The following is a 283,357-nucleotide window of genomic DNA, read 5'->3' as shown; positions in this document are numbered from 1 at the left end:
CCTTCCCACCTGGCCCACCCCCGGCTGGGGCATTAAGGGAGCGGCCGGCGAGGAGGTTTCTGCAAGCTCCGCGTTTCTTGGGGCCGAGGGGTCCACCTCATCGTGCCACTGGCAGGGAGATGGCATTTCCTGAGACCACCCCCCCCAGCCTTACCGGGCCCAGTCAGTCGTATTTATTGTGCGCTGACTGTGTACTAAGTGCTTGGGAGAGCACGCTAGAACAGACTGAGAAGAACACGCTGCAAAGCTGCGTGGCTCTGGGGAAAGAGCCCGGGCTTTGGAGTCAGAGGTCATGCTGTGTGACTGTGGGCAAGTCACTTCACTTCTCTGGGCCTCAGTCACCTCATCTGTAAAACGGGGATTAACTGTGAGCCCCACGTGGGACAACCTGATGACCCTGTATCTACCCCAGCACTTAGAACAGTGCTCTGCACATAGTAAGCGCTTAACAAATACCAACACTACTGCCAACAGACACATTCCCCGCCCACAATGAGCTTACGGTCTAGAGAGCGGGAGAGACATTAATATGCTCCCCTCCCTGGGTCTTATGATCAATCAACAGTATTTATTGAGTGCTATTTGCAGAGCACTATAGTAAGCGTTTGGGAGACGACATCAGAACAAAAATAATGATGATATTTGTTAAGCGCTTACTGTGTGCCAGGCACTGGTCTAAGCGCTGGGGTGGATACGAGCAAATCGGGTCAGACACAGTCCCTGTCCCACGTGGGGCTCACTGTCTCAACCCCCGTTTTACAGATGAGGGAAATGAGGCCCAGAGAAGTGAGGTGACCTGCCCAAGGTCACACAGCAGACAAGCGGCGGAGCCGGGATTAGAACCCACGTCCTCTGACTCCCAGCCCGTGCTCTATCCACTAGGCCGTGCTATTTATTTTATTAATGATGTATCTATTTCTATGATTCTATTTATCTATTTTGATGGCATTGCTGCCTGTCTACTGGTTTTGTTTTGCTGCCTGTCTCCCCCTTTTAGACCGTGAGCCTGTTGTTGGGCAGGGATTGTCTCTGTTGCCGAATTGTACATCCCAAGCGCTTAGTACAGTGCTCTGCACACAGTAAGCACTCAACAAATACGATTGAACGAATGGATGAATGAACGCTGCTTCTCATGTAATAATAATAGTAATGATGGTATTTGTTTAGCGCTTACTACGTGCCAAGCACTGTTCTAAGCGCTGGGGACGTATACAAGGTGATCAGGTTGTCCCACGTGGGGCTCACAGTCTTAATAATAATAATAATGTTGGTATTTGTTAAGCGTTTACTATGTGCAGAGCACTGTTCTAAGTGCTGGGGTGGACACGGGGGAATCAGGTTGTCCCACGTGGGGCTCACAGTCTTCATGCCCATTTTACAGATGAGGGAACTGAGGCACAGAGAAATTAAGTGACTTGCCCACAGTCACACAGCTGACAAGTGGCAGAGCTGGGATTCAAACTCATGACCTCTGACTCCAAAGCCCGTGTTCTTTTCACTGAGCCACACCGCTTCCCATTTTCAACCCCATTTAACAGATGAGGTTAACTGAGGCACAGAGAAGTTGCCCAAAGTCACCCAGCTGACTAGTGGCCAGAACGGGATTAGAATCCATGACCTCTGGATCCTAAGCCTGTGCTCTTTCCGCTGAGCCGCACTGCTTCTCGTGTACTGCCTTAAGTGTTTAGTAAGTTGCCCTGCACAGAATGAGTGTTCAATAAATAGGACTGATTGACTGACGGATTGATTCCACCACAAAAGGAGTTGGACCTCACTTCCAAGGGGTTTCATTTAGAAGTCATTGAGAAGCAGCGTGGCTCAGCGGAAAGAGCCCGCGTTTAGGAGTCAGAGGTCATGGGTTCTAATTCCGGCTCCGCCACCTGTCAGCTGTGTGACTTTGGGCAAGCCACTTGACTTTTTGGGGCCTCAGTGGCCTCATCTGGAAAATGGAGATTAAGACTGGGAGCCCCATGTGGGACAACCCGATTACCCTGTATCTACCTCAGCGCTTAGAACAGTGCTCAGCACATAGGAATTGCTTAACAGATACGGACATTATTATTATCTGTAAAATGGGGATGAAGCCTCACGTGGGACAACCCGATTACCCTGTATCCCCCCAGCGCTTAGAACAGTGCTCGGCACATAGTAAGCGCTTAACAAATGCCAATATTATTATTATTATCTGTAAAATGGGGATGAAGACTGGGAGCCTCACGTGGGACAACCTGATTACCCTGTATAAAATAAAAAGTAAATAAATGTTAGTAATTGTTAAGTGCTTACTATGTGCCGAGCACTGTTCTAAGTGCTGGGGTAGACACAGGGGAATCAGGTTGTCCATGTGGGGCTCCCAGTCTTCATCCCCATTTTACAGATGAGGGAACTGAGGCACCGAGAAGTTAAGTGACTTGCCCAAAGTCACACAGCTGGCAAGTGGCCAAGCGGGATTTGAACCCATGACCTCTGACTCCAAAGCCCGTGCTCTTTCCACTGAGCCACGCTGCTTCTCCCCTAGTGCTTGGCACAGAGTAAGCACTTAACAAATTCCAACATTATTATTATTAATAATAATAATAATAATAATAATAATAATAATAATAAATCTCCTTCCCAGCAGAGATGGCAGGAAGGTTTGTCCCTTTTAGTGGAAGTCTACGGCCCTCCAGTGGTGCCACAGGGAAATCTCATTTTAAAAGTTCCACCTGATTCTGGCCCTGCCTCCTCCTTCCTGCTTTCAAGACACGAAGGGACCCCAGGACTGTAGTGACCCTTGTGGGCCCCGCCGTTTTGCCTGCCCCGTACCAGGGAAAATCTGACCTGGGAGAAAATAAAGCAAAACGCTTTACTTCTCCCGAAAGCCCTTCTCCTCGTGATCTGGAAATACATTTATTTATTTACGTATATTAATGTCTGTCTCCCCTCCTCTAGACTGTGAGTCCGTCGAGAGGAGGGAAGGTGTCTGTCGGTTGTTGCCCTGTCCTCTCCCAAGTGCTCAGTGCAGTGTTTGGCACATAGGAAACACTCAGTAAATACGACTGGATGAATGAATTTGGAGACCGGCCCAGGTGATGAAAAAAATCGGGTGCTATTTGTTAAGAGCCTACTGGGCGCCAAGCACTGTGGTAATGCTGGGGGAGGGAGGAGATAACAGATACAGCCCCTCTCCCTCTTTGGGCTCATAATCTACGAGGGAGGCGGGGTATTGAATCCCCATTTTACAGATGTGGAAACTGAGGCCCGGAGAAATAAAGTGACCTACCCAGGCAGGTGGCACAGGAGAGATTAGAATCCAGGTCCTCTAACTCCCAGGGCTGGACTCTTTCCATTATTGTTATTAAATTGTATTTGTTAAGCCCTTATTACGTCAGGCACTGTATTAAATTCGGAGGTAGGGACAAGATAATCGGGTTGGACACAGTCCATGTCCCACATAGAACTCACAGTCTTAATCCCCATTTTGCAGAAGAGAGAACTGAGGCACAGAGAAGTGAAGTGACTTACCCAAGGTCACACAGCAGACAAGCGTTGGAGCCAGGATTAGAACCCAAGTCCTCCGACTTCCAGGCCCGGGCTCTTTCCACTATTATTATACGGTATTAATATTATTATCAATAATAATAATGGTATTTGTCAAGGACTCACTATGTGCCGGGCACTGTACTGAGGTAGATACAAGGTCGTCAAGTTGGACCCAGTCCCTGTCCCGCATGGGGCTCACAGTCTCCATCCCTGTTTTCAGATGAGGGAACCGAAACCCAGGGATGTGAAGTGATTTGCCCATTTTCACCCAGTAGACAAGTGGCAGAGCGGGGATTAGAACCCAGGTCCTCTGACTCCCAGGGCCGAGCTCTATCTCCTAGGCCACACTACTGTTTCCCTTCTCAACCCTGGAGTTCAACTCTGAGAGGTTCCCAGAGGCCTGGGCCTGCCCTGGTCACATCCCTGGCAACTGGGACCGGGCCTACGGGTGCCATATTTTGATTTGGAGAAGCAGTGTGGCTCAGTGGAAAGAGCCCGGGTTTGGGAGTCAGAGGTCATGAGTTCTAATCCCAGCTCCGCCACTTGTCAGCTGTGTGACTTTGGGCAAGTCACTTCACTTCTCTGTGCCTCAGTTCCCTCATCTGTAAAATGGGGATTTAGACGCGGGACAACCTGATCACCTTGTATCCCCCCAGCACTTAGAACAGTGCTTTGCACATAGTAAGCGCTTAACAAATACCATCATCATCATCATCATTCATTCATTCATTCAATAGTATTTATTGAGCGCTTACTATGTGCAGAGCACTGTACTAAGCGCTTGGGATGAACAAGTCGGCAACAGATAGAGATGGTCCCTGCCGTTTGACGGGCTTACGGTCTAATCGGGGGAGACGGACAGACGAGAACGATGGCAATAAACAGCCTCAAGGGGTAGAACATCTCGTAAAAACCGATGGCGACTAAATAGAATCGAGGCGATGTACAATTCATTAACAAAATAAATAGGGTAACGAAAATATATACAGTTGAGCGGACGAGTACGGTGCCGCGGGGATGGGAAGGGAGAGGTGGAGGAGCAGAGGGAAAAGGGGAAAATGAGGCTTTAGCCGCGGAGAGGTAAAGGGGGGATGGGAGAGGGAGTAGAGGGGGAAGAGGAGCTCGGTCTGGGAAGGCCTCTTGGAGGAGGTGATTTTTAAGTAGGGTTTTGAAGAGGGAAAGAGAATCAGTTTGGCGGAGGTGAGGAGGGAGGGCGTTCCAGGACCGCGGGAGGACGTGACCCGGGGGTCGACGGCGGGATGGGCGAGACCGAGGGACGGTGAGGAGGTGGGCGGCGGAGGAGCGGAGCGTGCAGGGTGGGCAGAAGAAAGAGAGAAGGGAGGAGAGGTAGGAAGGGGCGAGGTGATGGAGAGCCTCGAAGCCTAGAGTGAGGAGTTTTTGTTTGGAGCGGAGGTCGATAGGCAACCACTGGAATTGTTTAAGAAGGGGAGTGACATGCCCAGATCGTTTCTGCGGGAAGATGAGCCGGGCGGCGGAGTGAAGAATAGACCGGAGCGGGGCGAGAGAGGAGGAAGGGAGGTCAGAGAGAAGGCTGACACAGTAGTCTAGAGCCCGTAATAGTAAGGTAGCCGTTTGGGTGGAGAGGAAAGGGCGGATCTTGGCGATATTGTCATCATTTGCCAATAGCTCTGGTACCCCAAAATCCAAGAAGTCGTCCAGCAGCACGGCCTAATGGATAGAGCCCGGGCCTGGGAGTCAGAAGGACCTGGGTTCTAATCCCGCATCTGCCACTTATCTGCGTGTGTGACCTGGGGCAAATTTCGTCGCTTCTCAGGGCCTCAGTTCCCTCATCTGTAAAATGGGGGTTAATAACTGTGAGCCCTGTGTAGGACAGGGACTGTGTCCAACCTGAATAACTTGTATCTACCCCAGTGCTTAGTACAGTGCCTGGCACATATTAAGCACTTAAGAAATACCATAGGGGTAAAAAAAAAGGATTCGCCACTGTTCCTCACATCAGTCCCACCATGCAACGCGCTGAGTGAGCTTAGCCATTTCACCTCGCTGATTCAGTTCTCCCATCTTCAAAATCTTCAAAGCAGTACTTTGCTCGCCCCCCGCCACCACCCCCAGCCCCGCGGGGCCTGGGGTGAAGTTTAGTTTGGGTTTGGGAAATGCTTTGAAGTAGTTAAGGGCTAAGTATTATTATGACTATTAAGTACAGAGGAAAATAATACGGTTGGGTGTGCTTGTGCTTGAATGTAGAAATAGGTGGATTCAGATACCCATCGGATGCTGCCCCAGTGGGTTGAGGGCAAGAAGGAACCGCGGCTGCGAGCCCGTGGCAGGAAACTGGCTGGACCGAGGCCAGGGAGGCGGAGGCCCATTTTCCACGGTTGGCTTTCCGATCCTGCCGTCCTTCCGCGGTTCCAGCTTTACGGGCCGGCTTCCATCCAGACCTGCTGCCGAACGGAAGCGGTCGATCCGGTCTGAGTCTAGTTCCCATTTCCTGAGGGGGCTGGTTCCGGTCACCTGAAGAGGTGGTTTTCCCATCGCCTGAACGGCAGATGACCCGTCCAAATGGGAGGGCGGCAATCGCCACTTCGGTCCGGGAATGTCCTTTTTTCCCTCTCATTCTCCGGCGACTCCCTGTCCCACCTGGGGTTCATAGCTTCATCCCCATTTTACATCGCTGAGAAGCGAAGTGACTTGCGCGAGGTCACACGGCAGACAGATGGCAGAGCTGGGATTAGAACCCAGGTCCTTCAGGCCCCCAGGCCCTCCTCAATCCACTAGGCCACACTGCTTCTTTTTACTCAAACACAGCAGGGCTATTTCAAATTAAGGCAAGGGTCTCTCCTGCTGCCCCTTTAGAACTGGAATGAGGTGAAACAGCTAATGGCCGAGGGGGTTACTGCCTGTGAAAGGTTTTCTTTCCATTTCAGGCCTGCTGCCCTCTATGCAGTGTTAGTCAGGTAAAAAGTACTTGGTTAAATAGATACATATTTCTTTTTCCCAGCCAATGTTTCAGATATCCCATAGAGATAAATAAGATTTTTCTTCAAAAGTATTCACCCGAGATGTAAAGATGCGGTGCAACTTCAACGGTGAATATTTGGACTACCATTCCAACAAATGTATTTATTGAGCGCTTCCTGGGTGCAGAGACTTAACTAAGCACTTGCGAGAGGAAAATATAACAAAATTGGTAGACATCATAATAATGATGGTATTTGTTAAGCGCCTAGGAGGTGCAGAGCCCTGTTCTAAGCGCTGGGGTAGATAGAAGGTCATCAGGTTGTCCCACGTGGGGCTCACAGTCTTAAATCCCCATTTTACAGATGAGGTAACTGAGGCCCAGAGAGGTGAAGTGACTTTCCCAAGGTCGCTCATCTGATAAGGGGTAGAACCCACGACTTCTGCCTCCCAAGCCCGTGCTGTTTCCACAAAGCCACGTAGTTTCTCAGAGTACTGTGTGTACTTAGGAGAGTACAGAGCTTGGGAGAACACAGTGTAAAAGAGTTGATAGATACGGCCAGAGAGGGAATGATGTGTCTAGCTGAAATCAAGCTCGTTGTGGGTGGGGAATGTGTCTGAGAAGTCTGCTGTACTAGTCCACTTGCTCAATAAATACCGTCAATTGATTGATCGATCTTTTTCTCCGCTTCCTCCGTGGGGTGCTTCCTGCTTAAAACCAGAGCCGTGCGAGTTAAAATCCCGTGCCTCGTTTATGGTGGCCAGGAATCTTTCGACCAGTCAGGAATGTGGAAGAGGAAGCAAATGTGAGGTAGAGCTAATGAGGAGGTAGAAAGGTGGAAAATATGCGCAGGTATCATGTTGTTCTCCATATGGTAAGAGGAAACCTACAGGAAAATGAGTCATAGTTAGTAACCAAACTCTCTCGCTCTCGCTCCCTCTCTCTTTCTTCCTGCCTCCCCTGCCACCTCCTCCCAGAAGATTTAAATATTAGCTAAGCTCACTTGAGCATAAATGGGATCATTTGTCATGTTAATGGTTGAGTCATGAACTTTTAAGACCCAAATAGACCAGTTTCTATAATGTGCTGGCATTTTCCCATCTGGCCTCCAATCACACCTGGAAGGACTCACCAGATGTCAGGTTTTCAGCTACCGGGCTATAATCCGACCTTCTTCCTGCCCCAAGAGAGGCTTTCCCAAGCTATTTTTATCATCTTTCTTTTCCCCCCAGTTGTAGCTATGCATTTTTCAAGCAGGAAAGGATGGGAATATTCCAACCAGGGTCCCAAAGATGGGGAGTGTTTCACAAAATGGAGACACCTTTCTCTTCGGGTTTGTTTAAATTTTCCAGGGAAATTTTCCAGGGAAAACTGTCCTCGTTCTGGACCTTTTTGGATGAAGTCTTGCTAAAGGGGCAAGAGGATAATAATAATAATAATGGTATTTGTTAATAACAGTAATAATAATAATAATAACTGTGGTATTTGTTAAGCACTTACTACGTGCCAGACCCTGTCATAAGAACTAGGATAGAAACAAGATAATCAGGTTGGACACAGCCCCTTTCCCACGTGGAGCTCACAGTCTCAATCCCCATTTTCCAGATGAGGGAACTGAAGCCCAGAGAAGTGAAGTGACTTGCCCAAGGTCACACAGCAGAGTGGTGGCAGAGCCGGGATTAGAACCCAGATCCTCCGACTCCCAGCCCATCGCCACGTGTCCCCAAATCTCCTGCTCCCTGAGTTCATAATTTGCAACCGACGCCCCGAACGGGAAGAAGATTAAGGGGGAGGTACATCTCCTCCAGGAAGCCTTCCCTGCCTGAACCCTCCTCTCCTCCTCTCCCACTCCCTTCTGGGCCACTCACACTCGCTCTTTCCTTCAGCCTCCCTCCCTTCCCCACAGCACATATGTACATGTCTGTAATTTATTTATTTATATTGATGTCTGTCTCCCCCTTTAGAATGTGAGCAGGAATGTGCCTTATATTGCCCTCTCCCAAGTGCTTAATAGAGTACTTTGAACACAGTAAGCGCTCACTAAATATTATAATAATAATGGTATTTGTTAAGCTTTTACTATGTGCCAAGCACTGTACTAAGCACCAGGGTAGATACAAGGTCATCAGGTTGTCCCACGTGGGGGTCACCATCTTAATCCCCATTTTACCGCTGAGGTAACTGAGGAACAAAGTGTCCAAAGTCACACAGCTGACAAGCTGACAGCTGACAAGCCTGGATTTAAACCCACGACCTCTGACTCCCAAGACCGGGCTCTTTCCACTAAGCCACGCTGCTTCTCTCATCATCATAATATGATTATTAAGATTATTGTTTTAAGGTAGAAGTGGTCTTTGTGTCTAGCTTTACTGCACTGGGACCAATAATAATAATAATGTTGTTATTTGTTAAGCGCTTACTATGTGCAGAGCACTGTTCTAAGCGCTGGGGGAAACACAGGGGAATCAGGTTGTCCCGTGTGAGGCTCACGGTCTTTAATCCCTCTTTTACAGATGAGGTAACTGAGGCACAGAGAAGTGAAGTGACTCGCCCACAGTCACACAGCTGACAAGTGGCAGAGCGGGGATTTGAACCCATGACCTCTGATTCCCAAGCCCGTGCTCTTTCCACCAAGTCATGCTTCTTTACAAATATCGGGCAGAAACTAGGGATGGCTTGCAGAGCAAAATGCCCACCATCACCCCCGTCTGCAAATCTACTCCTTTCTGGGCAGAGATAGAGCACGGCCGAGTTCCAGAAAAGACTCAGTTCAAACTTTCCCTTTTATTTGTTTTTATGGCATTTGTTAATAGTAATGAAATAATAATAATGGTATTTGTTAAGCCCTTACTATGTGCCAAGCACTGTTCTAAGCACCGGGATAGGTCCAAGGTCATCAGGTTGTCCCTCGTGGGGCTCATAATCTTAATCCCCATTTGACAGAGGAGGGGACTGAGGCACAAAGAAGTGAAGTGACTTGCCCGAAGTCACCCAGCAGACACGTGGCAGAGCCGGGTTTAGAACCCAGGTCCTTCTGACTCCCAGGACCCTGCTCTATCCACTGGGTCACACTGCTTTCCTTTGGGCCTCATTTTCCCCATCAGTAACCTGGGTTATTATTATTACCATTATCATTATTGTTGTTATTCTCATTACTGTTATAATTATTACTATTGCTGTAGCTTCTGCCTGGTTGGACGGGTTTCCTTTCTCTAATTCCCAGTCTTTTTTTTTTTCCGATTCAGGGACTGTTCCAAGGTGGAAATCAGCCAAACTCCCAAATCCCCACCCCAGAGGCAAATGAAATCCCTATTTGCTGTCAACCTTTGGGATGGGGCAATCAACCAACTAATCGTACTTATATTGAGCGCTTACTGAGTGCAGAGCACTATACTAAACACTTGGGAGAGCACAATACAAAGGAGTTGATAGACACATTCCCTGCCCACAAGGAGCTTACGCTCTAGAGGGGGCAAAAGAAAAGTAAATAAACGTCAACTCTCAGCAGTCTTCTCTTTTCGGGCTTACGCTAATGAGTAGCTGAGTGTGATATTTGTGGAGCTCTTACTCTGTGCCAGACACTGCCCTAAGCGCTAGGGTAGATCCGACTAATCGGGTCGAACGCAGTCCATGTCCCACATGGGGTACACGGTCTTCAATCCCATTTCATTGAGGAGGGAACTGAGGCACGGAGAAGCGAATTGACGTGCCCGAGGGAGGTCACACAGCAGACAAATGGCCGGATTAGAACCCAGGGCCTTTGACGTCCAAGCCCACGCTCTTTCCACTAGGCCCCGCTGCTTCCCACGGCAGGGAGCGATTTAGGTGTGTCCATTCTTGTTCATTCAAGGGCCGCATTCCCGCCCTGCTTTTGCTTTACCCCGACTCCTTGGCTTCTCCTCCTACTAAGGCCCGTGGGGCTCCGCCAGGAAGCGGGGACGGACGAGCTGAAACCGGACTCGGCCCGATGCCCTCCCGAGTACAGAACAGGAAAATTCCACTACTCCCCAACTGCTTCCAACTAAATCCTCTCCTGACTGAGGCTTGTCCAGCAGGAGACAAGCAGGAGCGTTTGCTGGAGAAGCAGTGTGGCCTAGTGGAAAGTCAGACAGCCAGTCAGTTGTATATAGTGTGTGCAGAACACTGTACTAAGCACTTGGGAGAAGACAATATAACAATAAAACAGATATATTCCCTGTCCACAATGAGCTTACAGTCTCTAGAGGGGGAGACAGATATTAATAGAAATAAATTACAGACATGGATGTGTTGTGGGGCTTGGAGTTGGGGGGATAAATAATTTTATTTATTTATATTGTCTGTCTCCCCCACTCTAGACTGTAAACCCGTTGTGGGCAGGGAATGTGACTGTATATTGCTGTAATAATAATTATAATTATGATATTTGTTAAGCACTTACTATGTGCAGAGCACTGTTCTAAGCGCTGGGGTAGAGACAGGGGAATCAGATTGTCCCTCGTGGGGCTCACATTTTTTAATCCCCATTTTACAGATGAGGTAACTGAGGCACAGAGAAGTTAAGTGACTTGCCCAAGGTCACACAGCAGACAAGTGGCGGAGCCGGGATTAGAACCCACGACCTCTGACGCCCAAGCCCGTGCTCTTTCCACTAAGCCACGCTGCTTCTCTCCCAAGCGCTTAGTACAGTGCTCTGCACACTTGATTAATGAACGAGTGAATAAATAAAGGGAGCAAGTCAGGGTGGAATAGAAGGGAGTTGGAGACGAGGAAAAGGACCTGGAAGTCAGCGGGTCCTAATCTCAGCTCCGCCACGTGTCTGCTGTGTGACCTTGGGCAAATCACTTCACTTCTCCGTGCCTTTAGTTACCTCATCTGTAAATCCTCCTCCCTCCAATTTAGACTGGGAGTCCCATGTGGGACAGGGACTGTGTCCAACCTGATAAACTTGTATGATGATGATGCTGGTATCTATTAAGTGCTTACTGTGTGCCAAGCACTATTCTGAGGGCCGGGGTAGATACAAGGCAATCAGGTTGTCCCACGTAGGGCTCACGGTCTTCATCCCCATTACTTGCATCTATCCCAGGGCTTAAAATAAGGCTTGACATGTAACATGCGCCAAAAAATGCCATTAAAAAATTAAACAAAAATACAACTCTGCATTTCCAGAATCACCAGCAGCTGGAGGGTAGGGGGACCCTTCTTGCGGGACAGAATTTTAGGGGTCACCGGGAATTGGGGCGAGCGTGTGATGAGCCTGAACCGGGTCACCAGGGGGCACCTGAAGCTCTGAGAACGATGAGAACAGCTCTTCCTCCACAGCCTCAGTCGGTGGGTCAATCGTATTTATTGAGCGCTTACTGTGTGCAGAACACTCTACTAAGCACTTGGGAGAGTCCAACCGAACAATAAAGAGACGCATTCCGTGCCCACGACGAGCTTATAGTCTAGAGAAGCGGTCTAGAAGCAGCGTGGCTCAGTGGAAAGAACCTGGGCTTCGGAGTCAGAGGTCGTGGGTTCTAATCCTGGCTCGGCTGCTTGTCAGCTGTGTGACTTTGGGCAAGTCATTTCACTTTTCTGTGCCTCAGTTACCTCATCTGTAAAATGGGGATGAAGATTGTGAGCCCCACAGGGGACAACCTGTTCACCTTGTATCCACCGCCCCCCCCCCCAAGTGCTTAGAACAGTGCTTTGCGTTATTATTATTATTAGAGGAGAGAATGTGAGAAGCAGCATGGCCTAGCGGATAGAGCACCGGCCTGGGAGTCAGAAGGACTTGGACTCTAATTCCGGTTCCACCACTTGTCTGCTGAGTGACCTTGGGTAAGTCACTTCACTTCTCTGGGCCTCAGTCACCTCATCTGTAAAATGGGGATGAAAACGGTGAGCCCCATGTGGGACAGGGACTTCATCCAACCTGATTAGCTTGTTTCTACCCCACTGCTTACCTAATATAGTGCCACGCATCTAGTGAGAGCTAAACAAATAACCTTTTTTTTTAAAAAAAGCCGATCCTCCCGGCCGGATCCTCCCAGATGGAGACGTCGGGTTTGTTTTTACACATTTGTTGCGTGAACACTTTGCCCTACTGAACCGGTATCCATTTCAAAGAGGAGTAAGCATGCTAGGGCACATTCTCGGGGTGGAGACTGAGAGTCCCACACTCTCCTGGAGAGAGGAGATGAGACAGATGGAAACCAAACCCCAGTACGCGATACTGTCTGTTAGGGCTGGCCATTCCTGAAGGGGCCTGCTTTTCTTAAAGCCCCATGAACGGGCAGATTTCCTCTAGACCAAAAGTGGGCAGGAATGTGTCTGTTTGTTGTTATACTGTACTGTCCCAAGCACTTAGTACAGTATTGTGCACACAGTAAGCGCTAAATAAACATGACTGAATGAATTTCCACTAAAGTTCCCTCATCTGGAACCTGGGGATTAAGACCGTGAGCCCCACGTGGGACAGGGATTGTGTCCGACCTGATTAGCTTGTATCTACCCCAGCGTTTAGTATGGCCTAGTGGATAGAGCACGGGCCTGTGAGACCGTTGTCTCTATCGGTCACCGAACTGTACTTTCCAAGCGCTTAGTACAGGGCTGTGCACCCAGTAAGCGTTCAATAGATACGATCGAACGAATGAGCGAATGAGTTCTAATCCCGGTTCTCCCACTTGTCTGCTGAGTGACCTGGGGCAAGTCACTTCACTTCTCTCTGCCTCAGTTCCCTCACCTGTAAAATGGAGATTAAGACCGGGAGCCCCATGTGGGATAGGGACTGTCCAACCTGATTAGCTTGTACCTACCCCAGTGCTTACGACAGTGGCCTGGCAAATAGTAAGCGCTTAACAAATGCCATAATTATTATCATTACAGTGCCTGGCTCGAAGTAAGCGCTTAACAAATACCATTTTTAAAAAACCCAACCAGAATCCCACGACATACCAAGATGTCGACAAAGACCGCCCCCCCAGCTGAATTCATTCAGCTGGGGAGAGAAATGGGAGTACAGCCGTGGTTTTGGTACTTGTTAAATGCCTATTTTGTGCCAGGCACTGGGGTAGATACGAGAGGATCAGGTGGGACCCAGTCCCTGTCCCTCAGCGGGCTCACCATCTACGTCTTAGGGAGGAGGATTTAACCCCCATTTTAGATGCCTATCCAACATTTCCCCGTCCTGGGCCGCAGTAAAACAGAGAACCATTTACCTCCACTGGTGTGGGAGGCAACCGCCTGCTTGGAGACAAAAGGAGGGGAGCGAGAGAAGGAAGGAGGAGAGGCAGGAAGGGAAAGAGGCTGGGAAGGGCCAACGTTTCAAACAAAGGAGGAGGGGAGGAAACCAGCCTCGGGTGTGGACGGGTCAGGGTGGAAAGTTCTCTCCCAGCAGCAGGCAGAAGTCACTGTTTACCCTCTGGAGGAGAGCAGTTAAAGGTTAACGGCGGAAGAGGCCTGCTGGGTGAACGAAACCATCTTCCAGTGTGTGACTTATAAGGGCAACCTGAAGTGAAGCAGGTCTCTTATGACTGATTAATTTTAGAAAGGCTTCGTCACTCAGAGGAGAGAGCCTAGGCTAATGAGGTGCAGAGAGTACATAAAGTGAGTCACCTAGGGAGGTTGATTTGAGGGAAATGGGGGAGGGGTTTTTCCCAAGGAGATGTGCATCCTTTATTTACCCCTCCCTCATAGCATTTAGCTCACTATAATAATAATAATGAAGGTATTTGTTCAGCGCTTACTACGCGCCCGGCACTGTTCTCAGTTACGAGGTAATGAGGTTGTCCCCCGTGGGGCTCACAGTCTTCATCCCCATTTTCCAGATGAGGGAAGTGAGGCCCGGAGAAGTGAAGTGACTTGCCCAAGCTCACACAACAGACAAGCGGCGGAGGCGGGATTAGAACCCACCTCCTCTGTCTCCCAAGCCCGTGCCGTTTCCACTAAGCCACTCTCAACATGGGCAGGCAACGTGTCTACTAATTGCGTTATTCGTCCTCTCCCAAGTGCTTAGTACAGTGCTCTGCACACAATAAGCCCTCAATTAATAGAATTGATTGACTGATTGCTTTCATCCCTATCCTTTCTTCTTCACTAAAACGTCACAAAGTCCTGGCTGTTCCGGTGAGCCAAGGAGAACAAGCTGTTTTACCTACAACCTTTTTTAAAAAAAAAAATAATAGTATTCATGAAGTGTTTACTATATACCAGGAACTGTGCTAAGCGTTAGGATAGATATGAGCTAACATATCTACAGTCCCTGTCCCAGACAGGGTTCCCAGTCTTAATCCCCATTTTACAGATGAGGGAACTGAGGCCCAGAGAAGTGAAGTGACTTATCCAAGGTCACGTGGCCAACCAGCGGCAGAGCCGGGATCAGAACCCAGGTCCTTCTGACATCCAGGCCTGTGCTCTATCACTAGGCCATGCTGCTTTAGCAGATAAGTTTCCTGCCCAGGATGAGCATATATTTACATCCCGGAAATTCCCAATGTGTGACTACCCTACATGGTAGGTAGGCCAGGCCTGGTACGAATGGCTTATCTCGATAATAATCACGATTGCGGTATTTGTTAGGCGCTCACTGTTTGCCAAGCCCTGGACTAAGCACTGGGGTGGAGGACGAGTTAATCCGGTCCCACACGGTCCCTGTCCCATATGGGGCTCACTGGAGAAAGGGGAGGGAGAAGAGGGATTGAAGAGGGATTGAATCCTCATGAGAAGCAGCATGAGGTAGTGGATAGAGTGTAGGCCTGGGAGTTCCAATCCCGGACCCACCTCTTGTCTGCTATGTGACCTTGGGAAAGTCATTTCACTTCTCTGGGCCTCAGTTACCTCATTTGGAAAATGGGGATCGAGACTGGGAGCCCCATGTGGAGCAGGGACCGTGTCCAACCTGATTTGGCCGTATCCACCCCGGCGTTAAGTACAGTGTCCAACATGTATTCACTCACTCATATTTATTAAGCACTCACTGTGTGCAGAATGCTGTACTAAGCGCTTGGGAAAACTACAATGCAACAATAAACAGTGACAATCCCTTCCCACAATGAGCTCACGGTCTAGAGCCGGGGAGACAGACAGCCATACAAATAAATAAAATTACAGATATATACATAAGCGCTGTGGGGCAAGGGGAGAGGGGGAAGAGCAAAGGGAGCAAGCACAGTAAGCACTGAACAAATACCATAATTATGATTATACAGAAGAGGAAACTGAGGCCCAGAGAAGTGAAGTGACTTGCCCAAGGTCACACAGCAGACAAATGTCGGGGGCAGGATTACAGCTCGGTCCCTCTGACTTCCAGACCCGTGCTCTATCCACTAGGCCACGCTGCTCAGGCCAGAACTCCAATGAACCTCTCTTTTGCTCCCAGACTCTGCGGCCTCGGGGGACGGAGGAGGGGACAGAGGCCATTTTTGAGGTCGCCCGGCCCCAACCCTCAGGGACTTTAATCGACTCAAGGCTGAAATTGCTCTTGAGAAACAGGTGGGGAGGAGGGTGGAGGATGGAATCACTTGGTTGATGTGTTCCTCCGAGGTCATACGTTGAGCGACTTCTGCTTTCTGCATCAACCCTGGCAGGACGGAGAGACTGAACCATCTGGGTGTGTTTTACGGCAGGCACAAGGAGAATTCATTCCCCAGCTGTCCTTTCTCACTCCGGCTTGAGGCCTCGGGGCGTCCAAGACCGGGGGATGAAGTCAGTCGGGCTGGTTAGGGTTTTTCATTCTGGGAGGGGGTCTGGCAGTTGTGAAGAGAAGCAGCGTGGCCTAATGATGATGAGGGTATTTGTTAAGCGCTTACTATGTGCCAAGCCCTGTTCTAAGCACTGGGATAGTCATCAGGTTGTCCCACGTGGGACTCTCGCTTTTAATCCCCATTTGACAGATGAGGCAACTGAGGCCCTTAGAAGTGAAGTGACTTGCCCATAGTCACACAGCTGACAAGTGGCAGAACCGGGATTAGAACCCACAACCTCCGATTTCCAAGCCTGGGCTTTTTCCACTAAGCCACGCCACCCTAATGGGTACAACCCGGGGCCTGGGAGTCAGGGGACCTGGGTTCTAATCCCGGCTCTGCCACTTTGCTGCATGACCTGGGGCAAGTCGCTTCACTTCTCCAAGCTTCAGGTGCCTCATCCGTAAAATGGGGATTAAGATTGGGAGCCTCATGTGGGACGGGGACTGAGTCCAACCCGATTACCTTGTATCTGCCCCAGCACTTAGAACAGTGCCAGACACATAGTAAGCATTTAGAGAAGCAGTGTGGCTCAGTGGCAAGAGCCCGGGCTTGGGAGTCCGCGGTCATGGGTTCTTAACCCAGCTCTGCCGCTTGTCAGCTGTGTGACTTTGGGCAAGTCACTTAACTTCTCTGTGCCTCAGTTCCCTCATCTGTAAAATGGGGATGAAGACTGTGAGTCTCACATGGGACAACCTGATTACCCCGTATCTCCCCCAGTACTTAGAACAGTGCTCGGCACATATTAAGCGCTTAACAAATACCAACATTATTATTATTAACAGATACCATTAAAAAAAACCCAAAAATAAACACAGCAGCATAAAAGCATCAGATCACTTTTAAAGGAGGGGTCGCCTGGAAACCGGGATTTAGCCCAAACTACATCTGCTATAGTTAATGAGGAGGTAAGAAGGTACAGTAGAGAAGCCGTGTGGCCCTCACTTCTTTGGGCCTCAGTTTCCTCATCTGCAAAATGGGGATTTAGTACCTCTTCTCCCTCCTACTTACACGGTGAGTCCCTTATAGGTCCTGATTATCTCGTATGTACCTCACCGCTTAGTACAGTGTTTGACACAGAGCAAGCACCTGATACATATCACAATTATAATTGCAGTAGTGTTCCCAAATTTAGAGCAGAAGTAACCTTTGTTCCCAAAACACCTTCCCTCTTGTGAATATGACTGTATTTCACCCTATCCAGCCCCGTCAGACTTCTGCTTCCTGATTTTGCCTTTCCATTTCATTTCTTTTTTTTTCTGAATGGTATTCGTTAAGCGATTACTGGGTGCCTGGCACTGTACTAAGCACTGGGGGTAGATACTAGCTAATCAGGTTGGACGCAGTCCATGTCCCTGGTGTTGAAGGGCTTAATCCGCGAAGTAAGTGAAGCCCGGAGAAGTGAAGTGACTTGTCCAAGGTCACCCAGCAGACAAGTGGTGGATCTGGGATTAAAACCCAGGTCCTTCTGACTTCCAGGCCCGGCTTTCCGCAGAGGGGTCGGGGCCGGGCAGAAGGGGTGAAGGTTGGGATGTCCCTCAGTGAACCCCATGTCCACAGAGACACTCATCGCCATCATCATCAGGATATTTCCTGGAGCGCTTACTATGTGCAGAGCACTGTACTGAGTGCTTTGGAGAGCACACTGCAGCAGAATTGGTAGAAATGCTCCTCTGATGAGGAATTAACTGTATTGAACACCTACTGGGCCCAGTGCACTAAAACCTCCTGGGAAAGTACGCCAAAAATCCAAGTTGTAACCCCAAGTTATAGTTCACAAGGAGCTTGAAGTCTGTCAATGAACAGAATTTTGATCAATCAATCAATTTCCCTGGGGAGAGGGAAATCGAGTTAGTAGACCTGAAGCCGCCTGGCTTAGCGGAAAGACCTGCACCTGGAGGTCAGAGGACTTGGGTTCCGATCCCAGTCCTGCCAAATGCTTGCTGTGTGACCTTGAGTAAGTCACTTAACTTCTCTAGGCCTCGGTTTCCTCGACTGTATTCTGCACGTTCCCAAAGAGCCCAACCTCTCTGTGCGTCTCCCTTCCTATTTTTAAGCGCTTAGTACAGCACTCTGCACAACATAAGTGCTCGATAAACACGGCTGAATTATTTTCCCAGGCAGAACACCGTCAGGGAGGAACAACGGTTCTCCTCTGGGCTTTCCACCAAGCAGCACGGCGTAGTGGATAGAGCCCGGGTCTAGGCGTCAGAAGGTTGTGGGTTCTAATCCGGGCTCTGCCACTGGTCTGCTGTGTCACCTAGGGCAAGTCACTTCACTTCTCTGGGCCTCATTTACCTCATCTGGAAAATGGGGACTGAGACCGTAAGTCCCACGTGGGACGGGGCTGTCCCCGACCCGATTTGCTTGTATCCCTCCCAGTGCTTAGTACATTTCCTGGCACACAGTAAGCGCTTAACAAATACCATAATTATTATAATAATTATGCCCTGCCATTACATCCACCCTCAGACGTTGAGGGCGCGGCCCAGCCTTTGAGCAAGACAGAGAATACCGACGATAAAAATTGGGCCATTTGTTCGGTCCTTACGGTATTCCCACCCCTGGGCTGAGCGCTGAGGTAGATACCATAAAATCGGATCAAACACAGGCCCTGTCCCACATGGAGCTTACAGTCTAAGAGGGAAGGAGAGACGGTATTTTATCCCCAATTCATAAATGAAGAACCGAGCCAGGGAGAGGTGAAGTGACTTCCCCAAGGTCATGCATCAGGCAAGTGGCGGAGCCTGGATTAGAACCCAAGGTTAAATGACCTGGGATGGCTCTAATCCCGGCTCCGCCACTTGTGTGCTGTGGGAGCTGGGGGAAGTCACTTCACTTTTCCATGCTTCAGTTCCCTCATCTGTAAAATGGGGGTGAAGCCTGGGAGCCCCAGGTGGGACAGGGACTATGTCCAACTTGATTATCTTGTTTCTACCCCAGCGCTTAGAACAGTGCTTGACACAGACTATTATTATTATCATTATTATTGTAATTAACGGTGCTCAAGGCACCCGTGAGCTGAAACCTGCTGGAGTAGAGCTTTTCTAGTTTTGGGGGCAGAATACGGTCGCCTCTGGGGGTGTGTGTGTGGAGAGGAACCTTGTTTCCGTGGGAGGCAGTTTTGGGAATTTCAGGCTCTTCTCCACGAAGGAAGAAAAGCCAACCAACCACACCTGCCCCCCAGATAGGATCTAATCAACTTCTGCTTCCTCTTCCATCCCCACCATGTGTTAATTCCCCTTCTCGGCAACTTGGGCTACCCAGGCCGGAGGGAGTCTGGTCTTCCCAAAAGAAGTGGATCTGACACCACTAGTTGGTTAGGTGGTTGGAGAAAAGCACCGTCGTAACCGTCGCCTTCCCTCCGGCCCCCCGACGGGCCGCCCTCCCGGCGTGCTCTCTGCCTGCCGGGCCGTTGACCAAAGCGGCGTGGCCTCGGGCAAAGAGCAAGGGTCTAATAATAATAATAATGTTGGTATTTGTTAAGCGCTCACTATGTGCAAAGCACTGTTCTAAGAGCTGGAGGATACAAGGTGATCAGGTTGTCCCACGTGGGGCTCACAGTTTTAATCCCAAAACAGTTAAACAATTAAAAATCCATGAGGAGGAAGGGGATGGAGTTCTGGGACGGGGACAGGAGGGAGTCGTGGGTTGCGGTGACTGGGGGGGAAAGGGTCGTTCATTCATTCATTCAATAATATTTATTGAGCTCTTACTATGTGCAGAGCACTGTACTAAGCTCTTGGAAAGGACGACTGGGTAACAGATAGAGACGATCCCTGCTCAATGATGGGCTCACAGTCTAATCGGGGGTCACTTCTAGAGGGGGCAGCCAAGGTCTTGGAGCTCTGTGGCGATGGATGGGGTGGTCCAGGCTACGGTGGAGGGGAAGGGGAAATGGGTCAAGGGGAGAGGGGCTTAAGCTGAAATAGAAATCTAGAAATTAGGGAGGGCAGATCATGGTGGAGTGTAGGTGTAGAGACGGAGAAAGACGAGCAGGAGGAGAAAGGTGGCGTTCTAAGGATGGACCTCCGAGTTGGAGACTTCAGATTTCGGGGACATGTAGGTTCTCTATCCCCGATCGGAAGATTCGAGCAGACAGGAGTGTCAGGAAGAGCAAGTGTTGCCTAACGAACGAAGCGGTGCAGGTGAGGACGAGCCTGCCCTATGTGGCAACAACGCTCAATTCCTTTTTCTTTTCCGAGGGGAGAAAAAATCTCGAAGATCTGCTCGGTCTGAGCCCTGATCGTACGGACACGGGATTAGAATCTTCGACTCCTATTTGATGTCAACAAAAACTCTGTGGAGATGCTGTGAGGCAGCGGGGTTAGTGCGGGTCACCGTCAGGAAGAAAGGCTATTCGAAAACAGTGTGTTCCAAGTCCGTAGCTTCCGCCGGCGGGATCGTAACTCCCGCAAAACTCAAGGATTTATTCTGTCAGAGGATAAAGCATTTATAGCCCTGCCCCTTCCTGTCTGACCAGGACGCCCGCAGCAGCAGCAGCAGCAGCAGCGTGGCCTAGTGAAAAGAGCACAGACCTGGGAGTCACAGGTTCTGGGTTCCAATCCCACCCCTGTCACCTGCCTGCTGTGGGCCTTTGGCCAAGACACTTCCCTTCTCTAGGCCTCAGTTTCCTCGCCTGTGAAATCGAGATTCGATTCCTGTTCTCCCTCCTACCTTAGGCTGGGAGGCCCTTGTGGGAAGGGGACTGTGTCCAACCTGATTAGCTTCTACCTACCCCAGTGCTTAGGACATAGTAAGCGCTTAACAAATACCACAATTGTCATCATTATAAGACACGCCTGAACCATTCAGGATGGGCAGGGATTGTCTCTGTTACCGAATTGTCCATTCCAAGCGCTTAGTCCAGTGCTCTGCACGTAGTAAGCGCTCAATAAATCCTATTGAATGAATGATCTGGACATATGGTATATGTGTGTTTGTCTGGTATGCATGTCTGGCGTGGAATTTCTATCTAGAACCAACAAGCTCGTCCTGTGATAGGGACGGATTTAGCCGATCCAACTGATTTAAGACCCAAGTCCCCTGGGATCATCGTGATGGTATTTATTGAGCACTTACTGTGTGCAGATCACTGTATTAAGCGCTTAGGAGAGTATAATACAGTAGAGCTGGCATACACGTTCCCTGCTCACACGAGCTTACAGTCGAGACGGGGAGACAGATATCACTCATCATCGATGGTATTTGTTGAGCGCTGACCGGGTGCAGAACACTGTACTATGCACTTGGGAGAGTACAAGAGTACAATAAAACAGAGCCCGCAGGAGTTTACAGTCCTGTAGACTGACATTACTCATCATCAGTGGAGTTTTTTTGAGCCCTTACCATGTACAGAGCACTGCACTTAGTGCTTGGGAGAGTACAATACGACAGAGTTGGCAGAAACATTCCCTGCCCACACAGGTTTACACTGTTTAGAGGGGTAGATAGTCATTACTCATCATCAGTGGTATTTATTGAACGCTTACAGTGGGCAGAGTACTGTACTAAATGCTTGGGGAGAGGATAATAAAACCGAGTTGGCAGGCGCGGTTTTTTTTTTAAATGGTTTCTGTTAAGCGCTTACTATGTGTCAGACACCATTCTAAGTGTTGGAGGGGATCCCTGCCCTAATGTAAATCAGAAATATATAATGCCTAGCTACGTATTAGTGGAAAGAGCACGGGCTTGGGAGTCAGAGGTCGTGCGTTCTAATCCCGACTCCGCCACTGACTGCTCTGTGACCTTGGGCAAGTCACTTAACTTCTCTGTGCCTCAGTTACCTCTTCTGTAAAAATGGGGATTAAAAAATGTGAGCCCCATATGGGACAATCTGATGACCCTGTATCCACCTCAGCGCTTAGAACAGTGCTCTGCACATAGTAAGCGCTTAACAAATACCAATGTTATTATTATTAGGTATTGATATGTACACAGAAGCAGCGTTGCCTAGTGGAAAGAGCACAGGCCCGGGCCTCAGAGGACCTGGGTTCTACTCCCGGCTCAGCCAGTCACTTGCTGTGGGACGTTGGGCAGGTCACTTTGCTTCTCTGTGCCTCGGTTTCCTCATCCGCAAAACAGGGATGATAATAATGATAATAATAATAATGTTGGTATTTATTAAGCGCTTACTATGTGCAGAGCACTGTTCTAAGGGCTGAGGGAGATACAGGGTCATCAGGTTGTCCATCTGAGGCTCACAGTTGATCCCCATTTTACAGATAAGGTAACTGAGGCACAGAGAAGTTAAGTGACTTGCCCACAGTCACACAGCTGACAAGTGGCAGAGCCGGGATTCGAACCCATGACCTCTGACTCCCAAGCCAGGGCTCTTTCCACTGAGCCACGCTATTATGCCTGTGAGCCCAGGTGGGACAGGGACAGAGACAGGGATACGTCCCACGTGGGGCTCAGAGTCTTAATCCTCATTTTACAGATGAGGTACCTGAGGCCCAGAGAAACGAAGTGACTTGCCCAAGGCCACGCAGCAGACAGCGTGGCTTAGTGGCAAGAGCCCAGGGTTAGGAGTCAGAGGCTGTGGGTTCTAATCCCGGCTCCGCCCCTTGTCAGCTGCGTGACTTTGGGCAAGTCACGTCACTGCTCGGTGCCTCAGTGACCTCATCTGTAAAACGGGGATTAACACCGTGAGCCCCACGTGGGACAACCTGATGAACAGGGCTTGGCACACAGCAAGTGCTTAACAAATATCATCAATATTATCATTATATGAACCACGTCAGTGCTGATCACTGGCCCTGGCTATAACCGAGACGGAGGAACCCTGACCAAAAAAATACCTAAAAACTCAGGAGCCCCTGGGGTGTATTTTCTTCACCAGAATTTTCAAAAATATTTTCCATCTGGGGCCAAAGGCCACCTCCCACTGTGCCGCAACATCAAACGACTGTAGGAATAAAGATCTTTTACGCACTTACTTTGTGCAGAGGACTGCACTGAATGCTGAGAGAAATTACGCAGGTGAGAATTAAAAGTGGGCCCTGTCCCTCGTGGGGTTTACGATCTAAAAACGATCAAACGATAAAAGAAGCTCGGAAAGAATGGGATCGATTACTTGGCAAAATGTTAGGCCTAATAACAATCCATACTCCCGGGGACACATAATCACACACTGGATGAGTCGGAGGGAATACTCTGGTTTCTTGGTGACAAAACGCAACAGTCATTCTTAATAACGCTCTCCTCATTCATCTAAGAAGACAACAAAGATAGACATCGCAGTAAAGCCCTGCCACAGAGATTCGAGAAGATAACTCTCTGCAAAATTCAACCGATACCAGAGTTAGACCAGCAATCTGATACGTCAGAGCAAAACCAGTACTAGAAAGTGAAGTTATTTTTTTGAGTCATATTTCCCGAGGGGCCTGTCATTTCTCTGGAAAATAACAGGCTCCACCAACAGGTCCACAGTGCCCGGTGATTATTTTTTGTATTTGGTCTTCTACTGTCGGGGGATCCCAAAGCTTTCTGCTGGAAAGGCTTTTTCTTATGTATCTCAGCGGGGCCATTCGCGTAACTCTGCATATCAAAATAAATGGTGGACTTACTCTCACGGGCTTTGAAACTCGTTTTTTTTGGAAAAGCCGTCTTGGCAAAGAGGACACAGAACTCTTCATAATTTAATGAAAACATCTCCTTGGAGTTTCCAGAAATTTTCCAGAAATTTCCCCCTCCTCTAGACTGTGAGCTCGCTGTGGGCAGGGATTGTCTCTCTTTTAAACTGTATTGTACTTTCCCAAGCGCTCAGTACAGTGATCTGCACATAGTAAGCGCTCAATAAATACGATTGAATGAATGAAATCCATAAGTCAAGTTCGCTTAGCTCCATTTTATGATTGGGTAGAATTACTACCTGTAAACACTTGGATCTGTGACCTTTGGACGTTTGATATTCGCCCCACCCTCGGCCCCATAGCTCTTTAAGTACCTATCTTTAAATTATATCTCAGAAATTATTCATGTATATTAATGTCTGTCTCCCCTCAAGGTTGTAAAGTCACTGAGGGCAGGGAAGGTATCCGCCAGTTCTGTTGTACCGTCCTCTCCCAAGCGCTCGGTACAGCGCTCTGCACATAGTGAGCGCTCAATAAATACCTCTGATGATGACGACGATGACTACTCTTAGGGTGCTATCCCTGTAGGTGTAGACGCTGCGCGCGAGCCATTTCTCATCCGGTATTTTAAAAAGTGTTTTATTTCTGTTCAACAGAAACACAACTCTAGTCGTGGGCATATTTATCAACATTGACATATTCATCAACACTTCAGGTACGACGAGCACTAAAACACGCAGTTGCTTATAAAAATAGTCCCAATGTTTCTTTCGATGCTTAAGCTTGTTTTCCTAAGTTTCGCCGGTTCGGAATGATGATGTCTGACACGGAAATGATGAGCTCTCAACCCGGCTCTCTTTTGGGGAGATAGAGTGATGGGAAACAAACTTGCCTCAGGACCACAAAACTATTCATTCACTCATTCAGTAGTATTTATTGAGCGCTTCCTACGTGCGGAGCGCTGGACTAAGCGCTTGGGATGGACAATTCGGCAACAGATAGAGACCATCCCTGCCCAACGACGAGCTCGCAGTCTGAACGGGAGAGATGGACGGCAAAGCAAAACAGAACAAAACCAACAAGACAATATCATCAAGCTAAATAGGAGGAAGGAGATATATTTGGAGGTTTCCCAAGATTCAAATGTCACAAACCCAAAATCAAAATTCTCCTCCGCGGCCTTGAGCCATTAATGGGGGTGAGAGATTTATGATAGACTCGGGTGGATTCATTTCACATCGCTCTTTAGTTGGGGCTGGTGGTTTTTATTTCATTTTGTGTGTGTGTGTGTATTCATTTACTCCGTCATATTTATTGAGTGCTTTTCTGTGTGCAGAGCACTGTTCTAAGTGCTTGGAAAGTACAATTCAGCAACAGATAGAGACAATCCCTACCCAACAATGGGCTCCTCCATCCAGTCCTATTTATTGAGTGCTTATTGTGTTCAGAGCACTGTACTAAGCGGTTGGGAGAGGATAATAAAAAAAAACCAGATAGATTGGCTGCCCAGAAGGAGGTTTTTGTCTGTCTTTCCCCCCACGGGGCCGAGGGAGCCCTGGGAGGGTGGTAGAGGGGATGCGGGGAAGTGAGGGGGTGCAGTATGGAGTGAGAGGGTGGGACTGGGGGGAAAAAGGGAAGTGAGCCTGTTGTGGGCAGAGATTGTCTCTTTTTATTGCTGAACTGTCCTCTCCCAAACGCTCAGTACAATACTCTGCACAGAGTAAGCCCTCAATAAATACGACTGAATAAATGAATGTATTGAAGGAAAAGGGGTGCGGTGTAGAGGGGCAGTGTGGGACTGTGATGAAGAAGTAATTCTATTTATTTCTACTGATACCTGTTTACTTTTTTTGATATATATATATATATATATTTTAAGAAGCAGCGTGGCTTAGTGGAAAGAGGGTGGGCTTGGGAGTCAGAGGTCATGGGTTCTAATTCCGCCTCTGCCGCTTGTCAGCTTTGGGCAAGTCACTTTGCTTCTCTGCGCCTCAGTTCTCTCATCTGTAAAATGGGGATGAAGACTATGAGCCCCACATGGGACAACCTGGTGTGGGCAGGGATTGTCTCTCTTTGTTGCTGAATTGTCCGCTCCCAAGCTTAGTCCAGTGTCTGCACACAGTAGGCACTCAATAAATACGATAGAATGAACGAACTGAAGGAAATAGGTGTGCCGTGTGGAGGGAGAGTACGGAACGGTGATGAGGAAGTAATTCTATTTATTTCAATTGATGCTGCTGATGCCTGTTTCCTTGTTTTGATGCCTGCCTGCCTCCCCCACACCCCAGACTGTGAGCTCAGTGTAGGCAGGGGTTGTCTCTGTTTAATAATAATTATTATTGATAATGATAATAATAATAATAATGAAGGTATGCATTAAGTGCTTACTATGTGCCAAGCACTGTTCTAAGCGCTGGTGGGGGAGGAATACAAGGTGATCAGGTTGTCCCCCGTGGGACTCACAGTCTTCATCCCTATTTTCCAGATGAGGTCACTGAGGCCTAGAGAAGTGAAGTGACTTGCCCAAGGTCATACAGCTGACAAGTGGCGGATTAGATTATTCATTCATTCAATAGTATTTATTGAGCGCTTACTATGTGCAGAGCACTGTACTAAGTGCTTGGAATGGACAATTTGGCAACAGATTAGGGTTCTGTTGTGCTCTCCCAAGTGCTGAGCACAGTGCTCTGCCCACAGGAGGCGTTCAATAAATAGGACTGAAGGAAAGAAGGCATAAAGTCAAGCTCTTAGTCCAGGGCTCTGCACATAGTAATTGCTCAATGAATACGATTGAATGAAGGAATGAATGAATGAAGGGAGGGGTGCGGTATGTGGGGGAGGGGGAGGCGCTGAGTCACCTTCAGGTTTTGCCCCGGGCGGGGCCCGGATGGGGGGGAGGAGGAAGGAGGGAGGAGGCCAAGTTCATTCATCCATCCATTCATTCATTCGTTCATATTTATTGAGCGCTTACTGTGTGCAGAGCACTGTCCTAAGCGCTTGGGAAAGTAAACTACAGCAATAAAGAGAGACAATCCCTGCCCAACAACGGGCTCACAGTGTAAAAGGGGGAGACAGTCAAACAAAACAGATAGTCAGGCATCAGTACCATCAAAATAGAATTATAGATCATTAATAACATAATCAATACAATAATTAGGCACAAGTGGTGTGGGGAAGGGAAGGGGGAAGAGCAGAGGGAGGGAGGAGGGGGAATGGGGAGGGGAAGAGGGGCGGAGGGGAAGGGAGGGCTCAGTCTGGGAGGGCCTCCTGGAGGAGGGGAGCCCTCAGGAGGGCTTTGAAGAGGGGAGGAGAGGTTAGTTTGGCGGATGTGAGGAGGGAGGGCATTCCAGGCCAGGGGTAGGACGTGGGCCGGGGGTCGACGATGGGACAGGAGGGAACGAGGCCCATTGTGGAGGAAGTGAGGAAGCAGGGAGGGGAAGGATTATGGAAGGGGGAAGGGAGGACGGGGGAACTGAGAGCGCACCTCCTCCAGGAGGCCTTCCTAGCCTCAGCCCTCCTTTCCCTCTGCTCCTCCTCCCCTCCCCATTTGCCCCCTTCCCTCTCCCTCTGCTCTATGCCCCCTCCCCACCCCTACAGCCCTGGGGTATATATAACGTTGGTAGTTGTTAAGCGCTTACTAGGCGCAGAGCACTGTTCTAAGTGCTGGGGGAGATACAGGGTCATGAGATTGTCCCACGTGAGCCTCACAGTCTTCATCCCCATTTTACAGATAAGGTCACTGAGGCCCAGAGAAGTTAAGTGACTTGCCCAAAGTCACACTGCTAAGTGGCAGATCCAGGATTCGAACCCATGACCGCTGACTCCCAAGCCCATGCTCTTTCCACTGAGCCACACTGCTTCTCTCTCTCTCTACATATATATGTGCATATCTATCATTCTACTTATTTTATTAATGATGTGTTTAGATCTCTCATTCTATTTATTTCTATTGATGCTATTGACATCTGCCTCCTTGCTTTTATTTTATTTTGCTGTCTCCCCCCTTTGAGACTGTGGGCCCATTGTGGGCAGGGATCATCTCTATCTGTCGCTCAAGTTGTACTTCCCAAGTGCTTAGTACAGTGTCGTTTTGTTGTCTGTCTCCCCTTTCTAGACCGTGGGCCCGATGTGGGCAGGGATTGTCTCTATCTGTTGCCCAATTGTACATTCCAAGCGCTTAGTACAGTGTTGTTTTGTTTTCCGCCTCCCCACTTTGAGACTGTGGGCCCCTTGTGGGCAGGGATTGTCTCTATCTGTTGCTCAAGTGTACTTCCCAAGCGCTTAGTACAGTGTTGTTTTGTTGGCTGTCTCCCCCTTCTAGACTGTGAGCGTGTGGTGGGCAGGGATTGTCTCTATCTGGTGCCCCACTGTACTTCCCAAGTGTTTAGGACAGTGTTTTGTTGTCTGCCTCCCCGCTTTCAGACCGTGGACCAGTTGTGGGCAGGGATTGTTTCTATCTGGTGCCCCACTGTACCTTCCAAGCGCTTAGTACAGTGTTCTGCACACAGTAAGCGCTCAATAAATATGAATGAATGAACGAATAAATGCAATTAGATGAATAAATACGATTGAATGAATAAATGTGATTGAATGAATATGATTGAATACGATTGAATGAATAAATATGTTTGAATAAATAAATGTGTTTGAATGAATGATTGAATAAATGTGATCGAATGAATGAATAAATATGAACAGATGCATAAATACAATCAAATGAATAAATGCGATCGAATGAATGAATAAATCAGACTGAATGAATGAGTAAATCCGACTGAATCCGATTGAATGAATGAATAAATCCGATTGAATGAATGAATAAATCCGAATGAATGAATACGGTTGAATGAATGAATAAATCCGATTGAATGAATGAATACGTTTGAATGAATGAATCCGATTGATGAATCCGGTTGAATGAATACGATTAAACGAATAAATGTGAATGAATGAATGAATAAATATGATGGACTGAATGAATATGATTGAATGAATCCACTTGAATGAATGAATAAATGTGATTGATTGAATGAATGAATGAATATGGTTGAATGAATGAATAAATCGGCTTGAATGAATGAATATGATTGAATGAATCCAATTGAATGAATGAAATTGAACGAATGAATCCGATTGAACGAATGAATCCGGTTGAACGAATGAATACAATTAAATGTGGATGAATGAATGAATAAATATGATGGAATGAATGAATATGATGGAATGAATCCAATGGAATCAATGAATGTGGTTGAATGAATGAATAGATGTGATTGAATGAATGAATGAATAAATCCGTTGGAATGAATGAATATGGTTGAATGAGTGAATAGATGTGACCGACTGAATGAATAAATCCGATTGATGAATGAATAGATGTGACTGAATGAATAAATCCGATTGATGAATGAATATGGTTGAATGAATGGATAGATGTGACTGGCTGAATGAATAAATCCGATTGATGAATGAATAGATGTGACTGACTGAATAAATCCGATGGACGAATGAATAGATGGGACCGACTGAATGAATAAATCCGATCGACTGATTGAATGACCGACTGTCTGGGTGAAGGAGGGAGGGGGGAGGGGGAGCGCGCACCTGCGCGAGCCCCGCCCCTCCCCCCTCCCTCCCTCCCTCCCTCCCTCCGCGCGTGCGCCGGCGCCTCGGGCAGGTGGGGGCGGGGTGGGGAGCGGCCGAACAGGTCGGGCCGGGAGGGGCCCCCCGGGGGCGTGGCTTGAGGCGAGGGGGCGTGGCCTGCCGGGGCCGCTCCATCGCGCCCCCCCCCCCGCCCGCCCCAGACCCGCGCCGACCGTCCGCCGCACGGCTGCTTCTGCTCCGTCCGCTCGGTTCGGCTCCGCTCGGCTCCCTCCGCGCGCACCATGGGGCTCTCGGCGCCGGCCTGCGCGCTCCTGCTGGCCGCCGCCGCGCTCGTGACCGCGGCCCAAGGTGAGGCGCGCGCGGGGGGCGCGGGGGGCGCGGGGGGCGCGCGGGGCTGGGGACGGGGACGGGGACGGGGGGGGGGGGGGCGGTGCGGGAGGCCGCTGTGGAGGCTCCCGCAGGGGCGGCAGGGGCGGAGGAGGGAGACAGAGAGGGAGAGAGGGAGGGAGGGAGAGGGGGGGCTGTGCGGACCAACCCCCGTCCCGTCCCGTCCCGTCCCGAACCCCCTCCCCTCCCAATGGCGCCCCTGCCCCTTCCCCTTCTCCTTCCCCGGGCGTCGCCCGCCCTTCGCCCCATGGGCCATCGGCCCGTCCTCCCGCGCAGGTGAGGAAACAGCCCCGGCCGGGGCGCGGTTACCTGTGGGGCCCGAAGACCCGGAGCCCCGCCCCCTCCTTTCTCCGCCCCCCTCCTTTTCTTCCTCCAGCCCCTCCCCCACCTCCTTTTCCTCCCCCACCCCCACCCCCATCCTTTGCTTCTCCCCCCTCCCCCACCCCCTTCTTTTTTCTCCCCCTCTCTCCTACCCCCTTTTTCTTCCCCTCTCTCCTACCCCTTCTTTTTCTCTCCCCCTCTCTCCTAGTCCCTTCTTTTTTCTCCCCCCTCTCTCCTGGCCCCTTCTTTTTTCTCCCCCCCCTTCCTGGCCCCTTCTTTTTTCTCCCCCCCCTTCCTGGCCCCTTCTTTTTTCTCCCCCCCCCACTCCTTCTTTTTTCTCCCCCCTCTCTCCTAGCCCCTTCTTTTTTCTCTCCCCCCTCTCCTAGCCCCTTCTTTTTTCTCTCCCCCCTCCCACCCCTTCCTTTTTCTCCCCCACTTACCCCCTTGTTTCTTCTTTCCCCTCTCTCCCACCCCCATCCTTTTTCTTTCCCCTCTCTCCCACCCCCATCCTTTTTCTCCCCCCTCTCTCCCACCCCCTTCTTTTTTCTCCCCCCTCTCTCCTACCCCCACCCTTTTTCTCCCCCCATGTCCCACCCCTCCCTTCTCCTCCCTTCTCTCCCAGCCCCATCCTTTCTCCCCCCCTCCCAGCCCCTCCTTTTCCTCCCCCATTCTCCCACCCCCTCCTTTTCCTCTCTCCCACCCTCCCTTCCCCTGCCCTTCCCCTCCCAGTAGCATTGCCCCAGACAAATGCCCAGATAAGCATCAGAGGGTACCTGGGGAGCTTCTTCCCTCGGCTCCAACTGTGAACTTTTGCTGAATTGTACTTTCCAAGCGCTTAGTCCAGCGCTCTGCACACAGTAAGCACTCAGTAAATACAATTGAATGAATGAATGAAAGTGCACCTGCCTTGTCCTGCCTTGTTCCTGCAGCCACTCCCCCCGCCTCCGCCAGCGCCGGGCTTCGAGTCTTGCCACACAAGGCGGCTTAATCATCCCCTCGATGCCCAGGTTTCTCCCGGGCCCCGAATGCCCTGGCAGTCAAAGGAACTGAGTTCTAATCCCGACTCCTGCGCCACTGGTCTGCCGTGTGACCTCGGGCAGGTCGGTTCGCTTCTCTGGGCCTCAGTGACTTCATCCGTAAAACGGAGGTTAAGACCGTGAGCCCCTGCCGGGGCGTGGACTGGCTTCAACCTGATCAGCTTGGATCGACCCCAGCGTGTAGTACAGTGCCTGGCATGTAGGAAGAAGCCCTTAGCAAATACCATGAAGCAAATAATAATGATGGCACGTGCTACGCGCTTACTATGCGCAAAGCACTGTTCTAAGCGCAGGGGAGGGGATACGAGGCCATCAGGTTGTCCCACTTGGGGCTCACGGTTTTACTCCCCATTTTACAGATGAGGTCCCTGAGGCACAGAGAAGTGAAGTGACTTGCCCAAAGTCACACGGCTGACAAACGGCAGAGCCGGGATTAGAACCCGTGACCCCGGGCTCTTTCCACTGAGCCACGGTTCTTCTCTGCAAAGTAAAGTAGTTTTCAGCTTCGCCCGCCCCCGGAGAGCACGGCCTTCTCTGGGTGGAAGTTGTGGCCGCTGCTAGAAAAAAACGCAGGCAGTTGGGGGCAGGGAATTTTTTTTTTTCCCCCTGAGCGCCTCTCTTTCTTCCCCCTACCTCCTGAGGGAAGTCACGGCGTTATGGGCAGGAAAAGGTGGAGGGAAATCCAAACCCGGGTTATCCAGAATAGGAGACACAGGTAAGTCAGGATCGGGAACGTGTCCCAGAGGTAAAGGGTAGTAAACACCAGCCGTCTATTGGGAACAGGAAGAAGCGGTCCTCTGGAGAGAGTCGTTGCAACAGGGAAATGCCAGTTATTGGAAACCAAGGGAAAGAAAACAGGTGTAAAAATAGAAAGGAACTCTCTGGAAGTTGGTTTATTCAAAAGAAGAGATTATAGGTAAGTCAGGACCGGGGAAAGTTTCCCGAGGGTAAAAGGTAACAATTGCCAGCCATTTATTGTAAACAGGAAGGAGCCGTCCCGGGGAGACGGTCGTGGCGATAGAGAAATGGCGGTTGGTAGAAACAAAGGGACAGAAAACGGGCATAAAAATGGAAAGGGACTCCGCGGAAGGTGGTGAGGGCCCGTTTTGGGCCCGTGGAAGCACTGAGGTAGTCGCATTTATTGAGAGCATTGTTCTAAGTGCTTGGGAGAGTACAGTATAACAGAGCCGGTAGAGCTTACAGTCTAGAGGACAACTGAGGTCGCACTGTGGTGGTTATACCAAGAATCAGCAGTTATTTGGGAAGCGCACCGAAGGTGGTAAACTGTCAGTGGAATGATGAGGTCGAATTTACCATGTGAGAAAAACACCAAATTGGTCATCGACAGAGGGTCTTCCGAGGCTAGCGTCGTCCCGAGCTCTTGGAAGAGTTGAATAAAGTTAGTATACGTGCCCCTTGTCCCCAAAGAGTGTGTCATCTATTTTTATAAAAAGCGACATTCTTATCTTTTCTTCCTCAGATTGCATCTGTGACTCCAGCAAACTGACAACAAACTGCTTTATTGAAAATGGTGAATGCCGGTGCCAGGCCCTTGGTTCACCGAATAGAATCCAGTGTTCAAAACGTAAGCATTAAGTGTATGCGGACTGACTGACGCCTATCACCTTTCTACATTTACCGGTCGGTAGCAGAAAATGTGTTAGCTTCTCGAGTTTCGGTCCCCTCGTGATCTACCTCCTAGTGAATCGTCTGATTTGTCGGTCAGCGGGTATTTATTTTGCGCCCACTGGGTATCCGGCTCTGTATAAGGCCGTCCCAAGTTGAAAAATCTAGGTGGTCTCCGCTCTCCTTCGGAGCCGGCCAGGCAGACGTCACGTACCTGCTGGTATAATTACACGAATGCACTGATGGGAGAGGTCGGTCATTTATCGAGTGCTTATTGTGTGCAGAGCACTGTACTAAGCGCTTGGGAGACCATTCATCCATTCAGTCGTATTTATTGAGCGCTTACTGTGCGCAGAGCACTGGGGTAAGTGCTTGGAAAGTACATTTCAGCAATAGAGAGAGACAATCCCTGCCCACAATGGGTTTACAGGCTAGGAGAGGGGGAGACAGACACCAAAACGAGTCAACGGGCATCAGTAGCATCAGTAGAAATAAATAAGGTGAGAGAGATGTACATATCAAAACAAGTAGACAGGCATTAATATAAATAAGTAGAACTATAGCAATGTACATATATACATATATGTTTAAGTGCTGTGGGGCGGGGAGGAGGGATAGAGCAAAGGGAGCGAGTTGGGGCGACGGAGGGCGTTCGGTATAGCAGTGTAATAGACAACATTCCCTGCCCACAACGAGCTCACAGAGTAGAGGGTGCGACAGACGTCGACGTAAATAAATTACAGATAGGTCCTGAAATCCGTTCCTCCGTCGAATCAACTGAGTGCTTACTCTGAGCAGAACTCCGTGCTAGGCACTTGGGAGGCTATGGTACGGTAGACCCGGCGGGCACGATTCCTGCCTTCGAGAAGCATGCAGCCTAGTGAGGGGAGAGACATTAAGATCAGTTGTAGGTAAGGGAAATGGCAGGGCATAAGGATATGGACGTTGGGGTGTTGTGGGGTTGGGTCTCTAGGCTTGAAGAAGGGCAGGGTTCATCAGGATAAACTTTCCGAAGGAGGTGGACCTTTATCTGTGATTATAAAAGAGGGAGGGGAGGAGTGGGGAGGCTACTTTTGCGCTCAAAGGAACTGTTGGGTGCGACCTTGGAGGTGGGAGAAGAAGGTCTGTTGGCAAAGGAAAACAACCGTGGTAATATGTGGGGGCGAGGGACGGGTAATGGGCAGGTAGGGAGGAGACAGCTGGTGAAAAAGACTGATTTGGGCATCGGAATAACGCTGGTATATCCAGGAACAATGTAGTTTCACTTCAAAAACAAACCCAATCATCACCCACCCAACCACACCCAAAGTTATGGAATTAGTTCCAGGGGAACTTTGGACCTGGACCTGGGGAAGGGACACTTGTTTCTTCCGCAGGCGCCATGGGAGGGGAGGGGAGAAAGGTCAGCTGGGCATAGGATGCCCGGGGTGCCAGTGGAAGGCTGATTTTTATGAGGCGGTGGCCTAATCATTGTGGAGGAAAGGGATGCAGATAGGAGGCTGGCTCCACCCCTGGTTCTTGGAATGGCTTCCGCCCCTTCCTCAAGGTTCCTGCAGGACTGAAAGCGGTGATACTTAGTCATTAGGCCACTGTCCTGGGAGTCAGAAGGACCTGGGTTCTAATCCCGGCTCTGCCGCTCGTCTGCTGTGTGACCTGGGCCAAGTCACTTCACTCTCCAGCGCTTAGAACAGCGCTTGGCCCATAGTAAGCGCTTAACAAATGCCGTCGTCATTATTATTCTCCTCTGGACTGCAGTTGCCTCATCTGTAAAATGGGGATTAAGACTGGGAGCCCAGCTGTGGGACAGGGACCGTGTCTAACCCTATTTGCCTCTGTCCACCCCAACGCTTAGTACAGTGCTTGGCACATAGTAAGACTGTAAACCCGCCAATGGGCAGGGATTGTGTCTCTCTGTTCCCGAATTGTACATTCCAATTGCGCATAGTAAGCGCTCAATAAATGCTATTGAATGAATGATTGAATAAGCGCTTAACAAGGTCCAGGGCAAATTCCACAATTATTATTACTGAAGGTGATTCGCTCGTACCTACCCCCGGCACTTAGAACAGCACCTGGCACATAGTAAGCTCTTCACAGGTACCAGATTGTTACCGGTTGTTCACAGGTTGTTACAGTGCCTGGCACATAGTAAACACTTAACAAATATCACGATGATTATTATTATCACTGAAGGCGAGGGGTGCAGTTTGGGGCAGACGTCATTTTAACCCCATCCTGGGGGCTTTGGGTTTTGTCTTGGTTAGCATTTCTAATCAGTCAGCCCAGGTTCTATTAGCGGGCTAATGCCCGTGAATCCCAGGCATTAAAAAGGTCGGTCTGCATCGTTTGGAAAACGTCCCCGGCTTCAACGGCGAGATTTTCTTTCCAGTGGTGTCGAAATGCCTGCAGATGAAGGCCGAGGTGACCGGTACAAAGAGCGGGCGCAGGAAAAGACCCGAAGGGGCTTTCAGGAATAACGACGGACTGTACGACCCGGAGTGTGACTCGTCCGGCATCTTCAAGGCCCGCCAGTGCAACGACACGAGCACGTGCTGGTGCGTCAACACCGCCGGCGTCAGGAGAACGGAGAAGAGCTCTGAAATCGCCTGCAGCGAACTGGTCAGGACCTAGTAAGTTTGGGTGCTCCCTGTGCCCCGTTTTCCCAGACGATTTTCCCACCCGCCCGCCTTCTGAACCGCAGCTCACGGCCGCGTGACTGCCGGGACTCGGAGGGGCGGGGGCACAGTCCCGATATCATTATCCGTGTGTTTTCGTACTCGTGCCCGACGCCAGACCTGAAGGACGGTATGACAGACTTATTCGCTGCTCACAGTGAGCTGACGGTCTTGGGGGGCGGGGACAGATATTAAGAGAAATAAATAAATGACAGATATGGACATGAGTGTTGGGGAGCTGGGACGGGGGGATGAATAAAGGGAGCAGGTCAGGGCGACGCAGAAGCTTGGAGAGGGAAGAGGAAAGGAAGGCTTAATCGGGGAAGGCCTCTTGGAGGAAGTGTGCCTTCATTAAGGCTTTGAAGAGGGGAAAGGTCACTGTTGGATTTGAGGAGGCGTTCCAGGCTAGAGGGAGGATGTGGGAGAGGGGCCGGCGGTAAGATAGGCAAAATCGAGGTAAAGGGAGAAAGTTAGGGGGAATAATAATAACAATGTTGGTGTCTGTTAAGCGCTTACTATGTGCCGAGCACTGTTCTAAGCCCTGGGGTAGATACAGGGTCATCAGGTTGTCCCACGTGAGGCTCACGGTCAATCCCCATTTTACAGATGAGGGAACTGAGGCCCAGAGAAGTTAAGTGACCTGTCCACAGTCACACAGCTGACAAGTGGCGGAGCCGGGATTCGAACCCATGACCTCTGACTCCCAAGCCCGGGCTCTTTCCACTGAGCCATACTGCTTCTCTACTCGGAACAAACTGTGCCCAAGTTAACTTCATTCGGGGTGCTACTCTGCTCTGTTGGGCCGTGGGGAGGATTTCAGTAGTTTCCCGCCAGGAGAATTGGTGGGAGAAAAGAAAAGTGAATTGAAAATGGCAATAATAATAATGATGGTACTGGTTAAGCACTTACTGTGTGTCGAGCGCTGCTCTAAACGCTGGGCTGGTTACAAGTTCATCAGGTTGGACAGTCCCGCCCACCTGGGGCTTGCAGTTTTCACCCCCATTGTAAAGATGAGGGAACTGAGGGCCAGAGAAGTGAAGTGACTCGCCCCAAGTCACAGCAGAGAGGTGGCGGAGCAGGGATTAGAACCCATGATCTTCTGACTCCCGGGCCCGGGCTCTACCCAGGAGGATGTGCTGTTAAAGTTTTTCCCTGCTTTCTCTTTCGCGCAGCTGGATCATCATTGAACTGAAGCATAAACCGAGAGAGAAGCCCTTCGACAGTCAGGCGTTGGAGAAGTAAGTCTCATTCGGTTTCTTCGCCGTAAACCATCGGCGGCGGTGATTCCTTTTCGTAACACGTGTCCTTCGTCCTCTCCTCAGGGCTCTGAAAGACGAAATTGAGAGACGTTATCAGCTGGAGAGGAAGTTCATCAAAAACTTTCTGGTAAGGAAAAACGTGGGAGAGACCGGGCGGTGCGAAAATCATAATAATTAGGGTTTGGCCCGGCACCTTAGGAGGAGGTGTGGTCATCTAATAATAATAATAATGTTGGTATTTGTTAAGCGCTTACTATGTGCCGAGCACTGTTCTAAGCGCTGGGGTAGACATAGGGGAATCAGGTTGTCCCACGTGGGGCTCACAGTTTTCACCCCCATTTTACAGATGAGGGAACTGAGGCATAGAGAAGTGAAGTGACTCGCCCACAGTCACACAGCCGACAAGTGGCAGAGCTGGGATTCGAACTCATGAGCCCTGACTCCAAAGCCCGTGCTCTTTCCACTGAGCCACGCTGATCTCCCCGTTATCGTTGCTGACCCAAAGATTTTGGGGGCCCTTGGGTGGGGATGAGGGTGCAGCAGGTGCCAATTGGTGGTCTCAATGGGGAAGAAGGGCGGAGGGAGGCAGGTTGTTTTACCCCTCTGAGTGCTGGTGTTCCTTTACAAGCTGGGAGAGCGCTAACTGATGTGGGTTGTTGAAACTCCCCCTCTAAGCGGTAAGCTCGTTGGGGGGCAGGGAATGTGCCCCCAGCGTTATATTGTTCTATCATACTCTCCTAAGCGCTTAATACAGTGCTCTGCAAACAGTAAGTGCTCAAAAAATACGATTGACAAGGGAAGCAACGTGGCCTAATGGATAGAGCCCGGGCCTGGGAGTCCGAAGGACCCTGCTTTGCCACTTGTGACCTTGGCTAAATCACTTTGCTTCTCTGGGGCTCAGTTCCTTCATCTGGAAAATGGGGATGAAGACTGTGAGCCCCACGTGGTACAGGGACCGTGTCCAAGCTGATTACCTCGTAGCTACCGCAGCGCTTAGTGTAGTGCCGGGCTCCTAGTAAGCGCTTCAGAAATTATTCATTCAATAGTATTTAATAGTATTTATTGAGCGCTTACTATGTGCAGAGCACTGTACTAAGCGCTTGGGATGAACAAGTCGGCAACAGATAGAGACAGTCCCTGTCGTTTGACGGGCTTACGGTCTAATCGGGGGAGACGGAGAGACGAGAACAATGGCAATAAATAGAGTCAAGGGGAAGAACATCTCGTAAAAACCGATGGCAACTAAATAGAATCGAGGCGATGTACAATTCATTAACAAAATAAATAGGGTAACGAAAAATATATACAGTCGAGCGGACGAGTACAGTGCCGCGGGGATGGGAAGGGAGAGGTGGAGGAGCAGAGGGAAAAGGGAAAAATGAGGGTTTAGCTGCGGAGAGGTAAAGGGGGGATGGCAGAGGGAGTAGAGGGAGAAGAGGAGCTCAGTCTGGGAAGGCCTCTCGGAGGAGGTGAGTTTTAAGTAGGGTTTTGAAGAGGGAAAGAGAATCAGTTTGGCGGAGGTGAGGAGGGAGGGCGTTCCGGGACCGCGGGAGGACGCGACCCGGGGGTCGACGGCGGGACGGGCGAGACCGAGGGACGGCGAGGAGGCGGGCGGTGGAGGAGCGGAGCGTGCGGGGTGGGCGGTAGAAAGAGAGAAGGGAGGAGAGGTAGGAAGGGGCGAGGTGATGGAGAGCCTCGAAGCCTAGAGTGAGGAGTTTTTGTTTGGAGCGGAGGTCGATAGGCAACCACTGGAGTTGTTTAAGAAGGGGAGTGACATGCCCAGATCGTTTCTGCGGGAAGACGAGCCGGGCAGCGCAGTGCAGAATAGACCGGAGCGGGGCGAGAGAGGAGGAAGGGAGGTCAGAGAGAAGGCCGACACGGTAGTCTAGCCGGGATATAACGAGAGCCCGTAACGGTAAGGTAGCCGTCTGGGTGGAGAGGAAAGGGCGGATCTCGGCGATATCGTAGAGGTGAAACCGGCAGGTCTCGGTGACGGATAGGACGCGTGGGGCGAACGAGAGAGACGAGTCAAGGACGACACCGAGATCGCGGGCCCGAGAGACGGGAAGGACGGTCGTGCCATCCACGGCGATAGAGAAGTCCGGGAGAGGACCGGGTTCGGGAGGGAAGATGAGGAGCTCGGTCTCGCTCACGTTGAGTTTTAGGTGGCGGGCCGACATCCAGGTGGAGACGTCCTGGAGGTGGGAGGAGATGCGAGCCTGAAGGGAAGGGGAGAGGACAGGGGCGGAGATGTAAATTATCATGGTGTCATCGAGTCGTTTCCGATTCACAGCGACCCTGTGGATGATTTTTCTCCAGTTCGTCCGGTCTTCTGCCATAATCCGTAACCTTAATCGTGGCTAGGGTCTCTATCCATCTAGCTGCCCGTCTGCCTCTTCCACGTTTTTCCTGGACTTTTTCTAGCGTTAGCATCTTCCCCAGAGAATTAGTCCTCCCCGTTATGTATCCAAAATATGCCAGTCTAAATGGAGTCATTTGGCTTTCCAAAGACCGTTTTGCTTTAATTCCTCCAAAACCCATTCGTTGGTTTTTCGGGCTGTCCGTGGTATTCACAAACGCCTTCTCCACCACCACGTTTCAGAAGAAATCGTTGCTCTCGCTATCGTGTTTTTTTCACCGTCCAGCTTTCGGATCCTCACGTCGTCACGGGAAACACCACAGAATTGACAGTTTGTATTTTTGCAGCAATTGTTACATCAGTATAAAATACCACTATTATTATTATTAACTGATTGAAGCGAGACAGCACTCTTGTCTGGGAGGGAAGGCGTGGGGTGCCGAGTGTCTGTTAGGGTGCTCTGAGTAGCAAAGAGCCCAAAATGGGGACACAGGAGATCAACACAGAGAGTCAAAAAGCCCCAAAGCTTATGGGCAGGAGCTTTTTTCCTTTGCGCCCGAGGTGACGGAGGGAAGGGTTGTCCTCCAGTCGTCATTTAAAAGGAGAATCCAGGCACGGTGCCTGATTTGGATGCTAGAAAAAATCTGACTTCAGAGTCCCTGAAATCCTTCTGTGTGTCCCGCCTCCTTAATCTTTTTTGGAGAACTGCTTCAGTAATCTTTCTAAACGGTGCTGAAGCAATCTGGATTTATTTTTGATTTAAACACCCTGTCTAAGCGTCTCCTATCCTGCCATGATATTGAAAAATCACCTCAGTGGCAACTTTTGAATCCAAGAGTTCCTCAAGCAAAACTCGAAGCATTAATGCTTCTCTTCTTTTTTCCCCTCACTTTGAAAAAATGAGTAATTCAGGAGAGCGATTTAGGCAGAATTAGCTCTTTTCCTTAGCATTTTATGGGCACTTTGGGATCAAGGCCATCCTGGGTGGGTGGGGAGGAGATGGGGGGTTGGCCCGGGCGACAGGGGAGAAGGGGGCTAGGCCACCTCGCCAACTGAAGGCCCGTCGGTCCTGGGTTCGCAGCACGGGGAAACAACTATCCGAGTTGACAGCAGCTCTGCCAATTGCTAAGAGGAGAGGGGGGGACCCCCCCCCCCCGCAAAGTCAGGAGTCCTGGAACAATTCCCCCCCCCAGCCCGTAAATTCGTTATGGACGGGGAATGTGTCTGCTAATTCTGTTGTATCGGACGCCCCGAGCGCATGGTACAGTGCTCCGCACACAGTAAGCGCTGAATAATCTCTCCCCCAATTAGACTGTTCTCCCCTGATTAGACTGTAAGCCCGTCAATGGGCAGAGATTGTCTACCTGTTGCCGAATTGTACATTCCAAGCGCTTAGTACAGTGCTCTGCACATAGTGAGCGCTCGATAAATACTATCGAATGAATGAATACGTACCATCGATCCGCCCCACCCTAGGATGGCACTGTTTCTGGACCGACCCCCTAAAGAGATGGCTTTGTGGGTTCCTACGTTACTATTATTATCTTCGTCATCATCATAATGTTGCTATTTGTTAAGCGCTTACTATGTGCCAAGCACTGTTCTTAAGCGCTGGGGTGGATACGAGGTCATCAGGTTGTCCCGTGTGGGGCTCCCAGTCTTCATCCCCATTTTCCAGATGAGGGAACTGAGGCCCAGAGAAGTGAAGTGACTTGCCCAAAGTCACACAGCTGACACGGGGCGGAGCTGGGATTAGAACTCATGACCTCTGACTCCCAAGCCCGGGCTCTTTCCTCTGAGTCACACTGCTTCCCTACGATCATCATCGTATCGAGCGCTTACTACGTAGGCACAAGTTATTCGAGTTGGACCCAGGCCTTGTCTGACGTGAGGCTCTCAATCTAAGAAGGAGGGAGAAGCAGGTATCAAGTCCCCATTTCCCAGTTGAGGAAAAGGAAGCACGGAACAGTGAAGTGACTCGTCCAAGGTCCCGCGGGAGACGAGCAGAGATCAGAACCCAGGTCCTCTGATGCCCAGCCTCTTTCTGCAAGGTCACACACTGCTTCTCTGCAGAGGAGGGGAAGCCGCTCTCTATGTGAACCAGAACCGTTGTGATTACAGGAGTTATCTTCAACTCCACAGGCCCTTCACTACCACACGGTACATTTAGGGATAATCGCAGTTGCTCCGAATCCGAATTTGCAGCCTCCCAAAACGGTATCTTGCTCTACCCTCATCCTTGCAGATAGCCGCTTAAGCAGATGCCTCCTAAATCGTGTTGGGAATCTCTTGGGTTCCCTCCGACCGAGCTCGGGCCCCGTGAACTGACTGTGAATGACCGGAATGACCCGAGTGTGGGCAGTTGCAGTATCCTCCGTCCCTCCCCGAGACTGTAAGCCCGTCGCGGGCAGGGAAGGTGTCCGCTTGTCGTTGTACCGTCCTCTCCCAAGCCCTAAGTACAGTGCTCAGCACACAGTTGGCACTCAATAAATACGGTCGAGCGAGTGTTATCTGGTGTTTATAAAGTCTGAACGATTGGGCCTGTCGTATTTTTCAGTATGAAAAGGACGGGATCGTTATTGAGCTGATGCAAAATGCTACCGAGAGCTCTTCCTCGAGCGTGGACATAGCCGACGTGGCCTATTACTTCGAAAAAGATGTGAGTAAAAGCGTCCGCGTATCCGACCTCAGGCGAGTTGACCTTTCAGAGAAAACTCCCTTAGCTCTCGGAACCAGCCGCCAATTCCGTTTCTGCCTGACTCTCACCCGCGTCTGGTGGGATGGAAAATTTGCCCTCGCTGTTTTTCCCGCAGGTACTCAAAATTTCTCTCTCTTTCCCACTACAGATCAAAGGAGAATCTTTCTTCCATACAAGTAAAGGCAACATTACGGTAAACAACGAAGTCCTGGAGCTGGAACCCGACAAGACCTTAATTTATTATGTCGACGAAAAGGCCCCCGAGTTTTCGATGAAAGGGCTCACAGCCGGCGTCATCGCTGTCATCGTGGTGGTGGTCCTGGCCATCGTTGCCGGGGTCGTCGTGCTGGTAACTCACGTTCCCTCCTCTGAAGGCGTGAATACGAGACAGACGCGTACAACTTCCCCCGCTTATTTAAAAATAAGCTTAATTAATCTAATTGATTCAAAATAGCTTAATTAGAGAAGCAGCGTGGTTCAGTGGAAAGAGCCCGGGCTTGGGAGTCAGAGGTCATGGGTTCTAATCCCGACTCCACCGCTTGTCAGCTGTGTGACTTTGGGCAAGTCATTTAACTTCGCTGAGCCTCAGTTACCTCATCTGTAAAATGGGAATGAAGACCGTGAGCCCCACGAGGGACAACCTGATCTCCTTGTTTCCCCCCAGCGCTTAGAACAGTGCTTTGCACGTAGTAAGCGCTTAACAAATGCCATCATTATTATTCTAATTCGACTTACAGCCTCTAGACCGTCAGCCCCCGACTCCGTGTCGCACCCTCCCAAGCGTTTAAGCCCGGCGCTCTGCGCGCAGTAAGCGCTCGGTAAACACCGGAGCGCGAAAGCGACCACCAGGAAACAGCTTTCCATCCCGTTCCGAGCGCGTTTCCGGCCAAGGGCGGTAGCGGAGCAGTGGGTCAGTCGGTTGTATTTATTGAGCGCTCCCTGGGTGCAGGGCACTGTACTGAGCACTTGGGAGAGGACAGTACAACAATAAGCGGACACATTCCCTGCCCACAACGAGCTTAGAGTCTAGAGGAGAGGAGACAGTCATTGAGAGAAATAAATAAATGACAGAAATGGACATTAAGTGCTGTGGGGCTGAGAGGGGGCGACGAATACAGGGAGCGAGTCGGTGACGCGGGAGGGCTGCGGACAGCTTTTGATAATCCTACCTATTCTCTGTACGCTCTTGGATTTGAGTCAGAACCCCCCTACCTGGCAACTGTTTCTTCAGCTTTTCCCTGCTGCTGTTTAAGTACAGAGCTCCTAAACGCCCGGTGAATTTTTCTTCCATTCAGGTGGTCACCAGAAGGAAAAGGAATCGTCGCTATGAGAAAGCCGAAGTAAGTGATGACTGAGAAATCACAAAAACGCCTTTGGTGTGACAAGCTCTGTGACTAAAATAGCAAGGGGCTGCCGGCCCCGCACGCTGGAAGTCTTTTCGTAATTGCGGATCCGCGTCATTTCTGCTGCAACAAATGGATGTGGATGCCTGCGGTGTGGTTTGCCTCGGCCGGGGGGGGACACGCGGTGTTTTTGCAAACGTTTTGGCTGGCATTCACGCGGTGCGTGCCGGTTGCCCCGGCCTGCCAAGCTTGGCCTTTGCCACCGGGGTTTTTGGGAAATCCACACTTTGCGAGGCGGCCAGCGGCCTTGGAAAAGCGTGGCTCTGGGACTTAGAAGGACTGGGTTCAAATCCCGGCTCCGCGGTGGGACCTCGGGCATGTGGGTTCGAATCCCTGCTCTGCCACTTGTCAGCTGTGTGACTGTGGGCAAGTCACTTCTCTGTGCCTCAGTTACCTCATCTGTAAAATGGGGATTAAGACTGTGAGCCTCACGTAGGACAACCTGATGACCCTGTATCTCCCCCAGCGCTTAGAACAGTGCTCTGCACATAGTAAGCGCTTAACAAATACCAACATTATTATTATTATTATTCTCTGGGCCTCGGTTACCTCCTCTGCAAAATGGGGAGGAATAACCACAATGATGGTATTTGTTAAGCGCGTACGATGTGTGTTCTAAGCGCTGGGTAGGACCGGGAGCCCCACGTCGGTCGGGGAACGTGTCCAACCCGATTTGTTTGTATCCACACAGTGCTTGCTTAACACATAATAATAATAATATTTGTTAAGCGCCTACTGTGTGTCAGACACTGTTCAAAGTGCTGAAATAGATACCAGATCACAAGTGCCACAGTTATTATTCATTATTATGTGGGACACAGACTGCGTCCAATCTGTTCGCTTTGTACCTACCCAAGCGCTTAGAACTGTCCCGGCACATAGTAAGCGCTTAACGAATACCATTTAAAAAAAAACACAAAACACTCTTTTTTTCCCCCGGCTGCACCTCCCCGCCACCTTTCATTTCCAGCCTCGACTACTTAGGATCAGATGCTTGGGCTACTCGAGGCTTAAGCTCTGAGCCGAGAGCCCCTTCCTATTCAACTGTGTACTAATCGCCTGTTGGGGCAATGGATTCATTCATTCAGTCGTATTTACGGAGCGCTTACTGTGTGCAGAGCACGGTACTAAGCGCTTGGAAAGTACAGTTCGGCAACAGAGAGAGACAGTTCCTAGCCAACGGGCTCACAGGCTAGAAGAGGGGGTGACAGATAACAAAATAAAGCAAGTGGGCCGGCATCAATATAAATAAATAGAATCACAGGTCAACATCATCAATAAAATAGAATGATAAATAGGTACATTTTTACACAAGTGCCGTGGGGATAAGGAGCGGGGGTTTTTTGGTGGGGATTTTTCTTTTTTTGCTCCTTCACGCCTGTCTTCCCTCCCCCTACAGATAAAGGAGATGGGTGAGATGCGTAGAGAATATAACTCGTAACCAGCCTGTTCGGAAGATTGGACAGCAAGCAGAGAGACCAAATGGCAGCACCAATACAAGGGGACGTATTCATGGGAGGGAAGGGCGGGGGGGGGGATAGTGTCTTCGTAGGTAAAAGTCTGACTTCGTATGCTTTTAAAATCCGCTCAGCGTTTTAAAATGCTCCCTGAGGAACGGTAGTTTTCTCTTCAGGATGTGAAATCGGTTAGCCGTACTTTAAACGAATGGACATTTCTTAAATTCACAGACAAAACTTCGACTCTCACTTGCCTAAATTGAAGAAGGTGGACTATTTTTTAATGATACCTTTTAATAGCGGGGTGTGAAATCGGGGTGCTAGGGTGTAAGCTTTCAGTCTCGCTTATTTGTAAATGCTGAGATGGCCTCCGGTAACTTTTGTTAAGAGACTTGTGTATATATATTTTTTGACTTTAGATTCCCATCACTTTTTGTATGAACGCCGAAATAAAAACACGTTGTCTAAGTTTAGCTTCCTTTTATTTCACCTGATAAATCCACGGCGGTCTGTGACCTTGAGCAAGTCACTGCACTTGTCTGTGCCTCAGTTCCCTCATCTGGAAAATGGGGATTAAGAGTGTGAGTCCCACTTGGGACCGGGACGATGTCCACCCTGATTACCTTGTATCTACCCTAGTGCTTAGAAGAGTGCTTGGGACCTAGTGGACGGGGGAAGCAGCGTGGCTCAGTGGAAAGAGCCCGGGCTTGGGAGTCCGAGGTCATAGGCTTGAATCCCGGCTCTGCCGCTCGTCAGCTGGGTGACTGTGGGCCGGTCACTTCACCTCTCTGTGTCTCAGTTCCCTCCTCTGTCAAAGCGGGATGAAGACTGTGAGCCTCACGTGGGACAACCGATGACCCTGTATCTCCCCCAGCGCTTAGAACAGTGCCCCGCACGTAGTAAGCGCTTAACAAATACCGACATTATTATTATTACTAAGTGCTCCGCACATAGAGAAGCAGCGCGGCTGAGTGGAAAGAGCACAGGCCTGGGAGTCAGAGGAGCTGGAATGCCACGTGTCTCCTGTGTGACCTTCACAACGTTGCCAAAAGCCGCCTCCTCCTCTGCATCCCGATCGCTCCCACATTAAAGCAAGCACTCGTCCTCTCCTGCCTTGATTATCGAATCAGCCTCCTTGCCGACCTCCCCGCCTCCCGTCTCTCCCCACTCCAGTTTACACTTCCCCCCGCTCCCCGGCTCATTTTTCTACAACAACGTTCAGTCCGTGCTTCCCCGCTCCTCAAGAAACTCCAGTGGTCGCCCATCCGCCTCCACATCAAGCAAAAATTTACCCAAAAAGGGTTTTAAAACAGTCCATCACCTGGCTGCTCTCCTCCTCCGACCCAGACCGCGCACTTCCTTCCTCTAGTGCTAACCTGCTCACTGGGCCTCCATCTCGGCTGTCTCGCTGCCGATCTCTCGCCCTCCCAAAAATGATGATAACGGTATTTGGTAAGTGCTTACTATGTGCCACACACTGTTCTGAGTGCTGGTGTACAGAAGCAGCGTGGCTCAGTGGAAAGAGCCCGGGCTTGGGAGTCAGAGGTCATGGGTGCGAATCCCAGTTTGTCAGCTGGGTGACTGTGGGCGAGTCACTTCACTTCCTGGAAGTGACCTCAGCTGTAAAATGGCGGTTAAGACTGTGAGCCCCACGTGGGACAACTGGATCACCTTGTATCCCCCCCTCCCAGCGCTTAGAACAGTGCTTTGCACATAGTAAGCGCTTAAAAAATACCATCATCATTATTATTAGAGAAGCAGCGTGGCTCAGTGGAAAGAGCACGGGCTTTGGAGTCAGGGCTCATGAGTTCGAATCCCAGCTCTGCCACTTGTCGGCTGTGTGACTGTGGGCGAGTCACTTAACTTCTCTGTGCCTCAGTTCCCTCATCTGTAAAATGGGGATTAAGACTGGGAGCCCCACGTGGGACCACCTGATTCCCCTATGTCTACCCCAGCGCTTAGAACAGTGCTCGGCACATAGTAAGCGCTTAACAAATACCAACATTATTATTGTTATTACAAGGTCATCAGGTTGTCACACTTGGGGCTCACGGTCTTCATCCCCATTTTATAGATGAGGTCACTGAGGCACAGAGACATTATATGGCTTGCCCAAGGGCACACAGCACACAGCAGACAAGTGGAGGGGCCGGGATTAGAACCCACGTCCTCCGACTCCCAAGCCCGGGTTCTTTCCATCAGGCCACGCTGCTCCTCTGGCCTGGCACCCCCTCCATCCTCAGATCAGACAGATAACTGCTCTCCCCCACCTCAAAGCCTTACTAGAGAAGCAGCGTGGCTCGGTGGCAAGAGCCCGGGCTTGGGAGTCAGAGGTCATGGGTTCGAATTCTGACTCCGCCACTTGTCTGTGTGACTGTGGGTGAGTCACTTCCCTTCTCTGGGCCTCAGTTCCCTCATCTGTAAAACGGGGATGAAGACTGTGAGCCTCACGTGGGACAACCTGATGACCTGTATCTCCCCCAGCGCTTAGAACAGTGCTCTGCACATACTAAGCGCTTAACAAATACCAACATTATTATATAAAATTGTGATACCAACATTATTACTATAAATGCTTCTCATTTAGAGTAATGCCTGTCTCCCCCCTCTACACTGTGAGCTTGTTGTGGTCTGTTACAGTGTATTCTCCCAAGCGCTTAGTACAGTGATTGGCACAGAGTAACACGAGTGCATGAACTGGGCATGCGCTGTAGGTGAAGCAGCCAGGCGCCACCCTCCCCCCCCCACCGCTTCTACATCTTCAGGAAGCTCCCGATTGGCTCCCTGTGGCGTAGGCCCGCCCCTTCGGGATGGACGGGAGAGAGCCGGGCTGTGATTGGTCCCCTGCCGGCCCTTTGGGGTGGACGGGAGAGAGCCGGGCTGTGATTGGTCCCCGGCCACCCCTTTGGGGTGGACGGGAGAGAGCCGGGCTCTGATTGGTCTCCGGCCACTCCTTTGGGATGGACGGGAGAGAGCCGGGCTCTGATTGGTCCCCGGCTGTCTCTTCGAGGAGGTCGGGAGAGAGCCGGGCTCTGATTGGTCCCCGGCTGTCCCTTCGAGGAGGACGGGAGAGAGCCTGGCCCTGATTGGTCCCCGGCTGTCCCTTCGCGAGGGACGGGAGAGAGTCAGGCTCTGATTGGTCCCCGCTGCCCCTTCGAGGAGGACGGGAGAGAGCCTGGCCCTGATTGGTCCCCGACTTCCCCCTTCCCGAGGGATGGGAGAGAGCCTGGCTCCGATTAGTCCCCGGCTGCCCCCGCGGAGGACGGGAGGGAGCCTGGCCCTGATTGATCTCCGGCCGCACCTTCGCGGGGGACGGGAAAGAGCCGAGCACTGATTGGTCCCCGGCTGCCCCTTCGAGGAGAACGGGAGAGAGCCTGGCCCTGATTGGTCTCAGCCTGCCCCTTCGCGGAGGATGGGAGAGAGCCGAGCTCTGATTGGTCTCAGCCTGCCCCTTCGCGGAGGATGGGAGAGAACCGGGCTCTGATTGGTCCCAGCCTGCCCCTTCGGGGAAGACGGGAGTGAACCGGGCTCTGATTGGTCCCCGGCTGCCCCCGCGGAAGACAGGAGAGAGCCGAGCTCTGATTGGTCCCAGGCCCCTTCGAGGAGAACGGGAGAGAGCCGAGCTCTGATTGGTCCCCGGCTGCCCCTACTTGGAGGACGGGAGAGAGCCGGGCCCTGATTAGCCCCAGCCTGCCCCTTCGCGGAGGACGGGAGAGAGCCCGGCTCTGATTGGTCCCCGGCTGCCCCCGCGGAAGACAGGAGAGAGCCGAGCTCTGATTGGTCCCGGGCTGCCCCCGCGGTGGACGGGAGAGAGTTTGTCCCTGATTGGTCCCGGGCTGCCCCCGCGGTGGACGGGAGAGAGACGAGCTCTGATTGGTCCCCGGCTGCCCCTTCTCGTTGGACGGGGAGAGAGCCGAGCTCTGATTGGTCCCGGGCTGCCCCCGCGGTGGACGGGAGAGAGTTTGTCCCTGATTGGTCCCGGGCTGCCCCCGCGGTGGACGGGAGAGAGCCGAGCTCTGATTGGTCCCGGGCTGCCCCTTCTCGTTGGACGGGGAGAGAGCCGAGCTCTGATTGGTCCCGGGCTGCCCCCGCGGCGGACGGGAGAGAGCCGAGCTCTGATTGGTCCCCGGCTGCCCCTTCTCGTTGGACGGGGAGAGAGCCGAGCTCTGATTGGTCCCGGGCTGCCCCCGCGGCGGACGGGAGAGAGCCGAGCTCTGATTGGTCCCCGGCTGCCCCTCCTCGGAGGACGGGGAGAGAGCCGGGCCCTGATTGGTCCCGGGCTGCCCCCGCGGAGGAGGAGGAGGAGGAGGAGGACGGTCCGGAGTGCGCATGCGCCTGCGCCTGGCGGGAGTTTTCCGCCAACATGGCGCTGCAGCCGAAGGCGTCGCTGAGCCTGGACGGGCCGGCCGAGCTGGGCTTCGTGCGCTTCTACCTGTCCATGCCCGACAAGCCCGCCACCACCGTGCGCCTCTTCGACCGCGGCGACTACTACACCGCGCACGCCGAGGACGCCCTCATGGCCGCCAGGGACGTCTTCAAGACCCAGGGCGTCGTCAAGATGCTCGGGGCGCCCGGTGACCGACGCCCCCCCGGACCCCCGCGCGCCAACACCCTCCCTCCCCCCCCCCGCCCAACCGAGGGGAAGAACAAGAATTACGATGAAGCGCTTACTAGGTGCAGAGCACTGTGCTAAGCGCTGAGGTGGGGCTAGGTTGTCCCACGTGAGGCTCCCGGGCTTCATGCCCATTTTCCAGATGAGGTCACCGAGGCACAGAGAAGGGACTCGCCCACAGTCACCCAGCTGACAAGGGGCAGAGTCGGGATTCGAACCCACGACCTCTGACTCCCAAACCCGGGCTCTTGCCACCCAGTCGCACGGCTTCGATGATGTCGGTGTTAAGCGCTTACTAGGTGCAGAGCACTGTGCTAAGCGCTGAGGTGGGGATAGGTTGTCCCACGTGAGGCTCCCGGGCTTCATGCCCATTTTCCAGATGAGGTCACCGAGGCACAGAGAAGGGACTCGCCCACAGTCACCCAGCTGACAAGGGCGGAGCCGGAATTCGAACCCATGACCTCTGACTTCCAAGCCCGGGCTCTTGCCACTGAGCCACGCTGCTTCAAAAATGTTGGTGTTAAGCGCTTACTAGGTGCAGAGCACTGTTATGAGCACCGGGGTAGGTACAGGTTGTCCTACGTGAGGCTCACAGACTTCATCCCCATTTGACAGATGAGGGAACTGAGGCCCGGAGAAGTGACTCGCTCACAGTCTCACAGCTGATGGGGCAGAGGCGGGATTCGAACCCATGTCCTCTGACTCCCAAGCCCGGCCTCTTGCCAGTGAGCCACGCGGCTTCAATAATGTTGATGTTAGGCGCTTACTATGTGCAGAGCACTGTTCTAAGCGCTGGGGGAGATACGGGGTCATCAGGTTGTCCCCTGTGAGGCTCACGGTCTTCATCCCCATTTTACAGATGAGGGAACTGAGGCCTAGTGAAGTGACTTGCCCGCAGTCACACAGCCGACAAGTGGCGGAGAGGGGATTCGAACCCATGACCTCCGACTCCCAAGCCCGGCCTCTTTCCACTGAGCCACGCCGCTGCTTGAGAAGCTGCCTGGCCTCGTGGCAAGAGCAAAGATTTGGAAGTCAGAGGACGTGGGTCCTCATCCCCGCTCTGCCTCTTGTCTGCTGTGTGACCTTGGGCGAGCCGCTTCACTTCTCTCCGCCTCAGTGACCTCATCCGTAAAGTGGGGATGAAGACACTCATGACCTTGTATCCCCCCCCCCCCCAGTGCTTAGAACAGTGCTCCGCACACAGCAAGCGCTTAAGAAATACGACTGAATGAATAGTAAGGACTTAAATACCGTTATTATTCTGGTCAGTCGTTTATTGAGTGCTTACTGGGTGCAGAGCACTGTACTAAGCGCTTGGGAGAGTATACTAGAACAGAGTAACACATTCCCTCCCCACGGTATCACGCAGTTCCTGCCCACAACGAGCTTACAGTCTAGAGGACCGGAGAGTCGATCCGTGGTGATGATGATGATTGTGGTATTCGTTAAGCGCTAAGTGCTCTGCACCTAGTAAGCGCTCAATAAATACCACTGAATGAATGAATGAAAGGTGCCAAGCCCTCTTCTAAGCGCACGGGCTAATCAGGGTGGACACGGTCCCTGTTCCACGTGGGGCTCTCGGTCTTCATCCCCATTTTATAGACGAGGGAACCGAGGCACAGAGAAGTGACTTTACACGGGTGGCAGAGCCGGGATTAGAACCCAGGGCTCTCTGCCTTAAGCCACGCGGCGTCTCCGCTTCCCTCCGGGGAGGGGGCCGGACCGTCTCGCCCGGCGGCCCACCGAGGTCGTCGGGTCCGTCCGTCGCTCGCGTCGGTCCCTCCGGCGGCGGCGGAGCCGGGGCGGCGTCGAAAACGGCGTGTTTTGCGTCCGCGTCGTCCCGTCCCGTAGGTGCCAAGAGGCTGGAAAGCGTGGTGCTCAGCAAGATGAACTTCGAGGCCTTCGTGCGCGACCTCCTCTTGGTGCGGCAGTATCGCGTCGAGGTCTTCAAGAACAAGGCGGGGAGCAGAGCCGCCAAGGACAACGACTGGCACCTGGCCTACAAGGTGGGCCTCCGCTCTCCCCCGCCAAATCCCGCCCCGCAAGACCCCCTGGGTCACGTAGGGGTCAACGATAATAACGCTGGTATTTGTTAAGCGCTCACTATGTGCCCAGCACCGTTCTAAGCGCTGGGGTAGACGCAGGGGAATCAGGTGGTCCCACGTGGGGCTCACGGTCTTCACCCCCATGAGGTCACCGAGGCACCGAGAAGTGAAGTGACTTGCCCCCCGTCCCACAGCTGACGAGTGGCCGAGCCGGGATTCGAACCCGTGACCTCTGACTCCAAAGCCCGGGCTCTTTCCACTGAGCCACGCTGTTCTCTGATGGAACCCAGTCCTACGTGGGACCCGCGGCTGGAGAGGGAGGGGAAGCGGGGACCGGCTCCCATTTTACCGAGAAGGAAACTGAGGCCCGGAGAGGCCGGCTGGCCGCCGCCGGGTCTCGCGGGAGGGGAGCCGGGATTAGAACCCAGGCCTCCTGACCCCCAGCTCGGGGTTCTCCCCCGCTAGGCCGTGCCGCCTTCCTACGGGGGTGTCTTCTCCCTCCGTCCCAAGTAATTCCTTGCTGGAGAAATCCCTTTCCCCTCGCTCCCGGGACCGGCTGGCAGACGGGATTGTTTCTCGCGGGTCTGTGACTGGGGGTGGAAGAAGAAGTAGAAGAAATCATTCATTCATTCAATAGTATTTATTGAGCGCTTACTATGTGCAGAGCACTGTACTAAGCGCTTGGGATGAACAAGTCGGCAACAGATAGAGACGGTCCCTGCCGTTTGACGGGCTCACGGTCTCATCGGGGGAGACGGACGGACGAGGACGATGGCGATAAACAGAGTCGAGGGGAAGAACATCTCGTAAAAACCGATGGCAACTAAATAGAATCGAGGCGATGTACGATTCATTAACAAAATAAATAGGGTAATGGAAATATATACAGTTGAGATATAGGGGAATCAGGCTGTCCCAAGTGAGGCTCACAGTTAATCCCCATTTTACAGATGAGGTCACTGAGGCGCAGAGAAGTTAATAATTCTGGTGTTTGTTAAGCACTGTCAGTGCTGTGCACATAATAAGCGCTCAATAAATACTATGAATGAATGAAAGGTGCCAAGAGAAGTTAAGTAGTGGTTGGAGGAAGAAAATTAGTAATAGAAGTAATAATAGAAGAAATAGTAGAAGAAGAAGAAGCAGCGTGGCTCAGTGGCACGACTCCGGGCTTGGGAGACAGAGGACGTGGGTTCTAATCCCGCCTCCGCCACTTGTCTGCTCTGTGACCCCGGGCAAGCCGCTTCACCTCTCTGGGCCGCAGTGACCTCATCTGGAAAATGGGGATTAAGAGCGGGGAGTCCGTCTTCTAGACTTTGAGCCCAGGCCTGTCTCCACCTGGTGCCGAATCGTACTTTCCAAGCGCTTAGCCCAGTGCTCTGCACGCAGTGAGCGCTCGATGAACACGACTGAATGAATGAAGGAATGAATGACAACCTGATTACCTTGTATCTACCCCAGTGCTTAGAACAGCGCTTGGCACGTAGTAGGCGCTTAACGGACGCCATCATTATTATTCAATGGTATTTATGGAGCGCTTACTATGTGCAGAGCACTGTGCTGAGCGCTTGGAATGTACAGTCGGCAACAGATAGAGACGATCCCTGCCCATTGATGGGTGCACAGTCTAATTATTAAGAAATAGTAGTAGAAGAAATAGTAGTAGTAGAAGAAATACTAGTAATAGTTGAAGAAATAGTGGTAGCATAATAGGAGAATAAATAGTAATAGTCCAAGAAGTAGTAATAGAAGTAAGAAATTAAATTAAGAATGAAGTAATTCTTAAGCTATTAATGAAGAATGAAGAAATAGTAGAAGAAATAGTAGTTCATTCATTCAAAAGTATTTGTTGAGCGCTTACTATGTGCAGACCACTGTACTAAGCGCTCGGAATGTACAAATAGTAGTAGAAGAGTAGTAGTAGGAGAATAATAAAAAAAATAATAATGTTGGTATTTGTTAAGCGCTTACTATGTGCAGAGCGCCGTTCTAAGCGCTGGGGGAGATACAGGGGAATCAGGTTGTCCCACGTGGGGCTCCCGGGCTTCATCCCCATTTTACAGATGAGGTCACCGAGAAGAAATAATCATAGTCCAAGAAATAGTAATAGAAGTAAGAAATTAATTAAATTAAGAATTAATTTGGAATTAAGGAATAGTAGAAGAAATAGTAGTAGTAGAAGAAATAGTAATAGTCCAAGAAATAGTAATAGAAGCAAGAAATTAAGAATTAAGAAATAGTAGTAGTAGAAGAAATAGTAGTAATAGTAGTAGAAGAGTACTGGGAGGACGAGAAGAAATAGTAGTAGTCCAAAAAATAGTAATAGAAGAAATTAATTGAAGAATTAATTCTTAATTAAGAAATTAAGAAGAAATAGTAGCAGGAGAAATAGTAATAGAAGTAAGAAATTAAATTAAGCATGAATTCTTAAGAAATTAAGAAATAGTAGGAGCAATGGTAATAGAAGTAAGAAATTAAATTAAGAATTCTTAATTAAGAAATTAAGAAGAAATAGGAGAAATAGTAATAGAAGTAAGAAATTAAATTAAGAATGAATTCTTAATGGATTAAGAAACGGTAGTAGAAGAAATACTAGTCGTAGTAGAAGAAATAGCAGAAAAACTAGAAGCTCATAGCAGAGCCAGTGGTGGTCACGGTCGGGTGATTTTCCGGATGGTTTCTCCGATGCCCCCTCAGGCGTCCCCGGGCAACCTCTCCCAGTTCGAGGAAGTGCTCTTCGGCAACAGCGACTCGTCCACCTCCATCGGCGTGGTGGGCGTCAAGCTGTCGACGGTCGACGGCCGCAGGTGCGTGGGCGTCGGCTACGTGGACTCGACCCGCAGGAAGCTGGGCCTCTGCGAGTTCGCCGACGACGACCAGTTCTCGAACCTCGAAGCGCTGCTCGTGCAGATCGGACCCAAAGAGTGCGTGCTCCCGGGCGGGGACGCGGCGGGGGACATGGGGAAGCTGAGGCAGGTGGGTCAGAGCGAGGCGGTCGCCCGCCATCCCGGGACACCCCGCGGGGCCGGGGGGGGCGGGCGGCCCCGCTTCGGACAGACCCGACGGCTCTCCCGACAGGTCGTCCGGAGGGGGGGAATCCTCACCTCGGACCGGAAGAAAGCCGAATTCGCCACCAAGGACGTCGTGCAGGACCTGAACCGCCTGCTCAAAGCCAAGAAGGGGGAGGCGGTGAACAGCGCCGCCTTGCCGGAGTTGGAGAACCAGGTGGGCTGGCGGGGGGGGCTTGACCGGGCCGGGGGAGTCGCTCCGGCGGAAGGAAGGACGGCGCCCGGCACGTCGAGCGTCCCCTTCCCGGCAGTCCCGTCGGTCGGTATTTACTGAGCGCTCGCCGTGTGCGGAACGCTGGACCGCGCGCTGGGGAGAGGACGATGGAACAATAGACGGACACATTCCCTGCCCACAAGAGGTTCACGTGGGACGTGGACCGGGCCGGTCGGTTGCTCAAGAATGCCGCTATTATTATTAGTGGTATTAGTAATATTACTGTGTGCGGAGCCTCTACTGAGCCCCTGGGAGAGAAGAGAATGAGTAGACGTGAGTAGATCCTCTTCCAAATGCTTAGTACGTCATCGCCGCCAGTGCTTTCTGTGTGCGGAGCGTTGTATTAAACGCTTGGGAGAGGACGGTACAACAGAGCTGGCGGGCGCATTCGCTGCCGACAACAAGCTCCCGGTCTAGGGGGGAGAATTGCTCAATAAATACCACTGATTAATTAAATAATAGTGTTGGTATTTGTAAAGCGCTTACTATGTGCCGAGCACTGTTCTAAGCGCTGGGGTAGATACAGGGTCATCAGGTTGTCCCACGTGAGGCTCACAGGTAATCCCCATTTTCCAGATGAGGTAACTGAGGCACAGAGAAGTGAAGTGACTCGCCCACAGTCACACAGCTGACGAGTGGCAGAGCCGGGATTCGAACTCATGACCTCTGACTCCCAAGCCCGGGCTCTTTCCACTGAGCCACGCTGCTTCTCTATTAAAGGGACACCTATAGAATCCCCATGAAAGTAAAATCACTTTCAGTCAGTCGGGTATTTATGGAGCACTTGCTGTATTCAGAATTACTAGACTAAGCATTTGGAATAATAATAATAATGATCGTAGTACTCGTTAAGCACTTACTCTGTGCCAGGCGCTGTACTAAGCGCTAGGGTGGATATGAACAAATCAGGTTGGACACTGTCCCTGTCCCGCATGGGGCTCCTAGTCTCTTAATCCCCATTTTCCGGAAGAGATAACTGGGGCCCAGAGAAGTGAAGTAACTCGCCCCGGGTCCCACAGCGGATAAGTGGCGGAGGTGGGGTTTAGAACCCAGATCCTTCTGACGTGCTCTGGCCACCAGGCCCGTGCTGCTTAGACACGATCCCTGCCCGTTAAGAACTTACAGTCTAAGGGAACGATCTGTTATCGCTCCAGTCCCGTAGCCAGTGAAATGGTAGTTATAGGTTTTTTTTTTGTTTTTCCCCCACCCCCTATCTGACAAACCTGGGGCTCATTTTTCCCGATTACTTTCACAGCAGCGCAGCATAGCAGGAGACCGATCTCTTGTGACACCCCACAGCTGCAGTTCGATCACGTTTCTGCGAGCTGGCCGGGATATCAAAATAAAACCCGTGCCCGCCAGGGAAATACTTTCGTTTTTCCAGCCCTCTGGGTCAGGTGATGTCCCCCCCTCACCTGTGTTAGCGAGAGGTTCATCCGCTGGTGGAGAACAGCGGCGCGGGTTTCGGCATTTTAATTAATCTCTTATTATGGCATTGGTTAGGCATTTAGTTTGTGCCAGGCACTTTATTAAGTGATGGGGTAGATAAAGATTAAGCGGGTTGGACCGGGTCTCTGCTCCCCGTAAGGCTCGCGATCTTAGTCCCCATTTTACAGATGAGGTAACTGAGGTTCAGAGAAGTGAGGTGACTCAGCCAAGGTCCCACAGCGGAGAAGTGTGGCGGAGCGGGGATTTCGTTGATGCAGCCGAGGTTTTGTCGTCATGTGGGGACAGTTTAGTTTAATGCTTTACTTCTGTTACTATTTCTTCTACTACTTAATTCTTAATTAATTTCTTAATTAAGAATTAATTCATGCTTAAATTAGTTTTAGTCTTAATGTCACTAAGCCCGGCTGAGTATTTAGAGGATCCCAGCAGCTCCTGACTTTGTCTGGACCAGAGAGGGGCTGTTGAAGTAAACTGATCGTGTTTGGAATGAAGCCGCCTGAATGCGTTCACGAAAACTTGCAAAGTGGTTAAGCGCCTGGAATTAAAAAATAATAATAATATGGTATTTGATAAGCGCATACTGTGTCAGGCACTGGGCTAATCGCTGGGTTAGATCCAAGCTAACCAGGTTGAACACAGCCCATGTCCCACGCGGGGCTCACAGTCGATCTCTAAGCGCTTAGTACAGTCCTCTGCACGTAGTAAGCGCTCAATAAATAGGATTGAACGAATGAATCCCCATTTTACAGAGGAGGTATCTGAGGCCCAGAGAGAAGCGAAGTGACTTACCCAGAGTCACAGAGCAGACAATAATTATAACGATAACGATATTTGTGGAGCGCTTACTATGTGCCAGGCACTGTTCTGAGCGCTGGGGTAGTTACGAGGTAGTCGGGTTGTCCCACGTGGGGCTCGGAGTCTTCATCCCCGTTTTACAGATGAGATAACTGAGGCACAGAGAGGTTTAAGTAGAGAGGCTGCGTGGCTCAGTGGAAAGAACCCGCGCTTGGGAGTCAGAGGTCAAGGGTTCTAATCCCGGCTCCACCGCCTGCCAGCTCTGTGACTTTGGGCAAGTCACTTCACTTCTCTGTGCCTCAGTTACCTCATCTGTAAAATGGGGATTAAAACTGTGAGCCCCACGGGGGACAACCTGATCACCTTGTATCCCCCAGCGCTTAGAACAGTGCTTTGCACATAGTAAGCACTTAACAAATAACACCGTTATCGTTATTAAGTGACTTGTCCGAGGTCTCACAAAGTGGCGGAGCCGGGATTAGCACCCAGGTCCCCTGACACCCAGGCCCGGGCTCCTCCTACTAGGTCACGTTTGTTTCTCAACGAAATTATTGATGACGCCGGGCTTTTCCTTTCGGCTCTGGTTCTTCTCAGGTTGCCAGCGCCTCCTTGTCAGCTGTAATCAAGTATCTCGAACTCTTATCCGATGACTCCAATTTTGGACAGTTCGAATTGATGACTTTTGACCTCAGCCAGTACATGAAACTGGATAACGCGGCCGTCCGAGCCCTGAACCTCTTTCAGGTAAACCGCGCGGTGGAGCCTCAATGGGGGAAACTCGGTCAGCGTTCCTATCTTAGACGTGGATGTGTAATAAGAATTGTGGTATTTGTGTGTGCGTGTGGCTTTTTTTAAGGGTATTTAAGCGCTTACTATGGGACCGAAGCGCTGGGGTAGATACAAGATAATCAGGTTGGGTGCATGGTCTCATTAATCCCCGTTTTACAGATGAGGGAACTGAGGTCCAGAGAAGTAAAGCGACTCATCCAAGGTCACCCGGCAGACACTCCGGAGGGAGAGACTGTCGGTGTAGAGGGGAGCGATTACCCGAGAGCTGCTTTGGCATTCAGAGGAGATTTCTATTAATTGCAGTTACTTTGGCCGAAAGCCATAAAAGCTCCGTTCCCATCACGGAAGGGTGCCTCATCTCCCCCCACATCTCTGAAATAGCATCCTGGCAGGCTAAAAGTTCTCCGGGACGGTTTGGCGGGTGAAGGGGCCGCAGGAAAGATGATATGTTTTTTTGTGATGGTATTTATTAAGCGCTTACTATGTGTCAAACGCTGTTATAGTCGCTGGGGTAGATAGAAGTGGATTAGTTGGGCGCAGTCCCCATCCTGTGGGCAAGTCACTTAACTTCTCTGTGCCTCAGTGACCTCATCTGTAAAATGAGGATTAACTGCGAGCCTCACGTGGGACAACCTGATTACCCTGTATCTTCCCCAGCGCTTTGAACAGTGCTCTGCACATAGTAAGCACTTAACAAATACCAACATTATTACCCTGCCAGGGGCTCACGATCAAAGCGGGAGGGATAACTGGGCGACTGAGGCCTAGAGAAGTTGCCCAAGGTCCCCCAGCAAGCTTTTCATTCATTCATTTATTCATTCATTCAGTGGTATTTATTGAGCGCTTACGGGGTGCAGAGCACTGGACTAAGCGCTTGGAATGTACAAGTCGGCAACAGATAGAGACAATCCCTGCCCAACAGCGGGCTCACAGTCTACAAGGGGGAGACAGACAAAACCAGTAGACAGGCAGCGATGCCGTCAAAATAGATAAATAATACATTCCAAGCGCTCAGTACAGAGCTCTGCACATAGTAAGTGCTCAGTAAATACTATCGAATGAATAAATAATAATGTCGGTATTTGTTAAGCGCTCACTATGTGCCGAGCACCGTTCTAAGCGCTGGGGTAGACACAGGGGAATCAGGATGTCCCACGTGGGGCTCCCGGCCTTAATCCCCATTTTACAGATGAGGTCACTGAAGCACAGAGAAGTGAAGTGACTCGCCCACAGTCACACAGTTGACAAGTGGCAGAGCTGGGATTCGAACTCATGACCTCCGACTCCAAAGCCCGTGCTCTTTCCACTGAGCCACGCTGCATCGTAGCTATAGACACATCATCAGTAAGATAGAGTAATAAGTAATCTATACAAATAGACACAGGTGCTGTGGGGAGGGGAAGGGGGTAGAGCGGAGGGAGGGAGCAGGGGAAATGAGGAGGGGCGGAGGGAAAGGGAGGGCTCAGTCTGGGAAGGCCTCCCGGAGGAGGTGAGCTCGCAGTAGGGCTTTGAAGAGGGGAAGAGAGCGAGTTTGGCGGCTGGGAGGAGGGAGGGAGGTCCGGGTCGGCGGTGGGACGTGGGCCCGGGGTCGGGCGAGAAGGAGGCGCCGGGAGGAGGTTAGCCGCGGCAGAGGAGCTGGGATTACAACCCAGATCCTCTGACTCCCGGGCCCGTGTTCTTCCCACCGCTCCTCTCGTTTTCACCGTGGACGGGCGCGCGCGCGTGTGTTTTCTCCTCAGGGTTCAGTGGAAGACACCAGCGGCTCCCAGTCGTTAGCTGCCCTGCTCAACCGCTGCAAAACTCCTCAAGGGCAGAGGCTGGTTAATCAGTGGATCAAGCAACCGCTTCTGGATAAGAACAGGATAGAGGAGAGGTACCCGCGTTTACCTCCCAATGGCTTCTGGATAAGAACCGAACAGAGGACAGTAGACAAGTGGCGGAGCTGGGATTAGAATAATAATAACGTTGGTAGTTGTTAAGCGCTCGCTAGGTGCAGAACCCTGTTCTAAGCGCTGGGGGAGATACAGGGGAATCGGGTTGTCCCACGTGAGGCTCACGGTCTTCATCCCCATTTGACAGATGAGGTCACTGAGGCACAGAGAAGCGAAGTGACCTGCCCAGAGTCACACAGATGACAAGTGGCAGGGCCGGGATCAGAACCCACGACCTCTGACTCCCAAACCCGGGCTTTCGCCACTGAGCCACGCTGCTTCTCCGCTCCAGCTGTCAGATGGGGATTAAGACTGTGAGCCCTCTGTGGGACAGAGACCGCGTCCAACTCAGTTACCTTGTAATAGTAATAATAATAATGTTGGTATTTGTTAAGCGCTTACTCTGTGCCGAGCGCTGTTCTGAGCACTGGGGCGATACGGGGTCATCACGTTGTCCCACGTGAGGCTCCCGGTCTTCATCCCCATTTGACAGATGAGGTCACTGAGGCACCGAGAAGTGAAGTGACTTGCCCACAGTCACCCAGCTGGCAGGTGGCGGAGCCGGGATTAGAACCCATGACCCCTGACTCCTAAGCCTGGGCTGTTTCCACCGAGCCACACTGCTGTGCCGGTGCTCGGTACAGTGCCTGGCACCTAGTAAGCGCTGAACAAGTATCACAATTATTATTAAAAAAAAAATATATATATATATATATATAAACTCCTCCATCATGGCTCTCTCTCCTCCCTCTCCTCTTAGGCGGATGTCATTTCCTGCCGGGAGCAAGGTCAAGTTAGTCCTCCGTTTATGCAGGAGCGCGTGATGTGGGTGTGGTCAGAGGCTAAGGTCCGGTAGCCACCCGAGCGAGCCAGCGGGCCAAGGACGGTCGCCCCGGTGGCCGTGGTCTCGGGCCCCTCGGGGTCAGCCGGGCCTCCCCTCTGCCTCCGAAAGATGACCCGGGCGTCTGGGGGGAGGCCTTGGGGGCGATCCCATCCCTTCAGTTGTATTTATTGAGCGCTTAGTACAGCGCCTGGCACAGAGTAGATGCTTAGCAAATACCACAGTTATCATTACTGTGTGCAGAGCACCGTCCTAAGCGCTTAGGGGAGTACGATACAATAAACGGACACCTTCCCTGCCCACAGCGAGCTCACAGTCTAGGCCGGGGAGACAGACGTCAGTACAAATAAATAAAGGACAGATGTGGACGTGAGCGGTGTGGGGTCGGGAGGGCGGAAGAACCAAGGGAACCAGTCAGGGCGACGCAGAAGGGCGCGAGTGGAGAGGATTAATTAATAATAATGGCATTTGTTAAGCGCTTACTACGTGCAGAGCACTGTTCTAAGCGCTGGGGTAGATACAGGGTAATCGGATTGTCCCACATGGGGTTCACGTTTCTTAATCCCCATTTTTATAGATGAGGGAACTGAGGCCCAGAGAAGTGAAGTGACTTGCCCGAGGTCACACAGCAGACAGGTGGCGGAGGCGGCATTAGAACCCACCACTTCTGACTCCCAAGCCCAGGCTCTAAGCCACGCTCCTTCTCTGGCCACGCTGAGGGGAGGAGGGCTCGGTCAGGGAAGGCCCCCGGGAGGAAGCGTGCCTTCGATAAGGCTTTGAAGGAGGCAGTCGAGGATTGAGGGCGCTTTAATTTGAAGAGAGACCCTGTGTAGACATACTAATGATAATTATTGTTAGTATTCATTGAGGTGTTTAAGTGGTTGCTGTGTGTGCCGGGTACTGTATTAAACGCTGGGGGGGTAGATACAGGGTAATCAGGTTGGACACAGTCCCTGTCCCACACTGGACTCATAGGCTCAATCCCCATTTTCCAAATGAGGGAACCGAGGCCCAGAGAGATGAAGTGACTTGGCCAGGGTCACACAGCAGGCAAGGATTCGACCCCGGCTCCCTTCGACTCCCAGGCCCGCGCCCTGTTCACTAGGCGACGCTGCCTCGAACGTCCTCGAATCCCTCCCCCGATGGTGCCCCGCCTTCTCAGGGAAAAGTTGGCGGGATTTGGTGAAGCTTTTCCTTCTTTTATAAATGGGCAGTTGGCAAATGCTCTGAAAACTCTTTCCGTTTTAATTTGCCGTTTCCTCTGCAAAACTCCTGTCACCCCAGCCGGGGGTGACGAAGGCTTCTGCTTCGGTTGCGGACCCGAACGTGCCGCTCACTGGAAACTCCCGATCCGCAGGCGGAATCATTCGGGTGACGCAAGCCGCTGGCCCAGATGTCTTCCGCCGGGAAGTAGCCTTTGGGAATAGTTGAAACGGCTGTCCCCTCCCCATAGCTTTTTTTTTTTTAAAAAAACGAGTTTTTTCTTAATGGTATTTGTTAAGTCCTGTACTAAGCGCTGGGGTAGATACCAGCTAATCGGCAGACGGGTGGCGGAGCCGGGATTAGAACCCGGGTCCTTCCGACTCCCAGGCCCGGGTTCTACCCACTGGGCCGTGCTGGTCGTCTTCCAGCCCCCCTCTACCTCTCCTCACGTGACTCTTCCGGGTAAACCGAGGGCCCCGGGTGGCGGGGCCGAGCTGATCGTGGACTGGTAGGACTCGTGCTGGGCCTCCTTCCTTTGGAAAGCAGGGGCACGAGAGAGAGAAGACAGGAGCAGAGTGGCCTAGTGGGCAGAGCCCAGGCCTAGGAGCCAGAAGGATCTGGGTTCTAATCCCGACCCCGCCGCCTGCCTGCTCAGTGACTTTGTTGCAAGTCGCTTCACTTCTCTGGGCCTCAGTCCCCTCATCTGGGAAATGGGGATGACGACTGTGAATCCCGGGCGGGACGTGGCCCGCGTCCACTCGGATGAGACGCGTGATCTCCCTGTCGTTCGGTGAGTCACGGTGATTGTGGTAACGATGACGATGGTAATCTGTTTAGCTTTTACTCTGTGCCAAGCACTGTACTAAGCGCTGGGTTCGTCAGGACCCATGCCGCTTGGGTCCGTCAGAGCCTTCCGGCACCCTTAGCTTTTCGCTCTATGCCCCTAATTGAAACGCCTCGTGATAATAATTAGAATAATAATAATTAAAGGCAATAATAATAAAGGTATTCGTCAAGCATCGACTCTGTGCCAAGCACCGTAGAAATCGCCGGGGTAATGACGAGATAATCAGGTCGGGCTCGGTCCCTCCCTCATCGGACTCAAAGTCTACGCGGGAGCGAGAAAAGGAATTTTACAGACGAGTAACCGAGGCTCCGTGAAGCGAAGCGACTTGTCTGAGGTCACCCAGCAGGCGGGTGGCGGAGCCGGGATGCGAACCCAGGTCTCCCGTCTCCCGGGCCTGTGCTCTTTCTAGGAAGAGTCAGGAGGATCCGGGTTCTAATCCCAGTTCTGCCACTTCACTGTGTGACCCTGGGCAGGTCACTTTACTTCTCTGGGCCTCAGTGCCCTCGTCTGTAAAACGGGGATGGAGACTGTGAGCCCCACGTGGGACAAGGGACTGTGCCCGACCTGACTGGGCTGTATCCACCCCAGCGCTCAGTGAAGTGATTGGCTCACAGTACGTGCTTAAGAAATACCACTGTTATCCAGCGCTTAGGACGGTGCTTGGCGCATAGTGAGCGCTTAAATGCCATCATCATCATCATTATTAGAGCAGCAGTCGTGTCTTCTGACAGTTCAAGCGCTCAGTACAGTACTCTGAGTCCTTTAGGTGCTCAGTTAATACCGTCGAACGACCGATCGATTTCTCCTGGCCCCTTCGTCAGCCTCAAATTAGCCCAGCGCACTTGGGTCATCACAAGGAGACAAGAGGTTCCCCAGGGGTGTCCCAGAAATTGCAGTTCGGGGCGTTCAGGGACAGGGTCAGGTGGTAGGAGATGGGGTTTAGCTGGATCCAGCTAAAGGAAACAGCGTGGTCTAGTGGAAAGAGCCCTGTCTTGGGTGCCAGAGGACCTGGGTTCTAATCCCAGCTCTGCCAGACAATAATAATAATTGTGGTATTGGTTAAGCGCCTACTATGTGCTTGGGTCGAGTCAAGGTAATCAGGTTGGACACAGTCGCCCCTCATGGAGCTCACAGGCTTGATCCCCATTTCACAGACGAGGCCACTGAGGCCCAGAGAAGTGAAGTGACTTGCCCGAGGTCACACAGCAGGCGAGTGGCAGAGCTGGGATTAGAACCCACAACCTCTGACGACCAGGCCCGGGCTCTTTCCGCTCGGCCACGCCGATGCTTGCTGCGTGACCTCGGGCAAGTCACTTCTCTGGGTCTCATCTGTCCTGTTCTCCTCCCTACTTGGACTGTGAGCCCCGTGTGGGACGGGGACTATGTCCAACCTAGTTAGCTGGAGCTACCCCAGTGTTTAGAACAGTGCCCGGCACATAGGAAGCGCGTAACAAATACCATAATAAAAAAAAACCCCGTATGCGACGTGCCCCAGTGAGTCATGCCAACGAGAGGGAGGGGTGTTATTTGCCTTCCCTCCCAACCACCTGAGCTCTTCAAAGCCCGGAAGTTTTGCTCACGTTGTACATCTGTGGCCTTCGGTAAATATTTATCGATGGTGACGACAACCCGGTGATACTCCTTAAATTGCTCCTGCACGAAGGACGGGACCACGCGGCAGATAAGGCAGAGAAGGGCTGACCGAGATTATCGGGCGATGGGGATGGGTGGGAAGGATCAAAGCAGAGACATTAAGATTTCAGATTGGGGAGAAGCGGGTGGAGGAGAGGAGGCTATTGAAGTCTTCAAATCCATGGAGGAGGAACAGGGGAATACTGAGTTGATTGTTCACCAAATCCCGAGTGATCGAGATAAAGGAGCGCTCGATAAATTCGGAGGGGACGGGTTTAAGTACACAGAGGGGCGAGCTCTTCTGGGGACCGGGGGGGTGGGAATTTAGTGAATTTGTTACGGATATTTAGGTCAAGAACAATCAGAGGGGAGAAAAAGAGAGGTCGTAGGGAGAGGCAGGGGCGTTGGGTGGTCCATATTGGGTCACTTAGAGGGGAGAGTCAGAGGGGGCGGATGATCTGTGCTGGGTCACTGCGGGAGAGTCGGGGTGGAGAGGGGCGAGTTGAGGTAGAGAGGGGGTCCACCTGTAACCGTGCGACCGGAACACGGGGCCTTGGAAGGGCCTATTAATTGAGCGCTAACTGCGTTGGGAGCACCGTCCTGAGCGCTCGGGAGAGGACAGTAGACCGATAGACGCGCTCCCGGCCCACAGCGAGCTTACGGTCCAGAGGGGGTGACGGCCATGAATTGATGGTGGCTCGAGGGACGTGTTGAGTCCGGTGACTGTGGGGACCGGCAGAGGGAGAGGCCTCAGGCCGTCTTACCCCAACCGGCTGGCCGGTCGCATCCTGCCCTTTGGTGACAGTAGGAGCGGCGTGGCCTAGTGGAAAGAGCGCAGGGCCGGGAGTCGGAAGGATCCGGGTTCTAGTCCCGGCTCTGCCACTCGCCCGTTGCGCGACTTTCGGCAAGTGGTGTAGCTTCCCCGTGCCTCGGTCGTCCGTCAAATGGAGATTAAGACCGCGAGCCCCATGTCGGACGGGGATTGGGTCCGACCCGATCAGCTGGGATCTAATCGCTTAGTACGGTGCCTGGCACATAGTAAGCGCTTAATAAATACCATTAAAAAAGGGGGGACGAGCACCGGCCAGTGCCTAATGGAGCCCCCTCAGCCCTAAGCCCCACTTTTCCTCATCTCCCGCTCCCTTCTGTGTCGCCCCGACTTGCTCTCTTGGCCTCTCCCCGGCTTTACAGCACTTTCGTATATATCTATAATTTTATTTACCGGTATTGATGTCTGTTCCCCCCCCCCCCCCCCGCCCGTGAGCTCGTCGTGGGCAGGGAATGTCACCGTTTATTGTACTTTCCCAAGCGCTTAGTACAGTACTCTGCCCACGGGAAGCGCTTAATAAATACGATCGAATGAACGAACGAAATAATTGTGGGTGTTCACGTCGCCATTTCGTATTCTCGTAAGATTGTGGGTTTCGACGACAGTGAACATAGGGACCTCAAAGCGGAAGCGTCTTCTCTGACTTGTAAAGTACTGAGGTGGTTTGACGGAGAGCCGACGTTTTTCCACTTGTTTTTGTTGGTTTGATGGTGTGTGGTAAGCGCTTGCTACGTGTCAAGCCCTGTTCTAAGCACTGGGGCAAGTACAAGTTTATCAGGTTGGACCCAGTCCCCGTCCCACATGAGGCTCACGGTCTAAGAAGAAGGGAGGAGGGTTCAAATCCCCATTTTACTGTTCCACGTGAACGTTTTGGTCAAAGTAGGATACTCGATTCTCCTGGAACATGGGGAATCAATAATAATTATGGTACTTAATAATAATAATTGTGGTATTTGTTAAGCGCTTACTATGTGCAAAGCACTGTTCTAAGCGCTCGGGGATACCAGGTGATCAGGTTGTCCCACGTGGGGCTCACAGTTTTTTTAATCCCCGTTTGACAGATGAGGTAACTGAGGCACAGAGAAGTTAAGTGACTTGCCCAAGGTCACACAGCTGACTAGAAGCAGAGCCGGGATTAGAACCCATGACCTCTGACTCCCAAGCCCGCGCTCTTTCCACTGAGCCACACTGCTTTGTGCGCCAAGCCCTGTTCTGAGCGCCGGGGGAGATACAAGTTCATCAAATTGGACACAGTCCGTGTCGCAGCTGGGGCTCGGATTCTCAATCCCCGTTTTCCAGATGAGACACAGAGAAGTGAAGTGAATTGCCCAGGGTCACACAGCAGACATGCGATGGAGCGGGGATTAGAACCCAGGACCTTCTGACTCTCAGGCCCGGGCTCTACCCGGGAACTCACACTGTGGTGTTCCCTTCCACATGTGGGACAGGGACTGCGTCCAACCTGCTTATCTTGTGTCTACCCCACTGCTTAGTACAGTGCCTGGCACGTAGTAAGCGCTTAACGAATCCTACAATCATTATTAGTATCTGAGGGGCATTTTAGGTTGGGGCCCCAGACGAGCCTCGCCAGCCTGCATTCTAATCCCGGCTCCGCCATTTGTCTGCTGGGTGAGCGTGAGAGAGTCGCTTCACATCTCTGTGCCTCAGTTACCTCCTCTGTAAAATGGGGATTAAGATCGTGAGCGCCACGTGGGAATGGATTGGGTCCCTACTCTGGTGCTTAGTATGGTGCCTGGCCTATGTGTGACCTTGGACAAGTCACTTCTCTGTGCCTCAGTTACCTCATCCCCATATAGAATGGGGATCGAGACTGGGAACGCCGCGTGAAAGAGGGGCTGCGTCCATCCCGATCCGCTGGTGCCTGGCTCGTAGTCGGCGCTTAGCAGACGCCACAACTGTTGTTATTGAGAAATAGGACCGACGGGTCGACGACCCGCCGGACCCCCCAGAAGCAGACTGACCTCGGCCCCGTCTCTCGGCCCCTCTCCCGTCCCACGCTTGTTCAGGCTGAATCTGGTGGAGGCTTTCGTCGAAGACGGGGAGCTGAGGCAGACGCTACAGGAAGACCTCCTCCGCCGGTTCCCGGATCTCAACCGGCTGGCCAAAAAGTTTCAGAGACAGGCGGCCAACCTGCAAGACTGCTACCGGATCTATCAGACCATCAATCAGTTGCCTGGTGTCATCCAGGCCCTGGAAAAGTATGAAGGTGAAGAAAAAAAATCCCCGTCATCCGGTCTGGCTCCACTCCCCACCCCCCAAATCCCGGCTCGATGGTATTTATTGGGCGCGTTCTGGGTGCGGATCACCGGACTCAGCCCTTGGGAGAGTGCAGTATAACAACAGACGGACGCCTTCCGGCCCGCAACGAGCGCGGTCAGTTAATGGTATTTATTGGCGTCTGCTGGGTGCGGAACACTGGACTGAACGCCTGGGAGAGGACGACGGAGTTGGTAGACGCGGGTCCCTGCCCGTAAGGAGCTTACAGTCTAGAGGGGAAGGCAGATATTCAAAGAAATGGCGGATGGGAATAGCAGAATTAAAGGGTATGAGTAAGCAGCGTGACTCGGTGGCAAGACCCCGGGCTTGGGAGTCAGAGATCGTGGGTTCTAGTCCCGGCTCCGCCGCCTATCAGCTGTGTGACTTTGGGCGAGTCACGTCGCTTCTCTGGCCCTCAGTTCCCTCATCTGTTAAATGGGGATGAAGACTGCGAGCCCCCCGTGGGACAACCTGATGACCTATCTGCCCCAGCGCTTAGAATAGTGCCTGGCACATAGTAAGCGCTTAATAAATACCATTATTATATGGACAGAGGTGCCGTGGGGCTGGGCGGGGGGCGGGGACTATCAAGCTCTAAAAAGGGACAGAACCGAGTACTCCTTGGGAACTAAAGACGACTTTCGCCCATCGACACCGTTTGAGCTGGACCTCAGGAGAGCAGGTGACCGTTTTTCCGAACACGGGGCTAGGCTTCATTTTAGCACAGTGCTCTGCGTACAGTAAGCGCTCGATAAATACGATTAAATGAGTGAATGGTGTTGGACACAGTCCCTGTCCCAACGAGGGGCTCTCGGTCTGAGTAGGAGGGAGACCAGGTAATCCCCATTTTACAAGTGAGGAAACCGGGGGGCAGAGAAACGAAGTGACTCGCCCAAGGTCACACAGCAGACGGGGCAGAGCCGGGATTAGAACCCACGACCTCTGACTCGCAAGCCCGTGCTCTTTCCACTAAGCCACGCTGCTTCTCGATGTACTCTTTCAACCGCTTAGTGCAGTGCTCTGCACACAGTAAGCGCTCAATAAATACAACCAGTTGGATGACTTATTGTGTTGCATGGGTAAAAAGAACTCGCCCTTCCCCACCCGCACCCCGCAATTTTGTGTTGTGGTTGTTATTCTTACAGGAGCACATCAGATGTTGCTGCTGGCAATCTTTGCCACGCCGCTGAGCGATCTCCGTTCCGATTTCTCCAAGTTTCAGGAAATGATCGAAACGACGCTAGACTTGAATCAGGTGGGCATCCGCGCTAAAACGCGGGACATCTTGGAACCGAGAACGTTTGCCGATCGATGGAGCGGTTGGGACCCTTGTGAAAAAGAAAAACTGCCCATTTATAATAGTTGTGGTATCGATTCAGTGCTCGCTGTGAGCCAAGCACTGTAATAAGCCCTCAGGTAAGTACGGGATCCCCCGGGACCCGTCCCACGCAGGGCTCAGATCCTTGATTTTTGTCGGAGTCCGTGGAAATGGTGTGAGGTGAAGAAAGGGGATTCTGCCTTCAGAGCTAAAGGAAATAAGAATAATTATGGTACTTGTTAAGCGCTCACTATGTGCCCAGCACTCTTCTAAGCTCTGGGATAGATCCAAGTTAATAACAAATACCATTAAGATGAGGGATTTAATACCTGTTCTCTCTCTTTGATCTGATTGCGTCCTATTCCGGTGGCTGGCACGGGGTTTGGAATGTAGTAAGTGCTTTACAGATGATCGATCAGTCGGTCAGTGGTATTTATTGAGCACTTACTGTGTGCAGAGCACAGTACCGAGCGCTCGGAAGAGTTCACGATTAGAGTTTTCATTTGTTTTTGTTCTTTTTTTTAATGGTAATTTCTTAAGCACGTACCCTGCCAGGCCAGTGCCACGCTAAGCGCTGGAGTAGATAAAAGTTAATCAGGTTGGACACGGTCCCGGTCCCACCTGGGGTTCGCGGAATGAATCCCTGTTTTACAGACGGGGTAACTGAGGCACAGAGAAGTGAAGTGAGGTGCCCGAGGTCTCACAGCAGACAAGTGGTGGAGCTAGGATTAGAACCCAGGGTGCTTCGGCCGCCCAGGCCCGGGCTCTATCCACCAGACCGCACCGTTTCTCGGGGTTGGTAGACCCGTTCCCTGCCCACGGAAGCTTGTTCTGGGCGGAGAATGAGTCTCCCATCTCCGTTTTATTGCACCTTCCCAACCTGTATCCCGCAGGAGGGAAGGACCCTCTTTCCCCCGGCGACTAAGCTGAACGAAAGGCAACTCCGGGTTTTAGTTGTGTGCTTGCCTGGGTGGTGTTTTTTCCAGGAAGCTTCTTATTTGCATGCCTCACCGTGTTTCAGTGTAACAGAACCCCCTTGGAAGAGCAGTGTCAAGTGCTCAGTACGGGGGCATTGCTTTCAGGAGGCACTCACTAATACCAATAATAATTAATAATAGTAATTGCGGTTTTGCGTAGGTGCTTTGTGCCAAGGCACAATTCTTGGCCCACTTAAGTGCTCAGTACAGGGCACTGCATTCAGGAGGCACTCAGTAATACTCAGAGTAATTAATAATAGTAATTGTGATTTTGTGTAGGTACTTTATGCCAGGGCATAATTCCTGGCCCATTTAAATGCTCAGTACAGGGCATTGCATTCAGGAGGCACTCAATAATATAATAATAGTAATTGTGGTTTTGTGTATGTATTTTATGCCAAGACACGATTCCTGGCCCATTTAAGTGCTCAGTACAGGGCATTGCATTCAGGAGGCACTCAATAATACTCCTAATGATTAATAATAACAATTGCGGTTTTGCGTAGGTACTTTATGCCAAGACACGATTCCTGGCCCACGTGGCGCTCGCAGTCTAAGTGGGAGCCGGGAAAGGAACAAGTATTTTTCCCTCATTTTACAGATGAGGAGACTGAAGCACAGAGAAGGGAAATGACTTGCCCAAGGCCACGCAGCGGGCGTGTGGCGGAGGTGGGATTAGAACCCAGGGCCTCCTGACTCGCGGCCTTTCCATCCTGCTTCTCGGGGGAAAAAAAAATGCCATCACTCCCACCTTCACGATCTGTCCCGGAAATTTGAATATCCCCGAAGCCTGCGAAATGTGTCTCACGCCTTTCTAAGTGCTTGTCGTCTTGTAAACTCTTGCCTCTCGGTTGGAGTCAACTCTCTGAGTTTTCCATAGGAAGATCTGTGCAAACAGGGCTCTGCGGTGGGGATTTAAAAAAAAAAATCACTTCGACGTCTGCTTTTTTAAATGGAGAAATCACAGCCCGGTTGGTTTGGAATCTGAGCTCTGAGCCTCCCCGGCCCCGCGATGGTTAAATAAATCGGTCCGTGTCGTTCGTACGGGTGTCTGTGACTCGGCCGCTTTCGACGCGGGGCTTGGTTCTCAAGTCCCTCTGACGAGCCGAGATGCGAAGTACCGTCAGACTCGGGAGCAGAACACATCTGTTAGGATCCTATACAATTGGGAATGAGCTGGGGATTGCTGATACTGAGTTGTGAAATAACCGGAGAAATGATCAGACCGGCTGAAGACACGTCTCAATGGGAGGTGGGATCCGTCCTTCTCCCCCCGCCCCTCTTTTAACCGTTCCCTTGGCCTTGGCAGGTGGAAAACCATGAATTCCTCGTCAAGGCCTCCTTTGATCCTAACCTGACGGAGCTGCGGGAGACGATGAACAGTTTGGAGGAGAAGATGCAGTCCGCCCTCGCCAGCGCCGCCCGCGAGCTAGGTGAGGCGACTCGGGGCCGACGGAACAGGCCGCTCCGCGTCTCCGAGGAAGCGGAGGGATGTGGATCGAGGAGGGTGGGCGGGAGGCAGTCGGGGGAGGCCGGAGCGGGCCCGGAGCCCCGGCACCGGGTCCGTCCCTCCATCCCTTGGAAGCCGGGGTCCGTCGGCTGCGGCCAGCCGGGCACCGCCCGCTTCCCTGCCGCCCGAAAGTTGAATCGATCGATCAGTGGTACTTGCGGAATGCTTGCTTCGTGCAGAGCACCGTGCCAGGCGGTTGGGAGAGGACGGTCCGGCGCAATTAGTGGACGCGTTCCCTTGCCCACAGCGAGCTTCCAGTCTAGAGGGGCAGCGGCGTGATTTGGTGGAAAAAGGCCGGGCTTGGCAGTCAGAGGATGCGGGTTCTGATCCCGGCTCCGCCACTCGTCCGCTGGGCAAACCACTGAACTTCTCCGCGCCTCACTTGCCTCGTTTGTAAAATGGGGATTAAGACCGTGAGCCCAGCTGGGATGACCCGATTACCTTGTATCTACCCCAGCGTTTAGAACGGTGCTTGGCTCATAGTGCGCGCTTAACAAATACCGTAATTATCGTTAGTATTATTATCACTCTGTGACCCGCGGTGTCTCTGTGCAAAAAGGTCTGCTGAGGTCTCTGGGAATCAATCGGTGGCATTTATTGAGCGCTTACTGTGTGCAGAGCACTTTACTAAGCTCTTGGGAGGGTGCCAAGTGGCAGGGAACATTCCCTGCCCACAAGGAGCTTACGGTCTAGAGGGGAAATCACTAAATCTACCCACTGAATCTCACGAAGTGAACCCCTTTCTGATGCCAGAGGGCTATTCTTGGGGTCTGTGGTTTGACTAAGAGAAGCAGCATGGCCTCGCGGATAGAGCCCCGGCCTGGGAGTCAGAAGGCCGTGGGTTCTAACCCTGGCTCCACCGTTTGTCTGCTGTGTGACCTTGGGCAAGTCAGTTCACTTCTCTGGGCCTCAGGTCCTTCATCTGTAAAATGGGCATGGAGACTGTGAGCCCCACGTGGGCCAGGGACTGTGTCCAACCAGATTGGTTTGTATCCACCCCACCGCTTAGCACAGTGCCTGGCATACGGGAAGGGCTTAACAAATACCACAGTTACCATTATTATTAATAAGGGAGAATTGAAAAATTCACAGAGAGTCCCCAGTCCTGATTTAAGCCAAATAAGAAGGCACCAGGGCCCACTTAAATTCTCCTCCTGCCCTCGAGCCGTTAGGCCTCGTGTAGGGTTGGGTGGCAACTGGTAGATGGGGCCCAGGTAGCCACGCCTGACTCGTCGTGCGGCTCGAGAATCTCTTCTCTCTCCCTTCCCCTCTGTCTCTCTCTCTTGTACCTCAAAGGGTTGGAAGCAGGAAAAAGCGTTAAACTGGAGTCCAACGCACAGATGGGGTTTTACTTCCGAGTGACCTGCAAGGAAGAAAAATCTCTCCGGAACAACAAGAAGTTTAACACGTTGGACATCCAGAAGAACGGCGTCAAATTCAACAACAGGTATGACGGTCTGTACTCATTCATTCATTCAGTCGTATTTATTGAACGCTTACTGTGTGCAGAGCCCTGTATTAAACGCTTAGCACTCATTTCACCAGCAGCGGCTCCCCCAGGAAGCCTTCCCAGCCGGACCTCTCGTCTCCCCACCCTGTTCTCCCTCCCACAGGGATGAAGTGGCGAGGAATACAAAGAGGTTAAGGCGATATAATAATAATGACGATGGTATTTGTTAAGGGCTTACTGTGTGTCAAGCACTGTTCTAAGCGCTGGGGTAGATACAAGGCGATCAGGTTGTCCCACGTGGGGCTCACGGGCTTCGTCCCCGTTTTACAGATGAGGTCACTGAGGCACAGAGAAGTGACTTGCCCAAAGTCACACAGACGAGGCGGAGCCGGGATTAGAACCCGTGACCGCCTGACTCCCAGGCCCGGGCTCTAGCCACTAGGCCATGCCGCTTCTCTAGTGTCTTTCTGAAGAAGTGAGTCCTAGCAGACGCAGAGCAGGGTATTGGACGGTGGGGTGAGGAGGAGGGGGCTCAGAGAGGGCACCGTTGAAAAGCTGCCGGCTGGAGGGGAACCATAACGATCCGAAACTAGAGCTCATCGGCGTCGGTGATATTTGCCGAGCGGCCCCTTTTATACGGACCGTTTTTTAAGCACACGGAAGAGTCTGCCGGGCCCAAAAGACACGTTCCTAAGCGTTTCGCCTACACCGTAATGATTCATTGCACCCTCCCGAGCTCTAGTGAGGTGTTCTGCACACGGTAAGCCCTCAATAAACCCGACGGAGCGTTACAGTCGAAGGGGAGGGAGAGGGACGGTCGGCAAAAAACGTGACGGTGACAAGTCTTTGCAACCCGAGATCTTCTGTGGGTTTTTTTTTTTTCCCCTTTCGTGTCCAGCAAACTGAGCTCCTTGAACGAAGAGTATACCAAAAGCAGAGAAGAGTACGAAGAAGCCCAGAATGCCATCGTTAAGGAAATTGTCAACATTTCTTCGGGTAAATAAGTTGCCGAGGGGCTCACGGTCATTCGCCTCGGGTCCTGGAGGTGCCAGAAGTCTCAGAAACGTGTCTCCTTAATAACAAATAATAAAATAGTCTGGTATCTGGTAAGCACTTACTACGTGCCGGACGCCGTACTGAGCACTGGGGTGGGTAGAAGCAAACCGTATCGTGATGGTGTCCGTTAAGCGCTTAATACGTTTAACGAGAAGCAGCGTGGCTCGGTGGAAGGAGCCCGGGCTTGGGAGTCAGAGGTCATGGGTTCGAATCCCGGCTGTGCCACTTGTCAGCTGTGTGACTGTGGGCGAGTCACCTGACTCCTCTGTGCCTCAGTTACCTCATCTGTAAAATGGGGATGAAGACTGTGAGCCTCATGTGGGACAACCCGATTACCCTGCGTCTACCCCAGCGCTTAGGACAGTGCTCTGCCCATAGTAAGCGCTTAATAAATACCAACATTATTATTACGCGCCGGGCTCCGAACCGGGCGTCGGGCTCGACGCAGGCGGGTCGAGGTCTCGTGGGCCGACGGTCTCTGTGGCGGGCGGGGACTCCCCACCAGGCTACGTGGAGCCCATGCAGGCCCTGAACGACGTCCTGGCCCAGCTGGACGCCATGGTCAGCTTCGCCCACGTGGCCACCAGCGCTCCCGTCCCCTACGTCCGCCCGACCATCCTGGACAAGGGCCACGGTCGGCTGGCGCTCAGGGGCTGCAGGCACGCCTGCGTCGAAGTCCAGGACGAGGTGGCCTTCATCCCCAACGACGTGGTCTTCGAGAGGGGCAGGCAGACGTTCCACATCGTGACAGGTGAGAAGGGCCTGGAGCCCGTCTGCCCGCCCTGCCGCGCTGCGGCCCCCCGGAAGGAGCAGCCTGGCTCTCGACGCCTGGCTCCTTGCTTCGTTTCGTCGTCCGTCTCCCCCTTCTAGACCGTGAGCCCGCTGTTGGGTAGGGATTGCCCCCATCTGTTGCCGAATGGGACTTTCCGAACGCTTACGCCAGTGCTGTGCACACAGGAAGCGCTCAGTAAATACGATTGCGTGAGTGGGAAGGACCCGGGTTCCGATCCCCGCTCCGCCCCGGCTCGGCCGTCTCCCGGGCCCGCGTTCCATCCGCTAGGCTCGCGCCGTGCGGCTTGGCTGGCGGGGAATTCGGGGCGCTGGGCGGAGAGCGCCGTCGCCGGGGGGGGGGGAGGACGTGACGGAGAGCGCCCCGGCTCCCCCCGACCCCCTCCTCTCCGCAGGCCCCAATATGGGAGGCAAGTCGACGTACATCCGGCAGACGGGCGTGGTGGTCCTCATGGCCCAGATCGGGTGCTTCGTCCCCTGCGAGGCCGCGGAGGTGTCCATCGTCGACCGCATCCTGGCCCGCGTCGGGGCCGGCGACAGTCAGCTCAAGGGCGTCTCGACCTTCATGGCGGAGATGTTGGAGACGGCCTCCATCCTCAGGTGACGTTCGTTCCGGTCGGGTGGGACCCAGTCCCCGTCCTCCCCCCGCCACCCCCGGGGCCCGCGGTCCAAGGGGGAGCGAGAACGGGCCTCCGGTCCCCATTTCACAGGGGGGGCGACCGAGACGTTAATTAGACGACCCTCCCGAGGAGCAGCGTGGCTTAGTGGCTAGACCCCGGGCCTGGCAGTCAGAAGAACCCGGGTTCTAATCCCGGCTCCTCCCCTTGTCTTCCGGGTGACCTGGAGCGAGTCGCTTCTCCGGGCCTCGGTTCCCTCATCTGGAAAGTGGGGATTGAGAGCGGAGCCCCATACGGGCCAGGGACGGTGTCCAACCTGCTCAACTTGTACCTACCCCGGTGCTCAGAACAGTGCTTGGCACCTAGTAAGCACTTAACGAGCACCGTCGTCATTATTACCGGGGAAGTGGCAGAGCCGGGATTAGAACCCATGGCTCCGGGCTCCTGCCCTTTCCCGGCTCGAGGGAGGGGCGGGTTCCGGCACGGAAAAATGGGCAGGGACCGTGTCCGTTTATTGTTGCCTCGTGCTCTCCCGAGCCCGTAGTACCGAGCGAGCGCTCAGTACGTCCGTTCGAATGAATGATACTGTCGAGCCGGCGAGAGGGGAGGTCGTCGGCTACGGTCAGCGGGGCCGACCCCGTCCGATGCCCCGGCGTGACGCGGCTCCTGTCGTTCAGGTCGGCCTCCCGGGACTCGCTGATCATCATCGACGAGTTGGGGCGGGGCACGTCGACCTACGACGGGTTCGGGCTGGCCTGGGCCATCTCCGAGTACATCGCCACCCGCGTCGGGGCCTTCTGCCTCTTCGCCACCCATTTCCACGAGCTGACGGCCCTGGCCGACCAGCTGCCCGCGGTCAACAACCTGCACGTCACGGCGCTCACCAGCAACGACACCCTGACGATGCTCTATCGCGTCAGGCCAGGTGAGGCCCGAGAGGCGGCGGCCGGCGGACGCCGATCCCGCCTCCCCAGGGCGGATGCCGAGCGCCGTAGCGAGCGCTTGTCGAGGTGCGGTAGAGTGGGCGCGGACCCCGCCCTCGAGGAGCTTCCCCGAAGCGACTTGCCCGTGGCCTCGCGGCGGGGGGCCGGAATTCGAACCCGGGTCCTCCGGCTCCCGGGCCCTCGCCTCTTCCGCCGGGCCGCGCTGCTTTTATTGGAAGAAGCTGTCCAGTGGAGCTTGGCTGCTGGGGAAGTTGGCTAGATAAGCGTGGCTCAACGGAAGGAGCCCGGGCTTGGGAGTCTGAGGTCATGGGTTCCAATCCCGGCTCAGCCGCTTGTCAGCTGTGGGATTCTGGGCGAGTCTCGTCACTTCTCTGTGCCTCAGGTACCTCATCTGTAAAATGGGGATAAAGACTGGGAGCCCCACGGGGGACAACCTGATGACCTCGTCCCCTCCCCAGCGCTTAGAACAGTGCTTCGCACATAGTAAGCGCTTAACGGATACCATCATTATTATTATTATTAGCAGGACCTTGCCATTTTCTAATTCACTATTTCCTAGCCCGGGTCCCACCATATTGGATTTCTACCCTGCATGGCCCTCGGGCTGCCTCGGTGCCCCGACTGATTAGTGAATTCAGTGCCAGTGCTTACTACAGTGCTCTGCACACGGTAAGCGCTAGTGCTGGGCGCTTAACAAATTCCATAATGGTTAATAAATACAATTGAATGAATTCAAATTAGATGGAGAGTAAGTCACCACCGATCTCTCAATCTCCCTCTCATGGGTGTTGTGGGATTATGGACCTCGACTTGAAAGTTCCCTCTGAAGATGGTCTTGTGGATCTCGAAGCACCTCGTAGGCGATTTTAAACGAGTATTTTTTTTTTGACCTACACTGGTAAAAAAATATATATATATATATGAAATTGGTACGGGATTGATCCCCATCTCGGTATTTGGCGTTTACCCCAACTAACCCCTTGGCACAGGGTTTCCACAAAGAGTTAGGTACAATAGTTGAGAAGCAGCATGGCCTCGCGGATGGAGCACGGGCCTGGGAGCCCGAAGGTCATGGGTTCTAATCCCGGCTCCGCCGTTTGTCTCCTCTGTGTGACCTTAGGCGAGTCACTTCTGTGTGCCGCGGTTCCCTCATCTGTAAAATGCGGGGGATTAAAACTGCGAGCCCGATGTGGACAGGGATTGTGTCTATACCTATTTGTATTCCCCCTCGCAGCACTTAGTACAGTGCCTGGCGCATAGTAAGTGCTCAACAGATCACGGTCATTATTAATTTTTAAATCAGTACCCCAGCTGCAGTAAATGACAGATCCCAAACTATGAATCTCCTGAGCGCGCTAGTAAGACTGTGAGCCCCATGTGGGACGGGGACCGTGTCCAATCTGATGAAATTGTATCCACCCCAGGGCTTAGAACAGCGCTTAACACATAGGAAGCGCTTAACGGATACCATCAGCAGCAGCAGCAGCATCGCTCGTACGTCCCTCTTTCTTGCTATGCTAAGCTCCGTTTGCCAAGCGTCGCCTTGACCTTCTTGTCAGTTTCCCCATCCGAGGAGGAGAGAGGGAATTTTCTCTCGCCTTTCTTACCCCTTTCACGCCCCGTCTCCCTCGGTTTCCCCCGCCCTCTGTCCCTTAGGGGTGTGCGACCAGAGTTTCGGGATTCACGTAGCGGAGCTGGCCAGCTTCCCCAAGCACGTGATCGAGAGCGCCAAGGAGAAAGCCCTGGAGCTGGAGGAATTCCAGAACATCGGAAAACCGCGGGAGTCGGATGAATCCGAGCCCGCCGCCAAGAGATGCTACCGGGAGAGAGAGGTGGGTCGGTCTGGGGCCGGGCGGAAACGAAGGTGAGGCGATCCTCCGCCCCTTCCCCGGTGCCATCCTGGGAAAAGCGCTCCCAATGCGGGATTTCACGTTCCTCCTTGGGAATGCTTGGCTTCCCCGGGTCCGTAATACGAACCCGATTTGCTTGTGTCCACCCCAGCGCTCGGTAGAGTGCCCGACGCGTAGCAAGCGCCTAACAGATACCGTAACTATTATTATTACAAACAAGGAAACCATGGAGAATGCACCTATGGGGACTCGTACACGGGGCTCGGGTTGGTTTTGGAAAAATATCAGTGAGCAGTTGGGCCTCCAACTCCTCAGGATTTAATTAATAGCGGACATTAGCTGGCTTCACCATCACGGGGTTCGTCCCCTTTGTCTTGGGGAAGGGCAGAGTTCCTCAGAGTGTAGGCCCGGGGGGACCTGGGGAGCGAGAGCGAGGGTCACCTGGACAAGAGATCTCTCTCTGGTCCTGGATCGTTCGGCCGTTTGGGTCGTGAGTAGCTTCATTTTGTGCGAGCCTCGGTTTTCCCTTCCGTGAAATGGACCTAAAGCCACCTTGCCCCCCAACTCCCCGCCATCCGGGAGGAGTTGGAGACAAGAGCGCGGCCAGAGCACGTTTAGGAAACGGGGCTCTGTGTTGGCGCTTCCGGCGAGCCCGGGGCTGGCGGACGGCGATATGTTATGTCCCGTAATGTTTCGCAGCGGCGGAGAGCTGAGCTGTCTCTGGTCGCCGCCCCTCGAGTCTGGATTTTGGGCCTCTGCCGGGCTGCAGGGAGAGCTTGGGCACGGCAAAAGGCTCCCTCCCCCACCACCTGGGCATCACTTTACAGATGTTACGGGCAAAGGCGCTCCCTCGGGGGCATCGGGACGTGCTCCCGGGGGCCGGAGACTCGGTCCGCTCGCTCCCTAGTTTTATCGTCCTCTCCCGAGCGCCTAGTACAGTGTTCTGCACACAGTAAGCCCTCAACAGATACCACCGAGTGACCACTGCGGACGTGGCGCTCCGACTGTATTTCCCCTGGCCGGGCCCCGGACAGCCGCTCATTCCCAGCTCCCTCGTCGCCGCCGGAAGCGGTTCCGACATCCGCGTCTGTGGCTTCTACCCAGTCGAGGCCCCCCCGAGGAGGTCGGCGCCCTCCTCCCGCCCTCCGCGGTGGCTTAGCCCCGGGAACGTGCTTGCTCTGGGTCGGATGTGGCCGTTTGTCAGCGATCTCGTCTTCCCGCTCTGTTTTGGGGGGGGGGGGGGGGGGGGGCGGGGCGACATTTCATCCGACTCGGGGTCCGCGTTGCGGGAGGGGCGGCTTTCAAAGAGGGCCCTCCTCCGCCGCGTGTGTTTCAGCAAGGCGAAAAGATCATCCAGGACTTGCTGTCCAAGGTGAAGGCGTTGCCCTTCCCGGAGATGTCCGAGGAGGACATCCGCACCAAGCTGAAGCAGCTGAAAGCCCAGGTGGTAGCCCAGAACAACGGCTTCGTCAACGAAATCATCGCCCGCGTCAAGGTGTCTTCCGAGACCCGCCTCCCCAGAGCCCCGGCCCCGTAGCGGCCGTCGTCTTCCCGAGTCACGGGGCGATCCGCGCTTCACCCCGCCTTTTATCGTTCTGTACATAGCGACCTCCTTGCCCGTCGGCCGGAAGGCAACACTCCCCCCGACCCAGAGTAATAAAAAGTGGTTCACGGAAACGCCGCCCCGACGGTTCTTGGGGAGAAACAACAGAGCGGAGAGCGTGAAGGAAGCGGCGCCCGTGGCCTAGCGGGAAGAGCCCGGGCCTGGGTGTCAGAGGACGTGCGTTCAGATCCCGGCTCCGACGCTTCTCTGCTCTGTGACTTCGGGCGAGTCACCTCACTTCCCTGGGCCCAGGTTTCCTCCTCTGTAAGACGGGGCTTCGATACTTGTCGTCCCTCCAACTTAGATTGTGAACGCCACGCGGGACGGGGACCGCGTCCCGCCCTGTGCCAGCACTTAGAAAAATCGATGGTATTTATTGAGCGCTTTCTGTGTGCAGGGCACTGTACTAAGCGCTTGAGAGAGAGAGCGCCGTGTAACAGGGTTGGTAGACGTGTTCCCTGCCCACGGCGAGCTTACCCGTCTAGAGGGGGAGACGGACATTAATAGGAATTACAGCATAAGTGCTGTGGGGCGTCGTAACGGGTGGAAAAAAAGGAACAAATGGAGGTGCGTGGGCGACGCAGAAGGGCCGGGAAAAGGAGGGCTCAGCCAGGGAAGGCTTCTCGGAGGAGATGTGCCTTCCATAAGGCTGTGAAGGCGGGGAGAGCGGTGGTCTGTCGGATACGAAGGTGGAGGGCGTCCCGGGCCAGAGGAAGGACGTGGGCATGGGGTCGGTGGCGAGGGGGACGGGATGGAGGTGCAGGGAGTAGGTCGGTGTTAGAGGAGCGCAGTGTGCGGGCTGGGTTGGAGTAGGAAAGCAGCGAGGTGAGGGAGGGGGCAGGCGGATTTGAGTACTAGAGAAGGAGCGTGGCCCGGAAAGAGCCCGGACTTGGGAGTCAGAGATCATGGGTTCGAATCCCGGCTCTGCCACTTGGCAGCCGTGTGACTGTGGGCAAGTCACTTCTCTGTGCCTCAGTGACCTCATCTGGAAAATGGGGATTAACCGTGAGCCCCACGTGGGACAACCTGATGACCCTGGATCACCCCCAGCGCTTAGAACAGTGCTCGGCACATGGTAAGCGCTTAACAAATACCAACATTATTATTATTAGAGAAGCATCATGGGTCAGTGGAAAGAGCCCGGGCTTGGGAGTCAGAGGTTGTGGGTTCTAATCCCGGCTCCGCCACTTACCAGCTGTGTGACTTTGGGCAAGTCACTTCACTTCTCCGCGCCTCAGTTCCCCCTCCTGATAAATGGGGATGAAGACGGTGAGCCCCACGTAGGACAACCTGATGACCTTGTATCTCCCCCGTGCTTAGAACAGTGCTTGGCACAGAGTAAAGTGCTTAACAAATACCAACATTATTGTTATTATTAGAACTCTCCACCGGTGATGAACAAATGCCCTAGATCATTGTTCTGTCTGTCGAGGCTTACCAAATGCCATTATTATTGTTATTAATAATAATAATGTTGGTATTTTTTAAGCATTTACTATGTGCAGAGCACTGTTCTAAGCCCAGGGGGAGATACAGGGTCATCAGGTTAGCCCCACGTGAGGCTCACGGTCTTAATCCCCATTTTACAGATGAGGTCACTGAGGCCCAGAGAAGTGAAGTGACTTGCCCACAGTCACACAACTGACAAGTGGCATTATTAGTACTATTAGTATCAATAATAATTGATAATAATAATTGATGATAATAAGAGAAGCAGCGTGGCTCAGTGGAAAGAGCATGGGCTTTGGAGTCAGAGGTCATGAGTTCGAATTCCAGCTCTGCCACTTGTCAGCTGTGTGACTGTGGGCAAGTCACTTGACTTCTCTGGGCCTCAGTTCCCTCAACTGTAAAATGGGGATTAAGACTGTGAGCCCCACGTGGGACAACCTGATTCCCCTGTGTCTACCCCAGCGCTTAGAACAGTGCTCTGCACATAGTAAGCGCTTAACAAATACCAACATTATTATTATTATTAATGCCATTTTTTAGACCGTGAGCCCATTGTTGGGCAGGGATTGTTTCTATCTGTTACCAAATTGTGCATTCCAAGCGCTTAGTCCAGTGCTCTGCACACAGTAAGCGCTCAATAAATAGGATTGAATGAATGCAGGGAGGTGGGCAGTGTAGGTGCCCTCTGGTGGCCACAGTGTTGTGGGCACGGGAGGGTGGGGGGCGCCCTCTGGTGGCCACAGTGTTGGAGGCACGGGGTGGTGGGGGCACGGGAGGGTGGGTGGCGCCCTCTGGTGGCCACAGTGTTGGGGCGCGGGACGCTGGGGCGCCCTCTGGTGGCCACAGCCCCTCACTGCCGCCTTCGCACGTGTGGAGACCGCCAAGCCTCGTTCAATCAATAGTAATAATTGTGTTTGTTATTAATAATAATAATAATGTTGTTGGTATTTGTTAAGCGCTTACTATGTGCAGAGCACCGTTCTAAGCGCTGGGGTTGACACAGGGGAATCAGGTTGTCCCACGTGGGGCTCACAGTCTTCATCCCCATTTTACAGCTGAGGGAACTGAAGCACAGAGAAGTTAAGTGACTCGACCACAGTCACACAGCTGACAAGTGGCAGAGACGGGATTCGAACCCATGACCTCTGACTCCAAAGCCCGTGCTCTCTCCACTGAGCCACACTGCTTCTCCGCTTGCTATGTGCCAAGCACCATCCTAAGCGCTGGGGGAGACACAAGGTCCCCAGGTTGTCCCACACGAAGCTCACAGTCTTCATCCCCATTTTACAGAGGAGGGAACTGAGGCCCAGTGAAGTGATTTGCCCCAAGTCATACAGCTGACAAGTGGCGGAGGCGGGATTAGAAGAAGCAGCGTGGAGTGGAGAAGCAGCGTGGCTCAGTGGAAGGAGCACGGGCTTTGGAGTCAGGGCTCATGAGTTCGAATCCTGCCACTTGTCGGCTGTGTGACTGTGGGTGAGTCACTTAACTTCTCTGTGCCTCATTTCCCTCATCTGTAAAATGGGGATTAAGACTGTGAGCCCCACGTGGGACAACCTGATTCCCCTATGTCTACCCCAGCGCTTAGAACAGTGCTCGGCACATAGTAAGCGCTTAACAAATACCAACATTATTATTATTATTATTATTATTATTATTAGAACTCACGACCTCTGACTCCCAACCCCGGGCTCTTTGTACTGAGCCACGCCGCTTCTCATCAATCAATCAATCGTATTTATTGAGGGCATACGTGGGGCAGAGCAACCCCACAACACTTACATACATAGCCATAATTTATTAACATAAAAGTCTATTTCCCCCTCTAGACTGTAAGCCTGTTGTGGGCAGGGAATGTATCTTCTATATCATTATATTGTACTCTCTCCCAAGCACTTAACAGTGCTCTGCATTTCTGACCAATGGATCGACTGATCGACTCACAGTAAGCACTTTAGAAATACCATTAAAAAAAGTCTAGTGACTTGATGGTGTACTGGATTGATCATAGGTCTGGGAGTCAGAAGGTCGTGTGTTCTAATTCCGGCTCCGCCACTTGCCTGCTGTGTAACTCTCTGAACCTGTCACTTGACCTGTGAAATAAGAATAATAATAATAATGTTGGTCTTCGTTCAGCGCTTACCATGTGCAGAGCACTGTTCTAAGCGCTGGGGTAGACACAGGGGAATCAGATTGTCCCACACGAGGCTCACAGTCTTCATCCCCATTTTACGGATGAGGGAACTGAGGCACGGAGAAGTGAAGTGGCTTGCCCACAGTCACACGGCTGACAAGTGGCGAAGCTGGGATTCGAACCCACGACCTCTGACTCCCAAACCCGGGCTCTTTCCACTGAGCCACGCTGCTTCTCAATCCCCTGAAATGGGGATTGAGACTGTGAGCCCCACCTGGGACAGGGACTGTGTCCAACCCCATTTGCTTGTATTCACCCCACCGCTTAGAACAGTGCTTGGCACATGGCAAATAAGTGTTTAACAAATACTACAATTTTATGATGATGATGATGATGATGTGTGATAGGAGGGGATAAGGGTGTTTATTATGAGCACTCTGAAGACGTGACCCCTCAACATCTTGAAGCTCTGGGGCTAGGAGCAAATCATATATATATTGGTATGTATATGAGTGTCTAAATGCGTGTTTAAAATGATAATTAGGGTTTCAATAAGTGCTCATTATGTGGTAAGTACTGCTAAGATAAGCAGTTAAAACACAGCCTCCCATAAAGGCTATTTTCCAGATGAGGAAACAGAAGCCCATAGAGGGTAAGGGACTTGCCCAAGGTCACACAGCAGGCCAGTGGCCCAACTGAACCTAGAACTCAGGTCTCTTGACTCCCAGACCTGGACCCTTAACCCTAGGTCACTGACAGACACACAGGCAGATAGGGCCTGGGTTCTAATCCTGGCTCCTCCACTTGTCTGCTGTGTGAACTTGGCCAAACCACTTCCCTTCTCTGGGCCTCAGTTCCCTCATCTGTAAAATGGGGATTGAGACTGTGAGCCCCATATAGGGCAGGGACTGTGTCTAACCTGACTGCTTCTACCTCAGTGCTTGGCACATAGTAGGCCCTTAGAGAAGCAGCGTGGCTCAGTGGAAAGAGCACAGGCTTGGGAGTCAGAGGTCATGAGTTCGAATCCCGGCTCTGCCACTCGTCAGCTGTGTGACTGTGGGCAAGTCACTTCACTTCTCTGTGCCTCAGTTACCTCATCTGTCCAATGGGGATTAACTGTGAGCCTCACGTGGGACGACCTGATGACCCTGTATCTAACCCAGCGCTTAGAACAGTGCTCGGCACAGAGTAAGCGCTTAACAAATACCAACATTATTATTAACAAGTACCATAATAATAATATTCTAATCCCAGCTCTGCCAATTTTAAATGGTATTTGTTAATAATAATAATAATAATAATAGCAGCATTTGTTAATCGCTTCCTATATGCCAGGCACAACCAAATGAGTTTGGACACAGTCCCTGTCCCACGTGGGGCTCACGGTCTTAATCCCCATTTCACAGATGAGGAAACTGAGGCACAGAGAAGTGAAGTGATTCGCCCAAGCCCGCACGGGAGGCAAGTGGCAGAGCTAGGATTAGAACCCAGGGCCTTTTAACTCCCAGGCTGAGGCTCTAGCCACTATACCACGCTGGGTTTACAGGGTGCCAGGCACTTTTCTAAGCACTCGCTTCACTTCCCCGGGCCTCAGTAACCTCAGCGTTTAGAACAGTGCTTGGCACCTAGTAAGTGCTTGACAAATGCCATCATTATTATTAATCTCATCTATAAAATGGGGATTGAAAATGTCAGACCCACGTGGGACCTGGACGATGGGGTGGGCATCCAGTCACAGCTTAAGAAAAACCATTAGGAACAAGGTGCGGCAATAATAATAATAATAATAATGTTGGTATTTGTTAAGCGCTTACTCTGTGCAGAGCACTGTTCTAAGCGCTGGGGGAGACATAGGGGAATCAGGTTGTCCCACGTGGGGCTCACAGTCTTTATCCCCATTTTACAGATGAGGGAACTGAGGCACAGAGAAGTGAAGTGACTTGCCCACAGTCACACAACTGACAAGTGGCAGAGCCTGGATTCGAACCCATGACCTCTGACTCCAAAGCCCGCGCTCTTTCCACTGAGCCACGCTGCAGGGGTACAATGACAAGCAGCGTGGCTCAGTGGAAAGAGCCCGGGCTTGGGAGTCAGAAGTCGTGGGTTCTAATCCCGCCTCCGCCACTTGTCTGCCGTGTGACTTTGGGCAAGTCACTTCACTTCTTTCTCCCTCAGTGTCCTCATCTGTAAAAGGGGAATGAGGACTGTGAGCCCCACGGGGGACCACCTGATGACCTTGTATCCCACCCCCCACCAAGCACTTAGAACAGTGCTTGGCACATAGTAAGCGCTTAACAATACCATCATTATTATTATTAAAATGGGGATGAAGCCTGTGAGCCCCACGTGGGGCCACCTGTTGACCTTCTATGCCCCCCCCGCAGCGCTTAGGACAGTGCTTTGTGCATAGTAAGACAAGCAGCGTGACTCAGTGGAAAGAGTCGGAGGTCATGGGTTCGAATCCCCGCTCTGCCACTTGGCAGCTGTGTGACTGTGGGCCAGTCACTTCACTTATCTGTGTCTCAGTTACCCCATCTGTCAAATGGAGATGAAGACCGTGAGCCTCACGTGGGACAACCCGATTCCCCTGTATCTCCCCCAGCGCTTAGAACAGTGCTCTGCGCATAGTAAGCGCTTAAATACCAACGTTATTATTATTATTATGGGGATGAAGACTGTGAGCCTCATGGGGGACCACCTGATGACCCTGTATCTCCCCCAGCGCTTAGAACAGTGCTCTGCATAGAGTAAGCGCTTAACAAATACCGTCATCATCATCATCATTACAGTAAGCGTTTAAATACCATCATCATCATCATCATGATTATTATTAATAATAATAACGTGGCTCAGTGGAAGGAGCCCGGGCTTGGGAGTCAGAGTTCACGGGTTCGAATCCCGCCTCTGCCGCGTGTCAGCCGGGTGACCGTGGGCCAGTCGCTTCGCTTCTCTGGGCCTCAGTTCCCTCATCTGTCAAATGGGGATTAACCGTGAGCCTCACGTGGGACCACCTGATGACCCTGTATCTCCCCCAGCGCTTAGAACAGTGCTCGGTACATAGTAAGCGCTTAACAAATACCAACATTATTATTATTATTATTATTATTATTCTAGTAAGCGCTTAACAAAGCCCAACATTATTATTATTATTCTAGTAAGCGCTTAACAAAGCCCAACATTATTATTATTATTCTAGTAAGCGCTTAACAAAGCCCAACATTATTATTATTATTCTAGTAAGCGCTTAACAAAGCCCAACATTATTATTCTAGTAAAGCCCATGAGGATGAAATCCGGAAGAGGAAAGGGAGGGCCGAGGGGGGAGAAGGGCGGTTCCGGGGCGCGGCCGCCAGGGGGCGCGGGTCGCCTCCCCCCCGTCTCCTCGGGGCGGTGGGCCCGGGCGGCGCGTGCGCGGTGGGGCGGCGGGCGCGCGAGCGGGCGGCGGGCGGCGATTGGCCGAGCGGGGGCGGTTTCCGGCGGAGGCCCCGCCCCCCGAGGTTTCCCGCCAGCGGCGCGCGGGAGGCCTGAGGGGAGGCAGGGCGCGCGCGTCTCGAGGGGCCTGAGGGGAAGCGGCTGACGGGGGGCGTCGGAGTCCGTCCGCCCACCCACCCACCCACCCGGCCGCCATGTCGCGCCAGAGCTCCCTGCTCAGCTTCTTCTCCAAATCCCCCAAGACGGCGGCGGCGGCGGCCCCAACCCGGGCGCAGACTCGAACCCAGGCCCCGACTCGAACCCAGACCCCGACTCGAACCCAGGCCCCGGCGGGCGGCCGCAGGCCCCGCCCCCACAACGGAGGACCGGCCCCGCCCGCCCGCCGGGGCAGGGAGCGGGACGGCGCAGCGCCCAGCGCAGGGCTTAGCGCAGCGCCCGCCACTCACAGGTGACACCCCCGCCTCCTCCTCATCATCCTGGTGCTATTTGGTAAGCGCTTACTGTGTGCAGAGCACTGTGCTAAGCGCTGGGGGGGGTAATAATAATAATAACGTTGGTATTAAGCGCTTACTATGGGCAGAGCACTGTGCTAAGCGTTGGGGCGATAATAATAATAATAATGTTGGTATTAAGCGCTTACTATGGGCAGAGCACTGTGCTAAGCGTTGGGGCCATAATAATAATAATGTTGGTATTAAGCGCTTACTGTGTGCACAGCACTGTGCTAAGCGTTGGGGGAATAATAATAATAATGGTATTAGGCACTTACTATGGGCAGAGCACTGTGCTAAGTGCTAGGGGGATAATAATAATAATAATAATGTTGGTATTAAGCGCTTACTGTGTGCACAGCACTGTGCTAAGCGTTGGGGGAATAATAATAATGGTGGTATTAAGCGCTTACTATGGGCAGAGCACTGTGCTAAGCGCTGGGGGGATAATAATAGCAATGTTGGTATTAAGCGCTTACTATGGGCAGAGCACTGTGCTAAGCGTTGGGGGGATAATAATAATGTTGGTATTACACGCTTACTATGTGCAGAGCACTGTGCTAAGCATTGGGGGAATTGTAATAATAATAATGTTGGTATTAAGCGCCTGTTATGTGCAGAGCACTGCCCTAAGTGCTGGGGGGATAATAATAATAATGTTGGTATTAAGCGGTTAGTATGTGGAGAACCTTGTTCTAAGCGCTGAGGGGATAATAATAACAATAATAATAATAATGTTGGTATTAAGCGCTTACTATGTACAGAGCACTGTTCTAAGCGTTGGGGGGGATAATAGTAATATTGGTATTAAGGGCTTACTATGTGCAGAGCACTGCCCTAAGTGCTGGGGGGATAATAATAATAATAATAATAACGTTGGTATTAAACGCTTACTATGTGCAGAGTGCTGTTCTAAGCACTAGGGGGATAGTAATAATAATAATAATAATGGTATTAAGTGCTTACTATGTGCAGAGCACTGTTCTAAGCGCTGGGGGGATAATAATAATGGTATTAAGTGCTTACCATGTGCAGAGCACTGTTCTAAGCGCTGGGGGGATAATAATAATAATGGTATTAAGTGCTTACCATGTGCAGAGCACTGTTCTAAGCGCTGGGGGGATAATAATAATAATGGTATTAAGTGCTTACCATGTGCAGAGCACTGTTCTAAGCGCTGGGGGGAATAATAATAATAATGGTATTAAGTGCTTACCATGTGCAGAGCACTGTTCTAGGCGCTGGGGGGGATACAGGGTCATCAGGTTGGTATTTGTTAAGTGCTTACCATGTGCAGAATACTTTTTTAAGCGCTGTGGGGAATATAGGGTCATAATAATAATGTTGGTACTTGGTAAGTGCTTACTATGTGCAGAGCACTGTTCTAAGCACCGGAGGGGATATAGGGTCATAATAATAGTGTTGGCATTCGTTAAGCGCTTACTATGTGTAAAGCACTGTTCTAAGCGCCGGGGTAGATAGAGGGTCATCAGGTTGTCCCACGTGAGGCTCACCGTCGTCTTCATCCCCATTTTGCAGATGAGGTAATTGAGGCACCGAGAAGTGAAGTGACTTGCGGAGGTGGGGCAGGGGGAGTTGGGGGGATGGAGAATAATAATGTTGGTATCTGCTAAGTGCTTACCATGTGCAGAGCACTGTTCTAAGCGCCGGGGTGGAGACAGGGTCATCAGGTTGTCCCAGGGTTCATCCCCATTTTCCAGATGAGGTCACTGAGGCACAGAGAAGTGAAGTGACTTGCCCACAGTCACTGACGAGCGGTGGAGGCGGGAAGTTAGGGAAGGTGGGAGAATGAGGATGTTGAGGAAACGGGTCTGGGGGAGCAGAGGGCTGGGGGGAGCTGCGTGCAGCCTCGCCGTCCCCCCTCTACACGGTCTCCTCGTTGGGGGCAGCGACTGTGTGTTTTTAGTTTTACTGTTCTCTCCCCAGCGCTCAGTACAGTGCTCGGCACGCAGTAAGCATCCGGTGCATGTGATTGGCACCCTCAGGACGGAGGGTGAGGCTGCCCTGGCTGGGGGGCAGAGGGACACAACGACACAGCATAAAAATAATAATAATAATAATGGTATTTGTTAAGCGCTTACTACGCGCTGAGCACTGTTCCAAGCGCTGGGGTAGATACAGGGTCATCGGATGGTCCCACGTGGGGCTCACATTTTTTAATCCCTATTTTTACAGATGAGGGAACTGAGGCCCAGAGAAGTGAAGTGACTCGCCCGAGGTCACAGAGCCCACAAGGGGCGGAGGCGGGATTAGAACCCACGACCTCGGACTCCCAAACCCAGGCTCTTTCCACTAAGCTATATTCTCTAGGGTCAGGACGGGACCCAAGCCCTGGGGGCGGACGTCTCTGCTCTCCCCCCTCGCCCCCTTCTGCTTAGCGACATTTAAGAATGGAAGGAATTTATTCAATTGTTTTTATGGAGCACTGTACTAAGCGCTTAGGAGAGTACGGTACAACAACAGACGGAGGCACATCCCCGTCCCCAACAAGCTCACACAGCGGTAAAGATCGTGGTATTTAGGGAGTTTCTGTGTGCCAGCATTAATCTAAGCGTTGGAGCAGGTACAAGAGATTCAGGTCGGATCCCATAGGGCTCACGGAGACTGAATCCCCTCTTGAGGGAGCGGGACGCAGGCCCAGAGAAGCGAAGCGACCTGCCCCAGGTTGCCCAGCAGGCCGGTGGCCGTAGCCGGGATTGGAACCCCGGGCCGGTGGTTTTAGCACCAAGACAGGCTGCTTGTCTCCCGCACGGCCCGGCCCCAGCCCCGGGGTTTAAAGCTAAAAAGCCGCCCAAGTTGCGACTTGCACCCGCCTGCTGTATAAAGTGACTTTTTCTCCCCACACCCACCCGGGTCTGGAGATCCCAGTTCCTGCAGAGGGGCCCTTGCCAGGTGGGCGTGCTTCTGCAGACCGACAACCTCCTTAGATCTGGGAAGGGGGAAACTGTCAGAGAGTCGTATTTATTGAGTGCTTACTTTGTGCAGAGCATAAAGCGCCGAGGAGGGTACAATATACAATAAACAGACCCAGTCCCTGCTGACACTAAGAGGGGGAGGCAGACACGGGTAGAGAAATTACAGATATCGATCAAAGTGCCGGGGCGGGGGGGCTGGGGGGGATTGGGAAAGGAAGTGGGAGGAGAGGAGGGTTTAGTCAGGGAGGGCCTCCTGGAGGAGACGGGCCTTCAGTAAGGAATTGAAGGCGGGGAGGAATTGTCGGCTGTGAGGAGCAAAGTGTGTGGGCCGGGTTGTGGTAGGAGGGGCCGAGGGGATCGAGGGCTTTAAAGCCGACGGTGAGGAGTTTCTCACTGATGGTGGATGGGCAACCGCTGGAGGTTCTTGAGGAGCGGGGAGATGTGGACTGAACGTTTTTGTAGAAAAACGAGCCGGGGAGCGGAGGGAAGTATGAACTGGAGTGGGGAGAGACGGGAGGCAGGGAGGTCAGCGAGGAGGCTGATTCCGTAATCAAGGCAGGATGGGATGAGCGCTTGGATTCCTGGGGTAGCCGTCGGGTCGGGGCTGAGTTCAGAGGGTGAAAAACGGACGCTGCTCTCGTCAGGCGGAGAAACCGGGGGTCAGATTGTGCTGGGGGTGAAGGCGCCTTTGCTTCCTCCTCCCCTCCCCTGCCCACGCTCCCCAACCCCCCCATTTACGGCTAATATGTTGGCTCTGGGAACTGCAGTAGGTACTTAGTTTTTGCCCCAGGGGTAAGCCTCTGGCAGGCCCTGGGTACCTGTTTCCTAATAATAATAATAGTGGTGATATTTGTTAAGCACTTAGACCATGTTCCAGCCCTGGGGTAGATACAGGGTAATCAGATTGGATAAGGTCTCTGTCCCACATGAGGCTCACACGCTTAAGGTGAGATGGAGAAGATGTATGCAGTCCCCGTTTTACAGATGAAGAAACTGCTACACAGAGAAGTGAAGTGGCTCACCCAAGGCCATGAAGCAGGCATTTCTTTAAATTATACCATATAAATCATTTGCATTAACGCTTCCCCCTCCAAGCTGGTTGTGGGCAGGAAATGTATCTGCCGGCTCGCGTATTTTTCTCTCCCAAGTGCTTAGTACGGTTCTCTGCACATAGGAAGTGCTTAATACGTCCCGTTAATGATGGTGATAACGTGTCCTCTGAATTCCTCTTTGGAATCTTTCCAGTCTCCCATTTAAACTTCCCTTCGGACGTTCTCGCCCCCGAAACGCGGGCTCATCCGCAGGCCCGTTGTGCCCGTGGCACGTGTTGGCCGTCTCTCGGGCCCCGGGTTCTGGCGCCTGCGAGCGGCCCAAGGGCAGCGCGGAGGTGGCGGGATGTGTGCCGGTGGCTCGGAGGCCGAGGGACGCTGACCGGCAGCTCGTGTGTATGGTTGGGGGCTGGGGGGGGGAGACGATGTCGCCATCTGAGGCGTCCCCCAGCTGTGGCTTTGGCCCGGGGGGGGGTGAGCGGGCACTTGAGATGGACGCCGGTCACCTCATCGGGGTGGGCGGGGAGCGGAACCCCTCGGACCCCACCGGAAGCTCCTCGGGCGGACCGGGCTGGAGAGAGCGTCGCTTCGGGTCGGTTCCTGAGGTTCACGCGACCCCCTCCCTTGACTTCCGCAGCAACTCTTGTGACTTCTCTCCGGGGGACCTGGTCTGGGCCAAGATGGAGGGCTACCCTTGGTGGCCCTGCCTGGTGTACGACCACCCTACCGACGGAACCTTCCTCAGAGGGGAGGGCAAAGCCCTCCGGGTCCACGTGCAGTTCTTGGACGACCGGCCCACCAGGGGATGGGTCAGCAAGAGGCTTCTGAAGCCGTATACGGGTAAGGGCCGACTGCCACCGCGCCGACTGCCTGCGGAACACTGTACTGAGCGCTGGGGAGAAGAATCACCGGCGGGGCATGGCAGGGGGAGAAAGAGACCGCCCGATCTTGGCTCTCATGGGGCCTACGGACTCACAGGGAGGCAAACAGAAAATAATTACGGATAGGACAGAATGGAAAAATGGATAACAATAAGGGTGGTGTTCGTTAAAGGCTCACTCTGTGTCAAGCGTTACTGCGAGTGCTGGGGTAGGTACAAGCTAATCAGGTGGGACAAAGTCCCTGTCCCACAGGCGACTCACAGTCTCAGCGCCCATTTTACAGATGAGGGAGCTGAGGCTCAGAGAAGTGAAGGGGGGGGACTGACGGGCGAAGTCGTTGCCAAGAATTGGCGGGTTTCCCCTTCGTCCATCACGATGAAATCCAGCTGGTTGGGCAGCGGCCCGGGCTTGGCCATTGGCATTTTGAGCGGCCCCTCCGGATTTGGCTGGGTGGGTGCCTTCCGGGAAATCATGAACCTAGTTGTTCCGAGGGGATTCCCGGTTCGGCCGACTTCAGGAGGGTGGGCGTTCCCGGGAGGGCTGGTAGCCGGGTGGACTCCCTCCGGCGCCGTTCTCAACGTTTCTCTGCCCCAGGTTCCTCGTGTAAGGAAGCCCAGAAGGGAGGGGTGTTCTTCAGCGCCAAGCCCGAGATCCAAAGAGGGATGAGACTGGCCGACGACGCCCTCCGGAAAGACAAGAGCGAGCGGCTTTCGTTGGCTGTATGTGACGAACCCTCTGAGGCGGAGGAGGAGGAGGAGGAAGAGGACGAAGAGGAGGCAGAGGTACAGCGGGGTCGTCAGAGAGAGTGTTTGCGCGTGCGTGTCTGGGTGAGAGACGTACACGCGTATATAAAGCAGAGAAGTGGAGTGGAAGTCTCCTCTAGACTGTTAACTTGTCGTGGGCAGGAATGTGTCTGTTATAAGTGTACTCTCCCCAGCGCTTAGTACAGTGCTGTGCCCACAGCGAGCGCTCAATAGATACGATGGAACGAATAGGAGGGAAGGCTGTGACTGACCGCATCTCCTTTGCCATCGGGCTGGGAGAGGGCCCCTTTGGTCTCCCTAAACCCCGCGGGTCGTGACCTCTGTCCCCAGGCAGAAGGCAGCGGTGCCAGCCGCCCCTGCGGTCAGTCGGTCGACGGCCCGTACCGAGCGCTTACTGTGTGAGCGCTTACTGAGCGCTTGCGAGAGTCCGGCGGAAAGAGTCGATGGACGTTCGTTCATTCAGCCGTATTTACTGAGCCTTTACTGGGTGCAAGGCACTGTACTAGGCGCTTGGGAGAGTCCAGCGTAATAAGAGAGAGGGGCTTTCCTGCACACCACATGCTCACAGTCTAGTGGGGGAGATGCGTTCCCGCCCCCGATGAGCTGACCGTGTTGGAGCCTGCACGAGAGTGCCAGCGCCGGGTCGTGGGCGGCGGGCACCTCCCCCAGCTCCGGCTTCGCGGCCGGGCCGGACCGTGCAGCGCCTGGCTGCTTCCTGACCGCTTCTGCTCCTCTCCCCCGCCCGCAGGCGAGCGGGGCCTCGGCTCCCGAGGACAACGGAGAGCGGGAGAGCGAGGAGGAGGAAGTGAGGCCGCGGAGGCAGCGGGCCACGCGGGGGGCCGCCGCCGCCGCCGGCCGGCTCAAGAAGCGCCGGGTGGTGTCCGACTCGGAGAGCGAACACGGGAGCTCGGACGCGGACTTCCAGCCGGACGGCGGGGAGGCGGCCAGCAGCGACGACGACGACGAGGCCAGCAGCGGGGTGGACGAGAGCGACGGCGAGGCCTCCTCCTCCTCCTCCTCCGAGCCGGACGCCGACGGCCCCGCCAGGGCCGCCGCGCCCAAGCGCAAGCGGGCGTCGACGGGCAAGGGGAAGAGCGGCGGGGGCGAGCCCCCCCAGGCCCCGGGGCGGGCCGCCGGCGTGGCCTCCGAGACCAGGGAGGCGCTGAGGGCCTTCTGCGCCGGCCCGCAGAGCGCCGAGCCCCCGGCCGCCGCCGGCGACGGCCCCGCCCCCTGGTACCACGAGACCCTGCCGTGGCTCCAGGAGGGCCGGCGCAGGGACGCCTGCCGGCGGAGGCCCGAGGACCCCGCCTACGACGCCACCACCGTGCACGTGCCCGAGGACTTCCTGAACACCTGCACGCCGGGCATGCGGCGCTGGTGGCAGCTGAAGGCCGAGAACTTCGACCTGGTCATCTTCTACAAGGTGGGCAAGTTCTACGAGCTGTACCACATGGACGCCGTCACCGGGGTGGCGGAGCTGGGGCTGGTCTTCATGAAGGGCGGCTGGGCTCACTCGGGCTTCCCCGAGATCTCCTTCGGCCGCTACTCCGACGTCCTGGTGCAGAAGGGCTACAAGGTGGCGCGCGTGGAGCAGACGGAGACCCCCGAGATGATGGAGGCCCGCTGCCGGCGGGCCGGCCACGTGTCCAAGTTCGACAGGGTGGTCCGGCGGGAGATCTGCAGGGTCATCACCAAGGGGACGCAGACCTACAGCGTGCTGGACGGCAGCCCCTCCGAGAGCCACAACCGCTACCTCCTCAGCGTCCGCGAGAAGGAAGGGGCCGCCGAGGCGGCCGGGGGGGGCTCCCCGCGGGCCTTCGGGGTCTGCTTCGTCGACACGTCGGTGGGCAGGTTCCACGTGGGCCAGTTCGCGGACGACCGGCACTGCTCCCGCTTCCGGACCCTGGTGGCCCACCACGCCCCCGTGCAGGTCCTGTTCGAGCGGGGCAACCTGTCGGCCGAGAGCCGGCACGTCCTGCAGGGCTCCCTGGCCTCCGCCCTGCAGGAGGGCCTGGCCCCGGGCTCGCAGTTCTGGGACGCGGCCAGGACCCTGAAGACGCTCCAGGAGGAGGGCTACTTCGAGGGGGCCCCGCTGCCCCCGGCCCTCCGGGCCATGACGGCCGAGACCGACTCGCTGGGGCTGACGCCGGCCGAGAGCGGCGAGCTGGCCCTGTCGGCCCTGGGCGGCTGCGTCTTCTACCTCAAGAAGTGCCTCATCGACCAGGAGCTGCTGTCCATGGCCGACTTCGAGGCGTTCGTGCCCGTGGACCGGGCCGCGGGGCCGGCGGCGGCCGAGGGGGTCCGGCCGGACCGGCGCGTGGTGCTGGACGCCGTGACGCTGAGCAACCTGGAGGTCCTCCGGAACGGCACGGACGGCTCGGCCGAGGGGAGCCTCCTGCAGCGGCTGGACTCGTGCCGCACCCCCTTCGGCCGGCGCCTCCTGAAGCGCTGGCTGTGCGCTCCGCTCTGCCACCCGGCCTCCATCGAGGACCGCCTGGCCGCCGTGGCCGACCTGGCCGCCGTGCCCGACCGCGCGGCCGAGGCCGGCGAGCTGCTCCGCAAGCTCCCGGACCTGGAGCGGCTGCTGAGCAAGATCCACAGCATCGGCTCCCCGCTCAAGAGCCAGAGCCACCCGGACAGCCGGGCCGTCATGTACGAGGAGACCACGTACAGCAAGAAGAAGATCGTCGACTTCCTCTCGGCCCTGGAGGGCTTCAGGGTGGCGGGCGAGGCGGCCGGGGCCCTGGGGGCCGCGGCCGGCGGCTTCCGGTCCGAGACCCTGCGCCGGGCGGTCACGGTGCGGACGGCCGACCCCCCCGGCGGCCGCTTCCCCGACCTGACGGCGGAGCTGAAGCGCTGGGACGCGGCCTTCGACCACCAGAAGGCCCGCAGGACCGGGGTCATCACCCCCAAGGAGGGCTTCGACCCGGACTACGACCGGGCCCGGGACGCCATCCGGGCCGCCGAGGACGGCCTCAACGACTACCTGGAGGAGCAGCGCCGGGCCCTGGGCTGCAAGGCCCTGGTCTACTGGGGGGGCGGCAAGAACCGCTACCAGCTGGAGGTGCCCGAGAGCCTGGCCGCCCGCGACCTGCCCGGGGACTACGAGCTCAAGTCCACCAAGAAGGGCGTCAGGCGCTACTGGACCAAGGCCATCGAGAGGCGGCTGGCCGAGCTGGCCGGCGCCGAGGAGCGGAGGGACGCGGCCCTCAAGGACTGCATGCGTCGCCTCTTCTACAACTTCGACCTCAACCACCGAGACTGGCGGGCCGCCGTCGAGTGCTGCGCCGTGCTGGGTGAGGACCCCGGGGCGGCGGGTCCCCGCCGGGGGCGAGGCCGGGCCCTTTCCCCACCGCCCCCCGACCGACGAGGCCCCAGAGGGGACAGGTGGGGCGGAGAGGGCCCCCGTCTCAGGAGCCCGTCCCTTCCCGCTCGGCTCCCGGGCGGGCTCCCCGAAATCCCCACCCCTCCCCGCCCCGCCCTCAGTGCGAAGAGCCGGCCCCCGTGGCCACGATCCCCGCCCTTGAGGAGCTGACGCTCTCGATAGACCCCGGGATCGTTAGCGGGTGGATGGCGGGGGCAGAGCGGGTCCAAGCGCCCCGAGCGGCGGCGAGTTCGGGGAGCCCGGCGGGCCGGGCCGCCCGGGCCGCCGCCCGGGCCGTGGCTCGGGGAGAGAAGAGAAGCGGAGGCACCGGGGGATTTCGGGACGGCGTCGATGACGGGGAGGGCGCTGCCCTCGTGGAGGGGAAGGGCGAGGGACTTCCAAACCGGAGGAGTGGGGGATTTGGGGAGCGGGAGAACGGGGGGCCTGGGGGCCTCTGCCGGGGGAAGGGAGTTCTGAGACGGCCTGCGAGCCCGCCCTGCAGCGGGGCACCCTGGGAGCTCTGATGGGTGCTCACGGGGAGTTGGGCGGTTACGGGCAACGAGCCCGAGAGGACGACAGAGGCACCAGATGTGTCCCGTCCACGGCCACTCTCTCGAGGGGTGGGGGCGCCCCGAGAGCGACTCTTTTGCTTCGGTTACTTCCGGGCAGGGGCGGGGGTGCTCCGTGTGGTCTCCCCCAACTCCCTGGGCCTCAGATGTGGGTATCCCCCCCTCCCCAGAGTCGCGTGATTGAGGACCAGAAACCGCAGCCCCGGGGGCGGGTCCAGGCCCGACTGGCCGGTCGGGGGTCCGAGGGCGTTGGGTGGGCCGCCGCCTCTGCCCCTCCCTCCGCCCCACCGCTGCCGCTCACGTAGAGCCAGAGCTGGCGGGGAGGGCCGCGGGGGTCCGGGAGAAGACAGCAGTAGTGGACAGCAAGCCTGCTCGAGACCCTCAGACTTTACGTAGAGGCTCCTTAGGAGCGACAGCGGGATTTGTTTCTTAGCTACTCGCCGGGTGCCGAGCACTGTACCGAGCACTGGGAAACAACGCATGGGCGAGAATTAGGCAGGTTCCTCGGGACCGGCACCTGCCCAAAGCGGCCTGGCCCCGGCTCGGGATCCCCCGTCCCTTTGCCCGTGACCCCCGGGCACAGATGCCCCACTCTGGGGCAAGTTGGAGGCGGCTAGCCGACGTCCGTCCCCCTCGCCCTTTCTCTCTCTGTCTCTGCGTCCCGCTCCTAGACGTCCTGCTCTGCCTGGCCAACTACAGCCGGGGCGGGGACGGCCCCATGTGCCGCCCCGTCATCTTACCTCACCGGGACGACGCCCCCCCGGTCCTGGAGCTGAGAGGGTCTCGCCACCCCTGCGTCTCCAAGACCTTCTTCGGGGACGACTTCATCCCGAACGACATCGTGATCGGCTGCGAGGAAGAGGCGGGAGCTGGCGGCGGCGAGGCCCTGTGCGTGCTCGTCACGGGCCCGAACATGGGCGGCAAGTCCACCCTCATGAGACAGGTGAGTCCCCTCCGTTCTGCCTCCCGGCTTCGGCGCCCGCGGGGGGGGGGCCCGTGGTGGATTCCCCCGGCCGGGGCAGCGGAGACCTTCTCGGTGTCCGTTGGTTCGGAGCGAGCGCGGGGTCTGTGATGGATGGGGAGGGCGGGGGGCCCAGGAAACGACCGCCCCGCCCCTCTAAAGGACTTCCACGCAGGCCGCGGTGGGGGCGGGGCCGAGGGCAGGGCGCCGTCCGCCTGTGCGCGTGCGGTAGAGAGCGCCGCCCTTCCTTTGCAGGCGGGCCTCCTGGTCATCCTGGCCCAGCTGGGCTGCTACGTCCCCGCCGAGTCCTGCAGGCTCACTCCCGTCGACCGGGTCTTCACTAGGCTGGGCGCCTCTGACCGCATCATGTCCGGTGAGCGCCCGCCTTCCGTCTGCCCCTCCGGCCCTTTCGGGCCCGGACGGGGAGCCTCGGAGGGAGCGGGTGGGCGGTCCCTTGCCCACCTCGTGGGACCCGGTGTCCAGTGGCTCTGAGTCGGCCCGGGGCGGCGGCCCACCCACCCCGCCTGATTGTACGCCATTCAGTCGTCCCGCTCCTCCGACGGTGCGGGCAGCGGATCATCGGGTCCTGCCGGGCAGGTTTCTTCTCGCCCCACTATGGGGCTCAATCGGATGCTACCGGTGGGCTGAGCCGGCTACCGTTTAGCCCGCTGATGACACTTTCTCATTCCTCCGCCCTCCGGCTCGCACCCACCTCCGTCCCCCCCGGACTCGCCCCGGGCCGGGCCCGGGGAGTCAGGAACCCCCGGCCTCCCGCGTCCCATCTCCCATTTTTGGCCCCTGAGGCGCGGCAGACCAGCGGAGAGGGCCACGAGGACGGCGGGCCGGTGGGATGGCTCGTTTCCGCCGGGGGTCGCGGCCTCAAGCCGGCCCATCCTGTCCCCTCCCCCCCATCTCCGGGGGGCTCCTGCCGACTTCCGGAGGGAATGAGAGAGGGCGACGGGCCGGAAGCGGCCTCTCCCCAAACCAGACTTGGGTGTTCTTTAGCCCAGAGAACGGCCTGGTCTCAGTGTTCTCGTTAGCTGTGGCTGCCGGGGGTGAGAGAGAGAAGGGTGTGCAAAGCGGGAGTCACTGGGATTCCTTACCCGTCTGGCTGGTGCGCCCGCCCGCCGTGACGACAGAAGGGCGGGCAGCGGCCACACCGAAAGGGGAGCGGTTCGTGGATTCGCCTCCCGCCCTCGTTCGACGGTCCGGCGGCCCTCGCGGCCTCGCCGCCGCCCCCTTAGCGCGGCGTAGGGACCCGAGGGGGAGAGCCGCCGGAGCCTGAGGGCACGTCGTCTTGGGGGTGTCCCTAGGTGAAAGCACGTTCTTCGTTGAGCTGAGCGAGACGGCCAGCATCCTGCAGCACGCCACCTCCCACTCCCTGGTGCTGGTGGACGAGCTCGGTAAGACTCCGGAGAGGGGCGCGGGTGGGGGCCGCCACCCCTCGGGCCCGGACCCCCGCGTTTCACCCCCAGCCCCTCTCCTCTCCGCCCGGCAGGGAGGGGCACCGCGACGTTCGACGGGACGGCCATCGCCCACGCGGTGGTGAGGGAACTCTCGGAAAACATCAGGTGCCGCACTCTGTTTTCGACGCACTACCACTCCTTGGTGGAGGATTATTCCCACAGCGGGGCAGTGCGGCTGGGACACATGGTAGGCGGCGCTCGCCCCCTCCTCCCCCCCCGGAGGCCCCCCCGGGGGTGGGGACGACCTCTGCCGAGATGGGGATCGGGTCTTCTGACTCTCCCAAGACCCTTAACGGGCAGGGAGCGCATCCGCCGATTCTGTCGAACCATCCTCTCCCGACCGCTTAGTACAGTGCTCTGCGTGAGGGAGGTGAAGAGACGAGGGTTCTCGTTCCGGCCCCGCGTCCGCCGTGTGAGCGAGTCACTTCTCTGGGCCCCTGTCGTCTGTAAGATGGGGACGAAGGGTGTGGGTCCTAGATGGGTCAGGGATTGGATCCCAAAGCCCTGGATCTTGTATCTACCCCAGCGCGTAGAACAGTGCCCGGCGCAGAGTAGGCGTTTAACAAGCGCCGTCGTCGTCATCGAACTAAGTGCCGGGTAGATAGCGCGGATCGGTTAGGAGCGCGGCCGGGCCCTCCAGCTCCCGCCGATTCCCGGGCGGGAGCGCTGAGGGGCCGACCCGTTGTGTGGCGGCAGGCCTGCATGGTGGAGAACGAATGCGAAGACCCGAGCCAGGAAACCATCACTTTCCTGTACAAGTTCGTGCGAGGGGCCTGCCCCAAGAGCTACGGCTTCAACGCCGCGCGGCTGGCCCACATCCCCGAGGAGGTCATCCGGAAGGGCCACAAGAAGGCCAGGGAGTTCGAGAGGCTGATCCAGGCCCTGCGGCTGTTCCGGTGAGTCGGGGACCCGCGCCCCCCACCAAACCCCGCGGGCGGGGAAGGGCTCTCGGGTGTAAAGCTCTCCTCCTCCGTCTCTGGAGTGTCTGTCTTTTTTTTTTTAAGGGAGGTCTGTCTGATCGCCGAGAATTCAGCCGACTCCCGGACTCTCCGCGAGTTGCTCAGCCCGGCGGAGGAGCCGTGAGCCACGGGAGGAGGCGGGGTGACTTCCGACAAAGGGGGTAGTCAGACAACGTTATGATCTAATAAACTTTATTTTTTAAAAATGACCATTTTTTTCCATTTTCTTTCCTAGGAAATTAAACCCTTTTAATTCTTACCTACCCTCTACATAATGGTTATTGAATACTCCACAATATATTAAGTCTAGATGTTATGGTACATGCATACACTTTCAGGCTGTTTGATTACCCACGGTCACCAATACACATAAATGGAAAAAAAAGGGAAAAAAAAAAAACGAAAACCGAAACAAAAGCTATGAAACTGTATAGGGCTGTAGATATACTTGTCTCAGCTGCGTCAGAGCGGGAAATCGGTCGAACTTCCCACGGTTCTGTAAGTAAAGTCTAGACTGTTCAAAAAAAAACTATGAACAGAGTAAAAATCCGGGACTGTTTTGAGGAGACTTTCTGAAGCGGACGTGAAAACATCGTAAGTCTGTTTACCAAATTTTACCTGTCGAGGGGGGGGGGGGGGGGTAATCCCCAGAATACTTTTGTTTTTACAGTGCATTCCTTCCTCGTAAGTCTCGTTAAAACACTCACTTTCTACTGGGGGAGTCGGGGGCCGGGGGGGGCGGGGGGGGGGGGGGGGGGGGGGGGGCCACGGGAGGTCTCGATCGCTGGCTGGGGCAGGAGAGAAGCCTAACGTTCTTAAAGGATACCAGAAACATTGCTGGATATAATTTAAGATTAGTGTTTTCTCTTTCATAGAAAGAACGTACGTACATACTGGGACATGAGTACAGGTACAGCGAGTCTAGGTGCGCTAACGAAACGGGACACGTTCAAGTACAATAAAGATTTCTGCTCGAAATTAAAAACAAACTACATGAGATTAAAGCATTAAAATCATATTTCTCAATCCGAATACATGTTAAAAAAAAAATCAAAAGAAATGCAGAAGTGCTAGCTCACATTTTTTTTTTTTTTTTTACCATGTTACAAAAGCAAATCGGTACCCATGTCCATAAAGGCAGCAAACAACTGCTGCTCTGTCTACTGAATGGTAAGACTGCAAATCGGACCGCGTTCGTTCAAGGCGAGTTGTAAAAACACCAGCTTGTCGGGAGTTGGTATCTGTACAAAATTGCAGCTTATTTTTCTTCACTTCTGTCCCTTCCCAGAGTCTTTTACACAGTAATGCTAAAACGCCCAGTTCCATTATCCTGAGTCAACATATTGCCACTTTCTTTTTGGTAGGTTGAGCTTCCTAGTGTCGACGCCTTTTGACGCATCCGTTGGGAGACGGTCTCTTCCTGCAGAAACGGGCGAGTGTGGGTGATCTTCCTCCAAAAGAGAGTCTGGACAGGTAACGGTGGTCGGTCGAGGACGGCGGGACTCTCCTTAGGGAAGGAGTTCAGTTGTGCTGCAACGTATTGGACTCTATAGGCGGGGCGGAGTCGTATAGCGTGTCTGTGTCGTGGGTGGGTTCGCCGGCTAACGTGCAGGGGTTGGACAGCGTCCCGGCTCCGCAGTCGCAGAAAAACCTAGACGGGGGTGGGGGGGGGAGACACGGGCCGTGTCACCGACGGCCGGGGGGGACCGGGGTCGAGGAGAGGGGGAGCGGGCCGCCCCGACGGGCCTACCTGTCGTGCCTGATGAACTCTACGTCGTGTCCCTGGTGGCACTTCTTGATGCAGTTGACGCATATGGCGTTCCGGTCTGTGGTGTTGCAGGTGTGACACCTGCGGGGGGGGTGGGGAGGAGGGGAGGGAGGAAGACGCCCCGGGGCTCGTCCACGGCGGGGTCCCCTCTGCCCAGAGGGGGATCGACCCCAGCGCTTACAACGGGGCCCGGCGCGGAGGAGGGGCTCGGCAAGTACCGTTGGAGGGGGGGCTGCCGGGACTCCGGTCCCCCTGCCCCGCCCGCCCACCCGCCACCCCCTCCCCGTTACCTGTAAAAGTCATGCATGGGGTAACTGGTGTAACTGGAGATTTTATAGAGACACTGGCCCCGACTGACGGCCTTTTCGATGGCATCTTGATTGTTCATTATTTTGTTATCTGCAAGGAAAGGGCCCGGGATGCAGACGGGGGGGGGGGGGGGGGGGGGGGGGGGGGGGGGGGGGGGGTCCCGGGAGGTCTCACGGCCCCCCCCTCCGCGGTCTTTGGAGTTTAAGCCCTGGGATCTCGTCCCCGAGGGCGGCCCCAGGAAGTCTGGTGGGGGGAGCCCTCCTGCGCACGGGCCTTCGTGATCGGGGCTGCCTAGCCCACCCCTCACCGGGCCTCTCCAAACCCTCCTTCGGACTCTCGCCCTCGGCGGCTCGCAGAGTCCTGCGGCTCTAGTGGATGGAGCCCGGGCCCGGGAGTCAGAAGGACCCGGGTTCTACTCTCGGCTCCGCCACTCGTCTGCCGTGTGGCCTTGGTGGAGTCACTTCCCTTGTCTGTGAAAGGGGGATTAAGACCGGGAGCCCCTTGTGGGACGGGGCCCGGCGCGCAGTAAGGGCTTAACCGATACCGTCATCAGAAGACGCTGCGAAGGGCGATAAATAGCCCGAGGCGGCGAGGAAGATGAAGGGGGAAGAGGGGAGGCAGAGCCCCGCTGGCCGGGGAGCTCCCTAACTTTTCCCATCCACAGCCAGCAGCGGGGAAGGACGACGGGGAAGGGGGCAGGGCCCGGCCCTCGGCCCCCACGCACCTTTCATCGTCACGTTCACGCCCGACGCTAGAAATAAGCCTCCGAACCGGTTGTTAAAGATCTGATTGCCTTCTAGCGTTGCGGTGGCGTGATTTGTGATCTCAATCCCTGGAGTGAAAAAAAAGGGCGGGCTGAGCCGCGAGAGTCCTCTCGCAGCGGGACGTCGCTCGCCCCCTCCCGGGGCCGGGGGGGGGGCCCGGGTGGGCTTGGCCGTCCGAGGCGGGCGGCGGGGGAAGCGAGCGCCCGGCGGCGTCGACCCTCCCCTCGGTCCCCAGAGCGACCCGAAAGCAACGGGAAACGGGGGGGGGGGGGGGGGGGGGGGGGGGGGGCCGCTGACCTGCGGCGAACCCATCAAATATCCGGTTTTTCCTCAGGACGGGGTGACTGTTGGTGCTGATGAGGACGCCCGCCTGGGCGTTCCTGAAGATGTCGTTCTCTTCCAGAAGCCCTGCAACGAACCCCGCGACGCCCCCCCGTTGGGGCCTGGGCCAGCCGAGGGGTCCGGATTCCCCGGCCGCTTGCCGCCCGGGCCGTACGCAAGCCACTCTTGGGCCCGTCAGGCCTGGCGGGGGGCGGGGAGGGTGTAGGGGCGTGCGTCGGGGGGTGCGTATTAGACGACTCGCCCCCCGGATGGTGGGCTCGGGCGAGGACTAGGGCTCCCCCCGTCCCCCTCTCTCGCCGGGGGCCGTCACTCTCCCCCCTCCCCGGAGAGGAGAACTCTACCTCGCCCCCCGTTAAATATGCAGATGCCGCCATCTCGCCCGTCGTGGATCTTGTTTCTTCTGAGGGTGGGGTTGCTGTCTGTTTTGATCCAGACGCCCGCCATCGCGTTATCGAAGATTTCATTGTCTTCTATGCATCCTAGACCTAGGCAAAGAAAACGGAGAAGAGTAATGACGACGGTGTCCGTTAAGCACCTAACAGTAGTCTTTGCTAAGCGCTTACTATGTGCCGAGCGCTGGGGCAGATACAAGGTAATCGGGTTGTCCCACGTGGGGCTCACAGTCTTCATCCCCACTTTACAGATGAGGTAACTGAGGCACAGAGAGGCAAAGTGACTGGCCCAGTCACACGCCTGCCGAGCCGGGATTAGAACTCTTTCCCCTAAATCACGCTTCTCCGTGTGCCAGGCACTGTACTAAGCGCTGGGGCGGATCCGAGTAAAGAGGTTGGGACACAGTCCCTATCCCACGTGGGCTCGCTGTCTCGATCCCCATTTTGCAGACGGGGTCACTGAGGCCCAGAGAAGTGAGGTGGCGGGCGCAGGGTCACACAGCAGACCAGCGGCGGAGCCGAGATTAGAACCCAGGCCCTTCTGCCACGCGGGCTCTATTAGGCCACACTGAGAAGCCTCAGTTGTGGGTCGTTTCTCCCTCAGAGCGAGGCGGGGTGAGAACGAGCCCGGTGACTGCGGGCAAGCCAGCCTAAACCCGCTCCCCTCCTCCCCGCCTTGAAGAGTACGAAGCTTCCCCCGTCCTGAAAAGGAAGAATGGACCTACCGGAATTATACACAAGAATCCCTCCGTTCTGGCCGCCCCAGATTTTGTTGCGCCTAATTTTGGGGTTGCTTCCGGTCCTGCGGGCGAAAAGGGCGAGGGCCGTTCAAAGCGGACGTTAGCCGCAACGTCTCCCGGAGCACGGCCCATCGCCCTTTCCCACAGAGAAGATGGAGGGGGGGGCCTAGTCGCTCTCTCCCTTCTCCCTCCCTCAACCCCGCCTGGGCTGTTGAAGCCCCGGAGCGGCGGCCCGTGGCTAGCTGGGCTCCCGGGGGGGGGGGGTCGTCCCGGCCGGGCCCACCCCAGGGCTCCCTTCCTACGAGGACGTCCCGTCCTCCGGAGGCCGAAGGGCGGCCTTGGGTCCCGTTGCCACGCGGGGGAGAGAGGTGTCTTTCACCTTATCTGAACCCCCGAGTACATGTGATTGTAGATATCGTTGTCCTCCAGCACGCCGTGTCCGTTGTCGTAGAAGTAGACCCCAACCTGGAGCGGAAGACGACGACGAATGGAAGAGCCAGAGAATTCCCCCCGCCCCGGCCGGAGAGGACGACCCCGCCGCCCGCCCGACCCCACCCCCTACCTGTTTGCCGCTGTGTATTCGGTTTCTCCTCAGAACCGGGGTGCTGCCCGTCGTCACCCAAACCCCAGCCAAAGTGTTACTGTAGACTTCGTTCTCCTCGATCACTCCTTGCCCTTTCTCGTGCTAAACAAGAGTCACGGGCCCCGTCACGTTGGGGCCGGCCGAGCCCGCTCGGACGGAAACCCGACCCCAGGAGGTCACTCGGGACCTTAGGGGGGGCCCACTCGGGTCGGAGGCCCGACAGCCGTCGTGTGGAATCGGTCAAGGAGGTCCGGACTGAGTCGGGAAGGGGGCTCGGAGGCGGCGGCGCCGCTGCCCGGAGCGCAGGAGAGCGTGCAGCCTGTCGTTACCGACGGCCACCCTACTGCGGCCGAGGACCCCCTCCGGAAAAGGCCCCTGAAGGAGGACGACAGGCGGCCGGGGGCGGGGAGAGACCACCCAGTTTCCGCGAGAGGATGCTACGGCTCGCCCGTCGGCCGCGGGCCCTCAAAGGGTCGGCGAGCCCGGGGCCGGGGGAAGGAGGGGCCGGACCCGGACACGAGACTAATTGTTTGCGCTACTTCAGGGGCCGAGCCCCCTCTGGGCCCTCCTAGCGATTGCCGTGGCTCGGAGGGAGCCGGCTGGAATGGCCGAAGCTACCGTCGCTCCCGGGAGATGCCACTCGCCCCGCTCCCAGGGACGAGGGATGCTGGCCTCAAGCGAAGCCCCGCCGGGCACCCGTCAAGGCCCTTCTCGTCCTCCACCCGGTCAGTACCTTCCCGTGTCTCCATTACCACCGGACCCGACTGCCCGGCTACCACGGTGCCCGGCGACCCGGAGGGCCCGAGGGGAGGACCCGCCCGGACCATCGCCGAGTCGCTCGGCTCCGTCCAACGGGGCCTCGGGTGAGCGAGGGCGACGGCGAGGGCAAGGAGCCGCCTCCCAGCCGGAGAGGTCCGGCTCGCTGGGGGTCCAGAAACATCCCCGGGCCAAATCAAACCCGACCCACTGCCCCCCGCCAAGCCCGGAGGGCGGAAGCCCAGAGGCTCCCGTCCTCTGGGGAGCCAGAGTGTGGCGGGTCGGACCCGGAAGGAGGACGGAGCGACTCACCACGTAAATCCCTCCGTGCTGCCCGTCGTGGATCTTGTTGTGTCGGACGATGGGGCAGCTGTTTGTTCTGATCTGAATCCCGGCTAGCGCGTTGCCTGTTGGGCAGGGGGCAAGGGGGCGTTCAAGATCTCCGTCACGGCGGGATCGGGGTTTTTTTTTTGTGGGGGGCGGCGGCGGGGGAATCGGGACGGCCCACCGGGTCCAGCCTGGGCTCGGCAGGCCCAGAGGACCGGGAGGTCGGGGAGGGGGCCCGGGCCCAGAGAAGGTAAGCGAGCGAGGAGGAGCGCGTGGAGGTCAGTGACGGGAGAAGCCGGGAGAGGGTGGGGGGTGGGCCGGCGGACACCGCCTGGGCTCCGAGAGTTGCGTCGGGCTGGAGCAGGCCGCCCGGGGCGGGGGGAGGGAGGGGGAAGGGCTCCAGCTCACCGTAAATATCATTTCCTTCGATGAGGCCTCGCCCGTCGCCGAAGATGTAAACTCCTCCTTGATTTCCATTAAAGATGGAATTGCCCCTGAAGGGAAAACAGCGCACATCACGGAACGACACCAATGAGCGTCCGGGGGCCCGAGGCTCCTCTCCCAGCACAGCCCAGCTCGCCTTCTTCCCTCCCCTAAATGCCGGCTGCCTCGCCCTCGCGCCCACGGAGGTCACGTCCTCCCGTCTTCCGCCCGGATCTCCCTCCCTCTTGATGTCCGGGAGATCCCTGCTCTCCCCCCTTTTCAAAAGGGCCTCTGAAAACCCACCTCCTCTAGGAGGCCTTCCTCGATTCATCGCCCATCTCCCCCCCGCCCTCGAATACCACGGGGAACGATCCGGGGGGTCAAGCCGGCCGCGTCTGAGCGGCCGTCGGCGCTCTCGCCCGATGGAAGCCGGCCACCCCCTCCGCCCGCCGCCGCTCGGGCACGGAGGGAAACAGGCTGCACCTCGGGGGCTTTCCGGAGATGCCATTTCTCTAGAAGCAGACCACCCCCGCCCCGCTTCTCCTCTTCCCTTGGCACCCCGAGGGCGAGGCCACCGTCGGGAAGAGCGCCAATATTCCCAATCTAGTCTAGTGAATCCCGGGGTGGGACAAAGGACGGCTACCCTGCGGACCGCGGGGGTGAAAGGGGCTAGGAAAACCGTGGCCGGCAGCGGGACCGGGAAGCGACTCCGGCGCAGGTTGAATCCCGGGGCAAACGGCTCGTGCTCCAGCGGAATCGCCTCGGGCTTCTCCCGGGGACCTTCTCCCTCCCTCCCGCTCCCCGCCGCCCAGCACGGGTACCTTATTGTCGGGTCGCTGTTGGAGGTGATCCATACGCCTGCAAAGTTGTTTGCATAGATCTTGTTCTCTATGAACTGTCCTCTGCCCTTCTCGTGCACGTAGATGCCCCCCGTCTGGCCGTGGTGGATCTCGCAGCGCACGACCGTGGGGTTGGCGTAGGCTTTCACCTCGAAGCCCGCTATTCGGTTCCTGTGGATGTTGCAGCTCTCGAAGTAGCCCTGAAAAGAGCAACGCGGGAAGCCGTCGGCCGGGACGTCCCCGCCGTAAGGCTTCGAGGACAGAGAGGTCTTCCGCAACCGATCCCAGCTTAATCCTCTCGATCATTCCGGGCTCGAGACCTATTGATAAAGCGCTCTCGTTTCCGGAAGGGAAACGTTTGTTGTTTTTTCCCCAGCTTAACGCCGCAGCTAATCGGGAAAACGGAACGGACGGGGTTACTTGATTAAAGCGAGTGGGCTGAAGCGGAAGGTCTCCAATTCTCTAGATTAAACCCAACTGTCTGGGGGACATCCGGGCCAACGGCAACGTCCCCCACCCCCAGCTCAGAGTGGGCGGGGACGCGATCTCTGGAGGCCCCAGGACAACCAGAGTCAATCAAACACTCGGATCGGTCGTGTGTACTGGACGCGCACCGCGTGGAGAAATCCGTTCTAAACGCTTAGGAGAGGACAACAGAACCAAAAACCGGAGCAGCGCAGAGACCCCGTCCCTCGGGCTCCACCGGCCTAGAGGAGGAGCCTCCCGACCACTACTAATAACGATGATAATATTATTTAGAGTCGTGACTGCCGTTAATTAAGCGCTTACTCCGGGCACCGCATCGAGCCGGGAGGGGGGAGACGGAAGGTAATCGGGTCCCACGGGCAGCTCACGGTCTAAGCAGGGGGGAGAAGAGGGCCTCAACTCCCATTTCGCAGATGAGGAACCCGAGGCACAGCGAAGGCAAGCCACTCGCCCGAGATGGCACCCGGCAGGCGTCTGGCCAAGCCGGGGTTAGGATCCAGGTCCTCTGACTCCCAGGCCCCTTCCATTAGGCCACGCCGCTTTTCTCGAAAGGTAGATGCGAAAAGCCCGACGCCGTGCATGAGAACATGCGTTCTCTCTGCGTGTTTATTTTTGAAAGTGCTCCTCAAATAGAGACTTGGGCTCATAAAGACAATTAAAAAGGGCAGTTTCTATTTTGAGCCACCCTGTTGATGTGACCTAACTAGATGATTCATGGGGAAAAAGGGAAAATCAATGTCAAAATTAAGGACTGTAAGCTTGTGGACAGGGATCGTGCTTTCCGCCCGTGGTAGAATAATAATAACCGCGGTATTAAGCGCTTACTACGTGCCAGGCACTGTTCTAAGTGCTGGGCAGATACAAGATATTCGTCTTGAACACAGCACCTGTCCCACAAAGGGCTCGCCGTCCTAATCCCCATTTTTCAGATGGGGCAACTGAGGCACAGAGAAGGGAAGCGACTTCCCCGAGGTCACACAGCAGACAAGTGGCGGAGCCGGAATTAGAACCCAGGCCTTAGCGTACTCTCGCAAGCTTTCAGCCCGATACTCTGCCCACAGCAAGCACTCAATAATTACCACCGATTGAGCGAAGGTAGGCTCAAGCTTTCCATCCTACGACTAGCTTGCGTCCAGCCAAAGCCAGCCCGGAGGAATGGGTGGCCCGAATCTACCCCAGCGCTTAGTACGGTGCCTGGCACGTAGTAAGTGCCTAACGGACACCTTAAGAGACCCAACGAACAGAAAGCTTCCCCCGGGAGAGTAGCCGGGAGAGCCCGGCGCACCGATATTCAAGTCGGGATCGGCTCCGGGAGCGACGCGCTTTCGAGACGACTCGTCAAGCCAGGAAGGCGAAGCCCGACCCCGGCCACAGCGGGTAGGAGGCCAGAGGCAGAGAGAATTCGGAGTCCCACTGGAAATCCGATGAAGGATGTTTTGGAAATCGATCTTTAAATCCGCCCCGTAACGGTGGGAGATGAGGGAATGTGGGGCTCACTGATTTCCAGGAACCAGTGAGAGACACCGGTTTTGCGGTTTAAACCGTGAACCTCTCTTTACATTTAAGAAAGTGAAGACCTCGTGCACCCTAATCCTCTCTTCCAGGAACGAGGATGCAATCTTGAGTACAAATAATAATGATAACCATGGCATCTGTTAAGCGCTTACTGTGTGCTAGGCGCTAAGAGCCCCTTGGAATGTGGAAGAGTTTCCACTCCCCCACCGTCCTGTCCAATTTCTCTCGACCCCCGGGACGTGCCGAGGTTATTCAGGGTCTGTATCTAGGACGCCCAGCACCCGGTGAACAAAGCGGGGACCCCGACGGCACTGGGAGACCCCTTTCCGTCACCCCAAGAGACACGCAGAACGTGAGAGGGGCAGCCCGGCGCGGCGGATGGAGCCTGGGTCTGGCGCTCAGGAGGTCCTGGCTCCTAATCCCGACTCTGCCACTCGTCCGCAGCGTGACCTGGGGCAAGTCACTTTACTTCTCTGTGCCTCAGCAGCCTCATCTGGAAAATGGGGATTGAGACTGTGAGCCCCAAGGGGGACGGGGCCCGTGTCCGACCCCATTTGCTTGTACCCAACCCCGGCGCTTAGTAGAGGGCCCGGCACGTAATACGTTCTTAACGAATACCGTAGTAATTATTATTTCTGGTGCCTTCCCTGAAGGGTTTAGGATTTAAAAGCTAAGGGGCGGAGAAAGGAAGGGCAAGAGAGCGTGCGAGGGAGCGAACGTACGCCGCCCCCACGGAGTTGAGCATGTTATTCGCAAAGGCCCGAGCTGCTTGTGGTTTCCTGCTCGTAAGGGAGAGAAAGTCAACGGCCGCCCACCTCCTCCCCAGCCCCGGCGGCCCCGCCGGCCTCCTGCCCAGCTCGAGCCGGGGGGTCCGACCCCTGGCCGCCGTGGCAGCGTGGGGCCCCCTCCCCGCTCCGGAGAGGCCCCGGCTCTTCCCTCCGCCCGGGCTGACGGGTCCCGGCCTTCCGGGATCCCCAGCGCAGAGGGGCCGCAGGGGTCTGCCGGGAGCCGCCGGGCGACGCCAAGCGAGGAACCCGGGCCCGAGGGCCGGGAGGAGGCCGCCCGACCCAACTCACCATGCCGTGATCGAACGTGAAGACCCCGACGTCGCGCCCGTGGTGGATGTGATTCCGTCGGATGATGGGGTTTCCGTGGTTCTTGACCCAGATGCCCGCCAGGGCGTTGTTGGAGATCTCGTTGTCCTCGTATATCCCCTGCCGCGGACCACTTCCGGTCAGCCCCGGGGCCCGGCGGGCTCTCCCCGCGGCCGGCCGCCCCCGCCGCCCGAAACCGGGGGGAGGACCCGATCGGAACCCCGGCGTCACCTGCGCGTGGTCGGTGATGTAGAGTCCGACGTTCTCACAGTCGCTGATGTTGCAGTGCTTGATGGTGGGGCAGGCCCCCTGGCCGCTCACACACACCGCCGACCCAACTAATAGCAATCGGCATGGTCAGATGTGCTTACCGCGTGCCGGGCGCTCTACTAAGCGCTGGGGTAGACGCGAGGTAATCGGGTCGGACCCAGCCGCTGCCCCCCGTGGGGCGCCCTGTCGATCCCCGTTTTCCAGATGAGGGAACTGAGGCCCGGGGAAGCGGAGGGACTCGCCCAAGGTCGCCCAGCGGACAGGTGGCAGAGCCCAGGGCCTCGCGACTCCCGGGCGCGGGCTCTAACCGCAAGGGGAATCCGGGCTGACCCGCCAAGGGTCGGGGGGACGACACCCTACTGAGGCCGAGCGGCTCCCACGGGCCCCGGGCGGGCCGGGGACGCGACTCACCCGTGCAGGTGCTACGGATGATGCCGTGGTCTATTATGGGGCTGCAGTTGACGGTGATCTCCAGGCAGTGATGGGCGTTGTGGTGCTGGGCGGACTTGTCGTCGGGGTTGAACTGAAAGGAGAGGCGCGCCTTGAGGTCAGCGAGCCCCGGGGCCGGAGGAGGTTGGGGCGGGAGGGGAGAGGAAGGGGGCGGGCCGCTCACCCTGATGGTCATGTACCCGACGTAGGCGTCCTCGGAGCCTTCCATAAAGACGAAGGTCGAATCTCTAGTGTTCTCGATGATCACTTTGTCGGCCACTTTTCCAGGGGCTGGAGAGAGAGAGAGAGAGGCGGAGGGAGAGAAACACACACGAGTTGGAAATAATAATAATAATCTGTGGTATCTCCTAAGCGCTTACTACGTGCCGGGCGCCGTTGGAAGTCCCGGGGTGGATCCAAGCGAAATCGGGTTGGACGCAGTCCCTGTCATTCCCTCATTCAGTCGTATTTATTGAGTGCTTACTGTGTGCAGAGCACTGTACTGAGTACTTGGGAAGGGGCTCGCGGTCTTAATCCCCATTTTACAGGGGAGGTCTCTGAGGCACAGGGCAGTTAAGTGACTCGCCCAAGGTAGCACAGCGGGCAAAGTGGCGGAGCCGGGGTTAGATCCCAGGTCCCTCGGACGCCCGAGCCCGGGCTCTAGCCACCGGGCCGAGCCGTAAAGGCCCGCGGCCCGTCCGGGATCAATCACGGAGAGGGGAAATTCACAAGGAAGAAGAAAAGACGAGCCCACCCGAGGAGAACTTTCTTTTTAGCCCAACAGGCCGACTGGCACGGTAGGCCGGCAGCCCGCAGAGCTGGCCCGCCCAATCCCAGGGGTTTCGAGCCCAGCCGACACCCTCGACCCTTCAGGCACCCCGTCGGGGATGCACCGCTAATCTGGATGTCCAGTCGTTAGAGTTCCTCGGGCTCCTAAACTCTTACTCTTCTGGGGGGAAAGAAACACAGCCCTCTGAAAGAGTATCCGCGACCCTGTAAGACGGCTCTAGCGCATCGGGTTTGAATCCCGGCTCTGCCACTTGTCAGCTGGGTGACTGTGGGCAAGACACTTCACTTCTCTGTGCCTCGGTTACCTCGTCTGTAAAATGGGGATTAAGACTGTGAGCCTCACGTGGGACAACCCGATGATCCTGTATCTACCCCAGCGCTTAGAACAGTGCTCTGCACATAGTAAGCGCTTAACAAATACCAACATTACTATTATTATCCAAAGCCAAGCAGAGCGAGCCCAATTTATCACCGAATAATTCAGCCCCCGCATCGGCCAACCAGCCAGCTGCGGCTCCAGGTTGCCCACGGGCTCAAGCCCTCACGCATCAGGGCAAAACGGACCCACCTCGCTTCCCCGAAAGAAAAGTTTCAGGCTTCACTAGCAGAAACCCCGTGAGAAGCAGCGCGGCCTAGCGAGAAGAGCTCGGGAGTCGGGGGACAAGGGTCCCCATCACGGCTCTGCCGCTTGCCTGTGTCACCCTGGGCAAGCGGCTTCACTGGGGCTCAGGTTCTCATCTGTAAAATGGAGATTTACTCTCTGTTCTTCTACTTGCACTGTGAGGGACAGGGGCCGTGTGTGATCTGATCATCTTATGTCCACCCCAGCGCTTAGAATAGTGCTTGACGCGTAGTAAGCGCTTAACAAATCCTATTACCATGATAATGATCGTTAATAAAACCATCCCGGGTTGCCATGCGGTACGAAAGGAGATGTGCCCGGCCAAGACCTTTTCCCTTTTCTCCTCCCTCGCGGGCAGGGACTGTGTCATACTGGCACGTTGTCCTCTCCCAAGCGCTCAGTACAGTGCCCTGCACACGGTAAGCGCTCAGTGAGTACCACCGACCGATGGGCGAGGTTTGGCGCATTACTAGGAAGAGGGCCTATCGTCAGCGAGCGCTTGCGCTACTCTCAGAATCCCTAGCAGAGGGGACCCCAGGACGTCGAGTCCAGTCGGAGAGATGGCGAGGTCTAGGCCACGTGCCTGTGGCTTCTAGTCCTAAATCTCCCCGAGACACACTTGGGGGGGCGTCCCTTGGAGGTCAGACGGACGGACGGCTCCCCCCCGTGATGTGCTCCTTTTCCCCACAGCCCCTTCGCCTGGCCCCACCATTATCCCTGGGGGAGATGGGGAGAGGCAGGGATCTGATTAATAACAACAACAACAACAGCAGGAGTGGCGGTAATAAGAATCCGCACTAATAATAGTAAGCTTCAGGCCCATCTACAGGCGAGAAGACACCGAGATCACAGAGCAGGCCCAGGGGCTGAGCTGGCTCCCAACCCCGCCCGCCCCCAGCCTCCCGCCCGCCTCCCGGGTCCATTCCGTCGCCTCGTCCCGGACGAAAATCCGACGGGGAACCGAGGCCCCGACGCAACCGCCTGGGGCTTCTCCCCGACTGGCCTTCACCTGGAGGCCTTCCCGACACGGCCCTCGTCTCCTCTTCTCCCCCTCCCTTCTGCGCCGCCCTTCCACTTGGGATTTCCTCGTCCCCCGCACTTACGTCCACATCCGGAATTTATCTAAATTCCCGTCCGTCCCCCTCTCTGGACTCAGAGCTCACCGGGGGGCAGGGATCGTGCCCACCGACTCCGCTCTACCGTCCCCTCCCAGGCGGTTAGTCCGGTGCCCGGCACACGCCGAGCGCTCCCTAAACGTGACTTCTCCGTCCATCTCGGAGGCCGGGGTCCCGCCGCGGCTCGCGCCGCTTTTCGGATGGAATACCTGCGCCGATCATGGTGATGGGAGACTCGATGTAAATCCACTCGTCGGTGTAGATGCCGGAATGAACGAAGATCAGCCCGTCGAAGTGTGCTTCTTGCACTCCCCCTAAAGCGTCTTCGATGGTGTCGTAATACTGGAAGACATATGAAACGAGCTGAGCCGAAAGCCACGGGGATCGTCCTAAAAGCCAGCGGGGAAGGAAGGCGGGGAAGAAACGTACCAACATATTTTCTCTTCCTTTATATCTTGCAGGATTACTGTAGAAATGTTCGGCAAATCCCGGCTTTACGTGGGCTCCTTTGTACTGAAACGTCCACGGAAAAGGTCAACGGCAACATTAACGACTCAGACCGTAGGCCCGTCGCTAAGCTGTCCTCTCCCGAGCGCTAAGGACAGTGCTCTGCGCACAGTAGATGTTGAATAAATACCACCGATGACGACGACGACGATTAGGGTCACGAGCGCCGATCTTGGGAAATTAAGAATTATCCCAACTCGACTTGGTTGGGTCTTTCCGGTGGGACGGCACTGTACTCTCCCAAGCGCTCAGTACAGAATTCCGCACCCGGGAAGCGCTCGACTGACTGATCCGACCGCTACTGTCCTCTCCCAAGCGCTTAATACGGTGCTGCGCGCCCAGAAGGCATTCAGTAAGCGCTACCGACTGATAGACTGTGATGAGACCCACTCATATTAAACGAGGCGCTCCAACCACCCGAGTCCCCAAAGTAGGGAAAGAAACCAAGTGAGTGACCGGGCGCTCTAGCATCTTCCCCAGTGCTTAGCACGGTGCTCGGCACGCAGTCGACGCTTAACGTATGTCGCCATTTTCACCATTACTATTACGAGGTCGGAACCCAACACCGATCAGACCGTAGACAAATCACGAAAAGCAACGTGGCCAATCCTGACCACTGCGGGTAGGCGTCGCGAAGGTCGGTTTGACGTCCACCGGCTAAGGATGAAGACTGTGAGCCTCACGTGGGACAACCCGATCACCTTGTATCCCCCCAACGCTTAGAACGGTGCTCTGCACATAGTAAGCGCTTAACAAATATCAACATTATTATTATTATTATTATTATTATTATTATTTGCCACCCCCCAGCCTCCTCCGCAAAGCCGGACAGACACCGTTCGTTTCCGCGTCAACTTCAACCTCCCATCCGGCGCACGCATCTATCGTGTATTCATTCATTCAGTCGTACTTATTGAGCGCTTACTGTGTGCCGAGCACTGGGCTAAGCGCTTGGAAGGTACAATTCGGCAACAGAGAGAGACAAGCCCTACCTAGCAACGGGCTCACGGTCTACAAGGGGGAAGACAGACAAGAAAACAAAAAACGAGAAGACGGGCCTCAATAGCATCAAGAGAAACAAACAGAATTATACTTAGACACGGTTCCGTACCAACTGCTGGAAGCTTTCTTTCCAAGGATTCGGGTGTTCGTATTCTTCCGGATTGATCTGATAGAACTTGCCGGGTTCGGGGTGCAGCATGGGACGCGTGTACTCGAACACTTCCATGTATAAACGTTTCCTGAAGGGGGGAAAAGAGCGCCGACGGGTGACTTTTGGCCAAGTCGCTCCTTCGAACTTTCGGCCCTGGATGCTCCCCGTTATCGCTTCCCGGGGTGCCGGCGGATGCTAAGTGGCAGCTGGAGGGATCGTGGAGGACGTGAAGGGAGGAGAGGCGGAGAAGGCCAAAAGCCGCTGGCTCTGGGATGAGAGAGCCCATCACCGGAGGAAGCGAGCGACACGGTTAGTTTGGCTTCCCATTCGCCCCTCGTCTCCGTCCGGCTCGGAGACGCCGAGCCCCGAACCCCCGCCAAGCCAACCCTTTCCACGGCGCTAGGTCAACGGGATGGGGGTCGGCGCCCTCCGGGTCCCGGGGCGGAGCCGGTTCCGTGATGGGGCTGAAGAGACCCGGGACGGGCTCCACCTTTCCCCAAATTCCGGCGACCGGTGGGAGTCGGGGGGATCAACGGGGACCCTCCCTTTCTCGTACCCCCGGGGCTCCAAGCCCCAAGGCTAGAGGGGATCGAGACCCCTATGGCTCCGGGGTGGGGCCCGCTTTGGGAATCAAGCGCTTAGTACAGTGCTCTGCACTCGGTAAGCGCTCAATAAATACGAGCGAATGAGTGAATGAATCCCAGGCTGTGACCCACCCAAACCCCCAGGGCCACCATCTCGGCTTGTCCGCCAGTAAAGGCACCTAATTGGGCCCGGTCAGGACAGCCCAATTTTAAGCTGCTCTTTCATACTCCTCGCCCTTCGCCTTATCTGAGGCGAAATTGAGCAACTTTTGGCCAGAGAAGGATCCACTATTTCATATCGAGACACGGTATTTTAGTTTTCCGGGCATCGATCGCACTTCTGACGTAGTTGACGGTTTCGTTTTTGGAAGCTACAGAGCACGGGATTTTCCGGTTGTCTCCCCACCTCCCAAAATGATAAAGTCTTGGATCTGCTCCCTTTATTCACCCCACCCTCGGCCCACGGGACCTACGTCCACGTCCGTCATTCATTTATTTATTTCTATTAAAGCCTGATTTCTTATAAACTGGGCCTGGAGATACGAGAAGTCTCTCCAGACTGTAAGCTCCTTGTGGGCAGGGAACGACAGACTCCGTTCTACTGTCCTCTCCCGAGCGCCTGAGTCCAGCGCTCTACGCACAGTCAGCGCTCAGTAAGTACGATCGATCGACCGATCAAGTGCCCGGCCTTTCCCAACAACCGTCATCCTCTCTCCTTCCGGACTCTCTCCCGATATCACCCCTTCCCTGAGAATCTCAACACTTTCATCTGAGCTGGACTAATCGATCACCTTTCCGAATAGTGAGTTTTCTATGGATTCTATCAGCCGCGGGCCTGCCTACCTCTGCACCCCACCTCTCTGTTTCGAGGTGGTCTTATTTTCTGAAGAAAAATGGGAAACCAGCGTGGCCTCGTGGAAAGAACCCGGGCCTGGGAGTCAGAGAGCACTTGGGTTCCAATCCCGGCTCTGCCACTTGCCTGCTGGGGGACCTTGGACGAGTCACTTTACTTCTCTGTGCCTCGGCTCCCTCATCTGTAAAACGGGGATGAAGACCGGGAGCCCGTGCGGAACCTGGACTGTGTATCGGACCCGGTTGGCTCGTCTCCACCCCGGGGCTCAGTACAGTGCCCGGCACGTAATAAGCGCTTAAAGAATATCATTTTTTTTTGTCTTGTTTTTAAAGAGCCAAAGACATTCTTCCCCAAGGGGCCCCGGGCCAGAGCCCCTTTCCCCCTGGTTCCACAACCTCGGCCTCGCCTGGAGTTTCTTTCTATTAATGTCTGTCTCCCCTTCTAGACTCTAAGCTCGTCGTGGGCAGGGAACGGGTCTGTTATACCGTTATACGGTCCTTCCTCGAGTGCGTAGCACAGTGCTCTGCACACAGTAAGCGCTCAACCAACAGGGCCGACTGTCTGACTGGAAGGAAATGCGCGTGTGACCACCGGACGCCCTCCGACCCAAGGATCTCCATCTCCCTTCGGCTCTTTAATTATAACCGCCCGACGCGGGCTTCGATTCTCCTCCCATCCTCGGTCGTCTGTGCCGCCAACACGATCTGTCTCCCGGTAATGAGGAATAGCTTTTCACTCACCACAAAATGGGATCGTTAGCAAGCTCGCTGAACCGCTTACACACACAAGCTGCTCGACAGAGATCTTGCTCCAGCAAGTACGAGAAGATCTTCAGAACCACTTCATCTGGCAGCTTCTCCTGGAGATACTGTTCGGCAGGTGCTGCTGTTAAAGACACCGACAGACAGAGCTCGGCACCCCGTTCGGGTTCGGCGGGAGGGGTGACCGGCGACTTCGAGGGGGAAACGGTCCGGATGGCTCGGGACACCCAGGAGGCCAGAATCCGAATCTGCCACGATCTGTCGGACTCCTTTCTCCGAGGGACCGGGACAACGACCGCAAAAAGAGCCCCCTTCCGCGCTGCCCCGTAAAAGCAAACTCCAGGTCTTGGACCTCCCCTCTTCACGCCTCCCAATCACCCTCAGCCTTTTCCGTTTCCCCTCTCGGTTCCGACTCTCCCGAGGGGCCCTCTCCTAGCGTCCGACCCTTCGGCTGGCTCTCGAAATCGTTCCCGGACATTTGGGCGAAACCCCTCCCGGCCCCTCCGAGATCTCGGCGGGACGACGTACCTGAGAGGTCTTGGGATTTTCCAGACACTCTGGCGCGTTTTGCTCGATGCCCAAAGTTTTCAGTAGTTGAAGTGGAAGCCCCCTGGAAACAAAGGCAAGAGGAGTTTAAAAAGTCCCCTCGTTGAGAGTCATTTTTCAGACTGGGTCTTGCATCACCCCTTTCCTTCTCCCTCCCCTCCACACTCCCCCCCGTAAACCTCCAGGTGCTCGAGAACCCACGTTAGCCATCAGGGACTCCTGCTGACTACAAATAAAGCGACCCAGGTCTTATCCCGATTCCTTTCCCCCCTTCCAAAACCAAAAGCCAAGCGCGAGAGCCTTACCTCCATGCTGCTCTTTGTAGGACAAGCTGTTCTTTTAGGCAAAAGAGTTTTGCGACGAAGCTGGTAGGGACTGTTTTGTGCACCAGGACCGGATTCTTCTGCAACCATATCTGCAGGCACATCATCATCTGTCCGGAAAACGACAAGCGCGACAACCGTCAGCCCCATCGGACGCGTTTCGGCCGGACGGCGTCGATACTCGGACCGTGGGGGACGGGGACCGCGGCCGACCCGACTAGCCTGTGCCCGACGGAGCGCTCGGGACAGGTCCTTAGCACGTGGCAAGTGCTTAACGAATTCGACAGCAGATGCTAATAAGCTACAGATCGCTAACGTTCTTTACCCCGCACGGGTGGGACGTGGACTGTGTCATTCGTTCAGTCATTCGTATGTAATGAGCTCTTACTTTGTGCAAAGCGCCGTACTACGAGCTTGGGAGAGTAGAACAAAACAGATACGTTGAACTGATTGGCCTTTCATATCTACTCCAGCGCTTAATACAGTGCCTGGCGAAGAGTAAGCGCTTTAACAAATATCATAAAAAAGAAAGACATTAAATTCCGTCCTCTAGCCTGGTAAGCTCCTTGCGGGCAGGGGAACGTGTCAGCCAACTCTCTCATACTGTACTCTCCCAAATGCTTAGTTCAGAGCCCTGCACCCACTAGGTGCTCAACAGATACCATTAACTGTTTGTCACCTGAGCCTCTACCCATATCCCCGGCCTTACCCCCCGATCTTTCAGATTCCTGGCAATCGGGAAGATCCCTGAATACCGCAACCAGGTGCTTTTTTCTCTCCGTTCTGCCCCCTCCCCACCCACTCAATGCCCATCCCTGCTCCAGAGACACAATTCTCCTCTTCTCTTGAACCCCCAGCCATTCTCTGTTAATTAAGGTATTCACTAGGCGCTTACTATGTGCCAAACCCCGTCCTAGACGCTGGGGTGGGTGCAAATCCATCGGGTTGGACACAGTCCCTGTCCCACTGAGGGTTCGCGGGAAGAGGGAGAACGGGTAACGAAACCCCATTTTATCGACGAGGAAACCGAGGCTGGGGGAAGTGAAGTGACTTGCCCAGGGTCACGCCGCAGGCGGGTGGCGGAGAGGGGTTTGAGACCCCGGGTCCTCCGCCTCCCTCTCCGTCCACGCCGCCCAAGGCTGTGCCAGGAGGCAGCGCGGGCGTCGGCCCCCCCGGAGGCCCCGCCGTCGCCGGCCGGAGAAGGGCGGGCGGCCAGCACGGGGGGTCCGGGGGTCCGGGGCTCCGACGAGGGCGGCGGCAACAGATCGCGGTTTCTCTCCCGCGGCTTTCTAGTTTACCCCGTGGGAAATCAACAAGGGAGGGAGCGGGAGAGAGAGGAGTCAGCCGAGATGGGAGGGGCCTGCCTGTCCCCCTCCCCGCCCCCCGGCAGCCAGCGGACGCTTGCGATCCACACGTGTGGCCGAGCCACCCAGGGGGACGGGGCGGGCTCCCGCGTCCACCCTCTCCTCTCTCAGATCCCCCCGAGTCCACCCATGAACCACCCCCAAGGCGGTGTGTTACCCGGTTCGCGTTTGGGCACCGCTCCCAGACAGAGGTCACCCTCCTCCAGGCGGGTAAGCAGTCGGGCAACGCAGCCTGGCGACTTGCCGGGCCCAGACCCCCTCCGGCCGTCCTCACCAAGACCGGGCACGACTAGCCGAGCCCCCGCCCTTCGGCCCCCTCCTCCGGAGTTCTAGTCCCTCCCGGCCCTCGGCGCCAGGAAGGACGGACTGATCCGCGGCGACGGGAAAGGGGGTGAGGGGGATTTCATTACCGGTGCTCCTCCCCAATTCCCCGAAAACCCACAACCACACACTCATGAAGTGAGTTGCAAAATGGAGGATCTCTCTGCGGCTCCCCTCTCCCGGCGGGAGCATTTCGGGGTCTGCTTTCGCACACCAACTTGAAAGGCCCGGGATCCGCGGGTGGATCCCCGGCCTACTGGGACCGCGGAGACTTTGGAAGAACTACAGGAGTCAGGTGTCGGTCAGAGCCTCCGCCGACACGCAAGAAGATCCTTCGGCTCTAGAATCCCCCGATCCGGCAGCGTCGCGGAGGAACCTGGGCTCCCCGGCCCCCTTCTCTCGGAGAAGATCTACAGATCCGTCGGTCGTATTTATCGGGCGTTCCCCGTACGCCGGGCACCGTCCTAAGCGTTCGGGAGAGTTGGTAGACACGTTCCCTGCCCCCAGTGAGCCGGCAGTCTAGAGGGAGAAGACGGGAGTGGTGACTGTCGTGCATTAGGGGAAGCAGCGTGGCTCAGTGGAAAGAGCCTGGGCTTCGGAGTTGGGGGTCATGAGTTCGAATCCCGGCTCTGCCATTTGTCAGCTGTGTGACTGTGCGCAAGTCACTTCACTGTGCCTCAGTTCCCTCATCTGTAAAATGGGGATTAACTGTGAGCCTCACTTAGGACAACCTGATGACCCCGGATCTCCCCCGGCGCTCAGGACAGTGCTCTGCACATAGTAAGCGCTTAACAAATACCAACATTATTATTATTCTTCCACGAGTAACGAAGCCAACACGCCCTCCGCCCGTTCTCTCTTCCCCATGACGGCGACCACCTGCGATCACGCCACTTCCGGAAAGGGTCCCGGAGTGACCGAACCGGCGGGTCCTCGGCGAAATCGCTAACCAGTTGACCCTCCGGCTTCAGACCCTCGCCCGCCATCCGGGGAGGCAGTACAACGTCGACCCATCGCGCCCCTAGAGAACAAAGCATCCCGCTCCCATCACGAAAACACAGGGCCCTTTATCTGGGACGTTCAAATCCCAGGTACGGATGATACGGATCGGGATCCGTCTCGCCCCCCACCGACAGAGATTCCGGCCTGTTCAATCCTAGGCTCCTCAGGACCGGCGAGAGGGTTTTCAAACTCTCAACCTTTCTGACGGTTTCATGGCAGAAATCACGCCCTGGCTATTACCGTTCTGGGCAGAACTGCGTTGACGGCTAAATCTGGGGGGCGCGGGGGGGCGGGAGGGGAGCGCGGCCAATGCAGACTGCGGTCAAGGTCACTCTCCCCGCGACTCCCCGGCCCGTTCACAACGTCTTTCGCACCTACGCGTCCACGCCACTCACCCACGGCTCCATCGGAAGGCAAATCCGGGCTAGTAACAACTGTGTTTGGAAACACAGTTCTAGTCTCACGGTAGAGTTCCAAGCCTGACGACTGTTTCCAACACAGATGTGGCTACCTTAGCTCTTCTCCTAATATGGCAGGGGTTCAAGAGCGCAATGGGCATCGAGGCAATTTAATTTCTGGTTGTTTCAACCACTGAAGGGCTCGGGCTTTACCCCACGGCGAGGGCTAAGCCATTCAGAGATCGGCTACGATCTCTGCTCCGGCTTGGATTTTCTATTCCATCCTGGATGGAAAGTCGGTCCTCTGCAGCTATAGAACGTGTGATTGTTTAGGCTTCGCCTCTTAAATATCGCTCTGCTATTCTTAGTCTTCACTGAAGGGGAGTTGTTGCAAACGAAGCCTCTCTCTCTCACACACAAACACGCACAAAAACACACAGACACCCAGCCTACATGTCTGATACACTCCCCCCCCACCCCCAATAAAATTATGTGATCGCGGGGGGGGGACCAGCTGGAGCCGGGGGAGGGGAAAAGAATGAGCTGAAAATTCCCGCTTGCACACTGAGCTCAACGCTACTTGGTACAGGTGTCCGTTCCAAAATAAGCCAAGAGCAAAGACCCAATCAGTGGGATTTATCGAGCGCTTACCCTGTGCAGAGCACTGTTCCAAGCACTTGGGAGGGTGCAACGCAAAAGAGTTGGTAGACGTGCTCCCCGCCCACAGTGGGCTGACGGTCCAGAGACCCCTCGTGACTCCAATGCCAATTTACAAGAAATCAATCCACCAATCAATCCCGTGGGATTTACCGAGCATTAACCGTGCCGAGCACCGTCCTAAGTGTCTGGGAGAGGACGATACCACGGAGTCGGTAGACGTGGTCCCCGCCCACCAGGAGCTTACAGTCTAGAGAGACTCCTCGTGCCTCCAATGCCAATTTACAAGAAATCAATCACATGTAGAAATCAATTAGTTTAAAAGCTCATCAGGTGGTCCCACTTGGGGCCCACAGACTTAATCCTCATTTTTCCAGATGAGGGAACTGAGGCCCAGGGAAGGGAAGTGACTCGGGCGAGGTCACACAGCAGACAGGAGGCGGAGCCGGGGCCAGAACCCGGGTCTTTCCGACTCCCAGGTCCGGGATATCTGCACTGCGCCACGCTGTCTCTCACTGCGGGAAGGGAACGGGTCTACCGACTCCGTCCTACTGTGCTCTCCCGAGCGCTTAGTCGCTAGTATGCGCTCAACAAATATAAAGGAGGATGATGACTGTGAGCCTCTTGAAGGGCACTCGGTACAGAGGGCTTTGCACACCGTGCCGAAGTTTAACAGCTACCCTGTTAGTGCCACGACTCTGCCATCTTTTGAAACATTAGCCACGCTAATAATCCTTTGTTTCCAGGAGAGAAGGCAGGTTTCGGTGAGCCTCGTTTGCAGTTCCGTTTTGGTTTCCCCTCACGTGTAGGGCTTTGCTGCGATTACGGCCTCGCGGAAGGAGCTGGGTTGCTCCGCTTTCTGATGAGTTAGGAAGTACCTGGCTATTTCCTACAGACGTCGGAGTTCATCCCAAAGGCAGGACTCGTTGAGGCCCGGCTCCCGGAGGGAGGCGTCCTAAGGGACAAAGGCCCAGGTAAAGAGACAGAAGACGGAAGAAACTAGAAGCAGTGTGGCCTGGTGGCTAGAGCCCGGGCCTGGGACTCAGAGGGACCTGGGTTCTAATCCCGGCTGCGCCACATGTCTGCTGTGTGACCTTGGGCACGTGACTTCGCTTCTCTGGGCTTCAGTGACCTCATCAGTAAAATGGGAATCGGGATTGTGAGCCCCACGTGGGACAGGGGCTGTGTCCAACCTGATTGTCTTGCATCCACTCCAGTGCTTGGAACAGGGAGGGGAAGGGACGGGAAGGGGAGGAAGGAAGGAAGGAAGGGAAAGCAAGAATGGGAGGCAAGTGGGAAGGCAGAGAGAGAGAGAGAGACGGGGCAGATTTTAACCAAAAGATGAAAGCAAGACTACAGTGCAATGGACCCACGTTGAAAACTCTCGAGATGCCGTTCCCCTCGGAATGACCGTTTTTGCCGCCCTAGAATTCCACGATGCTAATCTTCCTTCCCGTCTTGGCACGAGAAAGCAAGGCCCTGAAATATCTGGGATCGAGAACTTCTCTGAATTTGCGAAGGTATTCCAGAGGGGCACTGCTCACAGAAATAAATTTCATTTATATACACATCAAGTATAAGGATACACACCCCAATTCTTGAAATCGGGTGTAACCTTGCCAACATAAACTCGTTACGGTGTTTGCGTAAGGAATGTGATCCTTTGCCGGTTAGAAAGCATTAAGAATCCTCAAAGAAATCGGAATCGAGGTATCCAGGAGACTACAAACAGAACTTAATTAATCACCTCTGCCACTGGCCAGAAGCATTTTTTAAAAAGAGGTACGTGGGGAGGGAAGCTGTGCGGAGTTTGACTTAGGGCTCGATCACAGTTACTGCGTTTTGGCGATTTTCCACAAGCGATGTGACACCCATTTCAGAGGGCGCCGCCTCTGCCGTGGGAGTTTGGTGACGTTTGGTCATTTTTTCAGGTCGCTGTCATCTTACTTTCTTCCTGAACGTCTCGACCTTAATTATAGATGAATGGGAATTCCCGGACCTCTAAAGGAAAGCGCGAGAAGGCGCCCGGCATTCGAGGAAAGCCTCCTTGGAATAATAAGAATTACGGTACTTGTTAAGCGCTTACTACCTGCCGAGCACTGTTCTAAGCGCTGCGGGTATATATGAGTTGATCAGGTTGTACACTCCCTGTCCCACATAGGGCTCACAGTCCTAATCCCCGTTTTACAGATGATGGAACTGAGGTCCAGAGAGGTGAAGTGACTTGCCCGAGGTCACACAACTGCAGACAGGCGGGGGAGCCGGAATTAGCACGCAGGTCCTTCTGACTCCCGGGCCCGGGCTCCAGCCACTGGGCCAGGCTGCTCCACGACGACGGTCCGGGCCGTGGGGAATTTAGACGGCTTGCGGAACGGGCTCCGAGATCGGAAGGTGGCCACCTCCATCCACTTGACCGCGTGGAATCAGGCCGACGGCGGGGTCCGACGGCGGCCCTCGGGCCTTCAGGGTCGGGGGGGTATCGTTGCCCCGGAATGTGTCCCGGGACCATTCCTAGCTTACGAGTGGCCCCCCGGGTCCCCGCGGATCTACAGCGGCAGCAAGGGACGCTGAGAAAAGGAGCGGGACCAACCGGGCCGCCCGCCGGGAGACGCCCGTTCGACCCGGTGGCCGCCGGCCCGCTTCCGTCTCCTTGGCCAGGTGGCCGAGCCTCTCTGTGACTACGATTCCCCCATGTGCCCGTGGAGCCAGTGGACTCTTCCTCCCCCTACCCTCCCTGCCCCCCAGGGATCTCGAGGGCGGACAACGAGATCGCGGACAATAACCGGGCTTTGAGTTCGGGACAGGAGAGGTCCCAGAGCAGACCGGGCCGCTCTTCTGTCTTCACGCCCGTGGCTGAGGAGCCGGTGGGAGAGGAGGGGAGGGGAGCCAGCACAAGTCTGGAATCAAAAGGTAGCCACGAGAACCGCGGGGGCTCCCGGCTCGGTGGGGACCGGGGGAACACAGGCTGGGCTAGCCCCGCTGGAATCGGTAGCACGGACAGTGTGGTTTTCAAACCAAGAAACTCACTGTGGCCTCGGCAAACCGGGCTTTGCTCCATTCCCCACCTCTACTTCAGACCGTCCCCCGTCCGCGGTCGCCCCTGCTTCAGATCCACGGCTTTCTACTCCAACTGGGAGGTCTAGGTGGGCTGGGGAGCCTGACAGGGAGGGTCTGGTAGCAGTGTGGGTCAGCGGAGTCAGTATTGGCCCGACTAACTCGGGCTGAGAGTCGCACTAAGCGCAAGGGACTGTGGAAAATGGGGTGGGTGAGGAGGCACCGGGTACATAAGTGTGCGTGTGTGTATGTACACACACACACACACACACATATATGTATTTGTGGACCTCAAAGGAGTGCCAGGAACATCAAAAAAGGAAAGTGAGGCAGACAAATGAGGAGGAGGAGGAAGAAAGGGGAGAGAAGAACAGAGGGGGGGAAAAATCAACTAACAAGAGAAGGGACCAGGGAAGGGCGAAGCCAGTCAAGAGGGACGATGTAAACATTTCTCCAAAGAGAAAAAAAGCAGCGTGCACAAACACACCCATAAACACGCACGGATACACAAGGCTGGGGGGACGAGGGGGGTGTTGCAGAGAATCATTAAAGGACTACCTCACACACACGCACGTACGAAACAACACTTTGAAGTTTCAAAATAAGGTTTCCTGCTTAAACAAGAGATAAATATAGGTTCCACTTTCTTTTTTCCCCCCCTTCCGCTTTGATAACTGGGTGTGTCGCCCATGTGGGTACATACACGGTCATAATAACACCACCTCGAGCTGACTGAATGCAAGGCCGAGGAAGTCGGAGCGATATGCGCGGAACTTCCCTCGGCGATCCACCGATGCTGTTTATTGAGCACCGACTGTGTGCACAGCACAGCGTTGCGCGCTTGGGAGAGGACGGGCGCCGCTGTTCGGCCGGGAACGTCGCCTGCCTTTCTGCCTGGTTTACGGTCGGGCGTCCCGGCGGCACGTCCGCTATTTTCCCGGGGGTGCCGCGGTCACGCGCCGCGATCCGGACTCCATCGGGGGTTCTTGGGCCTCGGCCTCGCCTGCCCGAGGAATGACTGGTGGATAAAATCGCCTTTTGCAAACAGGCGAATGAAAAAATCGACGGCCAGAGGAAGGAAGGCCCAGCAGGAGGTTCGGCTGGGAAGCGGCAGGCCAGGATCGGCAGGATCGACGATCCGCCGTGCTCGACGGCCCGGGGGGGACGCTGATTTTCACCGCTGGGGCGATGGAAAACCGGCAGGCCGGGAACCCTTGCCCGCCGTCGACTTGCCCGTAGCGTAGTGGCCAGAGCCCGGGCCTGGGAGTCAGGAGGTGCTGGGTTCTAATCCAGGCTCCGCCACTTGCCTGCGGTGTGACCTTGGGCAAGTGATTTCACTTCTCTGGGCCTCAGTTCCCTCATCTGTGAAACGGGGATTGACTGTGAGCCCCCACGTGGGACAGGGACTGTGTCCAACTCGATTTGCTTGTATCCGCAAGCTTAGTACAGTGCCTGGCACATACTAAGCGCTTAATAAATACCAATATTATAGAGCAAGTGCTTAACAAATCCATAAAAAAAAAGCAGGAGGCAATATCTTCAATCAGCCGATGAAATTTTTTTAAGTCACCGAGGCACGGGGCCGCCTCGATTTTCTCATCCTCCTTAGTGACTCTGGGCAAGATAGCCTCATTTTTACTTTGTCCAAATCGATAAGCACCCCGAGGTAGCGATCAAAAATCCAACAGTCTTTCCATTTTTCCGAAGCACCATCCTTGAGGAGAGGAATCGTGTCTTTTGCGGTAGAATGTGTGCCTCAGTTTCCTCCTCTGTAAAATGGGACAGGGAGTACGACATGGGACAGGGACTGTGTCCCACCTGATTGACATGTATCTACCCTAGCGCTAAGATCGGGGTCTAGCACAGAGTAAGCACTTAAATACTATGTGTGTGTGTGTATAGATACACATAGACATCTATATATATATACACACGCATATATATACAGATGTAGATATAGATATATGTAAAGACCCATCCTCTTTAAGAGGAAGAAACGCATCTGATTTTCTCATGTTTGCAAGTAGGCTGGAAATTTCCAACTGGAGACGCGCGTATTTTCCCATCGGCTCCAAGAACATTGCTTTGTCCTTATTTCCAAGCAACCATTTGCAAATTCTGTATTCTCTCTCCGGTACCGGGAATGAGTTCTTTGAAATACAATATGACTTTCACGATATCAAGCAAATCTCCGACAAAAACACTTTTTAGTCAGAAAGGGAAAGAAAAAAAAAAACCACCCACCAAAACAACCTGAAGAAACCTGAATTCGAAAAGCGGGAGAGGGGCCTCGTGAGAAGGAAGGAAGGGCTACCGAAGCGACAGGAATACGAGCAGGATTTCACGGTCCCCTCTGAAAATGGGAGGGTGGAAAGGCTGTCCACCCCCCTCTAGATTGGAAGCTCGTTGTGGGGTGTCTACCGACTCCGTTGTAACGCTCTCTCCCAAGCGCTCAGTACAGCGCTCTCGTAAGACCTCAGTCCTGTCGATCGACGAGCTTTTCCGAAGATAACCTGGCAAAACTGTGGGAACTGGAAGAGCAAAAGAAGTTACTGCCTACTGGCGAGCAGGCGTGTCTCTGAAGAGGCCTGACCTCGAGGGTGGCCATGAAGCCCAATAAAACAATGAATTTGCATCAAAAGGATTGAGAATCCCTTTCTTCTAGAGTCCACTGGGAAAGCATCCTGTATCGTTAATAATTTCCGTCAAGCGTTCAGTAAATTCGGTTGAAGCCACGGTACCGGGTCTTGGGATCGCGACGGGGAGGTTCTTGAGAGCTTCCATTTTTCAAAAATTAAAAGCGTTCTACTCCAGACGTACACTTCATTTAATTTGGGGGTGCAGGCTGGACAGGCCCACTGGGAAAGGGAGGACGGCGGATTCCGGAAAAGGGGGCTTTAGGAAGAAGAGGAAGGAGGTGGGGTCGGGCGCCTCGATTTATCGATCCGTCGGTCGTATTCATCGAGCGTCTCCCGTGGGCAGAGCGCTGTACGAAGCGCTTGGGAGAGTGGAATACAACAAGAGGGGCTCCGACAGAAATCCCGTCGTCTCCACGGGCAGAAACTTCCTTCCTCCCTTTCTCCCTTCCTTCCTCCGGCCCAGCTTCCTCCGACTTCGACCTGGGCCCCGCGGCCCGCCCGGCAGCCTCCTTCGCTAAGCCACGTCTCCTTGTCGCGGTTCCAGTCCGTCGAGAACGTCAAATGGTTGCGGGGTGAGCGGTGGCTGAGAATTAATGAGTTTTTCGCTAGGGGTCGGCTCCCGCGCTGAGCCGGAGAACGACGACGCTGGTTTTAAAAAGTAAAAGGAAACAATCGTTTAACTCGGTGGAAACCAGCAAGCCGGCCTCTCCGAGCCACGTGCCAGACCCCCGTCAGAGTCGGTCAGTCGTGTTTATTAATAATGTTGGTATCTGTTAAGCGCTTACTATGTGCAAGAGCACTGTTCTAAGCGCTGGGGGAGATACAGGGTCATCGGGTTGTCCAACGTGAAGCTCACAGTTAATCCCCATTTTACAGATGAGGAAACTGAGGCACAGAGAAGTTAAGTGACTTGCCCACAGTCACACAGCTGACAAGTGGCAGAGCCGGGAGTTTATTGAAAGCTTACTGATGTGCAGGACCCTGTACTAAGCGCTGGGGTGGGTAGAAGTAAATCCCTGTCCCACGGGGGGGGGGTCACAGGCTTAATTCCCATTTTACAGATGAGGGAACTGAGGCACAGAGAAGTGAAGTGACTCACCCAAGGTCACACCCCAGCCAAGCGTCGGAGTCGGGACCAGAACCCAGGTCCTTCTGACTCCCAGACCCGGACTCTATTCACTAGGCCACGCCGCTTCTCTGGTAACAGCAACAGTGGAATTTAAGCACTTACTACAACAGTATGATTTTCTTTTGTTCTTTGTTTTTAAATGGCGTCGGTGCCTACCCTGTACCAGGCACTGTGCTAAGCGCTGGGGTAGATGTAAGCTGATCGGGTCGGACTCGGTCCCTGTGCCACGTGGGGCTCACGGTCTTCATCCCCACTTGACAGATGAGGGAACTGAGGCCCAGGGAAGTGAAGGAACTTGCCCGAGGCCACACAGTAGACGGGTGGCGGAGCCGCGATTAGAACCCAGGTCCTTCCGACTCCCGGGCCCGGGCTCCGTCCACTAGGCCGTACCGCCTCTCCCGCCGAAGTTTAAACGGACAGGCAAAATAAGAGTCATCGGTGAGAAGCAGCGTGGCTCAGTGGCAAGAACCCGGGCTCGGGAGTCAGAGGTCAGGGGTTCGAATCCCCGCTCCGCTGCTTGTCGGCTGTGTGACTGTGGGCAAGTCACTTCACTTCTCTGGGCCTCAGTGCCCTCCTCTGTAAAATGGGGGTGAAGCCTGCGAGCCCCACGTGCGACAACCTGATGACCCTGCATCTCCCCCGGCCCTTAGAACGGTGCTCGGCACAGAGTAAGCGCTTAACAGATACCATCCCTCATTATTATCATCACTACAGGATTATCGGAGATGAGGCTCCAAAATCTCTATTCTACTGGGCTTGTGATACACTTGGGCCGTTAGGGTGAGCTTGGGACACGCTCAGCACAGTGCCCGGCACATAATAAGCGGGCGACAGCTACCGTTGAAATGGCATTTTTTTTCAAAAAAGGTGGAAAAAAAGGAAAGCGAGTGAGCAGTGGGACAGCAGATGGCGCCGCAAAATCATCTGCGCCTGTCGTCCTCTGCTCCCGCCCGGACCAGACCCCCTCAACACTCTTCATTTCCACCCAAGGACCCCCTCATCTCCCCCCTCGACTGGCAGTGCAAGGAGGGCACCCCGGGAGATGATCTCCAGAATTGGGGGGCGGCGGCACAATGCTCTCTGCGCGACCCCCCTTTCGCCTTAAGAGCAACGGAAACAGATCCTACTAAGGCCTCCCCCCGGCCCCCCGCCTCTCCCCCTGCCAAGTACGGGAAGCAGCGGGACACAGTGGAAAGAGCCCGGGTTTGGGAGTCCGAGATCACGGGTTCGAATCCCGGCTCCGCCGCTTGTCAGCTGGGTGACGGTGGGCGAGCCACTTCACTTCTCTGGGCCTCAGTTCCCTCATCTGTAAAATGGGGATGAAGACCGTGAGCCTCACGTGGGACAAACCCGATGACCCTGTATCTCCCCCAGCGCTTAGAACGGTGCTCTGCACATAGCAAGCGCTTAACAAATACCAACATTATTATTACGGTTACCGCCCGGGCTTACTGAGCGACACTTTTATTGAAAAACAGACATCTCGTAGTCAGATTTCTTCAGGAACTGATGTTGGTATTTGTGCCTGTGCTCTTTCCACTGAGCCACGCGGGGAAGAAGCAACCTGACCTAGCGGATGGAGTCCGGGCCTGGGAGGAAGGGGACCTGGGTTCTAATCCCAGCTCCACTGCCTGACTGCTGTGTGACTTTGGACAAGTCACTTCACTTCTCTGGGCCTCGGTTTAAAATGGGGATGAAGACTGCGAGCCGCACGTGGGAAGTGGACCGTGTAAAACCCGATCAGCTGGTATCTACCCCAGTCTTGATACACTGGAACGGCGTAAGCGCTTAACAAATACCGTTTAAAAAAAAATACGTCGAGGAACGTTGTTCCAGAACAAGACTGACAGGCATATGATCCTAATGAAATGAACCGAATACTTTAAAATCTTTGAAAGGTCTAAAAATGCTTCACCAGGTAAGTGACCCCCGCAAGCCCTCTAAGGGAAGAAGATGACGAAAACCAGAACCGACCTAAAATGGTGTGCAGAATTTTAGAATATTTATCTCCAAATGTCACAGTTCCAGGTTTCTACTTGCAACTGTGGACGCTGCTCGGGTATATCATTAGCAAAATGTCCGGAAATGTTATAAAGAATGACAAGAAAACAAGAGATCCTTTTGAGAAGTTTAAAATAACCTAAGGATTCAAAGGGAAATCCAAAATGCGAACCGTCGATTCGAAGCATCATTAAATGCACGCTCGACAATCAATCGACGGCATTAACTGGGTGCTTACGGTGTGCAGAGCCCTGTACTAAGCACTTGGGAGAGTACAATACAACATAGCAGTCGTGTTCCCTACCCACAACGACCTTAAAGTCTAAAGGGGGAGAAAGATCATGCAAACAATCAAACAATTCTCCGAATCCTTTGTGCCTAACCATTAAAATTTCACAAAAAAAGTGGAAATCAGTAACAATAATAATAATAATACCTAAGAGCTTCATGCACGCCAAGCACCGTGGTCGGTGCTGGGGCAGAAACGAGACCATCAGATTGAACACAGCCCAGGTGCCACGTGGGGCTCGCGGTTTTAATCCCCATTTTACAGAGGAGGAGATTGAGGTGCCGAGTCAAGTGACTTGCCTAAGGTCACACGGGAGGCAAACGGCGGAACCAGATCTGGCTCTCAATCCCACGTCCTTTCCACTAGACCACGCTGCTTCTCAAACGGGCTAAGGCCTTCCCGAGATGCCAAATGGGATTTTTTAAAAACGGAACGCGTAGAGCCGACGACCGCAATGAGACACAGCCAAGTTTTTACCAAGGAATCAACTCGGCCGAAGTATTTCCTTTCTCCCCTACACCTTGCCTTCCGCTGTAAGGTAAGAAAACCAGAGAGGAGTTGTTTAAGCGTGCCGGACGGGAAGTCCAAACAGTGCTCAGATTTCAGAGCTCCACAGATTCTACGACAAACGAAACTGCAGTCGATAAAAAGGCCCTCCAGCCTCGTCTTCTGGCCGCTTACAATCTAACAGGGCAACACCGAGGGATCAACCGAGAGAAGCGGCGTGGCCTAGTGGAGAGAGCAAGGGCTTGGGGGTCGGAGGACGTGGGTTCTAATCCCGGCTCCGCTGGCCGTAAAACCTTGGGCAAATCACTTCACCGCTCTTTGCCTCGGTGATCTCACTGCCCACAACGAGCTGACGGGGAGAAGGGGAGACGGACATTAACGGAAGTCATTTATAATTATGTCATTAATAGAGAGATACAGGAGCGCCGTGGGGCGAATATCAAAGTCCGCACGGCACAGAGGCAAAGGCGCGGAGGACGCAGAAGGGAGAGGGAGCCGGGGAAAGGCAAACATTCAGGTAGCCAGACGACACTATAAACGTCGACTACTCAAAAGGCCCGAGAATATCTACGCCGCCCTTCCTCCCATCTCCGACTTCTATAGACCGCACGCTCCTCGTCGGCAAGGACCGTGCCTTCCAACTCGCGCGGCATAGCACTTTCCCAAATGCTTAGGACAGCGCTCTGCCCACGGGAAGTGCTCAACAGATACCACCGATCGATCCATCGCTGTGAGTCAGCCAAGTGCATTTACTGAGCGCTTACAAGGTGCAGAGCACTCTACTGAGAGGACGATATAACGGACACATTCCCCGCCCACAAGGAGCTTACAGGTATGGACATAAGTGGTGTGGGGCTGGGAGCGAGTCAGGGCGATGCGGGAGGGAGTGGGAGAAGAGGGAAGGAAGGCGCAGTCACGGAAGGCTTCTCGGAGGAGACGGGCTTCCATTAAGGCTTTGAAGGGGGTGGGGGGGGAATAATTGTCGGATTTGAGGAGGGAGGGAGTTCCAGGCCAGAGGCGGAACGTGGGCGAGACGTCGGTGGCGAGATGAGATGAGATGGAGGGACGGTGAGAAGGTTGGCATTACAGGAGCGAAGTGGGCGGGCCGGGTTGGAGTCGGAGACTACCGAGGTGAGGTAAGATTAATTAATCGATTGATCGCTCTACTAGGTGCAAGGTGTTTTGAGTTGATAAGAGGGAATCTGGGGATTTAAGGAGGGTAGGAGTCGGGGACAGAAATGACCTCAAAAGCACGGTCGCCTGGTCCGGTGGAAAGAGCCCGGGCCTGGGAGTCACAATCCTAACCTGGGTTCTACTCCTGACTTTGCCACTTGCCTGCCGTGTGACCCTGGGGAAGACGCCTCACTTCTCCGTGCCTCGGTTTCCTCAACTGTAAAATGGGGATTAGGGCCCTATGATTTACTCCGCGCTGCTTCTCAAATTAGTTAAGACCTTTCCGAGAGGTCTTTCTTCCCCGCCGAGTATCAGGTCACTTTCTCGAGGGCAAATCCACAGGGTGAACATGGGCTCACGAACACGTGAAAACACAAACACACAAATTTGGAGATCCGCCTCCCACACAGAGAGAGGCAGACAAGAGGGTTCACGCCTTCGAGACGGGAGTACGACGACTTTCGACGTTAGCGAGGCAAAACATAAAAACATGAAAATTGGTTTTTAAAGTTGGGTCGTCTTGGAGAGGATAAAGCTAAACGAGTTTAACTAAGCTTAACATACCACATTGCCGGGTCTCATTTAGCTGGATGCATTAGGGCGCATCGAATGCATCCTCATGGTAATGCACGGTAGGAGAAGCAGAGCGGCTCAGCGGACGGAGGCCGGGCTTGGGAGTCCGAGGTCATGGGTTCTAATCCCGGCTCCGCCACTTGTCTGTGTGACTTTGGGCAAGTCGCTTCACATCTCTGTGCCTCAGTTCCCTCATCTGTAAAATGGGGATTAAGTCTGTGAGCCCCACGTGGGACAACCTGATTACCTTGTGTCTCCCCCAGCGCTTAGAACAGTGCTTGGCACAGAGTAAGTGCTTAACAAATGCCATCATTATTATTATTAATGCAGAAGGCAGAGCCTGTCAGCATTCCCCATTGAAAGTTTTAACTCCTGGGCCGAGGTTGTGTCTTCTATTCCCCCCCGTACGCTCCCAGGGAGCCAACAACAGTGCTCCGCAGACACAGCAGGGGCTCGATAGGTACTCCGGACTGGGACGACGATGAAGGAGAAATTAAAGCTCCGCGTTTCGGGGCTCGAGGCCAGGCTCGAGGGAACATCTTCGTTCCTTCCAGTTTCGCTTTCACCGTCTCCCCCTGTAGACTGTAAGCTCCTTGCCTGACACTTGGTAAGCACTTCACAAATATTATGATTAAAAAAAAAGAGAAAGAAGAAGTGAGCAGTGTGGTCTGGTGGATAGAGCCCGGGGCTGGGAGTCAGGAGGACCTGGATTCTAATTCTCGTTCCTCCACTTTAAAAAAAAACAAAAACGGTATTTGTCAGAGCACCTACTATATGTCAGGCACTGAGTGCTGGGGTAGATCCAGGGTAAACAGGTGGCACACGTGGGGCTCACGGTCTTCATCCCCATTTTACAGAGGAGGGAACTGAGGCCCAGAGGAGTGAAGTGATTCACCCAAGGCCACAGAGCAGAGAAGTGGCGGAGCCGGGATTAGAGCCAGGTCCTTCTGACGCCCAGGCCTTTGCATCGCCTCACTTTGCTGGGCCTCAGTTCCCTCATCTGCAAAATGGGGACTGAATCGCGGTTCTCCCTCCTACTTAGACACCCATGGGGGACCTGACGATCTCGGCCACCTTAGTAGGGAAGCCCAACCCATCCCAGCCGTCGGTTTTAGCGCTTGCCCACTCCTCATATTTGTTTCCCCCGTCCGTCTTTTCTGACTCTTGCCGTTGCCAGTTATCCCTTTGTTTTCCCTTCTCCCCCTCCCAAGCTATAAGCTAGCATACTTCCCCCCCTTGAAAGCCCTACTGAGAGCTCACCTCCTCCAGGAGGCCTTCCCAGACAGACTCCCTTCTCCTCTGCTCCTCGCCCGACTCCCTCCCTCCACTCTACTCCCCCTCCCCACAGCACTTGTGTATATGTATTTATTATTCTATTGATTTTATTAATGATGTGTATAGATCTATAATTCTATTTACCTATTTTGATGGCTACTGATGTCTGTCTACTTGTTTTTGTTTTGTTGACCGTCTCCCCTCTTCTGGACCGTGAGCCCGTTGTTGGGCAGGGATCGTCTCTATCTGTTGTCAAATTGTACTTTTCCAAGCGCTTAGTCCAGTGCTCCGCACACAGTAAGCGCTCGATAAATATGACTGAAGGAGTGATGAACCACGGGCCACGTGGGGTACCAGGTCTGGCCGGGAAAATCTGCCCTTGGAGCTGCCAGGCCCGGATCCTTAAAGGTGGCGAGGATCAACCAATCCATCGGGGCTACCTCCTGAGCGCTCCATCGTCATCATCCTAATCGTGGCATTTACTAAGGGTTGACTATGTCCCAGGCACTGTACTGAGCGCTGGGGTAGAGACCGGGGAATCGTGTCTAATGTGGAGCTCGCCGTCTCAATCCCCCTTTACCAGATGAGGTAACCGAGGCCCAGAGAGGTGAAGGCACTTGCCCGAGGTCACCCAGCAGGCAAGGGGCGGAGCCGGGATTAGAACCCAGGTCCTGTGACCCCAGGCCCGGGCTCTACCCACTAGGCCATGCCGCTTCTCCCGTTCTCACGCTCCCGTGGGGCTGTGGAATCTCAACGTCTGGAGGACTCTATTGTCAAACAATGAAGTCATCAAGGACCAGGAAGGAAAATGCCCAAAATGGGAGATCAGGAATGTGGCTAATAAACCCGCCCTTCTCTCCCGACTCCCAAACGACACCCTGAGGAAATCCACTGATTTGCTCGACCAAGGTAATATCCTGGCGGAGCAGGAAATATTCGTGACAAAGGAAGAAAAGATAAATATAACTGAGGGGAGGGGAGAGGAATAAATAGTGTGATCTTCGAGATGGGATCACCGCAAATGACAGAGCCGAGAAGAAGAGCTTCTGGTGGGTTTTTTCCCCTGCAGGTAATAATAGTCATAATAAAACTATTAATAATAATAATCAGATCTCTCTTCTGAAGGCAACAGTAGAGGAGTTCACTTCTGCAGATGTGCTCTGAGCAACAAAGCAATCTAGCATTCCGATCATAATAATGATAGTAATAATAAATTACGACGGTTTTCGTTAAGCCCTTTCTAGGTGCCGAGCACTGTTCTAAGCGGCGGGGGGAGTTACAAAGGTAACCGGGTTGTCCCATGTGGGGCTCACCGTCTTCATCCCCATTTTCCAGATGAGGGAACTGAGGCACAGAGAAGTAAAGTGGCTCGCCCAAGGCCACACGGCAGACAAGTGGCAGAGGCTGGATTAGAACCCAGGTCCTCTGACTCCCAAGCTGTTTTTTATACAGTCTCTAAACTGTAAGCTCGTTGTGGGTAGGGAATGAGTCTGTTTATTGCTGTATTGCGCTTTCTCAAGCGCTTAGTACAGTGTTCCGCACAAAGTAAGTGCTCAATAAATCCGACAATGAATGGATGAATGAATTCACTGGGGGGGGGGGGGGGGGGGGGGGGGGGGAGGGTCCTGTCCACAGTACCGTGCTAATTCAAATTTCCCCAAAGAGCCCGCCACCTAATAATGATAATAGGAAGCGCTTAACAAACACCCCCATTACGTGCCAACCGCTGAACTAAGCACTGGGGCAGTTACAGGACCATCGGATCCATCGTCGGAATAGGACTCCCCACTCGACAGATGAGGAAACTGAGGCCCAGGGAAGTGAAGGGACTTTGCCCGAGGTCACGCAGCAGGTGAGGGACAGAGCCGGGATTAGAACCCGAGCCGGGATTGGAACCCAGGTCCTTTCCACTAGGCTGCTTGTCGCCCGCCTAGCGGCGCGGAGAGAAGTGGACAGAGGTCAAATCAGGGACATCTGTGGAGAGCTTACTGTATTTAGACTGTGAGCCCGTTATTGGGCAGGGACTGTCTCTATCTGCTGCCGAATTGTACGTTCCAAGTGCTTAGTACAGTGCTCTGCACATGGTAAGCGCTCAATAAATACTACTGAATGAATGGTGAGGACTTCAGTCACGTGGGCAGAAATAGGCAAGGGACTCAGTGATCGCTGGGTTGTCTGCCCTTGCAGGGAGAGAAGCATTGGGCCCGGGAGTCAAAGACACAGTGCTCTGCGCACGGTCAGCGCTCAATCGATACGACCTATCGTGGGCAGGGGACGTGATTGTGGAAAGAGGACGTGTCTACCGCCTCCCCTGTATTCTCTCCCAAACCTGGGAGTCAGAGGGACCCGGGTTCTAATCCCGGCTCCGCCACCTGTCTGCCGGATGACCTCGGCCAAGCCGTTTCGCTTCTCTGGGCCTCGGTTCCCTCATCTGGAAAGCGGGGATTGAGACGGCGAGCCCCGCGGGGGACGGGGACTGTGACCGAACTGACTAACCTTCTACTTCAACGCTTAGTACAGTGCCCGTGCTTCACAAATACCACTGAAAAAAAAATACCACCCACTGACTCGTGCCCGGATCGAGGGTCGTCCGTAGTTTATGATGGGAGACTGCACGGTCAGAGGGCAATCCGTCGATCAGTGGAATTTACTGAGTGCAGAGCACTGCGCTAAGCGTTCGGGAGAGGATAACGCAACAGAGGTGGTGAATCCATTATTATTCCCCGCTCACAAAGAGCTGACAGTCCAGAGGGGGAGACAGACATCTCCAGAAAGAAAGAAATTCCGAGAAGCGGCATGGCGCAGTGGATAGAGCCCGGGCCTGGGAATCGGAAGGTCATGGGTTCTAATCCCGGCTCTGCCTTGTCCGCTGTGTGACCCCTGGGCAAGTCGCTTCCCTTCTCTGGGCCTCAGTGCCCTCATCTGTCAAATGGGGATTGAGACTGTGAGCCCCACGTGGGACAGGAGACTGCGACCGACCCGATTTGTTTGTATCCGCCCCAAGTAAGCGCCGAACAAATACCATAATTATGACTATTATTATTATAAATTACAGGGATGGACGTGTCTGCAAAGGTCCTTGTCCTCTGAGGAGGGGAGGAAGGGAACCCTGATGTGTGGAGTTCCGGCTGAAGGAAGGACCATCTCTGGGGAAGGGAGGATTCCGGCTCAGACCCCATCGCCTCTGCCCCGAGCCCTAGGGCTGGTTTCCCCCGGGGGCCCTCAGTCGGTCGATCCTATTTATTGAGCGCTTCCTGTGCGCCGAGCACTGGATAAAGCTTTCGGGAGAGGACAAGGCGGTAAAGTTGGCGGACGTGTCCCCTGCCCGCCGGGAGCTGACGAGGCCTTACGATGAAGGACGGATACGGACCTGAGCGACGTGGGGCTGAGGGTGGAGGGTGAATATCGGGTGCTTAAAGGATAAAAATTGCCCCCTCCTCCCTCACTTCCCTTCTCTCCTTCAGCCCAGCCCGCACGCTCCACTCCTCTGCCGCTCACCTCCTCACCGTCCCCCGTTCCCGCCTGTCCCGCCGTCGACCCCCGGCCCACGTCCCACCTCCGGCCCGGAACGCCCTCCCTCCTCACAGCCGCCAAACTCGCTCTCTTCCCCCCTTCAAAGCCCAACTGAGAGCTCACCTCCTCCAGGAGGCCTTCCCACACTGAGCCTCCCTTCTGCTCCTCCTCCCCTCCCCATCGCCGACTCCCTCTCTCTGCTCTACCCCCTTCCCCGCCCCAGAGCACTTGTGTATATTTGCACATATTTATTATTCTATTTATTAATGATGTGCATAGATCTATAATTCTACTAATCTAGTTTGATGCTATTGATGCTTGTCTACTTGGTTTGTTTTGCTGTCTCCCCTTTCTAGACTGTGAGCCCACTGTCGGGTAGGGATTGTCTCTATCTGGTGCCAAAATGCACTTTAGTCCGGTACCCCATTTATTTTGTTAATGAGGTGTCCATCCCCTTGATTCTATTTATCGCGATTAAGTTGTCTCGTTTTTGACCGTCTGTCTCCCCCGATTAGACTGTAAACCCGTCATTGGGCAGGGATTGTCAGTGTCTGTTGCCCAACTGTATATTCCAAGCGCTTAGTACAGTGCTCTGCACCTAGTAAGCGCTCAATAAATACTATTGAATGAATGAATGCTCTGCACACAGTCAGCGCTCAGCAGATCCGATTGAATGAAGGAAAGAAGGGAGAAGGGAAAACCGCCTAATTTAGCCTGGAACTCATGAAAATGGACTTTGCTCAGTGTTGACTGGTTTTTCGGATTGTAATTACAGCTAAGGTGATGTTTTTATTACCTCGTGGAGAATGGGTTTATGGTCTAGTCCGCTGCCAACTGTCTGTGCTAAGAGGAGGGGAAAATGTTAACGTTACTATAGATGCCTTGAGCCCCAGATTGGCAGAGGGGAGGGGGAGAAAGTGGTCAGAGACACCTCAAGAGAACCAAAGGCCTTTTACAAAATGATTTCCTGATTTCTGACTCAAAGGAAGGTATACATATCAGCTGAAGCCTTTCATTCCGCCAGAACGGGGGAGGCTGACCCAAACCAGATCCTCCAAAGAGAAAGAAAACGGGCTTTCGCTTGTCACAATCCCCCTGTAACTTCAGCTCCCCACACCAATGCGGCTTCCCGGAACAGTGGGCCAACTGTAAAGGAAGGCCATCCTTTACCTCTTCGATCTGAGATTAAATCCTGGGAGAAAACGATCCCGAATCGCGATCGGCGTGTTCTCCTGGTCATAAAACCTTGGAGGATGGCTTCTGGAATTCCTTATAAAGTCAAAACTCTTAGGTTGGTGAACCGACGGGTTACGGGAACCCGGGTTACTTACTGTAACTCGTCGACGGTCGGTGCGGTTCCTCTTCCTCCCCCCGCCCGCTAACTTTGGGTCGTCTCCCAGCCGCTCGGAAGGCTCGACCGTTCAAACTCCTCGGGTCGCTGGGCAGCAGGATCCAAGGACGGACCCAGTGGTCCGACTTTAGAGCGATACTACCCTCCGCAAGGCGTTTACTATATAGCCTCGGCACTTTACTAAGTGCTGAGGTGCGTACGAGACAATCGGGCCGGACGCCGTGTCTTGCCCCCCGCCACGGGCTACAGCCTGAGGAGGAGGGAGATGGGATATCGAATCCCCATTGTACGGATGAGGGAACTGAGGCACCCAGACGTAAAGTGACACGGTCACACAGCAGACGTGGGGCGGAGCTGGGATTCGAAGCCAGTCCGGTGCCTGGCACGTAGTAAGCGCTTAAAAAAATACGATTATTACTATGATGTTGGTGACAGTTGCCCCCTCTGAGAAGAGCTTGGGATCCCACCCAAGGAGAGAGATCAGGACGTTAACTCGTCGGAGGACGGAGGGCGTCCCCGAGGCCCACGCCGCCTAGAAGCCGTGTCCGCCCGGAAAGGAACAATAAAAAAAGATCGGTAAAAATCCAAATAAAATAAAAATTAAAAAGACCAAATGACTGCTAATTCTATTGTGCTCACACGGGGGTCCCGGTCTCATTTTCCACATGAGGGAACTGAGGCAGAGAGACGTGAAGTGACTCGCCCAGGGTCACCCGGCAGCCAAGTGGCGGAGCCGGCATTAGAACCCAGATCCTCCGACTACTCTCAGCATCGAGCCATTGCCATTGTTCTCGTCTGTCCGTCTCCCCCGATGAGACCGTAAGCCCGTCAAACGGCAGGGACTGTCTCTATCTGTTGCCGACCTGTTCATTCCAAGCGCTTAGTCCAGTTCTCTGCACAGAGTAAGCGCTCAATAAATACTATTGAATGAATGAATGAATGGAGCTCTCACTCCTGGGCCACGCTGCTATTCTGTACAATCTGAGGCAGTCAGTCGTATTTACTGAGCGCTTACCACGTGCAGAAAGAGTACAATCTAACGGCGGGACGCATTCTCTCCCCACGACGAGCTTGCAGTCTCGAGGAACGCTCGTTTTCCAGTCCTCCCTCAACTCCCCCGTTCGGTCTGCCGTCAAATCCCGTCGGTTCCTTCCTCCCCGACGTTTCCAGCATCGGCTGCTTCCTCTCCCCCCTCAGCCAGACTTTACTCCGCCCGGATCCATCTTCTACACCATCGCTCGGCACACACCCGCTTAGGCCTCAGAAACTTGCATTCCCCTCCGCGCCCAAGGGAAGCATGTCGTCAGCGTTAGGGGCGTCGGTCTTGCCTCTCCCGCGGATCCATCGATCGATCCATCGGGTGGTATTTATGGAGCGCTTACAGAGCACCCTGTTAAGTGCTTGGGAGGGGACGATAGAACAGAGTTGGGAGACACGATCCCCGCCCTCGACGAGCTTCGAGTCTAGTGGAGGAGACGGACATGAATAGAAATTGAGAGATTAAGGATATTGGATGAGGGAGAGGGGGAAAAGGAAGCAAATCCACGTGCGAGAGGGACGCAGAAGGGAGTGGGAGAAGAGGAAATGAGGGCCTAACTGTTGCTCACGCCCTCCCTTCTCTCTGGAGCTCCTTCCCCCTTCACATCGGGCGGACCACCGCCCTTCCCATCTCCAAAGCTCTTCGGAAAGCCCGTCTTCGCCAGGGGGCCTTCCCAGATGACACGCAGATCTACATCTCCGCCCCTGTCCTCTCCCCCTCCCTTCAGGCTCGCGTCTCCTCCCGCCTCCGGGACGTCTCCACCTGGATGTCGGCCCGCCACCTAAAACTCAACGTGAGCGAGACTGAGCTCCTCATCTTCCCTCCCGAACCCGGTCCTCTCCCGGACTTCTCTATCGCCGTGGATGGCACGACCGTCCTTCCCGTCTCTCGGGCCCGCGATCTCGGTGTCGTCCTTGACTCGTCTCTCTCGTTCGCCCCACGCGTCCTATCCGTCACCGAGACCTGCAGGTTTCACCTCTACGATATCGCCGAGATCCGCCCTTTCCTCTCCACCCAGACGGCTACCTTACCGTTACGGGCTCTCGTTATATCCCGGCTAGACTACCGTGTCGGCCTTCTCTCTGACCTCCCTTCCTCCTCTCTCGCCCCGCTCCGGTCTATTCTGCACTGCGCTGCCCGGCTCGTCTTCCCGCAGAAACGATCTGGGCATGTCACTCCCCTTCTTAAACAACTCCAGTGGTTGCCTATCGACCTCCGCTCCAAACAAAAACTCCTCACTCTAGGCTTTGAGGCTCTCCGTCACCTCGCCCCTTCCTACCTCTCCTCCCTTCTTTCTACCACCCTCCCCGCACGCTCCGCTCCTCCGCCGCCCGCCTCCTCACCGTCCCTCGGTCTCGCCCGTCCCGCCGTCGACCCCCGGGTCACGTCCTCCCGCGGTCCCGGAACGCCCTCCCTCCTCACCTCCGCCGAACTGATTATCTTTCCCTCTTCAAAACCCTACTTAAAACTCACCTCCTCTGAGAGGCCTTCCCATACTGAGCTCCTCTTCTCCCTCTACTCCCTCTGCCATCCCCCCTTTACCTCTCCGCAGCTTAACCCTCTTTTTCCCCCTTTCCCTCTGCTCCTCCACCTCTCCCTTCCCATCCCCAAGGCACCGTACTCGTCCGCTCGACTGTATATATTTTCGTTACCCTATTTATTTTGTTAATGAATTGTACATCGCCTCGATTCTATTTAGTCGCCATTGTTTTTACGAGATGTTCTTCCCCTCGACTCTATTTATCGCCATCGTTCTCGTCTGTCCGTCTCCCCCGATTAGACCGTAAGCCCGTCAAACGGCAGAGACCATCTCTATCTGTTGCCGACTTGTTCATCCCAAGCGCTTAGTACAGTGCTCTGCACATAGTAAGCGCTCAATAAATACTACTGAATGAATGAATGATTCATCTCATCACTTGGGCACTTCCAGATCCCATGGGCTACTCAACCTGACCCACGGTATTACGTGATTATTATTATTAGACCTGTGTGACTGTGGGCAAGTCACTTCACTTCTCTGTGCCTCAGTTCCCTCATCTGTCAAATAGGGATGAAGACTGTGAGCCTCACGTGGGACAACTTGGTTACCCTGTATCTACCCCAGCGCTTAGAACAGTGCTCTGCATGTAGTAAGCGCTTAACGAATACCAACATTATTATTATTATTACTATTGCCAATACACATTAGCATCATCTCCCTAATCTATCGCTTCCTCGAATTGAAATGTATTTGACTCCCTGTCGCCCACACCGCCATGGGAAGCTCCTTGAGGGCAGAAGTCGTACACCTAATTCTGTTGCACCCTCCCAAGCGTTTAGTACAGTTCTCTAGAGAAGCAGCGTGGCTCAGTGGAAAGAGCACCGGCTCGGGAGTCAGAGGTCTAATCCTGGCTCCGCCACTTATCAGCTGTGTGACTTGGGGCCAGTCACTTCACTTCTACTGTGCCTCAGTGGCCTCATCTGGAAAATGGGGACTAAGACCGCGAGCCCCACGTGGGACAACCTGGTGACCTTCTATCTCCCCCAGGGCTTAGAACAGTGCTTGGCACAGAGTAAGCACTTAAATACCATCATTATTATTCTCTAAACACAGCAGCCGCTCTGGTACTTTTGATTAATCGATAAGCCAACAGCATTTGCTTTCAGTCGGTAGACTGAATTACCGAACACTTATACTGTGTTCCGTTCGCTGAACTTAGCTCCTGCTACAGCTATCGGTGTGAAAAAAAAAAATTAACCCCAATTAAGCTAGCAGGGATTCAGGGTCAATGTCTCTGTGTCATTTGAGGGTCAATCGATTAAACCCTGGCATTTACCGAGAGTTTTACATAATATGTAGAGCACGGTACTAAATGCTTGGGAGAGCGGGAGAATGAGCAGACGTGACCTCTGGCCCCAAGGAGCTTACAATCGAGCTGGGGAAATACGTTAAAATAAGACATAGTTGTTGTGGGCAGGGAATGCGTCTGTCATATTGTTATATTCATTCATTCAATAGTATTTATTGAGCACTTATGTGCAGAGCACTGTACTAAGCGCTTGGAATGTACGATTCGGCAACACTGTACTCTCCCAAGCGCTCTGCGCAGTGCTCCGCACAGAGGAAGTGCTCGATAAATATGAACGATTGATCGACTGGGAAACAGTACATTAGGAGGTATATATGGGTTCTGTGGGGATGGAGGGTGGTGGGGGAGAGGGGAGGGTGCGACCACCTAACCTGTCTGTCTTCCCCCGGCAGCGTTCTGGGGATGGATCTTTCAGACAAGGAATCGGTGAGGAAGGAATTACCCGGGGGGAACCCTCTTTCCCCACCCCCGGATTTTAAAATTCAGGCCGATCCCAACAGAGGCCAGATGGTGTGCGTCTCGCTCGGACGTATCCGAGACGCGGGTCCGATCTGGCCCATTCTGGTGGTCTTGGCCTTCTTTCTCCCTCCCCCTTTCTCATGGATCGGTCTTGGAACCGGAAGAAGAGAGTGGGGACTCCCGGGACGACGGCAAGCGGAGCAGGAGGGAGAGACCTTAATGCTTGGTTGTCACAGCAGGGACCACTTGCCCCCCATCCACTCCCCTACAAGGCATCCGATTTCCCGGCAAAGCACCCCTCGAGGGCACCTCCTCCTCCTCCACTCGCCTCCTCTTCTCCCGGCTCCCTCTGTAGGGGGTGCCCGGCCAGAAAATCTCTGGGAAAGGGGAAGACGATGGAAGAAGAAAAAAAGCAATGTTGCAACCGCCCGGCATCTTTTATGCTTCGCTCCCGAAATGATGTACATTCCTTCGGGAGGCCCCGGGGCCGTCGGCTGGGCGAGGCGGGAGGGGAGCGTGGAGCCGAGCGGGAGGACTTCCCGGAGGTCGCCCCTCTGGCTGGCACGGGAGCCGTCCGGGGGGGGGGGACGGACCCCGGGCGAAGCCTTGGCTCAATCGGACGGCCCGGCTCTTTTCCCGGGAAAACGGGAGAGGTGATCACACCGGGCCCAACTGGAAGACTCGGGGAAGGGAGAATGGGGTATGGCCGAAATCCCAAGTGGTGGCTTAGGTCCTGTGGCTTTCAAGACTGGGGAATTCCTCTCATGAAAAATGTCCAAGGAAGAATAAAAAAGAGACACTAACCTCTTTTGGGGGGGGACCTAGGTGTGTGTGTGAGGGTGCCACGGATTGGAGGAGAAACTATATCCTCTCCGGTAACACAGCTGAAGCTCCCACCTTAATAATAATAATGTTGGCATTTGTTAAGCGCTTACTATGTGCAGAGCACTGTTCTAAGAGCTGGGGTAGACACAGGGTCACCAGGTTGTCCCATGTGGGGCTCACAGTTTTCATCCCCATTTTACAGATGAGGGAACTGAGGCACAGAGAAGTGAAGTGACTTGCCCACAGTCATACAGATGACAAGTGGCAGAGCCGGGATTCGAACCCGTGACCCCTGACTCTCAAGCCCGTGCTCTTTCCACTGAGCCACGCTGCTTCTCTAACCTTGTTCCTGAAGAATAATAATAATAATGGCATTTGTTAAGCGCTTACTACGTGCTGAACACTGTTCTAAGCACTGGGGTAGATACAGGGTAATCAGATTGCCCCACGTGGGGCTCGCATTTTTTTTTTTTAATCTCCATTTTTACAGATGTGGTAACTGAGGCACAGAGAAGTCAAGTGACTTGCCCAAGGTCACACAGCAGAGAAGCGGTGGAGCCGGGATTAGAACCCACGACCTCTGACTCCCAAACCCGGGCTCTTTCCATTAAGCCACGCTGCTTCTCCTATACCCTGTCGGAATCTCTAAGACCTTACTTATTTAGAGGAAACGAGGAAGAGGGAATGTCTCTGTGAAGATCACTGAGGATGTGCATTATGAATCCACCCATGGTACCGACTGAGCGCTTACCGTGTGCAGAGCACTGGACTAAGCGCTTGGGAGAGGATGATATGACTTCTCTGTGCCTCAGTCACCTCATCTGTAAAATGGCCATGAAGACTGTGAGCCTCACGTGGGACAACCTGCTGACCTTGTATCTACCCCGGCGCTTAGAACAGGGCTCTGCACATAATAAGCGCTTAACAAATAACAACATTATTATTACAACGGAATTGGCAGGCGCGTCCTCTGCCCACAGCGAGAAGCAGCGAGGCCCAGTGGAGACAGGTCGGGCCCGCGAGTTAGTCGGAGGACCTGGGTTCTGACGCCGGCTCTCCCGACTGCCTGCTGGGCGTCCTTGGGGAAGTCGCTTCACTTCTCTGGACTTCAGTTCCCTCATCTGGAAAGTGGGGATTGAAGACAGGGACAGGGACAGTGTCCAACTGGATCGTCTTCTATCTACCTCAGCATTTCCGGCAGTGCCCGGCGCATAGTAAGCGCTTAAAATACCTTAAAAACAACAGTCAAAAACCCCCTAAAGGCCGAGCTTACGGTCTAGAATTTCAGTCTGTGAATCTCAGTCAACACTATTTTCTGAGTATCTGCTCCGTGCGGAGAACCCTACTACGCACTTAGGAGACTATCATCACCCTAGAAGATGCAATCCCGGCCCTCAAGGAGCTTAAACGACTACGGAGAATTTCACAACCTTTGAAGTCCTGGGGCTGAGAGTCCTTGGGGAGCGCTCAATAAATACTATTGAATGAATGAATGTCTGGGGGTAGTTGGAAAACCATCCCCTGGGGTGGCCCTTATTCATTCATTTAATCGCATTTATTGAGCGCTTACTGTGTGCAGAGCACTGTAATAAGCGCTTAACCATTTTTGGAGGAGCAGGTATGAAACTGGCCAGTCCACCACTCCTCTGGCACAGGTAAAATACCCGCAAGAAATGGGGTCAAAATAATTCTTTCCCAGGTGGGCCAGAGTGAGAAAAACAATTCCTTCCCAGGTGGGCCAGAGTGAGAAAAATAATTCTTTCCCAGGTGGGCCGAAGAGAAAAGCACAGAAGCAGACTCGGTCGGCCGGGGAAGCGTGGCTTAGTGGAAAGAGCTCGGAGTCAAAGGTCGTGGGTTCTAATTCCGACTCGGCCACTTGTAAGCTTTGTGACTTCGGGCAAGTCAATTAACTTTTCTGTGGCTCAGTTACCTCGTCTGTAAAATGGGGATGGAGACTGTGAGCCCCACAGGGGCCAACCTGTTTACCTCGTGTCTACCCCAGTGCTTAGAACAGTGCTCGGCACACAGTAAGCGCTTAACAAATACCATCATCATCTCTATCACCAAGCAAGGCATAGGTCTGTAGAGCGGAGCTCAGCAACTGTCTGGTGCAGAAGAGCTAAACCAAGGGAACGTCCGAGCAGCTGGCGGACAAAGAGCTGCACAATTTAGGCCTCCTCGTGCAGCCCCGTGACATAATGATAATAAGTAGAAAAAGAAAAATTATGGTACTTGTTAAATGCTTACTAGATGCCAAGCACTGTTCTAAGCACTGGGATAGATACAAGTTGATCAGGTTGGACACGATCCTTGTCCCACATGAGGCTCACACTCTTAATCCCTATTTTACAGATGAAGGAACTGACGCACAGAGAAGTTAAGTGACTTGCTCAAGGTCACACAGGAGACATGTGGCAGAGCTGAGATTAGAATCCAGGTCCTTCTGATTCCCCGGCCCGGGATCTATCCACTAAAGCCAAAAATAGCAAAATACCAAAAATATGCCCCCCCAAAAAAGGAGGAGGTGGTAGGGTATGGGGTGGAAAGGGTGGAGGGAATTATCACATCAATGAAAATGAAGGAAATTTTTTGTTGTCTTTTAATGGTATTTGTTAAGCACTTACTATGTGGCAGGCACTGTTCTAAGCTCTGGGGTAGATAGAAGATAATCGGGTTGGACACTGTCCCCGTCCCCCATGGGGCTCACAGTCTTAAGCAGCGTGATTTAGCGGAAAGAGCCCGGACTCTGGAGTCAGAGGCCGTGGGTTCTAAACCCCGGCTCCTCCACTTGCCTCCTGTGTGACCTCGGGCAAGCCGCTAACTTCTCTGTGCCTCAGTGACCTCATCTGTAAAATGGGGATGAAGGCTGTGAGCCCCACGTGGGACAACCTGATGACCCTTGTATCTACCCCCGGGCTTAGAACAGTGTGCGGCACACAGTAAGCTCCTTAACAAATACCATCATCATTATCATCATTATTAAAATCCCCATTTTACAGATCGGGGAACCGAGGCACTGGGAAGGGAAGTGAGTTGCCCGCGGTCGCCCGGCGGACAAGTGGCCACCTGACTGATTTCACCATTCATTTATAAGCGGCGGAGCCGGGATGAGAACTCCGTTCCTCCGACTCCTGGGCTCTCCGCTCCAGGCCCCGCTCCTTCTCATAATTTCAACACTTCGGGTTTCAAAAACCCTTCAGGACCCAACCGTGACCAGCAGAGTGGCGGAAACCAACAACTGGAAGATCCACAACTGGGGGTTGTCGGTGAACAGAACCCACTATTCAAATTGAACGGCAAACCGAAGACGCTCAGCTCTTCTGAAAACTCGTTCTGTCTTTTCCTTTTGTGAAAGACAAACCGAAAGCGCTCGTCCTTTCCTCGCTTTAAACCCCGGGCGGCTGAGGCCCCGTGGCGACGCGACGTAGAACGCGGACGATTCCGGTCTAAATCCCTTAATTCGGGAGGATGTGAGGAACAATGGAGGTTTTGGAAATGCTGATTCAGAAGAGGAAGAAAACGGTTAGGATCTTTTCCAAGAGGGTGACTACAACGGGGCCTCCAAACAAACAGTGTTTGGGGCTTTGCCTGGCTTCTGGGAATCTCCGGGTGAATCACCAGCCGAGTGAATGAGTGTGTTTTTTTTGGGGGGGGGGAGGAATACAACATGCATGTGCATAGCGTGCCTCTGTGTACAAGTGCGTCTTCTAGACTGTGAGCCCGTTGTTGGGTACGGATTCTCTCTATTTGTTGCCGAATCGAACTTCCCAAGCGCCTAGTACGGTGCTCTGCACACAGTAAGCGCTCAATAAATACGACTGAATCTTCTCCTTAGGACGGGCTCCCCGGGCGGGGGGCGGGGAGCAGCAGCCCCAAATCAGACCCCAGAATGGACCCCGAAATCTCATTTGGGATTCTCGGAGGGAGCAAAAGGACGCCCGGAGGTCCAAGGGGAATGAAAAAAACCCCAACCACCACCACCAAACCACCGCCATTTCATCCCTAAGGGAGCCGGGGAAGACCATCGCCACTTCAGGTCCCGCACACAGACGCCACGACTGGAACAGATTAAAACCTCAAATTACAGAAACGGCCAGTGGGTTGACGTGGCCTTCGTTCCGCACGTCAAGTCTTCCCGACGGACGTTTTGGTCGGCGCGGGAGAAGAGGCCGGATGACTCCAGTCGCGCGGGCAGAACCAAGAGAGGCTCTCCCAACGACGCTTTCCCTTTTTAAAGCGACTTGGAGGGTAGAGCGGTCCAAACCTTCTCCCAGATTAGGGCGTAAAAACGTAAATCTGGCTCCGATTCAGCATTTATTATTCTACCGACCGCAGGAGTGGTATTTAGTTCAGTGCACGGTACTGAACACCTGAATAGCACAAATGTAAATAAAGGACTGTCAGATAAGACGGAGAAATAAAATGATCCAGGGCCCACAAAGATTAAACGGTGGCTTAAAATTTATAACGTGCACCACCTTGATCATTTGCCCGCGCTATTAAATCGGGGCGTTTTTCAGGCAACTGAACAAATCGTTCCTATCACCCTGCAAGTTTCCCAAGCTTGTGTTTTTCTGACTACATTCATATTGTCCCTTTAGGGTTTGGGTTTCTTTTTTTTTTTCATTGTATTAGTCAGACAGACCCCTCTTTAAGTCACAGAGTTCTAACTCCTTGAAAATGGGAGTTTGCGATGGAAACGATGACAGCTATTTAAACCTAACAGACAAAAATAGAGGGCAGACCTAGCACTGGTTGAAATCTGGGACTATTAAGATCGATGAACAAATTATTTCCCGACGAATACCAGACGACTAACAGAAGCGAAGTGCAATTCTGAAACTTTCTGGCATTTTAATTTCCCACTTAGACGAAGGGGCCTGACTCACGACGGGCTTGAAAGCAACTGGAGGGCTGAGGAGTCAGTGATCGGAGTCAGGAGTTAAGGCCTCCGGCCTGGAACGCCCTCCCTCTTCATATCCATCGGAGACCCTTCTCCTTCAAAGCCTTCCCGCAGGGACGTCTCCCTTCCCCACTACGTCCTCATTTCTTCTCCCACTCCCTTCTGCGTCTCCCTCGCCTTGGATTTGTTCCCTTTATCCCCCCCTCCCTCGGCCCCACCGCGCTTACGTCCACACCTCGGATCGATTTATTTATATCCGCGTCTCTAGACCGCCAGCTCGCCGCGGGCAGGGAACGCGTCTACCGACTCTCTTCTCTTTTACTCTCCCCAAGCGGTCGGTGCAGGGCTCTGCGCACGGTGGGCGCTCGATATATACTACTGACGCACACAGGTGCTCACATCTGCCACTTGTCGGGGGGGGGGGTCTGTCTCCCCCACTGGCTTGGATATTCCTCGAGGGCAGGGATCATGTCGACGAACGACTGTATCCTCTCCCTAGCGCTTAGGACAGTGCACTGCCCAGAGTCGGCATTCAACCGATATTATATCGATCGATTGGCCAGACGGAGATTTAGGCGGCTTCTCCCCTTCTGAAACCGGGTTCCTCTCGTCCAGAAAAACTACCGACACGTGCAGGGGGTTCCGGCGACCAACCGAGTTTCTGCTATAATAGGTGAAATATTACACGCCCGGCTCTTCTCCCAACGGGCGTTTTCCCCCCTAGACTGTCGGCTCGTTGCGGGCAGGGAACGTGACCGTTTATTATATTGTCCTCTCCCGAGCGCTTAGCCCAGTGATCCGCACGCAGTAAGCGCCCAATAGGTACAGTTGAATGAGCCAACGGATCCCCTGCGTGTTTTGGCTGGAACACAATTAGGGAATCGGGGGCAGGTGAGCCAGTCTGGGTTCAGTGTGCCACGTTATCCCAGGAGGGGCCTGTGTGTGGGCACCCAGCATCGGACCGGATCGGAGCGTGGGAGCTTGAGTTTCCCTTCATCCGCCTTTTCACAAGATCACAGCCCTGCCCGGGGGAGAAAGGGGGTCAAGTCAGTAGAAAACGCGGAAGAATAACGGTAACCGGTATGACTACGGCACTTGCTAAGCAGCGTGGGAAGCGGCGTGGCTCAGTGGAAAGAGCCCGGGCTTGGGAGTCAGAGGTCATGGGTTCCACTCCCGGCTCTGCCACTTGACAGCTGTGTGACGGTAGGCAAGTCACTTAACTTCTCTGTGCTTCAGTGACCTCATCTGTAAAATGGGGATTAACTGTGAGCCTCACGTGGGACAACCTGATGACCCTGTATCTACCCCAGCGTTTAGAACAGTGCTCTGCACAGAGTAAACGCTTAACAAATAACATCATTATTACTGTTAGGCGCTTACTATGTGTCAAGTACAAGGTTAATCCGGTCAGACCCGCTTCCTAACCCACTTGGGGCTCGCAGCGTAAGTGCTGAATCCCCACTGTACAGACGAGGAAACGGAGGCCCAGGGGAGCGGGGGGACTCGCTCAAGGTCACAGGGCAGACAGACGGCGGAGCCCGGGTTAGAACCCGGGTCCTCCGACTCCGGGGCCGGCGTCTCTCCAGTAGGCTGAGTCTTCAGATGTTTATCTAATTCCGCCCGGTCAGTTACCAAGCTTTTCCGTTCCCGGATCCTCACGCGACACACTACACGTCCACACACGCGCAAAGAAATCCCGTCACTCTCTGGTCGGTCTAACTTCCACCGAACAGCTCTTCGGGGCTCCAATGAACATCCACATTCATTCATTCGGATTTACTGAGCGCCTACCGTGGGCACTCTACTAAGCGCTTGGAAAGTACAATTCAGCCACAGAGAGAGAGAGAGACGATCCCTGCCCACAACGGGCTCACAGTCTAGAAAGCGGCTGTCGATGATCTGTCGCCTCATTCATTCACTCCATCGTACTTACTGAGCGCTTACTGTGGGCACAGCACTATACTAAGCACTTGGGAGAGCACAACAATAAACACATTCCCTGCCCACAACGAGCTTACAATGCGTGGGTGTGTATGCATATATATGTTTATATAGGCTATGGAGAGAAGCAGCGTGGCTCAGTGGAAAGAGCCCGGGCTTGGGAGTCAGAGGTCATGGGTTCTAATCCCGGCTCCGCCACTTGGCAGCTGTGTGACGTTGGGCCAGTCACTTCACGGTGCCTCAGTGACCTCATCTGTAAAATGGGGATTAAGACTGTGAGCCCCATGGGAGACGACCTGATTACCTTGTATCCCCCCCCCAGCACTGAGAACAGTGCTTGGCACATAGTAAGGGCTTAACGAATGCCATCATGATTATTATATACGGAGGAGGGGAGAGTGTGTTGGCGGGAGGGGAGAGAGTTGTCTTTTATGCTCAAGGGGGGCATCAAAAATGGTAGAAATTCCCCTCAGGGGGCACATGGGATTTGAATATTCGCTGAAGAACTCCGGGCAGGCTCGGGCTGGGAAATTACTAACCGGTCTGTCTAGGACTAGGGTCGGTGGACTGCATTGACCGCTCCCCTCGCCCAGAAATCCGAGGCCCCTCCTGGCACCCGTCGAGCCGGCAGCTCCTTCGGGATGACTGCCCTTGAGCGAGTCTGACGGGCCACCGGCGTCCAAGGGCGACCGACTTAGCCAGGATCGTTGCGCGGGTGGGGCTGGGGGCATCACACGGGCAGAGAAACTCGCTGGCCGAGAAACCGGGCCAGCTGACCCGGCTCCTACAGGCCACGGCCAACGGAGGTTGCCGGCTTCTTCCCGGGGGAGCCCGGCCCCCAGACCCGCCGGGAGAGACCCCGGCCCTGGGGGACCTCGACTCCCTGGGGCTTCGCCTGCTCGTCCTCCGAAGACCCCGGCGTGACCTTCTCTCTTGCAATTACGAATGTCCCACGGAAAGCAGGTAGCCAGAGACAAACGACAGACATCTCTTCTGAAACCGTGGGACTGCAAGAGAACACCGAGAACCAGGGCGAGCGCACATCCACCTCCATCGATCCCGCGGGGTGACAGACCGTCTGGAGAGAGAAGCCGACTCCTCCGTCTCTGCCACCGACCGGGCCCGTTTCGCTCCCCGCGCGTAACCGTCTTCTAGACCCGCGGTAATTCGCTTTCTTCTTTTACCCCAAAGATCGGGTCGGATTTAAAATCCCCCACCCCCCAAAATCGGGCCGCCTCTCCGAGTCACCCTCTGACAACCTCAAGCCCTTCTGAAAATAGACTTATTTCCTGACACCGCTCAGAAACCCCTCGGCCACCGCTCTCTCTGAAAAGGGATCGAGCCCCTCTCCCATCTGACCGTACCCGGCGTAACTTGGCTTACAAATCTACGTGCTCGGGGTAGACGGAGTGACTCCACGGGGCTCTATTATTTCACTGATCTTTTATTGATCTTTTTTTCCCCCACAGCAGAGGGGAGGTCCTCCCGATTCCCAGCCTCATAAGCCACGGTGGGGCAGGGACCATTTCAAACCCGTGGCGGAGGGAGGGAGCCGTGACATCGTCGGATGGTGAGGCGGGGTCTCCCGGGCTGGGCAGGTGTGGGCAGAGAGCGGCACGGCCTAGTGGCTAGAGCCCGGGCCTGGGAGTCAGAAGGCCGTGGGTTCTAATCCCGGCTCCGCCACCTGTCCGCTGTGTGGCCTTGGATGAGTCACTTCGCTTCTCTGGGCCTCACCCCCCTCATCTGGGAAATGGGGATTGAGCTCGTCGGCCCCACGTGGGACGGGGACTGCATCCGACCCCATTTGTGCGTACCCACCTCAGCGCTTAATACGGTGCCTGGCTCATAGACCAAGAGCTTAATCAAATATCACGATTATTACTGTCCACTTAGAATCTGAAGAATCGCTAAACTGTGCACTCCTTCTTGGGGAGAGGAGCTCAGAAGTGCGGATGGGGGGGTAGGGCAACTGGTTAATGGGCCAGGAAGCCTCGGGGAGGTATAGCAAGACGACACTGGCATCTCGGCACCGGCTGAGAAGCAGCGTGGCTCAGTGGAAAGAGCCAGGGCTTCGGAGTCAGAGAACGGGGGTTCTAATCCCGGTTCCGCCGCTTGTCTGCTGTGTGACCTTGAGCAAGCACTTCCCTTCTCTGTGCCTCAGCTACCTCCTCTGTAAAATGGGGATGAAGACTGTGAGCCCCACGGGAGACAACCTGATGACCGTGTATCTACTCCAGCGCTTAGAACAGTGCTCGGCACATAGTAAGCGCTTAACAAACACCATCATTATCATCATCATCAAGGAAACGACCCCATCCAGGCAGAACCGATCGCACCAAGCCAGCCGGTGAGGGCACTGGATCCGTGCCTTTTGGGCACTGGCTATTCGCTCCACCCTCAACCCCACAGTACTTTTTTTAGCGGTATTTGTTAAGCACTTACTATGTGTCGGGCACTGCGCTAAACACTGGGAACAGATACAAGCTGATCGGGATGGGCACGGTCCCTGTCCCTCATAGAGCTCACCGTCTTAATCTCCATTTTACAGATGAGGACGGTATGGATTTTACGAACAGATCTTTCAGTCGTATATTAGAAATTATTTATCTACCACATGAATCCAAGCACTTATGCCAGCCCACCTTGATTACCATCAGCCTCCTTGCTGACCTCCCCGCCTCCCCCCATTCCACTCCGTACTTCCCTCTGCTGTCCGGATCATTTTTCTACTGAAACGTTCGGGCCGGGTTTCCCCTCTCCTCGAGAACCTCCGGTCGTTGCCCACCCACCTCCGCGTGAAGCAGAAACTCCTCACCGGGGGGTTGGTAGCCCTCCGTCACCCGGCCCCCTCCCACCTCACCTCGCCGCTCTTCTACAACACTCCAGCCCGCTCGTTTCAGTCCCCCGGTGCCAACCTTCTCGCCGTCCCTCCATCTCATCTATCTCCCGGCCGACCTCTCGCCCTCCCTCCTCAGATCCGACAGCGCCTCTCCCCTCCTTCGGAGCCCTACCGAAGGCCCCTCTCCTCCAAGAAGCCTTCCCCGACTAAAGCCCCCTTTCCCTTTTCTCCAACTCCCTTCCGCGTCACCCCGACTGGCTCCCTTTCTTCATCCCCCCGCCCGGCCCCTCAGCATTTATGAAGAGAGCTGCCATGTATTTAACAATAAAAATACTAATTATGGTATCTGTTAAGCCCTTACTATGTGGAGAGCACCGTTCTAAGCGCTGGGGTAGATACAGGGTGATCAGGTTGTCCCACGTGGGGCTCGCATTTTTTGATCCCCATTTTTACAGATGAGGTAACGGAGGCCCAGAGAAGTGAAGTGACTTGTCCAAGGTCACGCAGCAGCCAAGTGGCGGAGTCGGGATTAGAACCCACGACCTCTGACTCCCAAGCCCGGGCTCTTTCTGCTAAGTCACGCTGCTTACATTGCCTGTCACCCCCTCTGGATCGTAAGCTTGTTCGCGGGCAGGAAATGTTTCTGTTACACTGTCATGCTGTACCTCTCCCCAAGCCCTTAATAATAATAATAATAACAATAATAATAATAATTATGGCATTTGTTAAGCACTTACTATGTGTAAAGCACTGTTCTAAGCGCTGGGGTTAATACAAGGTAAAGAGGTTGTCCCACATGGGGCTCACAGTCTTAACCCCTATTTTACAGATGAGGTCACTGAAGCACCGAGAAGTGAAGTGACTTGCCCAAGGTCACACAGCGGATAACTGGCGGAGCTGGGATTAGAACCCACGACCTCTGACTCCCAAGCCCGGGCTCTTCCCACTAAGCCACGCTGCTTCTCGGTACAGGGCTCAGCACAGAGTAAGCGGTCAATAAATAGGGGCTGATTAATTCGTTTAGAAATTTAGATGACTGTCTCCCCCTGAAGAACTGGAAGCTCGTCGCGGGCAGGGACCGCGTCTGCCAACTCTGTTTCACCGTCCTCTCCCAAGCGCTCGGGCCGGTGCTCTGCACGCGCTAAGTGCTCAATAAATGCCGTTGAGGAGGACGATGAGGAGGAGGAGGCGGGGACTGGTCAGCCTGAGCTCGATAATCGTAGACGACGACCCGAAAACAGACCTGGCAGGCACTGGTCCAGGCCCCCGCTTCAGGCCGGTGAATCCTACTGGTATCCCTGATTTAGGACCCCTTTCTTTGAAAATTCTCCAGAAAGAGAGATTCTCCCACCCCCCTTCCTCGCGAGACTCTGTCAGGGTGGTGCCCCCTTGGTGGGCGAGATTCTGCCTCGGGACCATCCGACATGTATTTCCTGCCTCAACTTCATTTTGAGAAGGACGGCCTAGTGGGAAAAGCCTGGCTCCGGGAGTCTCCGGGAGACCCGGGTTCCGATCCCAGCTTGTCGGCTGGGAGATCTTGGCCAGGTCCCTTCACGTCTCCGTGCCTCAGTTTCCTGACTGCCAAACAGGGTTAAACCATTTGGCTCTCCCTCCCCGTTAAGACGGAGCGCCCCGGGTGGGACAGCGGCCTGTCCGATCTACTCAGGCCATATCCACCTCGGCGTTCGGCACACAGTAAGCGCTTAATAACCATCGGCATCATTATCATCAGGAGCGGCGTGGCTCAGTGGAAAGAGCCCGGGCTTGGGAGTCAGAGGTCATGGGTTCTAATCCCGGCTCGGCCACTGTGGGCAAGTCACTTCACTTCTCTATGCCTCAGCGACCTCATCTGTGAGCCTCACTTGGGACAACCGGATTACCCTGTATCTACCCCAGAGTTTAGAAGAGTGCTCTGCACATAGTAAGCGCTTAAATACCAACAAGTAGGCGCCTAATAAATAGGCAGAAGAACCGTGGCGAGCAATGCGCGTCTTGGGTCGGGAGCACCACCGGAGTCCGGGGAGAGGGAGACCGGCAAGAATCGGACCAGCGAGCGGGAAGCAGATTGGCTGGGACTGGAATCTGTTCAATTTTCACCTCTGTCTCCTTTCCCTGTGCTTAGTTCAGGGCTTTGCACACAATACATGCTTAAAAATAAATCAGTGGAATTTGAGTGCCGTGCTCCGTGCTAAGCAGCGTGGCTCAGTGGAAAGAGCCCGGGCTTGGGAGTCAGAGGTCATGGGTTCGAATCCCAGCTCTGCCACTTGGCAGCTGTGTGACTGTGGGCAAATCACTTCTCTGGGCCTCAGTTCCCTCATCTATAAAAAAGGGATGAAGACTGTGAGCCTCACGTGGGACCACCTGATGACCCTGTATCTTCCCAAGCGCTTAGAACAGTGCTCTGCACATAGTAAGCACTTAAATACCAACATTATTATTATTATTATTATTAATAAGCACTCTTTCGAGGGTGTCTGATAAGCGCTTACTACGCATCGGGGCACTCGATTAAGCGCTGGGGGAGAACCAAGCTCATCAGGTTGGACCCACACGGGCTCCCAGTCTCAGAGGAGGGAACCGAGGCCCACAGAAGTGAAGTGACTCGCCCAAGGTCACCCGGGAGGCACGAGGCGGAGCCGGGATCAGCACCCAGGTCCTCCTGGCTCCAGCGGGCCACGCCGTGCTTTTGGTGGCTCCTCTTTCCCTCGGCTACAGCGGCCAAATTTACCCTCCAGGCTGTGGTTCATTCGTTCATCCAGTGGTATTTATTGAGCGCTCACTGTGTGCAGAGCACTGGACTACCTGGGGCAGGCGGAACGACTTGAAAACTAAGGAGGATCCGATCTGACCAGGGCAAAGAGCAACTGTTCGCCTCGGGCAAATTCGCCCAATTAACAAGCTCATTAAAAGTGGCTCACAGGGTATCGAGTCCCGCCAGCATTTCATTACTCACAAAGACTTAATTTGGAAACTCGGGACTAATTTTAGAACTTCAAGGCCTTCCTTCTGTGAGTTTCACCACCGTGCGTGGAAGAAAATTTAATAACGATAACCGAGGGATCTGCTGAACGTTTCCCACCTGCTGGGCACCGTACTGAGCGCCGGGGCGGACGGGAGGTGCTCGGGTCTCCGCCCCTCGTGGGGCTCAGGGTCTAAGCAGGATGAAGAACAGTTACCGCATCCCCATTTTACAGATGAGGACACAGTGGCACAGAGCAGTTAAGTCATTTGGACACAGCAGACAAATGGCAGAGCTGCGATTAGGCCCCAGATAATAATACTACTACTACTACTAATCGAGGTATCTGTTGAGCGCTAACTAGGTGTCACAGACCGTACTAAGCGCTGGGGTGGATGCAAGCAGATCAGGTTGGCCCCGGCCTCCGCCCCATACGGAACTCCCACTCTCAATCCCCATTTTACAGATGAGGTAACTGAGGCCCAGAGAAGCACGGTGACTCACCGAGGGTCACACAGCACAAGAGTGGCGGGGCCGGGATTCGAACCCACGACCTCTGACTCTCGGGCTCTATCCACTATACCGCGTTGCATCTCTAAGTGGAGAACGTGGGCATCTAAGCGAGCGCTCTCCCGGGCCCGTGCTCTTTCGATAAGTCACTTAAGTTGCTTCACTTTTAAGATTAAGCTTTTTCTTTTATGGTATTTGTAAAGTGCTTATTATGCGCCGGCGCGCTACGAAGCAGCGTGGCTCAGTGGAAAGAGCCCGGGCCTGGGAGTCAGAGGTCATGAGTTCGAATCCCGGCTCTGCCACTTGTCAGCTGTGTGACTGTGGGCGAGTCACTTCACTTCTCTGGGCCTCAGTTCCCTCATCTGTAAAATGGGGATTAACTGTGAGCCTCACGTGGGACCACCTGATGACCCTGTATCTACCCCAGCGCTTAGAACAGCGCTCGGCACATAGTAAGCGCTTAACAAATACCAACATTATTATTATTATTACGAAAGCACTGGGGCCGAGACCAGCTAATCAGGTCGGACACGGTCCGTGCCCCATACGGGGCTCGCGGTCTTCATCCCCCTTTTACAGACGAGGTAAGTTGAGGCACCTAGGAGTGAGGCGACTCGCCCGAGGTCACACAGCAGACAAGCGGTGGATCGGGGATTCGAACCCATGTCCTCTGAACCCAAAGCCCGTGGTCTTTCCACCAGGCCTCGCTGCTTCAACTCTGCTGCAGAGTCATTCATTCAATAGTATTTACTGAGCGCTTACTAGGTGCAGAGCACCGGACTAAGCGCTTGGAATGGACAGTTCGGCAACAGATAGAGACCGTCCCTGCCCACTGACGGGCTCACGGTCTAATCGGGGGAGACGGACGGACAGGAACGAGACAACTCAATCGCGATACATAGAATCAAGGGGATGGACACCTCGTTAACAAAGTAAATAAGAGTCCTAGACAGCTCTAATAATGTTGGTATTTGTTAAGCGCTTACTATGTGCAGAGCACTGTTCTAAGCGCTGGGGTAGACACAGGGGAATCAGGTCGTCCCACGTGGGGCTCACGGTCTTAATCGCCATTTTACAGATGAGGTCACTGAGGCACCGAGAAGTTAAGAGACTCGCCCACAGTCACACAGCTGACAAGTGGCCGAGCCGGAATTCGAACCCATGACCTCTGACTCCAAAGCCCGTGCTCTTTCCGCTGAGCCACGCTGCTTCTCTAGAAAAATGTGCCGGGAAAATGATCACCCCTAAGTCTTTCCCCCCCCAGGAACACCACCCCCTAAAATAAAAATTAAAAAGCTCGAGTTACCTTCTCTTCTTTAAAATCGAGACTCCCGCTCGGGAGGCAGTGTGATATGAGAACACCCAAAACGCCGGATCATCATCATCATCATCAACGGTATTTACTGAGCGCTCACTCGGTGCAGAGCACTGTACTAAGCGCCTGGGAGAGGACAGGACTGGGTCAGACCCCCGGCCCGGCCCTCCGTCTGTCTCCACGGGCCGCTTGCCGAGGCTCGGTGGGAGGAGGGGGCCGGCACGAGTCTCGTTTCGGGGTCACGGAAGCCCCGGGGCCTAAAACGGGAAGTCTGCCTACGCCCGAGAGGAGCGCCATTATCTTCATTTCCTCTCGTTGCACCCACCGCACTGAGCTATTTTGGGGGTGGAAAGCGCCGTGGTCACAGGGAGACGCTTCCATTTTCACACGGTCTGCTGCCCTCCTAGGTCGGAAAGATCGAATCTGAGACAGGTGGACACCGAACCCATCCTTCCCTTCGGGTCGCCGCCCGCCGAGAAGGTTCGGGAATCTAGAGAGGTGCGGGATGTTTCTCACCTGAGGCGTTGGCCGGCAGAGAGCTCAGTGGAAGCTACAACAAGCGCTTAGTACAGTGCTCTGCACATAGCAAGCGCTCAATAAATACCACTGAATGAATCTCCTTATTTGGTGCTTAGTCTCATAAGAGCCAATCAGTATTATTATAATCACGGTGTGTGTTAAGCGCTCGGTATGTGTCCGAGCACCGTTCCGAACACCGCGATATTCCCACTCGCCGTCTAAGCAGGAGGGAGATCGAGTGCTTCAGCCCCATTTTACAGGGGGGGAAACTGAGGCACAGGGTAGTGAAGGGACTAGCCACGCCGCTTTAAGTCACACGTGCCCCAAGGCACACGGTCAGATTTGAATTCACTTCTGCACGAGGGACGGTGGGGTCCAGAGGACAGAGCCCGGGCCTGCGAGTAAGATGACCCGGGGTCTAATTCCGGCAGCCGGTGTGTGACCTCGGGCAAGTCGCTACACTTCTCAGGGCCTCAGTTACGTCATCTGGAAAATGGGGATTGAGACCGCGCCCCCACAGGAGACAGGGACAGTGCCTAACCCGATCTGCTGGCATCTACCCCAGCGCTCAGCACACGATGAGCGCTCAACCAACGCCACAATTATCATTGTTACGCCCCACTGCTGGATGAACCCCACCCGGGAAGGAAAAACCGCACTGGGGAATGCTCCCGGTAGGCAACGTGGGAAGACGGGGCGGGCTGCCATGCCAACGGGAAGACTCGAAGGGCAGGGAGTCCCAGGACGGAAAACTGGCAAGACCAAGGGGCAGGAGATGGGAAAGTGAAGAACAGAGCGCAGCGTACTGAGCCCCAGAGAAAGAGCGAGAGCCGGGGCGGGTTGAGAGACGAGAGCTGACAAGTGAAACAGAGGGACGGAGACGGAGCGGCCCATCGTCAAGGTTTCCGGGGTTTTTTTTAAATGGTATTCGTTAAGCGCTTACTATGTGCCGGGCACTGTACTGAGCAGTGGGGTAGAAGAGAGTAGACTCTTCTCTGGATCTCAGTTACCTCAGCTGTAAAATGGGGATTAAGACTATGAGCCCTCTGTGGGACAGAGACTCAGTCCAAAGCAATTATCTTGCCTCTACCCCAGCACTCAGTATAACGATGCCTGGTTTATAGGAAGCGCTTAACAAATACCACAATTATTATTATTATTATTATTTGAAAGTTGAAAGACGGATGGGAGTCGGGGATAACGCCGTGGTCGTGAGCTTTCCGGAGTCACGGAGGCTGGTCGCTTGTGACGGGAAAGTGAGGAGGAGACACGACTGCTTAGCAGTTTCTTGGTAAACCCGAGATCGCTGCCCGGCGGCGAACGTCCGAAAGCCGATCCTCCCTAACTGGAGGGGGAAAAGAACCAAACCAAGCCCAAAGGGCCACAGAGGCGCCCACAGCGTCTGCCCCGCCTAAGATGGGGAGCCGTTCCGTTCGCCGAAACCCGAAGCAGGCAGGGGGCCGGGAGGCCCGCTCGCTCGGGGCTCGCTTTGCCCCGGGGAGGGATGTCGGCTACGGTGAGATCGTCTCCGTGGCAAATAAGACCGCTGTCCGGGGAACCTCCGGCGGGTCGTACCCCGTCGTCAAATGGCAGCGGTCTCGGTGGAGAAAGAAGACGGTGGCAACTACTAACGGGTCCTCGGACAACGGCGACGGCCGGGAAATATGCTTCTGCTCGTCTCTACCCAGCCCGAGGCCCTTTCCGGATCTCGGGTTGATGCTCAGCTTCCCCCTCCCTGCTCTTTCACGGGCATCAGCAGTGGCAAAGATGGAGAGGAAATGTCATCCAGGGAAACACTTCCCTTTCACTAGCTACGCCACCCCCAGATCCGCAGCAGACTGTGAAAGTGACTCGGAAGAAGCCGGGTACGTAGGGGATATCGGATTTATATCAAATCCAACCGAATCCCCGGTTAAGATGCCTCAATTTAATCAGCCTTTGGAAAAAAAATAATAAATCGCCATTTCATTGACATCTTAGTCCTTGACGTTCCAGGTCGGGAGAGGCACACTGTCCCTCCGAAAGCGACCCTTTGATATTTTTTCAGAGGGATTTTGTAGCTCTATCAAAGAAAAGGAATTAGGATACGGCTGTTTTGCAGAACAAAGTTAACTGAGGGAGAGAGCACTTCGACTCCCAGTGACTTCACAGGCAACTCCAATTCACTAGATTAAAGATGGAGCGTTTGAGGTTTGTTTCATTCGCTGAATAAGGAGGGTGGCAATAACACGCCCAAAAGAAATGATATTTATTAAAATCTTTTGCTGAACGGCAAGCTAAAGTGCTTCTTTTTCCTCGCTGAAAAGGATGCTTAATCCCTAACAAACCAGACAGTTGTACTTTCAATCTTTTAAACCCGTGGAGTATAAAAAATACGGAACTTCAGCCACCCTAACGTGAAAAAATACTGTGGGGTGACAATAATCATTATGGTATTTGTTAAGTGCTTACTATGTGCCAGGCACTATACCTGAGGGCTGAGGCACTGCGGGAATATTACGTTGCCTCTTTTTTAATGGTATTTGCTAAGCGCTTACTATATGCCAGGCACTGTTTTATGCGGTGGGGCGGACACAAGCCAATCGGGCTAGACACAGTCCCTGTCCCCCATGGGGCTCACGATCTTAATCTCCATTTTACAGAAGAGGTAACTGAGGCCCAGAGAAGTGATGTGACCCAACAGACAGGTGGGTTATCCGGGATTAGAACCCAGGTCCTTCTGACTCCACCAGGCCCCGCTGCTTCTCCGAGGGTCCCCGTGGCTGGCGCTGTTGGTTGCCCTGATTTTACGTGCCCGTCTCACCCCCAGGCAGTCCTGGCGAGTGGGTCGAGGTGAGGGAAAAGACCTCGGAACATCACGGTGGGCTCGGGCAATCCAGAGGGACGCCGCTGTGAGGGAGAGCGACAGACCGCCGCGGGGCTCGGAGAAGACCGGACTCTCTCCGTGGGGCCGCCTGTCTTCAGTCGGCAAGCCGAAGGCGAGGTAATCTGGCCCAAGATCTCTCATCTAGAGAAGCAGCGTGGCTCAGTGGAAAGAGCCCGGGCTTGGGAGTCAGAGGTCGTGGGTTCTAATCCCGGCTCCGCCACCGGTCAGCTGTGTGACTTCGGGCAAGCCACAACTTCTCGGTGTCTCAGTTCCCTCCTCTGTAAAATGGGGATGAAGACTGTGAGCCTCACGTGGGACAACCTGATGACCCTGCATCTCCCCCAGCGCTTAGAACAGTGCTCGGCACATAGCGGGCGCTTAACAAATACCAACACTATTATTATTATTACCTGCTCGCCACCGCGGCTGGTTACGAGGGTTTTATCTTCCGAGACACAGATCTAGAGCCCCCACCTTAAGCGTCGCGGAGATAACAGGGGGGTTCTGGGGTTCGGGAGCGGGCCTCAACGGGCAAAATGGTTTCCTCTAGACCGTAAACGCGTCAGGGGTAAGAACGGGTCTGCTAATTCCGTCCTCTCCCGAGCGCTTCGAACAGTGAGCGCTCAATACCGGTGATTGATTGAGTCTACTGCCTTCTCCCCCTCTCAGGATGGCACCCGGAGAGTTTCCAGTCCTCTACCAATTTCAACTATGGGAGGGAGAGTCCAGCAGAGGCCTGTCCGTTCCTTGTCTAGCTTGGGCAGCGGCTAGCGAGCGGAAGACGATCAGCTACAAGTCAAAACTCTCCCGCGCCGGGCAGCAGCGGCATGGGAGAGAGTCGAAGGTGGAGACTCAAGTTGAAGACGGCGACGACGGTAAACCACCGCCGGGTTTTACCAAGAAAATCCGACAGATTAACCGCCAGAACGACTGCAGAAGGAGGAGGAGAGATGCGTCCACGGAGTCGCTGCGGGTCGGAAACGACTCGACAGCGTGAAGACGAGACTGTTTTCGCAGAAGAAGCCTCAGAGAAGGGGTTCCCCGACACAGGCCCTTTCTTCCTAGAGCGTTTGGACCTGGGGGGACAACTACATCGTCTCGTGCGGCTCACAGATAAAACTATTTCACGGTGTCATTTTCTGAACCTGCTTTAGGGTTTTCTTTTTCTAAAAGCATCTTGAAATCTATTCGATCTTTTAAAAGGCGACTGGGTACTTTCCATCTGATTTTCAGTTGACTACCCCTAATCTAGAGCAGGCCAACACAACCGAGAGCCTCTCTGGGGCGCGACGTCCTGTGGGTTGGCGCTCTGCACCAGGGGGATGATAGAGACGAAAGCCCCCCACGCCTGAGGCGGTGCCGGCCACGCCGCCCAACTCCGGGAAAGAAGGATCCACACACACCCCCTTGGCGGTGACAGTTCTTCCGACTTCCATCGTCATATACGTCTTCCTTAGGCCAGCCTTGAGCTGCTTAAAATTTTTTTTTTTTAAATCAATCGATGGTCCATCGTCATATACTTCTTCCTTAGGCCAGCCTTCAGCTGCTTAAAATTTAAAAAAAAAAAAATCAATCGACGGTCCTTACTGAACGCTTACTGGGTGCAGACCACTGGACCGAGCACAGAGTTTGGCAGACACGTTCCCTGCCTACAACGGGACGACCGTCTAGAGGAGGGGAGAAACATTTAACGGCGATAAACACTGCATAGATCGGTACGTAAGCGCTGCGGGGCTGCGGCGGGTACCATTTGCCCTGTGGTCACGGAACCAAGGGCACAGACGACGCAAAAGGGAGAGGGAGTCGGGGAAAAGAGGACTTCGGCAGGGAAGGCCTCTTGGAGGAGGTGTGACCTTAACAAGGCTCCAATTCGAGCCCCTTTCCACCCCCTTCTGTCTTCGGTCAAGGTGGAAAATGGCTGCCTAGCATCTTTTCTGGAGTAGCTCTCTAGCGGAAGGGATGGTCGGCCCCGCCTTCGCGAGGAACTGCACCGTGAACGTTCAATCATTACCACTGTTCCTGTCATCATTTTTACTATCACTGCAACCTCTGTGAGGTTTACACTCTATCGCTTTGGCCGATCTGCGATCTGAGCACCCGGCTCCCCTACGAGTTCGTAAATTGTTTCATGACGAGGATCGTGTCTGTTATCTTCATTTTATGCCATTCCCCCCACCGAGCATTTACCACAGTGCTGCGGATTGACCGATCGGTAAGCGCTCAAAACTATCGACCGACTGACCGAAATGGGCACAAGCTCGATTTAGGCAGCTCTGAGACGGTTTCCCAAAAGACTGGGGATTTCAATCTTCGACCATCAAGCGTTTCTGAAACCTGGGCGAGCCGAGCTGCTTCGAGTCAGACGCTTCATCGTTAAAACAGAAAACCAAACCAGCCCTCAAATGATTTCATGTCAGATCAATCTTAAGTATATCATTTTTGAATACGAATAAATTCTTATGTCTGGTTATGGGGATATTTCAGGATAAAAAAGGTGCTCCTTAGAGTCTGACTTCTACAAAAATACAGTCAGCCGGGTCTACAGTGCCATGGAAGGAATCTTCTTTTTTTTTTTTAATAGTAGTCAAGTGCTGACTCTGTGCCAAGCATTGTTCTTGGGTGCCGGGGTGCAGACAAGCTAATCAGGTTGGACACAGTCCATGTCCCATATGGGGCTCACAGTCTCAATCCTCATCTCTAAAATGGGATAACTGAGGCCCAGAGAAGTGAAGTGACTCACCCGAGGTCACACACGGCTGACAAGGGGTGGAGGCGGGATTAGCACCCAGGTCCTCTGACTCCCAGGCGCATGCTTTAGCCACTGGGCCCCGCTGCTCTGCCACTAATCAGCTGTGTGACTTTGGGCAAGTCACTTCACTTCTCTGGGCCTCAGTTCCCTCATCTGTAAAGTGGGGATTAAGCCCCGCATGGGTCAACCTGATTACCTTGTATCTACCCCAGCGCTCAGAACAGTGCTTGGCACATAGTAAGTGCTTAACAAATGCCATCATCATTATTATTATTACTCCTTGCCCCTGAAGGATAAAGGTCCTCTGTCGGAAGGAGACTAGCTAGAGGAAGCAGTTCTTGAGTCAGAACTTAGTCATCGCGAACCCAGAACGATGACTAGGGCCAACAGAATGGACGAAAAAATAAAAGGACAATCGGCAGGACTGACTGAATGCCTAGTGGGCGCAGAGCACTGTACTAAGCACTTGGGAGAGCACGACAGAGTTAATGGGCATGCTGACCGCGGCAGAGCCAGCTGCTCAGTTCCCTGACCCCACGGTGCCGGGAGGGAGGGACGGCCGTCCTGCCAGACCCACCGCACCGCCGCCGGCCGTCGGCCGCTGGGTCCGAGGGAAGGGCGAATCCCCGCCGCTCCTCGGCTCTGGGTTCGAGATAACCCCGGACCCGTCGGCCTTCATTTTAACGGGGGCGGGGAAGACCCGCCCTCCTCGTTTCCCAGGAACGGCAAATGCGCCTCGAAAGGACGGGTGGCATGGGAAGAAGTGGGGACTCTTCTGAGCCCAACGTCTAGGGCGATGTCTATTTTAAGACACGCTCCTTGTTCTCCTACAACGGGTGGGGGGGGGGGGGGGGGTGTTCTCGCAGGGCCCCACATGCAAAACTCGCGTTGTAGTATTCGTCCAGGCCACATCCGGGTGTCCCACTGTCCCTTCCAACACCGTAATAAATAATAAGTGCTGTAACAACAGCGATAATAATAATAAAATCGACAGTCACGTGTTGCCGGAAAACATGTTCCCGTTCGGGCTCCGAGCTCCACCCCCAGCACCCGGGGAAAACAAGTGTCTGAGCAGAATTTTAGAAGAAGAGACAGCCAAACAACGGTGGCTTATTGTGTGACCTTGGGCAAGTCATTTGGCTTCTGTGGGCCTTGGTTTCCTCAACTCCGAAACGGAGATCTAATACCTCATCTCTGTCCTACTTGTACTGTGAGCTCCATGTGAGGCGGGGACTGCGTTCAACCTGATTAGCTTGTATCTGCCCCAGCGCTTAGAACCGTGTCTGACACACAGTGAGTGCTTAACAGCAATAAGAACGATATTAATGATAACGATAATTATAGGAAGATGCTTAAAGGAGCAGGGAATCAGATCCCTCCACTTGAGCCCACGTTAATAGATTTCAATCACTTTTGCGCCACAAAGCATATACTCTCTGCTTAGTTATTCTACCTCAACTTGGAGCAGTCGCTGAGTGAGCGGAACAAAACATTTCTTCCAAGCGGACTCAACGGGTCGACAGACAGAATAAAGATAATCCTTAATTTAAAGCGCGGGTGCGCTGAGCCTGATTGCACCATCACCACCCCGGGCCCCCCGGGAGATCGTGTTTTGAAGACTCCAAGTCAGTGAACTAGCAACATTTTTGTTCAAAGTCCACCCTCCGAAGAAGCCGCGCCGGTCACTGACTCTTTCCACGGCCTAGACAGAGTTCTTTTTCCGACCCTGCCCTTCCATTTCATTTGGCAGACACGTGGGCGTGCCTTTCTACGTAATTCTCAATAAATCAAATTTTTTCAGTTCTGGCTACCCCACTGAAAGAGTTCACTTTTTCAAATTTCAATTCGGGATGAGGGGTGTGATGTTTTGGGGTTTTTTTAAGCAACGAGACAATCATTTCAAGCCAATCGTAAGCTACGTTTTTACCGCCTGTTCATTTCCCGGCCAACAGGGCCTACAACTCCGTAGCTACGTCAACCATTAAAATACCACGACGACCGGCTACCACCCACCAAGGCTGTTTATTGTTATCATTATTATTTTTATAGCGGGAGCTTACCGTACGTCACGCACTGGGATCGACAGACGCCGATCGGGTTGGACGCAGGTCCCCGTCCCCGACAGAGCTCGCGGGTTAAGTAGGAGGCCGCTAGGCCCGTTTGCCCCTGAATTATTCTTTTTCCAAACCTTCCGTCTTCGAGTCTTCCCACGGGCCAGACGCTCACCCTGGTGAGCACGCTCCGTCCACATCCGGGAAGCTGAGCCCCCCCTAACTCCCCTGGGTTTCGGAGTCAATCACGAGACTGTACAGAAACGGGGTCCTTACCACAATTTCTCCCTCTTTTCGGCTTCCACATTCAAACCGCTAAACCCTCCTAGCCCCCCTTCCATAATTTCCTCTGATCTTCCCCTTCCTCCTCGACCTTACCGGCCGCTCCTTCCCGGGTTCAAGCTTCCGAGATTAGACGAGGGATGGGGGTCTCTCAGGTCTACACTGCACGCCGCTGCCGCAGATCGCCTTCACATTTGGGGTTTCTGCACTTAACTCTGTGCCAAGCGCGGTACTCGGGACGGGGCTAGATTCAAGATAATCGGGATCGGACACCGTCCCTGTCCCTCCTGGGGCTCACGGTCCCAACGGGAAGGAGAAGAGGGGTGGAATTATGCCTTTTACAGAGGGGAAAGCTGAGGGCCAGAGAAGTTAAGTCGCTCGCCCCGAGTCACACGCCAGAGCCGGGATTAGGACCGAGGTCCTCTGACTCCCAGACTCACGTTCTTTCCACGAGGCCGTGCTGGGATCGCTCCACTCCTCAGAAACCTCCGACGACTGCCTACTTATTTCTCTCTCCACTCGGCAGAAACTCCTAACCAGACTCCCCGACTCTCCCATCCGCCACCCCATGCTCACACCCTTCCTCCTGCCTGGAATTCTCTCTCCCTTCAGATCCGCCAGATCCCGGCTCTGGCTCTCTTCAGAGCCCTCCTAAATCCCACCGCTCATAAGGAGCCTTCACCCGATAATTCCTATTTTTCCCAAAGTCACGGCGCCTTAGCCCTGACGGACTTATATCGCTCCTGGGTTCTTACACGTGTATCACGTACTGGACCTCCCTGACTCCTGTCTCTCCTCAGATCCACTCCTCACTTCCCCCTCTCTGGCACAGACTAAAAAATTGATATATATATTTTTTTTTTAAAAAGTAACCACCATTCAGCCCACATCTCCCCAATCCTCAAAAACCTCCAGTGGTTGTCCATCCAGTTCTCCAGTGGTTCTCCAGTGGTTGAGAAGCAACGTGGCTCAGTGGAAAGAGCCTGGGCTTGGGAGTCAGAGGTCATGGGTTTGAATCCCGGCTCTGCCACTTGTCAGCTGGGTGACTGTGGGCGAGTCACTTCGCTTCTCTGGGCCTCAGTTCCCTCATCTGTAAAATGGGGATGCAGACCGGGAGCCTCACGGGAGACAACCTGATGTCCCTGTATCTATTCCAGCGCTTTGAACAGTGCTCTGCATATAGTAAGCGCTTAACAAATACATTATTATCCACGTCTGCATCAAACAGAACCTTTAAAGCCCTCCATCACCTCGCCCTGTCCCGCTTTATCGTTAGAACCCAATCCGGGCAATTCGCTCTTCCGACGCCTTCCCTGTACCTCCTCCTCGTCTATCCCGCTACCGACCCCCGGCCCACGTCCTCCGGCAGGCCCGGCACCCCCCCTCCTTCGTACCCTTACAGACCACCGATGCCACCCCCTTCGAGGCCAACCGCAAATCACTTCTCCTGATAGCGTTCCCTAAATTAAGCCTCCATTTCCCCTACCCGCTCTCCCTTCTGCGTCACCTACGCACTTGGACCTCTACCCTTCACCGTACGCTAAGCGCTTGGGAAATACAATTCAGCAATAGAGAGAGACAATCCCTGCCCACAGCGGGCTCAGAGTCTAGAATAGTGTTCTCCTCACAACTAAAAACTCCTTGTTGGGTGCGGATCGTTTCCACCGACTCCGTCGTACCACCCTCTCACGAGAGCATCGTACGTTCCCTGCGCACAGCACGCGCTCAAACACCACTGATTGATTTTTCATTTATTTGTCCAGCTACTTTGTCCTGAGCCGTGCTACTCTGTCTTCACTTCTGTCTTCTGCTCCCTCTGTCTGAAAATAATTTCTGTCTGGCTGACTCCGCTAGATGATAAACTCCTCGAGAGTTGGGGCCGTCTCGTCTCTAGAGAACTTCTGCACGCTTGATAGCGTGAGTGGGCAGGAGCATGTCTAATCAATCCACTGTATTTACTGAGCGCTTACTGTACACGGGGCACTGTACGATAATAGTGATAATAATGGGATTTGTTAAGCGCTTACTATGCGACGGGCTAGTTGGTAAGGCACGTCCCCCGCCCACAGCGAGCTTACGGTCTAAGAGGGAGAGGCAGACATTAAAATAAATAAATTTTATACTTCAATCATAAACTAGTATGGTTTATTTATCATAAACAAGTATATTACTATTAATAATAGCATAGATTAATAATAAATAATAAAATAATTAAAACTAAAATAAAAGACAGATAAGGACATAAGTGCTGTGGGGCTGAGGGGGGGTTAGTAAAGGGTTCAAATCCAAATGCGAAGGTGACGTGGAAGGAAGTGAGAGAAGAGGACATGAAATTCATCGCTCAGTACAGTCCTCTGCACACAGTGAGTGCTCAATAAATATCAGAGACACAGTCCCTGGTCCAGAGGGAGCTCCCAGTCTCAATCCCCATTTTCCAGACGAGGGGACGGAGGCCCAGAGAAGCGAAGCGATTTGCCTCAGGCCACCCAGCAGACAGGTGGGGGAGCGGGGATTAGAACCCAGGTCCTCCCGAGTCCCAGGGTCCGACGGGCCGTACGACCGGCCCGGGGACTCTCCCGCTCATCTGCGGGGCGTCCCCAGGGGCGGAACGCTTCCTCCGATCCAGTCCGGGGCGAGCAGCTGCCCTGGCCCCCCCGGCTCACCCGGAAACCGCCGTGCCACCCAACGGGCTGGACGACTGTTCTCTGGCACGGGCTGCTCCCCTGCCAGGGCTTCTTGCCCTTTGGAGCACGTCCCGCCTTTTCCCGGAACTACGGCCCCACGAGGGCAAAGACCTCGAAAGGAATCCTGCGGACCGTCGGGGGCGGGGACGGGTTGTATTGGACTCTCCCCGGGCGCTCAGTACCGCGCTCTGCACGCAGTAAGCGTGGCGGAGTGGAAAGAGCCCGGGCTTGGGAGTCAGAGGCCATGGGTTCTAATCCCGGTCCCGCCCCATGACTGTGGGCAAGTCACTTCACTTCTCTGGGCCTCAGTGACCTCATCTGAAAAACGGGGTTGAAGACTGTGAGCCCCAGGTGGGACAGGGCCTGTGTCCAAACCGATTAGCTTGTAATCATAATAATAATGTTGGTATTTGTTCAGCGCTTACTAGGTGCCAAGCACCGCTCTAAGCGCTGGGGGAGATACAAGGTCATCAGGTTGTCCCACGTGGGGCTCACAGTCTTCATCCCCATTTTCTAGATGAGGTCACTGAGGCCCAGAGAAGTGAAGTGACTTGCCCAAGGTCACAGCTGACAAGGGGCGGAGCCGGGATTCGAACCCATGGCCTCTGACTCCCAAGCCCGGGCTCTTTCCACTGAGCCACGCTGCTTCTCTTGTATCCACCTCAGTGCTTACTACAGCATCTGGCATAAAGTCAGGGTTTAACGAATACCATTATTATTAGTAGTAGTAAGCGCTCACTTCATTCAGTCGCATCTATTGAGCGCTTACTATGTGCACAGCACTGTACTAAGCGCTTGGAAAGTACAATTCGGCAACAGGTAGAGACGGTCCCTACCCAACCACGGCCTCACAGTCTAGAAGGGGGAGACAGACAACAAAACAAACCAAGTAGACGGGCATCAACAGCATCAAAATCGATCAATAGAACCATAGATAAATGCGCATCATTAATAAAATAGAATAATAAACATGTACAAATGTACACAAGTGCTGTGGGAAGGGGAAGGGATAGAGCAGAGGGAGGGTGGGAGTCGGGGCGATGGGGAGGAGAGGAGGGGCGGAGGAAAAGGGGGGCTCGATCTGGGAAGGCCTCCTGGAGGAGGTGAGCTCTCAGCAGGGCTTTGAAGAGGGGAAGAGAGCGAGTTTGGAGGATGTAATAATAATAATATTGGTATTTCTTAAGCGCTTACTATGTGCCAAGCACTGTTCTAAGCACTGGGTAGATACAAGGTAATCAGGTTGTCCCACGTGGGGCTCACAGTCTCAATCCCCATTTTCCAGATGAGGGCACTGAGGCCCAGAGAAGTGAAGTGACTCGCCCACGGTCACCCAGCTGACAAGTGGCGGAGCCGGGACTCGAACCCATGACCTCCGACTCCCAAGCCGGGGCTCTTTCCGCTGAGCCACGCTGCCTGAGGAGGGAGGGCGTCCCGGGCCGGAGGCAGGACGCGGGCCGGGGGTCGGCGGCGGGACGGGCGCGAACGAGGGACCGTGAGGAGGTGAGCGGCGGCGGAGGAGCGGAGCGTGCCGGCCGGGCTGGAGCAGGGGAGAAGGGAAGTGAGGGAGGAGGGGGCCAGGGGATGGATAATTCATTCCACTGATTGTAAGCTCGTGGCGGGCAGGGAACGCGTCTGTCGCCTTTGTTAGACCCTCCCGGTCACTAACGCAGGGCTCCCAAGCGCTCAAAAAAATGCCATAAATACCGGTAATCGATAGATGACGCAAACCTTGAAGGGAGAAAGCCGTCACTGACTTCCCAGGAGAGACGCGAGCTCCGAGACAGTTCCTCTGGCCTACTTTGGAACATTTATTATAAGCGCACGGCTCCTCACCCCCCACCCTCCTCCTCCTCCTTCCCTCTCCCTGCTCTTCTTCCCTCTGACCCATTCGCAGTTCCCGTTTCAACCGGGGAAAAAAAAAGAACACACGGGTTTTCCGCCGTCTTGCATATCTGGATGTTGAACAGTGTTTTTCTTTTCTTTAATAGCTATTTCCCGCTGTAGACCGTAAGCCCCTTCCGGGCAAGGAACGTGTCTACCGTCTGTGTTGTCCTCTCCGAAGCGCTCCGCACACAGCCAGAGCTTAATAATAATAATGTTGGTATCTGTTCAGCGCTTACTATGTGCCGAGCACTGTTCTAAGCGCTGGGGTAGACGCAGGGGAATCAGGTTGTCCCACGTGGGGCTCACAGTCTTCATCCCCATTTTACAGATGAGGGAACTGAGGCACGGAGAAGTGAAGTGACTTGCCCACAGTCACACAGCCGACAAGTGGCAGAGCTGGGATAGTAGATACCACACGGACTGATTCCCGCCCGCGTCTCCCCGGTACGCGTCTTCATACGGATGATCTCATTTTAAACTCATGACGTCTCCGGGAGGCGGGAAGAGACAGGTGCGATCCTCCTTATCTTACCTACGTAGAACAGGAGGCCCGGACTTACCCGAGCTCAGCGCGGGCGGGGAACGTGTCTGCTTATGGCTGTACTCTCTCCCAAGCGCTCAGCGGAGTGTTCTGCACACAGTAGGTGCTCAAGAAATACAATTCTATTTATTTACAGTGACGCTACTGATGCCTGTCCGCTCGTTTGGTTGTCTGTCTCCCCCTTCCAGGCTGTGAACCCGTCGCCGGATAGGGATTGTCTCTGCTGCCGAACTGTTCTTTCCAGGCGCTTAGCACAGTGCTCTGCACACAGTAAGCACTCCATAAATATGAATGAATGAATGAATGGACTAACATCAATTGGGGACTAGAACTCAGGCCTCCAGACCCTCCGGCCTATAGGCTTGATGGGGAAGGCTGAAGTCCAAGCTGTCTTCACAGTGGGATGGGGGGCTTCTTTTTTAATCATTATTAAATAATAATAACATCGAGCACCAAAGCGCTTACTACGTGCCAGGCACTGTACTAACCGCCGGGGAGGATACAAGCAAATCCAGTTGGACACGGTCCCTGTCCCGCATGGGGCTCATCGTTATCATTTTGGGGAGCAAAATGGAGGGTTGCCCACCGAGCTTCGGAGCCGTTCAGAGCCGAGCGCCCATTTATAGAGAGAATCGGAACGCCCGGGTTTCGTGTCGGGGTTTGGACGGGTGAGGAGTCAGGCGACTGGAAGACGAGCCAACCACTCGGGCGGGCTAAATAAAAATAATAGTAATAATGTTGGTATTTGAGTGCTTACTATGTGCCGAGCGCTGTCCTAAGCTCCGGGGGAGATACGAGGTGATCAGGTTGTCCCACGTAGGGCTCACCGTCTTCATCCCCCTTTTACAGATGAGGTCACTGAGGCACAGAGAAGTGAAGCGACTTGCCCAGGGTCGCACAACCGACAGGCGGCGGATCCGGGATTCGAACCCACGCCCTCTTGACTCCCAAGCCCGGGCTCTTTCCGCTGAGCCCCGCTGCTTCTCTAAGATGTGCCAATCCCGTCCCACTGACTCCATACCGTAATAATAGCAACCGCGCTACTGGTTAGGCGCTACGGGGCAGACGCTGTAAAGCACCGGGGAGGATCCGAGCGCCACGTGGGACAGGGACCGTGTCCGACTTGATTTCCCTGTATCCACTCCGGCGCTTAGAACAGCGCCCGGCACACGGTAAGCGCTTAACGACCTTGGGCAAGTCCCTTCACTTCTCTGTGCCTCAGTTCCCTCATCTGTAAAATGGGGGATGAAGCCTGTGAGCCCCACGGGGGACACCCTGATGACCCTGTATCTGCCCCAGCGCTCAGAACAGCGCTCGGCACATAGTCCTTAATAACATTATTATCATCATTATTATTATTATTGAGTGGCAGAGCCGGGATTAGAGCCCGGATCCTTCGGCCCCCGAGGCCTAGGTTCTAACCGCTAGGCCACGTTGTTGCTTATTAATATCACATCTCCTCCAAGAGGTCTTCCCCGATTAAGCCCCCCCTTTTTTAAATACAAAAATAACGATCTTTGTCATCTCCCCTCTTCTCTGCGCGTACTATGAGCTTGGCCATGTGCCCCGGTAAGGACCTTGCCACACCGCAGCCCCACAATACTTCTGTAAGTACTCTCACGCTCTATTATTTCCCCTAATCTATCTTAAATATCTGTCTCCTCCCGCCCCCACAGAAAGTAAGCTCGTCGTGGGCAGGGACTGTGTTAGACCGGGAGCCAAGAGGGACTACGCCCAAGTCATTCATTCATTCCATAGTATTTATCGAGCACTATGTGCAGAGCACTGTACTGAGCGCTTGGAATGGACAATTCGGCATTGCCCGACGACGGGCTCAGGGTCTAAGCGGGGGAGACGGAAGGACAAAAACAAGACCACATCATCCCAATAATCCCAATAATAAGAAGTCCCAACTGGATATTCTGTCCCCGGGGTCCCAACAGGGCTTACCAATTATCATCACTACCACCAACTCTGTTGTATTCACTCAAGTGTGTTTACTGAGCGTTTACTGCGTGCAGAGCACGGTGCTAAGCGCTTGGGAGAGTACAATAGGAGAAGCAGCGTGGCTCAGCGGAGAGAGGCCGGGCTTGGGAGTCGGAGGTCGTGGGTTCGAATCCCGGCTCTGCCACTTGTCAGCTGGGTGACTGTGGAGGAGTCACTTCGCTTGGCCTCAGTGACCTCATCTGTCAAATGGGGATTAACTGTGAGCCTCGCGTGGGACCATCTGATTCCCCTGTATCTCCCCCAGTGCTTAGAACAGTGCTCTGCACATAGTAAGCGCTTAAATACCAACATTATTATTCTTCTTATTATTAATACCCCCCCTCCACTCCTGACTCCGTGCGGATGCGTGAAGATCCATTTTGACTTGTCCACGTTTTCCTTTTGCATTTAAGAATTCATTCGTTCATTTCATTCAACGGTATTCATTACTGTGTGCAGAGCTCTGTACTAAGCGCTTGGAAAGGACAATTCGGCAACGGATAGGGACGAGCCCTAACCAACAGCGGGCTCACGGTCCAGAAGGGGGAAAGAATGATTCCATGGAGGCACTTGACCAGGCAAGCCTGAGTTCTAGCAGCAAGAAAACTGAGGAAAAATACCAGGTCCCGAGTTAATCGCCTTATCGTAATTCTGGGAGGAGACCCTCTTTCTCTTGAATAATTACGGTATTTGTTAAGCGCTTACTGTGTGGAGACAAGCAGATGGGGTTGGACCCAGTCCCTGACCCACATGGGGCTCACAGTCTCAATCCTCCTTTTACCGACGAGGAAACCGAGGCCCAGAGAATAATAATAGTAGTATTGGGATTTGTTAAGCGCTTACTATGTGCAGAGCACTGCTCTAAGAGCTGGGGGAGATACAGGGCAATCAGGTTGTCCCACGTGAGGCTCACAGTCTTCAACCCCATCTTCCGCATGAGGGAACTGAGGCCCAGAGAAGTGACTCGCCCACAGTCACACAGCTGACAAGGGCAGGGATTCGAACCCATGACCTCTGACTCCCAAGCCCGGGCTCTTTCCGCCGAGCCACGCTGCTTCTCCGAGGCGAAGCAGCGCGTGAAGCAGAGGAGTGCCTTGCCCAGGGTGACAGAGCAGACAAGCGGCGGAGCCGGGATTAGAACCCAGGACCCTCCTCCGGGGCTCTCGCCTTCCTTCCGCCTCTCGAAGCCGGATCCGTAGAAACGAGGCACGGCAGCCCCGAGGAGGAGGGGCCCGGTCCACGTCATCCTCTAGACCGTGAGCTCGCTGTCCGATGTTAGACTGTACTCGCCCGAGCACTCGGTACAGTGCTCCGAACACAGGAAGAGCTCAATAAATAGAATTAATAATAATAAATGACTCCAACTAGAGCTGTTGGAACAAAAGGACGGGTTGGGGGTGGGGGGGGGGGAAATACCATTTCCCCTCTAAGTTGACACAAAATTTGGTTTCTAGTAGTCTTCTGTTTCCTGCGCTTCAAAAACAAACGAAGTTGTAACGCGAAGGGCTTAGACCGGAGGGATCGCTGCGGGTGGGGGAAGATGTCCGCCGACCCCGCGGCACTGTACTCTCCGAAGCGCTCAATAAATACCCCCGATGGATGGATGGACGTCCTACAGAAAGCCGCACGACGGAAGCACAGCGCGCGGGAGCCGGGGCAAGAGCCCGTCGGGAGCAGGGTTTTGCGGGCTCCCTGAGCCACGTGCACTAACGGGGGGAAAACGGGAGCTCAAGGGGGGTCGAGCTCGTTTGCTCAACTCCGCGTCCCCCCGGACCCGTCCGCGCTCCCCCTTTTCCCGCCCGGGGAAAGCCGGCAAGAGCGGAAAACGGGTTCCGAGGGTCGGGCGGCTTTCACTCTGCTTCTGGAAGGGAAGCGGCGCGGCCTACGGGGCCGGGGGAGTCGGGGGACCTGGGTTCTAATCCCGCCTCCTGACTGCTCTGCTATCTTGGCGCGGGCAGGGACGGAGCCCATCTAGTTGCGTCGGGCAGGTCGTTTCACACCTCAGTTCCCTCATCCGCGGAACGGGGATTCCACGCCACTTCATTCGATCCTATTTATCGAGCGCTCGCTGTGCGCCGAGCACAGTACTAAGCGCTTGGGAAGTACAGTCTCCCTCCGTCTTAGACTGTGAGCCCCACGTGGGACCCGATTATCTGGCAATCCGCCGCAGTGCTCGGTGCGGGGCTTGACGCGCCATACGCGCTTAAATACCCCAGTTACCATTATTATTGTTTCATGATACGCAGGAGTTGGAGTCAGGTTCTACGTCTATTACACTTCCGCACACGGTAAGCGCTCAATAAATACGACCGAACTCCAAGCGCTAGGAGATGGCGGTTAAGACATCTCTCACCAAGGCGTCTCTTCGCCAACTTGACCAGGCCACCCGCTAGACTGTAAGCTCGCGGTGGGCAGGGAAGGTGTCCGTTACCTTGTCCTCTCCCAAGCCCTTAGCACAGTGCTCTGCGCACAGTCGGTGCTCAATAATTACCATTCACTGACCGGCTTTCGGCGAGAAGCAGCGTGGCCTCCCGGAGGGAGACCGGGCCGGGAGTCCGAAGGCTCTGGGTTCTAATCTCGGCTCCACCACTTATCCGCCGGCAGACCTCGGCCAAGTCACTTCACTTCTCCGCGCTCAGTTCAGTGCTCCGCACACACGATCGACTGACTTGGGCCTCAGTTCCCTCATCTGTAAAATGGGGACTGAGACCGTGAGCCCCACGTGGGGCAGGGACTGCATCCAACCCCATTATCCGGTAGCTATTCCAGCCCTTAAATACCACAATTATGATTATGATTCACAAAATAAAGGTCTTTTTGACTTCTACCTCTCTCCCTGCCCCTTCCTGACTCCGGGCGGCTAGAAGAGCAAGCGGAGGGTCCGCTTGGAAAATGACCCATGGTTTACCCCATCGATTGTATCTGTGGAGTGCTCTGTCTGTGCTGAGCACTGTCCTAAGCGCTTGGACAACGCAACAATATAAGAGACACATCCCCTGCCCACAGCAACATTACAGTCTAGAGGGGGAGAGAGACATTAATGGAAATAAATAAAGGTCAGATATGGACACGGAGGCCGTGGGGCCGGGGGGGGGGGGGGGTGTTTAAGAAAGGGAGGGAGTCAGGGTGAGGCAGAAGGGAGAGGGAGAAGAGGAAAGGGGGGCTTAATGTGGGAAGACCCCGGACAACAGGGTCCCTTCGAGGCCTCGGTCCCCCTCCTACACCCCAGAATCGCATCCTTCAAAGCCCGATCCGGCTTTGGGCCTCGAAGGCGGCCAGCTCCCTCCTAGACGGCGAGCCCGTTGTTGGGTAGGGATTGTCTCTGTCGCCGAACTGTACTTTCCAAGCGCTTAGTACAGTGCTCTGCACACAGTAAGCGCTCAATAAATACGACGGAGAAAAAGAAGCCGCTTCCCCGACGCCGCTGAGCTCCGCCCGTCCGCCCGGTGCCCCCTCACCCGTTCCCCGGCGCTGAAGGAGGCATCTGACACAAATCCCCTCACCGTTCCGACCCGATCAATCCCACCGGGGGCTCCCACTCCCTCCGGTCCGAACGGAATTTTAGCATCTTCTAACTGCTCTTTTCTTCTCCCTCTCCCGTCCTTTTCCGTCTCCCCCAGGCAAGGCGGTCCTGCGGCTCCCGCCCGGCCCGGCGATACGGCTCCCGGGTCCCTCCCGCCGAGCCCACCTTGCCGATCGCTCAAGATTCTCCTCGGGAAATCTCCAAGAACTGCCGAGCGGCAAGGATGGGCACCCTTCATCCTTACGGGACAACCCGCCACCCTGATTCATCCTCGCCCCGCCTCACGTTCCAATAAGGAAAGAACTCGAGGTCATCCCTTTGGCTTTTCCCGATCCCGGCTCTGCCCCTCGTCAGCTGTGCGATCGTGGGCAAGTCACTTCACTTCTCTGTGCCTCAGTGACCTCATCTGGAAAATGGGGATTAACTGTGAGGCTCCCGTGGGACGACCTGATTACCCTGTATCTACCCCAGCGCTTAGAACATAGTAAGCGCTTAAATACCAACATTTCTGGCACCGGTAAACACTCAGAACTCGTCTCCGTCCTCGTCGGGCACAGCCCCCCCTACGTCGGCGGTATCTGGGGCACCTTGCAGTCGCCTGGATTCTAACCCCGGCTCCGCCACCTGCCCGCAGTGTCAGCTTGGGCAAGTCACTTCACCTCTGGGGGCCGCGGTGACCCCATCTGTCAAATGGGGATCGGGGCTGTGAGCCCCCCCACGGGACACGGACCGGGTCCAACCTGATTACCCTGTACCTACCCCGGCGCTCAGTACGGTGCCTGGCACATAGTAAGGGCTTAACAGATACACTGATTATGATCACGGTGCCTGGCATACAGTAAGAGCTTAGCAAATACCATAAAAAACAACCCAAACCAAAAACTAATAAGCAGGGACCTCCCCCAACGAAACCAACTTCGGGAAACTGACTACGCAAGACGTCTTCGCCAGGGACGAAACAAGCCCAGAAGGCGCTGCCCTATTTCTGGCTCTTTCACCATCCACCGCGGTGAAGCGGGGGTTGAGCTTTTGGGGAGGGGGACGGCTTTCCCGGGAGAGGAGGGGCGGGAGGCCGGAAAATACCCGGCTAACGCGGGCGGCGGAGACCGCGGGAGATGCCCCGGGCTCCGGCCCCGCATCGGCTTGACGCCGTGCCAACCCAGATCCCCGCGCGCCCTTCCCGGAGTGTGGCACCCCTGCCCGCCCAGCTGCTGGGGCACTCGGGGGCCCCGGCCTCCCGCGCGAGCCGCCGGCACTATCCTCCGCTCCCCCTCGCGGGTTCTTCGCCCCGACGTCTACACGGGGGGGCCCGAGCCTCGGCGGCGTTTGTGCCGGGAGACGTCGTCGCCGATGCGCGAGAGCGAAAGCTGGGCACCCCAAGGGACCGGCGCAAAATCCTGCCTTTCGCTCGACTGAGCATTTTGCAAGTTGGGAGAAACAGCGTGGATGAGAGGAGACAGCCCGGGCCTGGGAGTCAGAAGGACCCGGGTTCTAATCCGGCTCCGCCACCTCTCTGCCGTGCGACCCGGGGGCAAGTCACCTTCACTTCTCCGGGCCTCAGTTCCCTCACGTGTAAAATGGGGGAAAAAGAGCGTGAGCCCCACGTGGGACAGGGACTGTGTCCGACCCGATTAACTCGTATCTACCCCAGTGCTTAGAGCGGTGCTTGGCACGTAAAAGTGCCTAACAAACTCCATCATTATTAGTACTAAAGGCTCTTTCTTATGCAATAAGCTTAAAGCTAGCTGTTCTGAAACTCAAAAATCTCATGATGCTTTCCTGATGGGCTACGAGAGCACAGATCGCCTATTCTTAAAAAAAAAAAAAGTTCCTAACTCGGGATAGGAGGAAGAAAGACAGTTTCGTTTCCCCGTTTTTCCAAAGGCCGATGACAGCGAACCATGACATTCAAGCTGCCTATAATCTCTGAGCCAAACAAACGGCCAGAAAAGCATCACGCTGCACGGCGAGGACACTAATTATTGTGTCCTCCAACCCCCCTCCAAACGAGCCAATTTGAATTCCCCGATCGGGAAACTGCCTCTAAGCGGGCCCGACTCAAACGCTAATTTAATGTCGGTTTTCTGCCCCCCCCCCCCCCCCGCAAAGCCTCGACCCCTGACTCGCGCAGAGCTCTGGAACGATCCATTTCTCGATGCCCCGGCTCTCACTACTAATTCATTATTATTTTTATGGTTTGTTAGGCCCTTACTACGTGCCAAGCACTGTTCTAAGCGCTGGCGCAGATGCCAGGTAATCGGGTCGCCCCACGTGGGGCTCACGCTTTTAATCCCCGCTCTGCAGATGAGGTAACAGAGACACAGAGAAGTTCAGCGACTCGCCCGAGGTCACACGGCAGAGAAGTGGCGGAGCCGGGATCAGAAGCCACGTCCTCCGACCCGGGCTCTTTCCAAGAGAACGATGGTAAGAGAACGATAAGAGCAGCAGCGGCGTGGCCTAGTGGAAAGAGCGCGGGCCCGGGAGTCGGAAGGACCTGGGTTCCAATCCCGGCTCCGCCGGCCCGGGTGACCTCGGGCAACTCGCTTCCCTTCTCGGAGCCTCGGTCACCTCGTCCGTACAACGGGGATCGAGAGGGGGAGAGCCCCAGCGTGGGACAGGGACCGTGTCCGACCTCATTACTCTGGATCCACCCCAGCGCTCAGTACAGTGCCCGGCCCATAGTAAGTGCGTAAATGCCATTAGAAAAAGAGGAATTTCACGCCAAGTCCCCGATCCCGAGGGGGAAAATCCCTTCCTCTTTCCACGTGAAGACCTAATGACCTGCCAGAGTTGCGGTCCCACGAGAGGGGTCGCTGAGTGAGTTAGTACAGTGCTCTGCACCTAGTAAGCGCTCCATAAATACTACTGAAGGAAGGAACGAGCGCGCAGAAATGGGCAGGGGAGAGCGGGTTCAAGACGAGGAGCAACTAGCTGGGCGCCGCTCAGCTCAGAGAGCTCCAGGAGGGCCGATGAGTCAGTGATCGAGTGAAACGACTTAAAAAAATAAAAGTTAACCTAATGCGATGTACTCAGGGCTCAGTGGCAAGAGCCCGGGCTGGGGAGTCAGAGATCACGGGTTCAAATCCCGGCTCCGCTGCTTGTCAGCTGTGTGACTGTGGGCAAGTCACTTCACTTCTCTGGGCCTCAGTGACCTCATCTGTAAAATGAGGGATTAACCGTGAGCCTCACGTGGGACCACCTGATGACCCTGTATCTACCCCAGCGCTTAGAACAGTGCTCTGCACATAGGAAGCGCTTAACAAATACCAACATTATTATTAATTATTATTATTAAAATGGGCATTAAGACTCTGAGCCCCACATGGGACAACCTGATCACCTTGTATCCTCCCCGGCGCTTAGAACAGTGCTTTGCACAAATAAAGCGCTTAACAAACACCATCATTATTATTATGATGATGATGATTAACGGGAATCTGCCCCTCAAGGACCAGGAAGTCGTCTACATTCTACCAGAGCGTGTCCGGTTTTGCATTCTATATTTTTTCAAGTCGGGTGTAAAAAGTTGCCAAGGTCCATAGAAAGGTAGAAAAATGATTCCGACGCAAGAAAAGTCAACCTAAGAGAAAAAGTGTGTGCGCCACTGGGGGTGGGAGGGAAGACTGTGGAACGAAATGATTTAAGGGGGATTCTGTGACCGCAAGAGAAAAATAATAATAATGTTGGTATTTGTTAAGCGCTTACTATGTGCAGAGCACTGTTCTAAGCGCTGGGGTAGAAACAGGGTCATCAGGTGGTCCCACGTGAGGCTCACGGTCTTCATCCCCATTTTCCAGATGAGGTAGCTGAGGCCCAGAGAGGTTAAGTGACTCGCTCCCAGTCAGCTGCCAAGTGGCAGAGCTGGGATTCGAACCCACGACCTCTGACTCCCAAGCCCAGGCTCTTTCCGCTGAGCCACGCTGCTTCCCAATACCTTGCTCCGTGTCTTTCGGGGTAGAATTTAGCCCGGGGAGCTGGGCTTAAATTGCATCCAGAGCGACTGAGATTAGGCTCGCCGTGTAGAACTTTATAAGACCATTAATGAGGTACTACATCAGACCAGCGATCCGGCCCGCCCAGTACGCTTGGGGACAAAAGCCACAAGGGACGCTTAAAGTGTAAGCTCCTTGAGGCCAGGGATCGAGTCGAGTACGTCTACGGTCCCCGTCCCCAACTTGTAGAGCAGTGTTCCGCTCCCAGAAGGCGCTCACGTACTACCGAGGACGACGATGACTTGTTCTATCTACCCCGGCGCTCAGCACGGTGCCCGGCACCCAGCGAGCGCTTAACGAAGGCCATAATGCCCATCATCGGCGGTACGTGAGCGTCTGCTGTGAACAGGGAACTGTACTAAGCGCTCGGGACAGCACAGTATCACAGAGCTGGCCGCGCCGTTCCCCGCCCACGCTAAACTGACGGTCTGGAGGTAGAGAGTGATCGCTGAATTGTGGAATATCGTTCGCTAGTTAAATACTAAGGTCTTCCCCGATTAATCCCTCTTTTCCCCCACCCAACTCCCTCTCTCTCCTGCATCATCTGGACACCCGGACCTGTACCCTCGAAGACCCTGACGTCCACCCCACCTTCCGCCCCTCGGCGCTTCTGTGCCGATCTGTGTTTCGGTTGTATTGAAAGATGCACGTAGGAAGCGCTCAGTAAATGGACTCTACCGTATTGTCCTCTCCCCAGGGCTTAGTACAGCGCTCCGCACACATTAGGTGCTCAGTAAATACCACCGACTGACTCGGTGGTCCTCTCTGACAGCCATCCAGGCAAGAGGAGCATCCCGAACTTTGCTCTCTTGCCCACGGCAGCAGGAGCTCTAAGCACCCAAAAGCCTATCTGGATTGGAAGCCCATTACGGGCAGGGAACCGTTTCTCCGGACTCCAACGGGTCGTACGGTCCTCTCCCAGACGCTTAGCACAGTACTCCGCACGCAGCCGGCGCTCGATCGATGCCACCGATCCTTCGATCGATCACGGAAGGCGGAGGAACCTCCATCCCGAGGACGAGACGCTTTTAGGGGTGGATGGCCCTTCCGCCTCAAAGGTCCCGCCTCCCCTAATCGCTCCCACAATGTGAGATCTACTCGTTTTTCAAAGAACAACTTATGGCGGAGTAAAGACGGTTATAGATCCAGGGTTCATAGATGGGTCAAGTCTTCTAAACAGACAAAAAAAACAACCTCAACCATTTTCATTAGCCAGCCACCTGCGTCTCCCTCACTCTACCAAAAGTATCACTGGAATGGAGGGAATTTCTCCTTTTCAGGCTAGCAATTTCTGCCCTCCTTATGGTCCCTCTTCTTGGTTTTCCACCACGCTATCTGTTCAGCGCCACGGGCCAGGCGCCGAATCACGAGCTGGGCAGATGCAAAATAATCAGGTCGGACCCAGTCCACGTCCCACGTGGGGCTCAAGGTCTTAGTCTCCATTTTACAGATGAGGTAACTGAGGCACCGAGAAGTCAAATGACTCGCCCGCGGTCACGCGGCAGACAAGAGGGGGAGCCGGGATGAGGACCGGCGTCCCGTGGACTTCCATTATTATTATTATTCCATTATTGACTTCCAAATATCATTATTATTATACCAGACCCGTGCGCTACCCACTAGGCCGTTTATATCCTCTCTCTCTCTCTCCGATCATTCTGCTGCCTTCGTCTCATGGTGAAGTTTTTCCTAGCTATGGTGGGGGGGGGGGGGGGAAGAAATCAATCATCTAGAAACCCAGATCGGCCAAACTCCGCGAGCTACGGCGAACGACGACACGCTGGCTTCTCTCAGCCGATCTGTTTATCAAAATGAAAACGCAAAAGACAGCTCTGACTAAAATGAGGCCCGACTTTTTTCGGTGAATTTCAAGAACAGGCCGAACTTCAGCCCGTCACCCGACGCGCTGAAACCCGACATGGAAGGGAGGGGAGTCGGGTCTCATCGGTTCAAGCGAGAAGTCCTTTGGGTCCGTGGGGCTCATTTTTGAACGGAGCCTGGAATTTTACAGATTTGACTCGACTTGGAATTTCGCTTCCTCGCTTGACCAACTTCAGCTGCTCCCGTAGGAATGCGAGCTCATCCCCCTTCCACCAGACACCCCAACCACTTCTAGCGGGCCTTCTGAACCGGCAGACTTTTGGAAAGCCTTCTTCCTAACCTTTCTGAAGAGCCCCCCGGCCCTCCCGGGCAGAGTGAGACCGGGGGGAGGTCCCCCCCCAGCTTCAGATTGACTTTGGAACACCGTTTTAAATACCACTTTCATCCATTTTCATTCCAAGAACCACGCTTCCTTGTTTCTGGAATCCCTCAAATTATTTTCCCTTGTGCAAAATGCGGTCTTTTCTCTGAAATACAAAACCTCAAGAAGTTGAATGAGCTGTGGCAAAGTTCATCCGGGCGGTGAGTCGGCCTCAGACGGAGAATGGGGGGGGGGGGGGGGGGAGGGGGGGGGATTCCGGGCAGGATACGCCCAGGCCGACTAGCAACGTAGCCTAGCGGGTAGAGCGCAGGCCTGGGAGTCAGAGGGCCCGGGTTCCAATCCTGGCTCCGCCAACTGCCTGCTGTGTGACCCCGGGCAACACGGGTTTCTGAGGCCTGATTTCTCTAGGGCCTCGGTTTCCCCATCTGTAAAATGGGGATCCCACGCCTCTCCTCCCTCCTGCTTAGACCGTGAGCCCCAAACGGGACGGAGACGGGGCCCGACCTGACCGACCCCTATCTACCCCGGCGTCTGGACGAGTGCTTAACGCACGGGAAGCGCCTGACGGATGCCATTATCGTCATCACCCTCATCAAGAGAAGCAGCGTGGCTCCGTGGAAAGAGCCCGGGCTTGGGAGTCGACGGTCACGGGTTCGAATCCCGGCTCCGCCGCTTGTCAGCTGGGTGACTGCGGGCAAGTCACTTTGCTTCTCTGGGCCTCCGTTACCTCATCTGGAAAATGGGGATGAAGCCCGTGAGCCCCACGTGGGACAACCCGATGACCCCGTATCTACCCCAGCGCTTACAACAGTGCTCGGCACATAGTAGGCGCTTAAATATCAACATCGTGATTCTCATCATCGCTGCTATTAAGGACCCCTTTCAGTTTCTTCAGGGCTCGGGGGAGGCCCAAGGGATTTCTTCCCCTCGAGACTCTAGACGTTGACCCGGGCGGGTGTGAAGGGAGGGACGAAGCCTACGTTCGGAGGAGGAGGAGGGAAACGAGGGAGGTGAGGAGGACGGCTGCGCGGCTCGAACACGGGCCCGGGAGTCCCGAGGACCTGGGTTCTAACGCCGACTCCGCCACACGTCCGCTGAGCGACTCTGGGCGAGTCACTTTGCTTCTCCGCGCCTCGGTTAACCTCCTCGGGGATAAGAACGCGAGCCCTACGTGGGACGGGGCCTGGGTCCAACCCGATCAACCGCCTCTACCCCGGCGCTGAGAACAGTGCCCGGCCCGGGGTAGGCGCGTAACGGGGACCCTCACGATAATGATCATTTAGACACCTAGACGACGACTAAAACTAGGATCGCAGGGCCCGGAAAACTGCCGGAGTCGGGCAATTGTGCCAGAACATTCCAAGCGGCGACTCCTCGATGCCCCCCCTGCGCTGAGCCGGACCGTTAAGCCGGGGGGAAACGAGGAATCCTTTCCGACGAAATGAGCTACCGACCACCAGGCTGACCGGTCTCGACCGCGATCCCTAGATCACCCCCGGGCCGTCCCACCGCAGCCGGGCCGGCCGGCCCCTGCCCCCTCCCCCGTTCTCAAAGGACCGGCCTCCCGTTCGGGAATCCGGCGGCCTTCCATTCTGGAGTCCGGCGACATTCTAAGGAGAGGAAAGGAATCTTCCCCGGTCCAACCGTATAGATCTCCACCTGGGGAGAACCCGCCACTTGACCGACGCCCCCCCCAAAAGTCATTTCTGAGGCCCCCTTTCATTCCGTCGTCTTTATTCGGCGCTCCACCGCGTGCAGACCGCCGTACCGAGCGCTCGGGAGAGGACAATTCCACGTCAAACGGACACGTTCCCGCCAGGCCGGGGGCCGAACCTCTTCTGCTCGGGCCCCGTCCCTTCCCCGGACCAAAGGTTCCCGGGGCTAGTCCCGTTGAGAGGCAGCGGGGCTCGGCGGAGAGAGCCCGGGCCCGGGAGTCAGAGGTCGTGGGTTCCGATCCCGGCTCCGCCACTCGTCTGCCGCGGGACCGCGGGGCAAGCCACTTGGCCGGGCCTCGGTTCCCTCGTCTGTAAAGACGGGGATGACAAGACGCGAGCCCCACGTGGGGCGATCTGACCACCCCGCCCCTCGGAACGGCGCCCAGCCCACGGCGAGCGCTCAGCGGGTACCGCCGACAGACGACGAGGCGGCGCCGCCAAAGCAGCCCCGGCGATCTTCAACCCTTTCACGCGGCCCCGTCCGGGAGGGCGCCCGCCGAAGCCGACGGGGGTCCCCGTTTCCCGGGGAGGTCCCCTCGAGGGCCGACGCACGCTCGGGGTCCCTCCCGCCCTCGCCCCCACGGCGCGGACGTCGCCCCGACCGGCCGTGGACCCCGACGGGCATTTTAAACCCCGTCTGCCGGCGGGGGAGGCGGGGGGCTTCTCCGTCCACCTCCGCCAGGCCTTCCTAGAATCCGGCCCGGACGGCATCGCTCCCCGTCCTCCTCCCGGTATCCCGGACAAAGCGTCATAAGAGGAGGCCGCCGGCCTGACGCCCCGTCCTAAAAGAAGAGGCCGTTCCCGCCCCACGCGTCGCGAGGGGGATGGAATTCAGTTATCGGCCCCGAAAGGATAAAGGGTGGAGGGAGGGGGAGAGAATCAACCCAGAGGGGCTCGAGATGAATGTGCCACAAGTGGGGCGCACACCGCGCGCGCACCAAAAAAAAAAGAGAAAAAGGGGGTCCAGGGCAGAGAAGGGGGGAGAAAAAAATGGCATCGCGCGATTTTAATTAAATTATAGATCCGCTTTGAATCAAACGGTTTCCCCACCCACCCGGGCCTTCTCCCCCAGTTTCTAACCGGCACGGGGACCCCAAGACGAAAGGCTCCCCCTCTTCGACCCCGTTATCCGTCTCGGCCAAAGTGTCGGGCGGAGGGGAAAGAGAGGGGTGGCGGGACACCCCTCGGGGCACGTCGGACAAAAGGAAAAATCCCCCAACGCCCCATTTCCCCAGCTGAACGAATTCCCGGGACCCGAGGGGCGTCCGACGGCTTTCTGGACGACGGTCCTTCACTGGGGGGGGGGGGGGCCCAAAACGGTAAAGGAAAGTACTTCCAGAGACGAATCTCCGCCCTCTCGGGGATTAAAAAGGACTGGTGGAGGGGGTGCGTTATTTTTTTGGGGGGGGGGGGGGGGACGGCCCCGGAAAAAGCAGCCCCTTCCCAGCCGGGCCTCAACATGCAAAATGTCTCCTAACAATTCCCCTCCTCCTCGCAAGCGCCGCCCTCCCCCCCGCCCCCGGCTCCCAGGCCCGCGCAACCCGGCCGGGGGAGGGGGGGGGGGGGGTGTTTAAGGGGGAAAAAAAGCCCTCTCCCCCCCCCCAATCTGGCAGGTGGGGGTGCAAGAGACGCCCCCCTTTTCCCTCCCCCGGGGGGGGGGAAGATCAATGGCCACCGAGGAAGGGATCCGCCAGCCAGACAATGGTGCTGCCCACACCGACTGACACCCACACTGCGCCTAGGCCTCCGCCCGGCAAACGCACACACACCCCGGATTCCCGGGGGGTCCGGGGGGGGGCCCCCCCCGGGGGGGCGTTTTCTCTTTTGGGGTGGGGGGGGGTTTGTGGGAAGCAGAGCTGGGAAGGCCGACTGCGCAGCAAACGGCGGAGGGGAGCGGCCCCCCCTCCAACAGGCCCCGTGACTGGGGGGGCGGGGAAGCAGAAACGGGGGGGGGGGAAGGGGGGAGGAAAAAGGGGGTGGGGGAAGCAGAAACGGGGGGGGGGAGAAGAGGGGAGGAGAAGAAGGGAGAAAAAGGGGGTGGGGGTAGGAAGGGGGGGAAGAAGAAGGGAGGAACTGGGGGGTGGGGGGAGAAAAAGGGGGTGGGAAGAGGAAGGGAGAAAAAGGGGGGAAGAGGAAGGGAAGGAAAAGGGGGTGGGGAGAAGGAAAAGGGAGGAAGAAAAAGGGGGTGGGGGGAAAGAGAAAGGCAGGAAGAAGCAGGGGTGGGAGGAGGAGGAGAAGAAAGAGGGGGTGGGGGAAGAAGGAAGAGCCCCGTCCCCCCACCGTCGCCCCCTTTCTTCTCCGGCCCGGGCCCGCCGCCCCCCAACCAGACAAAGCGACGCCTCGGCGGGAGCCCCCGAGGGGCCGCCGCCGTCCCCCCCCCGGGACCCCCGGGACCCCCGGGGCCCGCTTCACCGGCCGCGGCCCGGAAGGCCCGACCCCGGCGAGGCCCACGCCCCACACTGCGGCAGGGCCCGGGGAGGGAGGGCGGGAGGGAGGAGCAGGACCCCGAAGAAAGGGAGGGGACGGGGGGTCCGGGCGCGGAGCCTCACCCCGCTCCCCGGCGTTGTTCCCCTCCGGAGGCGGCGGAGGAGGCGGCGGCGGCGGCGGCGGCTGCTGCGGCTGCGGCTGCACGGGAGGCGGCGGCGGCGGCTGCTGCTGCTGCTGCTGAGGCCCTTGTTGTTGCTGCTGCTGCTGCTGCTGCTGTGGCGGCGGCGGCGGCGGCTGCTGCGGCGGCGGCTGCGGCTGCACCGGGCGCGGCCTGGACACTCGCCTGGGTCTCCGGTGGGCGGCTCGGACGGAGTTCATTTGCCGGGCTGAGCCGCACGACGCGCGCGGGGGGAAACTGAGGCCCGGGCCCCGCGGCCAGAAAGGGAGGAAGAAGAAGAAAAGGAGGGGGAGGGGAAGGGGGGGGAGGGGGGCGGCCCGGAGGAGGAGGAGGAGGAGGAGGAGGACGGGCCGGTCCTGCCGGCTCCCGGGCGGCGTCTGCGGCGGCCGAGGGGGCGACGGACGCAGGAGGAGGAGGGAGCGGGGCCGCCCGGCTTGCCCCCGGAGACAGAGCTCGGCCGGGGATTTTTTTTTTTTTTATTTTATTTTTTTTAGGGCGGAGGAGGAGCCGGACGGGGGATCCTCCTCCTCCTCCTCCGACGGGCTTCTCCCCCTCGTGGGGGCGGGGGCCGCCCGGGGGTGGGGGGGGGTTAAAATGGAAAAAAAAAATGGGGTCGGTTCCGCCTTCTTAAAGGAGCCCCCCGGCTCCTCGTCGTCGTCGTCGTCGCCGCCGCCGCTCCGTGGCAGGAGGAGCCACGGACGGGAGGCCCGGGACCCCGCCCGCCCCGCCGGCAGGTCCTTACTCGCTGCCTTTCGGCGGGCGGGGAGATGGACGGGAGGGAGCCCGCGTCGCAGCCAATGGGAGCCCTCGGAGGGGAGCGGGAGGTCGACGCGCCGGCCAATGGCGGGGCGGCGATGGCTGTCGGTCAAGCGTTAGGCCCGCCCCTTCGGGTGCGGGGGCGGGGGAGAGGAGAGATGGACGGGAGGGAGTCCGGTTCGCAGCCAATAGGATCCGCCGGAGGGGAGGCGGGCCAATAGAAGGGCGGCTCTGCCTGTCCGTCAAGCGGTTAGTCCCGCCCCCTGATAGTCCCGCCCCGTCGGGTGCGGGGGAGAGGAGAGATGGACGGGAGGGAGCCCGGACCGTAGCCAATAGGATCCGCCGGAGGGGAGCGGGGGGAGGGGGGGTCTACGCGCCGGCCAATGGCGGGGCGGCGATGGCTGTCGGTCAAGCGTTAGTCCCGCCCCGTCGGGTGCTGGGGAGAGGAGAGATGGACGGGAGGGAGCCCGGACCGTAGCCAATAGGATCCGCCGGAGGGGGGGGGGGGTCTACGCGCCGGCCAATGGCGGGGCGGCGATGGCTGTCGGTCAAGCGTTAGGCCCGCCCCGTCGGGTGCTGGGGAGAGGAGAGATGGACGGGAGGGAGTCCGGTTCCCAACCAATAGGATCCGCCGGAGGGGAGCGGGGTCTACGCGCCGGCCAATGGCGGGGCGGCGGCGTCTGTCAGTCAAGCGGTTAGTCCCGCCCCCTCGGGTGCTGTGGCGAGGAGAGATGGACGGGAGGGAGCCCGGACCGTAGCCAATAGGATCCGCCGGAGGGGAGCGGGGGGGGGGGGGGTCAACGCGCCGGCCAATGGCGGGGCGGCGATGGCTGTCGGTCAAGCGTTAGGCCCGCCCCTTCGGGTGCGGGGGAGAGGAGAGATGGACGGGAGGGAGCGCACCTCGCAGCCAATAGGATCCGCCGGCGGGGAGGAGGCCCTACGTGACGACCAATAGCGGGGCGGCTCTGCCTGTCGGTCGAGCGGTTAGGCCCGCCCCTTCGGGGGCGGGGAGGGGCGGGGAGGAGAGATGGACGGGAGGGAGCCCGGACCGTAGCCAATAGGATCCCCCGGCGAGGAGGCGGGCCCTACGCGGCGGCCAATGGCGGGGCGGTTCGCCCTGTCAGTCAGCTGCCACTCCCTCCCCTTCGGCTGGATAGACGAAAGGCAGGGAGTCAGGGGGAGGGGCCCGGCCCGCAGCCAATAGGAGCCGCCGGCGGGGAGGCGGGCGGCTCTGCCTGTCAGTCAAGCGGTTAGTCCCGCCCCTTCGGGCGCGGGGGAGCGGAGAGATGGACGGGAGGAGGCCCACCTCGCAGCCAATAGGATCCGCCGGCGGGGAGGCGGGCCCTACGCGGCGGCCAATGGCGGGGCGGCTCTGCCTGGCAGTCAGCTGCCACTCCCTCCCCTTCGGCTGGATAGACGAAAGGCAGGGAGTCAGGGGGAGGGGCCCGGCCCGCAGCCAATAGGAGCCGCCGGCAGGAGGGCGGGGCCTACGCGGCGGCCAATAGCGAGGCGACTCTGCCTGTCGGTCACTCCCTCCCCCTCGGCTGTGGGGAGAGAAGGCGGAGAGATGGACCGGAGGGACCCAGGGGGCGGAGCCCGGCCCGCAGCCAATAGGAACCGCCGGCGGGGAGGCGGGCCCTACGCGGCGGCCAATGGCGGGGCGGCTCCGCCTGGCAGTCAAGCAGTTACTCCCGCCCCCTCGGGGGGGGCGGGCCGGAGGGACGGATGGCAGGGCGTGGGGGGGGGGGGGGGGAGCCCGCCCCGCAGCCAATAGGATCCGCCGACAGGGAGGCGACCTTCCGCGATGGCCAATGGCGAGGCCGCTTTCATCGGAGGGGCCGCTGGGCCAATCCGCGCCGGCTGCCCCGGGTGGGGGCGGGGCCGGCTCCGTGACGTCATAGGGACAGGGGCTTCAGCCCCGCCTTTGCTCCCCTCCCCCCCCCCCCCCCCCAATTTCTTATTTTTGCCGTTTATCTTATTAACGAAACAGCCGAAAGATCTTGGACGAAATCGGGGTTTTAGTGGTCAGGTTCACAAAGCCCGCAGGCTGCATGGCTGCCGCGATGCACCGACGCGGCAAGGAGCAGCGGCGGCTGGGAGTTGAGGGTCCCCGGCCGGGGTGGGCGAGCTGGACCCCAAGAAGGCTGCCCGGGGAGGGAGGCGGGATTCGAACCCATGACCTCGGACTCCCCAGCCCGGGCCCCCGGGCCACCGATGCTTCTCCAAAAGGGAGACCGCAAGCGAGACGGAGGGCGCGGCCGACCCTTCATTTTGGATCCCCCTCCTCCCCGCCCCCCCCCTCCCCCCACCGGCGCTTAGAACGGTGCCCGGTAGGTAGTAAGCGCTCAACAGACACTATTCTTCCTGTCGTTAATAGGGGCGGCGAGGGCCCGGGCTGGGGAGTCCGAGGTCATGGGTTCGAATGCCGCCCCTCGCCAGCTGTGTGACTTGGGGCGAGTCGCTTCACTTCTCCGGGCCTCCGTTCCCTCATCTGGGAAATGGGGGTGAAGACCGGGAGCCCCCATTATGATTATTATTATCTGTAAAATGGGGATGAAAGCTGTGAGCCCCACGTGGGACAACCTGCTAATAATGTTGGTATCTGTCAAGCGCTCACTACGTGCCGAGCACCGTTCTAAGCGCTGGGGGAGACACAGGGGAATCGGGTGGTCCCCCGTGGGGCTCCCGGTCTTCATCCCCATTTGACAGATGAGGGAACCGAGGCCCAGAGAAGTGCCTTGCCCACGGTCACACAGCAGACGAGGGGCAGAGCCGGGATTCGAACCCATGACCTCTGACTCCCAAGCCCGGGCTCTTGCCACTGAGCCACGCTGCTTCATCTTGCTTAGACCGTGAGCCCGTCATCGGGCGGGGACGGTCACTGTCCGCGGCCCAGCTGTCCCTTCCCAGCGCTCGGTACAGTGCTCTGCACAGAGTAAGCTAGAGTTCGAATCCCGGCTCGGCCTCTCGTCAGCTGGGTGACTGTGGGCGAGTCACTTCACTTCTCGGGGGCCTCGGTTCCCTCCTCTGTCAAATGGGGATGAAGACCGGGAGCCCCACCTGGGACAACCTCATTCCCCTGTCTCTCCCCCAGCGCTTAGAACAGTGCTCGGCCCATAGTAAGCGCTTAACAAAACCGACATTATTACATTATGATTACTGTTGAACGAAGGCATCTCGTATCCTCCTGAGCGCTTAGAACAGTGCCCTGCACATAGTAGGCGCTCAATAGATACTACTGAATGAAGGCATCTCGTATCCCCCCACAGCGCTTAGACCTGTGCTCTGCACATAGTAAGCGCTCAATAAATACTGTTGAATGAGGGAATCTCGTATCCCCCCCCCGGAGCGCTCGGAACGGAGCTCTGCACGTAGTAAGCGCTCAATAAATACTATTGAATGAAGGAATCTCGTATCCCCTCCCAGAGCGCTTAGAACAGTGCTCTGCACATAAGAAGCGCTCAATAAATATTATTGAATGAAGGAATCTCGTATCCTCCTGAGCGCTCAGAACAGTGCTCTGCACATAGGAAGCGCTCAATAGATACTACTGAATGAAGGAATCTCGTATCCCCCCCTCCCGAGCGCTCAGAACAGTGCTCTGCACACAGTAAGCGCTCAATAAATACTATTGAATGAAGGAATCTCGTATCCCCCCCCCCCCAAGAGCGCTCAGAACAGCGCTTCGCACATAGGAAGCGCCTGGTAAATACCGCCGTTATGAACGGCCTCCGTTTGAAGGATGAGGAAACTGAGGCCCCGAGGAGCGACTTGCCCGACGTCGTGCAGCCGAGAGGTGGCAAAGCGGGGATTGGAACCCAGGTTTCCTCCCTCCGGGCCGCACTGCCTCAGTCTCCCTTTCCTCTCCCTTTCCTACCCCCTTCCTCTCTTTGTCCCACTCGTATCTTTTCTCCGTGCCTCAGTTCCCTCGTCTGTCGAATGGGGACGAAACGTGTGAGCCCCACGTGGGACAACCTGCTCGCCTTGTATCCCCCCCAGCGCTTAGAACAGTGCTCGGCACATAGTAAGCGCTTAGCGGATGCCACCCTTGTTACTGGGGGCACCGAAGGCCAGGAAGTCACCGACGTTTAACACGGTGTCTCAGCTTGCGGATCCGGGTGATTTTTCTCCTGCCTTTAAGGAAGGGGTGGGAGTCCGTGAGCCCGTCGCCGGGCGGGGATCGTCTCTATCCGTTGCCGAATCGTCCGTTCCAAGCGCTTAGTCCAGTGCTGTGCGCAGAGTCGGCGCTCAGTAAATACGATTGAATGAAGGAGAAGGGGCTGAACTCTCGGCGGCAAAATGGGATGTAAATACTCAAAGGTCACGCTCCGAAAAAGGAGAAGCGAAAGGAAGGCCGCCCCCGACGCCGGGAAACATTCGGGCGCGAAACCGCCCGAGCCCTGAAAACTCGTTCGTTCCTTTCGATTGAGCGCCGACTATGTGCAGAGCACTGGGCTAAGCGCTTGGAGTGGAATGAGAAGCGGCGTGGCTCGGTGGAAAGAGCCCGGGCTGGGGAGTCAGAGGTCATGGGTCCGAATCCCGGCTCTGCCACTCGGCAGCTGGGGTGACCGGGGGCCAGTCGCTTCACTGGGCCTCGGTGACCTCATCTGGAAAATGGGGATGAGCCGTGAGCCGCACGTGGGACCACCCGATGACCCCGGATCTCCCCCAGCGCTTAGAACGGTGCTCGGCACAGAGTAAGCGCTTAACAGATACCAACGGTATTATTATTATCGTTATTAATGGACGATTGGGCGACAGATAGAGAGCGTCCCGGGGGAGACGGACGGCAGAGCGAAACAGAGCAAAAGAAGACGATATCGTCGAGATCAAGAGAATGAAGGGGGTGGACGCCTCATTAACAAAAATAAATAGGGTGATAAATAATGTATAAAAATGAGGGCCGTGCTGAGGGGAGGGGGACGAGCGGGGGGGGGGGGGCTCAGCCTGGGAAGGCTTCCCGGAGGAGGTCGTCAGGTGTAGTAATAATAATAATAGTGTTGGTATTTGTTAAGCGCTTCCTATGTGCCGAGCACCGTTCTAAGCGCTGGGGGAGATGCGGGGTCATCGGGTTGTCCCACGGGAGGCTCCCGGTCCCCGTCCCCGTTTGACAGATGAGGTCACGGAGGCCCAGAGAAGTGAAGCGACTCGCCCACAGTCACCCAGCTGACAAGTGGCGGAGCGGGGATTCGAACCCATGACCTCTGACTCCAAAGCCCGGGCTCTTGCCCCTGAGCCGCGCTGCTTCTCTGCTGCTGCCGTGTGTGAGTGCGGCGTGGCTCAGGGGCAAGAGCCCCGGCTCGGGAGTCGGAGGTCGCGAGTTCTAATCCCCCGGCTCCACCGCTTATCGGCTGGGTGACTGTGGGCGAGTCGCTTCACTCCTCTGGGCCTCCGTTCCCTCATCTGGAAAATGGGGATGAAGACCGGGAGCCCCCCGTGGGACACCCCGATGACCTTGTATCTCCCCGCCCCCCCCCCCCACCCAGCGCTTAGAACGGTGCCCGGCACACGGGAAGCGCTTAGCAAATACCGACATTATTATTATAACCGGGGAAGGATGGACGGCAAGTCGGGGCCGCTGGAAAACGGGGTAGAAGAAGCGCCCCGGGAGGCGCAGAGGATCCACCTGCGGGGCCGGAACTGACGTTTTTTGGAAGACGGGTCGTTTCTAGGTGAAATTGGTCCGTCGCGGCGATAGCACCCTGGAATCTGTAGGGCGCTCGACGTATTCCGCGTGGAGATCGCGTCAGGGTGGCCCCGTGGAAAGAGCGCTGGGCCTCGGTGACCTCATCTGGGAAATGGGGATGGAGACCGTGAGCGCCGCGGGGGAACAACCCGATCACCTTATATATCCATCCCCGCGCTTAGAACGGTGCCTGGCACATAGTTGTGCCCTTAATAAATACCATTATTACTATATAACGATAACGTTGGTATTGGTTAAGCGCTTACTATGTGTCGAGCACCGTTCTGAGCGCTGGGGGAGATCCAGGGTCATCAGGTCGGCCCACGAGAGGCTCACAGTTAATCCCCATTTTCCGGATGAGGTCACTGAGGCCCAGAGAAGTGAAGTGACTCGCCCACGGTCACACAGCTGACAGGTGGCAGAGCCGGGATTCGAAATAGGAGGAGGGAGGGTGTTCCGGGGCTGACACGTAATAAGCGCTTAAAAGATGCCATATCAGGGGGAAAAAAAGCCAAAATGGTTTAGAATCGTAACCTTTAGGCGTCGACGGGTAACGCCAAACTGCCTCTGCGCGTGGAACTGGGTCCGCCGCGCGGACCCAGCCCGGACCAGGGGAGGGGGAGAAAAGAAGAACCCAAACGCAACTACGTAGAACACGTTCCTTTCTGGAAATTAAACAAAATGCACCGCATTTTTCTCATTCCGGCCCGATCGCGCGTGGGGGAGGGCGGAGGAAACAACAGGTTTGGAAAGTCGGGCCCGGAGCGGTTAACCAGCTTCGGGCCGTTACTTCGTAAGCCGCCCTTCGGAGGAGCCAAGGGAGAGACACGGAGGATTCCCGATCTTATCCTTTCGGCGGGAATGATCGCCGTCTAAGAATTCACTCCGTAGTATTTATGGAGCGCTTACTGTGTGCAGAGCACCGTACTAAGCGCTTGGAATGGACAAATCGGGAACAGATAGAGACGGTCCCTGCCCTCTGACGGGCTCACGGTCTAATCGAAGATGAGCCGCAAGGCCGAGACCGTGGAGGAGTCGGCGCTAAAAATGAAATATTGGTTTTTCTTATTTTTAAGGCGCCGGAAGACGGTTTCGAGGCAGCGCCCGAGGGATCGCGGTCGCCCGGTCCCCCTCGAGGGCGGGGGTGGGGTCCCTTTGCTCCGTCGGAGCGTTCGGCGCAGTGCTCCGCCCCTCGTAGGCGGCCGGTAAATATCGCAGTTGGGGTGGTGGGCGTGGAATCTGCAGGGGAGAAGCAGCAGCAGCGTGGGCAAGTCACTTCTCTGTGCCTCAGTTCCCTCATCTGTAAAACGGGGATGAAGACTGTGAGCCCCACGTGGGACAACCTCATTCCCCTGTATCTACCCCAGCGCCTAGAACAGTGCTCCGCACAGAGTAAGCGCTAAACAAATACCAACATTATTAAGAAGCAAGGCCTGCGGAAAGAGCGCGGGGCTGGGAGTCAGAAGGCCCGGGTTCGAGAGCCGGACCTACGACAGGCCGGCCGTGTCGGGCAAGTCGCTTAACCTCTCCGGGCTACAGCGTCCTTGGAAAGGGCCCGGGCTTGGGAGTCAGAGGTCCTGGGTTCGAATCCCGGCTCTGCCACTCGTCAGCTGGGTGACTGTGGGCGAGTCGCTTCTCTGTGCCTCGGTTCCCTCATCTGGAAAATGGGGGTGAAGACTGGGAGCCTCACGTGGGACAACCTCATTCCCCTGTGTCTCCCCCAGCGCTTAGAACAGTGCTCGGCACATAGTAGGCGCTTAACGAATGGCAACGTTATCATTATTATATTATTATTATTTTATATATATATATATTATCATTATATATTATAGAGAAGCAGCGTGGCGCAGTGGAAAGAGCACGGGCTTGGGAGTCAGGGCTCATGAGTTCAAATCCCAGCTCTGCCACTTGTCAGCTGTGTGACTGTGGGCGAGTCACTTCACTTCTCTGTGCCTCAGTTCCCTCATCTGTAAAATGGGGATTAAGACTGTGAGCCCCACGTGGGGCAACCTGATTTCCCCCGTGTCTACCCCAGCGCTTAGAACAGTGCTCTGCACCTAGTAAGCGTTTAACAAATACCAACATTATTATTATTATTATTATGATCTGCCAAAGGGGAATGCGATAGATGGTCAGCCCTCTGTGGACCGGGGCCCGTGTCGGATTTTGGGACATTGTATCTACCCCAGCTCGTAGCACAGTTGTTTGGCCAAAAGGAGGAGAAGAGTACGGGGTTTACTGATTAATCCTCGCAATATTGCTTGTCTAACGTGATTACCTGGTGCCTACCCCGGTGCGTAGTTGATCTGTAGCACTTCGGTGCCGTTTAAAAGAAAAAAGCGCGTCACGGGTCCAAGGATTTCCCGTCTACCCTGAGTTATCCTCTAATTTGGCGTATTCGAGTTTTCCATCAAGCCCCGGCCGAACTCCGGAGGGTCACCCAACGGAGCCAGAGGCGAGGATGATCACCTTCTCCGGTTGGAAGAGTGAGATCGCCACTATTCCCTCGAGAATATCGGAGCATTTTGGGAAGTCCGCTCGCCGGGGTCTCGGAGCGAGCCGGCCCGAAACACGCCGTCGTGTCCGTTCACCGTCGTGGACCGCAGATTTCAACTCCTAAAAGGGAGAGGAACGGCGTGGTCAAGTGGATGGAGCCGGGGCCCGTCATACAGAAGGACCTGGGTTCTAATCCCGACTCCCATCATTTGCCTGCTGGGTGACCTCGAGCAAGTCACTTCTCCGGGCCTCAGTGACCTCATCTGTCGAATGGGGATAAGACTGTGAGCCCCGGGTGGGGCAGGGACTGTCTCCAACCTGATTAGCTTGTCTCTACCCCAGTGCTGAGAATAATAATAATAATAATGGTATTTGTTAAGCGCTTACTATGTGCCAAGCGCTGGGGGGGATACAAGGTGATCAGGTTGTCCCACGTGGGGCTCACAGTCTTAATCTCCATTTTACAAGTGAATAGTGCCTGGCACATAGTAAGCGCTAACGAATACCAATAAAAGGAGCGATTTGTGTGTGTGTAAAAATAATAATAATGATAGTATTTGTTCAGCGCTTACCATGTGTCAAGCACCCTTCTAAGGGCCGGGGTAATAATAATAATAATAATAATAATAATAATAATAATGTTGGTATTTGTTAAGCGCTTACTAGGTGCCGAGCACTGTTCTAAGCGCTGGGGTAGACACGGGGGAATCGGGTTGTCCCACGTGGGGCTCCCAGTCTTCATCCCCATTTTACAGATGAGGGAACTGAGGCACCGAGAAGTGAAGTGACTCGCCCACAGTCACCCAGCCGACAAGTGGCGGAGCCGGGATTCGAACTCATGACCTCTGACTCCAAAGCCCGTGCTCTTTCCACTGTAGAAGCGAGCTAATCAGGTTGGACACTGTCCAACGGCAAATTGTGAATGGCAAAAGTATTTTCTGGCACATGGAGAACTCTTTCCCATAAAATCCCCCTCCGGCCCTGAACTAGACACAACCTATATAATGCCAGAGGGATTTGGGGTTTTTTTTTTTTTTGCTTTCGTTTTTTCCTATTTAAACACAACAAGCGGGGATCAAGATAAAGCCAGAATGTAAACCACATTCCAACCTCCTCGCCGGCGTCTGCACCGGATGACTCCGTCGCGATCCCCCCAAGGTTGGACGTTGGCCCCACAGAGAGCGCGTTGCCGAATTAGAGAAGCGGCGTGGCTCAGTGGCCAGAGCCCGGCCTGGGGAGTCAGAGGTCGTGGGTTCGAATCCCGGCTCTGCCGCTCGTCAGCTGGGTGACTGTGGGCCAGTCACTTCACTTCTCTGGGCCTCAGTGACGACAGCTGTACAATGGGCATTGAGACAGTGAGCCCCCCGTGGGACCCAACCTGATCACCTTGTATCCTCCCCGGCTCTGCACGTAGTAAGCGCTTAACAAATGCCATTATCGTATTCGCCAAACTCACTCTCTTCCCCTCTTCAAAGCCCTACTGAGAGCTCACCTCCTCCAAGAGGCCTTCCCAGACTGAACTTCCCCCTTGCCCTCTGCTCCCTCTGCTCCCTCTCTGCTCCCCCTTCACCTCCCCTCAGCTAAGCCCCCTTTCGCTCCGCTCCTCCCCTTCTCCCATCCCCTGCCCTCAGCACTGTGCTCATTTATATGTTTTTATTGCCCTATTCATTTTGTTAACGAGGTGTCCATCCCCTTGATTCTATCTATCGCGATTGTGTTGTCTTCCGTCCGTCGGTCTGCCCCGATTAGACCGTGAGCCCGTCACTGGGCGGGGTCCATCTGTTGCCGAATTGTCCATTCCAAGCGCTTAGTACAGTGCTGTGCACCTAGTAAGCGCTCAGTAAATACTAATGAATGGATTACCCGCCCCTTGTCCGGATCGCCGGAGGAGACCGGGAACACGGGGGAGATTGTGGGTCCCAGGTGCTGGGATGAAACGAAGACCCAACTTCCCTGACTAAGGCCTCCTTCCCTCTTCTCCCGCTCCCTTCTGCGTCCCTCTGGCTCGCTCCCTTTCTTCATCCCCGCGCCGCTTACGTCCGTATCCCCCATTTATTTATTTCTGTTGATGCCCGTCTCCCCTCTAGACTGTCAGCTTGTTGTGGGCAGGGAATGGGTCACTCGCGCGGATGATTTTATCATCCGCTCACTTATCGTTCGTCCACTCGCTCTCATTTATCGATCATTCACTCATTTATCATTCCCTCGTTCATCCACTCACTCTCATTGATCATTTATCATTCATTCGTTTACTCTCTTTGGTCGTTCTTTTATCTTTTATCGTTCAACGGGGACTCTCCCGAGCGGGCGGCGCACCGCTCCGCACCCATTCGGCGCTCGATAAATACGATGGGTCGGCCGACCTACCGGAGGGCCTCTCCGGCGAGGGGGCCGGGAGAAGCCGCTCGGATAGATGGAGAGGAGAAGGTCGAGGTCCAGCCGGACTCAGCTAGCATCACCTCGCCGACGTGTGTGAAAGGTCGAGGAGCGGGTCTCGGGGAAAAGGGGGGAAACGGGAAACGAGGAGAGGTCGCGGCCAGACCGTTGGATCCGTTTCCCCCCGGGGAGAGTTATTTAGGGCGTGGCTTCCCCGGCTGGGCCGGAGAGGGACGGCTTGTTTTTCCTCTTTGGAAGTCGAAATGATGAGTATTTCAGATGATCCGTTCCCAGGTGCCTCCTGGTGGGTCCGCCTGGGAAAAGTCACCAGAATAGAGGATTTAGGAGTGGTTCTGGGTGGGTCTGAGCCGGGCACGGCGGGGAGGGTGGATCCGGGGCGGCCGACTCTCACCGTCAACCTGCGCGCCCGGAGACGTTCTCTCACCCAGAGGACTGGCAGAGGGAAGGCCTCAGTGGAAAGAGCACGGGCTTTGGAGGCAGGGCTCATGAGTTCGAATCCCAGCTCTGCCACTTGTCGGCTGTGTGACTGTGGGCGAGTCACTTAACTTCTCTGTGCCTCAGTTCCCTCATCTGTAAAATGGGGATTAAGACTGTGAGCCCCACGTGGGACAACCTGATTCCCCTATGTCTACCCCAGCGCTTAGAACAGTGCTCGGCACATAGTAAGCGCTTAACAAATACCAACATTATTAAGACAGTCGTTCAGTCATTCAGGCATTCATTCATTCATTCGCTCACTCTCTTTCACTCGTTCATTCACTTGGTCCATTCATTCATTCCCTCTCCCATTTATTCGCTCGTTCATTCGCTTACTCTGTTCCTTCACTCTCACTCACGTACTCGCGCACTCCCATCGTTGCTCGTTCATTTACTCTCTTTTATCATTTACTCATTCATTCCCACGTATCATTCATTCACTCTGATATATCATTCGCTCAGTCATCCACTCGTTTATCATTCATCCACTCACTCCCATTTATCATTCATTCACTCACTCTCGTTTACCATTCATTCATTCACTCACTTATCATTCACTCATTCATCCACTCCCTCTCATTTAGCATTCATTCACTCACTCTAATTTATCATTCAGTCATCCATCCATTGATTCTCATTTATCATTCACTCATTCATCCACTCATTTATCATTCATTCGTTCACATACGCTAATTTATCAGTCACTCGTTCATCCACTCCCTCTCATTTAATCATTCCTTGGCTCACTCTCGTTTATCATTCACTCATTCGTTCACTCATTTATCGTTCATTCCGTTCACTCATTTGTCCACTGATTCTCTTTATCATTCACTAATTGAAGCAGCGTGGCTCGGTGGAAAGAGCCTGGGCTTTGGAGTCAGAGGTCATGAGTTCGAATCCTGACTCTGCCCCTTGTCAGCTGTGTGACTGTGGGCGAGTCACTTCGCTTCTCTGTGCCTCAGTGACCTCATCTGGAAAATGGGGATGAAGACTGCGAGCCCCACGTGGGACGACCCGATTCCCCCGTGTCTACCCCAGCGCTTAGAACGGTGCCCTGCACATAGTAAGCGCTTAACGAATACCAACATTATTAATTCATCCACTCATTTTTCATTCATTCACTCACTCTAATTTATCCTTCACTCATTCATTCTCTCATCTATCATTCATTCATTCACTTTCATTTGTCATTCACTCGTTTATCCGTTGATTCTCATTTATCATTCACTCATTCGTCCACTCATTTGTTCATTCACTACTCCGCTCATCATTCACTCATCCGTGCACGCTCATTTATCATTCACTCATCCACACACTCACCCATTCAGTCACGCGCTCCATTCATCATTCATTTATTCATCCTGTGGTGTTTACTAAGTGCCGGAGAAAAATCCGATAAAGGATAAAGAAGACACGGGCGCCGGACCCTCAAGGAGCTTACAGTCGCTAGAGGCTGCGGGGCGGATGCTCATGCGGCGGCGAGGCGAGGTTTGGGCCAGGCCCACCGGAAAGATGACACGACAACACAAAAACAGCCTAAAAACCGAAACACTGGCCGCCCCGACATCAGCTCTTAATCACCCCACACGCCCCTTTGCCGACTTCCCCTTGGCCGTTACGTTTTCATTTAAAGAAATGATGATTAATACCGACAGTATCAGAAACGAAAACCAGCGTTGGGACACCGCTGCTCGTCTTTCGGCCCGTTCCCGGGGCATTCGTGCGTGTTTGGTTTTGAAACTGACAGGAATAATAATAATAATAATCATGGCATTTGTTAAGCGCTTACTACTGCTAATGATGATGATGTTCGTTAGGCACTTACCAGGTGCCAGACACTGAACTAAGCGGTGGGGTAGATACCAGGAAACCGCGTTGGACACGGTCCCCGTGCCACGCGGGGCTCACAGTCTCCGTCCCCATTTGACGGATGGGGGAACCGAGGCCCAGCGAAGTGACTCGCCCCAGATGGCACAACGGAGCCGGGATTCGAACCCGGGTCCCTCTGACTCCCGGGCCCAAGCCACTAGGCCAGGCCGCTCCCCCGAAGGGAAATGCGGTGCGCGCTCCTCCGTCTGCCAATCTGAGTGCCAAGGCTTGGTGAGCTCATTCATTCAATAGTATTTATTGAGCGCCTACTATGTGCAGTGCGCTGTGCTGAGCGCTTGGAATGGACGAATCCAGAGCTCCCGGCCCACGTCGGGGGAAGGAGAATCTCCCTCCAGGTTGGCGGATGGAAACGTGCGGCCAGTTGAGCCCTAATGGGGTCCAGACGTCTTGTGCCATTTCCAAATCCAAGCATTCCAGGCCCTTTCCCGGAGGCGCGTTGTGAGCGGAGCGCGCCCGGGACCTCCTGCTTTTAATCATCCTCCCCGGGATCCCCTGGCCGGGCTCCCATCGTCATCATCAATCCCAGCTCTGCCACTTGTCTGCTGTGTGACCTCGGGCGAGTCACTTCACTTCTCCGGGCCTCAGTTCCCTCATCTGTAAAATGGGGATGAAGACCGTGAGCCCCAGGTGGGACGACCTGATTCCCCTGTGTCTACCCCAGCGCTTAGAACGGTGCTCTTAAGCGCTTAACAGATATCAACATTATTATTATTATTATTATTATTATCATCGTCGTCTGAACCTATTGAGCGCTTGCTATGTGCCGGGCGCCGTACTAGACGCCGGGGCGGATACGAGCAAATGGGGTCGGACGCGGTCCCCGCCCCACGTGGGGCTCCCCGTCTCAACCCCCGTTTTACAGATGAGGGGACTGAGGCCCAGAGAAGTGAAGTGACTCGCCCGAGGCCACACAGCGGACAAGTGGCGGAGCCGGGATTAGAACCCGGGACCTTCTGACGCCCAGGCTCTAACCAGTAGGCCGTGCCGCTTCTCTAGGGGGCTGGTGAGCTTCCCGTTGGCCGAGCGGGTGGGAGGAGCAGGGCGGCCTAATGGATAGAGCCCGGGCCTGGGAGTCGTCCTCTAGACCGTAAGCTCGTTGTGGGCAGGGGATGTGTCTGCTTGTTGTTGAACTGTCCTCTCCCAGGCGCTTAGTCCAGTGCTCTGCTCCCAGGAAGCGCGCGATAAATCCGATTGAATTCGTCCATTCGTTCAATCGTAATTATTGAGCGCTTACTATGTGCAGAGCGCTGTCCTAAGCGCTTGGAATGGACAATTCGGCAACAGATTGAATGACTGGGAGTCAGAAGGACCTGGGTTCTGATTCTGGCTCCGCCACCTGTCTGATGTATGACCTTGGGCGAGTCGCTTCTCTGGGCCTCAGTTCCCTCATCTGTAAAATGGGAATCAAGACTCTGGGCCCCACGTGGTACGGGGACAGTATCCAACCTGATTGGCCTATATCTATGCCAGTGTTTAGTACAGTGTCTGGCACATAGTGTTTAACAAATACCAACATTATTAAATACCACCAAAAAACCCCCTAACTTCACTTACGGAGGCAGCGTGGCTCAGTGGAAAGAGCCCGGGCTTGGCAGTCAGAGGTCATGGGTTCGAATCCCCGGCTCTGCCGCTTGGCAGCTGCGCGACCTTGGGCGAGTCACTTCTCTTTGCCTCAGTTCCCTCATCTGTAAAATAGGGATTAACTGTGAGCCCCACGTGGGACAACCCGATCGCCCTGCATCTCCCCCAGCGCTTAGAATAGTGCTCTGCACATCGGAAGCGCTTAACAAATACCAACACTATTAAATACCGTTAAAAAACCCCAAAACTTCACTTCCCTGTGCCTCAGTTAGCTCATCTTTAAAATGGGGGTTGAGACCGTGAGCCCCATGCGCGACGGGGACCGTGTCCAACCCGATTAGCTTCTCTTTCCCCAGGGCTTAGCACACGGTAAGCCCTTAACAGATACCATAAAAAAGAATAGGGTGAGAAGCGGCCTGGCTTAGCGGAGAGGGCACGGGCCTGGGAGTCAGAAGGACCCGGGTTCTAATCCCGCTCTGCCACGGGTCTGCGGGGCGACCGTGGGCAAGTCCCTTCTCCGTGCCTCAGTTCCCTCATCCGTAAAACGGGGATACGAGCGTGAGCCCCACGCGGGACGGGGACTGCGTCCGACCTGATTAAATCGTATCGCTTAGAACGGCGCTTGGCACACAGCAGGCGCTTAACCAGTACCCCAATTATCATTATTAGCTCTTTTCAGGGAATGAATCCTAAGCTCCTGATGGACTCACTAACCGCGCAGGTGAGTTCACCACCCTCAGCGGGCGCTCAATAAATACCTTTACTACCGTTTTCCTCCGGCGAGTCACGGGCCTGACTCGTCGCCTCAGTTTACCTGCGTGGAGGCCGGTGCGTACTAGGTCTCCCCGAGCGTGGAGATCAGGAGTGCGAGCGCGCCCGCTAAATGATCACAATGGTAGGTGTCCCGCTCTGTCGTAATATTACTCGTCGAGGGGAATCGCCCAAGTAGCCCGTGCGAACCCCGAAGGATGAGTCCTCGACCCCCCGTTTTAATCCCCGAGAAATCGGGGGGCTGAGAGAGAAAGGAGGGGTTCGTGAACGTCGTCCGGGACTAGGCCCGAATTTGTCGAGGATTCGAGGCCGGGGGGGGGAAGGCGGTAACCCGGGGGGTCTTTGTTAGCATCTTCGTCGGTGGTATTTACTGAGCGCTCGCCGAGAGCACTGTTCTAAGCGCTTGGGAGAGGACAACGTGGTGTCACGGACACGTTCCCCGCCCGCGGGGCGCTTACAGTCTAGAGGAGCAGGGTGAGCCGGTAGCCTGGAGATCTTTGTTGGCATCATCGGTGGTATTTACTGAGCGCTTGCTGAGACCGCTGTACTAAGCGCTCGGGAGAGGATAATACCACATAACAGACACGTTGCTCTGCCCCCAAAGAACTTACAGTCTCGAGGAGCAGGGGAAGCTGGTAGCCTGGGGGTCTTCGATCGCCTCGTCAGCTTCGTCGGTGGTATTTCCTGAGCGCTCGCTGTGTGCAGAGCACTGTACTGAACGCTTAGGAGAGGATAACGCTATATAACAGACACATTCCCTGCCCCCAAGGAGCTTACAGTCCGGGGAAGCTGCTAGCCTGGGGGTCTTGGTTAGCATCATCATCTTCATCAGTGGTATTTACTGAGCGCTCGCTGTATGCGGAGCACTGTGCTAAGCACCTAGTAAGTGGGTTCTAATCCCTACTCCGTCACTTGTCTGCTGCGTGACTTCACTTCTCCAGGCCTCGGTTTCCTCATCTGTGAAATGGGGATGAAGACTGCCCGCCCCAGGGGGGACAGGGGCGGTGTCCAACCCGACTAGCGTCTTTCTAACCCAACGCTCAGTACCGTGCCTGGCACATAGTAAGCGCTTAACAGATGCCACGATTATTATTATTCTAGTAAGCTCTTAACGCAAACCGTCGTTATTTATTATTATTATTATTATTATTTTTATCAGAGTGCCTGGCGCATAGTAAGCACTTAGATACCACAATTATCATTATTATGCTAGTAAGCTCTTAACGCAAACCATCATTATTTATTATTATTATCAGAGTGCCTGGTGCATAGTAAGCGTGTAACAAATACCACAATTATCATTGTTATTATAGTAAATGCGGACAAATATTATTATTATTATTATTATTATTATAGGCACGGGCCTCCGTCGATCCCCAAACAGTGGTGATGATGATGTTGGTAGTTGTTAGGCGCTTCCTATGTGCGGAGCACCGTTCTAAGCGCTGGGGGAGATACGGGGTCCTCGGGTCGTCCCACGTGAGGCTCACGGGCTTCATCCCCGTTCGACAGACGAGGTCACTGAGGCCCAGAGAAGCGAAGTGACTCGCCCGCGGTCACCCGGCTGCCAAGTGGCCGAGCCGGGAATCGAACCCACGACCTCTGACTCCCAGGCCTGGGCTCTTTCCACTGAGCCACCCTCAGAGCCCTAGTGAAGGCCCGCCTCCTCCAAGAGGCCTTCCCAGATTAAGCCCCCCTTTCCTTCTGCTCCCCCTCCCCATCATCCCGACTCCCTCCCTCTGCTCTCCCCCCTTCCCCCACCCTACAGCACTTCTGGATATAGATGTACATATGATGATGATGTTGCTATTTGTTAAGCGCTTACTATGCGCCGAACACTGTTCTAAGCGCCGGGGGAGATACAGGGTCATCAGGTCGTCCCACTTGAGGCTCACGGTTAATGCCCATTTGACAGATGAGGTCACTGAGGCCCAGAGAAGTGAAGCGACTCGCCCACGGTCACACAGCTGACAAGTAATAGTGTCGGTATTTGTTAAGCGCCTACTATGTGCCGAGCCCCGTTCTAAGCGCTGGGGTAGACACGGGGGAATCAGGTCGTCCCACGTGGGGCTCCCGGCCTTCATCCCCATTTTCCAGATGAGGTCACTGAGGCCCAGAGAAGTGAAGCGACTCGCCCACAGTCACCCGGCTGACAAGTGGCCGAGGCGGGATTCGAACCCATGACCTCTGACTCCCAAGCCTGGGCTCTTGCCACTGAGCCACGCTGCTTCTCCAGTTCTTCACATATCTATAATTCTATTTATTTCTATTGATGCCTGTTGATTTGCTTTGATGTGTATGGATCTATAATTCTATTTATGTAGATCAGTGACTGTTTCCTTGTTCTGCTGCCCGTCTCCCCCCATCGGGACGGTAAGCCCTCTCTCTTTATTCATTCAATAGTATTTATTGAGCGCTCACTATGTGCAGAGCACCGGACTAAGCGCTTGGAATGGACAAATCGGTAACAGAGAGAGACGGTCCCTGCCCTTGGACGGGCGCGCGGTCTAATCGACTCTATTGCTGAATTGTTCTTTCCAAGTGCTTAGTACAGTGCTCTGTGCACGGTAAGTGCTCAGTAAATATGAATGAACGGATGGATGAATAAATGAAGGGATGAATGAATAGTAGTGATAATAAGGTTGGTATTTGTTAATAATAATAATAATAATATTGGTATTTGTTAAGCGCTTACTAGGTGCCGAGCACTGTTCTAAGCGCTGGGGGAGATGCAGTGTAATCAGGTTGTCCCACTTGAGGCTCACATTTAATCCCCATTTTACAGATGAGGTCACTGAGGCACAGAGAAGTTAAGTAAGCACTTACTATGTGCAGGGCGCTGTTCTAAGCGCCGCGGGAGATACAGGGTCATCAGGTTGTCCCACGTGAGGCTCACAATCTTAATATTGCCATTATCATTATAATTATAATCATATGGATGGATAAGCTGTGTGACTTTGGGCAAGTCACTTAACTTCTCGGTGCCTCAGTTCCCTCATCTGTAAAATGGGGATGAAGACCGTGAGCCCCACGTGGGCCGACCCGATTCCCCTGTGTCTCCCCCGGCGCTTAGAACAGTGCTTGGCACCTAGTAAGCGCTTAACAGACACCAACGTTATTATATAATTATAATAATATTTATAATATGGATGGATATATATACGGATGGATGGGTGAATGCACGAAAGGATGGACGGATGGCTAGAACAGTGCTCGGCACCTAGTAAGCGCTTAACAAACACCAACGTTATAGAATTATAATAATATTTATAATATGGATGGATAGCTATGTGGATGGATGCATGCATGCACGAAAGGATGGACGGATGGCTAGAACAGTGCTCGGCACCTAGTAAGCGCTTAAAGCGCTTAACGAATACCAGCATTATTATATAATTATAATATTTATAATATGTATGGATATATATGTGGATGGATGAATGCACGAAAGGATGGACGGATGGCTAGAACAGTGCTCGGCACCTAGTAAGCGCTTAACGAATACCAACGTTATTATATAATTATAATATTTATAATGTGTATGGATATATATGTGGACGGATGGCTGAATGCACGAAAGGATGGACGGATGGCTAGAACAGTGCTCGGCACCTAGTAAGCGCTTAACGAATACCAACGTTATTATATAATTACAATATTTATAATATGGATGGATATATATGTGGACGGATGGATAAGTGCACGAAAGGATGGACGGATGGCTAGAACAGTGCTCGGCACCTAGTAAGCGCCTAACGAATACCAACGTTATTATATAATTATAGTAATATTTATAATATGGATGGATACATATGGATGGATGCATGCACGAAAGGATGGACGGATGGCTAGAACAGTGCTCGGCACCTAGTAAGCGCCTAACGAATGCCAACGTTATTATATAATTATAATATTTATAATATGGATGGATATATATGTGGATGGATGGCTGAATGCACGAAAGGATGGACGGATGGCTAGAACAGTGCTCGGCACCTAGTAAGCGCTTAACGAATGCCAACGTTATTATATAATTATAATATTTATAATATGGATGGATATATATGTGGATGGATGGCTGAATGCACGAAAGGATGGACGGATGGCTAGAACAGTGCTCGGCACCTGGTAAGCGCTTAGCCAGTGCCATCCTGATGAGGATGATGATGATGATGGGTGGGTGAATGAATGAATGGATGGATGGATGGATGGATGGATGGATGAATGAATGAATGGTCCTGCGGGCCGTTCGGGCAGGAGCGGCTGTCGGCCACTAGATGGCGCCGTGATTGCCGGACCCGCCCCCCCCCCCATCCTAGGCGTTTATTAGGGGCCAGGCACTGTACTAAACGCTAAGGTGGCTAATGATAATAATAATAATAATAATATTGGTATTTGAACGTGCAGAGCACTGTTCTAAGCGCTGGGGGAGACACAGGGGAATCAGGTTGTCCCACGTGGGGCTCCCAGTCTTCATCCCCATTTGACAGATGAGGGCACTGAGGCCCAGAGAAGTGACTTGCCCACAGTCACCCAGCTGACAAGCGGTGGAGTCGGGATTCGAACCCATGACCTCTGACTCCCAAGCCCGGGCTCTTGCCACCGAGCCAGGCTGCTTCTCCGCCGGCACATGGAGTTGGACACCGCCCCTGCCCCCCTTGGGGCTCACAGTCTCCCTCCCCATTTGGCGGAGGAGGAAACCGAGGCCCAGAGAATCATAATCATAATAATGATGGTATTTGGTACTTACTATGGGCCAGGCGCTGTACTGAACACTGCGGTGGCTACCAGCAGATAGAGTTGGACGCGGCCCCCGTCGCCCGTGGGGCTCCCGGTCTCCATCCCCGTTTGGCGGAGGAGGAAACCGAGGCCCAGAGAATAACGATAATGATGATGATGATGGTATTTGGTGCTTACTATGGGCCAGGTGCTGTACTGAACGCCCGGGTGGCTACCGGCAGATCGGGTTGGACGCGGCCCCCGTCCCCCGTGGGGCTCCCGGTCTCCATCCCCATTTGGCGGAGGAGGAAACCGAGGCCCAGAGAATAATAACGATAATGAGGATGGTATTTGGTAAGCGCTTACTAGGGGCCAGGCACTGTACTGAACGTTGGGGTGGCTACGAGCCGATCGAGTTGGACACGGTCCCCCACGGGGCTCCCAGTCTCCATCCCCGTTTGGGGGAGGAGGAAACCGAGGCCCAGAGAATAACAACAGTGGTATTTAAGTGCTTTCTGTGGGACAGACACCATACCGGACGCTGGGGTGGCTACGAGCAGATGGAGTCGGACACCGCCCCTGTCCCCCGTGGGTTCTAATCCTGCCTCCGCCACTTGACTGCTCCGTGACCTTGGGCAAGTCACTTCACTGGGCCTCAGTTTCCGCCTCTGTAAAGTGGGGGTGAAGACTGTGAGCCCCACGTGGGACAACCTGATGACCTTGTATCTCCCCCGGCGCTTAGAACGGGGCTTGGCACATAGTAAACGCTTAACAAAGACCGTTATTAATACGATTATTAGCCGGGAGAAGTGGTGGGGGGGGGGGGAGAACGGGTGTTTTTCACAAACACACACGCGCAGACACACACGTATGCCACGGAGCGCCCAGAGGTCAGGGGCCTGACGGATTTCGTCCGGGTGCCCCAAGATGACTTTCTCCCCAGTTTTCATTTTTAAATTACAATTTAATTCTATAATTCTATTGCTCTATTCTGATGCTATTGACACCTGTCTCTGTGTTTTGTCTTGCTGTCTGTCTCCCCCTTCTAAAAATAATAAAGGCATTTGTTAAGAGCTTCCTACGTGCAAAGCACTGTTCTGAGCTCTGGGGAGGATACAGAGTGATCAGGTCGTCCCCCGTGGGGCTCCCGGTCTTCATCCCCATTTGACAGATGAGGTCACTGAGGCCCGGAGAAGTGAAGCGACTCGTCCAAAGTCACACGGCTGATAAGCGGCAGAGCCGGGATTTGAACCCATGACCTCTGACTCCCAGGCCCGGGCTCTTTCCACTGAGCCACGCTGCTCCCCCAACTGTGTGCAAAGCACTGTACTAAGTGCTGCGGGGGGAGGGGTTCCAAGGTGATCAGATTGTCCCACGTGGGGCACACAGCCTTGGTCCCCATTTTACAGATGAGGTCACCGAAGCACAGAGAAGCGAAGTGACTTGCCCAAGGTCACACAGCTGACAAGCGGCAGACAATTCGAACCCACGACCTCTGACTCCCAAGCCCGGGCTCCGTCCACTGAGCCACGCTGTCTAGACCCGGAGCCCGTCGTTGGGCGGGGATCGTCCCTATCCGTTGCCGAATTGTCCATTTCGAGCGCTTAGTCCAGTGCTGTGCACGTAGTAAGCGCTCAATAGATACGATTGAGTGAACGGACGAATGAATCCCCGTTTCACAGATAACCGAGGCCCAGAGAAGTGAAGCGAATCACCCGAGGTCACCCAGCTCCTTCCGACTCCCAGGCCCGGGCTCTACCCACTGGGCCACCCCGCTTCTCCTCGTGGGCGGGGAACGTGTGCTTCGCGCACAGTAAGCGCTCAACGAACACCCTAACCATTACCGACTCTGTCGCGTTGTACTTGCCCGAGCGCTTACTCCAGTGCTCTCGTTCAATCGATAGCATCAGAGTATGGATCGAGCACCTCCGTGGGCAGAGCAGAGGACTGAGGATTGTAAGCGCGCTCCGCGAAGCACTGTGCCCACGGGTATCGACCGAGCGCTTGCCGCGGGCGGAGCACCGTGCCGAGCGCTTGGGAGAGGACGATCCGACGCTGAACGGACGCGAGGCCTGCCCGCCGCGGGGTTACGGTCTGACGGGATCAGGTCTGTCGTAGTGGCCTCTCCCGAGTGCTTAGCACACGGTGCAGGCCCCGCTCTCCCCCTGCCCCCCGGCACACCGTCCGGGCCCCGGGCCGCCGTGAAACGCGCCCGGGGCCGGGGCGGGCGGCGCCGGGGCCGCGGGCGGGGGCCCGAGGGGCAGAGTCCGGAGGCAGGGCCGCGGAGGAAGGCTGCACGGAGGCGGAGGGGTCAGAGGTCGCTCCCTTCCCCGCCCGCCACACCGTGCACCCCCTTCATCCGTCCGCTCGGTCCTTCCGTCGACCGTATTTATTGAGCGCTTACTCTGAGCGTTCATTCTTTCGTTCCATCATCTGTATCGAGCGCCTACCGTGTGCCTTCATTCGGTCGTATTTATCGAGCACTTACTGTGCGCGTTCATTCCGTCGTACTTACCGGGCGCTTACTGTGAGCGTTCATTCATTCGGTCGTATTCATCGAGCGCTGACTGTGCACGTTCATTCGTTCAGTTGTATTTATTGAGTGCTTACCGTAAACAGCTATTCATTCATTCAATCCTATTTACCGAGCGCTTACTGTGAGCATTCCTTCAGTCGTATTTATCGAGCACTTACTGTGAGCATTCATTCGTTCAACCGTATTTATTGAGCACTTACTGTGTGCATTCATTCGTTCAACCGTATTTATCGAGTGCTTACTGTGTGAATTCATTCATTCCACCGTACGTATTGAGCACTTACTGTGTGAATTCATTCATTCCATCATATGTATTGAGCACTTACTATGTGCATTCATTCGGTCGTATTTATCGAGCGCTTACTGTGAACGTTCATTCATTCGATCGTATTTATCGAGGGCTTACTATTCACATTCATTCGTTCCACTGTATTTATTGAGTGCTTACTGTAAGCATTAATTCATTCATTCAATCATTTATTGAGTGCTTCCTGTGTGCATTCGTTCAGTCGTATTTATTGAGCACTTACTGTGAGCATTCATTCGTTCAACTGTATTTATTGAGCGCTTACTGTGTGCATTCATTCATTCAACCGTATTTACTGAGTGCTTACTGTGTGAATTCATTCATTCAAGCATATTTATTGAGCACTTACTGTGTGCGTTCATTTAATCGCATTTATTGAGCGCTTACTGTGAGCATTCATTTAATCATATTTATTCAGTGCTTACTGTGTGCATTCATTCATTAGTATTTATTGACTGCTTACGGTGAGCATTCATTCATTCAATCGTAATATTGAGCGCTTACTGTGTACATTCATTCGGTCGTATTTATTGAGCGCTTACTGTGTGCATTCATTCGTTCGGTCGTATTTATTGAGCGTTGTGTGCATTCATTCACTCAATGTTCGTTATTGAGCGCTTAATGTGTGCATTCCTTCATTCAAGGGTATTTATGGAGCACTTATTGTGTGCATTCATTCATTCAGTGGTATTTATTGAGCGCTTACTCCGAGCAGAGCACTGGACTGAGCTTGGGAGAGGACGATACAACAATGAAACAGACACATTCCTTGCCCGCAGTGGGCTTACATTCATCCATTTAATGGTATTTACTGAGTGTTTAATGTGTGCAAAGCACTGGACTGAGCGCTTGGGAGAGGACAATAGAAAAAAAGAAGCAGCGGGGCCTAGTGGATAGAGCACGTGCCTGGGAATCAGAAGGACCTGGGTTCTAATTCCGGCTCTGCCACTTGTCAGCTGTGTGACTTTGGGCAAGTCACTTCACTTCTCTGGGCCTCAGTTTGCTCATCTGTAAAATGGGGATGAAGACGGTGAGCCTCACGGGGGACAACCTGATGACCCTGTATCTACCCCAGCGCTTAGAACAGTGCTCTGCACGTAGTAAGCGCTTGACGAATGCCATCACCATCATCACTTACTATGTGCCAGGCCCCATACTAAGCGCTGGGGTGAACGCAAGCAAATGGGGTCGGACGCAGTCCCTGTCCCACGTGGGGCTCGCGGTCTCAATCCCCATTTGACAGATGAGGTCACTGAGGCCCAGAGAAGGGAAGTAAGCGCTTAGTACAGTGCTCCGCACACAGTCAGCGCTCAATAAATACGATTACATCGAACGAATGAAGTGACCTGCCCAAGGTCACGCAGCAGGCAAGCGGAGGAGCCGGGATTATTAATAATAATAAAAATAATGATAATGAGAAGCAGCGAGGCTCAGTGGAAAGAGCCCGGGCTTGGGAGTCCGAGGTCATGGGTTCGAATTCCGGCTCTGCCCCTTGTCAGCTGTGTGACTGTGGGCGAGTCACTTCACTTCTCCGGGCCTCATCTGTAAAATGGGGATGAACTGTGAGCCTCACGTGGGACCACCTGCTGACCCTGTCTCTCCCCCAGCGCTGAGAACAGTGCTCGGCACAGAGTAAGCGCTTGACAAATACCGACATTATTATTATTACGCGCTTGCTATGCGCCAAGCACTGTTCTCAGCGCTGGGGGAGAGACAGGGTCCCCCGTGGGGCTCCCAGTCTTCCCCCCCGTTTTCCAGATGAGGGAACCGAGGCCCGGAGAAGCGAAGGGACTGGCCCAGAGTCACCCAGCGGACAAGTGGCGGAGGCGGGCGCCGGCCGAGGCCCAGGCCGGGGTTCTGTAAGTGCTCTATAGGGGGGTGACGCCTATGTGGGGGTCGGGGGCGAGCGGGGGGAGCCCAGGACCGCGGTCCCCCGAGGCGGTGAATGGGCCGTTGTCCCCGGACAGGGAGGGCCTTGTGTCGCCGGCCCGGCCGGGGACGTCCCCTCCAAGGGACGGCGCTAGGCCGCGGCCCTGGATGAGAGCGGCCATTGTGGCGCTCGGTACCTCCCCCGGCCCCCCTCGGCCCCGACGCCCTCCTCTCTCTCACTTATTTATTCCTCCCCACCGCTCTCCCCTTCCAGCCCCGAAGCCCCTCCTGGGCGGGGAACTCCGTCGGCTCCCAAGCGCTCAGCGCAGTGCTCCGTGCCACGCTCAGCAAATACCATCGACTGACTTGCCCTCGTTAATAATCATGGCAGTGATAACTGCGGTATTTGTTAAGCGCTCACTATGGGCCGGGCACCCTGCTCAGCGCCGGGGTGGGTACGAGCAGATAGTGATAATGATAATGATAATGTTGGTATTTTTTGAGCGCTTGCTATGTGCAGAGCACTGTTCTAAGCGCTGGGGGAGATGCAGGGTCATCGGGTTGTAATAATAATAATAATAATGTTGGTATTTGTTAAGCGCTTACTATGTGCAGAGCACTGTTCTAAGCGCTGGGGGAGATACAGGGTCATCGGGTTATAATAATAATAATAATAATGTTGGTATTAGTTAAGTGCTTACTATGTGCAGAGCACTGTTCTAAGCGCTGGGGGAGATACAGGGTCATCAGGTTGTCCCACGTGAGGCTCCCAGTCTTCATCCCCATTTTCCAGATGAGGTAACGGAGGCCCAGTGAAGTGACTTGCCCACAATCACCCAGCTGATAAGTGGCCGAGCCGGGATTCGAACGCATGACCTCTGACTCCCAAGCCCAGGCTCTTTCCACTGAGCCGCGCCCGTCAATGGGCAGGGATGGTCTCTATCTGTTGCCGAAGTGTACATTCCAGGCGCTTAGTACAGTGCTCTGCACATAGCGCTCAATAAATACTATTGAATGAATGGGTGACCTTGGGCAAGTAATTTCGCTGCTTTAGGCCTCTCTTACCTCATCTGTACGATGGGGATGAAATAAATACCCGTTCTCCCTCCTCCTTAGACCGTAAGCCTCTTGAGGGACCGGGGCTCTGTCCAACCTGATCAGACCAACCCCAGCGCCTAGTACAGTGCCCGGCACAGAGTAAGCGCTTAAGAAAAACCATAAAAAAGCCAACAAACAAAGGGGACTGTTGAACATCGGTTGGTCTTCGGACCCTGGCCGATGGGTGGGTGAGGTCTCCCGATCGGAATTTTGAATTACTCCTATCTCAGCTCTTGCAGCACAATTACTGGAGAAGGCGTTTATGACAAAGTGGTGACCCCACCCCTAAAAGTGACCCCCGCTGGCTCATAATAACAATAATAATGTCGGTATTTGTCAAGCGCTTACTCTGTGCCGAGCACTGCTCTAAGCGCCGGGGGAGATACGGGGTCATCGGGTTGTCCCCCGTGAGGCTCCCGGTCTTCATCCCCATTTGACAGATGAGGTCACTGAGGCCCCGAGAAGTGAAGTGTCTTGCCCACAGTCCACAGCTGACAAGGGGCGGAGCTGGGATTCGAACCCATGACCGCTGACTCCCAAGCCCGGGCTCTTTCCACTGAGCCACGCTGCTTGCTCATGCCAGAGCGTGGTTGGTTTGTCTCTGGGTGTCTATGACACAGCCCCTCCAAGGACACAGGATCGCTGCAGTTACTGAACCTTGAAATCAGCAAGTAGCTTGCTGATAAGGCAGCCTGATGCTCTGGGAAGAGCAAGGATTTAGAAGCCATGAAGTCCGGAGAAGCAGCGCGGCCTGATAATAATAATGTCGGTATCCGTCAAGCGCTTACTCTGTGCAGAGCACCGTTCTAAGCGCTGGGGGAGATACGGGGTCATCGGGTGGTCCCCGGTGGGTCTCGCGGTCTTCATCCCCATTTTACAGACGAGGTCACTGAGGCACCGAGAAATAGAGTGACTTGCCCGCAGTCACCCAGCTGACAAGGGGCAGAGCCGGGATTCGAACCCAGGACCTCTGACTCCCAAGCCCGGGCTCTTTCCACTGAGCCACGCTGCTCCTCTGATGGAAAGAACGCAGGCCCGGGAGTCAGAGGACCTGGGTTCTAATCCCGGCTCCGCCACTCGTCTCCTGGGTGACTTTGAGGAAGCCACTTAACTGCTCTGCGTCTCCGTTCCCTCGTCTGTAAAATGGGGATTAAGCCCGAGAGCCCCACGTGGGACAACCGGATTGCCTTGTTATAATAATGTTGGTATTTGTTAAGCGCTTACTATGTGCCGAGCACTGTTCTAAGCGCTGGGTTATCTACCCCAGGGCTTAGAAGCAGCGCTTGGCACAGAGTACACGCTTCACAAATACCATCTTTTTGTTTTGTTTTCTCCCGGCCTCAGTTCCCTCATCTGCAAAATGGGGATTCAATCCTCGTTCTCCCTCCTACTTAGACCGTGAGCCCCATCCGTGGGGGACCTGAGGATCTCGTCTCTCCACCAGGTCTTGACATATTAACAAAAACGGCGATTAGTATTATTAATTACGAGGCAGAAAACATTTGTTCTCCAGGGGAGAGAGCAACTCAAGTCCAATGTTATCGGCCTGAAACTCCCTGTCTGGACCTTGCCCTCCTCCCTGTGTTTCACCAAATTTCCTCTCTTATCAGAGGGAGAGGCCAGAGCAAACAATAATAATAATAATAATTGAGGTATTTGTCGAGAGCTTACTATGCGCCACGCACTGAACTGAGCGTCGGGGTGGACCTAAAGATAATCAAGTCCCACCTCAGGCTCTCAGTCTTCATCCCCATTTTACCCATGAGGGGACGGAGGCCCGGAGTAGGGAAGCGATTCGCCCGAGGTCGCGTAGCGGACAGGTGGCGGAGCCGGGATGAGAATGCAGGTCCTCACCCGGCGTTTAGAACAGTGCTTGGCACATAGTAAGCGCTTAACAAATACCATCATCATTATTATTATTATTATTATTATTACCTTGTTCCTACTCATCTGGAAAATGAGGAGTGAGACGGCGAGCCCCACGAGGGACCCGGGCTGTGTCCGACTCACTTTGCTTGTATCCATCCCGGCGCTTAGTACAGTTCCCGGGAGTCAGAGGTCACGGGTTCGAACCCTAGATCTGCCCCTTGTCAGCTGTGGGACTGTAGGCAAGTCACTCCTCTGGGCCTCGGTTCCCTCATCTGTAAAACGGGGATGAAGCCTGTGAGCCTCACGTGGGACAACCTGATGACCCCGATGTAACTGCCCCCGCGCTTAGAACAGTGCTCGGCGCAGAGTAAGCGCTTAACAAATACCAACATTATTAACGAGCGCCGTCGTCATTATTATCGCCAAATCGCTCTTCGGTTCAGCATAGCGTGGTGTGATTGAGATTCGAAACCCAGGATGGGTGGTTTTTCCAAGTCGGAAACCCAGCAGTACCTGGAGATTGGAAGCGGGGAATAGCGCCCTGTGAATGAACTGGTGGTTTTTTATTTTTTTTTTTAAATAAACCCACGATTTAATTGGAAAAGGAAATCTCCAGAGCTGGGGGTAATACTGAGCCGAACGATTTGAGGACTGTTTAAAAACCGGGAGAGGCTCCTCTCTCTCTCCATAATAACAAAGAGGAATCACTCTAATACCAGATGAAAATAACCAGAAAGCAAACAGAACACGCTATTAATGGAGCCTTTCATTATCTAGTAGGGCCTTAATGGAGAAAACTATCTGGGCAATTGATGCTCTTACTATCAAAAGCGGAAGGCATACACGCGGTAAAAAAAAAAAAAAAAAATCGGCCTCTCCATTTTCTGGTTGAAAAGATCACTGTAAAAAAAAAAATATAAAACTAAAATACCCTGCCGGGCAGTGGAAGTCCATGCTGATTTATTGGCAATTAAATCTGCAGGATTTCAGCCCTCTCTCCAAAACGAAACATCCCCGGGTATTCCCTGCTGGATGATTACAGAGCGAGCTATCTGCTGAAATGCAGGTGCCTCTCTGTTTGTGCGCAGCAGAAACAATTGACTTGGCTGTATTTGTATTTTCTGTTCATGTTCTCCGAGCCACCGGAGCCCGGAGGATTACCCCATTAGTCAATTTATCGGCCGGCGCTGGGTGAGGAAACTCCGAATTTTCTGCATTGCTCCCGTGGAGGAGCGGGGTGTAGAAAGTCGTTCGGAATCGTCCTTATTGATAATCATCATAATGATGACGATGGTATTCGTTAAGCACTTACACTGTTCTGAGCACTGGGTAGACACAAGGTAAGGGGGTTGTCCCACGTGGGGCTCACGGTCTTAATCCCCATTTCACAGATGGGGGAACGGAGGGACGTTAAGCGACTTGCCCGGGGTCACACAGCAGGCCCGTGGCGGAGCCGGGATAATAATAATGATAATAGTGGTGTTTGTTAAGGGCTTGTTATGTGCCGGGCACTGTGCTGAACGCTGGGGTGGATCCAGGCACATCGGGTTGGACGCAGTCCCCGTCCCATGGGGTGAGCCCGTCGTTGGGTAGGGATCGTCTCTGTCTGTCGCTGCATTGCACTTTCCAATACAGTACAGTTCTCTGCACACAGTAAGTGCTCAGTAGATACGATCGAATGAATGTGGGGCTCCCGGTCTCAATCCCCATTTTACAGATGAGGTCACTGAGGCCCAGAGAAGCAAAGTGACTTGCCCAAGGTCACTCAGCAGACAAATGGAGGAGCTGGAATAATAAGAATAATAATAATAATGTTGGTATTCGTTAAGCGCTTACTATGTGCAGAGCACTGCTCTAAGCGCTGGGGTGGATACAGGGTAATCAGGCTGTCCCACGTGAGGCTCACGGTGAATCCCCATTTTACAGATGCGGTAACTGAGGCCCAGAGAGAAGTGAAGTGACTCGCCCACCGTCACACAGCTGACGAGTGGCAGAGCCGGGAGTCGAACCCATGACCCCTGACTCCGAAGCCCGGGCTCTTTCCACTGAGCCACGCTGCTTCTCTGGAATTAGAACCCGTGACCTTCTGACCGTCAGGCCCGGGTTCCATCCGCTGGGCCTGTGCTCGGGTATTATGTCCATATCTGCAATTGATTTATTTGTATTAATGTCTCTCTTCCCCTCTAGCCTCTAAGCTAGCTGTGGGCAGGGAACGTGTCTGTTATATTCTTCTCTCCCAAACGTTTAGTATAGTGATTTGCACACAGTAAGTGCTCCTCTAGCCTCTCAACTGGCTGTGAGCAGGGAACGTGTCCGTTATATTGCACTCTCCCGAGCATTTAGTACAGCGATTTGCACACAGTAAGTGCTCAAAAAATACGCTCGATCGATTAACGGCGTCCCCATTTTGCAGGCGAGGGAACCGAGGCCCAGCGGAGTGACTTGCCCGAGGTCACCCGGAGCCGGGATGAGAAGCCAGGTCCTTCTGACTCCCAGGCCCGGGCTCTAGCCACTAGGCCACACTGCTTCTCACCATTGTGTCAGGGAACGGGGCAGAGGCTGGGGGAGAGGGGGAGGAGAAGGAAAGGCTAAATTTACTTCCAAACTTCTCAAATTAACACCGCCTTGTTTCCTTAATATACTCCCGGGACTTGTTTGACTAAAATCAGCGGGCAGACGGAGGGGTGCTGGTTTAACTCCTGGGCAAATACACGCGTTCACACTCTTTCTCTCTTCCTTCCCCCCACTCTCTCCCCATGGCGGGTTGAAGCGGGGAAAGGGATAAAGCTGTGGGTCAAATTTCCCTTTCTCCTCCCTGCGTATTCAAGTGTTGCGGAGGGATCTTGGCGGTGATGAGTTTCAACAGCTGCAGGTACTATTTGTTGAACGCCCTCTAACCCCGGTTGGAAGGAAGAGTGGCTGCTGGGATAAGCTGTAGCGGGGCAGGAAGCTCAGGATCGGTCGAACGGTCATTCGGGCACGGTGCTTGTTAGGCGCTTAGTACGTGCCAGCACTGTTCTAAACGCTGGGCTAGATACAAGCTTATCGGGTTGGATACAATCCCTGGCCCCCATGGGACTCACATTTTAATAATAATAATAATAATAATGTTGGCATTTGTTAAGCGCTTACTATGTGCCGAGCACTGTTCTAAGCGCTGGGGTAGACATAGGGAATCAGGTTGTCCCACGTGGGGCTCACAGTCTTAATCCCCATTTTACAGATGAGGGAACTGAGGCACAGAGAAGTGAAGTGACTCGCCCGCGGTCCCACAGCCGACGAGTGGCAGAGCCGGGATTCGAACTCATGAGCCCTGACTCCAAAGCCCGTGCTCTTGCCACTGAGCCACGCTGCTTCAGATGAGGCCCAGGGGAGTGAGTGATTCGCCCAAATCACGTGTGGCGGAGTCGGGATTTAGAACCCGGATCCTTCCGACAACCGGGCCCGGGCTCTATCCACTAGGCTGCCCGGCTCCTGATCCACCCCAGCCCCGTGCCTCAGTCTCCTCGTCCATAAAAGGGGTTTCAATTCCCGTTCTCCCTCCCGCCTTAGCGGGGGTGGGAAAGGGACCGTGTCCGTCGTGCTTATCTTCTGTCTCCCCCCAGTGCTTAGTACAGTGCTCGGCGCAGAGGATCCACAGTTGGGATTGTTCTTTCAACCTCAATCTTCTGTGTGGAAAACAATGAACGCCGTTATCAACTTCCTGCTCTGTTATCCGCTGGGCAGGGAAGCTATAAAACTAACATTCCTTCGAACGGACAGCGGGGCTTAATGGAGAGAGCCCCGGCCTGGGAGTCAGGAGGACCTGGGTTCCAATCCCGGCTCCTCCAGTTATCTGTTGTGTGACACTGGGCGAGTTACTTCACTCCTCTGGGCCCCAGTGACCTCATGGGGAAAATGGTGATTGAGACCGTGAGCCCCATGTGGGACAGGGACTGTGTCCAACCTCATTCACTTCTAGCTCCCTCGGAGCTTAGAACAGTGTTTGACACGTAGGAAGTGCTTATCAAGTACCGTAATTATTAGCATTGTTAATATGATTGTTAAATCAAGAGTCCAGATCACTCCGAGGGCCGATCGCCCACAAATCGATTCAGGCGAAAATCCACATTTTCAGAGATTTCTTTTCCTGAAAAATGCTTTGTACCCACATCAGTCTTCTGAGAATCTTGCGGGGTCCTCCACTGTTTGCCACTCGTGGCCAATATATGACCAATATGTGGCCACCGTTATCGGGCGATCAATCCGTCGTATTGATTGAGCGCTTACGGTGTGCAGAACACTGCACTTCGCGCTTGGGAGAGGACGACAGTATGACACGTGTCTGAATAGAAGTAAGAATCCTAGCGGAGCTAAGAAGATGTCCATGAAATGATGTGGAATTTTATGGATAAATGTTTCTCCTGAGCGTTAAGTATGAGACGTCTGATAGGAACGTAGACTGGGCGATTCACAAACGTGGCTGGGATCTCCCTCTCTGAGTCCTTCCGTGAAATCGAAGGTGCCAAAAAAGTTGATTTTGTCTTCTCCGTCGAAAGAAGCAATGTGGCCTAATGGCTAGAGCCCGGGTCTGGTAATTAGAAGGACCTGGGTTCTAATCCCGGCTCTGCCCATCGTCTGCTCTGTGGCCTTGGGCAGGTCACTTAATTCTCTGTGCCTCGGTCACCTCATCTGTAAAATGGGGATTAAGACTGTGGGCCCTATGCGGGACAGGGACCGTATCCAATCCGATCATCTTGTATCTACCCCAGCGCTTAGTAAAGTGCCTGACACATAGTAAGCACTTACCAGATACCAATTTTTAAAAATCACAGATGCCCCATTGTCCTTGAAACCAAGAAATAACAATTTTAATTATCCCTTAACTCCCTCCTACTCTTGCCCTCCTGTCTGTCTCTCTTTGCCTTTCTCTCTTTCTGTATGTATGTATGTATTATTATCGAGTGCCTTCGAGTCATTTCCAATTCGCAGCAACTCCACAGATATACTTTCTCCAGAACGTCCCGTCCTCTGCCATAATCCGCAACCTTTCCGACGGTTCTTCCTTTATCGTTGTTACGGTCTCTATCCATCTAGCTGCCGATCTGCCTCTTCCACGTTTTCCCTGGACTTTTCCTAGCATCAGTGTCTTCTCCGGAGAATCCGTCCTCCTGATGATGTGTCCAAAATACGCTCATCTAAGTCGAGCCATTTGGCCTTCCAAAGACCACTTTGGTTCGATTAGTTCTGAAATCCATTCGTTTGTTTTTCGGGCCGACCACGGTATTCTCCAAAGCCTTCTCCAACGCCACATTTCAAAAGAATCAAAAAAACTCTCTATATACAGTCCTCTAAACTGTATGCTCGCTGTGGGCAGGGAATGTGTCTGTCATCTCGTTATATTGTACTCTCCCAAGTGATTCATCCAGTGCTCGACACACGTAAGCGCTCAATAAATACGACTGACTGACGTACAAGATTTAAAGAGGAGGCAGAGCTCAAGACAATAACAGAGGCCTGTGGATCTGTCTCACCTCTGACCCTCTCCTCGACACTTCCCTTAATCTCTGAGTGGTTTTCCGTGACATCTCTCTTTCTGTCTCCCTCCCCTCCAGAGCCTCCTTCCCCTGAATTCGATTGCCTCCGGTCCTATTTTCCAATTTCCCTAAAAACTCCCATCTTTCCTCTCCCCCACGGTGCACACAAAATGGGAATAAGGATGAAGAAGAAGCTCACTGTGGATGAGGAATATGTCCGTTTTTTTGTTATGGTGTACTCTCCCGGGCACTTAGTACAAAGCTTTGCACAGAGTCAGCGCTCAATAAATACCACTGAATGAATGAATGGGATTCAGTAAGCGCTCAGTAAATACGATTGAGTGAATGGATGAAGGGGATACAGTAAGCGCTCAGTAAATACGATCGAAAGAATGAATGGATGAAGGGGATACAGTAAGCGCTCAGTAAATGTGATCGAATGAAAGAGTGGATGAAGGGGATACAGTAAGCGCTCAATAAATGTGATCGAATGAATGAGTGGATGAAGGGGATACAGTAAGCGCTCAATAAATGTGATCGAATGAATGAGTGGATGAAGGGGATACAGTTAGCGCTCAGTAAATGTGATCGAATGAAAGAGTGGATGAAGGGGATACAGTTAGCGCTCAGTAAATATGATCGAATGAAAGAATGGATGAAGGGGATACAGTAAGCACTCAGTAAATACCATTGAAGGAATGAATGGATGAGGGGATACAGCAAGCGCTCAATAAATACGATCAAATGAATGGATGAAGGGGATACAGTAAACTCAATAAATACGGTCAAATGAATGGATGAAGGGGATACAGTAAGTGCTCAATAAATACGATCGAATGAATGAACGGATGAAGGGGATACAGTAAGCGCTCAGTAAATACGATCGAAGGAATGAACGGATGAAGGGGATACAGTAAGCGCTCACTAAATATGATCGAATGAATGAATGAAGGGGATTCAAGGGATGATCTCCAGAGAGAGGAGACGAGTGTCAGTCGCACGGAAAGACGAGGAAAGATGAATGAGGGATGGATTAGTTTTCCAGTCGGAGGCTTCGGATCTGGGAGGAGGGGGAGAGGGAGAGGGGGCGTCTCGGTTTCCCGGCAGTACCGTAGATGGATGAATGGGGCTGAGAAAAGTGACATTAGTTAAGTGTGGGTGGAGAAGTGAAAAGGCTGGCAGTCAACCCTGACTTTCAGAAAAGGTACGGTGGGCTGGTGAACACAGCAGGGGAAGGAGCAAATGGGGAATGCTGGAGAATAAAGGGGCTAAAACGTGTGAATTAACAAGAGCCCGAGAAGGATAAGAAGGCAGGCTTCTGTAGTCGGGCAAGAGCACCAGAGAAACGATGAAACGGGCAGAAAAGGAGAAAATCCAATGGATGGAAGGGATGAGTAAACTAAATCAGGAAGGACAGCGTATGGACCGTTGGTTGAGGAGCTGGGTTTGCGGCCCAACGAGGCCGAATCTAGACCGGGAGCTCGTTGCGGGCAGCTCGTTATGTCTGTTGCTCTGTTGTCCTCTCCCAAGCGATTAGGACAGTGCTTTGCACACAGTAAGCGCTCACTGAACGAAGGAGGTGAACCCTGGAGACCTGAGACACCTTTTATGCCTTAGGGTGAAGAAAGCAAAAGGGAAAGAGAACCAGAAAATGGGAATCGGAGAATGACTCAGTAGCGTGTATTAGAATGAATAAAACCCTGCCGACTAACCTGCCTCCACCCCACCATTCACCCGATTTATAGGCTACGTTCCATGATTACCTAAGATGCCACGGGCTCTCCCTGCACAAGGCAACGTGGTGTTTGCGGGAGGAGGAAATGTAGACGGGATTCGTTCTGATTCCCCCCGGATTTAGCCCAGGGCTTGGCTCGGGGTGGGCACCTGGATGATTTTTCTACAGAAACGTTCAGGCCACGTTTCCCCACTCCTCAAGATCCTCCGGGGGTTGCCCATCTACGTCCGCGTCAAACAAAAACTCGTCACCGTCAGCTTTAAAGCTGGGAAGCGACGTGGCTCAGCGGAAGGAGCCCGGGCTTGGGAGTCAGAGGTCATGGGTTCGACTCTCGGCTCTGCCACTTGTCAGCTGTGTGACCGTGGGCGAGTCACTTCACTTCTCTGTGCCCCAGTTACCTCATCTGGAAAATGGGGATTAACTGTGAGCCTCACGCGGGACAACCTGATTACCTGTATCTCCCCCAGCGCTTAGAGCAGTGTTCTGCACATATTAAGCGCTTAACAAATACCAACATTATTATTATCATTATTTAAAGCCGTCGATTCCCTTGCCCCCTCCTACCTCACCTCGCTACTCTCCTGCTCCGACCCAGCCCGCGCACTTCGCTCCTCTAATGCCAACCTTCTCACTCTACCTCCATCTTTTCTATTTTGACCTCTCTCTTACATCCTGGAACTCCCTCCTCAAATCAACGATGATTCTCCCCTGCTTCAAAGCCTTATCCAAGGCCCACCTCCTCCAAGAAGCCTTCCCTGACTGCGCCTTCCTTTCCTCTTCTCCCGCTCCCTTCTGCGTCCCCCTGACTCACTCCATTCATCCCCTTTCCCAGCCCCAGACCATTTATGTCCAAATCTGTCATTTATTTCTTTCTCTTCACGTCTGTTTCCCCGCCTTAGACTGTAAGCTCGTTATGGGCTGGAAATGGGTCATGTTGTACTCTTCCAAGCGCTTAGTACAGTGTTCTCCACCCAGTAAGTGCTCAATAAATACGACTGACCGACTCGGTTACGCGCTATGAAAATAGGGTGATTTATCCATCCCAAAGTGATGAAACAACACGCGTAATCTTAGACAGAGACGACTGGATAAAAAGCAAATGTCTAAGCCAACTTGTTAATAGTAATAATAGTAAGTGTGGCGTTTGTTAAGCACTTGCTATGTGCTGGGCATTGTTCTAAGCGCTGGGGCGGACACGGGCAAATGGGGTTGGACACAGTCCCTGTCTTCACAATCTCAATCCCCATTTTACAACTGAGGTAACCGAGGTCCAGAGGAGTTCAGTGACCCGCCCAAATAATAATGCTGGTATTTGTTAAGCGCTTACTATGTGCAGAGCACTGTTCTAAGCGCTGAGGTAGATACAGGGTAATCAGGTTGTCCCCCGTGAGGCTCACAGTTAATCCCCGTTTTACAGATGAGGGAATTTAGGCCCAGAGAAGTTAAGTGACTTGCCCACAGTCACACAGCCGACAAGTGGCGGAGCTGGGATTAGAACCCAGGTCCCTCTGACTCCCAGGCACGGCGTCTATCCACTAGGCTTCGCTGCTGGTAGCGCTTGAATTCGTAATGCTTTTTTCTGGGAGTTGAACCTCTTTATGAAAAAACTTCTTTGTTCGGCTTCACTGTTTTGCTCTGAAATTTTCAGTCTGTTTATTTTTCTCTATTTTTAACCTTGGATCCAGGAAAATAACTTCAATGGCGCAAGGATCACATCCCCCAACTTTACTGTATCCTACCTGGAGACATCTTAAAATATCACCCTTGACATTCACATTGTCACATTGACATCGGGAAGCAGCGTGACTCGATGGAAAGAGCCTGGGCTTCGGAGTCAGAGGTCATGGGTTCGACTCCCGGCTCTGCCACTTGTCGGCTGTGTGACTACGGGCAAGTCACTTAACTTCTCTGTGCCTCAGTTCCCTCATCTATAAAATGGGGATTAACCGTGAGCCTCATGTGGGACAACCTGATTACCCTGTATCTCCCCCAGCGCTTAGAACAGTGCTCTGCACATAGTAAGCGCTTAACAAATGCCAACATTATTATTATTATTCACCCCAAACTCCCCCCTACAGGACTTATGTCCAGATCCATAATTTATTTTAATATCTACCTCCCTCTCTAGACTGTAAACTCCTTGTGGGCAAGAAACATGTCTACCAGCTCTGTTCTATTGTACTTCCCCAAGCGTTGAGTACGGTGCTCCGTATTATTATTATTGTAGTATTTGTTAAGCGCTTTCTCTGTGCCAGGCGCTGTACTAAGCGCTGGCGTAGATACGGATTTGTCAGGTCGGACACAGCCCCTGTCCAAGATGGGGCTCACAATCTTAATACACAATCTCTACTCAAAGATAATAATAATAATAATGTTGGTATTTGTTAAGCGCTTACTGTGGGCAAAGCGCTGTTCTAAGCGCTGGGGGAGATAACAGGGTCATCAGGTTGTCCCACGTGGGGCTCACAGTCTTCATCCCCATTTTACAGATGAGGGAACTGAGGCCCAGAGAAGTGAAGTGACTCGCTCACAGCCACACAGCTGACAAGGGGCAGATCCGGGATTCGAACCCTTGACCTCTGACTCCCAAGCCCGGGCTCTTTCCACTGAGCCACGCTGCTTCTCTATACAAATGATTTATTGATTATGTCCACATCTGTAATTTCTTTTATGTCTATCTCCCTCTCTAGACTGTAAACTTCTTGTGGGCAGGGAAATTCACTCATTCAGTCGTATTTATTGAGCGCTTACGGTGTGCAGAGCTCTGGCCAAGCGCTTGGAAAGGACAATTCAGTGGCAAAGAGAGACAATCGCTGCCCACAACGGGCTCGCAATCTAGAAGGGGGGAGACAGGCATCAAAACAAGTAAACGGGCATCAATAGCATCAATAAAAATAAATAGAATTATAGAAAATATGCACGACAAAACAAGTAAACAGGCATTTATATAACATTATATATGATCTAATGATGTATATCATTTATATGATAATATATTTATATATATAGATATCTGTTATATTGTTTTCTCCCAAATGCCGAGTACGGTGTTCCGCACACAGTAAGCGCTCAGTAAATACCAGTGATTGACTGACGTGTTACTTTCCAAGAACTCAGATTAGTGCTCGGCATCCAGTACGACCTCAAGAAATGCCTTCGACTGATTCTCGGCACCGATGTCCGGATCTGTAATTTATTTATTTCCATGGATTAAGACTGTGAGCCCCACGTGGGACAACCCGATCCCCCCGGTGTCTCCCCCAGCGCTTAGAACAGTGCTCGGCACATAGTAAGCGCTTAACAAATGCCGACATTATTATTATTATTATGAATCTCTCTCTCCCCCTCTAGACCGTAAGCTCGCTGTGGGCAGGGAATGTGTCCGCTTCTTATGATACTGCAACTCTCCCAAGCGCTTAGTACGATGCTCTGCACACAGCGAACGCGATTAAATATGATCGAAGGAACCTACTACGGGCAGAATACCGTATGAAGCGCAGGGAGGAGTAGGAGGGAGAGAAGCAAAAGAACAAAAGTTACATTTCTGGGCAATAAAAAGAAGGTTTTTTGGTAGAATCAAAGCAGGGTTTTCTATCACTCTGGTCTAACTGTAATGTTAATTATATACCCGGCCTTGCCCCTCGTTTCTCAGCCCAAGGGGAGCTTATCGAGTGACGTTTCAAAAGATTCCCACCACTTAGGGGGTATTTAATGGTGTTTAAGGTGACACCCCCTCCTAATTTAGCATTTTAATAAAGTTCCCAAGGCCCAGGAGTAATGTCCCTATCTATTTTTCACCCTTGGTGTGAAACTGTTACCCTTGAAAATAGAGTGTCTTCTTTTTATTAGGCCTTCCGAATAATTAACACCCAGGGGCCGGGAGTCAACATTCAGGGGAAGTAAATAAACCTAAACAGCCCCAAAGCTTCGGGCAGAGCAGGCGGCCAACTGGGTCATTAAAAAGACATAAACAAATGCAAACATGCCGACATTTAACACAGCCAAAGAAAACACTCCATCCTCGCCCGCTGCTGAGACGTTTATAGGAAAATAACTCTTATCGAACCAAGTGGACCGTAAGGATCCGACAGGCCCAAGCCGGGAAAGGCCGGGAGCGAAGAAAGCGGAAAAAGCGGAAAGTTCATCCTTGCCCTTAAAGGGATTTAGCTGGTCAAATCTGCTTTTTTCTTCCTTTTTCGAAATGGCATGAAATGGTATTTGTTAAGCGCTTACTACGTGCCAGGCACTGTGCTAAGGGCTGGGTTGGATCGAAGCTAGTGGTTTCCTTTTTTCCAGGGGAGATGTCTCCCCATTCATTCATTCGTGGCTCAGTGGAAAGAGCCCGGGCTTTGGAGTCAGAGGTCATGGGTTCGAATCCCCGCTCTGCTATTTGTCAGCTGTGTGACTTTGGGTAAGTCACTTCACTTCTCGGTGCCTCAGTTCCCTCATCTGTAAAATGGGGATTAAGATCGTGAGCCCCACGTGGGACGACCTGATTCCCCTGTGGTCTACCCCAGCGCTTAGAACGGTGCTCGGCACCTAGTAAGCGCTAAACAAATGCCAACATTATTAGAATTGGTATTTATTGAACGCTTACTAGGTGCGGAGCACTGTACTAAGCGCTTGGAATGGACGAATCGGCGACAGCACCAATCTCGGCACCAAACCTTTGGCAAGGTCATCGAGAAGCAGCGGGGCTTAGGGGAAAGAGCCCGGGCTTGGGAGGCAGAGGACTTGGGTTCTGATCCCGGCCCCGCCACTTGTCTGCTCTGTGACCTTGGGCAAGCCGCTTAACCTCTCTGGGCCTCAGTGACCTCCTCTGGGAAAGGGGGATTAAGACCAGGAGCCCCACGTGGACAACCCGATCACCTTGTCTCCACTTCAGTGCTTAATAGTAATGATAATGTTGGTATTTGGTAAGCGCTCACTATGTGCCAAGCAAGTCACTTAACTTCTCTGGGCCTCAGTTCCCTCATCTGTCAAATGGGGATGAATTCTGTGAGCCTCACGTGGGACAACCTGATCACCTTGTATCCCCTCGGCGCTTAGAACGGTGCTTGCTACATAGTAAGCGCTTAACAAATACCATCATCATTATGCTTCGAACAGTGCTTGCTACATAGTAAGCGCTTAACAAATACCATCATCATCATTATTATTATTATAACCTTGTATCGACCCTAGTGCTTGGCACATGGTGAGCCCAAGTGGGACAACCTGATGACCTCGTTCCTTCCCCAGCGCTTAGAACAGTCCTTGGCACATAGTAAGCGCCTAACATTCCGAACGCTCAGTCCAGTGCTCTGCACATAGTAAGCGCTCAATAAATACTATCGCGCTCAGTCCGGTGCTCTGCACATAGTAAGCACTCAATAAATAGTATCGCGCTCAGTCCGGTGCTCTGCACATAGTAAGCGCTCAATAAATATTATTGCATGAATCACTGTCACTTCCCTTCCCCTGACCTCAGCTGCAAAATGGGGATTGAGAGGGTGAGCCCCACGTGGGACAAACTGAGTGGCTTGGATCCTCCCCAGCGCTTAGAAGAGTGCTTGGCACATAATGAGCAATTAACACAGGCCATGATGATTGTTAAATGTCATGCAATTAATGGGAGATCAAATCAACTTGAGGCCAGGCCTCGTCCTGACAAGAGGCGCGGGGGGGGGGGGAGGGAGGAGAGGGGGAAGGGCGACGGCTGTTCCCCTGCCCCGCCCCCCTCCCGCCGGGCTGGCCACTCCCGAGAGCCTCCGCGCGGCCGCCGCCCTCCCATTGGCTGCCCCGCCCGGGCGCCGCCCTCCCATTGGCCGTTGCGGCGGGCGCCGCCCTCCCATTGGCCGTTGCGGCGGCCGGGCGCGGCCCTTCTCTTTTCCCGCTTCAGCTCTCCCGCCCTTTTCCCCCTCGCCCCCCTCTCCCCCCTCCCTCCGCCTAATGGACTCGTCCTCCCCTCCCGTTATATAAGCGGCCGGGCGCGTCCATTCGGCGGGATGGGGGGGGAAGCGGGAAGGGAAGGGAAGCCTCGCCCGGAGGGCGGGGCCGGTGGCTCGGGCGCCTCGTTGCCATGGCAGCGGTGGGGGCGGGGCGGGGGAGGCGGGGCCGGGGATGGGGCCGAGCGCTGCTGTTTCTCCCCGGCGGCTGCAGGAGGTTGCAGGAGGTTGCAGCGGGCTGCAGCTGGTCCTCGCCCTATTGCACCCTCCCCTCCAGCTGCACGCCCTCGACGGTGAGTCCCAGCCCCCCTCCCCCTTGGATTTGGGTCGGGGGGCGTCCTGTAGGCTCCCGAGCTCCGTATGGGAGGTTTCTTTTGCAGCCCCCATTATGGGGGAGGGTCTGGGACCTCGTGCAGCGTCGCACCGCCCCCTCGACCCCCCCGGAGTTGGGGGTCGCACACGCTGCCGCGACCCCCGGGAGGGCGGGGGGAGCGTCTTGTTATTTTTGCATTCGCCTCCCCCTCCCCTTGTTGGCGCTTTCCCGGAAAGGTGGGGGGTGGGCGAGGGCCGGCTGGTCCTGGGGGGGGGGGGCGGGGAGCAGCAGCAGCAGCAGCAGCCACATGGGAGGAGGAGGAAGAAGAGGCCCTTCCGCCTCGTCGAGGCTGCTCCTGCATGCTTCCCCCCAAATCTGGGGTCCCCCAACCTCCTCTTCCTCCTCCTCCATGGAGGTGACAGACACGTGGCCGCCGAAGGACCGGCCCGCAGCGGGCGGGGGGCAAAGGACGGTCACTGGGGATCCCCCCCTCCACACCCTGAAACCGTGCAAAGGCCCCAGATCCGTGCAAGGGTCCCCCCTCCCCCCAGGGGTGCACGGGACTCTCCTCCCCAGACCCCCCCGGACAGTGCGAGGGTCCCCAGACCCGTGCACGGGACCCCCAAGAACCATGCGGGGGCCTGGGAATCGTGCATGGGACCCCCAGACCCACGCACAGGATCCCAGACCCGTGTAAGGGACCCCAGACCCGTGTAAAGGACCTCCAGACGCACACACAGGACCCGAGACCCACGCATAGGACCCCCAGATGCACGCACAGGACCCCCAGACCCACGCACAGGACCCCCAGACCCACGCACAGGACCCCAAGAACCATGCAGAGGCCCGAGAATCATGCACGGGACCTCCAGGCCCATGTATGGGACCCCCGATCCAGGCACAGGACCCCCAGATCCACTCACAGGACCCCCCCAAACCCACGCACAGGACCCCCAAGAGCGATGCGAAGGCCCAAGGATTGTGCATGAGACCCCCAGACCCGCGTATAGGACCCCAGACCCACGCACAGGACCCCCAGACCCACACACAGGACCCCCACCTCCTTACGAGGGGTCCACATAACCTCATTGTGGGCAGGGAATGTCACTGTTTCTTGTAGCGTCCTCTCCCAAGCGCTTAGTGCAGTGTCCTGCACCCAGTAAGCACCCAGTAAATACGAACGACCGCGCACGGGACCCCGAGAACTGATGCTCACCTCGCATTAGGGCCGAGCCCCCAGGGAGGAGAGGACAATGGGGCGGGGGGGGGGGGGGGAACGACGACATCCGCCTCTATCTCGTCGTCATTAAAATTGTGGTATTTGTTAGGCGCTTACTGAGTCACGAGCACTGTGCTGAGCGCTGGGGAAGCTACAAGATCATCAGAGGCCCCCACTGGGGGTCGGGCTAAGTAGGAGGCCTGCAACCATCCTTTTGATCTTCCCGCCGCCCCTGGGGAGCGAAATTCGGGAGACTCAGTCCTCCTTCCTCCAAATACCATCAATCCATCGATCAGTCGTCGTCACTGAACGCTGACTGCGCGCGGAGCGCTGTTCTCAGCGCCCGCACATTTATGGCAGCCTGGTTGGGCCGTTGTTGAACTTTGGTCTGTTGGCAACCACAGTTTCTCTTCTCCTTTCTTGTCCTCCCCTCCGGCTCCCCCCAATTCTCGTTTTTGTTTCTGCTTTTTTGTTTTTCCTTTTCAATGCCGGAGGATTCTCGGTGCCTCGTGGGCAGGGAATGTGGCTGCCAACTCTGTGTGGTCCTCTCCCAAGCACAGTGTTCTGCACACAATAAGTGCTCAGGAGACGCGGTGGGGAGATTCAGGCCACATCTTGACGTTGAGGGTGGCGGGCTGGGTGGGTTTTTGGTTTTGTTATTTTAAAGTCCCAAAACTTCATCGCGAAATTGCTCAAACCAAGCCAATAAAAGGTTGAATGTGTATATATATATATATATATATATATATATATATATATATATATATTTGCTTTCAATAGATTGCATAAATATATGAAACTACAGAGGCAGCTTATGTAAAATTCGGGGGTTGGCTTAATGCATCGGTAAAACCCCTTTTTGTGGACTGAAGTTCAGTCCTCTGTACCGAATACGGTGTCGCTTTTAATTTGGAGAATGTGGCGATTTGAAAGCATAATGGTGGACTGAATACGAGATCTCACCGTCAGAATGCTTCTGTGGGTTCGCATTACACACGGTAACGTTATTTAGGTGTATTTTTGACTTCGGGGCCGTCGTGACTCCAACCCGGAAGGGAACGAGTTAATGTGACCTTTTTATTCCCGGGAGAGGAAAAAGCCCAATCCCTGCTCCGAAAAACTCTCCAGACAGGTTCAGTCGAGACTAATGCCATGTGGTTTAGGCACGTTGAATCTTGGCGTGAGGTTGCTGCATTATCAGTTGACGGTGACGGTAAATGAACAGAGAAGACATGAGGAAGAGATCTGATCGTAGAACATTTGAAAAAGAAAGAGAGGATGTAATGGCCACGGGGGAAATTTCACTAATTAGTAGTGTTTAAGCACTTACTATGTGTCAGACACTGTACTGAGCTCTGGGGTGGGTACAAGATAAGCAGGTTGGGCACGGTCCCTGGCCCACGCGGTCCTCAGTTTATTATAATAATAATGATGATGATGGTATTAAGCACTTACTGTGTGTCAGACATTGTTCTAAGCTTTGGGGTAGATTCAAGATAATCAGGTTGGACATAATCCCTGTCCCACGTGGGCCTGAGTATATAATAATGATATTTCTTAAGCACTATGTGTCAGGCACCGGTCTAAGCATTGGGGTAGATGTAGACTCAGCGCTTAGAACAGTGCTTGGCACATGGTAAGCGCTGACCAAATACCACGATTATCATGACTGTGATCGCGTTAGAGTCCCTGTCCCATGTGGGGCTCACAATCTTTATCCCCATTTTACGGATGAGGGGACTGAGGCCCAGAGAAGTGAAATGACTTGCCCGAGGTCACGCAGCAGGCAAGTGGCGGAGCCGGGATTAGAACCCGCGACCTTCTGACTCCCAGGCCGAGCTCTGTCCACCACGCCACGCTGCTTCGCCGAGTCCAAGAGGGGCGCGGGTGAAACGGGCACCGAGAGAAAAATAGGATATTGCATCGAGCAATATATGAAGCCGGATGCGGTCTTACCCCCATAAAAACTCAGAAGCATCTTAACAGCCTTCAGAGGCGCAATTTTAACAAAGCTGAGTAATATCTGCCTCTTTATACTAAGATAAATTGTCGCAGAGTGAATACCGTGGGTAATTTTAAAAAATCCTACCCATTTCCAGACCATCTCTCCGACCAGTGAGCCCCTGGTCTCGTTGTTAGTGTGGTGGGGCAACCGTTTTGGTTTCTTAATGAAATACGTTGTACGGCCCACTAGCCAGAAGGTATCAGCCTTTTATTAAATCAGCGATAATCAATCTTGACGACCCGCAGATCTCGTGCTGTTTCAATTTAAGGAACTGTTATCCTGTTTCCCTCTTCCTCCTCTCGCTGGCTCACCGAGCATTTTGGGTGACGTCCGGCCCAGTTAGAGCTCCTTTAGTGAAGCACGGGGAAAGTTTCCTCTTCTTGAGGAGACAGTCTCTGGTAGGCGGATTAAGGACGGATGCGTCCGCTGGCCCGAAAACATCCACCCAGGTAGTGGCAAATTACTCTGCTTTGATTCCCCCAGTGTGAGTATCACCTTACTCTCTTCTATAGAAATGCAGGGGTGGATAATTACTGTTATTACTTCTGCGTGTTGGGAAGTTTGGATGCGGGGTGAGAAGTTGCTCCCCCCTCCATCCCCAGGGGACGGGCAGGACTGAACATTAATGGAGAAAAGAGGAGCGGCGCGGGCCTAATGGAAAGAGTCCGGGCCTGGGAGTCGGAAGGACCTGGGTTCTAATCCTGGCTCCGCCACCCATCCGCTGTGGGACCTTGGGCGAGTCGCTTCGCTCCTCAGGGACCTCGTGTGTGACATGGAGATGAAGACCGCGAGCCCCATGTGGGACAAGGGACTGTGTCCAACCTGATTAACTTGGGTCTGCCCCGGCTCTTGGCAGATACCATTTTTTAAAAAAAGGAAAGGCCGCTCGACGGGATTTTTACTCTGCTTTTCGAAGGAAACAGAAAATCTTTCTCCCGTGGCGTCCAATTGCGATTTCTGTGGTAGACAAGAAGGGCGATTCTCGGAAAGATCATCAATTTTTCTTTATTTGAAAGGGTATTTGTTAGGAGTAACAGTATTCATTAAACGCTTACTAGGTTCAAAGCCCTGTCCCAAGCGCTGGGAGAGAAGACACAGTTGAGAGTCAGATCCGGTCCGAGCCCCTCGGGGGCTCACAGTCTAACAGTACGAAAGGGGAAGAGGAGACTGGAGATACAGAAGGAATGGTGAAACAATAAACCGCTAAACCGAAAGTCCAGGACAGATACACAGAATAAAATGAAGATGAGCAGGTTGCCGTGGGTGCGTGCCAGGCACTGTGCTAAGCGCTGGGGTAGATAGGTGATCAGGTGGGACACACTCCCCGTCCCACATAGAGCTCGGGATCTTAATCCCCGTTTTCAATGATCCAAAATGATTGGAAATTCTGGGTCCTGCCCCTGAAACTGGTTTCTTTATTTCGGGAAAAGAAAAGGTCGAGAAAAGCTCAAACTGCCCGGGTGAAGTCACCTGGAAGATCTGTCGTACGATGGAGCCGATCACTTACTGCGTGATCGATTATTGCTTATTAATAGAACGGTGGGAGCACTTTGAGATTTGGGAAGAGTTATCTGTCGTTTGAGGATTGGCATCTTAGCGGAGACGCAGATGAATACAGAGGAAGTTCAGTTTCAATCCTCTAGACTCTAAGCTTGTTGTGGGCGGGGAATATGTTTAATTCTCGCATCGGACTCTCCCAAGCGCTTCGTACAGTGCTGTGCACACGGTAAGCTCTCAGTAAACACGATCGAGTGACTGAATCCTGTTTAGCTGGAATCTTCGCCTCCGATGGGGCTGTATGATAACCTGTGGATTTTGAAGGGATACTAATAAACAGTTCTAACTCGGGCCGTTGGTTCACTTAACTTCGACTGGAGTACTTTTTCTGGGGCAAGTTATTTCTAGCAGAGTTGGAAGCCAACACAGCCGTAAACACACCCCGAAACAGCTTGAAACGATGCAGACACCTCTGCCGGGTGTATATGTGTGTGTCGGTGGGAATGAACAGGTGTGTGTATGTTGCAGGGGATTTGGATAAACCACAGATCCACCTGTGACTATTTTAGAATCTCGATTGGGGAATTTACAGCAGGCGCAAACTTTTTTTTTTCTTTAATGGCATTGGTTAAGCGCCGAGTCCCAGGCACCGTCCTAAACTGATCGGATTGGACGCGGTCTCTGTCCCGCACGGGGCTCGCAGTCTTAATCCCCATTTTCCAGATGAGATAACTGAGGCCCCGAGAAAAGCTGTGACAGCAGTCAAGTGGCAGAGCCAGGATTAGAAGCAGCGTGGCTCGGTGGAAAGAGCACGGGCTTGGGAGTCAGAGGTCATGGGTTCGAATCCTGGCTCTGCCACTTGTCAGCTGTGTGACTGTGGGCGAGTCACTTCACTTCTCTGGGCCTCAGTCACCTCATCTGTAAAATGGGGATTAACTGTGAGCCTCACGTGGGACAACCTGATTACCCTGTATCTACCCCAGCGCTTAGAACAGTATTCGGCACATAGTAAGCGCTTAACAAATACCAACATTATTATTATTATTATTATTATTAAAACCCAGTTCCTCTGACTCCCCGGCCCTTGCTCTTTCCACCAGACCACATTGCAGGCTTCTTCTCTGCACGTTATTTAAATATTTTCCGCCCGGCACCCCGGTGAGGTAGGTAGTTGCGGAGGGCAGGTGGAAAGTCTTTGGAACAGTCTGAGAGGAGTCAGAGGAGAGGTGGTGGCGTGGTGGATAGGAATGAGAAGGTCATAGGTTCTAATCCCGGCTCTGCCGCTCGCCCGCCGAGTGACCTTGGGTGAGTCACTTCGCTTCTCCGGTCCTCAGTTCCCTCGTCGGTAAAATGGGGATTGAGACTGTGAACCCCACCTGCGACAGGGACTGTGTCCCACTGGATCCGCTTGTGTTCCTTCCTTCCATCGTATTGATTGAGCGCTTACTGTGTGCAGAGCACTGGACTCCACTCCAGAGCTTAGTACAGTCCTGGCACGCAGTAAGCGCTTCAACAGATGCCATTATTATTATTATTACAAGTCTAGCTGCGGATCCCCCCGAAATGCCCAGGCTCGGCAGCAACGACGAGCCGTCTTTTTCTGACTCTGACTTATCATTCATTCAATAGTATTTATTGAGCGCTTACTATGTGCAGAGCACTGTACTGAGCGCTTGGAATGGACAAGTCGGTAACAGAGACAGTCCCTGCCCTTTAACGGGCTTACATATCGCTCTCTCTATTTAAAGCAAAAAAGTTATTGGAAAATCATCCCCGTCTTGATCACTTTCCCAAATTCTGTCCCCCTTGGGAGGTTCGTCTGTCTGGCGGGGGTCTTCTCCTGTCCTCCCCCCAGAGCCCGTCATTGGGCAGAGATTGTATCTGTTGCCAAATTGTCCATTCCAAGCGCTTAATAATAATAATAATAATAATAATGTTGGTATTTGTTAAGCGCTTACTAGGTGCCGAGCACCGTTCTAAGCGCTGGGGGAGATACAGGGTAATCAGGTTGTCCCACGTGGGGCTCACACACTTTTAATCCCCATTTTCCAGAGGAGGGAACTGAGGCACAGAGAAGTGAAGTGACTCGCCCACAGTCACACAGCTGCCGAGTGGCAGAGCCGGGAGTCGAACTCACGACCTCTGACTCCGAAGCCCGGGCTCTTTCCACTGAGCCACGCCGCTTAGTACGGTGCTCTGCACATGGCAAGCGCTCAGTAAATACGATTGAACGAATGACTATCTCGGAGAAGCTTCCACTTCGAGGTGACCGATATTCCCAGTTAGGAAAACAAAAAGTCCCGGGGCAGGTAGGAAGGATTCACCGACGCTGCGGAGTTCCAAACCGGAGAGGAGCATTCTGTCGGCTCGATTCTTTTTCTCTAGCGAGCAAGCACTTAAGAATCCATTAGGAGCCTCTGGGACCTTGAGTAGGGGTTAGGGGATTATTTTCCTGTGGCATAAGGCACTTGAGTGCTGCCGCTCTCCAACGCCGCTCTCCAGTTCCCCGTGGCCTGAGAGAGCGGGATTTTAGGATCCATTCAGGCCGTCTAATGCCGTCGGAGCAGTTAACACGGTTCATTTGGAGCCGTTAGTTTGATCGACTGTGATGTGCGTCGATCCCTCTGACGGAGAGCCGGGCAACAGAAGACACGCCAGAGTGCAGAAGAGGAGCAGATGGGTTGAGAAACGCGGTCTGGATCGTTTCCGGCAGCTCCGAAGAGGCCCCGGGGTCTTTTGACGGGGGAGGGTCTTACGTTGCCTTATTCATTCGTTCAGTTATTTACTGAGCGTTAACCGCGTGTGGAGCCCCGTACTGAGCCCCTGGGAGAGTGTAGCGCAGCAATAGACGGACCCAATTCCCCGCCCACGACGAGCTTACGGTCTACGGGAGAAGGAATCACCGAGGCGGACCGCCTCCTTCAATCTGTGACCCGTGCTTCCTACGTGCCAGGCACTGTACTGAGCACCGGCGGTGGGTGCCAGCAAATTGGGTCGGACACAGTCCCTGTCCCACGAGGGACAGATGGGGTAACCGAGGCACAGAGGAGTGAAGCGACTTGTCCAAGGTCACGGAGCAGACAGGCGGCAGAGCCGGGATTAGAGTAATAATGGTGGTATTTGTTAAGCGCGTACTATGTGCGGAGCACTGTTCTAAGCGCTGGGGAGATACGAGGTGATCAGGTTGTCCCACGTGGGGCTCACAGTTTTAATCCCCATTTTACAGGTGAGGGGAACTGAGGCCCAGAGAAGTGAAGTGACTCGCCCAAAGTCACACAGCTGGCAAGCGGCGGAGCCAGGATTAGAACCCATGACCTCTGACTCAAGCCCGGGCCATTTCCACTGAGCCGCGCTGCTTCTCTAACCCCATGACCATCTGACTCCCAGGCCCACGCTCTGTCCGCCAGACCATGCTGCTTCTCCTTGCAGCACACTGACGTGTGCAGAACACTGTACTGAGCGCTTGGGAGAGGACGGTAGAACAAAAAACAGACACATTCCCTGCTCACGATGAGCTTACAGTCTGCGGGGGAGACAGACATTAATATAAAGAAAGAAATTAGAGCTGTGGACACGAGTGCTGTGGGGTGGACTATGATCTCACTGTGAGCAGGGAACGAGTCTACCAATCCCGTCGTATTGCACTTTCCCAAGCGCTTAGTACAGTGCTCTGCACATAGTAAAGCGCTCACTAAATGCCATCGATGGATTGACTGTATGGTGGGATGTTACTGGTGGGAACGAGCCTGCTACGTGTCTAATAAATACACCATTTGGTAGAAAAATTCCTGAATCCTGAAAGGTAATAATAATAATGGTATTTGTTAAGCGCTTACTATGAGCAAAACTGGGTGTTTCAGACCATTATACTTCTTTTTAATGTTATTCAAGTGCTTATTCCGTGCCAGACACTACTAAGCGCTGCGGTAGATCCGAGCCAGGTTGGAAACCCTCCCTCTCCCACGTGGGGCTTCACGGTCTTATCCCTATTTTACAGATGAGGGAACTGAGGCCCCCGGAAGTGAAGTGACTTGCCCGAGGTCACACAGCGGACAAGTGGCGGCGCAGGGTTTAGAACCCAGGTCCTTTGACTCCCAGGCCCGGACTCGCGGGCCGCTAGGCCTCACAGCTTCTGCGTCACCAAAGTAAAGCTATCGAATTTTCCTTTGCACCTTATGCGTTTGTTCCTTGTGCGCTTGTGGGAGCAAATCCTGTGTTATTTCATTATATTTTCGTAAGATCACCACGTGTAGTGATTAATTTAGCCTGGCCGCCGGAAGGGCAACTTTCCCTGAAAGATTTTGGTATTCTTTGGAGAACTGGAAAGCCCCCTCGGTAGTAGAGCTTTCCAGCTGTGTGACTTTGGACAAGTCACTTCACTTCTCTGGGCCTCAGTTCCCTCATCTGTAAAATGGGGATTAAAACTGTGAGCCCCACGTGGGACAACCTGCTCACCTTGTATCCCCCAGCGCTTAGGACAGTGCTTTGCCCGTAGTAAGCGCTTAACAAATACCACCGTTTATTTGGAGAAGGAGCGTGGCTCAGTGGAAAGAGCCCGGGCTTGGGAGTCAGAGGTCATGGGTTCGAATGCCGGCTCGGCCACTTGTCAGCTGGGCGACCGTGGGCAAGTCACTTCACTTCTCTGTGCCTCAGTCACCTCATCTGTAAAATGGGGATTCGCTGTGAGCCTCACGTGGGACGACCTGATGACCCTGTATCCACCCCAGCGCTTAGAACGGTGCTCTGCACATAGTAAGCGCTTAACAAATACCAACATCATTATTATTATTATTAGAGACTTTCAAAAGCAAAATCCTCCCCCTACCTTACCCTCAGAGAGTTTGAAACCACTGAACCCAGGTGGGCCTGAAATAAATTTTCAGGACCCACATTCTTTCCCCAACTTTTTCATTCCTCACCACCCCCCATCCTCCCCCACCTAACGCGAGCTTCCCTGCCAGACCAAGCTTTCCACAGGATTTCCTCTGTCCTGTTCCCTGTTCTGGGAAATTCCCCACCTCTGAACAACAAACGAGCTCCTCTGGTTTCTAGTTTAGCAGTGACCGGGCGGGGGATCCTATGAAAAAAAAGGCATTTAATCGCTCACGTTAATACGATGAGCTTTTATGTAGGGAATCATTCATTCAGTAGTATTTATTGAGCACTTACTATGTGCAGAGCACTGTACTAAGCGCTTGGAACGGACAGTTCGGCAACAGAGACCATCCTTGCCCAATGAGGGGCTCACCGTCTAATCGGGGGAGACAGACGGACAAAAATAAGACGACATAATCACGATAAATAGAATCACCTGGCCAACCTATTAGTTACCTAGAGGGAGTCTCCCAGATCTCACTCTTTTTGGTTTTTCTTTCTTTTTATGGTATCTGGTAAGCGCTCATTATGTGCCAGGCACTGTACGAAGCGCTGGGCGTGGCTCAGTGGAAAGAGCCCGGGCTTTGGAGACAGAAGTCATGGGTTCGAATCCTGGCTCGGCCACTCGTCAGCTGTGTGACTTTGGGCAGGTCACTTAACTTCTCGGTGCCTCAGTGACCTCATCTGTAAAATGGGGATTAAAGACTGTGAGCCCCACGTGGGACAACCTGATTCCCCTGTGTCTACCCCAGCGCTTAGAACAGTGCTCGGCACATAGTGAGCGCTTAAAAAATACCATCATCATTATTATTATTATTACAAGCTAATCGGGTTGGACGCAGTCCCCGTCCCACATGGGGCTCACGGTCTTTGTCCCCATTTTACGGATGAGGGAACCGAGGTCCAGAGAAGTGAAGCGACTTGCCCGAGGTCCCACAGCGGACAAGTGGCGGAGCCGGGATTAGAACTCGGGGCCTTCTGACTCCCAGGTCCGGACTCTACCCACTAGGCCATGGCCTTTCTCTGATTAGGAAAGGGAGAAGCATTGGGGTATCTACCTCGGTGCTCAGAACAGTGCCTGGCACATACTAAGCGCCTAACAAACACCTTTACAAAACAACAGCATAGCGGAGATGGTCCGAAAACCAAGAATCAAACCCTCCCTGTGCCTTACGCTGTCCCGGACGTCGATACTGTTTGAGATGGTATTTTCCTTCCGTGCTTTTCTTTTATTGTTTATTATATATCAAAGCACCACCAGGTGTTTTCCACCGTGCTACTGGAAATTTAACTGGGTGTATTTATATCGGGCAGGGACTGTCTCTCTGTTACCGATTTGTACATTCCGAGCGCCTAGTACAGTGCTCTGCGTGGTAAGCGCTCAATAAATACTATTGAATGAATGCATATCCCCCAGTGGACTGTTGTGCCGCAAATGACGGGGTTCAGAAGGTTTCTTTGAGGTGGCTACCACTTGGGGAAAGTAGGATTTTAATCGATCTGCTGAGAGAATTAGTAGGAGGGCAGGGAAGTGGATGTTGAAGCCAATCAGGCCTCCATTTTCCCACATCGCTTGGAGATTTACATGGGACACTTGTCACTGTCATGGTGTATGACGTGGTCAACAGCGGCTTTATTTGTAGCCCTTTAAGAAGTGACTTGGAGAAAGCAGATCAGACCGTGAGCCCGTCGATGGGCAGGGATTGTCTCTATCTGTTGCCGAATTGTTCTTTCCAAGCGCTTAGTACGGTGCTCTGCACATAGTAAGCGCTCAATAAATACTATTGAATGAATGAATGCTCTGCACATAGTAAGCGCTCAATAAATGCTATTGAATGAATGAATGAGATAGAGGTGTAATAGCAAAGCAGAGGGACCTGTGCTCTGCCTAGGTCGAAGCTCCATCGAGTGTATTTGTGGAGCTTAGCGCCCTTGTCTGCTGTGTGACCCCGGGCAAGTCAGGTCACTTCTCTGTACCTCGGTTCCCTCCTCTGTAAAATAAGGATTAAGACCGTGAGGTAGGACAAGGGACTGTGTCCGACCCGATTAACCCATATCTGCCCCAGCGTATAGCACAGTGCTCGACACATACTAAGCACTTAACAAATACCATTATTTTTACTTGATTATTATTATTAGTTTCGAGAAGCAGCACGGCCCAGTGGATAGAGTCCGGGCCTGGGAGTCAGAAGGACCTGGGTTCTAATCCCTGCTTCTCCACTTGGCTGCGAGTGCCCTTGGGCAAGTCACTTCAATTTTCTGGGCCTCGGTTACCCCATCTGTAAAATGGGGATTAAGACTGTGGGTCCCATGCGGAGCCAGGGACTGTGTCTAACCGTGATGAACTTGTATCTCTCCCGGCGCTTAGAATTCGTTAATTAATCATGGTATTTAAGAGCTTACTGTGTGCCAAGCACTGTTCTAAGCGCGGGGATAATTACGAGGTCATCAGGTGGGGCTCACCGTCTTCATCCCCATTTTACAGAGGAGGCAACTGAGGCCCAGAGAAGTGAAGTGACTTGCTCCAAGTCACCCGGCTGACAAGTGCTGGTCCTAGTAAGTGCTTAGCAAATACCATATGAAAATAAATAAGAGAAATAAAGAAAGAAAAATAAAAATAAATTTACTAAGTGCTTGCGAGAGTTAGGAAGCAGAGTCCCTGCCTTCAAGCTACTGCCAGTAGAGTGGGGAAGGTGGGCGGTCACATTTACTACTAGAAGATGTGAGAGGCAGCGTGGCCTAGTGGAAAGATCCTGGGCCTGGGAGTCAGAGGACCTGGGTTCTCTGACTCCCCACTTGTCTTGTGCCGTCGAGTCATCTCTGACCCAGAGCGACGCCACGGACATATCTCTCTCCCGCCCCACCTCCATCTGCCATCCTTCTGGCAGTGGTTCCGGAGATTTTCTTGGTAAAGATCCAGTTGACCGTCGCCTCCTTCCCCGCGATAAACTTGAGTCTCCGCCCTCGACTCTCTCCCGTGCCCGCCGCCGCCCCGCCGGAATGGACTGGACGGGCCTCCGCTCGACTCTCCCCATAGCCGTGACTGGTAGAGGACTGGGAAACTCTCCAGTTCATTCAAGAGTATTTATTGAGCGCTTACTACGGTTGCCACCCTGAGAGGGGCCTAGGAGGATCCGACTCCCTACACTTTTTGTTCATGAGGTGTCCATCCCCTTGATTCCATTTATTGTGACTGAGTTGCTTTTGAGCGTCCGTCTCCCCCGATTAGAGCGTGAGCCCGTCAATGTGCAGGGATGGTCTCTATCTGTTGCCCAATTGTCCATTCCAAGCGCTTAGTCCGGTGCCCCGCACATAGTAAACGCTCGATAAATGCTATTGAATGAATGAATACACTTAGGTCCGTACCCATAATTTTTATGCATCTACTCATCTCAGTCTCCCCCTCTAGACTGTGAGCTGGTTGCGGGCAAGGAACGTAACCGCCCACTCGGTTCTGTTGTACTCTCCCTAGTGATTTGGACAGTGCTCTGCACATAAGTGCTCAGGAAATACGATTCCGATTCCCGGCACGAATCCGGGCGAGGGGAAACGGGCCCGGCCTACGACAGCTGCGGTTTCCGTATATCTTCTCTGGCTGCCGGGCTTCACTTCCCGTTTTCTTCCCCACCCCGGAGGTGAAAGAGCATCCGGGAGCCGGCCGAGATTCATCCCTCCCACGAAGTCGCCAGTCGACCCCCGAAAAGCAGTGTGGTCCGGTGACTAAAGCGCAGGCCTGGGAGTCACAAGGATCCGAGTTCTAATCGCGACTCCGCGGCTTGTCTGCTGTGGGACCTTGGTGTCACTGGGCCTCAGTTACCTCATCTGGAAAACGGGGGTTAAGATCGCGAGCCCCGTGTGGGACAGGGACCGTGTCCAATGTGATTATCTCTTCTCCACCCCAGTGCTTAGAACAGTGCCTGGAACCTAGTGAGCGCTAAACAGATGCCACCTTTATTATTATGAGAAGCAGCGCGGCTCGGCGGGAAGAGCCCGGGCTTGGGAGTCAGAGGTCGTGGGTTCTAATAATAATGTTGGTATTTGTTAAGCGCTTACTATGTGCCGAGCACTGTTCTAAGCGCTGGGGAAGACAGGGGAATCAGGTTGTCCCACATGGGGCTCACAGTCTTAATCCCCATTTTACAGATGAGGGAACTGAGGCACAGAGAAGTTAAGTGACTCGCCCACAGTCACAGAGCCGACAAGTGGCAGAGCTGGGATTCGAACTCATGAGCCCTGACTCCAAAGCCTGTGCTCTTTCCACTGAGCCACGCTGCTTCTTCTAATCCCGGCTCCGCCGCTTGTCAGCTGGGTGACTTTGGGCAAGTCGCTTCACTTCTCATCTGTAAAATGGGGATTAAGACCGTGAGCCCCACGTGGGACAACCTGATCACCTTGTGTCCTCCCTGGCGCTTAGAACAGTGCTCTTCACATACTAAGCGCTTAACAGATACCATCATTATTATTATTATTGTTGCAGATCGCCCGCCACCTCTTTCAGCTTTCTTTGCTGGAAGCGGGATGACTCTCCCGTACTTGAGCTCTGTGGCTTTCTGCCTCCCCAATCAATGGAAATTTATTGAGCGCTTACTGTGTGCAGAGCCCTGCACTAAGAACGCGGGAGAGTGCAGTAAAACAGAGTCGGTAGATGCGCTCTCTGCCCACAACAAGAGAAGCAGCGTGGCTCAGTGGAAAGAGCCAGGGCTTGGGAGTCAGAGGACATGGGTTCTAATCCCGGCTGCGCCACTTCTCAGCTGTGTAACTTTGTGCAAGTCGCTTCACTTCTCCGGGCCTCAATTACCTCACCTGGGAAATGGGGATGAAGACTGTGAGCCCCACGGGGGACCGCCTGATGACCCTGTATCTCCCCCAGCGCTTAGAACAGTGCTCGGCACCTAGTAAGCGCTTAACAAATACCATCATTATTATTAACAAGCTTACGGACTAAGGAGGAGACAGACATTAATGTAAATAAATAAATTAGGGATTGTGTAGATGTCTTAGGGCTGAGGGAACGGCGAGTCAAGGGAACATATCCACCAAGTGCCAGGGCGACACAGAAGAGGAAACGGGGGCTTAATCAGGGAAGGCTTCCGGGAGGAGACGGGCCTTCAGCGAGGCTTCATTCGTTCAATAGGATTTATTGAGCGCTTACTATGTGCAGAGCACGGTACTAAGCGCTTGGAATGGACAATTCGGCAGCAGATAGAGACAACCCCTGCCCATGGAGGGGCTCACAGTCTAATCGGGGGAGACAGACGGACAGAAACAATGGCAGTAAATAGAGTCAAGGGGATGTACCTCTCATTAACAAAATAAATAGGGTAATAAAAATAGATAGATCGGGCGTTCCAGGCCAGAGACGCGACGTTGGAGGTGAGATAGCCGAGATGGAGGGGACGGGGAGAAGGTTGCCATTAGAGGAGCCGAGTGGCGAGGTTAAACAGCCCCGTCAGGTTTTTTGATCTACTCAGTCAATCAGTTGTGGGTATTTGTTGAGTGCCTACTCTGTGCAGAGCACTGTACTAGGTTGCTCGAACTCCAGACTGAAAGCTCCTTGAGGGCGGGGAGCTTGTTTACCAGCTCCGTTCTGTCGTATTCTCCCCAATCGCTTAGTACGATACCCTGCTCGTAGTAAAGCGCTCAGTAAATACCACTGATTAAGTGGGAGGGTACAATTCAATAGAGTTGGAAATGATAATCGTATATCATCATCATCATGATGGTAATAGGAAGAGCTTAACAAATACCTTATTATTATTATGGGCCAAGCACTGTTCTATGCGTCGGAGTAATAATAATAATAATGTTGGTATTAAGCGCTTACTATGTGCAGAGCACTGTTCTAAGCGCTGGGGGAGATACAGGGTCATCAGGTTGTCCCTCGTGAGGCTCCCAGTCTTCATCCCCATTTTCCAGATGAGTCACTGAGGCCCAGAGAAGTGAAGTGACTCGCCCACGGTCACCCGGCCGACAAGTGGCCGAGCCGGGATTCGAACCCATGACCTCTGACTCCCAAGCCCGGACTCATTCCCCTGAGCCCCGCCGCCTCTCTAGACTTCTCAAGGAGCTGACGGTCTCGATGGGGAACAGACATTACTCGAAACATCGGTAGGGGAGAGAGCAGAGGAGGATCCCGGCTCCATCTCTCGCTTGCTGCGTGACCTTGGGGGAGTCACTTCACCGGACCCCAGTCACCTCATCTGTAAAATGGGATTGTGAGCCCCACGTGGGACAGGGACTCGATTTGATTTTATCCACCCCGGCTCTTAGTACAGCGCCCTTCACATAGTAAGCGCCTAACGCACACCATCGTCGTCGTTATAGGCTTTCCACTGCTCTTTTTCTATTAGTTTCCCTCCCCATACGAGGCAGGGCAGCCGAGGGTCTTAGAGGTCGCTCAGAAAGCAGCTGGCGCGGACTGGATCCGGAACGTCTTCGATGTCTCGGAGAGGGAGCGGGCCGCTAAGAGAGACACGGAGTCGGCAGGCAGCGGGGAGGCGTTTAGGGGCGGGGGGAGATACGGGAGGCTGCGATCCCAGAAGGGAAAAACGGGATAGATTAAACGTTCTCCGTCTAGCGTGGGAGGGGGAGACGTCCAGTAAGATGGCCAGGTCTTTGTATTTGAAACGCGTCGGTCCCCTTTGTGTGCCGTGGGGTTTTTTTGTTCGGCTGGAGAGTCCAGCTGCACACACTTTTTTCGCCTCCAGACAACGGATCACATGGCGTGTCCCCTAAATCTAGGACCGAGAGGCCGGTTTTTTTTTCCTTTTTTTATCCCCGGGAGACCATAATGGCCCAGTTGTCCTGGATACATGACATCATTTAGCATTGTAATCAAATAGAGGCTCTTTGCGGCGCATTTGGGATTTAAACCTGACCTCCGGCGGCCCTTCCGAGGCGGACGGCGTATTGTTCCGGAGCCCGCCGAGGCAGACGGGAAGGAAAAAATGGTCAGATGGAGAGGAAAAGAGGGAGCTCCTTCCTCGCTTCGCGGCGCAAGTTTCCGGGTGTTTCCCGGCGGGGACGTCGTCTCGCTCGAAGCTTTGGTGCCCCTCGGCTCGTCTCGGCGCTCTGCCGAGTAAACCAACCTGGGGGATTAGCGAGGGATGGCGAGGACGCGTTATTTTCCGTATCGAAGGCAGACTTGAGCACGTCGCCTAGCCCGCGAGGTCCTTGCAATCTGCGTGTCCGCCGGCTCTGTTGTATCGTCCTCTCCCAAACGCTTCCAACGGCGTCCCGCCCACAGTAGCGCGCCCAGTAAATACCGCCGATTGATTGATTCGTTCAGGAAACCGAGTAGTCCTCTTCGGGGGTGTCTTTAAAATGTCGAGACGTCCTTGAAATGCGGTTAAAACCTCCCCGGGCTGCATTTGCTGGGGGTTTAATTCTCTTCGACCCCGAGCCTTTTGTGGGACTGGGATTGGGTCCTCTCTGATTGTCCTGTGTCCACCCCACTGCTTAGGACGCGGTCAGCGCTTAATGAATCCCACAGTCGTTCTTATTCGTGTTATTAATCGCAGCCGCCGCAGATGCCTTGGCCTCAGATGTCGACGAAAGCTTTGCGGCTGTTTTAACCTGTGAAGTGTATTTAAAGGGTTAGGACGGCAAATGGGAGCGAGGGAGAGAGAAAGGGAAAGGAAAGCTTAGTATCCACCTCCTCCCGAGTTCATCCCGCTTAGCGGAATAAGGACGCGCGGTCAGCTGCGGTCATTCGGACAAAGCCTGGGTCCTATTTATGTCCTCAACTCCGTGCCCTGTAACCTAACCGGAGACTTGCCTCCCTCCTTCGTTGCGTTTTCCAAGGCAGCCTCCTTGAAAGGAAGGCGTGCCCGCAAAGAAAATAGTATGTACCGGTTTGCGCGCAAGTGAAAACATTCAATCATTCATTCAATAGTATTTATTGAGCGCTTACTATGTGCAGGGCACTGGACTAAGTGCTTGGAATGGACAGTTTGGCAAAGATAGAGACCATCCCTGCCCATTGACGGGCTCACGGTCTAAAGGGGGGAGACAGACGGACGAAAACAAGACAACTTAATCGCTATAAATAGAATCAAGGGGACGGATGATGCCTCATTAACAAAATAAATAGGGTAATAAAAATATATCCAAATGAGCACAGTAACAGTAACACACAACATTTTCATGCAGCCGTGAATTAAGATATTTCCAAGGTAAAAAATCCCAGGCAGGTTGAGGCCTTTACAATAAAACCTTACGGGACCGTCCATCCGTCGATCAGTGGTATGTACTGAGCGCTTTCTGCGTGCTGAGCACTGTAATAATACTAATAGTAATAATGATGATGGTATTTGTTAAACGCTTACTATGGGCCAAGCACTGTTCTAAGCGCTGGGATGGATACAGGGTCATCAGGTTGTCCCACGTGGGGCTTGGGAGTCCGAGGTCATGGGTTCCAATCCCACCTCTGCCATTTATCAGCTGTGTGACTTTGAGCAAGTCCCTTCTTTGGGCCTCAGTTCCCTCAGCGGTAAAATGGGGATTAAGACTGTGAGCCCCACGCGGGACAACCTGATTACCTTGTGTCTACCCCAGAGCTTAGAACAGTGCTCGGCATGGAAGAAACACTTAAATACTACTGTTATTATTATTATTATTAATAATAATAATCCCCATTTTACAGATGAGGTAACTGAAGCCCAGAGAAGTGGCTCAGTGGGAAGAGCCCGGGCTTAGGAGTCAGAGGTCATGGGTTTGAATCCCGGCTCGGCCACTTGTCAACTGTGTGACTGTGGGCAAGTCACTTCTCTGTGCCTCAGTTCCTCATCTGTAAAATGGGGATGAAGACTGAGCCTCACGTGGGACGACCTGATGACCCTGTGTCTACCCCAGCGCTTAGAACGGTGCTCTGCACATAGTAAGCGCTTAACAAATACCAACGTTATTATTATTATTAAATACCATAATGATTATTCTTATTATCTGTTTCCCTCTCTAGACCATAAACTCTTTGTGGGCAGGGAACTTGTCTACCAATTCTGTGCTTAGAACAGTGCTCTGCACGCAGTAAGCGCTCAAAAAATACCGCTGACCGATTGCTCGATTGCTGAAACGAGCTGGAAAGAGGAAGTTGGGGGAGCAGATTACGTAGTCTGATTTACTCGTATCTACCCCAGCGCTTAGAACAGTGCTCGGCAGGTAGTAAGCACTTAATAAGTACCATTATTATGATTACAACCATTATTATATTCTGATGAACCCCAGCCTCGATTTCTACACTGCAAGCTCGTTAGGGGCAGGGAATGCGTCCGTTTATTGTTCTGTTGCACTCTCCCAAACGCTCAGTACAGTGCTGTGCACACAGTCAGCGCTCAATAAATGCAATCGCATGAAAGTACACGTTGACAGGGCGGAAGGGGGAGACGGTTGAAAACGGTCGGGGATTTTTCTTGGCTGGATTCATTAGTCCTATTTGAGACTCAGCATCTCATAATTATTATAGAATTATTATAGAATGTGGAACCGAAGGAAGAAGTGATCAGCGCTTGGCACGTAGTGAACGCTTCACAGATACCATTATTATTATTTAGACAGTTTAATCGAGGGGCGGGGAATCACAAAAGCCTGCTAGCATTAAATTCGGACGTCTGTTGGAGTGAGATCCATCCCGTCTGTCCCCAGAAGAAGCTGGGAGGGCTCTCATTTAGGGAGTAATAATAATATTAGTAACGATTGTGGTGTTTAAGTGCTTATTATGTGCCAGACACTGTTCTAAGTCCTGGGGTAAGTACGAGATAATCGTGTTGGGAGTCAGAGGTCAGGGGTTCGAATCCCGGCTCGGCCACTTGTCAGCTGGATGACTGTGGGCGAGTCACTTCACTTCTCTGGGGATCAGTTCCCTCCTCTGGAAAATGGGGATGAAGACCGTGAGCCTCACGTGGGACAACCTGATGACCCCGTATCTACCCCAGCGCTTAGGACAGTGCTCTGCACATAGTAAGCGCTTAACAAATACCAACGTAATTATGATTATTATCACAAGACAACCCCTCTCTCAGCGGACGACGGAGAGGCCCGAGGGAAAAGCATTAAAGGCTGGACTTTGCCCGCTTTGACAGACGGGCCGTAGGCGTGTGCCAGCCTGTTAGTCCTGGCGCCGGTTGACGTTCTCGTGGCTCAGTGGAAAGAGCCCGGGCTTTGGAGTCAGAGTTCATGGGTTCGAATCCCAGCTCGGCCCCTTGTCAGCTGGGTGACTTTGGGCGAGTCACTTAACTTCTCTGTGCCTCAGTTACCTCATCTGTAAAATGGGGATTAAGACTGTGAGCCCCACGTGGGACAACCTGACTCCCCTGTGACTATTAGAACAGTGCTCGGCACATAGTAAGCGCTTAACAAATACCAACATTATTGTTATTCTCTTCGGGCGGGTGTCTCTTTGGTGTTTACCGTCCTCTCCCAAGCGCTCACTACAGTGATCTGCACGCTGTAAGCGCTCAGTAAATACGATTGAATGAATGCTTGAATGAACGGTCCAGCTGGGAAAAGAAGGTCCGAGACATAACTCCGTAACAGGAGAAAGGCCCAGTTTAATAATAATAATAATAGTAATGAGGAGAAGCAGCATGGCCTAATGGAAAGAACCTGGACCTGGAGGTTGCGAGTTCTAATCCCGGGTCTGCCACGTGTCTGCCGTGTGACCTTGGGCAAGTCACTTCTCTGCGTCTCGGTTACCTCAGCTGTGAAATCGGAATCCGGATTGTGAGCCCCGTGAGGGACGAGGACTGTGTCCCACCTGATTACCGGATATCTACCCCAGTGCTTAGATCAGTGCTTGGCATCTAGTAAATGCTTTACAAATACCGCAATTGTTGTTATTACAATGGTATTAATCACTGTCATTCACTCAGACATATTTGAGCGCTTACTGTGTGCAGAGCAGTGTACTGAGCGCTCGGGAGAGGACAATCCAACAATAAACAGACGCATTCCCTGCCCACCATGAGCTTACACTTTAGAGGGGGAGGCAGAACTCTGTAACGGAAGAAAGGCCCGGACTTATTATTAATAATAATAATAATAATAATAACGGTATTTGTTAAACACTTTCAGTCATATTATTGAGTGCTTACTGTGTGCACAGCACTGTACTGAGCACTCGAGGGACTACGATAGAACAGTAAACGAGACACATTCCCTGCCCACATGAACTTACAGTCCAGAGGGGAAGACAGACGTTAATAGAAATAAATAAATGAGGATTATGGACCTAAGTGGTGTGGGACTGGGAGGGGAGATGAAGAAAGGGAGCGAGTCAGGGAGATGCAGAGGGAGTGGGAGAAGAGGAAAGGAGGGTGCAGTCAGGGAAGGCTTCTTGGAGGATGTGGGCCTTCAGTAAGGCTTTGAAGGGGAGGGAGAGTCATTGTCTGTCGGATGTGAGGAGGGAGGGCGTTCCCGGCCTGGATGTGGATGAGGAATCGGCAGATGGATGGAGTCTGCCGTTAGGGATTTCTTGCCTGAACCCCAATGCCGAGGTCTGGGGGGTCAAGACGCGGCGCGGGGGAATTGATTCTAGCGTCGTCGGCTCGCGTGGTCAGACTCGCACTCCGGTCCCCGACAGTCATTCATTCATTCATCCATTCAATAGTATTTATCGAGCGTTTACTGTGGGCAGAGCACTGGACTAAGCGCTTGGAATGTACAGATCGGTAACAGAGACAGTCCCTGCCCTTTGACGGGCTGCTCTCCGGGGCCGGATGCGGGACGGCAGGCCTCGGCGAGGGCGCGTCCGGCTTTTAAGACCGGTCGGGCCGGTCCCCAGAGATCTCGAACCCGTTTTTCAGATTCCTCTTCACCTCCTCTCGGCTGGCGAGAGCCGGCGGGTTCGGGGAAGGAAACGCGGTCGGTGTCATTTTGTGGCCTAGTCCATCAGTGGTATTTATCTGAACAGTGCCCGGCACCTCGTAAGCGCTTAAAAAATATTATTATTGAGCGTTTACCGTGTGCAGAGCGCCGGACTACGGCGTAGGCGCGAGCAGCCTGGCGTCGTGGATAGAGCGCCGGCCCGGCAGTCGGAAGGTCATGGGTTCTGATCCCGGATCCGCCAGTCGGCTGTGTGGCCCTGGGCAGGTCGCTTCACTTCTCTCTGCCTCAGTGACCTCATCTGGAAAATGGGCGTTTAGGACCGTGAGCCCCACCTGGGACGTGAACCGTGTCCAACTCGATCTGCTTGGATCCACCCCTGTGATTACAGTGCCTGGCACAGAGTAAGCGCATAACAAATACCATCATCATCATCATCATCATCACTAATGCTTGGGAGAGGACAGAGCCGAAAGACACATTCGCTGCCCACATTGAGCTTACAGTCTAGAGGGGGAGACAGACATTAATAGAAATACATAAATGACATTAATAGAAATACATAAATTACGGATACGGACATAAGTGCCGTGGGGCTGAGGGGAGAAGAACAAAGGGAACAAATCTAGGTGACGAAGGAAGTGGGAGAAGAGGAAATAATAATAAATATGGTATATGTTAAATGCTTACTCTGTGCCAAGCACTGTTCTAAACACCGGGGTTGATACAAGGTAATCAGGGTGTCCCGCGTGGCGCTCGCGCTTTTAATCCCCATTTTGCAGATGAGATAACCGAGGCCCAGGGAAGTTAAGCGACTGGCCCGCGGTCACCCAGCGGACAAGTAGCGGAGCCGGGATTAGAACCCACGTCCTGTGACGCCCAAGCCCGGGCTCTCGCCACCGAGCCGAGGAGAGGAGGGCTTAGGGAAGGCCTCTTGGAGGAGGCGGGCCCCTCAGTAAGGCCTCGAAGGAGGGGCGCCTCGCCGCAGGACGGTCTGTCGGAGACGAAGCGGAGAAGCGTCGCCTCCCGAGTTCAGATTTCCCCATCTTTCCTCGCCCTCGTCGGACGCCATGAATATTTGAACGGCCGTAGTGAGAAAGGGCGACGCTGATCCAGCAGCCTGATCCAGACGCCGCTCACACCCGTCAAACCTCACTCGAGCTCCCCGGCGGGGTCTGAGGGGGTCCGGAGCGGGAAATCAAGTAGGAGCCGCCCTACTTGCTGAGCGCCTCCTGGGGGCGAATCAGTTGGGAAGCCCAGAGAAAGCCCGTGTCACACTCCCTGCCCACAGTCAGTCAGTTCATGGCATTTAACAATAATAATAATAATAATGTTGGTATTTGTTAAGCGCTTACTATGTGCAGAGCACTGTTCTAAGCGCTGGGGGAGACGCAGGGTCATCGGATTGTCCCACGAGAGGCTCACAGTCTTCATCCCCCTTTTCCAGATGAGGGAACTGAGGCCCAGAGAATAATAATAATGTTATAATGTTGGTATTTGTTAAGCGCTTACTATGTGCCGAGCACTGTTCTAAGCGCTGGGGTAGACGCAGGGGAATCGGGTCGTCCCACGTGGGGCTCACAGTCTTCATCCCCATTTGACAGATGAGGTAACTGAGGCACAGAGAAGTGAAGTGACTTGCCCCAGGTCACACAGCAGACAAGTGGCAGAGCTGGGATTCGAACTCACGACCTCGGACTCCAAAGCCCGCGCTCTTTCCACTGAGCCACGCTGCTTCTCAAAGTGAAGTGACTTGCCCCAAGTCACACAGCTGACAAGTGGCGGAGTTGGGATTAGAACCCACAGCCTCGGACTCCCAAGCCCGGGCTCTTACCGCTAGGCCACACTGCGGCTGTTTTTAGACCCTGCCCACAAGCAGCTCACAGTCCGCAGGGGGAAACTGACATTGAACACGCTGCGGGGTCGAGGGTGGGGTGAATGTTCCAAACGCTTAGTACAGTTCTCTACTCACGGTAGATGCTCAATAAATACCGTCGGGCGATTGAAAGCGCTTCTAGGGTACAGATCGCGGCTCATAGGTGACTCAGTTCCTTCATCTGTAAAATGAGCCAGTAGAGGCTAGGACCCGGGAGTCAGAAGGTCATGGGTTCTAATCCCCGCTCTGTCACTTGTCTGCTGTGTGACCTTGGCTAAGTCATTTTATTTCTGTCCCTCAGTTACCCCATCGGTCAAAAATAGGGATCGGAATTCCGAGCCCCCACTGGGGACGGGGGCTACGTCCAACCCAATTTGGTTGTATCCACCTCGGCGCTTAGTACAGTGCCTGGCACAAAATAATGATGGTATTTGTTAAGGGCTTACTATATTCCGAGTGCCGTAATAAGCACTTAACTAATAATAATGTTGGTATTTACTGTAATTATCATTATTAGTATTCCTCTCCCTTAGACTGCAGTCACGTGGGACACAGTCTGTGTCCCCACCCCAGTTATCCCGCACATATTAGGTGCCTAACATATCACAGTAATAATGACTGTCTTTACGGTCGCAGCGTGGCTCAGCGGAAAGAGCACGGGCTTGGGGGTCGGAGGTCATGAGTTCGAATCTCGTATATCCCGGCTAGACTACCGTGTCAGCCTTCTCTCTGACCTCCCTTCCTCCTCTCTCGCCCCGCTCCGGTCTATTCTTCACTCCGCCGCCCGGCTCATCTTCCCGCAGAGACGATCTGGGCGTGTCACTCCCCTTCTTAAACGACTCCAGTGGTTGCCTATCGACCTCCGCTCCAAACAAAAACTCCTCACTCTAGGCTTCGAGGCTCTCCGTCACCTCGCCCCTTCCTACCTCTCCTCCCTTCTCTCTTTCTACCGCCCACCCCGCACGCTCCGCTCCTCCGCCGCCCACCTCCTCGCCGTCCCTCGGTCTCGCCCGTCCCGCCGTCGACCCCTGGGCCACGTCCTCCCGCGGTCCTGGAACGCCCTCCCTCCTCACCTCCGCCAAACTGATTCTCTTTCCCTCTTCAAAACCTTACTTAAAAATCACCTCCTCCAAGAGGCCTTCCCAGACTGAGCTCCTCTTCCCCCTCTACTCCCTCTCCCATCCCCCCTTTACCTCTCCGCGGCTAAAGCCTCATTTTCCCCTTTTCCCTCTGCTCCTCCACCTCTCCCTTCCCATCCCCACGGCACTGTACCCGTCCGCTCGACTGTATATATTTTCGTTACCCTATTTATTTTGTTAATGAATTGTACATCGCCTCGATTCTATTTAGTCGCCATCGGTTTTTACGAGATGTTCTTCCCCTTGACGCTGTTTAGTGCCATTGTTCTTGTCTGTCCGTCTCCCCCGATTAGACCGTAAGCCCGTCAAACGGCAGGGACCGTCTCTATCTGTTGCCGACCTGTTCATCCCAAGCGCTTAGTACAGTGCTCTGCACATAGTAAGCGCTCAATAAATACTATTGAATGAATGAATCCCGGCTCGGCCACCTGTCAGCTGTGGGACTGTGGGCAAGTCACTTCACTTCTCTGTGCCTCAGTTACCTCATCTGGAAAATAGGGATTAACAGTGAGCCTCACGTGGGACAACCTGATGACCCCGTATCTACCCCAGCGCTTAGAACAGTGCTTGGCACATGGTAAGCGCTTAACAAATACCAACATTATTATTATTATTACAGTCTTAGGAGACACGACATGAAATTATTAGTTTTTATGCTGAGGAGAGCCAGGCAGGGGACCATTTTGGGGAGCAATTCGGAGGCTTTTGGGGGGCACGAATGGGCCAAGGCCACAGCACGGGCCCATCGAGGCCCGGATGGAGTAGTTCCGTATAAAAAGAAAACAATTTCTCGAATTCTACTGACATTATAATGGCCGGCACTGGGTCCTCGATAAAGACGTCGAGTAGAAAGGAGTCAATAGGCTAATTCTGCTTCCTTTTCTGATGCAGAGCATAAGATCAAACTCGATAAAAGGGACTTTTGCCGGGCTCCCATTTAGAAGACGCGAATGCCTATAAGGGCTGTCTTAATTCCAAGTGTTGGCGTATTTTTTTTTTTTAAAAGTGACGAAGCCACGGCACCTTATCTCTCCTCACCAGGCTCAGCTCTTCGACTTCAATACTATCTGGCAGTTGTCAGATTCCAACAGCATTTGATGGATAAGTACAAAGCGGAGGATCTTGACGATGTGAAAAATGAAGTGTGAAGAAGGTCACTTGAGCCCCGTACTTCGATTTAATGAAAACCGTGGAGTTTAATGCTCTTTGATGGAGAGACATTTGGTGGGGACAGGGAGGGAGAGACAAGGGGAGAGGAGGCCTCGGGTGTCAGAGGACCTGGGTTCTAATCCTGGCTCTGCCACTTTTCTGCTCCCTCACCTTGGGCAAGTCACCTCACTGGGCCTCTGTCTGACTTATTTATTCATTCATTCATTCGGTAGTATTTATTGAGCGCTTACTATGTACAGAGCACTGTACTAAGCGCTTGGAAGGCAACAGATAGGAGCAGTCCCTGCCCATTGACGGGCCTACGGTCTGATTATTTATATTAATGTCCGTCTCCCCTTCTAGACTGGAAGCTCACTGTGGGTGGGGGAATGTGTCTGTTGTTGTACTGTCTTCCCCCAAGCGCTTAATACAGGGCTCTGCACACAGTAAGCGCTCAATAAATACGATTGCCTACAGCCAGTTCACAATCTAGAGGGGGAGACAGATAATAAAAGAGATTTCTGATTGATCAGTGGTGTTTACTGAGCGCCTACTGTATGAACGCTGTACTAAGCATCTGGGAGAGGACAGTTGAACAATTAAAGGAACACGTTCCCTGCTCACGACGAGTTTACAGTCTCGAGGGGGAGACGGATATTAAAAGAAATTACCGATCGATCAGTGCTTTTATTAAGCACTTACTGTGTGCAGAGCACTGTATTCAGTGGTTGAGAGAGTACAGCAGGACAACACGACGTTACGGCGTGCGGCGCACTGTGCGAAGCGACTGGGGGGAGGATAATGAGTTCTAATCCCGCCTCCGCCACTTATCAGCCGTGTAACTTTGGGCGAGTCGCTTCACTTCTCTGTGCCTCAGTTCCCTCATCTGGCAAATGGGGATGAAGACTGTGAGCCCCACGTGGGACAACCTGATTACCTTGTATCCCCCCCCCCCCCCCAGTGCTTAAAACAGTGCTTGGCACATAGTAAGCGCTTGACAAATACCCCGATTGTACTGTGGACAGGGTACTAAACGGTTGGGAGAATACAGTATAGCAATAAAAGCAGCTTACGATCTAGAGGGGGAGACGGACCTTTTAAGAGAGGACTGTTCAAACAGTGGTATTTATTGGGCGCTTACTTGCGGGTAGGGCAGTCTGGGAGAGTAGCGTCTTGCACAGACGCGTCCCGGGGCAAGTCACCTCACTCCTCTGCGCCTCGGTTCCCTCCTCCCTGACGTGGGGCCGGAGACGGGCGAGCCCCGCGTGGGACGGGGACCGTGTCCGACCCGATGGGCCGGCGTCTGCCCCGGCGCTCCGGACGGCGCCCGGCACGGAGCGAGCGCGTAACGAATACCCTCGCTCTTGTTGTCGTTCCGGCAGGGCGGTGCAAGGGTCGCTCTCCCCGGCCCCCAGCGAGCCGACGGCGGAGACCCCCGCGGAGGAGGAGGGGGAGCGGCTCCCGCGGAGGGGCGACCGCCCGGCGCCGGCCCCGCGGTCCCGGAGGCGGGCGGCCGATGGGTCCGGTCACCGGGATGACCCCCGACGGGAGCGCCGAGACGCCCGGGGCCGAGAAGGCGGCGGGCCTGAGCCAGGCGGACGGGGCGGGCGGCCCCCCCGAGGCCCTGGCCGCCCCCCGGCCCCGGCCCGGCCCGCCGGCCAGCGCCTGCCCGGACGAGGAGCTGACCAACCTGAACTGGCTGCACGAGAGCTCCAACCTGCTGACCGACCTGAGCCTCGGCAGCGCCGGCCTGTCCCTGGTGGGCCCGCTGGACGGCCCGCCCGACGGCCCCGAGGGCCCCGTCCCGCCCCGCTCGCCCGGCCCCGGGACCAGGTCGCCCACCGCCAAGCCCCCCTACTCCTTCAGCCTGCTCATCTACATGGCCATCGAGAACTCGGCCAGCAAGTGCTTGCCCGTCAAGGAGATCTACAGCTGGATCGTGGAGCGCTTCCCCTACTTCGGCACGGCGCCCACGGGCTGGAAGAACTCCGTCCGCCACAACCTCTCCCTCAACAAGTGCTTCCGGAAGGTGGAGCGGAGCCGCGGCAAGGTCAGGGGGCGGCGGGAGGGAGGGTCCGGCCGGGCGTCCCCGTCCCCGCTCGGCCGCTCGACCCCCGAGGCCTCGCTCCCTCCGTCGCTCGTGCTTACCGCGAGCGCTCACCGTCTGCGGGGCGCCGCACGACTCGGGTCGTTAATTGAGAGTGGCGTTCGGGCGGCGCTCGCTGCGTGCCAAGCACTGTTAATCATGTCGGTATTCGTTAAGCGCTTACTATGTGCCGAGCGCCGTTCTCAGCGCTGGGGTGGACACGGGGGAATCAGGTCGTCCCACGCGGGGCTCACGGTCTTCATCCCCATTTTACAGATGAGGTCCCTGAGGCCCAGAGAAGCGAAGTGACTCGCCCACAGCCCCACAGCTGACAAGTGGCGGAGCTGGGATTCGAACTCGGGACCCCTGACTCCGAAGCCCAGGCTCTTTCCACCGAGCCACGCTGCTTCTCTGCTTCGCTGTTCTAAGCGCCGGGGTCATCGGGTTGTCCCGCGTGGGGCTCCCGGTCTCCATCCCCGTTTTAAAGCCGAGGGAGCGGGGGCCCAGAGGGGTGAAGCGACTTGCCCAAGGTCCCGCAGCAGACGGGGGCCGGAGCCGGGATTGGAACCCACATCCTCTGACTCCCGAGCCCGGGCTCTCGCCACTGGGCCGTGCTCCTTACCTCCGCGCGGAGCGCCACGTACGGTTCGTCGGTTCGGTCGTACTTCTTGAGCGCCTACCGTGGGCAGAGCACTGTACTAGTCATTCGCTTGTGTTTACTGAACGAACGCTTACTGTGTGCAGAGCACTGCACAGTTCATTCGGGTGTATTTATTGAGCGCTAACTGCGTGCAGAGCACTGTGCTATTCATTCGATCGTATTTATTGAGCGCCAACTGCGTGCAGAGCACTGTGCTATTCATTCGATCGTATTTATTGAGCGCTTACTGTGGGTAGAGCGCTGTACTAAGCCTGTAAACAATAAACACACATTCCCTGCCCACAAAAAGCTTCCAGTTTAGAGCAGGGACAGACATTAATATCAGTAATGGTCGGTGCCAGGCTCTGTGCCGAGCGCTGGGGTAGATCCAAGCCAGTACTGATAATAAAGGTATTTGCTAAGCGCGCACTATGTGCTAAGCTCTGTTCCGAGGGCCGGGATGACGATGTTGGTATTTGTTAAGCGCTTACTATGTGCCGAGCACCGTTCTGAGCGCTGGGGTAGACACAGGGGAATCGGGTCGTCCCACGTGGGGCTCACGGTCTTAACCCCCATTTTACAGATGAGGTAACTGAGGCACAGAGAAGTGAAGTGACTCGCCCAAAGTCCCACAGCTGACAAGTGGCCGAGCCGGGATTCGAACCCATGAACTCTGACTCCGAAGCCCGTGCTCCTTCCACTGAGCCAGATGCGAGGCCATCGGGTCCACGGGGGGCTCGGGAGGAAGAGCGGGGATTGGCCCCATTTTCCAGATGAGGGAACTGAGGCGCAGAGCAGTGAAGTGACTCGGCCAAGGCCGCGCCGCGGGCGAGAGACAGAGTCAGTGTAGAACCCGGGTCCTCCGCTCATTCCGCCCGGCCCCGGGACATCGGCGTAGGGAAATGGGAATTTCTGCTTCCGGGTTGGAGAATTTTAGATCCCCGGTGAAGAAAAGTGCCACGGAAGCACCGGTTTCAGCAATAATTGCATTGAGCTGGCGGGCTTCTGGGGGGTGGGTTTTATTTTTATTTTTGAAACCGGGACGTTTCGAAACGCCGGGTCCGGGTCGCTGCGGCGCCTCTGAATCCTCGACCCCGTTGCCTCACGGGGCCCGTCTGGGCGGAGGCCGAGCGAGGCCGAGGCGGCCCCGGCGGGGTGACGGGAAAGACCGGCTCGGCCGCGGCCCCGGGGAGGGGGGCGGCGGGGAGAAGCGGCGCCTCCCGCTCGGACCCGAGATCCGGGGGAGGCCGCCCCAGGTTCCAGGACGACGGCGGCGTGAGGAATCCGCCGGATTGCGGTGTAGACCGGGGCGGAGGTGATCCGCCGGACCGCAGTGTAGACCTCAGTCGATCCCCTGGGTCGCGGGGTAGACCGGGACGCAGGTGATCCGATGGATTGCGGCGTGGACCGCGGCGTGGGTGAGCCGCCGGGCTGCGGTGTGGACCGGGCCGGAGGTGATCCGCCGGACCGCGGTGTAGACCGGGGCCTTAGTTGAGCCCCCGGGTTGTGGGGTAGACCAGGACGCGGGTGATCCGCCGGATCGCGGTGTAGACCGGGGTGATCCGCTGGATAGTGGTGGACCGGGGCGGAGGCGCGGCTCGGTGGAAAGAGGCCGGGCTTGGGAGTCAGAGGTCATGGGTTCTAAACCCGGCTCGGCCACCTGTCAGCTGGGTGACTGTGGGCGAGTCACTTGACTTCTCTGGGCCTCAGTGACCTCCTCTGTCAAATGGGGATAGAGACTGCGGGCCCCACGTGGGACAACCCGATGACCCCGTATCTCCCCCAGCGCTTAGAACGGTGCTCTGCACGTAGTGAGCGCTTAACAAATACCAACATTAGTATTAGAGAAGCCGCGTGGCTCAGTGGAAAGGGCCCGGGCTTGGGAGTCAGAGGTCATGGGTTCGAATCCCTGCTCCGCCACTTGTCAGCTGGGTGACTGTGGGCAAATCACTTCACTTCTCTGGGCCTCAGTGACTTCATCTGGAAAATGGGGTTGAAGACTGTGAGCCCCACGGTGTACAACCTGATAACCTTGTTTCTACCCCAGCGTTTAGAACGGTGATTGGCACATAGTAAGCGCTTAACAGATCCCCTTATTATTAGTGTTATCCCAGCGCTTAGAACAGGGCTTGGCACATAGTGAGCGCTTAACAAATCCCCATATTATTAGTGTTATCCCAGCGCTTCGAACAGGGCTTGGCACATAGTGAGCGCTTAACAAATACCGTTATTTTATCGTTATCCCAGCGCTTCGAACAGGGCTTGGCACATAGTGAGCGCTAAACAAATCCCGCTGTTATTAGTTTTATCCCAGCGCTTAGAACAGGGTTTGGCACATAGTAAGCGCTTAACAAATACCGTTATTTTATTGTTATCCCAGCACTCCGAACAGGGCTTGGCACATAGTAAGCGCTTAACAAATCCCGCTATTATTAGTTTCATCCCAGCCCTTAGAACAGGGCTTGGCACATAGTAAGCGCTTAACAAATCCCATTATTATTAGTGTTATCCCAGTGCTTAGAACAGGGCTTGGCACCTGGTAAGCGCTTAACAAATACCGTTATTATTGTCATCCCAGCGCTTAGAATAGGACTTGGCATATAGTGAGCGCTTAACGACTGTCGTTATTATTATTACGTAGAAAGGACCGATTATTTTTTTCGTCCCCTTTGTTTCTTCAGTCCTGGCCTCACGTCTCTGAGGAAAGAGCGGCCGGATCGGGGCGGGGAGGGGGGACGAGAGGACCCGTCCGCGTTTGGATCGCTAAAGAGCGGCCGTGGAGTATCGCCAGAGCCGAAACGGGATGCCCCCGCAGTGGGAAATCGCGTCTTGAAGGGGCGGCTGAGGGCCGGAGGCCGGGTTTCCATGGCAGCCTTTCCCTCCGCTCGCCCGGGCCTCGAGCCGCCAGAAACCTGAGAGGAAGGGACGCGTCGGCCCGTCCGAAGGAGCGCGGAGGCGCCTCCGCCGTCCTCCGATCCCTCCTCCGTCTCCCCGGGGGATGCGAGAACATCTCTGGGGCTCCGGGGAGGGAGACTTCATTCCTTCATTCTTCCTGTCGTATTTATTGAGCGCTTACTCTGTGCAGAGCACTGGATTAATAATAATAATAATAATGTCGGTATTTGTTAAGCCCTGTTCTCAGCGCCGGGGGAGATACGGGGTGATCAGGTTGTCCCACGGGAGGCTCACAGTCTTCATCCCCATTTTGCAGATGAGGGAACTGAGGCGCCGAGAAGTGAAGTGACTCGCCCACAGTCACCCAGCTGACAAGTGGCCGAGCCGGGATTAGAACCCATGACCTCTGACTCCCAAGCCTGGGCCCTTTCCGCTGAGCCACGCTGCTTCTCTACATTAAGCGCGTGGAAAGCACAATTGGGCAACAAATGATAACGGTAATAATAACGATGGTACTCGTTAAGCGCTTACTACGTGCCAAGCACCGTTCTAAGCGCTGGGGTCGATACAAGGTGATCGGGCTGTCCCGCGTGGGGCTCGTGGTCTTCACCCCCATTTTCCAGATGAGGTCACTGAGGCACAGAGAAGTGAGGCGGCTCGCCCGAGGCCACCCAGCAGACAAGTGGCGCATCCGGGATTCGAACCCGCGACCTCTGAGTCCCAGGCCCGGCCTCTTTCCACATCTGCAGAGAGACAATCCCTACCCGACAACGGTCTCACAGCCTAGAAGGGGGGAGACAGACGACATTCCTTCATCCGTCCATTCAGTCGTATTTATTGAGCGCTAACTGTGTGCGGAGCACTGTACTAAGCGCTTGGAAAGTCAGTTGGGCAACAGGTAGAGACCATCCCTACCCGACAACGGGCCCGCAGCCCCCCGCTTGTCAGCTGTGTGGCTTTGGGCACCTCGCTTAACTTCTCTGTGCCTCAGTTCCCTCCTCTGTCAAATGGGGATGAAGACTGTGAGCCCCACGTGGGACGACCTGATTACACTGTTGCCCCCCCAGCGCTTAGAACAGTGCTCGGCACGTCGTAAGCACTTACCAAATACCGTCAGTAGTAGTATCATTAGGAGTCGCAACAAAACACGGGGAGTCGGGCCTCAGTAGCGTCGATGTGAATGAATAGAATTAGAGATCTGTGCACATCATTAATAAAAGAAATAGAATGATAAATAAGAATATTTATAACCGAGTGGTGCCGGGGACGGGGGGAGAGCAGCGGGAGGGAGTCGGGGCGGCGGAGGGGAGGAGAGGAGGAAAAGGGGGGCTCGGCCTGGGACGGGTTAGTCAGGGGAAGCTAAACTCGCGAAGCACAAGAGGAACTTGCTTGTAATGGAAACAGGAAACGCACGTCAGGGCTCTTTTTCGCTCAGTAGGTTGCATTTTTGAAGTTATCGTCTGGCCTTTTTTCTCTTCCTTCTCCTTCGTAGAAAATGTCGGCCATTAGGCCGCTTCGAAAGGGAAGCGTTTGCCCTCGCAGCTTCCCGCACTGACGCTCTCCGTTTGTCGACGACGTGTGGCCCGGCCTCCGTGTCAGCTAATCCCTTAAATGTGAACGGTGTCGTCCCTTAATAATAATAATAATAATAATAATATTAAAAATGTGGGTCGTTTCCACATAATAATGATAGGTAAAATAATGAAAATAACTAAAATGACTATTATTTGGGGAAAGGACCCGTATTTTTACAGTCCCCTTTGTTTGAATTGTCCATTCCAAGCGCTGAATTGTCCATTCCAAGCGCTTAGTACGGTGCTCTGCACGTGGTAAGCGCTCAGTAAATACTATTGAACGAATGAATGAATGTTACTTCAGTCCTGGCCTAATGATGCTGAGGAAATAGTCTGGTTCAGGGACGTACAACTGTCATCCTAATAATAATAATAATAATAATAATAATTGGGGTATTTAATTATGATATTTAAGTGCTTACTATGTGCCAAGCATTCATTCATTCAATCGTATTTATTGAGCGCTTACTATGATGATGATGAGGGCATTTGTTAAGCGTTTACTATGTACAAAGCACTGTTCTAAGCGCTGGGGGGATCCAAGGTTGTCCCCCGTGGGGCTCACAGTTTTAATCCCCGTTTGACAGATGAGGTCACTGAGGCACCGAGAAGTGAAGTGACTTGCCCAAAGTCACCCAGAGGACAGGTGGAGGGGCCGGGATTAGAACCCACGACCTCCGACTCCCAAGCCCGGGCTCTTTCCACTGAGCCACGCTGCTTCTCAATGTGAAACGTTACGGGCCGGCGGGCGAGGGAAGCCGGGCAGACGGAAGGCCCCGGGACCCCCTTCTGATTCCCTAAGAGCGAATCAGTTCCCCAGACGCGAACCCGGGCTGGGGAAAGACCCGAGTGCGATTTCCCGGAGGAGCCGGTAGCCCCGGCCCGTGGTGAGGGAGCCTCGACTCGTGAAAGAAATCCGGGCCTGGGCGTCAGAAGACCTGGGTTCTCGTCCCAGCTCTGCCTCTCTCCTGCTGAGGGACTGTCAGCTGTGTGACTGTGGGCAAGTCACTTAACTTCTCCGTGCCTCAGTTCCCTCATCTGTAAAATGGGGATTAAAACTGTGAGCCCCACGTGGGACGACCTGATTCCCCTGTGTTTACCCCAGCGCTTAGAACAGTGCTCTGCACATAGTAAGCGCTTAACAAGTACCAACTGTGGGCGGTCATTTAATAATAATAATGTCGGTATTTGTTAAGCGCCTACTATGTGCCCAGCACATGGTAACCTCATCTGTAAAATGGGGATGAAGACTGTGAGCCCCAGGTGGGACAACCTGATGACCCTCTGTCTCCCCCAGCACTTAGAACAGTGCTTGGCATAAAGTGAGCGCTTACAAATACCATGATGATGATGATTATTATATCATATTGAGATATCTAGTATATCTTAGATCTATGATATGAAATTTTATCATGATAACATAATGATATTAATGATATCGTTATTATTAGAGAAGCAGCGTGGCTCAGTGGAAAGAGCCCGGGCTGGGGAGCCAGAGGATGCGGGTTCTAGTCCCGGCCCCGCCACCTGTCTGCCGGGTGACCCTGGGCAAGCCGCTTCACTTCTCTGTGCCTCAGTCACCTCATCTGTAAAAATGGGGATTAAACCCGTGAGCCCCACGGGGGCCAACCTGATTGGGCTTGCATCTACCCCGGCGCTTGGCCTGGCACATAGTAAGCGCTTAAATACCATAATTATTGATTATTATTAACGGGAAGCCATGGGGCCCGGCCTTCCCCGACCGTCCCCTTCTCCGTCTCCCTTCCGAGTCACCCCGGGACTTGGATCTGCCCCCTTCATCCACCCCGCCCTCAGCCCCACGGCACCTAGGTCCGTATCTGTCACTTATTAATTTTTATTATCGCCACCCCGGCAGGCGGGCTGGGCCTCGGAGACGCTCTTGCATAACAGCGGTCGGTCCACCCACCGAGGTGCGGTCCGACCCCTCCTCTGGGCCCTCCGCCTTGGGGAGGACGTATTGAAGTTACGTATTTAAGTAATTAATACCATCCCCGTACGTCCAACCGGCTAGAAGTGTTTCCCTCCTTCCTTCAGTCGTATTTATCGAGCGCCTCCTGTGTACCGAGCCCTTGGAAAGTACAGTCCGGCGACGGAGAGAGACCATCCTTGCCCACCGGGCGCTCACGGTCTAGAAGGGGGGGGAGGCAGACATCGAAACGAGTAAACAGGCCTCGAGGGCATCGGTGTAAATCGATAGGATTGTAGATATCGATACAGGCGAACGGGCATTAATAGAAGCAGAATTATTCATTCAATAGTATTTATTGAGCGCTTACTACACTGTACTAAGCGCTCGGAATGGACTAATCGGGACAATTATGGATACGGACGTATATAAACGAGTGCCGTGGGGCGGGGAGGGGGCAGAGGGAGCCAGTCGGGGCCACGGCAGGGGCGGGGAAGCTGAGGGAGAGGACGACTTAGTCTGGGAAGGCTTCCCGGAGGGGACGGGCCTCCGGTAAGGCTCGGAAGGGCGGGGAGGGACAGTGACTGTCTGGCGGGTTGTCGGCGCCGAGCGGGAGGCCGACGGGCTTTTGTGGGACCCCTCTGGTCGGAGCACAGCAGCCGTTCATTCATTCAGTAGTATTTATTGAGCGCTTACTGTGTGCAGAGCACTGGACTAAGCGCTTGGAATGCACGGTTCGGCAACAATGCTCCCCCACCCCGTCCCCAACTCCACCTTTACCCCCTCGGACTTCCTTCGCCCGTCCCCGCGATGGGACTAGTCTCCGTGGCCGTAAAAAGCCCATCCTCTGCGGCGTCTAATTAAGTCGGCAAGGACGAGGTTATAATAAATACCCTATGAAATGAAGTGGAGCACCCATGTTCTCAATATAAGCCGTCGTCACCCTTCCGCCACTGGGCGCCTCTCGCTTACGCGGTCGTCGGACCCTCGTTCGGGGGCCCGAAATAGGCAGCCCGGAGACCTGCTCTTCCGCGTGCCGTCCGTGTCTGCTGGCTTTCGCTCATCCGATCGTATTTATCAAGCGCTCACCGTGTGCAGAGCGCCGTACTAAGCGCTTGGGAGGGTCCGTTCGGCAGTGAAGAGTGACGGTCCCTCCCCGCAATGAGCTCACAGTCTGAGGAGGGGGAGGAAGATACAGAGAAACAGACATCGATATAAATAAGTAAAGTGACCGATAATAATAACGTTGGTGTTTGTTAGGCGCTTACTATGTGCAGAGCACCGGTCTAAGCGCTGGGGGAGATACGGGGTCATCAGGTTGTGACGCTCACAGTTAATCCCCCTTTTCCAGATGAGGGAACCGAGGCCCAGAGAAGCGAAGTGACTCGCCCACAGTCACCCAGCTGACAAGTGGCGGAGCCGGGATTCGAACTCATGACCTCCGACTCCCAAGCCCGGGCTCTTTCCACTGAGCCGCGTTGAACAAATGCCATTAGTCCTGGGATTGTCGTCGGCATTAACGCGGGCTGTCTGTCGGGTCACAGGTGAACGGGAAGGGTTCCTTATGGTGCGTGGATCCGGAGTATAAACCCAACCTCATCCAGGCTCTGAAGAAGCAGCCTTTCCCGTCGGCGTTTGCATTTTATACCCCGCCGGCGTCTCCGGAAAGGTAAGAGCGGCACCGGGCGAGCGGGAGGGAGGGGGTCCGCCCCATCCCTCCGATAATAAGAACCGTGCTATTTATGAAGCGCTTCCTACGTGCCGGCCGCTCTGCCGGGCGCTGGGGTACGAGCGGATGGGGTTGGACGCCGTCCCCGTCCCACGGGGGGCTCAGGGTCTCCGTCCCCATTTGACGGACGCGGGAACTCCGAGGCCCAGGGAGGTGAAGCGACTCGCCCACGGTCACTCAGCAGGCGTGCGGTGGGGCCGGGATTAGAACCCGTCACCCCCTGACGCCCGGGCTCTTATAATAATAATGTTGGTATCTGTTAAGCGCTCCCTAGGTGCCGAGCACCGTTCTGAGCGCTGGGGGAGATACGGGGTCGTCAGGTTGTCCCACGTGGGGCTCACACACTTTTAATCCCCATTTTCCAGATGAGGGAACTGGGGCCCAGAGAAGTGAAGTGACTCGCCCACAGTCCCACAGGTGACAAGGGGCAGAGCCGGGCGTCGAACTCATGACCTCTGACTGCCAAGCCCGGGCGCTTTCCACCGAGCCGCGCTGCCTCTCCACTAGCCGCTAGGCCGTGCTGCTTCTCGAGACCGTCACCTCGTGGTGGCAGGGAGCGCGGCTGCCCATTCTGCTAGATGGCCCTCTCCCGAGCGCTTAGTACAGTGCTTTGCACACGGCGCGCGCTCAGTAAATACCATCGATTGATCGAGCCCTGTGGGATCGCGGGCTCGCACCTGGCTGATTAAACGGGGCGAAAAGGACGCGAGTCCGATGGAGGGGGCGGTAAAAGTCCTTTTTTAAAAGGGTCTAGCTCGAGTATGGCTGAATTTGGTGAGGGCCAGAGACAGAGGGTGTAATTTTTTTATTTCTAACGGTATTAAGCGCTTACTGTGTGCCAGGCCCCGTACTGAGAGATTCAAGCTTCTCAGGTTGGACTATAGTCCAGGCTCACAGGTGAGGCAACTGAGGCCCAGGGAATAATAATAATAACGTTGGCATCTGTTAAGCGCTTCCTATGTGCCGAGCCCTGTTCTAAGCGCTGGGGAGAGACAGGGTCATCAGGTTGTTCATTCATTCCTTCATTCAGTAGTATTTATTGAGCGCTTACTAGGTGCACAGCACTGTACTAAGCGCTTGGAATGAACACGTGAGGCTCACGGGCTTCATCCCCATTTTTCAGATGAGGTCACTGAGGCCCAGAGAAGTGAAGTGACTTGCCCACAGTCACACAGCTAAGCGGCGGAGTCGGGATTCGAACCCATGACCTCCGACTCCCAAGCCCGGGCTCTTTCCACTGAGCCACGCGTGGCGCTTTATATCCCTAATATATTTGTATTAATTTCTGTCTCCACCTCACCGGAAGCTCGCTGTGGGTAGGGTATGTGTCTGTTATATTGTTAGATTGTACTCGTCCAAGCTCTTAGTACAGTGTTCCGCCCACAGTGAGCGCTCAATAAATATAATTGATCGATTGGTTGATTCACTAGATGCTAGAGGAGGGTGTGATGCAGGTAGAAGAAGCGGTCCGTACCTTCGGAGTTGTTAGTCTGGCCGGGGAGACGGGCCCCGAAGGAAATTTCCGACCGTCCGAAGGATGACCCCGGCTTTAATGCCGACTCTGCCGCTTAATAATAATAATAATAATAATGTTGGTATCTGTTACGCGCTCGCTATGTGCCGAGCACCGTTCTAAGCGCTGGGGTGGATACAGGGGAATCAGGTTATAATAATAATGCTGTCGGTATTTGTTAAGCGCTCGCTCTGTGCCGAGCACCGTTCTAAGCGCTGGGGGAGATACGGGGTCATCGGGTCGTCCCGCGTGAGGCTCGCGGTTAATCCCCATTTTCCAGATGAGGTCAGTGAGGCACAGAGAACTGACTTGCCCACAGTCACCCAGTTGGCAAGTGGCGGAGCCGGGATCCGAACCCATGACCTCGGACTCCCAAGCCCGGGTTCTTTCCACTGAGCCACGCTGCTCGTCGGCCGGGTGCCCTCGGGCAAGTCATTTAACTTCTCCGTGCCTCAGTTACCTCACCCGTCCAACGGGGATTCAGAGGGTGAGCCCCGTGTGGGGCGTGGACCGTGTCCCACCTGATTAGCGAAGCCGCGCGGCTCAGTGGCAGGAGCCCGGAGTCAGAGGTCGTGGGTTCTAATCCCGGCTCCGCCGCTTGTCAGCCGGGTGACCCTGGGCGAGTCACTTCACTTCTCTGGGCCTCGGCGACCTCATCCGGAAAAGGGGGATGAAGCCTGGGAGCCCCACGTGGGACCACCTGATGACCCCGTATCCCCTCCAGCGCTCAGAACAGTGCTCGGCACGTAGCGAGCGCTTAACAAATCCCAACATTATCATCATTACCAGGCTGTATCTACGCCGGCTCTCCGTACGGTGCCCGGCACGTAGTGGGCGCTTAAGAAGTACCGCTTTTTTTAAAAAAAAAAAGGTCGGGGGGGGTGGGGTTGGGGTTCGGGAATTACCGCTTCTGCAGGAGGCCGCACCCGTGAGCTTTGGCGTGGCAGTTGGGAAGATCGGAGGTGATCCGGGGAAGTCTCCCTGGAGGCGGCGGGCCTGAAAGAAAAGCCCGATGGTGTTTGGCTGCCGGCTCACCGTCGTCGTTTAGAGAAGCGGCTTGGCTCGGTGGAGAGAGCCCGGGCTTGGGAGTCAGAGGTCATGGGTTCGAATCCCAGCTCTGCCACTTGTCAGCCGGGTGACTGGGCAAGTCACTTCACTTCTCTGGGCCTCAGTTACCTGCGTGGCTCAGTGGAAAGAGCGTGGGCTTGGGAGTCAGAGGTCATGGGTTCTAATCCCGGCTCTGCCGCTAGTCAGCCGTGTGACCTTGGGCAAGTCACTTAACTGCTCTGTGCCTCAGTTACCTCATCTGTCCAATGGGGATTAAAAAAAAAGAAACGGTGAGCCCCACGTGGGACGACCTGATCACCTTGTATCCCCCCCGGCGCTTAGAACAGTGCTCTGCACCTAGTAAGCGCTTACCAAATGCCACCATTATTATTATTATTACCTCGTCTGTCAAATGGGGATGAACCGTGAGCCTCACGTGGGACGACTTGATGACCCTTTATCTGCCCCAGCGCTTAGGGCGGTGCTCGGCGCCTAGTAAGCGCTTAACAAATACCCAGTTATTCTCGTTCCTTCCAGCAGCTCATCGCCTCCTCACTTCCTAACGTCCACGCTGAAGCGGAACCAGGGACGGACGCTCAAAGGTAGGCGGGAGAACCTGCACGCCGCCCCCTTCCCTTCCCTCTCCCCCGTCCCTCCTGGGCATCTCTGTGCCTCGGTTACCTCGTCTGTGAAATGGGGATTAAGAATCCCAACCCGCGGGCGCAACGGGAAGGGGAGGGGCAGAGCTCCGTCGGTCGGAGAGCCGGGGGCCCGGGTCCCCGGCGGCGGGGTTCAGCGGAAAGAGCCGGGACTGGGGAGTCAGAGGACGTGGGTTCCGATCCCGGTTCCGCCCCTCGTCTGCTGGGTGGCCCCGGGCAAGCCGCTTCGCCTCTCTGGGCCTCGGTCACCCCGTACGTTAAATGGGGATTAACGCCGTGAGCCCCACGAGGACCGACGTGATCGCTCCGCATCCACCCCAGCGCCTAGAAGAGTGCTTGGCGCACAGTAAGCGCTTAAAAACGCCATCGTTCTGCTTCTCATCCCAGTTGCGTCCCCCGCCAGCTGCGTGACTTTAGGTTAGTCGCCCCGGTGGGCGGCCGAAGGCACACCGCTCCCCTCGCCCCCCCCCCCCCCCGCGTTAGGATGAGATCTCCATCCCCCGTCGCGGTCGATCTGTCGTCCACCAAGTTGTAGCGCGGTACTCTCCCAACGCTTAGCACGGCGCTCCGCGCTCGGGAAATACGATCAGGCTGACCGCCTGTGGGTCGCGAGGCGGCGGGCCCGGCGGGGCCGTGGCGGGGCGGACGGGGGGTGGGAGCGGCCCGAGGTGCGTTGCCGGAAGCGCGATGGGAAGGGAAGCCCGTCTCCGGCGCCAACACTCCGCCAACCTCTCCGTTCCCCACGGCCGCTTCACCGGGGAAATAAACTAGGTCATGGGTTCGGGTCCCGGCTCTGCCCTTTGTCAGCTGGGTTGGTATTTGTTAAGCGCTTACCATGTGCCGAGCACTGTTCTAAGCGCTGGGGTAGTCACAGGGGAATCAGGTGGTCCCACGTGGGGCTCGGTCTTAATCCCCGTTTTACAGATGAGGTAACTGAGGCACAGAGAAGTGAAGTGACTTGCCCAAAGTCACACAGCCGACAGGTGGCCGAGCCGGGATTCGAACCCGTGAACTCTGACTCCAAAGCCCGGGCTCTTTCCACTGAGCCACGTTGCCTCTCACAGCTGGGTGACTGTGGGCAAGTCACTTCACTTCTCTGTGCCTCAGTGACCTCATCTGTAAAATGGGGACTAACTGTGAGCCTCACGTGGGACGACCCGATGACCCTGTATCCACCCCAGCGCTTAGAACGGTGCTCGGCACACAGTAGGCGCTTAACAAATACCGACATTATTATTATCGTTATCAATAAACTGTTTTCCCGGCCAGCGGCCCTCACCTTTTCCTCCCCGTAGATCCACGGGTTTCTTTCGTTCGTTCGTTCTGATGGAGTTTGTTCCGGGCTACTAGGAGCCGGACACTGTACTAAGCGCTGAGGCAGATGATAATGGTGGTATTTGTTAAGCGCTTACTATGTGCAGAGCCCTGTTCTAAGCGCTGGGGGAGATACAGGTTGTCCCACGTGAGGCTCACAGTCTCGATCCTCATTTTACCAATGAGGTAACCGAGGCCCAGAGAAGCGAAGCGACTCGCCCACGGTCACCCAGCTGACGGGTGGCGGAGCCGGGACTCGAACCCGTGACCTCTGACTGCAAAGCCCGGGCTCTTTCCACCGAGCCACGCCGTTTCTCTGATAGAGACCTCTGATCGGTCCGGACACGGTCCGTGCCCCACCTGGGGCTCACGGTCTTCGGGAGGGAACCGAGGCCCGGGGAAGCGACTCGCCCGAGGTCACGCGGCCGCCAAGGGGCCGGGATTAGAACTCGGGTCCCTCGGGTCCCAGGCCCGGGCTGTAGCCTCTCGGCCACGCTGCCGGCAGAGGGAGCGGGGGGGACTACGTCCGCAGAGGCGTCGCGGCGGTTGCCGAGATTCACGGGGCCCGAAGGAGCCCTCGGCAGCCCCCCCGGCCCGCCGCCGAGCAGGTGCCGGCTATTAAAACCGGGCCGTCCCGACGCGTTTTCGGTTCGGGGCAAGGGGCGGTTCTTCGGTTTGATCTTTAAATGCCGAGACAGGTGGGACGCCACAAATAGATGTGGGAAGCAAAGGCGGTCAAGGGAATATCGGCCACATCCCCACCCCGCGCTCTCCCCGCCCGCCTCGAGTAACCCGAGAATCCACCACCTGTTGGGTTGAAGGGGGCACACGGCGAATCACCTCGCGTCCGGGAATCCAAAATTCCTGCCCGGGGAAAGCCCGGAGGCGGGGCGGATCCTGAAAACCCGAGGACCCAGAAATTATTAATCATCGTAATCATCGTGGTACCTGTTAAGCGCTTCCTGTGTGCCAGGGACTGTACTGAGCGCTGGGGTAGAGAAGCAGCGTGGCTCAGTGGAGAGAGCCCGGGCTTGAGAGTCAGAGGTCACGGGTTCTAATCCCGGCTCCGCCGCTTGCCAGCTGTGTGACTTGGGGCAAGACACTTCACTTCTCTGGGCCTCGGTTGCCTCGTCTGTCAAATGGGGATGAAGACTGTGAGCCCCACGTGGGACAGGCTGATCACCTCGTATCTCCCCCAGCGCTTAGTGCAGTGCTTTGCACATAGTACGCGCTTAACCAATACCACCATTATCATTATTATTACAAGCAGATCGGGTCGGACACGATCCTCGTCCCAGGTGGGGCTCGCGGTCTCACATGGGAAGCAGCGTGGCTCAGTGGAAAGAGCCCGGGCTTCGGAGTCGAAGGTCATGGGTTCGACTTCCGACTCTGCCACCTGTCAGCCGTGTGACCGTGGGCGGGTGACTTAGCTTCTCTGTGCCTCAGCTACCTCATCTGTAAAACGGGGATTAACTGTGAGCCCCACGTGGGACGACCCGATTGACCCTGTATCTACCCCAGCGCTTGGAACAGTGCTCTGCACAGAGTAAGCGCTTAACAGATACCGATATTATTATTATTATCCCCCATATTGCAGATGAGGGAACTGAGGCACGGAGAAGTGAAGCGACTCGGCTAAAGCTCCGCCGGTGGCGGAGCCGGGATTAGAACCCGTGACCTCGTGACTCCCAGGCCCGGGCTCTCTCCACTACGCCACGCTGCTTCTCACGCCGAGCAGCGTGCGTGGCCTAGTGGTTAGAGCCCGGGCCTGGCAGTCGGAAGGACCCGGTGCCTTCTGATCCCATCTGTCGGGCAAGTCACTTGGCTTCTCCGGGCCTCAGTTCCCTCGTCTGTTAAATGGGGGTTAGGACCGTGAGTCCCAGGTGGGACGTGGTCTGTGTCCGACCCGATTAGCTCGTGTCCGCTCCGGCGCTTAGAACGGTGCCTGGCACATAGTGAGCGCTTAACAGATACCACTTTATAAAAAAAAAAAATGCCGGCCTTCAGTGCCAGCAAGGACCGATGTCTGGAGAGAAGGGGGTCGTCGGGTAGGGGTTAGGATCGTCCGACTTCTGGGAGAGCTAAAAGGGAGAGTTAAAACGGTTTCGTCCCCCTCCCCACCCCAGGCCGTCGGCAAATAATAATGATAGTGTTGGTATTTGGTGCTTACTACGTGCAGGGCACCGTTCAAAGCGCTGGAGGAGATACAGGGTCATCAGGTGGTCCCACGTGAGGCTCACAGTTTTAATCCCCATTTGACAGATGAGGGAACTGAGGCCCAGAGAAGTGCAGTGACTCGCCCACAGTCCCCCGGCTGACAAGCGGCGGAGCCGGCATTCGAACCCGTGACCTCCGACTCCCGAGCCCGGGCTCATTCCACTGAGCCGCGCTGCTTCTCTAGTAATGGGGTCTCCGTGGCTCCTTGCCCACCTCCCGGCAGGGGAGAGGGTAGGGTTGTTTTTGGAGATTTTGCCCGTTCCCGGCATTCCTTCCCGGGGCCCGCCAAGTCCCGACCCCCCCTGGGGTGGGGGGGGTGGGGGGGGCGTGTGCCACCCCGACTTCCTCCTCCGGGGTCCGGGCCGACCTCGGTCGGGAGGGTTGGCGGGGCTGGCTTGGGTGGGGCCGCCGTGGAGATCCCGGTCCCGTCATCCGGAGGGAGGAGCGGCCGCCGCTTTCGGGAAAGGGAAGAGCCTCGCCTTCGGACGATTAAAAAAAAAAAAGGTATTTATTGAGCGCTTACTTAATAATAATAATAATAATGTTGGTATTAAGCGCTTACTATGTGCAGAGCACTGTTCTAAGCGCTGGGGTAGATACAGGGTCATCGGGTTGTCCCCCGTGAGGCTCCCAGTCTTCACCCCCATTTTACAGATGAGGGAACTGAGGCACAGAGAAGTTAAGCAGCGTGGCTTAGCGGGTAGAGCCCGGCCTGGGAGTCAGAAGGACCTGGGTTCTGACCCCGGCCCTGCCCCGTGTCTTCCGCGTGACCTAGACGCACCTCGCGCACGTGTGCATTCCGCAGCGCAGCCTGCCGGATAGAGCCCGGGACCTGGGTTCCAATGCCGGCTCTGCCCCGTGTCTTCTGCGTGACCTGGGGCGAGTCACTTAAGTTCTCTGTGCCTCGGTTCGCTCGTCTCTAAAATGGGGATGAAGCCTGCGAGCCCCACGTGGGATACCTGATTACCTCGTATCTCCCCCAGCGCTTAGAACAGCGCTTGGCACATAGTATGCGCTTGGCAGATGCCATCGTCATTATTCCTCTTCTGCGCGACCTTGGGCGAGTCACTCAACCTGGCTGGGCTTCAGTTGCCTCGGCTGTAAAATGGGGATGAAGACTGTGAGCCCCATGTGGGACAGGGACTGTGTTCAACCTGATTAATCTGTATCTCCCCCAGCGCTTAGAACAGTGCTTGGCATAGAGCGCTTAACGAATGTCATCATTATTATTATTATTATTATTATTATTATTATACCAGACACTCTTCTGAGCAACGGAGTAGATGATGAGATAATCAGGTAAGGGACAGTTATCCCAGGTGGGTCTCCCGATCTCAGTCGGAGGGAAGCAGCGTGGCCTAGTGGAAAGAGCTTGAGCCTGGGAGAGGACCTGGGTTCTAATCCGGGCCCTGCCGATCGCTTGCCGTGTGACTGTGGGCGAGCCACTTCACTCCTCTGAGCCTCGGTCTCCTCACCTGTAAAATGGGGATTCGACACCAGTTCCTCCTCGGACCGTGAGCCCCACGTGGGGCGGGAACCGCGTCCGACGTAATTATCTTGTCCTCACCCCGGCACTTAGGACGCCGTTTGACCGCGATTGTGTTGGACCGTAGCCCCTAAACCCGTTGCGGGCAGGGACTGTGTCCGTTACAGTGCTCACCTGTCCTCCCCCAAGCACGTAGCCCAGTGCTCCGCACCCAGTAAGCGCTCGGCAGATGCCTTCGTCTGACCGACGGGTCCGTCTGGGGTCCAGACGACGAAATCTCCGTGGTCCGACGAAGCCCGGTCTGATTCTCGTCGGTCCAAACTCTCCGCGGCCCGGACGGCCGGATTCCCGAGGCCTCTCCGGCTTTTCCCCCACCCCGACGGGGTGACTTGGTATTTTTTTTAAACCCCCCTTCTCCCCTCCTCAACGTTTTTCTGACTCTCCGCTCCCACGTGGAAGGCGTTGAAGAGCGGGGAAGCCGCAGCCTCGATCCGTAATCGCCCCCCCCCCGGAGCGACCTCTCTTGATTTGAAGTCATCGGACGTCTCTCGGTTTCGGTTTCCCGGGCCCGGATCTGACGCCAGCCCACTCTATTCTTTTATATATATCTATATTTTTATAAGCTGGCCACTTCTTGAAGCGGGAGCTACCGCTTAGCCCGGAGGAGCGCGTAACGCAAGTGTATAAACAGCCAACGCCGAGCGCGGCCCGGTGGCTCTTGAGCTCTCGGAGCCCATTACTAATGTGAAGTCTCCATTCCAGCTAATTGTTTCGCTCTTCTTAGAGGACCGGGCTCTTCGGTGATTTATGACCCTTTTCCGCGCGGAGCCTCGGTTATAATTCCGACTAAAAGCAGCCCCGTCGGGCTGAGCTGTTTGCTTTCGGTGATGGATCCAACTTACTACTTAAATCTGCGCGCTTCGTGTCTCCCGTCCCCTTCTCCTTCCGCTTATCGTCGGGGCGACGCAGTCGATCTTGGGTGCAAAACGGCATTTTGGGCCTGGGAAAGGCGCACGATTCATTCAAGGCGAGCTCTGAATGACTCTTCTGTGTCCGTTGTTCTTACTATTCTTACGACTGTTATTATGCGAAGCACTTACTACGTAACAAGCACTTTTCTGAGGGCTGGGAGAATGAATAATGACGTTCGGTCATTCAGTCCTATTTATCGAGCGCTTACCGTGCGCGGAGCACGGGTCGAAGCCCTTGGCGTGGACAGTTTGGTAACAGAGACGACCCCTGCCCACCGACGGGCTCATAATAACAATCATTACTATGGTTATTATCATAATAATGGAAGCAGTGTGGCCCGGTGGAAAGATCCCGGGCTTGGGAGTCAGAGGGCGTGGGTTCGAATGCCGGCTCTGCCACTTGTCAGCTGTGTGACTGTGGGCGAGTCACTTCACTTCTCTGGGCCTCAGTTCCCTCATCTGTAAAATGGGGACGAAGACCGGGAGCCTCACGTGGGACAACCCGATGACCCTGTATCTCCCCCAGCGCTTAGAACGGTGCTCTGCACATAGTAAGCGCTTAACAAATACCAACATTATTATTATTATTATTATTAATAATAGTCTCGGGCACGTTACTTCACTTCTCTGTGCCTCGGTAATCTCACCCATAAAATGGGGACCGAGACTGGGAGCCCCACATGGGACAGGGGACTGCGTCCAACCGATTTGGTTGCTTCCACCCCAGTGCTCAGTACAGTGCCCGGGCACATAGTAAGTGCTTAAACGCCATCATTATTATTATTATCATTATAATTCTCACAGTCTACGTAGGAGGGGGAGCAGGCGTGGAACCTCCCCCCATTTTACTGTTGAGGAAACTGAGTCCCGGAGAAGTGAAGCGACTTGTCCAGAGTCACCCAGCAAGCAGTTGGCAGAGCGGGGATTAGAACCCGGGTCTTCTGACTCCCAGGTCCGGACCCTTTCCGCCGGGCCAGGCCGCTTCTCGGCTCTACGAGGCGTGCGGACCGAATCTCTTTAGGGAAGGAGAACCCTGCTCTGTGTTACCTTCAGAATTTCTCTTCTCCCGGGCCTCAAGCGCCCCAAGTTTTTAAAAGAAAAGCATGAGATGGGGCCTCCGACGGCCCGGTCCGTCCGCGCTCCCGAGCGGAAATGAGGCGGGGTGACTCGGTGGGGCTGCCTGCTGTTGTTCAGCACGGTGCCTGGCACGTCGTAAGCGCTTAACAAATACCGCAGTTGTTATTACGAAGAACGTCCGCCCGCGGAGGGTGAGGGCCGTCGGGTACGGGTGCTGTCTGACCCAGCCCTATTTTCATTTATTCCTTTATTTTTGAATAGTGCCGGTTAAGCGCTTACTATGTGCCGGGCACCGTGCTAAGCACTGGGGTGGATATGAGCTAATCGGGATAGACACGTGGTCCCCTCACCCTCCTTTCAAGGCCTTGTCGAAGGCCCGTCTCCTCCAAGAGGCCTTCCCCGACCGCACCCTCCTTTCCTCTTCTCCCGCTCCCTTCTGCGTCGCCCGGATTTGCTCCTTTTATTCATCCCCCCTCCCGGCCCCGCGCCACTTATGCCCATATCTCTCTCATTTCTTTATTTATATTCCCGCCCGTCTCCCCCTCTAGACCGTGAACCCGTGGTGGGCAGGGAATGTGTCGTCACGTCATTCTCTCCCAAGCGCTTAGTTCAGCGCTCTGCACACAGTAAGCGCTCGAGAAGTACCGTCGACCGCCTTTAAGGGACCTTTTTTTCACTCGTTTCTCTCCCGAGCTCAAAGATCCCGATCTCAGATCCTTTCCCCCTCTCTTCAGAGTCCGGTTTCGACACCCCCGCTGCTTTTTCTTTGTTCCTTTCTCCCCCGAGTTCAAAAGATCCGGTCCCGTCTCCTTTCCCTCTCTCTCCAGCGTCAGGGTTCGCCACCACCGCTGCGCTGATACCGTGCAGCTCATCCCCCCCGATTTTTTGTCTGTTTCTCTCCCGATTTCAAAAAATCCGTCTCATCTCATTCCCCTCTCTTTTCAGAGTCCGATTTCGACGCCGCCGCTGCGATGATGCTGTTAAATTCTTCCATCGAGCAAGGGATTTTGGACTGTAAGCACACACGATCCTTCGTCCCCGACGGGAGCCGGGGTTTGTCAGTCCGTCAGTGGTATTTATTAAGCGCTTACTATGTGCCGGGCACCGTACTGAGCAACGGCAGGCGGCCCCTTCGAGTCTCCCCCCTCAGTTCTGCTTGGGAGCTCGGACGGACCGGGATGTCGGACGCCCCGTTTCGTGCTTTTGTTTAAAAACCTGGGGGGGGGGGGGGGGGGGGTTGAGGCCCGGAAGCTCATCGTGGGCAGGGAACGCGTCTGTTTATTGTTAGGCCGTACTCCCCCAAGCGCTTAGGACAGTGCTCTGCCCATAGGAAGCGCTCAGTAAATACAACTGAACGAACGGATGACTAAACGCGGTGCAGTGGAACCGGCAAGGTTCGTCCCCTGGCCACGAGGAGCCCAGCAGATCTGGGGCAGAGTGACTTTCGTCTCTGGGAGACGGAGCTGGCATCAGTCAGTCAGTCGGTGGTATTTAGTGAGCGCTCACGGTGTGCAGAGCACTGTACTGAGCGCCAGGGAGAGGACGATAGAAAACAGACCCAATCCAAGGAACTCACAGTCTCGAGGCTTTTGGGCGGCTTCTTTCCTCATGGTTTCGCCCCGGGGTGGGCTGCCAAACGTGACCGTTTATATTGTTGGTCCTCTCCCGGACGCTTAGTACGGTGCCCCGCACGCAGTGAGCGCTCCATAAAATGCCACCGATAGGTTGAAATCAGCTGCAGAGCAGCTGAGGCACAGAAGACCCTTAAAATGCTCCTGTCAGAGCCGACTCCTTCTCCAATCACTAAATTATTAACCACACTCCTAGAGAGGAAGGTCGGTCAATCGATTGCACTTGGGATTTTGCGAGCGACTTTCCGAGGAGCCGCAGCGTGGCCCGATCGGTCGGTGGTGTTTCTTGAGCGCCCACTCTGTGCGGAGCACCGTACTGAGCGCTAGGGAGAGGACGACAGAAAACAGACCCAGTCCAGCGAACTCAGTGTCGAGGCTTTGGGGCGGCTTCTTTCCTCGTCGCGTCCCCCCCGGGGTGGGCTGCCGAATGTGACTGTTTATAGCGTTCGTCCTCTCCCGGACGCTCAGTACAGTGCCCCGCAGGCAGTGAGCGCTCCATGATAATAACGTTGGCATTCGTTAAGCGCTTACTCTGTGCAGAGCACCGTTCTAAGCGCCGGGGGAGATACGGGGTCATCGGCTCGTCCCACGTGAGGCTCCCAGTTAATCCCCCTTTTCCGGATGAGGTCACTGAGGCCCAGAGAAGTGAAGCGACTCGCCCACAGTCACCCGGCTGACGAGTGGCAGAGGCGGGATTCGAACCCATGACCTCTGACTCCCAAGCCCGGGCTCTTTCCACCGAGCCACGCTGCGCTTCCATAAAATACCACTGCTAGGTCGAAATCAGCTGCGGAGCTCTCGCTTTTAATCCCCGTTTCCCGGATGAGGTAAGAGAGACCCGGAGAAGTGAAGCGACCGGCCCGAGGCCACACAGCCGACGAGCGGAGGAGCCGGGATCAGAACCCGCCTCCTCCGACTCCCGAGCCCGGGCGCTTGGCGCGGAGCCACGCCCAAGCTCCCCGGGGGCGGGGAACGTGCCTGTCGATCAGTGCCGCGGCCTCCCCCGGCCGCCTAGTACGGTGCCGTGGGCGCCCAGTGGGTAGGATCGAACGTTTGACCCTCCTCCGCAGGCGAGAAGCCCCCGCCCGCCAAGGCGGCCCCGCCCAAGAAGAGGAGCCACGGGGGCGGCGCCTCCGGCCCCCCGCCCGCGGCGCGGCCCCGCGACGGCGACTGCCCGGAGGGTCCCGGCGGCGGCCCCCAGGAGGACCACAACTACAGCGCCAGCGCCGCCGTGCCCGGCCCGGCCGCCCCGCCCGGAGACGGCAGCGACGGCTTCCGCGGCGGCGACGACGAGGAGGACGACGAGGAGGAGGACGGGGAGGACTACCGCGGCGGCCCCCCGGCCGCCGGGCGGGCCCCCCGCCCGTGCCCGCGGAGGTCCGGCCCGGGCCCCGGGCGGAGCGGGAAGCGGGCCCGCGGGGAGGGCGGCCAGGAGATCGACGAGGAGCTGAAGGAGGCGGCCGGCTCGCTGCTCCACCTCGCCGGCATCCGCACCTGCCTCCTAAGTACTGCCAAGGCCCGCAGCCAGAAGCAGCGGAGAAAATAGGGCGGGGGGCGGGCGGGGGGGACCGGGGGCGCCGGGACGGGGGAGACCTCCGCGGTCATCGCTCCTTCCCCGCGCCCCGCGCGGGGCAATACCCTTCTCCTCTCGAGGCCCCCCGGGGGGGAGATCAAAGCCATAACGGGCCCCTTAGCTTTGGGGAGGGAGGGGGCGGGGCGCGCGAAGATGGGGTGCTGATTACACTTGGGATTCCTCCCCTCCCCTTCCTCCCCCCGCCCCGACGTTTTACGTTATTTTCGGGTCCGTTTAAATCACTGCCGAGGGAAGGTTCCCTTCGCGATCCCGAGTCCGACGGACGCCCGTCGGCCGGAAAGCCGGGCCTCCCCCCTTCCGCCCCTTCCTCCCCGGAACGCGAGCCGGGCCGCCCGCCCTCGGGGCCGGGGGCCGCGCTCCGCCTCCTTTCTCTTCTCACTGCCCAGCGGACGGACGGGAAACGGGGCCGGCTCGGGGCGAGGCCCCGTCTCCCTCCCCTCCCTCCGTTTCCCCCCTGACTCCACCCGCCGGGGTAAAGCGGGGTCAGGGGGTGAGGGTTCTCGGGACTCGCTCCGTCGGGCCGAAGCGGCGCGCGTTCGGTCGGCGTCGGGAGGATCCGGGACGGGAGAGGTCCTTCTCCCCGGTCGACGGGCCGGATGGAGTTAGGTCCCTTCCCCGTGTCCCTCGTCTCCCCGGGACGGCCCCGGCCCCGGAGCGGCGGGTTCGGCCGGGGATTCCGCCCCTCGGCGTCGCCGGGGGACCCGGTCCCTCGCGGAGGTGTCGGGCGGGCCTCGCGCCGGCCCCCGGGCGCTAAGGAGAGCTCTCGACTCTCTCCCCGCCGGGGTCCTAGCCGGAGCGAAGCCGGACCGAGGACGGAAGGGCTTTGCCGCGGGAAACGGCGGGAGGGAGTTTGGGAGCGAGGCCGCGGAGGGGAGAGGTCTGGACGCCGACCCGAGCGGGCCAGAGGGTGACCCGGCACGGCGGGGAGCGGGGCTCGGCCCGCACGGAGACCTCCCTTCGGGTCCCCGGTCGCCGGGCCGGCCGGGCCCGGGGCGGACCGGAGCTGAGGGCTTAGCGACGGCGGGTCTCGCCGACGCGGGCTCCGGCCGGCGCGGCCTCCCGTCCCCCCGCCTCGGACGGCGTTCCTGTCTTCCTTTTCGGATCGATTCCCGGGGCCCGAGGGTGCGGCCGGAGGCGCCCCCCCGTCGCGGAGGCGACGGTGGGACGCCCAAGTGGCCGGGGAGAACCCTCCCCGCGCTCCGTCGGCGGGGGAGAAGGCGGCGAACGGCCCCGAGCGCCATTCTTTGGCGAAAGCCCTGGGCCCGGCGGGCCGCCGGAGGCCGTGGAGGGCGCTGATAAGATAGGCGTGGCGCGAGCCAAATAGCCAACCGGCCCCCAGAGCACGTAGCGACCCGGCATACGCCGGAAGAGCCTCGGCTCGGAGCAGCCGGCTAGGGGGCCGGCGCGGTGCGTTGCGCGTGACTCCGGGCTGGGGAGCCGCGGAGAAGACCGGGCATCCTCTCAGCGCCCACCGCCGGGGTCCCTCTTGACTCTCCGCGGTGACCGTCGATCCCCTCGCCGGGCAGATCCGACCCGCCGACGGATCCTACGCCCCCTTCCCGGGGCCGAAGGCAAAGCCCCACGGCCCTCGGGGCCGGCGGGGAAAGCGAGGGGCCCGTCTCCGCCCTCCGTCCCCACACAAGAATCCGCCGCCGCGTTTTTCGACCCGGCGCCACTCATCCCAGGGAGAGGCTCTTTTGTATATAGTTTAACCTAGTGACTATTATTTTTTCCCCTTTCCTGGGGGCCGGGGGGGAGGGGACGCTTTCCGTGACACGATGTACAGGGTCGGTATCGGACGGTCTGTACAAATCCGGGTTTCTCAACGGACCGGGAGGTCCGTTCGAATCCGGTTTTTTAATTGGTTTTTTTTTTTAAGAGGGGAGGAAGCTTCCGGGAGGGGAGCGGGGTGAGGGGTGGGCAAGGGAAAGGTCGGAGAAGACGGGGGAGAAGAGCGGGCAGAGCGACGGGAGTCCCCACGGCACGCTTTTTTGCTTCCAAGAAACGTCACGGCCCCTCTCCGGCCCCTCTCGGGGCCGGCTCCGCCCCGGCGGCGTGGAGATCTACCGGCCGCGTTCGTCCGCCTCGCGCCCGCCGTCCTTCCCGGTTCTTTTCCTCCCGCCTGCTCGACTGCCATTTTTTACCTTCCGTTGTGATCACCGTACGTTTCTTAATCAACTACAGTGCTTAATTTAAAAGTATTACGTTGCCATCCTCGCGATCCCAAACCGTCGATGATTGCCAATTCATCGGAACTGTTATTTATTCGGAGCAGAAAGTGGGAGGAAGCTTTCTGATCGGAGCATTTTTGAGTCCTTGACCCAGATCCCTTCTCTCTAGTCTCTCCCCTGGCAGCGCGGAGGCCGGGGGGGTCGTCTGAGCGGCCAGCGGAGATCTGACCGGGTACGGTTGTACCTCTCTTCGGTTCCACGTCTCTGGCTCGTTTTCAAGACAACTTACAGATATTTAGTTTTTGTATCTAATCTCTGTTAATTAAGATGTTTATAAAGTTTATTTTTACCAAAGATATGCAATTCGTTATGAGAAAGTATTGCAAAAAATAAAATTGGTTTTATAACAGCCGGGCCTCTCCTCCCGTGACTCGCGGTGGGGTTCGGCGAGAGTTTTCCGGCGCCGAGAGTCACCCGGAGCCTGGCTTTCCTCCCGGTTCCCAGCTCGGGAGGAGGGTTGGGGGTTGGTTGGAAACCCGGGATCGGGTTGAGCCTTATTATCATTAAGAATAATAATAACAGCAACAATAAATGATGGCATTTGTTAAGCTTACCTAGAGAAAAATAATAATAATAATAATAATAATGTTGGTATTTGCTAAGCACTTACCGTGTGCAGAGCACCGTTCTAAGCGCTGGGGGAGATACAGGGGAATCGGGTCGTCCCACGTGAGGCTCACGGTCTTCATCCCCATTTTCCGGATGAGGTAACTGAGGCACCGAGAAGTGAAGTGACTGGCCCACGGTCACCCAGCTGACAAGGGGCAGAGCCGGGATTCGAACCCAGGACCTCTGACTCCCAAGCC

The 283,357-nt window shown here is 54.6% G+C and overlaps 5 protein-coding genes across 6 annotated transcripts; 4 read left to right on the top strand and 1 right to left on the bottom strand.

Annotated features, from left to right (window-relative positions):
- The first annotated feature begins 29,588 nt into the window (after positions 1–29,588).
- Positions 29,589–45,035, top strand: EPCAM (epithelial cell adhesion molecule). The gene is made up of 9 exons (XM_029072587.1): positions 29,589–29,693; positions 32,571–32,675; positions 35,106–35,346; positions 36,564–36,629; positions 36,714–36,777; positions 41,567–41,668; positions 41,856–42,056; positions 43,003–43,047; positions 44,510–45,035. The coding sequence occupies exons 1-9, from the start codon at positions 29,627–29,629 to the stop codon at positions 44,549–44,551; spliced, it is 933 nt and encodes a 310-aa protein (XP_028928420.1). The 5' UTR covers positions 29,589–29,626; the 3' UTR covers positions 44,552–45,035.
- A 3,849-nt stretch (positions 45,036–48,884) lies between these two features.
- Positions 48,885–79,284, top strand: MSH2 (mutS homolog 2). Its single transcript, XM_029072173.2, has 16 exons — positions 48,885–49,141; positions 51,031–51,185; positions 53,919–54,197; positions 54,300–54,446; positions 57,342–57,491; positions 59,276–59,409; positions 66,847–67,046; positions 68,242–68,351; positions 70,701–70,824; positions 72,198–72,348; positions 73,250–73,347; positions 73,913–74,158; positions 74,592–74,796; positions 75,491–75,738; positions 77,414–77,589; positions 78,944–79,284. Exons 1-16 carry the CDS (start codon positions 48,931–48,933, stop codon positions 79,142–79,144), a joined length of 2,835 nt encoding a protein of 944 aa, XP_028928006.1. The 5' UTR covers positions 48,885–48,930; the 3' UTR covers positions 79,145–79,284.
- A 7,099-nt stretch (positions 79,285–86,383) lies between these two features.
- On the top strand, positions 86,384–99,872 carry MSH6 (mutS homolog 6). 2 transcript variants are annotated; one of them, XM_039913115.1, is made up of 10 exons: positions 86,384–86,670; positions 91,336–91,538; positions 92,174–92,361; positions 93,092–95,639; positions 96,948–97,219; positions 97,493–97,610; positions 98,551–98,640; positions 98,736–98,808; positions 99,400–99,599; positions 99,708–99,872. In XM_039913115.1, exons 1-9 carry the CDS (start codon positions 86,417–86,419, stop codon positions 99,575–99,577), a joined length of 3,924 nt encoding a protein of 1,307 aa, XP_039769049.1. In that variant the 5' UTR covers positions 86,384–86,416; the 3' UTR covers positions 99,578–99,599; positions 99,708–99,872. The 2 variants fall into 2 exon arrangements, with proteins under 2 accessions (XP_039769049.1, XP_028927300.1); XM_029071467.2 differs by having other exon boundaries at positions 86,386–86,670; positions 98,736–98,890.
- Positions 99,873–100,504: 632 nt separating this feature from the next.
- On the bottom strand, positions 100,505–188,446 carry FBXO11 (F-box protein 11). Its single transcript, XM_029071468.2, has 23 exons — positions 188,382–188,446; positions 117,935–118,062; positions 117,612–117,693; positions 117,063–117,207; positions 114,844–114,973; positions 113,655–113,738; positions 113,435–113,567; positions 110,884–110,990; positions 110,682–110,793; positions 110,232–110,338; positions 109,983–110,120; positions 106,888–107,105; positions 106,052–106,137; positions 105,629–105,723; positions 104,540–104,662; positions 104,357–104,442; positions 103,963–104,039; positions 103,187–103,330; positions 102,801–102,911; positions 102,464–102,571; positions 101,721–101,829; positions 101,413–101,511; positions 100,505–101,313 (listed from the first exon to the last, which is right to left on the bottom strand). The coding sequence occupies exons 2-23, from the start codon at positions 118,040–118,042 to the stop codon at positions 101,184–101,186; spliced, it is 2,532 nt and encodes an 843-aa protein (XP_028927301.1). The 5' UTR covers positions 118,043–118,062; positions 188,382–188,446; the 3' UTR covers positions 100,505–101,183.
- A 67,267-nt stretch (positions 188,447–255,713) lies between these two features.
- FOXN2 (forkhead box N2) lies at positions 255,714–282,900 on the top strand. Its single transcript, XM_039913009.1, has 6 exons — positions 255,714–255,964; positions 257,343–258,010; positions 266,627–266,751; positions 269,909–269,973; positions 278,041–278,109; positions 279,797–282,900. Exons 1-6 carry the CDS (start codon positions 255,949–255,951, stop codon positions 280,270–280,272), a joined length of 1,419 nt encoding a protein of 472 aa, XP_039768943.1. The 5' UTR covers positions 255,714–255,948; the 3' UTR covers positions 280,273–282,900.
- The last annotated feature ends 457 nt before the right edge of the window (positions 282,901–283,357 follow it).

The sequence above is a fragment of the Ornithorhynchus anatinus genome, chromosome 9 (assembly GCF_004115215.2).
Source record: "Ornithorhynchus anatinus isolate Pmale09 chromosome 9, mOrnAna1.pri.v4, whole genome shotgun sequence".
Lineage (NCBI taxonomy): Eukaryota > Metazoa > Chordata > Mammalia > Monotremata > Ornithorhynchidae > Ornithorhynchus > Ornithorhynchus anatinus.
The sequence above is the reverse complement of the archived record's forward strand: the minus strand, read 5'-3'. Positions and strand labels throughout refer to the sequence as shown.

What these genes read in the sequence shown, in the direction of transcription:
- EPCAM (XM_029072587.1), top strand. Translation starts at nt 29,627, where the DNA reads ATGGGGCTCTCGGCGCCGGCCTGCGCGCTCCTGCTGGCCGCCGCCGCG. An exon ending in AGCGAACTGGTCAGGACCTA is followed by an intron (nt 35,347 to 36,563) that starts GTAAGTTTGGGT and finishes TCTTTCGCGCAG; the next exon opens with CTGGATCATCATTGAACTGA. An exon ending in TTGCCGGGGTCGTCGTGCTG is followed by an intron (nt 42,057 to 43,002) that starts GTAACTCACGTT and finishes TCTTCCATTCAG; the next exon opens with GTGGTCACCAGAAGGAAAAG.
- MSH2 (XM_029072173.2), top strand. Translation starts at nt 48,931, where the DNA reads ATGGCGCTGCAGCCGAAGGCGTCGCTGAGCCTGGACGGGCCGGCCGAG. An exon ending in ACATGGGGAAGCTGAGGCAG is followed by an intron (nt 54,198 to 54,299) that starts GTGGGTCAGAGC and finishes CTCTCCCGACAG; the next exon opens with GTCGTCCGGAGGGGGGGAAT. An exon ending in GACGTTCCACATCGTGACAG is followed by an intron (nt 74,159 to 74,591) that starts GTGAGAAGGGCC and finishes TCCTCTCCGCAG; the next exon opens with GCCCCAATATGGGAGGCAAG.
- MSH6 (XM_029071467.2), top strand. Translation starts at nt 86,417, where the DNA reads ATGTCGCGCCAGAGCTCCCTGCTCAGCTTCTTCTCCAAATCCCCCAAG. An exon ending in GGTGCTGGTGGACGAGCTCG is followed by an intron (nt 98,641 to 98,735) that starts GTAAGACTCCGG and finishes TCCGCCCGGCAG; the next exon opens with GGAGGGGCACCGCGACGTTC. An exon ending in CAGTGCGGCTGGGACACATG is followed by an intron (nt 98,891 to 99,399) that starts GTAGGCGGCGCT and finishes GTGTGGCGGCAG; the next exon opens with GCCTGCATGGTGGAGAACGA.
- FBXO11 (XM_029071468.2), bottom strand. Translation starts at nt 118,042, where the DNA reads ATGGTTGCAGAAGAATCCGGTCCTGGTGCACAAAACAGTCCCTACCAG. An exon ending in CATCACCATGATCGGCGCAG is followed by an intron (nt 110,991 to 113,434) that starts GTATTCCATCCG and finishes CTCTCTCTCCAG; the next exon opens with CCCCTGGAAAAGTGGCCGAC. An exon ending in AGCACGGAGGGATTTACGTG is followed by an intron (nt 104,663 to 105,628) that starts GTGAGTCGCTCC and finishes ACTCTTGTTTAG; the next exon opens with CACGAGAAAGGGCAAGGAGT.
- FOXN2 (XM_039913009.1), top strand. An exon ending in CCGCCGGCGTCTCCGGAAAG is followed by an intron (nt 266,752 to 269,908) that starts GTAAGAGCGGCA and finishes CGTTCCTTCCAG; the next exon opens with CAGCTCATCGCCTCCTCACT. An exon ending in CCAGGGACGGACGCTCAAAG is followed by an intron (nt 269,974 to 278,040) that starts GTAGGCGGGAGA and finishes CTCTCTTTTCAG; the next exon opens with AGTCCGATTTCGACGCCGCC.